General features: G+C 43.8%; 2 protein-coding genes across 3 annotated transcripts; both read right to left on the reverse strand.

Annotated features, from left to right (window-relative positions):
• Positions 1–9,851: 9,851 nt before the first annotated feature.
• On the reverse strand, positions 9,852–180,824 carry PIK3C2G (phosphatidylinositol-4-phosphate 3-kinase catalytic subunit type 2 gamma). The gene is made up of 34 exons (XM_030215213.1): positions 180,717–180,824; positions 172,365–173,181; positions 170,029–170,111; positions 166,708–166,865; positions 166,266–166,377; positions 157,187–157,289; positions 149,926–149,996; positions 147,130–147,193; positions 144,830–144,952; positions 139,163–139,196; positions 130,922–131,117; positions 126,642–126,764; positions 120,207–120,338; positions 114,928–115,039; positions 107,834–107,964; positions 104,937–105,125; positions 99,340–99,433; positions 96,786–96,880; positions 88,636–88,816; positions 79,783–79,890; positions 79,081–79,173; positions 77,363–77,492; positions 75,851–75,987; positions 69,717–69,886; positions 67,467–67,623; positions 62,866–62,975; positions 57,041–57,227; positions 56,023–56,144; positions 54,140–54,239; positions 40,850–40,925; positions 33,885–33,979; positions 31,356–31,481; positions 11,460–11,634; positions 9,852–10,547 (listed from the first exon to the last, which is right to left on the reverse strand). The coding sequence occupies exons 2-33, from the start codon at positions 173,112–173,114 to the stop codon at positions 11,482–11,484; spliced, it is 4,515 nt and encodes a 1,504-aa protein (XP_030071073.1). The 5' UTR covers positions 173,115–173,181; positions 180,717–180,824; the 3' UTR covers positions 9,852–10,547; positions 11,460–11,481.
• A 60,591-nt stretch (positions 180,825–241,415) lies between these two features.
• RERGL (RERG like) lies at positions 241,416–252,477 on the reverse strand. 2 transcript variants are annotated; one of them, XM_030214614.1, is made up of 5 exons: positions 252,147–252,477; positions 251,788–251,844; positions 251,002–251,075; positions 248,146–248,294; positions 241,416–242,323 (listed from the first exon to the last, which is right to left on the reverse strand). In XM_030214614.1, the coding sequence occupies exons 1-5, from the start codon at positions 252,196–252,198 to the stop codon at positions 242,038–242,040; spliced, it is 618 nt and encodes a 205-aa protein (XP_030070474.1). In that variant the 5' UTR covers positions 252,199–252,477; the 3' UTR covers positions 241,416–242,037. The 2 variants fall into 2 exon arrangements, with proteins under 2 accessions (XP_030070474.1, XP_030070475.1); XM_030214615.1 differs by lacking the exon at positions 251,788–251,844.
• Positions 252,478–288,358: the final 35,881 nt, after the last annotated feature.

Consider the following 288,358-nt stretch of genomic DNA (forward strand, 5'->3'; position numbering starts at 1 on the left):
CCATGGAGCCCAGCATCCTGTTTCCAACAGTGGCCAATCCAGGTCACAAATACCCGGCAAGATCCCAAAAATGTACAAGACATTTTATACTCACTGCTTATCCCAGAAATAGTGGATTTTCCCCAAGTTCATTTAATGACGGTCTATGGACTTTTCCTTTAGGAAGCTGTCCAAACCTTTTTTAAACTCCGCTAAGCTAACCGCCTTTACCACATTCTCTGGCAATGAATTCCACAGCTTAATTACACACCGAATGAAGAAAGTTTCTCTGATTCGTTTTAAATTTACTACATTGTAGCTTCATCGCATGCCCCCTAGCCCTAGTATTTTTGGAAAGCGTGAACAGACGCTTCACATCTACCCGTTCAACTCCACTCATTATTTTATAGACCTCGATCATATTATCTCCCCTATAGTTTATAGTTTATTTGTCTTTGCTATACCGCCATTCGCTAACTGGTAGATCATATGTAGGTGCTGCATTTATGTATTTATTTATTGCATTTGTATCCCACATTCCCCCACCTATTTGCAGGCTCAATGTGGCTTACATAGGTTTGTTAACATTGTCATTTCAGGATATCAGATCACTCTCTTAAACATGAAATAACTATTGGCATCCTAGAGATGTCAACCCCTTGTAGAATACCAGGTCTAGTATGTGACCCTTATCATGGGTTGGAGAATTGATCACCTGTGTGAATCCTAGTGCTGTCATTGTGTCCAGAAAGGCAGTTGTGGTTTCGATGTGTAGATTAGAATTCAATATTATAAGGGAGATTTCAATGTCCAAAAAGAGAATTCAGTTGAAACTTAAAATTTTTATCTCATGTTCAACCAGTTAAGTCTTTCTTCTTCCCCTTCCCATATCATAAATATATCATTTATATATCTGCACCACAAGATTATATTGTAGCGTGACCACCTCACACCCTTCCTGCGACTAGCTAGCCCTTTACACACCATTGAGACCTCTAAGGTCCTCTCAAGGATCATCACTATCTGAACCTTCGTCAAAAGAAATTGTATGGTGTGATACCCACCAGCAAGCCTTCTCAGGAATAAACCCCACGCTCGAGACTTTGCTTCAGAAAGCCTGGCTCTTCTCCCAAGCCTTTAATATGTAGGGTGTGACTTATACACTCATTCTGCACCTGGACTAGCTTGTTACACACACTGTAACTTAGATCAGTTTTTTTTATCTTTTAATTAACTATACAAGAACCTGCCTTGAGTTTAGCTAACCATCAAATTATGCCAGCTGACTCTGTACCACGCATCTTGATCCCATTATATATCTGCTCTTGGTCCCTCTTTGGTAAGCTGTATTGTAGAACATCTTTCGCATCATATCTATGTTAGTTGAATGTCTAATGCATGCTTATTAGGTGTATCATTAGTATTATGTTAACATTGTATTATACATTCAAAGTGGGGATGGGACGACTTTCCTATGAAGAGAGGCTGAGAAGGCTAGGGCTTTTCAGCTTGGAGAAGAGACGGCTGAGGGGAGATATGATAGAAGTGTATAAAATAATGAGTGGAATGGATCGGGTGGATGTGAAGCGACTGTTCACGCTATCCAAAAATACTAGGACTAGAGGGCATGAGTTGAAGCTACAGTGTGGTAAATTTAAAACGAATCGGAGAAAATTTTTCTTCACCCAACGTGTAATTAGACTCTGGAATTCGTTGCCGGAGAACGTGGTACGGGCGGTTAGCTTGACGGAGTTTAAAAAGGGGTTAGATAGATTCCTAAAGGACAAGTCCGTAGACCGCTATTAAATGGACTTGGAAAAATTCCGCATTTTTAGGTATAACTTGTCTGGAATGTTTTTACGTTTGGGGAGCGTGCCAGGTGCCCTTGACCTGGATTGGCCACTGTCGGTGACAGGATGCTGGGCTAGATGGACCTTTGGTCTTTCCCAGTATGGCACTACTTATGTACTTATGTTGTCTCTTCCGATTTTAATTTTGTCTGATGTTCATAAACACTATCTTCTGTGAATAGTGTGGTGTCTACACCATTCCCATATGTGTCTTTATCAATTATCTGCGGACCTTCTCCAGGTTTTTTTTTCCATGAATGCCGAACAGAATAGCTTTATGGGGGGGGGGGGGGGATAGAATCATAAAGTTGATATTAGCGAATAAATGATACTAGTAAGCGGTGGGGGAGGGAAAGACATTCTTAGGGTTAAAAACAATGGTATTACGGTATTATGTTCCAAGATTGCATCATACAGCTGACATATGAGGTTGTCAACTGCCCTGTTTAATCATGAGGAAGTGAAACCTGCAGAGAGTTCCAGATGCGGCTCTGGACACCTTATTGGGCAGAATGGATGGACTGTGCAGGTCTTTCTATGCCGACATTTACTAAATTACTATTATTTTAACACTAACTCAGGTCCCCTCCCACTTCCCTGGGATCATTTGGTAGCATCTTTTTTTTGTGTAGGGGAGCGTCCAACTGGCAGGAGACTGGGGGTCAGGGATTGAAATCACATCCACTAGAAAGAGCTGATCTATAATACAGAATTGAGCTCTGGCTCCCTGTCTGCTGATGAAACCTGGTCTGCAGAGATAGCTCTTTTTTTTTGTTGTAATTAGAGATAATTTGTTTATGGTACACTGTTTCTGTACTGGGTTTTCCCAAGCTGAAGCTGCCAGCTGTGTAATTCTGAATTACATTCTGGACCATGAGCAAAGTCATGCAAACACGTCTGACAACGGCACCCACAGCTTCTCATTTAAATGTGAGAGAGAAACGGGAGTCTTCAAAGAAAAATACAAGGTTTCAGTCAGTGCCCCTAGGGTTTCCTTTTTAAATGAAATTCATTTTGGGGCCATGAGGAATCACACTCACAGCTGTGTAATCAGTTTTATTAACCTGTAATAACAACCTAAATTGATAACGGACTGTACTGTGACCCATGGACCCTCAGAGTCCCCCCTCCCCCACAGGTACACTTGATGTCTTAGTGATGGTTGGGAGGGTCAGAGCATGACTGTTGGCCCCAGCAGAAGTGGTTTTGCAGGAAGGGCTTATGGAGGACATTTCTATAAGACCCTGTGTATTTGTGGGGGTCCAGCAGGAAGCTAATCTAGAAAGCCACTTACTTTCCTTTGACCAGGGTATATGCTGTGAGCTACTGAACTAGTATAAATCTAACTCTTAAAAGTCGAGGATGTGCAATTCATTCATTCATTCATTTCAGTATTTATATACCACTTAGACCCATAGGAGCCGACTCTGTGGGTGCTGTGGGTGCTTGAGCACCCCCAATATTGAGAAAATTCCTTGTATGTGTCCAGGGAAGGGTTATTTCCACTGGGCTTAGCACCCCCAATAATTTTGAAAAGTTGGCTCCTATGCTTAGACCCAAGCGGTTTACAGTTTCATTTTGCAGGTACAGTAATACCTCGGTTTTCGTTGACTTCGGTTATTGTTGATTTTTTCCGCGAAAAATTTGTCTCGGATTTCGTCGGCGTGCCCACGTGACTTCGCTGCTAATTATGCGAAAACAAAGGGCGACCCACGCGTTCTCCTGCTCATTAATTCATATGGAAATAATTGCCTCGGTTTTCGTCAGTTTCGGATTTCGCCGATTGTTTTCGGACAGATTATCGACGAAAACCGAGGTATCGCTGTATTGGATTTGTACTTATAGTATTCTACAAGTTACGTGTATAAGTGCAAGTCCTGGCCTACATGCTGCTTAGACTCCGCCCATGCGTATTCCCACCTGTAAAAGGCGTTATATGTTAGATATGTGCAAATTTGTATATTCACACACTTACTCCCACATATAGAAACACAGAAACAGAGAAACATGACGGCAGATAAAGGCCAAATGGCCCATCCAGTCTGCCCATCTTCAGTAACCACTAACTCCTCCTTTTCCTAAGGGATCCCACGCGCCTGTCCCACGGTTTTAAAAATTCTAACACAGTCTTTGTCTCCACAACCTCCACCGGGAGGCCGTACCACGTTTCCCATGAAAGAGTATTTTCTTAGATTCTTCCTAAGCCAATTTCCTCTCAACTTCTTCCTATGCCCTCTCATTCCAGAGTTTTCCTTCATTTGAAAAAGGCTCGCCTCCTGCGCTTTAACGCCACTGAGGTATTGAAACGCTGATATTCTGATGACTTACACACACAGGACCAGATTCTATATGGCGCCGAAAATATTTCTGCCTAAGTGTATGCTGTAAACTGCTCCTAGATTTGGGCACGGTTTATGGAATACGCCTAGCGGCCATGCCTGAATCTAACTCTAGGCGCAACCTTCACGTCAAGTAAAACTTGACATAAATACCGGCCCCTAAGTTAGGAGCGGAGCAGCTGTATTCTATAACCCTGCGCATAGATTTTTGGAATACCCACATCCTGCCCATTCCACACCCCCTTTCTGGCAATGTACATTAGAATTTACATGCACCACTTTACAGAATATGCTTGGAAAGTTGCGCGCGTAAATTCTAATTAATGCCAGTGTCAATAAGTGCTTGTTAAGTGGCGATTATCAGCATTGATTGGCTTGTTAAGTATTTAAATTGTGCATGTGCAAATCCAGAATACGACCGGATTGCGCAAACAATTTCGGTAATACTATATAGAATCCGAAGGATAATCAGTACGCAAATATTACTGCCCACTTTATAGTATCACTTCCTTAATGGGCAGGAGGTGAACAGTGGATCTTCTCACTCCAACTCTATCAGGCAGGCAGTGTTTGCATTTAATGCGTGCGATCTGATTAACCTGCAGAGCAGAGGGCTTTGCTTTATATGGCTGACCCTTGTTTTGAGGCACGAAACAGAGACTATCTGCTCCATGCCTCTTCCAGATTTAGATATAAACCCTGCCCAGAACTTCAGCTATTACTCATAGAGGTAGTTCTGTGGATGGGCTAATTAATTTAGGATGAACAATCACTTCCTAGTGATCCCTTCATGGGGCACAATGTCATATATTTCTCCATCTCTTGCCCGTATGCATTGAAATGCACATAACAAAATGTGCCTGCACAGCTAAAGGTTTCTAGAGGAAGCTTAAGTGGAGAGGTGTGGTAGCCGTGTTAGTCCACTCTTAAGGTTATCAATAGAAATCAAACAAAATAAAACATGGAAAAGAACCTAGAGGAAGCTTAGAAATTATTAATATGCACAGTGCAAGGGAAAACAGTGCCCTAACTATTGCATTACCCATCTATAGGCATCTCAACATTTCCAAATGATTGGGGTGCCAAACACAATGCAAAGGACTCCTCCCCAGACAAAATGAAGGAGCTTTTTCAGTACCTGGGCTGCTCAGCATCTATTGGCATCCACAGGGCTGACTCCTATGCTGTATAGGAACAGAAACATCTTTTCATGTAAATAAAAAAAGTGTTATCATAGAGAGAGGCAACAAACCCAGCCTCTTGCAAATTCTAAAAAAAAACCCATTGTTTCCCATTCAATTATGCTCCATCTGATTTAAAGGTGTCCCTTAAATCTGACCAGACATTTCAATTCTCACGTGGTCTGCTGAAAGGGTCAGCAGTATCGGCTGATTCTTGCATGATGCCCCATGGACGGAAGATCTGGAATGATGTCTGTTATTCCTTTGTCCAGGAAATTGACTCATAAACAAAGAGCTTATTCTTACCTTTAAAAAAAAATCCTTCTTTGCCCCCCAGTTTGGCTAAACAGTGTTGACATATTATCTTCTTGACAGTGTGCAGTAATAATGGTGAGCAATTTTTACCCTGATGCAGATTTCTCTAGTCTGAGTATAGCAGTTGCCGGGTCACCCACTGATAGTTCATGTTACATTACAGGATTAGGGGGCAAGTAAAGAAGCTACAAAGTAGTAAATTTAAAACAAATTGGAGAAAATATTTCTTCAAGGTGTAATTAAACTCTGGAATGTGATAAAAGCAGTTAGCTTAGCGGGGTTTAAAAAAGGTTTGGTTAACTTGCTAAACGAAAATTCCATAAGCCATTATTAAGATGGACTTGGGGAAAATCCACTGCTTATTTCTAGGATAAGCAGCATAAAATGTATTGTTTTGGGATCTTGCCAGGTATTTGTAACCTGGATTGGCCACTGTTGGAAATAGGATACTGGGCTTGATGGACCTTTGGTCTGTCCCAGTATGGCAATGTTTATATTTTTAAGTTCTTTTTTTTTTCTTTTTAAAAAGTGTATCAGAGCTGTCTGTGGTGAAGCAGAGGGGTGGGAGGTGAGGTGCAGGGTGAATACAGATGTTGTGGTTGTTGCTTTTGGTGTTTGACATATGGCAACGCTTATGTTCTTATGTAACTCTGCCCATGTGAGTCTGATTTACACATGCAGAATGGCTTTAGCTGGAATATACTTCAGTTATTTATCCTGCCCAAGGGCTTCTAATAATTATTCTAAAATGAGCTGATAAGGTTACATTACTTGTGCTGTACATAAAACAATGAACATATTTACTTTTACTGAAAATACATCACTGGGTCGATATTGAACAGGACTTAACCAGCAGAAGTGGCTCCTGGCCGGTTAAATTGCTGAAAATAACCACAAGTTAATGCTGAACTCAAAACTGGCTATTTTGGGCTATTCCGGGGGGTGAAGTTGGCACTTGGCCTTCCAGAAAAGCTGCACTGGCTCCCAATCAAAGAATGGATCACCTTCAAAATCTGCACTTTGGTCTACAAAATTATCTACGGCGTAGTCCCGGGATACATGACAGACCTCATTGATCTACCAACCAGAAACAGAATCGGATCATCACGATCATACCTAAACCTAAATTACCCAAATCGCAAAGGACTTAAATACAGAACAACTTACGCACCCTGCTTCTCTTACATAAGTGCACAACTATGGAATGGAATCCCAAAAGCTGTGAAAACAATTTACGACCACCTAAACTTCAGGAAGTCACTAAAAACCCACCTCTTCAAAAAGGCCTATCCCACCGACCCAAAGTAAATCCCCACACCCAGGAACACAGCATATCAAATGATAGTTCTGGACAATTACAATCCTCACTTCCTTCGACCCTCATGATGCATACCTACCTCATTGACCACAATATAACCTTGTATATGTTATCAACCAAATTGGCAAATGCCTTTACGGTACTATGTAAGCCACATTGAGCCTGCAAATAGGTGGGAAAATGTGGGCTACAAATGTAATAAATAAATAAATAAAATATTCAGCATTTAACTGGCCAGCTTAACCGCATAAATGGACCACATAAGAGTCAGTCCTATCATACAGGGGCGTAGCCAGACTTCGACTGGAGGGGGGTCCAGAGCCCGAGGTGAGGGGGAACATTTTAGCCCCCCCCCCCGGTGCCACCGCCATCACCACCAACAACTTTGCCCTCCCCTGCCGACGACCATCTCGACCCCCCCTCCCACTGCCAACCCTCCCCCACCACTTCCGTCGCCTACCTTTGCTGGAAGGGGACCCCAACCCCTGCCAGCCGAGATCCTCTTCTTCCGGCGCATTCTTTGGTTTACTAAGAGGTCCTTTTATAAAAGTGCGCTAAAAATAAGCACATGCTAAATGTTAGAGATGCTCATATATTTCTATGGTTGTCTCTAGAATTTAGCGCACGCTAAAAATGCTAACGCGCTTTTGTAAAAGGACTCCTAAGCACACTAACAATACTTTATTCAACTTAAAAACATTCACTTGCACCCTGTTCGTCTTCTCATCTAAAATCCTATCTCACCTCATCCTTGTCCCTTCCTGCCCTTGTCTATTTTACCCCATTTTACCTTGGACTGGTTAATTACCAAATTAACAGTCAATCTCCAGCTAGCCATTAGCTAATAGAAAAGGGAAGGTCATGCATTACTTCACTAGATGATGTAAGCGTCATGTCCCTCGTCCTTTGTGTTCCAACAAAACTTTATCATTCACCGGTTTGAATCTGAACAGAGTAAAATGGTGAGAATGAATCTCTTGCCTTCACTTTCCTTTGAAACTAATATTTGTCCCTGTTGCTGAGTCTTTCAGAAGTACGTAAGGTAAGTTTCCAAACTCTCAAACTGACATGCTTTCCTCTTGAAATAGTAACAGTCACCATTTCACCTTATTGCATACACACAAGAGACCGATATGGATATGTAGTGCCCCCTTGAGAAAAAGAGAAATACAGATGGCCAAAGAAGGGGGTAACCGGCAGAAGAGATAGGAGCTTGCTAGCCCGGGAGGAGATTTGGTTAAAAGGGGTTTCTTTTCTATAGGGCATCCCAAAATTCTCTTTCCTATGTTCTAGCTTTACTTTAAGGTGCCCCGTGGATCCCAAAAAGGTTCTGGAAATAAGATAAGCAAACAGTTTGCGATTTAATCAGAGAGGAAAACATTAGAAAGAAGTGGGATACATTTAGCAGATAAAGGACAAGTTATTCAGGTACAAATCATGGGTGTGGAACAGAGAAATGTGCAGCAGTTTTAAGTACATGTTTTAAGTACTCATGATGTATTGTAAGCCACATTGAGCCTGCAAAGATGTGGGAAAATGTGGGAGACAAATGCAACAAATAAAAATAAATACATAAATAAATACATGACACAGTCTATTGTTATTCCTGCAGCATTTAGAAGAAGGGTAATAGAAAGAAATCAAAACAGAGAAAAGAAAATAAGATGATACTTTTTTATTGGACTAACTTAATACATTTTTCGAAATAAGCAAATGTTGACAATATCAGAATAATTGAGTGAAACACAAAAGCATTCCAATGACAGTCTCACAGGAAGAGGGTGGGGTGGGTAAAGTGAAAAACAGGGGGAGCTGGGTGGGTGAGAGAAAGGGAGACCGGAGTAGGTGAGAAACAGGGAGAGCCAGGTGGTTGAGAGACAGGGAGAGATGGATGGGGAGACACAGGAAGAGATAGGTGGATGAGAGACAGGGGGAGCCAGGTGGTTGAGAGACAGGGAGAGATGGATGGGGAGACACAGGGAGAGATAGGTGGATGAGAGACAGGGGGAGCCAGGTGGTTGAGAGAGACAGGGAGAGATGGATGGGGAGACACAGGGAGAGATAGGTGGATGAGAGACAGGGGGAGCCAGGTGGTTGAGAGACAGGGAGAGATGGATGGGGAGACACAGGGAGAGATAGGTGGATGAGAGACAGGGGGAGCCAGGTGGTTGAGAGACAGGGAGAGATGGATGGGGAGACACAGGAAGAGATAGGTGGATGAGAGACAGGGGGAGCCAGGTGGTTGAGAGACAGGGAGAGATGGATGGGGAGACACAGGGAGAGATAGGTGGATGAGAGACAGGGGGAGCCAGGTGGTTGAGAGAGACAGGGAGAGATGGATGGGGAGACACAGGGAGAGATAGGTGGATGAGAGACAGGGGGAGCCAGGTGGTTGAGAGACAGGGAGAGATGGATGGGGAGACACAGGGAGAGATAGGTGGATGAGAGACAGGGGGAGCCAGGTGGTTGAGAGACAGGGAGAGATGGATGGGGAGACACAGGGAGAGATAGGTGGATGAGAGACAGGGGGAGCCAGGTGGTTGAGAGACAGGGAGAGATGGATGGGGAGACACAGGGAGAGATAGGTGGATGAGAGACAGGGGGAGCTGGGTGGGTGAGAAACAGGGAGAGCCAGGTGGTTGAGGGACAGGGAGAGATGGATGGGGAGAGCTGGGTGGGAGAGAAACAGGGAGAGATGGATGACTGATAAGAGAGTGACAAAGCAGTAGAATTTTATGGTTTATAGTGGAATAGAAAGCCCAGATCTTTGTTAAGTCCTGTTTGGTGGGTGTCAAAATATTTCAGCATTTTGACTTCAAAGGTCTTACGCTCCTGGATTGTCTTAAAATTTCCATTTAGTATTCTTACCATAAGATCATTGAGGCAATGTTCTGGTTTTGTAAAGTGCTGCCCCACAGAGGTGACATCCTGGTTGGTAATTGGGATGTTAAGGATCAATTTATATAGACATAATATTAGTCTCTAGCATTTGACTTGTTTCTCCAATATAACACCCTTCTTCACACTTTTTGCACTGATGATCTATAAAACATGTCAAGATGAGCAGAAAGAAGAAAACTGCAGGAAGGTCTTTGGGAAAAGTGAACGGTTGTGCGGGGTTAATCCTTTCACAGTCCCAGCCTCTTTCACCTTGTGGGTCATATGGACCTGCTCTCTGGTTATCTCTTTCTACAAAGGCAAGGGGAAGGGTGCTACCCACTCCCCTAATTGTAGCAGTTTTCTGCCCCTCTGGCTGGATTTATCAGGTCACAGCTGGCACTTTCAAGAGTCTCTCTATAATCACAATCTGTAGCCAATGCCGTAATTCAGTTCTCCTTCCATGGCTGGTGCAGTTGGTCAGATGAAGGGCCATTATGAAGTTTATTCGACTCCTTCTGTGTCCCCTCACCATGGAGTCTCCAGGATCCTTCGGCCAAAGACGCCACATGGAAATCTCAAAGCTCTTTCCTCTCCCTTTTGATAACTCTTTGGCTCTCAGCAGATCAAAACGTGGATGAAGGTCACAGTGTCTTTTGGGTTTTCTCTTGTGAAGTCATTTTCCTGCCTGGCAAGATTAGATTAGACAGGAAGCATTCAGTAGTAAGAAGTGCAACACATTTCTCATTACATAAACAGCATATGATATGGGTAGGGGAAAAGACGTCATTTTTTGTGACCCAAACCTATGACCTTTGTCAGTTAAAAAGCTCATGTTCATCTTTAGATAATTCTTATGCTTTCTTCAAATGACCCAGATTTTTCCCAGCACTGAGCAAGAGACTGACATTGAGGCAGACGTGGGAAGCAACTGTTTGCCCTGGGATTTATAGTGTGGAGTGTTGCCACAATTTGGGTTTCTCCCAGGTACTTGTGACCTGGCTTGGCCACTGTTTGGGAAAACAGGATATTGGGCTAGATGGACAACTGGTCTGACCCAGTATGGCTAGTGTTATGTTCTTATGATATACAAAGGTCGTACTGATTCAAAACCCATCATTCCTTCACTTTTACTAATCTATCAGACTTTCTTATCTAGACAACAAAACATCAAGACCCAGATTTTAGACACCTGCTGAAGTGAACTCTGGACCCAGAGAGCTCATGTCTCAAACACTGGTTAGTCTATCAAGGTGCCACTGACCCCCCTGTAATTTTTCGTTGCTCTGGACCAGGAGTTCTCAAACAAGTCCTTGAGACACACCTAGCAGGTCTGGTTTTCAAGATATCCACAGTGAATACGCATGAAAGAGATTTGCATACAACGGAGGTAGTGCATGGAAATTGATTTCATGCATATTCATTGTGGGCATCTTGAAAAGCTGACTGGCCAGATGTGTCCCAAGGATTGGGTTGAGAACCCCTCACTCTAGACTAACACAGTCCCCTCCCCCAAACCACCGGAAGCTAAATATTATAGATATTTCTGGAAGAACTGACTCATGCTACAGCAGTGGAGGAAAAGATGGAGGGTGAGTACCTTTAAAATCGAAAAAGATTATTCAGATTATACAGTTTCCCAGTGGATACCATATGTCTTCATTTAGCTGGATTTGACCTAATTGGATATTAATTGCTCCTACGAAGGTTCCTCTGCTTTTCACAATGAGTTTTAAGACGTGTCCCTGGAGGCTGATAACATTATCATATTCTACCTGCATTTGGACATAAAAAAACAACCCAATATTTCAGATCAATAAACAGAACTTTGGTGACAGTTAAAGAGAAAAACATAGAATAGTTTCTCACTCTGCACAATGAATACATTTCTTACTCTACCAAATCTAAATTATGGTTTGAGATGGAAGTGGATGGAAATTTCTCTCTCTCTCTGGACTGTGGCTTATCTATAATTGTCAATGGCACATCCTTTAAACCTTGATCTCTGCATGAGGTCACTGATGCAAAGAAGTAACCTTAAGCCAAGCCAGGAACTTAAGACCTTTGAATTTAAGATGATGAAATATTTGATATCCACCTGACAGGACTTAACTAGGGTCTGAGTTTCCTATCATATAATAAACCATGGAAAGGGGGGGGGGGGGGGGGGAGGATATTCAGCCCACAGTGGTAGGTGTCTTGCAAACCTCTTCCAGCCATGGCTTGAGCTGACCTTGGAAACTCAATGTGGGGCAGGTGTAGCTCCTGGTACTGAATATCCAGGTACATCCGCTGACCTGGATGTTAACCAGGCACTGGTCAATATTTAGACTGGTGCCCAGTTAAATTCATGCATAAAGTTAGGCAGCTGTTTTGCTGTTACTTAGCTGGTTAGTGGACTGAATATTGCCACTAACTAGTTACGTTGATGTTCCGCCCACACTCTGCATCTAACCTGATTGGTTAAGCTGATGCTCTGCCCCTAATCTGATTGGTTAAACTGATGCTCCGCCCATACTCTTCCCCTAACCTGATTGGTTAGGGGATGGCCTGCTAGCAGGGATATTGAGCACTAACCAGGTAAGAGCCTCTCCTGCCCAGTTAAGCCCTTTTGAATACTGACCCCATACTGCCTGTCACCTTCTGGTTACCCATCCACCTCTCCCTATTGCTCCATCCTCCCTTTCCCCCCCTACCTCTACTTTTCCCCTGAGGCTGTCACTGAAATGCCCTGAGATTGTCAACTTTTGCTCATACCTGACCTGAATAAGCTTGTCAAAACATGAATAAAAAGGTATCGTCTTATTTGCCTTGTTTTGTTTTATTTCTATAAAATACTTGGGGAATTGTGAATGTCTAGACCTGGGCAACCCAATTCCTACCTGTGCAAAATGAGGCAAAAGTTTTGGGCTGACTAATTTTCCTGGGAGATGCCCTTTAGAATCCGAATGAATGGGTGGGAAAAGATATTAATGCAAAACAAGTGTTTGCAGCTGAGAACCCGATGAAGCTGTGATTTGGGCTTTAAAGCACAGAAAAAGGAATTAGTGTTTACTGACGAGTGACCCCTCTCCGGCTCAGGCTGTTCTTCTTCTCTTTGCTCTTTGCGTTTATTAGATGATGTTTTAGGTCACACAGATACCATCACTCCTGACAACCAGCCACCGACTGATATAAAATCACGATTAGTTACGGCCATCCATTCTTACACACTACAGGTAAAGCCTGTTACACATAGCAGCAGCCACCCGCCACCTGCTGATCTCTCACTCTTTAGCAGTCTGCAAACGTATCATGTACTAGGATTCGAGCTGCTGTCAGAAGACATGATTCTGAATGCTGTCACTGGTGGGATAGGAGAAACTGGGCTGCCTTCAGAGGCACTTGACCATGGGTTGGGGAATGGGGTGGTTTGGGAGCAAGATAAACGTTGGATGTTTTGGGTGGGGATGGGGTTTTAGGAAGGAGCAGGTTGTATAGTGGATAGTACTTGGAGGTTTGGTAGGGCATGGGACAAAGGGCTATGTATGTTACGAAGGGGTTTGAGAAGAGGTACAAAGGGCCATGTATGTTACGAGGGGGTTTGAGAAGAGGTACAAAGGGCCATGTATGTTACGAGGGGGTTTGAGAAGAGGGACAAAGGGCCATGTATGTTACGAGGGGGTTTGAGAAGAGGGACAAAGGGCCATGTATGTTACGAGGGGGTTTGAGAAGAGGTACAAAGGGCCATGTATGTTACGAGGGGGTTTGAGAAGAGGGACAAAGGGCCATGTATGTTACGAGGGGGTTTGAGAAGAGGGACAAAGGGCCATGTATGTTACGAGGGGGTTTGAGAAGAGGGACAAAGGGCCATGTATGTTACGAGGGGGTTTGAGAAGAGGGACAAAGGGCCATGTATGTTACGAGGGGGTTTGAGAAGAGGGACAAAGGGCCATGTATGTTACGAGGGGGTTTGAGAAGAGGTACAAAGGGCCATGTATGTTACGAGGGGGTTTGAGAAGAGGGACAAAGGGCCATGTATGTTACGAGGGGGTTTGAGAGAGGGACAAAGGGCCATGTATGTTACGAGGGGGTTTGAGAAGAGGTACAAAGGGCCATGTATGTTACGAGGGGGTTTGAGAAGAGGGACAAAGGGCCATGTATGTTACGAGGGGGTTTGAGAAGAGGGACAAAGGGCCATGTATGTTACGAGGGGGTTTGAGAAGAGGGACAAAGGGCCATGTATGTTATGAGGGGGTTTGAGAAGAGGGACAAAGGGCCATGTATGTTACGAAGGGGTTTGAGAAGAGGGACAAAGGGCCATGTATGTTACGAGGGGGTTTGAGAAGAGGGACAAAGGGCCATGTATGTTATGAGGGGGTTTGAGAAGAGGGACAAAGGGCCATGTATGTTACGAAGGGGTTTGAGAAGAGGTACAAAGGGCCATGTATGTTACGAGGGGGTTTGAGAAGAGGGACAAAGGGCCATGTATGTTACGAGGGGGTTTGAGAAGGCAGAGCTGTTTTTTCCTCCTAATTGGAAGTAGAGCAGTGCTGCTGAAAATGGGTTGTTACTGACAGAACCACCCGAGAAAACAATACGAAACATGGAACCAAGTGAAGCATTTTCCCGTGCACACCCCTGTCAAAGTGTCTAGGTGAAGAATGATCTAGCACATACATGCATTGTACCTGAATGTAACTCGCCTTCAGCTACAACTGAAAATCCAAATTCATAAATAAATAGAAACAAACAAACATTTGGCACAGGCCTTACCATATAAGCACTCAAGCGAAGCAATATACAAAGGCTGAACTGATTCCAAAACCATCATTCATTCACTTTTACTAATGTACCAGACTTCTTCAGATTTTACACACCTGATGAAGTAAACTCTGGCCCTTGAAAGCTCATCTAAAAAAAAACTGGTTATTCTATTCCGGTGCCACTATTCACTCTCCGGGAACACGTTACCTCTCCTCCCTTCCCCATGGGTATAGCAATGTTTCAGCAAATGCATTCATCGGGATTACCATTTGTTTTTTGCTCCAAGGTTGATATTGTGTAAGTGCAGTATTTTTTGAAATCTTGGCGTGGCCTTTGTCTTCTTCACGTGTTCTTTGAGGATGTCAAGTTGGTTATCTGCTAAGACATTGGACTGCTTGAGTAGCTGCCGGATATCAATGAAAAATACATGAAGCAGACCTGCTCTGAGGAAGGTCAAAGCTCATCTAACACCCATGAAGGTATTCGGCTTTATTTTATAATCTGGTTCTTGGTGGGGTTGAATCACATCACAGAGGTGGAGAGTTCAATCCCTGAGAAGAAGGGGGGAATGGCTCTCACTGCCATGACAGTTTTTGCTGGAGTGAGGCTGAGCAGTTAGCCCAGCTTGCATCAGGAATCCTCACTGTCCCTTTCAGCTGGAGAGATGTCTTCTCTGGGACATCACTTGGAAAGGAGGCAGGGCGGACAAAGGGGGGAAAAAAAGGAAAGATACGAAACAGACATAACCTAGGGAACCATCTTACTGAGCGAGACTTTCTCTGGATCTACTTCTTTCCACGAACATCCTCTGAGTCTCAAGGACTAGATTTCCCAAGAAATCACATGCTGAAGAATGCCTGTCCCACACTGGATCAGCAGCAAGAGAGCAAATGGAGGAGGGGAAAAGGTGATGAAGAGGTGCCTATGTCACATGGAGCATCCATCTCCAGCAGGAAGATGACATCAGTGTGTGTGGGTTGGGGGAGGAAAGGGGAGGAGGGGGAGAGGTGATGTCCATCTTGCACTTGTGAAATTTCATCCGACCATCTCATACAACCTGGATGGCAGATTGCAGCCCTCTCAGAAAATCTAATGCTATAGTTTTGGGAATAAGAAAAATATCAAAAAAAAATTCTAAGGGGTCAATAATCAACCAGCGGTGGTGAGTGTTATTTTAGCTGTCACCGGTTTATTCCTGGATATTCAATGCCAGGTCATGTCTGGGCAACTGGCAGTGACTGTCTGGGTTTATGCGGCTGGTTCTGCACAATAATTCAGTATTTAATCGCATAAAGATAGGACTAACTTTTATGCACTCTGATTTCACTGCTAATCTTATGTGGTTAAGAGGCCAACATTTAACACGTAACTACCTAATGCCCAATCCTCCCACAAAATAGCCTGCCCCCAACAATATCGACCCCTAAGACTGTAAGAGAGTGAGAAACTAGCCAGCAAAAGCTACTATGCAGGTCCTCTAACATTGTTCTCAGACACTATCTGAGCCTTTCTAGACATCTTGCAATCCAGTGTGTAATCACATTACCGACGATGCTGAGAGGACAATGCAAGGTTGTCAATTTAAATCTTCCATCTAGCTGAACAAATCTCAAAAGAAAGTTTGAATGCTTTAACAGAATAATAGAGAAATGAAATGCCAGAGCAATTTAATTAAAACATGACGGTAATTTGATGATTAGGCTTCTCAGGAACTTACCAGGACATCCATTAACCATTTTCATTTAGCAAGACAAAAACCTGAGCATGTCTTCATTTTTTACCGCTAATTGTTCAGGGTTCGCTCTCACCTCTCCTCTCAGAATTTCATTTGTCCTTTTTTTTTTTTTGGCTTAATGGATGAAAACCTGCTTCTTTCACCTGGCCGTGCCAGGGTTCGTGCCAGCTCACCTCACTTTACCATCTCATCTCTGGCCCCCCCTGACTGGAGAAGGTGCTTTCGGTGATGCCATCATATCACTTCATAAAGAAATACATTGGCGACACCGATGCAAGAGCAGAACCAGTCAAAGAGTATTCTGGGATCATTTTCACTGCAGAAAGCAACCTTTTAACCCAGAAACCTACAGATGTAACTCAAAAACAGGAGTAGGAAAACACACAATGTAATCTACAGGCAGTTTTTAAAGTGTGGCACAAAATCAATATTTTTTCATTAAAAATTATAAAGTGCAGACAAGATATGGAGGAATGCATACACAGTGCGCAGTACAAATGTAATTATACTTTGCAACCAGGGCCTGGATAACACATGGTCAGCGGAAGCAGCCGATGTACAGTACACGTACTGGCACTCCATAATGTGACTGGTTTAGGGAAAACAAAGGTGCTTGAACTATGAAACTGCAAAATTATTCTCCTTAATAACAGGGCACCAAGTGAGCAAGAGAAGGGGCAGTAGAGGCCAGAGATGGAAAAAGGTACTCAGAGAAAAGAGAGAGAGAGAGAGAGACAAAAGCAGGTGCCCTGTATTTCCATCTACGAGATTTCTCAATACTCTAAGCAGGGAGTTATCAGTCTGAGGTGGAGGGATAGGGAGGGAGGAATTTGGAGCTTTATTATTATTCTGATTTGATAGGTCTGAAACAACCTGATCTAAATGAACTTTTTTCTTTGATGAAGCGTTTAATATCATGTCCATTTTCCAATACTTCTGATGTCACTCAACCCTTGGCATCAGATCTTGCTACTTACTCTGTGACAAAAATGATAAAGGGGAAGGGACAACTTCCCCATGAGGAAAGGCTAAAGTTGCTAGGGTCTTCAGCTTGCAGAAAAGATGGCTGAGGGGAGATAAGATAGAGGTCTATAAAATACTGAGTGGAGTGGAATGGGTAGATGTGAATCGCTTGCTTACGCTTTCCAAAAATACTAGGACTAGGGGGCACGCAATGAAGCTACAAAGTAGTAAATTTAAAACAAATCATAGAAAATGTTTCTTCACTCAACGTATAATTAAACTCTGGAATTTGTTGCCAAAGAATGTAGTAAAAGCAGTTAGCTTAGCGGGGTTAAAAAAGGTTTGGATTGCTTCCTAAAAGTAAAGTCCATAAGCCATTATTAAGATGGACTTGGGGAAAATTCACTGCTTATTTCTAGGACAAGCAGCATAAAATGTATTGTAGTGTTTTGGGATCTTGTCAGGTACTTGTAACCTATAGGGTAGACACCCCTGATGGTGTGGATAACATGAAGAAGGTTTTAGTGAAGCTAGAGGAATGTTCTGGAATTTGGCAGCTTAGATTTAATGAGGAATGGCCAGTAGAAAATAGGAGGTGACGATGCCCCTATACAAAACTCTGGTGAGACCTCATTTAGAATATTATGTACAGTTCTGGAGATGCACCTTCATAAAATTATAAACAGGATGGAGTCAGTCCAGAGGGTGGCTACTAAAATGTATTTGTCAGTGGTCTTTGTCATAAAGTGCATGGGGACAGACTGAGCCCGAGCACCTGCAATACAGCAAAACCAAAAATTGTAATGGACACACCCCAACTTCCCTCTTCCCTCCTAAGTTCCCAAATATACCTACCTTACATGAACCTATTCTGCTACAATAACACCTGTATTTGTTCATTCCAGAACTGGCGAACGCCACTACGGTACTATGTAAGCAACATTGAGCCTGCAAATAGGTCGGAAAATGTAGGATACAAATGTAACAAATAAAAATAAATAAATGTATACTTTGGAAGAAAGGTGGGAAAGGGGAGATCTGATACAGATATTTAAATACCTATGCGGCATATGCACAGGAGACAAATCTCTTTCAATTGAAAGGAAGCTCTGGAACGAGAGGGAATAGGATCAAACTGAAAGGGGATAGATTCAGAAGTAACCTGAACAAATATTTCTTCATGGACAGGTTGGTGAATTTGTGGAATGGTGCCCCCCCTCAGTCGAAGCGGTGGAGACGAAAACAGTATCTGAATTCAAGAGAGCTATAGGATCTCTAAGGGAGTGTTAGGGAGAGTAGATGGCACGGATGGGCAGACTAGATAGTCACATGTGTGAGCAGTGGCGTACCAAGGGGGGGCGGTGGGGGCGGTTAGCCCCGGGTGCACACTGCTGGGGGGGTGCCGTGCGCCTGTCGGCTCTTCGTTTTCATGCTCCCTTTGCCCCGGAACAGGTTACTTCTTGTTCCGGGGCAGAGGGAGAATGAAAACGAAGAGCTGGCAGGCGCGCGGCCCCCCCCCCCAGTGGCATGCACCCGGGGGGGGTTCTTTCACCGGCGGGGGGCATCACGCTGTTCCGGGGGGGGGGGGGGGGGGGCGCTGCACCCGGGGGGCAGGGCGCATTGGCGATCCGCCCCAGGTGTCAACCCCCCTAGGAACGCCACTGTGTGTGAGTTAAGGTAATGTGAATATTTTGGTTACCCTGAAATATGGTCTAAGCATCTGAACATTTCTGCACTGATAAGAAGGGACCCACCCATGGCAGCCAGTCAGCCCATGAATATAAAGTCATCTTCATTATGGCATAATGTAAGCCACACTGAGCCTGCAAATGGGTGGGGAAAATGCGGGATACAATTGCTACAAATAAATAAAAACATGAAAAAATGATTGATGTGAAACTTACTGTTATGATTTAACATAGCCCACAACGCATAAAACATGGGAATTAAAACTGATTCAAGATCTAAGTGCAAAGTCTATAGACACTTTTTCTCATGGACTTTGCAGTAGCTCTGGACTTTTTTTTTTTTTTTTTTGCATTAAACGTCCCAGGAGAAAGGACCTGCAGCGGTTTGCACATGCGTCTTCCCCATGAAAAGCGCATTCCTGCCTTCCAGTCTTTCTACAAAAGCAACAATATATGTGCTTTGAAGGCCTAACATTATTACCCCGCATGAGTTTCCTTATGTAATATTGATTGTAATTTATGCTGATCCTGTTGTCATATTTTAAGTACTAATTAGGTCTCTGTTGTTAAGCTGTGATCAGACTGTATGTTTTTAGTATTGCGATTACCATTTTATGTGCCCTTATGTTTTATTGAATTATGCTATTTAATTTCTTTATGCTGATTTTATGGTGTTTAGGCTGCAAACTGCTCCGAGCAACCATTGAGATAACAAGCTATAAATGGAATCCGATAAGCAAACAAAGATATATGATCGTTCTCAATATTAATTTTTTTGAAGGAACAAATTTCATGTACATATTTTAACTGGAGGAAAGGAGGAACAGGGGTGATATGATACAGACGTTCAAATATTTGAAAGGTATTAATCCACAAACGAACCTTTTCCGGAGATGGGAAGGCGGTAGAACGAGAGGACATGAAATGAGATTGAAGGGGGGTAGACTCAGGAAAGATGTCAGGAAGTATTTCTTCACGGAGAGGGTGGTGGACGCTTGGAATGCCCTCCCGCGGGAGGTGGTGGAGATGAAAACGGTAACGGAGTTCAAACATGCGTGGGATATGCATAGAGGAATCCTGTGCAGAAGGAATGGATCCTCAGAAGCTTAGCTGAAATTGGGTGGCGGAGCAGTTGGGGGGAAGAGGGGGTGGTGGTTGGGACGTGAGGATAGGGGAGGGCAGACTTATACGGTCTGTACCAGAGCTGGTGATGGGAGGCGGGACTGGTGGTTGGGAGGCGGGAAATACTGCTGGGTAGACTTATATGGTCTGTGCCTTGAAAAGGACAGGTACAAATTCAAGGTAAGGTATACACATATGAGTTTGTCTTGGGCAGACTGGATGGACCATGCAGGTCTTTTTCTGCCGTCATCTACTATGTATGTTACTATGTAACTGTTGGCCATTATTTTTCAACTGTTTTAGGTGCTTTTTTCTTTCTTATGTCTAATCTTCCCTATGTGTTTTCTAACATAAGGCTAGTGCGTTTTTTTCTAGCGAAAAAGGTGTCAGTACTCAAATGCCAGCCTTCAGGAGTGGGGTGATCACTGAGGGACCCTCCCCACAATAGCCAGGGTCCCCTGCAACCAGTCACAGAATCTATGACAAGGCAGAATTGGTGTGTAGAGCCTGAGCTCTTTCAATAAAACTTGGGAACCATGGGTCAATTTTAGCAGACAATGGAAAAGGTGCCAGTACTCAAATGCCAGGCCACCCTTCAGGAGTGGGGTGATCACTGAGGGACCCTCCCCACAATAGCCAGGGTCCCCTGCAACCAGTCACAGAATCTATGACAAGGCAGAATTGGTGTGTAGAGCCTGAGCTCTTTCAATAAAACTTGGGAACCATGGGTCAATTTTAGCAGACAATGGAAAAGGTGCCGCTACTCAATACCCCCAAGTACCCCCTCAAAAAAAAAACCCTATTTGAAACCCTCTGCTCAGTGTGTGGCAGCAGCTAAGAAAGCAAATAGAATGTTAGGTATTATTAGGAAAGGAATGGAAAACAAAAATGAGGATGTTATAAAGCCTTTGTATCGCTCCATGGTGCAACCGCACCTCTAGTACTGTGTGTAATTCTGGTTGCCACATCTCAAAAGGGGGGGAAAGGGAAATGGGACTTGATATACCTCCTTCCTGTGGTTTTTGCAACTACATTCAAAGTGGTTAAGTGACTTGCCCAGAGTCACAAGGAGCTGCAGTGGGAATTGAACTCAGTTCCCCAGGATCAAAGTCCACTGCACTAACCACTAGGCTACTCCTCCACTCATTCCACCAATAAGAGCCAACCTCATCAGTGATGTCACAATGGCTTGATTGCCCGATACTTGGCTCACTTCTGATATTGTGATGTCATAAGGGAAAGGGAAATGGGACTTGATATACCGCCTTTCTGAGGTTTTTGCAACTACATTCAAAGCGGTTTACATATATTCAGGTACTTATTTTGTACCAGGGGCAATGGAGTGTTAAGGGACTTGCCCAGAGTCACAAGGAGCTGCAGTGGGAATTGAACCCAGTTCCCCAGGATCAAAGTCTGCCTCACTAACCACTAGGCTACTCCCCTCCACTCATTCCACCAATAAGAGCCAACCTCATCAGTGATGTCACAATGGCTGCCTGATACTTGGCTCACTTCTGATATTGTGATGTCATAAGGGAAAGGGAAATGGGACTTGATATACCGCCTTTCTGAGGTTTTTTTGCAACTACATTCAAAGCGGTTTACATATATTCAGGTACTTATTTTGTACCAGGGGCAATGGAGGGTTAAGTGACTTGCCCAGAGATACAAGGAGCTGCAGTGGGAATTGAACTCAGTTCCCCAGGATCAAAGTCCACTGCACTAACCACTAGGCTATTCCTCCACTCCAGATATAGTGGAATTAAAAAAGGTGCAGAGAAGGGCAACGAAAATAATAAAGGGAATGAGAGGACTCCCTATGAGCAGTGCATTTTTCTAGCAAATGCCAGGCCACCCTTCAGGGGTGGGATGATCACTGAGGGACCCTCCCCACAATAGCCAGGCACCCTGCAACCAGTCACAGAATCTATGAGAAGGCAGAATTGATGTGTAGAGCCTGAGCTCTTTCATTAAAACTTGGAGACCATGGGTCAATTTTAGTAGACAATGGAAAAGCTCTGGAAGCCGCATTGAGCCTGCTATGAGTGGGAAAGCACGGGGTACAAATGTAATTAAAAAAAAGGGGCGGTACTCAATACCCCCTCAAAAAACGCCCTGCATAAGGCTTGATATAAAAATGTTTAAAACACACCTGTATTTTCACCTGGACAGCTGTGGGTGGCGCTAGAAAGTTAACGTGTGACGATGGCTCATTAAGGCATTCCTTTCTATTTATTCACATGATACACTGCTTGATGTTAAAAAAAAAAAAAAAAGGTTTGCGGAGCATATCACTGCCTGGAGGCTTTGTAATGTTTCTGGCAAACATTTTTCTCGTTTTCCCATGTGGTATGATTGTGAAGGAAGCGCTCGACACTCTGCCAGGATCTAATGTTCATTTTTGAGAAAGATAAAGTACTCACTGTCACACTTTTTGAAATGAAGTGAGCAGACAACTTAGTTTTGTTGGCTAAGTCATTGGCCTCAAAGAGAACTTATTACATTCATCTAGCAGCAACGATAGCAAAGTAGAAGAGAAACAGACAAAATGATGGCAGATACAGGCCATATGGCTTATCCAGTCTGCCCATCTGTGCCATCCATGATCTAAGAGATCCCACTTGCTTGTCCCACATTTCTCGAATTCAGATAGGGTCCTCGTCTCCACTACCCTCACTAGGAAGCTGTTCCATGAATTTACCACCCTTTCTGTAAAGAAGTATTTCCTTAATTTACTCCTGAATTTATTCTCTTTCAGCTTCATCCTATGACCCTCATTCCAGAGCTTCCTTTCATTTGAAAGAGACTCATCTCCTGTGCATTTATGCCAAGGAGGTATTTAAATGTCTCTATCCCCCTCCTTCCAAAGTATTTATTTAGCTTTTGCTCACACCTTTTTCAGTAGTAGCTCAAGGTGAGTTACATTCAGGTACTCTGGATATTTCTCTGTCCCAGGAGGGCTGACAATCTAAGTTTGTACCTGAGGCAATGGAAAGGGGGAAAGGGGACTTTCTGAGGTTTTTGCAACTACATTCAAAGCGGTTTACATATATTCAGGTACTTATTTTGTACCAGGGGCAATGGAGGGTTAAGTGACTTGCCCAGAGTCACAAGGAGCTGCAATGGGAATCGAACTCAGTTCCCCAGGATCAAAGTCCGCTGCACTAACCACTAGGCTACTCCTCCATTCAAGTATACATTTCAGGGGTCAAAATTCAGCTGGAGGAAATCAGCGGTTTGTCCAGGCACTGGCGTTGAATTTCCGGGTTTGTAGAGCAGGCTAATGCACAGCCGGTAAGTGCAATAATCAGCTCTTACCCGGCTCTAGACTCCATTCCCAGGACCCTTGAGAGTGGAGGCTAGAGACCCGCAGAAGAACCACTGGAACGTGTAACTGGCTAAGGGCTACTTATGCAGTTAACCTGGCTGGTTAAGTTCTGAATATCAACACTCCAGTTATTAAGTATAATTTAGAAACAGGCAAAACTGTTCAGATTAATCTTGAATTCTTATTACTATTGGTAGAGAAGAAAAGATTGCAGCGTGACATAAATCAGACATTCTAACCTACTTTCATATGCTTTTGACTAATTATTTTTAAAAACTATGATCACCCGATAATAGATCGTTATCTCAGGTGCGCAGCATAAGCAGTTTCAAATCTGCAATTAATGGTACGTTATTCAGCTGAAGCAAGAGAAAGCGCTTCTCTCAGGAAGATAATGAAATGCAGGATAAAGCCTCATGACACATTCAGAATGCTCGCTGAAGCTTTTATATCTTTCTTGCCTGGTGAAGACTTTAAAAAAAAAAAAAAAATAGTGAACTCTATCTTCACTGGAGGATTATAATGCTGGTGTAGAGCACTTCAGTCGACAAGTAAAGATGTGCAAAACTGTTCACTAGTGAACTACTACAAAACAGAGACAACACCTACCATCATATCTATGAAACTAAGATTGCAGAACATTAAAAAAAAAACCTGAAAAGGTGATATGAATGTTGATCTTGTTGTGCTTTATGTATCAACAGGACACACCTACTACAGACTTCCTTTTCTGTGTTTTATTGTTTATACTAGCCATTAAGCCCGTAACAGCGGGCTGGTTTTTTGTCTTCCTATGGCCTCCCCCCCCCCCCCCCCCCCGTCCACCAACCCTGCTCTCTCCCCTGCCCTTCCCCCAGCATCTGTTTCCCTCAGTTCCGCCTCCTCCTTCCCTCCCTGCTCCCTCCTCCTCCGATTTTCACGCCCATGTCCAAGCCCTCCTCCCTATTGGGCTGTACTGCTGGTGGAGACGGGGCTTGGACTTCTACACTCTCAGCGTTCTGATTCAACTGCGCATTTGCAGGTGAGTCGGTCACTTGCCGTTTATATGTTTGATTGTAAACTGTTCTGGTCTGGTAAGGGTGAGCGGGATATCAAGCCTGAAATAAACATCCATGACAGAGTGAAACATTTGACCAACTTATTTATTTTTGAGAACTGAGAAACTAAAATGTTCTTCGAGCCCCAGGTATACAGGGTAAGGACAGGACTCCCACTCAATGCACTTGTGCTAGGCTTAAAAGAAACCATGGAGGCACTTAGATTCAACATGAATGCTAAAATGTAATGAAGAAGGCCATTTTCAGTTCATTCCCTCTGAGCAAACCAAATAGGCATGGGTGCTACTTCAACCAAAAATCCATTTCATTCTGGCACCAGTATAGTCCATGGAACCAGGAAAGTAACGCTTGCTTTTATTTGTCCAGGACCCTTGAGAGTGCAGCTTAGAAACCTGCAGAAGAACCACTGGAACTGCAAAGATAAGGTAGGTGATGGTGAATAATTATCCTCCACGTCCCTTGAGGTGGCCAGGGACTAGCATTTGGTCTCTAATCAAGGAGACATCTCATACTGGTCCAATAGGCTCCTCTGGGGTTGTGTCTTTCTTTCTGTTGCCTAGAGGATAAGTATTCATGGGCTTCTACCTTGACTCTACAACTCCTGGGATTTGGGCTGCAGGTCTCCTGAGGATCACAGCTTTCAGCCCTGGAAAGTCTAACAATCAGACATACTAGAGCCACCTTGAAAAGGATACGAAATAAGCCTGTCCCAGCCTCACTTTTTCCAAATCCCATGGCTGATGATGTCAGCACTTTTTTCTTTTTTTTTTTTTCCTGAAGAGAGAACTTTGTGTTAGGAATATGTAATCTTTGAAGGGGGAAGGGGTGAAAATGATCAGGCCCAGAAGCAGAGAAGCAAAGAGCATACAAGGCTAAGTTTATGCGTCAGAGAAAAGTCAGGCTCTGTGGTGCAGAGCAGACCTACATAGTGAGAAGCTTGATAGAAAAACAAACAAACCAAAAAGTACTGGTGCGATCAGCTGTTTTGACGCCTTACGTCCTGCACAGGGCTACATGCACGGTGCAGGACGTAAGGCGTCGAAACAGCTGATCGCAGGAACTTCGTTGAACGAAGGCGCTACTCCGGCGCTGAAGAAGACTCTCTTTGGCTGGCGGGGTTCGGGGACCCCTGCCAGCAAAAAAGGTATCTGATGAGGCGGCGGGGGATAGTTGGTGGCGGGAGGGGGGTTCAAGGGGATTGTTGGCAGGGTGGCCAGGGACAAATCTACGGGGGGCCCAGGCCCCCCCCAGGCCCCACGTAGCTTCGCCACTGCTACAGAGGTAGAGCTGATATATAGGGGTAGGCAGGACATATACCAACTGAGCTAGTGCAATTCACTTCACTTATAAAAGTCTGGCATACCCTAAAGTGACTGACTCCATCGCTGTTTCTACCCTCTACTCTTAGTACTGTGTAAGACACGAATAGTAACATCCCTACACATTACAGAATATATAGTAGCTGTATCCGTCTCACTAAATGATGTCAATGCTTGCTAGATGTAGGTGTGGGAATGGAGGAAGAAACAGAGGCGGTTGATTCTCCAGAAAGACATAGGGGCCACATCAGCATTAGTGGTGATGATCAGAGACTTGGATCTCAGAACACCTGCCAAATAGCTCTCTGTATGAATAGTGGCTCTGAATATATGACATTTAAGGAGCCAATGACAGGACTGGCATGTTTCATAGTCCAAGACTGGCCCAAAAATGGGGCCAGAAAAGCAAAAGTCAGCTTAGGGCATCACCACCCCTTTTGCCAACTCTGCCTTCATGCCAATGTTCATATTACTTTACCCCACTAGAGGTGCCATGGGATTCTTCTTACAAATGTTGGCGTTGCTTTGCATCTCTTCCAGTGTTTTGGAGCCTTCATGGCTGTTTTGGTGTTGCTTTAATTCCCTCCTGGTGCATTGGACTCTTCATTTTACGCTTTGTGCTGCTTTGACATAAGACATAAGCGTCGCCACACTGGGACAGACCAAAGGTCCATCTAGCCCAGCACCCTGTCTCCGACAGTGGCCAATCCAGGTCACAATCATCCAACAAGCTCCAAGGAGCAAAGCATTTTGTACTGCTTGTCCCAGGAATAGTGGATTTTTCCCTACGTTCCTTTAATAACATTCTATGGCCTTTTCCTTCAGGAAGCCGTCCAAACCTTTCTTAAACTCTGCTAAGCTAACCGCCTTAACCACATTCTTTTTTTTTTATGGTGGCTTCATGCTACTGATCGTCCCCTTTGCCCCTCTTTTGAGTTCTTTATGTCAGTTTTAAGTTTATTAAGTTTCAAGGTTATTAAGAACTTGCTATCCTGCCTATCGATGAAAACCAACTAAGTGGCTTTAATGTTTTGTAGTACTGTTGCCTCTGTGGCAGATACCTGTTAGCAAGATTTAAGCAAGTTTCAGTGAAAATAGATGAAACCCCCCCCTTGCTAGACTATAAAATTGTTTGCCTCATTACCTTTAATGGAAATGAATGAAAGAAATGATTTGGAATATGAAAATGAATGGAACGGGTGATTGATATGAAAACAAACGGAACTGAAAATTTTCCCTGCATACATCCCTATTAATCAGTTTTAGTATAATCGCTGGGCTGGGAGGGGGATAATATGGGAGACAGTATCTCAGGAAGCGGTGCATGAAAGCTTCTGGTACTTAACCCAGTGACCTCCAGAGCTGGAAACAAGAAATGAACAGTTGGAAGCTGCTGGGCCATAAACAAATGAAAAACCATCCAAATGATCCATGTGTCCAGTGGGATTACTCAGACTTCCATGGAGTTTCTCACAGATTCTTTCCAGCTCATCTGTTATTTCTTTCTCTTCTAAAGAGGCCTGTCAGAACTGAAGCTTTCTGCACCTTTAATCATAATTCCTATAAAGCCCAGGCCTGGGGTTCTATCTGAAGAGACAGCACCTATGTACAGGGTATCCCGATGGAAGGAGCTCCTCTTCCTCCATCCCTGAGCCCCTTTTTCTGAGGATCACCCAGTCTGGTCCTTTTTAGGTTCTGCAGAGACTGGGCTGGTAGTATTCAAGTACTGGAACATAGGATCTGCATCGGCTTTGTCCCTCAGGCTGAGCAGTGCATGGGAGAGAGGACCACAAGGTCATGGAAAGAGAAGGGGTGAAAACTGTACATCTTAGTTTGGAGGGATACCCCATCCCGCTCCTGATCATTGGGTGATTATGAGGTAAATCAGATTAATTTATCAGGCATTTGGGCATGCTCTAGTGGGCCAATCAGGTTGGTCACATGATGAACGCTTAGTCTGTTGTGCTCAGCTCCTGCATCGTTGCACTGAAGTCACATGTTTTTCTAATCTTACAGACTGGATACAGAGCATCGTACGCTTAAGGACTCAAGATCCAAAGCTGAACAGGCAGCCATTTCAGGTAAGTCAGTCCAATTTTATTGTTTGCCTGTTGCTGTATATATAAATGAAAGCTACTTCTGGCTGACCTTTGTTTCAGATCCTGTGGACCACCGTGCTTCTGTGTCCTGAGTCCACTGGAATTCCATGGACAAGTCCAGCCTTACGATCCCAACTGCTTGTTTTCTAGGGATCAGGGTAAAGGATATGCTCTAGGGATGGTACCCAAAGGGGACAGATACGTATGCCTAAATTGGCAAAGTAGGGATCTGAAGAATGAGCTGAGGGGCCTGTGCCTGGAAATGGATCCTCCATAATATGAATGTCTCTGCTGCACAGATTAATAAAAAAGGTTCTTCAGCTTCCATTTTAGGTGCTCTCCACAGGGATTGCACCTGGACACGGAGCTGCAGCTGTAGGTCTGGATTTATTTCAAATGTAGGAACTGCAGGCCTGGACTAACAGGCTTCTGTCCAGGCTCACCCTCACTTTGCTCTTCGTCTCTTAACGTAAGGTTACCAGATTTTCAGCAAGCAAATCTGAGACCCTTATTCTTATCTCCCAAGCTACGGCGTCCCTCCTCAGTTCCAGAATTGAGAAGTGGGTGTGGATGTGGGTGTGAGGGTGAGGTAGAGAGCCTCCCCAGAGCTGCAAGAAAGGATGAACTCCACTCACTTGGTGGCATCAACATGACATCCGAGCCTAGAGTCGGTTAGAGGCATCCTGCAGACAATATTTGTCCACCTCGAGTACAGAACAATGTAACTTTACCTTGGGAAAAATTTTGCCAGCCAAGTATCAACATATACAATTTTCTGACAACATATAACATACATAGTAGATGACGGCAGAAAAAGACCTGCACGGTCCATCCAGTCTGCCCAACAAGATAAACTCATATGTGCTACTTTATATGTATACCTGACCTTGATTTGTACTTGTGCTCTTCAGGGCACAGACCGTATAAGTCTGCCCAGCACTATCCCTGCCTCCCAACCAGAAAATGTTACTGACCCAATTTAACCCATCAGAGTCCTGAACAGAAGAGCAGTAAACACCAGAATGAGCAAATTAGGCAATGAAATTCAGCCTTTTCAGATCATAAAATTCTCTGGTCAATATTCAGCCAGCAGTGGCCATTGTTTCTTTAAACACAGAGCCTCTCCTGCCCTGCTGAAATTGCTTCAGTATTGACCTCTGTCTGTCTGTGGGGTGTACACATGACCATAATACTCTGGATTGAATCCCTTGATTCTTTTTCAGGAAATAAAATATGCTTTTCAACCTTTGGGGTCTCTGGTAGATTTTCTGGCTCAGGTTTTCTCTTTTTATTTCCTGTCTCTACCCCCCCCCCCTCATGTAACTCTTCCTTTCTTGGTCTCTTTCCTTCCAGGTGGAAATGTTAGAACTTTTCTCTTTGTGTTCTTTTCCGTCTTGTCTTCTTTTTCTGCCTGCTCTACTTTCCCTGATTCCTCTTCCTTCTCATCTCCTCCATTATTTATCTCCTTCCTCCTAAAATATCTCCCTTCCTCACCTCCACAGTCAGGGTCCTGCCTCTCACCCACTCCCATCACCCCTCTCATCCTTAGCCCTCTGGGAGGTCTAAGGATGAGAGGGCTAAGTATCTCTCCACACTCGTCCTTCCCGTGCACTCCGCTCCATGGATAAATCCTTCTTATCTGTTCCCTTCTCCACTACTGCCAACTCCAGACTTCGCGCCTTCTGTCTCGCTGCACCCTACGCCTGGAATAAACTTCCTGAGCCCCTACGTCTTGCCCCATCCTTGGCCACCTTTAAATCTAGACTGAAAGCCCACCTCTTTGACATTGCTTTTGACTCGTAACCACTCGCCTCCACCTACCCTCCTCTCCTCCTTCCTGTACACATTAATTGATTTGATTTGCTTACTTTATTTTTTGTCTACTAGATTGTAAGCTCTTTGAGCAGGGACTGTCTTTCTTCTATGTTTGTGCAGCGCTGCGTATGCCTTGTAGCTCTATAGAAATGCTAAATAGTAGTAGTAGTAGTCTCTTGTAATCAGAGGTGATATTGTGATGTCATAATGCCTCAGGCCACCAATAAGAGCCAACCTCATCAGTGATGTCACAATGGCTTGATTGTCCTATACTTGGCTCACTTTTATTACATAGCTCTTTGAGCAGGGACTGTCTTTCTTCTATGTTTGTGCAGCGCTGCGTACGCCTTGTAGCGCTATAGAAATGCTAAATAGTAGTAGTAGGTCTGATGCTGCTGAGAGCCACACATTAGCCCTGCATTAAATTTTTTATATATATATATATATTACCCACCTTCGAATTTTGAATTTTCAGGCTCTGCTTTGTATGTAAATAAATTCTCCCAGTTTCCTCCTCTTCTTAATTTAGATTGCACTGGGAAATTGTTGAAAATGCTGTCCTTACTGGAACTCTGCTCTGACTCAGCTTAACTGCAAACTATTTGTAGCTATTATAATTAGATTGTAAGCTCTGTCGAGCAGGGACTGTCTCTTCATGTTCAAGTGTACAGCGCTGCGTACGTCTAGTAGCGCTATAGAAATGATAAGTAGTAATAGTAGTAGCTATTAGTACATTAACATCTGAATACAAGGCTGAAGTGTGTTCACTTTAACGTTAACGTTATTTGATATTCTGTGGGCTGGCACACACTTCTGGCCGAAAATCCACTTGACAACAGTTTTAATAACGAACTAAGAAACATCTGAAGGCGGGGGAGGCATTTAATGCATTGCACACAATCCGTGCTGGAGCTCTGTTTGAGGAAAAGTGTACCCTGCTGTCGGACGCGCTACTGACATGTTCATGTGATCACAGTAATCAATCTGTTTAATTGTACAATCGCGTCTAATAAAAATGGTGGTTATGACTGAGCTAAAGGCAGGTTGTGGGCAATTACCCTGATTGAACTTGTTTATTAAAAGAATACATTCATGAATACACTTGAGGTAAAAATGTATCCGTGGTGTCTGTATTAGAATTCACCCACTAATATTTTCAAAAAGGTTTGTCACCCAAACAGGAATTCAAAGCATGTTACAGCTCAAACAATTTAAAAAACATGCCCAACCACCATAATGAAAATGGTGGTGAGCGTGGATGTATGTGTGTGTTTGTGAATTTGTGTGAGTGTGTACACTGGTACTTTGTAGATCATGGACACACTCACATGCACGTACAGAGTGGCAAGGCTACGGCTGGGGTTGGGATTGGAAGAACGGGATTGGGAAGAAGAGACACAGAGATGACACTGCAGAAGAAGGAAATTGGGCAGAGAGTAGATTCGTATGACCCTTTGCAGATTCTATATTTCTGTGATTATCCTTGAAAGAAGTCCTCACCACACTGAGAAGGAAACCAAGTCGGCAACATTCATTTGCACCTCTGAGCTGGGCCCTGCGGCTCGCTCCTGTTCTTGCTACAGAAGACAGCGAAACGGTGGCGGAAGGGCGCAGAATACTTACAAGCTCATTAAAAGTTGGGTCAGTGCTTTTTGGAACCATTTTTGTCTTTTTCTGACTGGTTTGATCAGGATCTGGTAAGACACATATCTCAATATGTGCACTTGGGGCAGAGCCATCGGGTAAATGCTGAGGATACAGAAGTGAATAATTATTGCAGTAGTAACCAAGGAAATGCAGCAGAGAGAATAAATCTGCAAACATGCAAGCCAAATCTTTTCTGATCAAAAATATAGCAAGGATGCGATTTAAGCTGAAAGACACATCTATACTGACAAGAGAAATGAAGCCTACAAACGCAGACTGAGGGTTAGCTTGATGCATGCACAGAGCATGGCACTGCACTGCGGCAACTTTTGGGGCTCTCCATACTTTAAAATGCAGCACTGCAGGGAGTCCACGTGCAGAGTCCATGGAAAATAACAGATATAGGGTCCCTTTTACTAAGCCACGTGCCCAACGCACATGAATTTTGAGTTACCGTCCGGCTACCGTGAGGTAATTTCATTTTTGACGCGCGTCCTCTAGGCACGCTGGAAAATATTTCTATTTTCTGGCACGTGGGCAGTAATCGGCATTTTACGTGCATAGACCATTACCGCCCGGCTACTGCGTGAGACCTTACCGCTAAGTTAATGGCTGGCGGGAAGGTCTCAGACCCAAAATGGACACGCAGCAATTTTTATTTTGCCGCTCGTCCATTTTCGGCAAAAATAAATAGAAGGCATTTTTTACAGGTGCGCTGAAAAAGGATTCTGCGCGCGCCCAAAACACACATCTACACTACCGCAGGCCATTTTCCAGCGTGCCTTTGTAAAAGGGCCCCATAGATTTCCCCCCCATATTCATTAGAAATAAAACAGAGCCAGTGGTGGGCAGCGGGACTGGTGGTTGGGAGGCAGGGATAGTGCTGGACAGACTTGTACGGTCTGTGCCAGAGCCGGTGGTTGGGAGGCAGGGCTGGTGGTTGGGAGGTGAGGATAGTGCTTGGCAGACTTATATGGTTTGTGCCAGAGCCAGTGGTTGGGAGGAGGGGCTGGTGGTTGGGAGGCGGGGATAGTGCTGGGCAGACTTATATGGTCTGTGCCCTGAAGAGCACAGGTACAAATCAAAGTAGGGTATACACAAAAAGCAGCAAATATGAGTTATCTTGTTGGGCAGACTGGATGGGCCGTGCAGGTCTTTTTCTGCCGTCATCTACTATGTTACTATGTAAAACATGGAAAAGAAAATAAGATGATACCTTTTTATTGGACATAACTTAATACATTTCTTGATTAGCTTTCGAAGGTTGCCCTTCTTCGTCAGATTGGAAATAAGCAAATCTTGGTAGATGACAGTATATATAAGTGAGAAATCAAAGCATTTCAGTGACAGTCTAACAGGATGGGGGTGGATAGGTGAGAGACAGGAAGAGTCCGGTGGATGAGGGAAAGGGAGATATGCATGGAGGTCTGTCACTGAAATGCTTTGATGTTGGTGCTTATAAGATTGAAGATAGTGATTTTTTGACATTTATATTGTTGATTATAAGAACATAACAACATAAAAATAGCCATACTGGGTCATAACAATGGTCCATCTAGCCTTCTTCCAGCAGTGGCCAATTCAGGTCACAAGTACCTGGCAGAACCCAAAACAGTAGCAACATTCCATGTAGAATCCCAAAGAATAGCAATATTCCATGCTACAAATCCCAGGGCAAGCAGTTGCTTCCCCCATGTCTATCTCAACAACAGACTATGGACTTTTCTTCCAGGAACTTGTCCAGACCTTTTTTTAAACCCAGATACGCTAACCACTGTTACCACATTCTCCGGCAGCAAGTTCCAGAGCTGAACTATTTTTTCCTGCTATTTGTTTTAAAATTATTTCCATGTAATTTCATTGAGTGTCCCTTGGTGTTTGTAATTTTTGCAAGAGTGAAAAATTGTTTCACTTCTACCCGTTCTACAACACTCAGGATTCTATAAACCTCAATCATATCTCTCCTCAGCCATCTCTTTTCCAAGCTGAAAAGCCCTAACCTGGGCTAGATGGACCATTGGTCTGTCCCAGTATGGCTTCTCTAATGTTCTTATGAAAGTTTGGCTCTTTACCCAGGCCTTTAATGGAAGACTTAACTAACTTGCTAGTCACACACACAAGGAATGACACTATAGCAGACCATTTTTATTCACTCCTACCCTGGCTAAGATAATATTCAAGCACCTTTCTGACCTTATGTGCAACTTTCTTGCAATTAATCCCCTTATTTTCTGACTCCTGTTACGCTATCTTATTTAAATGTCCAATTTTGCTTACAGCCTATGCTGTATATTACAATTTTCTATTACTTATTGTGTTGACATTGTTAAGTAGTATACTATGCCATACTTTGCATTGTTTGTTAATTGCATATGTTTATTTATTAGGATTTATTTACCGCCTTTTTGAAAGAATTCACTCAAGGCGGTGTACAGCAAGAATGTCAAATATAGACAATAGACAATTACATCAATAAAAATATTCAAAGGCTCATTTTTGACTTACAATATTCTTCAAGTGTTTTAACAATACTTTCAGCCTTGGCTTCTCGTAAGAAACGTATAACTGGATCCCAGGCTCTTTGCCAGTGAATTTAAGTCCTGAAAACAGTAACAAAGGGCTTTTATTTAGTCAAAATCCTGCCTGTGTAATATTATACAACAGAAATGCACATTTGCATATGCTAAAAGGACATTGTAATAGTGTAACATTGAGTAGAGGACACTGAAGTGAGAAATCTGTTGCAGGACTAAAGCTACACCACATTCCGTAGTTGTGTGGAAACAGTGGCCTGAATTGTCTTATGTTCTTACCCCAAAAGCAGTGGCATAGCCAAGGATGGGCTCAGGTGGGCCCAGGTCCACCCATTTTGGGCTCAGGCCCACCCACTAGCAGCACATCTATGATGTGGCTGGCAGGGATTCCCCAAGCCCCACCAGCCGAAAACTCCCAACTGTCCCTCCTGCATACCTTGTAAATAACAGATCTTCCCCTGCAGTGAGCAGCGACTGATACATACTGCTTGCACTAGCCCCACAGCCTTCCCTCTGATGTATTCCCGCCTATGTGGAAACAGGAAGTTACATCAGAGGGAAGGCTGTGGGGCCAACATGAGCAGTGTGTATTAGTTGCTGCTCGCTGCCAGTGAAAAGCTGCTATTTAAAAGGTATACGGGGGAGGAGGGATGTTTGAGAGACCAAATCGCATGCAGGTGAGAGAAGGAGAGACCAAATCACTTGTAGAGTACGTCTGCCCACCCATCTTGGGCCCAGGCCCACCCAAAATTGGGTGTCTGGCTACGCCCCTGCCCAAAAGATCTGATAAATTTACAGGTCAATGTTTAAGCTCTGCAGTCAGCATTTCTTGCAATGATTCATAGATATTTGGTGCCTCTGTCCTATCCGTGCAGAGCGGGGAGTGCCCTTGAAATTCAGATAGTGGCACTAGTCAAACCCACTATCTGGATCACACTTTGGATAAAGTTAGGACAGTGATTTTTCTTTCTGAACTTGATCAGATCGTTACCTATGTAATGGTCTGAACATCTTAATAGCAGGGGTGCCTCACATTTGACAGGCATTATCACATAACAGTTCTTGCCATATCATTCAATGCTCCAGACATCTGCTGACACTTATAAATGGAGAAGATCAGGGACTATCAGGGACTATCTGTGAAATGTGGGCAACCGGGTGAGTCTGTAGCTCAGTTGCAGTGCTGTGCCCAGTTTGACCTCCAAGATGACTCTTCTGCTTCCTGGATCAGCTGGAGATACCATAGAGGTAGGAAAGGTGCTCACAGCCCTTACTAAAGTGACACCTAGTGGCTGGATTTAGAGCCTTAATACAAGGTTCTGGAAGGGGGGGTGGGTGCATGAATCCTGTCCTCTCATTAAGGGTGACACCTGGTGGCTGGATTTAGAGCCTCCGATACAAGGTTCTGAAAGGGGTGGGGTGGGTGCATGAATCCTGTCCTCTCATTAAGGGTGACACCTGGTGGATGGATTTAGAGCCTCTGATACAAGGTTCTGGAAGGGTGGGGGGTGGGTGCATGAATCCTGTCCTCTCATTAAGGGTGACACCTGGTGGCTGGATTTAGAGCCTCCGATACAAGGTTCTGGAAGGGGGTGGGTGGGTGCATGAATCATATCCTCTCATTAAGAGTGACACCTGGTGGCTGGATTTAGAGCCTCCGATACAAGGTTCTGAAAGGGGTGGGGTGGGTGCATGAATCCTGTCCTCTCATTAAGGGTGACACCTGGTGGCTGGATTTAGAGCCTCTGATACAAGGTTCTGGAAGGGGGATGGGTGGGTGCATGAATCTTGTCCTCTCATTAAGGGTGACACCTGGTGGCTGGATTTAGAGCCTCTGATACAAGGTTCTGGAAGGGTGGGGGGTGGGTGCATGAATCCTGTCCTCTCATTAAGGGTGACACCTGGTGGCTGGATTTAGAGCCTCCGATACAAGGTTCTGGAAGGGGGTGGGTGGGTGCATGAATCATATCCTCTCATTAAGAGTGACACCTGGTGGCTGGATTTAGAGCCTCCGATACAAGGTTCTGAAAGGGGTGGGGTGGGTGCATGAACCCTGTCCTCTCATTAAGGGTGACACCTGGTGACTGGATTTAGAGCCTCCGATACAAGGTTCTGAAAGGGGTGGGGTGGGTGCATGAATCCTGTCCTCTCATTAAGGGTGACACCTGGTGGCTGGATTTAGATCCTCTGATACAATGTTCTGGAAAAGGGATGGGTGGGTGCATGAATCTTGTCCTCTCATTAAGGGTGACACCTGGTGGCTGGATTTAGAGCCTCTGATACAAGGTTCTGGAAGGGGGGGGTGGGTGCATGAATCCTGTCCTCTCATTAAGGGTGACACCTGGTGGCTGGATTTAGAGCCTCCGATACAAGGTTCTGAAAGGGGTGGGGTGGGTGCATGAACCCTGTCCTCTCATTAAGGGTGACACCTGGTGGCTGGATTTAGAGCCTCGGATACAAGGTTCTGGAAGGGGTGGGGTGGGTGCATGAACCCTGTCCTCTCATTAAGGGTGACACCTGGTGGCTGGATTTAGAGCCTCGGATACAAGGTTCTGGAAGGGGTGGGGTGGGTGCATGAATCCTGTCCTCTCATTAAGGGTGACACCTGGTGGCTGGATTTAGAGCCTCCGATACAAGGTTCTGAAAGGGGTGGGGTGGGTGCATGAACCCTGTCCTCTCATTAAGGGTGACACCTGGTGGCTGGATTTAGAGCCTCTGATATAAGGTTCTGGAAGGGGGGTGGGTGGTTGCATGAATCATGTCCTCTCATTAAGAGTGACACCTGGTAGCTGGATTTAGAGCCTCCGATACAAGGTTCTGGAAGGGGTGGGGTGGGTGCATGAACCCTGTCCTCTCATTAAGGGTGACACCTGGTGGCTGGATTTAGAGCCTCTGATACAAGGCTCCATGGTGCGACCGCACCTGGAGTATTGTGTTCAGTACTGGTCTCCGTATCTCAAAAAAGATATAGTAGAATCGGAAAAGGTACAGCGAAGGGCGACGAAAATGATAGTGGGGATGGGACGACTTTCCTATGAAGAGAGGCTGAGAAGGCTAGGGCTTTTCAGCTTGGAGAAGAGACGGCTGAGGGGAGATATGATAGAAGTGTATAAAATAATGAGTGGAATGGATCGGGTGGATGTGAAGCGACTGTTCACGCTATCCAAAAATACTAGGACTAGAGGGCATGAGTTGAAGCTACAGTGTGGTAAATTTAAAACGAATCGGAGAAAATTTTTCTTCACCCAACGTGTAATTAGACTCTGGAATTCGTTGCCGGAGAACGTGGTACGGGCGGTTAGCTTGACGGAGTTTAAAAAGGGGTTAGATAGATTCCTAAAGGACAAGTCCATAGACCGCTATTAAATGGACTTGGAAAAATTCCGCATTTTTAGGTATAACTTGTCTGGAATGTTTTTACGTTTGGGGAGCGTGCCAGGTGCCCTTGACCTGGATTGGCCACTGTCGGTGACAGGATGCTGGGCTAGATGGACCTTTGGTCTTTCCCAGTATGGCACTACTTATGTACTTATGTACTTATGGGGGTGGGTGCATGAATCCTGTCCTCTCATTAAAGGTGACACCTGGTGGCTGGATTTAGAGCCTCTGATATAAGGTTCTGGAAGGGGGGTGGGTGGGTGCATGAATCATGTCCTCTCATTAAGGGTGACACCTGGTGGCTGGATTTAGAGCCTCCGATACAAGGTTCTGAAAGGGGTGGGGTGGGTGCATGAACCCTGTCCTCTCATTAAGGGTGACACCTGGTGGCTGGATTTAGAGCCTCTGATATAAGGTTCTGGAAGGGGGGTGGGTGGGTGCATGAATCATGTCCTCTCATTAAGGGTGACACCTAGTGGCTGGATTTAGAGCCTCCGATACAAGCAAGGTTCCAGAAGGGGGCCAGGTGCATGGCTCCTGGCTCCTGCCTCAGAAGCACATGCTGCAATGAACAGACTAGACAATGTGGGAGGGAAACAGGAGAATAATGCCCAGCTGGTTGCAGAAAATGCTCATAATGTCAGCAGCCCAGTACTGGTTCTGATTGGCTTGGAAGGAGAAGGAAAAAACTACCAGGCCCCTCCTTCTCCCCCCCAAAGCTATGAAAAGTGCCTGGATCAGGGATAGAAACACAGAGCTGTTAGTTGCATATCTAATTTGTCATGATTTTGGAACTTCTGATTATTATCTTTCACATTACTCAGTGACACCCTACAAATCATGTCCGGACTGGCTGTACAATCTTTCATTATTAGCCCTAAACCAATTCTATACACAGGTTAACAAGCAGAGCCCAGGAGAAACACGCCCGATGCAGCATCTGCTGAATTTGGGAGCCTGGGCAGCCTGTGTGGATTTAAGAGTTCCGAAGGGGCAGAATAACGGCATTTGTCATACACCACTGTTAATCTTCATCTCTCTGCCTTGTGACGATACTGAGAGATCTGACACTGAACAGAAAAAGCAGCAGAGCAGAGGGTGGATGTGGTGGGGCGTGCACAGGCTTTCATTATATCAATTATGATTAATACAATATTCAAGCAAATCATTTATGGAGAGACTCTAATGTAGTTGATGTAATGCTTTTATTTCTAGTCTATAACAGATTTTTGGGATACAATGAATGCCAATGGGTTCCTTAAACACAACAACCTTTCCTACCAGCAGCTCTGTCTCTCTTTCTGGATCCCACAGGTGCCCCACTGCCTCCAAGGGATCAGGTGTGTTGCAGGTACTGGTGAGGCACAGCTGTGAGCTGGGGGGGTGGGGGGGTGGTAATACAACTGGGGCCCAATATCAGGGTAAGAGGGAGGTGAGGGTAGGATGTGTGATAGTATTTCGACAGAATGAGTTTGGAGTTAAGGGGGTGCTGGTTAGGATTCCAGGGACGGGGAAGAGACGATATGTGTTTTTTCTTACTTTGATTACATGATTAATAAATTAGATTAGGTGATGCCCTGGGGCTTTAGATATTGTCCTGCATAGGACGTTCATAAAGACGCTGAGCAGCCAAGAGGTGGCTTCAGGGTGATGGACTAGTTAAGTGATTGACAACTGAAGGTGACGGTAAATGGAATTCACTCTGAACAGTGTCTGTGCCACGAAATGATGTACAATAAAAAATAAAAGCACGGCCAGGCCTTCGGGATTGAGAGAATAAAAAATAAAAGCACAGCCAGGCCTTCGGGATTGAGACAAAGAGGAGTCCTTTTATTCTGAGAAAGACCTGACACGGGACGTGTTTCGCTGCCTCAGGGGTCGAAAGTAGTAATGTTCAGAAAATGCAAAATAGAGAAAGCAATTCCCTAGCGGCAAAGGAGATGTAAACGCTGTAATCCACACTTTGTGAAAAAAACGCTGTCGGTTAGAAAAAAAAAAAACACCCAAAAAAAAATGGCGTTTCTTCAGGAAGTGTGGATTCCATAGGGAATTGTTTTCTCTATTTTGCATTTTCTGAACATTACTACTTTCGACCCCTGAGGCAGACGCTATTGCGCCGAAACACAGCCCGTGTCTGGTCTTTCTCAGAATAAAAGGACTCCCCTTGTCTCAATCCTGAAGGCCTGGCTGTGCTTTTATTTTTTACTGTCTGTATTTGTGCACTGGTTCACCCTCTATTTTGTTACCTTGTGCCACAGGCAAACCTTCGTTCTTGTGCTTTTCCCCCTCCCCTCCAGGTTCATGCCAGTGTAGCTCTGGCATACACAATGATACTTTCGGAGGTGAAGTTCAGTGTAGAGAATAAACAAATTCTAGTCACTTCAGTAACAGCAACACAAATTCTTCACTATCAGACAATTTGGAGATAACACAAAACTTAACAAAAAAAATGCATTTGAACCCTATATAGCAAACGAGCCATACTAAAACAGTCTTAATCCCATGACTCAAACCCCCAAATCCTCTTATACCAGACCCTAGAATACTACAACACTTCCTACAGGCCAGATAGCTAAATACCCTTACACTAACTGTACATTTAGTTAAACACCTCAGTTAAAGCACAGAACTCACTAAACAGAGACACCAACTGGCTCCAGATTGTCACAGCAGATTGAACCAGCCCTGGTTTTACCCCATGATGGTTCTCATTCCCTAATCTTTCCTTGGGGGTCCAGCAAATCAGGCTTCCAGGATGTCCACAATGCATATGCATGAGAGAAATTTGCATGCAACGGGGGCAGTGCATATAAATCTTGATGGTACTGAAATACAGACACATTGTTTTTGGACTACAGATTGTATCAGTGCAAGTGAAGCAATGACCAAGCAATGAGGCAGCCAACTTGTCTCAGGGAAGGGGATTAGTGGCAAAGTTGACCTTTGCTCCATAGTTGTTTTCCTTGAATGAGTGCTTTTCAACCCACATGAAAAGTTATAAGCTGGTGGAGGAAGTCTTTCAAAGGTGAACCATGATATGATCATTCATACGACGTCTCTCATTTTTACATATCTGACATTTCGCAAAAAAGGTCAGGGTAGACACATCGATCTTCCCTCCATTCAGAAGACTAATCCCTCAACAAAATAAAGAAATCATCAGTGCCCTACACCACTTTTACCATGAAGACACTTTATGAGAAGAATGCTTTGAGAAGGTTCACAAATGAAATCCAATTTGGTTTTGGTGCTGCAGTTCCCTCTAAGTCTTTGTTATACTGATGTGGTGTCTAAGTCTGAAAAATTCTCAGTTGTACTAAAGGATTCTGCAAAAGGGATAAAATTTCACAGGTCAGAGCCCGATGTTCCTTGAAATCTTATTGTTGCATGAAGGTAAAGTGTTGTGACCTGAAGAAGATCTGACTGTTTTTTGAGGCTCAATACGTCTACAAAATAGGAAGATCTATAAAAAACATGAACCAAAGCGGGACTCAGTTGCTTTCGGACTTTTGGTGGTTGGCATTACTGTACGTACACGTGAGTGACAAATGTTCATACCTGGGTCCATGTAGAACTGATCTCCAGGATTCCCACGCTTGGGTTCATCAAGAAAAAAGCTGAGGACTTGCTCATTCTGAGAAACAAATGAGAGAAGAATTTCTATTAAAGTGCTAGCCTGCTATATTTAGAAAACATACCACGACGCATTTGAAATTCAACTCCAACCCTCATTAACAACCTTATTTCTACAGGCTCTACTGCCTAGTTACCCCACAAAGAGCAAATCAAACTAATCAACTCAAGTAGAACCTGACTAATCTGCCAAGCAGAAGGGTCATCTACAAGGTGAGTGAAGAGAAACTCTGGGTCTGGTTGCAGATAGAGGCAGCTGCAGAGAATTCAATAATCAGATACTGAATACGAAGCATCCAGAGTCCACCTCTGTCAACAATGAATTTGTTCAAATGTTATCTCTAACCCACACAAATGCTCAAAATCATTAAATATAGGACACCTCCTTAGCGAATTCACTAAAAAAAAAAAATAGACATAGACAAACTACAAAGCACCCCCCCCTCCAAACCTTCCAATGACTCTGATAAAGATTGATACCTCCTAGTATCATCCATCATCCTTTCCTTAATGTTTTTAGTCTCATGCATGAATCCAATGGTCTCTAATGTTTCTCAAACTTCACACTAACACTATCTGCTTTTGTCTTACCTAGAATGTAAACCGCACTGAACCCTGAAAAGGGGGTATCAGCGGTATACAAGAATTGACCTGAATGTGAATTTGGATATGGGTTACATTCCCTGTTTTGTTTCTTTTTAAAATAAAGATTATATACCAGGCTACATCCAATGTTTGATAAAGATTCACTTATTGGGCTACACCCCCTGCTCGTTACAGAGTCATACACCAGACTACATTCCCTGCCTGATAAAGTTTCAGAAACTGGGCTAAAGAGGGAAGGGCAGCCTAATGGCCAGTGCAGCGGGCTTTGAGCCTGGCAAACTGGGTTCAATTCCCACTGGAGCTCCTTGTGACCCTGGGCAAGTCACTTAACCCTCCATTGCCCCAGGTACAAAAAACTTAGATTGTGAGCTCTCTAGGGACAGAGAAAGTACCTGCATTTAATGTGTACAGCGCTGCCCTCTAGGGACAGAGAAAGTACCTGCATATAATGTGTACAGCGCTGCCCTCTAGGGACAGAGAAAGTACCTGCATATAATGTGTACAGCGCTGCCCTCTAGGGACAGAGAAAGTACCTGCATATAATGTATACAGCGCTGCTTACGTCTAGTAGCTCTATAGAAATGATTAGTAGAAGCAGTAAGAAGATAAAATTTGATTTCCCAGGTTACATCCCCTGTTTCATAGAGATTAATTCTCCAGACTATATATCTGGGGTAACATAATTATAAATGATCTGGAAACCAGAAGGACAAGTGAAGTGATTAAGTTTGCAGATGACAAAAAACTATTCAAAGTTGTTAAAACACATGCGGACTGTGAAAATTTGCAGGAAGACCTTAGGAAACTGGAAGACTGGGCATCCAAATGGCAGATGAAATTTAATATTGACAAATGTAAAGTGATGCACGTCGAGAAGAGTAATCCAAATCATAGGTTCCAATTTTCCCGTTAACTCATGGCCATTAATGTGTGAGTACTTTTCTAGGCAGTAAGGGGCACACGTGCTAATCCTGCCATAATTGGTTAGTGTGTTTCAACGTAGCTGCGCAGAACACATTCACTATTTGCTCCGAGACTCACCCCCAGCACTAAAGAATAAATTCTATTTTTTAGCACATGTGAAGCGCGTGTCAAGCCCTAAGCTCAGCAGTAATGTTTTTTTACCCTGCGTTGAGCAGGTGCTACTGTTTAGCAGGCTTAGTAAAAGGGCCACCAAGATTGGAAATTTCCAGATGTTTGGGTCAATGTTGTCTGTACTGGATTTAAACGTTGAGTGGAAAGAGGTTCATGGATGAACGACTATGACTGAGGATCCACCCTGAGCCTCCCTGTTCATCCTTTGCAGGATATGCAGCTTTCTTGGCATCTAGTTGATTTGAACTTTTTATAATTCATCTACTGTTTTACCCATATTAAAATATATTGTGAGAACACTAGACAGCAGGCTGTAATAGGAATATTAGATAACAGACTTTAAATCAGTGCCACACTGTTGGATTTGTATTGTGAGAGATTTTAATATTTATACTGATTTATATTCAACAGATTTTCACCACACTGCTGTGTAGAGCTAATAATATAAGTTGAATATGAATGATTTGTCTAACCAAGGGCATATTTCATTATAATTGCTCATAGACTGCTTTAAAACAATGCGGTTCTCGAACACTTGGCATCTTCACTTATATTTTTAGATGTGGTGATTTGTTCGGTGAACTGGTTCTGTAACATCCTTTCCAGCAGGCTTGAAAGTTCAGTTCTACTTGGCTTCTACTCTGTTCTCTCAATGGTTCCTGTTTCATCTCATGCTTACGTCGAAGAAGGTGCAGGAGTTTAAAATTTTTCACTAACCTTGGGATACCACAAAGAGTTGAAGAGATTCCTCTGAGCTCACGTTTGGCAAAGGTGTCCAGACCTGACCCATACACAGGCCCAGGGAATATGTATAATCAGTTCTTGGGTTCAGTTCTTTAGAGAATTAAAGAGTGGAGGAGTGGCCTAGTGGTTAGGGTGGTGGACTTTGGTCCTGGGGAACTGAGCAACTGAGTTCGATTCCCACTTCAGGCAAAGGCAGCTCCTTGTGACTCTGGGCAAGTCACTTAACCCTCCATTGCCCCATGTAAGCCGCATTGAGCCTGCCATGAGTGGGAAAGCACGGGGTACAAATGTAACAAAAATAAAATAGATACTATTGGAGATTCTACATGGAATGTTGCTACTATTGGAGATTCTACATGGAATGTTGCTATTCCACTAGCAACATTCCATGTAGAAGCCTGCGCGGCCACATTGGTGATCTGCAAGGGCCGACTTCTACATGGAATGTTGCTAGTGGAATAGCAACATTCCATGTAGAGTCTCAAATAGTAGCAACAGTGGAGGAGTGGCCTAGTGGTTAGGGTGGTGGACTTTGGTCCTGAGGAACTGAGTTGGATTCCCACTTCAGGCACAGGCAGCTCCTTGTGACTCTGGGCAAGTCACTTAACCCTCCATTGCCCCATGTAAGCCGCATTGAGCCTGCCATGAGTGGGAAAGCGCAGGGTACAAATGTAACAAAAATAAAATAGATACTATTGGAGATTCTACATGGAATGTTGCTACTATTGGAGATTCTACATGGAATGTTGCTATTCCACTAGCAACATTCCATGTAGAAGCCTGCGCGGCCACATTGGTGATCTGCAAGGGCCGACTTCTACATGGAATGTTGCTAGTGGAATAGCAACATTCCATGTAGAGTCTCAAATAGTAGCAACAGTGGAGGAGTGGCCTAGTGGTTAGGGTGGTGGACTTTGGTCCTGAGGAACTGAGTTGGATTCCCACTTCAGGCACAGGCAGCTCCTTGTGACTCTGGGCAAGTCACTTAACCCTCCATTGCCCCATGTAAGCCGCATTGAGCCTGCCATGAGTGGGAAAGCGCGGGGTACAAATGTAACAAAAAAAAAAAACCCATCACACACCAAGCAGCAAAGTCTAGAGAAAGGCACTTCACAGAAGTTTGCAGCTAAAGCAGGGTTTCTCAATCCAGTCCTTGGGATACACCTAGCCAGTCAGGTCTTCAGGATACCCACAGTAAATATTCAGGAGATAAATTTGCATACAAAAGACATAGGGCATGGAAGTATTTTTCATTGATATTCATTGTGGGGATCCTGAAAACCTGACTGGCCTGAGAACCCCTGATCTAAGGTGAACATCAATTGTGTTTTTGGAATTTTTCATAAGACATCACCATAGAAAGCTGAGTTGTTAGCACTGTGAAATTTGCTACGTTCATCCTAGTGAAACTGGAAGCAGGATAAAAGAAGAGAACACTGTAACACTGGCTATAATTACTGACAGAAAGCAACCATTAGCCCTTTTCTACGCTAGGAAGCAAGAGGCAGCCTTTCTTTACATTTTCTGCATAATATTTATCCTACTGGGAGTAGAGCAGATGTACGGTAACTGGAAAGAAAGCGAAACAAGAAAGACCATTAACAATATGATTTTACAGATCATCACAGAAACATGCACCACAAATTAGTGACCCTCTGGGATTAAGACCAGCCACCGCAGAGACCTTACATTCAGCAGTGGATTATTCTAATATTTAGCTGGAATTCTTTTAATCTTTAAAGCCGGCATATCAAGGAAAGGTACTGGAACATGATTCACGGTCAGATGCATGATATGTGTGAACACAGCTCGACTTTTATTGATACAGGATCATGTTCAAAATAAATTACATTCCAGATTGTCCATGTGACTTTGGATCTGCAGTAGGCATCCTCCTCACTTTCTAATCTTAGAGATCTGCCCTCCTTATTTCAGAGACAGTTTGAAACCCTTCTAAAAGGAGGGGTTTGGGGAAACCGAGGAATTATTCTCTGGCTAAAGTAAACTGTTCGGGATGAGAAAGTGAGGTGCTGTCACAGACATGGTCTGCTCTGCAGCAGCAGTGTAACGTGGAGGGGAATAATCGAACGGCGCTGGCGAAATAGATCGCCGGCGATCTATTTTGGCAGTGGCGCAACAGCTGGCCGGAATTGTATTATCAAAAAGATGGCCGGCCATCTTTTTTTTTCGATAATACGGTTTAGACCGGCCAAATGCCTTGGATGTCGCTGGGTTGGAGATGGCCGGTTTTGTTTTTCAGCGATAATGGAAAAAAAATGTTGGCCATCTCCAACCCGGCGACATCCAAGGCATTTGGTAATGGGAGGAGCCAGCATTTGTAGTACACTTACGTGCCAGGACACCAACTGGGCACCCTAGGGGTCATTGTGGTGGACTTCAGAAACAGCTCCCACATGCATAGCTCCCTTACTGTGGGTGCTGAGCCCCCCCCCAAACCCCCTACCCACAAATGTGCATCCACTAAAAGTGCTCCAGGGACCTGCACACACTCAGGCCTCTAGGACTTGATGCTGCTGTATAACCTTGGCACAGCAGTTGACACCTGAAGACTAATGTCTTTGAAAAAGTGCTTTATTTGAATAAGCACGTTTACTCACAGTTAACTGCAGATCAGAGGTTGTGCCCCACTGGCAAAGAGTCTCCCTGATACTGAGATTAGCAGTAGGTCCGAGCTGGCAGAATGCTGTACAATGCCCTCTTTCAGCAACATTCAAGGTAAGAACGTTTTCTAACGTGGGTAACACATGAAAGGGATCTAAAACTGGCTTACAAAAATGGCCACTACCTCATGGACTACCGGAAACAAAACAGGGCACACTCTGACCCAGTTAGCAGGGGGGAAAAGCACCATGGAAGTAGAGCCCAGTCCCCTACACCCACCACAATGCATTGCTGATGTGACTCTGCAGGGCACCTAACAGAAAAGGTGTCACACTCACCCGAGAGCCACATCGCAACCACGGAAAGGCTGTCAGACGATACAACACATTCTGCTGTAATGGAGGTGGGTACGGGATTTGAGGCTGGCACAAAAGGTTTTTATTTTAACTTTTGTAGTATGGGAGGGGGTTGGTGACCACTGGGGGAGTAAGGGGAGGTCATCCCCCATTCCGTCTGGTGGTCATCTGGTCAGTTGGGGCACCTTTTTGAGACTTAGTCGTGAAAATAAAAGGACCAAGTAAACCCGGCCAAATACCGCTTAACGCCGCTTTTTTTTCCATTATCGCCTAAAGCCGGCCATCTGGTAGCTACGCCCATGCCCCGCCTTCGCTTCGCCGGCGACACGCCCCCTTTAACTTTCACCGGCGAGGCGACGGGAAAGCGGCGATGCTGTTAAAAAGCCAGCTTTCGATTATACGCTTTTAGCCGCTTTTGCAAAATCTCCGGCGATCTCCCGATTTGTGTTGGAAGATCGCCGGCGAAAAGTTTCGATTATAAGCTGGATAGTAAAATAGTGAATGTTGGCAGATGAAGACCTGTAGGGTTCATCCAGTCTACCCAACAAGGTGGCAGGGAGAGACAGAGATTAATGAAGAAGTGGAACCTGTGCAATTTTGGGGTCACAGACCGTAGACGTCTGCCCGGCCCTTGTCCTACTTTTCAACTACTGGAATTCCATGACTATTTTTGTCTTCACAACCTGTCGTGGGAGGGCATCCCAGGCGTCCAGCACTCTTTCCATGAAAAAGTATTTCCTGACATTGCTCCTCCCAACCTCCAACCTCGATTCCTGATGACCGCTAGTTCTACTGCTTCCCCCTCTCTGAAAAGTAACAGTCTGCAAATTGATATATTAATGAAGGATTTAGGGTAAAGGTGACAGCAAAGGGCGGAACATGCTAATTGTTCACTATAAGAAAAGAATAATTATTATCATTTGTACATTTAAGATGATAATACCTGCTAACGTTGTTGGATAAGAGAATGTGTAGTGAAGTTCACACATTATACAGAGGTGACAGAAATATGTTAGGATGCCAATGCAAACCCCTCACCACAACTAAACAAGGATGGGATTTTCAGGACCTCAGAACTTCTGGCAGGTTAAGGAGAAGATTCTGAATAGTATCTCTCCTCTCAGTCAACAGACCAAGAAACAGACAGAGGATTTCCTCCACAGGAAGAAACCTGAACTGCAAACCTTGGCTACAATCAGAAGGAGTTGTAGACCTTCTAAATAAGAAGACCAGCCCACCCACAGGAAGAGGGGGGTCCCAGTGGGAGACTACTTAAAGGAGCATAAGAAAGGCTATGGGGCCTGGTGGAAATTGGAGGTAGAAAACCCCAGCCAGCCAGCCAAGGCTTTGTGGTCCAGCAGCAGAAAGCCCCAAGTAGCAGAAGTAAGGCCACTTGTGGCCCTGGGAAGCACCAGGAAGCAGACAGCCCCAGGCAGCTCAGGACCCACAGACTAAAGGAGGCAGAGCTCTGAGAAGCCTTAGCTCAAGATCCAAGGGTGGTGCAGCAGAGACTTAACAGAACAGACACCAGCAGCCCCTCTCAAGATCCTGAGCAGCCTCAGATTGGTTAAAGGTACTGTGCAAGAAAGAGTACATGATTGACTAGTTAATTCGAGGAGTAGAAGGTATACCGTTTAAGAGATGTTTAGTATTCTGGTTACTGAATGTTTTCCATGAAGTTAATACTTTATTCAAATGAGAGTATCTTTGAGCAGTAAACAGCCTTGTTCATAGTGATATTTTTGGAATTTTCCTGGGAGGATGGCAGGGAAATCTCACCCACTAACACATTTCTTCCCTAGGTGGAGGCATCGGGGCGCCAAGTGTTCAAGGGACTGACGGAGCCTACCTGAGGGGAACTCCTGTCAGGTTGGCCTCACATCCTTGTGAGCATCCCTGGGTCTATTACATGTTTTTTATTTGACTGAATGGTCAGTACTATAATATTACTTTCTTCGGGATAGGCTTACCTTGAGATAGGGTTCACTATGGCCAATAGACAAAAAAAATATTGTTCTCCTTGCTGAACTATTTGGCAGCGGAAGGGGAGTTGGTTTCTCTTATATGTTGAGGATGGTACTAGGGACCAAGATTCCTGAGCTTTGTTTCTGTCATTCAGGTCACTCGTGTTTGTTGAGTTGCCTGGAAATTCTACCTTTAGATCCTCTATTGGGATAATAATATGAATGTCCTTTCTTGGTAGCTAAGGTTGGTCTACCTCTATGCTAACAACTTAAGCGGCTGCCATTAAACAATTGTTTTTGATATATACTATAGTTTTTACAAGAGGTAGTGGAAGGGCCAGATTTGGTTTACTCTTGCACTAAGGGGGTCTTTTACTGAGCCACGGTATCGTTTTTAGCTCGTGGTAGAAACCAGCTGGGCGTAAATGCTGAGACACTCATAAGACTATAATAGGCATTTCAGTTTTTACCACCAGCTGATTTCTACTGCAAGCTACAAACGGTAGCTAATGTAGTTGCTTCAAAACGTATGGCTCATATTTTGAACAAGAAAATGAGATATGCCTAGAAGAATTTGCATGTTGGATTGAAAACGTTTTGGAAGGCTAAGGTGGGTACTGCGGCGGAAGATGATACTGATTGAAACTAATTCTTGGTGGCATCTGTTAGGATGTCACCATCAGCTAATTTAACTCAATATTTTTTAGCTCATCGTGTATTTTGGAATCCCTGTGTACTGGCGGTCAAAAATCAAACAGAATGTTAGGAATTATTTGTTACATTTGTACCCCACATTTTCCCACCTATTTGCAGGCTCAATGTGGCTTACATAGTACCGTCAAGGCATTCACAAAGTCGGTTGAGAACAAATACAAGGTTGTATAGTGATCGAATGAGGTAGTTGTGAAGGGTCAGGAGGAATGGAGATTGTATGTTGTCCAGCATGATCACTGGTCATGCTGTGTTGCTGGATGAAGGGGTTAGGAAAGGAAGATAATAACAGAGAATATCATAATGAGTCTGGGGTGACCACACCTGGAGTATAGTCTGCAATTCTGGTTGTTGCATCTAAAAAAAAAGTTGTAACTGAACTATTAAACGTTCAGAGACCAAAACGATAACAGGTCTCTGATGAGGAAAGGGGTGATATGATAGAGGTCTATAAATCACGATTACAGTGGCATGGGTAAATGCGAATTGATGTTTGCTCTTATGTAAAATACAAACTCTAGCGGGCATTGCATGAAGTTACTAAGTATCAAATTTTAAATCAAATCAGAGGACTCATTCAACACACACACAAGGAAAACTCTGGAACGAGGGGGCATATGATGAAGTTAAGAGGGGATAGGCTTAGGAGTAATCTAAGGAAGTACTATTTCACAGAAAGGGTGGTGGAAGCGTGGAATGGCCTCCTGGTGGAGGTTGTGGAGTCGAGGACTGTGTGAGAATTTAAGAAAGTGTGGGATAAGCACGTGGGATCGCTTAGGAAAAGGAAGAGTTAGGAGGTTACAGAGGATGGGCAGAATGGATGGGTCATATGGCCTTTATCTACCGCCGTGTTTCTATGTTTCTATTTAAGGTACAGGATTCATTGCTGGATAATGTGGTAAAATAAATTAGCATAGGTGGGCCTAAAAAAAAAGACAAATTCCTGGAGGAAAAGTTCAAATTCCTGGAGGAAAAGTTCAAATTCTTGGAGGAAAAGTTCATACAGCGTAATTAAGGTAGACCTGGGGGTAAGTAGCATGGAATATAATCTGCTTATTGGGTTTCTGTCAGGTACTTATGACCTGTTGGAAACACAGCAGCAGGCTGCATATCTTTTTGTGTCCAGGATAAATATTTCTGATTGGACAGTGTGACTGGATCACATGGAAGGTACGAGGAGCTTTCTCTTTCATGTTATTTGATGTGGGCCTGCCGCTTATTCGATGTATTAATCAAAGTTGCTCCAGTGGTGCAGTTTTGCTGCAGACCCACTGAAATAATCAGTTACAGAGTATTTTGCCCGATTAGTGGAAAGTACCACAGTGCTGGCAGTTTCACTACAGTCGTGCAAGAGGAAGTCTGGCTCTGAGTCCTAGGCCTGGCCTAGCAGACTCTGTCATTGGGACCTTAACTTCTGGGTCCATAACATTAGGGAGCTTGGAAGAGGACACATGAGGACACCATTCATTGAGTCCACCTTTCAGCTGCTGTAACAACCAATGAGATTTCAGGCTCTGCTCCAGCCAGTGCTGACTGAATGCGATTTGGGTTTCAGGGAGCAGAACCATTAATCTGACCAGTCACAGCGTCAAGTCAAATGTATTATCTTTATCATATCTCACTTGTCATGAATGTAACACCGTTCTCTTCCATCGTATTTGAAAGTGCTGGGATGAACACTCTCGGCTCTTTCTTTCCTTTTCCTCTATGCAGCCATGAGTCACAATTACTTTGGCTACTTGTAAAAGACAACAATAACACACTCAACTCCTCCAAATGACAAACCTCGGGCAATGGCGCATGACATGAATGAAACCTTCTATCACCTTCCAGGTTGGACTGCTGTTTTATCCTCATGCTTCATTACAGATACAATGTTACACAGGGGTTCCAAGGGAACGGTGGACTTTTATCATTACTCTGCTTGCTGTTTGTTCCTGGGAGCTGAAGTGAAACTGGTATTTGTTTAGGTGCAATTTCATATGTATTATTTATTTTATTTGTTACATTTATACCCCACATTTTCCCAGCTATTTGCAGGCTCAATGTGGTTTACAAAGTATCGTAAAGGAGTTTGCCATTACGGTTGATAACAAATACAAGATTCTGTTGTATATTAGGCAAAGCAGTCATGGGAGGGAACTTTTGTAGCAGGGTCCGATCTGCCGAATACCTTTGGCTGAAAACTCGTTCCCATGCTGACTTCATACATTTCAAATTCTTGCTGACCTCCTTCCAGTCTGCTCTTTCACTTGCCAAACTACATCCACTTGACAAACTCTCTTGGCTCAAACCTCCGACGTCTCTTTGCCACACTGAACTCTCTCCTCAAAGTACCTTCAACTCCAACCCCACCCCCTCTCCTTTCACTTTCTCTCCAGACTATGGCTGAGTATTGTCATGACAAAGTTCATAAGATTAACCTTGAATTCTCAACCAAGTCAGAAATGAAATTACTGCAAGAACCAGGTGGTAGCTGGGCAGGAACTCCATTTTGGCGCAAATAGAGCCTTACGCGGTTTAGTAAAAGGGCCCCTGAATGTTAAACAATTAACAGCACTAATTGGCATTAATTACTATTTACACGCACAACTTGCCAAGTATATTCTGTACTATAGTGTGCGTAAATTCCAAGTTGCATAGTTGAAAAGGAAGCATGATTATGGGTATGGAATGGGCATTTCAAAAATCTTTGTGCGTTAATATAGAATACACCCGCTTTGCACCTATTTTATGCATTGGGATTTACGCCAAGTAAAACATGGCCTAAATGGATGTGACCAAATTTGGTTGCACCAAGAGGCACTCGGCATATTCTATATACTGCATGGAAGTTTAAGCCTAGTCTATAAAATTTAGGCATCGTTTAAAGAATACGCCTGGGTGTACTTTTTTTATTGCGCAGATTTTTCATGTATCATATATAGAATGTAGCCCTTAGACCCTAGTTTTTCAGTCCCCATTTTTGAGCGTCCTTTGTGCACTACTGCGAGAAAAACGTCCATTCACTTTGAATGGACTGTGTCGGCATTGCCACGTTGGCTTAGTAAACGGGGGGGGGGGGGGGGGGGTTAGTGAGAGTTAACGTAAAAAGTCTGCTTTTCATGCGTTTTCAGCTGTTATTCAGACAGTGCTGCTCTGAAAATATGTCCAACCACTCCACCACTATCAATATACTGGAGAGGTGGAGGGAGGGTGGATCAAGGGTAGCAATTTTCAACAGCTAATCCAGTTCAGATATATCTTGAAGAGCAGGCGTGGAGTAGTTGGATAGCAGTGGCAGTTTGTATATTCATTACATTTTTTTACATTATAGGGGGAAAGAGAATGGGACTTGATCTATATTCAAAGCAGTTTACATAGTATATACAGGTACTTATTTGTACCCTGGGGAATGGAGGGTTAAGTGACTTGCCCAGAGTCACAAGGAGCTGAAGTGGGAATTGAACCCAGTTCCCCAGGATCAAAGTCCACTGCACTAACTGCTAGGCTACTCCTCCACTCCTTACTCTTCCTGAATCTTGCTATTCTTTGGGGTTCTGCATGGAATGTTGCTACTCTTTGAGATTCTGCATGGAATCTTGTCACTCTTAGGATTCCAGAATCTTGCTATTCTTTGGGGTTCTACATGGAATGTTGCTACTCTTTGAGATTCTGCATGGAATCATGTTAAAGGGACTTGATACACTGCCTTTCTGTGGTTTTTACAACTACATTCAAAGTGGTTTGCATAGTATATACAGGTACTTATTTGTACCTGGGACAATGGAGGGTTAAGTGACTTGCCCAGAGTCACAAAGGAGCTGCAGTTGCCCAGAATCAAAGTCCACTGTACTAACCACTAGGCTACTCCTCCATTTACATCCTGCTGATACCATGAATAGTTCAAAGCGGGTTACATATTAAACAAGAGTGAACCACACGTTCAGATATTACCTATCATTCAGATAATAAGTACAGTAAAGATGAGAAAACTTCAACTAAAGGCCAGTTTCTATACATTGAAATACTTCTGAAATTAAAAAAAAAAGCCTTAAGTAGCTTCCTAAAATATAGATAATTTTCCTATCAACCTAAGTTCTAATGGTAGGGAGTTCCAAAATGATACTGCCTTATAAGAAATAGAAGTAGACAATAGTCCGTTAAATCTAACATTACGTACCGGCGGGAAATATAGCAGACTTTGTCCTCTTAAATGATCACAATTAAAACCAGTTGAAATATCAACCAATTTTACAAGATAATAAGGGGCCTCACCATGCCATATTCTAAAAACAATAATCCCAGGTTTAAACTGCACCCTCAGCTCCACTGGCAGCCAGAGCACATCAAACAAATACGGTGTTACTGAATCAAATCGATTCAGAGAATAAAATCAGCCTGGCTGCTGAATTCTGTATTATCTGCAAACTATGCAATGAAAGCTTTGGTGCAAACTGAGAAAAACACTGTTACAGTAATAGAACCTAGAATGGATTAAAGATTAAATCACTAAGCTAAAGATAGAGGTTTTTTTAATATACCACAATTTTTTCAACAAGAAAAATAGACTTCTTAACAACTAAGTTAATATGAGATTGAACATTAAGCAGGACTGCAGATGATATATATAAACTAACGCAGGCGTCAAACTTTGCCTACGTGAGCACACAGTTATGGAATGCATTGCCGCACAACTTAAAAACGATTTATGAATTAATGCACTTCCGCAAACTACTGAAGACCCATCTCTTTAACAAGGCATACCACAAAGATCAATCAATGTGATTATACACAACTCCTCCACATATATTCAGAGCTGTCCTACAATATCTGCTCGTTATACCATTATCATGTCTTATCACTATCATTTTACCCAAGATCCTTCTGTAACACTGTCTATTTTCTAATGTATTTCCACTATTCATGATTATTGTAAGCCACATTGAGCCTGCAAAGAGGTGGGAAAATGTGGGTTACAAATGCAATAAATATATGATATGGCAGTGCTGAATACAGGGATTAATTTACACAATGGCATTTATATTATAATTCACACTGTTGCTGAACCACTGACAATTTCCTGTCAACATGTTTTAAATATTGAAAATAAAATATAAATAGATGTTATCACATACATGGGCTAATTCAGAGGATCCATTAAATATCTTCTCCAGATATAAATTCAGGTCTTGCATTCTTCTGTGATCCCAGTGAATGTGAGAGAAATGGTCGTGACTGGAAAAGATAAAGCAGAGAAAATACGTCTTCCTGATGAATTACCTCGGTATTTCCCCGTGGCTTCGAAGTGATATTTGCATTGTGCACCTTTAGAGCGAGATTCTCACACTAATCCAGACTTGGGGAGAAGGGCGGTGATTTGCTTTGCTAATGCCACTTGCTAATCAGCAAAGATGTGTGTGAGAACAGAAGGAACAGCTAAACGTGTGAATGAATTGGTTAATTTGTTCCTACATTAATGTCACAGTCTCAAATTTTTGACACCATGATCCAAACTGTGAAATTAGCACTATGATTCCCATTTAGAATATAAAAGTTGTGCTATTGGGGAGGGGGGGGGGGGGGGGGGGGGATAATGAGCAATGAGAAACCTGCAGCTCCAGCAAACGAGAAGATAAACGTTTCATGTGTGTGAAATAATTACACATAATGGTCTGAGGCTTGTTATTCCACTTAGGAATGTAAGTGAAAATAATTCTTCCTTTCAGCTCTATGAGCTCCACGAATACCACCCAAGTCCATGCCATCTGGACAGACTCATCCATTCCTAGTTTTATATTACTGTATCAATGAAGACATTACATTTAATGTCTCCAATCGAGTGACTAATTAATTATCTCTGAAAACATCTATAGCTCAAGATTCAATACCCAATGATGTTTTTTTCTCAATTGAAAACTTCACCTCAGATCTCAGCGGTGCAGCTCGGCAATATCTCAAAGCTTCTCCACTGCTGAGTCTTTTGCTCCCACCTTGTCATCGGTCATTCAGGTGCAAAAAGCTTTTTCATTTTTTCTATATCAATAACATGCTTATTCTTCAACTTTATAAATCTAAATCTTATAATTTTGCTATATCATAGAGTAGAGAGGTGTGGTAGCCGTGTTAGTCCACTTTTAAAGGTAATCAATAGAAATAAAACAAAATAAAACACCCTATTAGAATGTCACTGAAATGCTTTGACGTTTCACTTATATATACTGTCATATACCACATTTGCTAATTTCCGATCTGAGGAAGAAGGGCAACCTTCGAAAGCTAATCAAGAAATGTATTAAGTTATGTCCAATAAAAAAGGTATCATCTTATTTTCTTTTCCATGTTTTATTTTGTTTTATTTCTATTGATTAGCTATATCATAGCAAATTAGAAAAATGTCTCTGAGGGACTCCATATAACAGTGGAGAAGGTGAAGATGTAAATGAACCCAACATGGCTTACGGTATATGGTCCTCGATAAACATGGAATCAGGCAAGAGTAGAGGCTGCCCAAAGGACAAATCCAATGGTGGAGATAGTGCTAAACAGTTGTTTTATTTGTTGATTGGAAAAAAGGACCCAACATGGTCCATGTTTCAGCGCCACAAAATGTCTGCTTCAGGGGTCACAGCAATAATTGAAGAAGTATTCTGAACAAACAAAATTGCCCAAAGGCACCCACTCCAAAGAAAATACTGGATAACTCCTTTGATGAACGCTGGTTGTCCAGTATTTTCTGTTGAGCAGATACCTTTGGGCAATTTTGTTTGTTCAGAATACTTCGTCGATCAATCAACAAATAAAACATCTGTTTAGCACTATCTCCAGCATTGGATTTGTCCTTCGGTCAGCCTCTACTCTTGCCTGATTGGCCGATTTGACATAGAGGTTTTTCCTGTTGGCTGTTCCTGACCCTCGATAAACGTGTGCCATTTTATCTCTTGGATATCCAGAAAACCAGACCTTTCTGGGGGGCTTGCTCAATGAGAACCAAGTAAAATAATTTAGAACTTGATCTTACTGTGGCAGGGGTGGGACATGAAGCTGCTTTTGGAGTTGGCTGTGGAGTTTTAAGAACTGGCTGTATGTCTTTTCAGTCAGGATGACCGTCCTATCACTCTTCACCACCTCGATCAGATACACCTGAAGCCAAAAAGAATATGAGAAGACCTTGAAGTAAGTTTTTCTAAGAATATAGAACGTCCGGCAAAAACGTTTCAGCTTATATTGTGAGCTCTGAAGTTAATTGCAAAAATCCTCATGAAAACAGAAGTACAGTGGGCTCCATATTCAGGCTGCGGTGGGCAGCACGTTTACTGTCCGTTGCAGGCGTTAAACCTGGAGATTAATTTCCTGGCCATTTCTGGTGACCAGCATTGAATATTCGGTTTCATTCTTGACTGGTTAAGCACTAACCAGTTAACGTTTTAGTGGTCAAAGATTGGCTATGTTGAGTGGTCAAAATAGGCTGATTAAATAGCACCCTGTTTGGTGCAGAATATCCTCTCCTAACTGCCTAGTCGCTAACTGGGATATTCAGCAGGAGATAACGGGTCATCTCTCACTGAATAGCCATGGTTAGGTGCTTAAACGCTATTTATGGTTAAATATCTTTATTGTCGTTATCTATCAAAAGAGGCAAAAAGTAAGCGGAAATGTAAACAGCAAGAATCCATGCACAATAAACAATAATGAACAAGATTTTGTATGAAAACCACTACCCCAACTCCCTTAACTAATTCTCCATCCCTCCCTGTAAGCCCACAACCCCACTCTTAAGCCAAGAGCCATTCAAATAGTTTTGAATATCGGGAGGATTGTCTACAAACAGCTGCAGTCAGACTTCTAAAGGCAGGATACTGTGGGTCTCTTGGATTTCCAGCTGGGATGGGAGATGCTAATTTGAGCCTGGAACATATTTCTTCAAACATCAATCCGTCATATGAAAAAAAAAACAAAGCTTAGAGTAGAAGACAGGCTGGAAGAAAAGCAGAAAAGCATTTAACAATTCAAATTAAGATGGGAGGTCCAGCACTTACACTTTCCTGCTTCCTGCTGAATCCAAGGACAGTCGCTCTTATAATTGACCTGTCAGTAATGGGAGTCACATCTCGGGATTCAGGTTTGGACGCAAACTTGGTTGAGCTTGAGGTTATCATTTGCGCTAGGATATGGATCATGTTATTTAGTTTGACAGGAACACATTCCAAACTTTCCTTTATTTTCCTGGTGAGAAACAAACCACAGTCTAAGTGAGGTGGACAAGCTTGGTTAGTCAACAGAATTTCTGAAGAAGGCACCATACGTGCTCTGAAATGTCATGATAGTTAAAGTAAAATGGCCATTTTTTGCTGTATTATGAAATATGCACATGAATCTTCTGAAGTCATGTAGACCATGTCCAATGAAGGGATCCATGTGGTCTTGATACTCATGCACGATATCATGGGATGGATTCACTTATGGATGTATATTTCCAAAGTATGCTCATACATATATTTATTTTTATTTATTTATTTATTTATTGCATTTGTACCCCACATTTTCCCACCTATTTGCAGGCTCAATGTGGCTTACAGAGTGTTGTAATGACAAAGTAATGACAGGATATTGGAGACTATCAAAAGTATATATATAATGCTTCTCCTGCGTTTGTCCATCCTTCTTTGCAGTTCACATATCATTTGAAACATGCATTATAAATCTGAATATTTATGTTTATTAAAAACATTTATTAAAAATATTTATGAATATTTATGTTTATTAAAAACTTCTTATACTGCTAAATACCAACAAAGAGGAGTTAAGTGGTTTACAATAAAACAAAATAAATAGTATGATATTATCTTAAAAGGAACGTGCTATGTAGATAGGACAGAAGAAAAACACACGTTCAAGATCAATCATAATAACAGTAACCAAACAAGCAAAGCAAACCCAAAAGCTATGAGGAGTCAAGGCATCAACCAAAGAGGGGGAGACTATCAATCAAAGACCTGTTGGAAATAAGAGGCCTTCAAAAGTGCTTCAAACCTTTGGAAAGATAGCTCAGAACATAATGGCCCAGGTATAGTATTCCAGAGAGAGGGTGCCAAACAGGAGAAAGCAGAATGCCGAGTGACGTCTTAATTAGTGTATTGAGGATTGGGTATAACCAGTCTATTGGAATCAAGAGATCTAACCTTGTGAACAGGTGTATATGGAATAACAAGATTTGAAAGAGAGGGTGCCAAACAGGAGAAAGCAGAATGCCGAGTGACGTCTTAATTAGTGTATTGAGGATTGGGTATAACTAGTCTATTGGAATCAAGAGATCTAACCTTGTGAACAGGTGTATATGGAATAACAAGATTTGAAAGAGAGGGTGCCAAACAGGAGAAAGCAGAATGCCGAGTGACGTCTTAATTAGTGTATTGAGGATTGGGTATAACTAGTCTATTGGAATCAAGAGATCTAACCTTGTGAACAGGTGTATATGGAATAACAAGATTTGAAAGATACAAAGGGACCCCAGTGTGATATGTCTTGTGAACTAACATGAGAATTTTGAAAGGAAAATGAAACTGAATAGGGAGCCAATGCAACTGAAATAATGGAGGCAAAGCATGATCGTGACTATTTGCGTTGCAAAGAAAGCGAGCAGCGCAGTTTTGGAGTGTTTGAAGTCTTTTTAATTGAGATTGAGGTAGTTCTGCATATATCACATTACAATAGTCCAAATGGGACACAAGTAATGCATAGAGGGCAGTATGAAGTGATTGAAAATCAAGCATAGGGTGAATAGTAAGCAAGGAGTGCAATGTAGAAAAGCTTAACCTAATCACCTCTGAAATATGTTTAGTAAAGTAGAGTTGAGAATCGAACCAAACTCCAAGGTTGCGGAAACGGAAGACCAGTGCAATTGGCAAGTTGAAAAGAATCGGGACAGTATCAGGCAGTGGAAGTGAACCAGTAACCCAACAAGACGTTGTTGATGTGGTGGTGTTGCTCATGGCCAAGAACATACATTGATAAAACCACAAGAAAAGTGGAAACTTGGGTCAACAGAACACTGCTCAGCAATTCACTGTAAGAAAATGCCAGTACTGCTCACAGCACGTTGGGAGGAGAGAGCTCACATGATACAGCAGTTCAGTGTCCTCACTACCCCCCCCCCCCCACCCCGAGCAGCAACCTTTCAAGATTTGTGGTTCAGTGGGAACAATTTTCCATGCACACTTGGAAGACCATGTTCCTGAATGGACAATTCAGAAATTGCATGGCAGTCTCTAAATTTGATGGTATGAGCCATGTTCCTTGATGTTTGCTCCTCATTTGAAAGTATGTGGGAGAGCGGGTTATGTATGTTTAAAAATATGTAGTGTAAATCTAACATTTGTTTTTATTATTCTGGAGCTGTAGGAACCCGTTAGATGGAAAAATATACAAATTGAATCATGACACAGATTGTCAGACAACACATGTCGTATACATACTTATACGTCCTTGCCAGAAAATATATGTAGGCAAAACTAAGAGACGATTACATCATCGGATTACTGAGCACCGCTCTTGCATAAATACGTTGAAAAGAGGTGCCCCATTAGGGACACATTGGCAGGATAAGGGCCACGATTTTGAGTCCCTCCGATGTTTTGCAATAGATTATGTTCCACGTAACACTAGAGGTGGTGACAGAGATAAGATCCTGATTAAAAAAAAGAACAAAAATAGATCTATACACTTCAGTCCATAGAACCGCCTGGACTAAATATGCAAATAGAATGGTCAGCGTTTAAAAAAATATGTTTTCCACACACCTCACAATTAAAGCAAATTACATCTAGTTAATTGGGTGAACGGGGTGTTAATTACATTGATGCCTTTAAATAGTTGGACCCTGCTTCTGGTCCGAGCTTTCACTGCCGGTGCCACAGAGAAAGTGGACGCCATTTTGTAAGGTTGGTGGTTATCGTAATTTACATGAATATGCTTTCACCATAAGCGATAATGCAGTAATTCTGTGGTGTCATTTTGGTTTCAGGAATTGTGACTTGCCATTAGTTACTTGGCCCCCTGAGGAAGCTCAACTATAGAGTGAAACGGAGAGCCCCGTTGGGCAAATTTAAGCTAAGTGACATTATTCAGATTACTTAATCTCTATGTAATATTGAAAATTAGTCACAACTTACTCATATACATTTGATGTGCAGTTTTTTTGACCAATGATAAGAACGGAGTCATATAAATGCGGGTATTGAGTACAATATTTGTTCTGCTACCACGCGGTGACTACTGAGGTCTTTTTCTCCACTTTACTAACTTGGTATCACGTGTAAATGCAAATATCTATGGTGATTAAGTTAGTTTAGTTTATTTCAGCTCACTATTAGTATCATACTTAATTTTGCTGAAGAATTGTCTTGTGGGATCTGTATCTACAGTTGAGGTATATGCCACAATTATCTTTACAGATTCCACACTCTCCTTTGAACCTCAAGTTGATAATTTCATAAGAAAAGATTTTTTTCAAGCTTAAGCAACAAATTGATTTGGTCCACTTATCTCAAGAACATAAGTATATAAGTAAAGCCACACTGGGAAAAGACCAAGGGTCCATCGAGCTCAGCATCCTGTCCACGACAGCGGCCAATCCAGGCCAAGGGCACCTGGCGAGCTTCCCAAACGTACAAACATTCTATACATGTTATTCCTGGAATTGTGGATTTTTCCCAAGTCCATTTAGTAGTGGTTTATGGACTTGTCCTTTAGGAAACAGTCTAACCCCTTTTTAAACTCTGTCAAGCTAACTGCCTTCACCATGTTCTCCGGCAACGCATTTCAGAGTTTAATTATGCGTTGGGTGAAGAAACATTTTCTCCGATTTGTTTTAAATTTACTACACTGTAGTTTCATTGCATGCCCCCTAGTCCTAGTATTTTTGGAAAGCGTGAACAGACGCTTCACATCCACCTGTTCCACTCCACTCATTATTTTATATACCTCTATCATGTCTCCCCTCAGCCGTCTCTTCTCCAAGCTGAAAAGCCCTAGCCTCCTTAGTCTTTCTTCATAGGGAAGTCGTCTCATCCCCGTTATCATTTTAGTCGCCCTTCGCTGCACCTTTTCCAGTTCTAATATATCTTTCTTGAGATGCGGCGACCAAAATTGAACACAATACTCAAGGTGCGGTCGCACCATGGAGTGATACAATGGCATTATAACTTCCTCACACCTGTTTTCCATACCTTTCCTAATAATACCCAACATTCTATTCGCTTTCCTAGCCGCAGCAGCACACTGAGCAGAAGGTTTCAACGTATTATCAACGAGGACACCCATTTTACTCTATTGTTCCAATTGATAATATTATCTCATTTAGACTACTGTAATTCCATCTTTGTTGATATTTTAGAGAAACTACTAAGCAAACTTCAACTACTACAAAACACAGCTACTAGACTGATTTTTAGATGTAAATGGTACGATAGGGCTTCCCCTCTCCTGGTAAAATTTCACTGACTTCCAGACAAAGCACGGATAACTCATAAAATTTCATGTATAAATTTTAAAGCAGTTTATGGTCAAACAGCTGAATACATGATTGCTTTGTTGCATAGATCAAATTCACTCCATACTTTCCACTCCCAAGATTGGAACTCAGGTGTCTTTATACCAAGCTGCGGTAAAAAGGGCCCTGCGCTAGAAGCAGGGGTTGTTTTTGCCACACGCTGACTCCCTTTTTACCGCAGTGGTAAAAAAGGCTGAAAATAGCAATGGCCATGCGGTAAGATTGTTCTTAACATGTGGCCACACGAGGGGGGCACTTACTACCACCCATTGAGGTGGTGGTTAGGGTTCCCGTGTTAACCTGGCAGTAACTGGGTAGCGTGTGGTGCTACCTGATTACTGCTGGATTAGCGCTACGCTACATAATGTGTTCCAATGCTGGAAGTACTGCGGGTGCCTGCGTTGGGCCAGTGGTAGCTCCAGAGTAGCTTTGGGCTTACTGCCACTTTGTAAAAGGGGCCCCTGAGTTGTCCATTTGTTAAGTGGGTCCTTTATAAAAGGCAGCTAATTCTTTTTTCAATCTGCTTACCTTTAGAATAGGCTTCCTTTGGTATTAAGCACAATAGATCTTATAATTTATTTCGCAAATTGTTAAAAACTTTTACATTTTTGATATTGTAAAATGCTTTTTGCACTTTATATTTAGTTGTGACATCCCAAGGTTGCATATTGCTCATGACCATGTGAGAATAATCAGTTTACAGAAATCCAGATTAGATTAAATTAGATTAGATCAGAATACACATGAACAGAGCACACGCACAAATTCACTCCCCCGTCGGATCAGACACATACTTTATTACTTGGGGATCTGTCTATTTTAGTAAGGCACACAGGGGTCCTTTTACTAAGCCGTGGCAAAAAGTGGCTTGTGGTAGTGTGGATGTGTGTTTTTTGGCACGCATCAGGCCAGTTTTTACCGTGTCTGGGAAAAAGGGCTTTTTTCAAAGGGCTGGGAAAAGAGCCTATGGTAAAATTGAACCAGTGCACCTTAATGCCATCCACTGATCTAGCAGTAAGGGCTCATGTGTTACATGCGCGGTGACCAGTTGGCGCATGCCAACTGCCGATTAACACTGGAAACTCCGTGCATGGTATGAAATAAAGAAATAATTTGTACCACCAGTATGGACACATACAAAATCGGAAATTACCGCCTGGCAGTAGTCTCATTTCAACACATGCTGCATGCGTGTGGAACCTACTCAACCTTTGTAAAAGGACCCAATAGGGACCTATAGAAAATAGGCATAAACAGGCACCTTTTCAGACTTTTCACATAGACACATGTTTATAAAATGATCCCTCCATGTACCTGGTAAAGTAGCTGATGGCCTGAAGGTCAGAGTCCTGTGGTCGCAGATTATTGTGCATGTATCTCAGGTCCTGGACACCTCTTAGCTCTGGCAGGCCTGCCTGCATCATCTTTCCAAGCAGAATAACGAGAAAAATTAGTCATGTTGAACAGAAGAAAGACAGCTAAAGAAAAGTACAGGAAACAGAACTATCCATGCTCAAAATATACAAAAGTAAATCTAAAGGAAGTGGAAACCATGATAGTAACATAGTAACATAGTACATGACGGCAGAAAAAGACCTGCACGGTCTATCCAGTCTGCCCAACAAGATAACTCATATGTGCTAATTTTGTGTATACCCTACTTTGATTTGTACCTGTGCACTTCAGGGCACAGACCGTATAAGTCTGCCCAGCACTATCCCCGCCTCCTAACCACCGGCTCTGGCACAGACCGTAAAAGTCTGCCCAGCACTTACCCCGCCTCCTAACCACCAGTCCTGTCTCCCACCACCGGCTCTGCCACCCGATCTCGACTAAGCTCCTGAGGATCTATTCCTTCTGCACAGGATTCCTTTATGCTTATCCCACGCATGTTTGAATTCCGTTACCGTTTTCATTTGGACAATTATTGATACAATTAATCCCTCAAGAAACGTCAACCTTATTTATTATTTACAAAGTTTATAAATCAGCAGTCCAGAAATCTGGGTGGAGTAGAATAAAACAAACATAATCAAATCACATAAAACACCATCAATACACTCAATAAACAGAACCTTAATCTTGACGCCCAAGCCCGCCCACCAACTATGCTTCGGAAAATGCTCTCTGGAACAGCAAAGCCTTTGTCTGTTTCTTAAACACTGCCAAAGAAGTCAATTGTCGTACATAAATAGGCAAAGCATTCCATAACTGAGTTCCGACAACAGAAAGAATTCACATACAAACAGTCTGCAGTCGAACACTGCGGATAGAGGGAACAGTCAACAATTGTTAATCCTATAATTGCAAGGATCTTGTAGGACAATACTTCTGCAACTTTTGAACCATAGCATAAGGAGCCTTATCAAGTAGTGCCTTAAAAACCAATTCCGGTAATTTAAATTGAATCCGCCAGGCAATGGGCAACCAATACACGTTTTTTTAAAATGTGAGGTAATATGCTCCAACTTGTTTGTTCTAAACTACCATGCTACACTTAGAGAGAGGAGGAGATAGTGGATGCTGCGGACGGGTAGACTAGATGGGTCACTTGCCCTTTATTTATTTGTTACATTTGTATCCCACATTTTCCCACATATTTGCAGGCTCAATGTGGCTTACATAGTACCAGAGGGGACTTTGCAGGCTCCGGTGTGAACAAATACAGGGTGATGTTGTGGTAAGATCAAGTTCATGTGGCACAGCCACATTAGGGAATCGGAGAACGGAAGAGTTGTGTTATGTCCATTACGTGCTTTAGTTTGGTTGTGTTGCAGAGATCAGGCATTTAAGTTGGATCGGTAGGGTATGCCTTTTTAAACAGGTTGGTTTTGAGTGATTTCCGGAATTTGAGAGCTTAGCAGTAATGTTCATTACTGTCATGATATGTGCAAAATGAAAGCATTTGGAGACATCCCCCCCCCCCCCCCCCCCCCCCCCCGTTTTGGGGGAATATTTTTCTATCTTTCTGCCACATTTTCTTGGTCATGGACTGCATTTCTCGGTACTTGAGGATCTTCTCTCTCTCCACATGATTCACAGACTAATCGCTTGGGACTGACACCTTTATGATTAATGCCATTCTATCTCTCTTTTACCACTCTGTCCATTTTTCTTGCATCGAGCTTTATATTGATTGGAATGGGAATGTCCCCTGCGATCATAATCTCTCCATTCTCCATAATTCTCTTAGGGACGTGATCCCAATGTTGTCTGGTACAGTGATGCTTGGTCTTTTCCCAGTGTGGCATTACTTATGTAGAATGTGGTAAAGGCGGTTAGCTTAGCGGAGTTTAAAAAGGACGGCTTCCTAAAGGAAAAGTCCATAGACCGTTATTAAATGGACTTGGGGAAAATCCACTATTTCTGGGATAAGCAGTATAAAATGTTTTGTACTTTTTTGGGATCTTGCCGGGTATTTGCGATCTGGATTGACCACTGTTGGAAACAGGATGCTGGGCTCGATAGACCTTTGGTCTTTCCCAGTATGGCAATACTTACATACTTATGTACTTATGTTTACATAAAGAGATATTATGCCACCAGAACTTTGCAGGCAGCTATGAGATGGGTAGCAGTGTCAGCTCTTTCTATGCTTGCTATAAAGCATCTCGTCTGTAATCCGCTGCAGGGACTAATGGCCGTGTTGGCTAATTTGGGAATGTTATTTAATGAGTGTACAGCTTAATTCATTTTGATTACCTTCTCCCCGATGCAAGCTTCTGCCAAAACATTGGCTGATGTTGGGAGCGAGACTCTGGGCCATTACCAATGTGGGTTTTGGCATGCACAGTTTATCAGTGAGAATGACCAGTTCAGCTTACTGAGGGTCTTTATATGTCTGACATTGTTTCTAGTCCTTTCATATTGGACACCAGAGAGCGGAATCTTTTCAGGAGAGTTACAATGTATCCTATTGCTTTGTCTAATTGACTCTCCTACAACTGTTACATGCCAGCTTGCTACACAGAAGAGATTTGGACTCTGAAAGGTTTCTCAGTGATAAGGAAGCATTTCTCCCTCCGTAGAGACTGGATGTCAAGTGGCCCTTTAATATCCATCATTTTGCCTGAACACTGATGGCAGCTTTAAAATAGTTTTTGTATTTTCTTATGTAAAGGCGGTTGAGCACCTGTGGCACTGCTTGCCCGATTGCTCTGAAACCCTCATCCCTTTTTCTGATGTACGCAAGGTGCTCCTGCAGAGTGTAGGCACTGTGTGTTTGTTTGGATAGCTCCAGTGTACATAGAAACACAGACAAATGTAGGCAGATATAGACCATCCGGCCGATATTCAGCAGCCCCTGGGTACAGCGCTGTCTGCCCAATGCGAGCGCTAAACCCGGATACTCAATGCAGGCTATCTTTGGTGACTGGCATTGAATATTCAGGGGGGTTTGGCCAGCTTAAATGTAACTGGCTATTCAGCGCTGTCTGGGTAAGTTTACAGCGGCCAAAGATAGACCTGCTATTTGGATGGCCCGATTTGGCAGCCAAACGTAGCCGGCAACGAGCGGAATATTTGTGGCTAGAGCTGCCACGTGCTGACTGTGAATTTTCAGCGGGAAATAGCCAGTTATCCGCTGTTGCAATCTTCAAATAGCCGGTTAAGTGCTATTAAACTGGCCAGGAGCCATATCTGGCTGGTTAAACAGTGCTGAATTTTGGCTGGCATATGGCTCTTCGGTCTGCCCATCCGTGCCAGCTTACACTTTCTTTGAAATTTTCTCAGGTCATTGGTCATTACATTGTGACAAAACTAAAAATCAAGATAATCAAACTGAAAAGTTGCCACTAAATCAGGGGTGTATCTGGACTCCGGCGGTAGGGGGGCCAGAGCCAGAGGGAGGGGGCACAGTTTAGCCCCCCCCCACCGACCCCCCTCCCCCACCATTGCCAGACCTACCCGCCACCAACGATTCTCTCCACCCCCCCTCCCGCCGTCAACCCTCCCCCGCTGCCATTGCTTACCTTTGCTGGCTGGGGACCCCAACCCCCACCAGCCGAGGTACGCTTGTACCTGCCGCTGCCTTTAAAAATAGTTCTTCATCTGGCGGGGGACCCCAACCCCCGCCAGCCGACCTGAGGTCCTCCGTGGCCGTGCTGCTGTTGAATGCTGCTCAGGGACGGAAAGTATGGATTTCTCCTGACCTTTCCAGAGCTAGGAAAGGCGAAAATTGTTTTTTTGGCAAAGTGCCAGGGAACATTGTCTGTTGGTGCTGGGTTTTTAATTAAGATTTCCTTGTAAACGTTTGGTGAGAAATGAAAATGTGTAATATGTTTTCTTTATTCCTCAACCCTTTCTGAATATTACGAAATTTGCCTCTGAGGAATTAGCTCCCGTACCCTCTGCCTTTGTGGTATAAGTTTGGACGTTTCTGGTCTGTGATATATGTTTGACATTCCTGCTTACAGTAGGGACTTTTTCTTGTTACATTCTCTGTACCCCTTAGTACTTGTGGGATAAAATTGTATTAAAAAGCATGATTCCTTTTGGTTTTTTTTGCTAGTTTATTTCCTTTTTTCTGCTTTTCATGTTTTCTGTCATTAACCCCCCAATTTACAAAGCCTCGCTAGTGGCTACCGGTGTTGTAATGTTGGCTGCGTTGGCATTGCTGCATGGATTTGTAAACAGGGGGGTATATTACTTGTACAAGAATTGTCTTGTAATTATATTGAAAATTTAATTTAACCCCCCCCCTAAAAAAAAATTGTTACCATGCATTACTGGGCACCTTAATTGCTGATGGTCCCATTATTTTCAATAGGGCTTTAATTAGTAAAAAATGCATGACAGAGGTAAAGAGGGTTTCTGCACCACAGTGAATCAGCCTCTAAACTTTGTGGCTCTGAAAATTAACAAGGAAATAATGGATTTACAGACTCGTAAGGCTGTTGTTTTGCAGCACATCTTACCAGCTCCAGGAGGTTCAGAAGCAGGTAGCTGTGCTTCCGAATAATGTTGTAAGCCTGGCAACACAACTCGACAAACTCCTGGAAGCGCCCTGGGTTCTTCCCGCCTTCAGTGATGAAGTATTCCATCTCAGATGTGAAGACGAAGGGAGCCCGATCTCTTCAAACACAAATGAAGACCATATTAAGAGTTACCATTTATACGTGTTGTTTCATGTTTCTCTCTCCGGGAGGTTTCTCTGTGTCTGTGCATCATGGTGCGTGCAAACACTGGCAAAGCGGGCATCGCATGCTGGTTATAAACCGGAGTTTCAATTGCTTCAAATGGCAGCTACTGCATTGTAAAGCTGAATGAAATTTATGTAATTTCATCTGTCTGGTGCTATATTTCATTGTTCCAATTATAATTGTGTTGACATCCAGCTGCTCACAGGGTGAGTTTCACTTTGCTCAGCAAAAGAAAAAAAAAAATGATGAAAAAGTATTGTTTTGCTAAATCCAGCTGTACCATAGCTCACATATGTCATTACTGGGGAAACATTCATTTAAACAAGTTTTATTTGCTGCCTACATGTTAAATGAAAACAATCGATGTAGTTCACAAGTGAAATCACCTTTCAAAACCTTCCCTTTCCCGCCCTTCTTAATAAAACCTGCCAGTGTGTCTTCAAACAATTTCAAAGGGAAACCTTACAAAGCATTTCCCTTTGAAGAAAATGCATTTGGGGAGAAGTGGGTACAATGAAAGCCCCCTGTGCAGGTCCCTTTCCCAAACTTTATCTGCCTTGATACTGTTCCAGTCTGGACATGAATAGAAAGGGGGCCATAATGAACAGCAGGATGGCTTTTACCCACTGTGGGGGAGGAGGGAGAGGGGGGGGGAGGGCAATTTTCAGCTGATCTGTTCCTGGGGATAAAGAGCAGTTTACCCATGGAAAAACGTTCACAGTTATGTTCCCCATAGAAAAGCAACGGCATATTTTCAAAGCACTTAAACTTACAAAGTTCCATAGGCTGTTATGTAACGTTTGTAAGTCTAAGTGCTTCGAACGTGAACCCCACTCGTTTGTCCTACGTTTCTGTGTGTCATTGTAGTCGTGACCCATTTATAGGGAGAATACCAAATAGGTATCCCCTGGATTTGGGGAACCCACATGTAAGTGGAGCATGGTGAGGGCTGGTGCAAGGGTATTGGACACCCTAGGTAAAACATCAGCCTTATACCCCCCCCCCCCCATTCAATGACACTGGCTGCACATACTGTAGCAGGTCATGCTCAGTGGCGTAGGAAGGGGGGGCGGTGGGGCGGTCTGCCCCGGGTGCACGTCGCTGGGGGGTGTCGTCGCCTCACTGGTTCCTTGCTCTCTCTGCCCCGGAACAGGTTCCTGTTCCGGGGCAGAGAGAGCAAGGAACCAGCGAGGTGCCGACACCCCCCAGCGGCGTGCACTCGGCGGATTGGCTCTCCCGCCCGCCCCTCACCGCCATCCAGGTATGTTCTTGCAGGGGGGGGGGTTGTGCTACGGAGGGGGGAGGGTGCGTCGCGCTGCACCCAGGGGGGGGGGGATGCGCAGCGGCGACCCGCCCCGGGTGTCAGCTGCCCTCGTGACGCCACTGGTCATGCTTATCCACTCCTACGCTAGCTAAGGTAACGTTCAAGCAACTTTCTTTAAACTAGTCCTTTATTTCCATCTTTGCTTACACCCTACACTGCCTATTAAAATATTTTCTTGTGTGCTGTGTTGACATTGTAACATAACATTATATGCCTTACTTTGTATTGTTGTTTGAATATTTTTACAGCTGTAATTGTCTGTTGCTTATGTTTGACTTATTCTTGCTGTACACCGGAGGTAGCTCCAGATTCGCGTGCGGTAAGGCTGCGTTGGGATTACCACTGCTTTGTAAAAGGGCCCCAGTATTCTACAAGTTATGCCCGTCACTTGAAGGTGACGCCACAGTCTACACATGCTCTGCCCACATATAAACCCACCCCCTGTATTAACGTGGATTCTGCCCTCAGACGCTGCCGTATAGGTTACTAGCAATTATTTGCGCGTCTAAACCCCAATTTATAGAATTTCCTCCTTAGAATTTCATTTACACTTTTAGATTAAAGCTGAGGGACAAAGTCAATGGACAGTCGCCATGTGCAGAATCTGTATGCAGTTTCCAAATTTATTATTTTTACACTGTGCTGATGATAATTTGATGGTAATCTTGCGTCTCAATATAATAATTGTCTAAAGAACCAACCTTTTTATGGGTCCAAGTTTTTGGGCGTGACCTAAAAACTTTCCAAAGTCGATGTGAAACATGTGGCCAGTGTTGGTCAGCATGATATTATCATTATGTCTGTCACAGACTCCCAGGATAAATGTGACAATGCACCAACCAGCACATGAGTAAAAGAAGTTATTCACCGCCTGCGCAACCAAAAAAAAGATAAAGTCTCCATCAATACAGCAAGAAAACAACATTTCTAACGCTTTATGACAGTCCCTAAAAATTGCATCTTAGCATGCCCATGCCACGCCAACCCTACTCCGCTACAAAGCGCCTCTGAAGATAGAAAGCTCTGTATTAGCAAAAGGGAATCTCTTGATCAATTTGACGGGATCTAATTCTCCCATGGACATTACAAAGGACGTCGGACTAGGCACTTCTGGGATTGCTGGGTAACAAGTGTCAGAGGGTGACCCAGGAATCAAGAGAAGGCTCCACCATTAAGAAAATACATTATTTATAAAGGTTTTTGCTCCTGGGAATGCTTAATAGCTCTAAGTTAATGCCAGTGCTCCTCTCATGCATAATTCAAGAAAAACCTCAGTGACCTGTACATTAAGGGAGTAATTCTGTAAAGTAAAGGGTAACATTTACATGCTGATTATACACAAAGAGGCGTATTATCAAAGCAATGGAGCTTTGTGAATCTATGCGCTTTGAAAATCAGCCCCAGTAATGTTTAGGATACGTCATATCCGCGTGCCTGCGCCTAGATCTGCGTATTTTACAGGCGGTAGGTAGGACTCACAGCTGAATCATTTATAGGATACGACAGGTAAGGTGCAAATCTCCACTACTGAAGTGGGTGAAGCAGTTACACAAGCTCCACATCTGGAATGACTAATATAATTTCTACATCTGCGTTAGGATTTACATTTTCTTACCAGGGTGCCAAAATCTGGAACAGTTTACCAATAAATCTGAGACAGATTCAGGATGATCTTATTTTCCAGAGAGCTCTGAAATCCTATTTAGAAATCCTATTTATTCTCAAATTAGGATTCAAGAAGTTATAAAATCTTTTTGTGCTGTTTTATTTACTATGGCGTAGCCACAGATGGGCCTGGGTGGGCCAGGGCCCACCCACTTAGGACACAGGCCCACCCAACAGTAGTACACGTTTAGCGGTAGCTGGTAGGGATCCCAAGCTTTGCCAGCTGAAGACTTCCCCGATAGTAACAAAAACGCTACTCTCCACGACACCAGCACCTACACATGCTCAGTTTTCAGCGCTTGCCTGCTGCAGACTGCCAAGCTGGAAAGAAGCATTTTTCCGACAGCTGAGAGATTTTTTTGGTGGTGGTGGGGGAGAATGCTTGGTGCCCACACTCTTCTTGCCTAGGCCCACCCAAAATCTGTTATCTGGCTGCGCCCCTGTATGGGATTGATATTCTGCGCAAATCCCGGATAGCCAAGCTATTTCCAGTGACCGGCATTGAACATCTGGCTTATTTTTTGGCCAGTTTGAAGGAAACCCGCTAGAATAAATATGGCCACTAAACCCACTTTAAAAATTGGTGCATAGCCGGTTAAATCATGCAATATAACCGGCTATCCGCTAGCCACTAACCAGGGATAGTCAGTGGGGAATAGCCACTTATCCCTCATTAAATATCGGCGGATGGTCGGTTAAGCACTATTTAACCGGTCAGCAGCCGTTCTGACCGGTTAAACAGAGCTGAATGTTGGGCAGTGATAGGAGTGATAGGAGTGTACTACCGTCCGCCTGGCCAGGACGAACAGACGGATGCGGAAATGTTAAAGGAAATCAGGGACGCAAACAAACTGGGCAACACAATAATAATGGGGGATTTCAATTACCCGCATATAGACTGGGTTAATGTAACATCTGTACACGCAAGGGACATAAGATTTCTTGATGAAATCAAGGACAGCTTCATGGAACAGCTAGTTCAGGAGCCGACAAGAGAAGGAAAAATACTAGACTTAGTCCTTAGTGGTGCTCATGATCTAGTGCAGGGGGTAACGATACGAGGGCCGCTTGATAACAGTGATCATAATATGATCGGTTTTGATATTGGCATTGAAGGAAGTGAAACTAGGAAATCAAGTACGCTAGCGTTTAACTATAGAAAAGGTGATTACGACAAAATGAGAAAAATGGTGAAAAAAAGACTGAAAGGAGCAGCTCGCAGAGTAAAAAACTTGCATCAGGCGTGGATGCTGTTTAAAAACACCATCCTGGAGGTTCAGGACAAATATATTCCACGTATTAGAAAAAAGGGAAAAAAGACTAAACGTCAGCCGGCGTGGCTAAACAGTAAGATAAAGGAAATCATTAGAGCCAAAAAACAATCCTTCAGAAAGTGGAGAAGAGAACCAACTGAAAGTAACAGGATAGATCATAAGGAATGCCAAGCCAAATGCAAAGCGGAGATAAGGAGGGCAAAAAAGGACTTTGAGAAGAAATTAGCGTTGGAAGCAAAAATACATAGTAAAAACTTTTTTAGATACATTAAAAGCAGGAAACCGGCCAAAGAGTCGGTTGGGCCGCTGGACGAAAATGGTGTTAAAGGGGCGATCAAGGAGGACAAAGCCGTAGCGGAGAAATTAAATGAATTCTTTGCTTCGGTCTTCACCGAGGAGGATTTGGGGGGGACACCGGTGCCGGAAAGAATATTTGAAGCGGGGGAGTCGGAGAAACTAAACAAATTCTCTGTAACCTTGGAGGATGTAATGGGTCAGTTCAGCAAGCTGAAGAGTAGTAAATCACCGGGACCTGATGGTATTCATCCCAGAGTATTAATAGAACTAAAAAATGAACTTGCGGAGCTACTGTTAGAAATATGCAATCTGTCCCTAAAATCGAGTGTAATACCGGAAGACTGGAGGGTAGCCAATGTTACTCCGATTTTTAAGAAAGGTTCCAGAGGAGATCCGGGAAATTATAGACCGGTGAGTCTGACGTCGGTGCCGGGCAAGATGGTGGAGGCTATTATTAAGAATAAAATTGCAGAGCATATACAAAAACATGGACTGATGAGACAAAGTCAGCACGGATTTAGTGAAGGGAAGTCTTGCCTCACCAATCTAATGCATTTTTTTGAGGGGGTAAGCAAACATGTGGACAATGGGGAGCCGGTTGATATTGTATATCTGGATTTTCAGAAGGCGTTTGACAAAGTGCCGCACGAAAGACTCCTGAAGAAATTGCAGAGTCATGGAATCGGAGGTAGGGTATTATTATGGATTAAGAACTGGTTGAAAGATAGGAAGCAGAGAGTAGGATTGCGTGGCCAGTATTCTCAGTGGAGGAGGGTAGTTAGTGGGGTCCCGCAGGGGTCTGTGCTGGGTCCGTTGCTTTTTAATGTATTTATAAATGACCTAGAGATGGGAATAACTAGTGAGGTAATTAAATTCGCCGATGACACAAAATTATTCAGGGTCGTCAAGTCGCAGGAGGAATGTGAACGATTACAGGAGGACCTTGCGAGACTGGGAGAATGGGCGTGCAAGTGGCAGATGAAGTTCAATGTTGACAAGTGCAAAGTGATGCATGTGGGTAAGAGGAACCCGAATTATAGCTACGTCTTGCAAGGTTCCGCGTTAGGAGTTACGGATCAAGAAAGGGATCTGGGTGTCGTCGTCGATGATACGCTGAAACCTTCTGCTCAGTGTGCTGCTGCGGCTAGGAAAGCGAATAGATTGTTGGGTGTTATTAGGAAGGGTATGGAGTCCAGGTGTGCGGATGTTATAATGCCGTTGTATCGCTCCATGGTGCGACCGCACCTGGAGTATTGTGTTCAGTACTGGTCTCCGTATCTCAAAAAAGATATAGTAGAATTGGAAAAGGTACAGCGAAGGGCGACGAAAATGATAGTGGGGATGGGACGACTTTCCTATGAAGAGAGGCTGAGAAGGCTAGGGCTTTTCAGCTTGGAGAAGAGACGGCTGAGGGGAGATATGATAGAAGTGTATAAAATAATGAGTGGAATGGATCGGGTGGATGTGAAGCGACTGTTCACGCTATCCAAAAATACTAGGACTAGAGGGCATGAGTTGAAGCTACAGTGTGGTAAATTTAAAACGAATCGGAGAAAATGTTTCTTCACCCAACGTGTAATTAGACTCTGGAATTCGTTGCCGGAGAACGTGGTACGGGCGGTTAGCTTGACGGAGTTTAAAAAGGGGTTAGATAGATTCCTAAAGGACAAGTCCATAGACCGCTATTAAATGGACTGGAAAAATTCCTCATTTTTAGGTATAACTTGTCTGGAATGTTTTTACGTTTGGGGAGCGTGCCAGGTGCCCTTGACCTGGATTGGCCACTGTCGGTGACAGGATGCTGGGCTAGATGGACCTTTGGTCTTTCCCAGTATGGCACTACTTATGTACTTATGTACTTATGTACTTATGTAAGATCTGTTTTGAAGCTAATTGGTAATAAGGCAGAAAAAATATATTAATATAGCATACAGTAAGTGCTCAGGCCTAATTATAGGTATAGGAATCCTGTGCAGAAGGAAGGGATCCTCAGGAGTTTAGCCTAGAATGGGTGGCAGAGCTGGTGGTTGGGAGGCGGGGCTAGTGCTGGGCAGACTTATATGGTCTGTGCCAGAGCTGGTGGTGGAAGGCGGGACTGGTAGTTGGGAGGCGGGGATAGTGCTGGGCAGACTTATAGGGTCTGTGCCAGAGCTGGTGGTTGGGAGGCGGGGTTGGTGGTTGGGAGGCGGGGATAGGGCTGGCCAGACTTATACGGTCTGTGCACTGAAGAGGACAGTACAAATAAAAAAGTAGCACATATGAATTTATCTTCTTGGGCACACTGGAAGGACCGTGCAGGTCTTTTTCTGCCGTCATCTACTATGTTTACTATGTATTTTATACTGGAAAGTGGGCTGCAAACAGGGCTCTATAAATAGATGCCCCTTGATAGAATCACCAGGAAGACATCTTATTTTTTTCCCTATTTTAAGTGTGATTGTCCTTTGACCTGTCCACTTGTCACATAAACCTTGAGAAACAGAGTTAGGTTGATTTGCTGGAGAAACTCTGAAGGACCTGCTGCAGGGCTGTGAGTAGCTTGCTTTTTTGTTTTTTTTTACTGCTTTTTGTTTGTTTGTTTTTTCAGCTCTTGTTGCCTATTACCTTTGAAACGTCTTTCAAACCTTGCTGTTATATTCCCTGACTCGATGTGATAATTGTTTTAGAATTGAGCCTGACTGTTAGTTCTAGAGGGAAGCTTGCTTTTTAAAAAATGTTTATTACCTCTCTAGGTATTTACTGTTGTTAATTTTATTTGTATATAAGCTGTACACTCGCTGATATAATTGAGTATTCAGACAAGCGCGTTCCACTCTTATGCACAATGATTAATAATTCTGCCTGCTTGTCATATCCTGGTCACTGTACAAAGCTTTTTTGAAATTGGATGCCGCTGTTTTTGATACTTTCATTCTGATGTTCTTTGCATGTTCTCAACTGGTTTGCATGGTTCTGATATGATTTTTTTTTTTTTTGTTACATTTGTACCCCACGCTTTCCCACTCATGGCAGGCTCTATGTGGCAGGCAATGGAGGGTTAAGCGACTTGCCCAGAGTCACAAGGAGCTGCCTGTGCCGGGAATCAAACTCAGTTCCTCAGTTCCCCAGGACCAAAGTCCACCACCCTAACCACTAGGCCACTCCATGTGAATGACTATTACTGTGTGATTTTTAATTTTTTATTGTCTTGTCCTACGGTTTTGCCTCTGATGCAACCTCTTGGCAAAACGTGGCCACGTCAGGCATAATTATTTATTTGTTTGAATTAAAGTCCTTGATATCGCTTTCTACATTTTTTGATCTGCTGTTTGTTCCGCAGATCATCTACCTTTTCTGCATTCACCATTCTTTATTAAATACATGTGGTCATGCAGATTGTACCTCTGCAGCCAAGGACCTTTACATCAGATGGGGATCAGCGTAAGTGTACAATGTAGCTTCAGTTTCTGCCCTTTTGCCCCTCATACTGTATACAGACATATAGCTGCTATATGCCTTTATAAAGTAGGTCATACATAGGTGCCTCCCTGCCAATTAGCCCAGGTAATCCTCCCTGAGGGTAATTGAATAGCAAGCCACGTAAAGAGTGATCAACTTACCTTTTGATAACTAACTTGTGAAGGATGGTGACGTCTAAACCATTTGAGAATTGTGTTTTCTTTCAGGGGTCCTATGATTCCAGACTGACGGTGGATTTTTGCCAGGGTTATGGCGTCTGGGACCATGTGCACTAGTCCTAAATGGAGAGAAATGTGAACCGTATTTAACCTGTTAAAACAAACCACTGTCTGAGCAGCAGGTTCTCAAGATGTTCTCCTGTCTTTAGGGTGAGGAAATTTCTGGACCCTGTGCCTAGTCTGCACTGAATAATAAACTGAAGCAGTATAAGATGGACCCTAGTGTCTGCCGTTGTCAGTAGGAGAAATATATGGGCGTCTCTAGTGTTTTGGAGGGAACCATTGAAGGTTTTGCTTCATCTGGGTATAAGAGGATTTGTGAGTGTTGTGAACCTTAAGGGGCCCCCCAACCCAACGCACCTTCGTCGTCAGTGGGTGGCCCATTGCGGCGCCCTGGCCGTCGTCAATGTGAGTGAATTGGTCCGCCTCCGCCCTCAACGTCATAACGTTTGACGCGAGGGCGGGGCCCCGAGGCTGTGAGTTTCTTGGCTTCAGAGCTTCGAACTTATGAACCTTGGCTTCAGTGACGTCATCCGACAATAGAACGTTGAGGGTGAGTTTTATATATATATAGATAGTTTATTCAGACTTTCTCTACCCCCCATACTGACATGCAGAACAGGGCGGTGTAAAATTTGTAAATTTAAAATTTATATAGAAAAAAAAGGAAAAGGAACCATAATAAATATAGGACAGAGAAAAACATTCATACTAATGGTAAAGAAGAATCAATAACCAAATAGAACACATTTTTTAAGCATCGGTTTAAGGAAAACTTTCAGGGATGGTCACCCAGTAGTCAGAGAGTGACAACTATTAGCAACCATCTATGGGTCAAAAGCCTGCAGTGGGACACAAAGCTGAATTCTATCATTTTAACTCAGAACTCGCTTGGCACAGGGCAAGGCATGGGCGTGTCCAACATTTTCGCAAATAAGTTAAAGAAAACTATTTAGGCGTGTGCAGTTATGGCCGCTGTTGACATGACCTAACTATTGACATGTAAATGCTGAATAATTTGAGTATTTTATTACGGAAAATGAGTGCCCAGTGCCATTATAGAATTAGAGCTTAGACTGCTGCGTCTCAACACCCTTTACGGAATTGCCCAGTTGATGAATTCCACTGGCACTCTTTAGTCATGCTCTATACCCCTCTTTTTAGTGTTTACAGTGGCAGATTTTGGATAAGAACAGTGATGCTCTACAAAAACTCCTTTGAGTAATCTGTTGGGAACCAACAGACCAATTCTTGAGCTTCTGTAAAGGACCCAGCACAGGACTCTGACCTGGCCAGGAAACAGAATAGCTGTGGATTTAATTGAACTTAACAATTTGTATACCATTCCCCCCCCCACCCCATCATTTGAGTCCTAGACCATTCACTGCATCTTGTGTGTGGGTGCTGAGTGTTTGTTTCACACTCTCTACCAACCTTGATCTTTTCCTGTACACACAGAGCTGTAGATGATCATATGGAGGTCCAAACCTTCCTGCAGCCACATCTTGTCCATGACCCTAATTATCTGCAGAACCAGCATATCCTGACGCAGGTCATCGCCTATCTGTGGAAGACAAAGGTGAAGCCTAGATATAGCTCGTATAATATTTAATCTTTCATGAGCATAATTAGTTCATTGATAGAGTCTAAGATGTTGATTCTGGTGACTCTTGTAGACTGGATAACAGAATTTCACACCCCTGTAAAACCTGCAATTCTGGCCTTCACTGACAGAACGTCCATTTTGGGGGGAGTCCTTACCGCTACCTATTGAGGTGGTGGTAAGGGTTCCGCACTAACCCGGTGGTAACTGGACAGCATGCAGCACTGCCCGATTACCCACCCTTAGCGCTGGATATGACAGCACGCTAGGGACGGGAAGTACCGCCAGGTTGCTGTGGTAGCCTGGTACTACTTCCTGTTTAGCGAACAGTAAGCCCGCATTGGGCTTTTCACCGCTTAGTAAAAGGGGCCCACAGTGTGGAAAAACTGGCTATCGCAAAATGTGTTAAAAGCATTTCGCAGTAATTTGCCCGTTTCTGTGCGCTAAGCACATGTGTTAGCTATTTAAAAATATATTTTTGAAGAAGGGGTGTGTCATGGGCAGAAAATGGACATCCCTGTGCTACCAGGTTGGCATGTTCTGATTTGTATGTGCCAAGTGGATAACACAGACTTAACACAGGACCACTAGCCACTTCTTAAAGGCGAGGCAGTACATGCTCCCAAGTTAATTATTTGCAAGGAACATTAGCGCATGAACTGCAAATAAGAAAATCCCCTAAAAGACGTAAAAAGTGTCATGTTAAATCTGGACTTTGTGCTAAGGGGCCCATTTACTAAAGGACACTGAAATCTGAGCTTAGTGCGTTTCCCGTGCACTGTGTCCACTCTGATGAAATGCCAGGCCATGTGCACACTGCATTCTGTGACCCTTCTGTAATGCTTCCCGAGGTTACAGCTGCTACAGTCCAGCTACGTAACCGCCTCATACTGCTCAGCCGAGAACTCCCAGTTCCTTCTTCCTGGTTTCACTTTTTAGAGAAATGCACATTCTGAAATCTCAGGAATGGTACAAACTCCTACAAGACTGAGGAATGACACTGAATTTCTTTTTAAAACACTTTGTAATGATGTTACCAGTGTAGAAAAATGTGTTCTTTTGAAAATCTGGTTGTGTAATGTCATTTTAAGATCATTAAATTAGGATTATAAAGCTGTCACATAGGGCAGAAGTATGAGCTGACAAAGCACGAGGGCTCTCATTTAAAGTCTGTAAGGAAAACTCCTTTTTAGGAGAGATGACTCTCGTGAAATGAACGAGCCATTCAGTCCTAGAATTCACATGGAATGTGTTAAAGGAGGGAAGGGTTCAAGTGTTTGATCCCTCTTTTCTCCACACTCTTCTGATTCACTGTAGATGAATGCAACTGTCTCTTCTTACACTATTGGCAAAGCTGAATAGGGAACTATCCTTTGAATACTTTGAAGTTTCACACATGGGAATTGAGTTGAGCGTAGAACCAACTCTCCATTTTAAGATGGTGTCAGTGCATAGGAGGCATGAGGCTCAGAAAATTCCTTTCTTAGACTTTTTAACTGGCCTTCATCACACTGAAGTAACACCTTCTCCAACTGAAGGAACTGCTTACCTTAAAAATGACATTGACAGGTTTGCCAAGAGGATCTGCATTGACGAAAGACACTTTCACAGGGGAAGCGTTGGAAGTGAAATACGTACATGCCTTAAAGAAAAAGAAGGTAACACAGAGCTTAGTGGCAAGACTGGGTAATGCTTGAATATTACCTACGTATTTTCCTAGATTGATACTATAGAATTAAATACTTGTGCTCAGACACTCCTGAATGGCAGTTTTGGAACAGACTAAAGGGTTTGTGGGTTGATGTAGATATGTTAAAATTTACTAGACCATGAGCTACATATCCATTGTTCAAGCACTGGATTTAATTTCAGATCGTAGAAAGAAGGCACGGTAAAAGCTATGGCAAAATGAAAAAGGCTAGAGAGGTTGGGAAAAGTCCGGGGGAGGGAGAGGTTTTTGGTGGAAATTATCCCGGGGAAGAATTGTCCTGGATGAGAATTGTCCAAGGGGGTGGGAACTGTCCGAGTGACCTACTCGCCGGATACCCTTAGTGTAAGTCTGAGAAGCTCTGGCTAGAACCAGCAGAAGCTGGGGACCTGTGTTTCCATCCAGTGAGACACATGGAAAAATAGGAACCATAAGTGCAGTCATTTTAAACATTTTATTGGAAAGGTGGTGAAAATATGAATAAAGTATTCTTCACGCTGCTTCTGCACATATCTGTAAGAGCCAGTCACCAAGACATATTACCTCTCTGTTAATTCCTTGTACCAGAACAGCAGGGTCCAGGGGGAGTCGACATGTGTTTTCCTCTTGAAAGAATCTTTCCAGCTGACTGAGCTCAGTCTTTAGAACCCCCTATGGGACAACAGGTGGGTGAGACAAAAATAATACAGTGAGAGCCAAGATAGGCTGACACAAGCATAGGAACGAGGAAGAGAAGAAAAGCGGGAGATTAATTGGAGTTTGCAGGGGCTGTGATATTACATGGCAGATTGAATCGACCTTCTGGTTGATATTCAAAACAATTTAACCGGGAAGAAATGGCTACTGACCAGTTAAATCACTTGTTTGGGGCAATCTGCTAATTTCCCACCTATCCCCTGGTTGCCAACCATCTGCCCTTTGCCAGAGTCATTTTACAACTATCCCCTGATTGCCAATCGACTTAACTTCCATATAAGGGTTAAGCTCCGCCCAGGTCATTCCAGGATGCACCAGGCAGGGCAGGGCACCACCATTTTGAGAAGGCGGCCGCAGAGGAGGGAGGGAGTGCTACTCTCCTTCCTCCAACTTCGGGGGGCAGGGGAGGGGTAGGCTGTATGAGCGTGTGTGTGTGTGTGTGTGCGTGTGCTGGTGCCTATCCCCTGTCTTCAATCACAGTTATTTTACACCTAGCCACTAACTGCCAATCATCTTCCCACTTCAAAGCACTGCTGCTGTTTCTTCGTCTTCCTTTTAGGGCAACCTTCGAAAGCTAATCAAGAAATGTATTAAGTTATGTCCAATAAAAAAGGTATCATCTTATTTTCTTTTCCATGTTTTATTTTGTTTGATTTCTATAGATTCTACATGGAATGTTGCTATTCCACTAGCAACATTCCATGTAGAAGTCGGCCCTTGCGGATCACCAATGTGGCCGCGCAGGCTTCTGCTTCTGCTTCTGTGAGTCTGACGTCCTGCACGTACGTGCAGGACGTCAGACTCACAGAAACAGAAGCCTGCGCAGCCTTCTACATGGAATGTTGCTAGTGGAATAGCCAATACACTAAACCAAAGACAAAGAACTGGTGGTATACACTCCATATACCTATAGGAATTCTTCTATATTTTCTATTAATTTTCTGTACTTGTAAAATAACATAAGCCCAAACATCTGAAGATTCAAAAGCATAAATATACTCTAGAATATGTTTGGGAATCCTCAGAAGACACCACTTCCGGCACATTCAATAATGATTATTTTTTAGCCAAGTGGCATAGCGTCTCCTCATCGGACACTCCCTTAGGTAACTATTTTATAGTGCTTTTGCGAGCACTCACTGCAAAAAGTGCTCAAAACTACATGTGCTCGCTGCTACAAGTGCTCTAAATCAAAATCAAAAAACTGTTTAAAAGGACTTATCTTAAGTTCCTCTCCGTGTAGAATACTGTTGGAGTCCTTCTTTGGCTTTCCCTCAATAAGCGCCCGACACCGCGGGTTTCAACATTTTCGTCAGGGACTCGGGTTAACACTCGCCCATCTTCCCTTCACAACAGTCTGTACTTCCGGACATCGATAATTCTTCCAGATGCACTCGATTGTTCTTCATAGGCGCTTTTTAAAGGCTACACGGTGCTGTCTCGTTATCATGACGTCACTGTGTCAACAAAAATACAACCTTGGTAATGGTTATTTATCATCAAGGCCTGGTGGAAACCCCAGGAATAACATAAAATAAGTAAATAAATTCAGTTACATCTTACTTAGTTTAACCTATCATGAGCAGATTCAAGAATTGCAAAAATACCTAACAAAGCGGAAACGATTGTTAGGGTTTTGAGAAAACTAAATTCCAAAGATCAGATAAGTGCCCTAAAATTAGAAGGCATGGCAGCCCTAACTAGAAGAGAACAATGGTGGATTCATAGGTTGCAGACAATGAGTCCTTATGGGCTCAACGAATCGGTGGAATGGAATTCCATGATCTAACTATAACTTCTAATTTTAGGGCACTTATCTGATCTTTGGAATTTAGTTTTCTCAAAACCCTAACAATCGTTTCCGCTTTGTTAGGTATTTTTGCAATTCTTGAATCTGCTCATGATAGGTTAAACTAAGTAAGATGTAACTGAATTTATTTACTTATTTTATGTTATTCCTGGGGTTTCCACCAGGCCTTGATGATAAATAACCATTACCAAGGTTGTATTTTTGTTGACACAGTGACGTCATGATAACGAGACAGCACCGTGTAGCCTTTAAAAAGCGCCTATGAAGAACAATCGAGTGCATCTGGAAGAATTATCGATGTCCGGAAGTACAGACTGTTGTGAAGGGAAGATGGGCGAGTGTTAACCCGAGTCCCTGACGAAAATGTTGAAACCCGCGGTGTCGGGCGCTTATTGAGGGAAAGCCAAAGAAGGACTCCAACAGTATTCTACACGGAGAGGAACTTAAGATAAGTCCTTTTAAACAGTTTTTTGATTTTGATTTAGAGCACTTGTAGCAGCGAGCACATGTAGTTTTGAGCACTTTTTGCAGTGAGTGCTCGCAAAAGCACTATAAAATAGTTACCTAAGGGAGTGTCCGATGAGGAGACGCTATGCCACTTGGCTAAAAAATAATCATTATTGAATGTGCCGGAAGTGGTGTCTTCTGAGGATTCCCAAACATATTCTAGAGTATATTTATGCTTTTGAATCTTCAGATGTTTGGGCTTATGTTATTTTACAAGTACAGAAAATTAATAGAAAATATAGAAGAATTCCTATAGGTATATGGAGTGTATACCACCAGTTCTTTGTCTTTGGTTTAGTGTATTGACAAGTTGAATTTACCAAAGATTCCAACATTTAGGAGATTTTGAGTGGTTTCGCTAGTGGAATAGCAACATTCCATGTAGAATCTCCAATAGTAGCAACATTCCATGTAGAATCTCCAATGGTATCTATTTTACTGTCATAGTAATGCTTGAATGTTTTCTTTTATATACACTGTCAGCTAGCACATTTGCTTATTTCTGATCTGAGGAAGAAGGGCAACCTTCGAAACCTAATCGAGAAATGTATTAAGTTACGTCCAATAAAAAAGGTATCATCTTATTTTCTTTTCCATGTTTTATTTTGTTTGATTTCTATTGATAACCTTAAGAGTGGACTAACACAGCTACCACACTCCTCTCCTTTTACATGGAAATTGTTGCCAAGTCGATTTTCTTGGTGTCTTTATTCCCTTAGACACAGTAAAGCTGGAAACAAATCATACTGTGGGGATTTCCTAGTCCAGTGCAAATATGGTATTTTCAACGATTGTGATCAGGAAACCTGTGCATATAGCCAGAGAAGATTCCGCAGAACCCGTGGAATTCAGTTCATATAATTTGCTAATTAGGCATTTAGTTAACCTCTGGACCTTTAATAGCGATGTGTTATGATCCTAATCTGTAAATAGCTTTTCATTATGCACTAGTGTGAAACCCCTCATAACACAGACCATAAATTGCTTCCATAATGCCAAGACAATGTATGAGAAATGGGATTAATTGCACGTAGAGAAGTGCAGCCCAGCCACTAAGGTGATCACCCAGGACAGCACCAAAGAGCAAGTGCAGTCAGACCAAAACAATAGGTCTTGACAAGCACAGACGGAAAATAATAACAGGAATAATTTTTACCAGCCCCCGGGGGGGGGGGGGGCAGTTTTAAAATAGTACATTTTCACAGGAAGGATGATTGCTGGGGGAGGGGTGGAGGGACCTAAAAGTTAAATTGTAGGGGAGAAAAGCTGAAGGTTTGCCTCGGGAGCTAATTTCCTTACACCAGCCCTGCTTGTGCAAAAGCACGAGTAGGCTCAGATAGTGCACAAGTTAGTTAGATAGATGTACAGGCGTTCCTGGGGGAAGGAATCCTGAGGCAGGATCACTATTTATGTGCACCAAAAGGTTATTTTATTTATTACATTTGTATCCCACATTTTCCCACCTATTTGTAGGCTCAATGTGGCTTACATAGTACTGGAGAGACCTTTGCCGACTCCGGTGTGAACAAATACAATGTGGTTTGTGGTAAGATAAAGTCCATGTGGCAGAAGAGTTGTGTTATGTTATGCATTCAGGAGTTCACATTGATTTGATAGCAACACTGCTTGCTAATATTTATTGATGTCCGTTATTTGCTGCCGGTCGTAGTTACTAATGTTACATGCTAATAGCGGCAGTGTATGCTAATATGGTAGATGGCTTTATTGAATCTAGACTTTACCTTGTGCATACATTTAAAAATTCTAACCGATATTATTTAAAATAAATGTGTGCAATGAAAGGGAAATGGGACTTGATATGCCGCCTTTCTGAGGTTTTAGCAACTACATTCAAAGCGGTTTACATATATTCAGGTACTTATTTTGTACCAGGGGCAATGGAGGGTTAAGTGACTTGCCCAGAGTCACAAGGAGCTGCAGTGGGAATTAAACCCAGTTCCCCAGGATCAAAGTCCAATGCACTAACCACTAGGCTACTCCTACACTCATTCCACCAATAAGAACCAACCTCATCAGTGATGTCACAATGGCTTAAAGTCCATTGCACTAACCACTAGGCTACTCCTCCACTCATTCCACCAATAAGAGCCAACCTCATCAGTGATGTCACAATGGCTTGATTGCCCGATACAGTTCCCCAGGATCAAATCCACTGCACTAACCACTAGGCTACTCCTCCACTCATTCCACCAATAAGAGCCAACCTCATCAGTGATGTCACAATGGCTTGATTGCCCGATACTTGGCTCACTTCTGATATTGTGATGTCATAAAGGAAAGGGGGAAATGGGACTTGATATATTGCCTTTCTGAGGTTTTTGCAACTAAGTTCAAAGCGGTTTACATAGTATATATAGGTACTTATTTTGTACCAGGGGCAATGGAGGGTTAAGTGATTTGCCCAGAGTCACAAGGAGCTGCAGTGGGAATCCAACTCAGTTCCCCAGGATCAAAGTCCACTGCACTAACCACTAGGCTACTCCTCCACTCATTCCACCAATAAGAGCCAACCTCATCAGTGATGTCACAATGGCTTGATTGCCCAATACTTGGCTCACTTCTGATATGGTGATGTCATAAGGGAAAGGGAAATGGAACTTGATATACCGCCTTTCTGTGGTGCAACTACATTCAAAGCAGTTTACATATATTCAGGTACTTATTTCGTACCAGGGGCAATGGAGGGTTAAGTGACTTGCTCAGAGTCACAAGGAGCTGCAGTGGGAATCCAACTCACTTCCCCAGGATCAAAGTCCACTGCACTAACCACTAGGCTACTCCTCCACTCAAAAATATGGAATCTGGGAAAACTCAGAAAAATCCAAAACAAGACATAATGTTTTCCTGAAAAGACACAGATATTCCATCCAGTACATACAGTAAATTGCTTTAACTGTAGGGGCTTCCGGGTAGGCTTTTATCAGGCACATGTGCCTTGTGCCTTCCTTTCTTAGACACCTCGTTTTAAAATTACGCCATAATGATCAATATAACTGGATTACTATTCTGTTATAACTACACATGGGCAAAACATGATAATCTGAGGAAAGATCCAGCAAAGACAACCAAAAGAACAGCGTACGTTCGTTCCAGTTCTTCCTCCTCATTTTCACCTTTTGCCTGCTTCCCTTGTTATTTGTCTCCCTTGGCTAAGCATCTTTGACTTCTTACGACCTTTCTGCTGACCTTATCAATGTCGCTCCAAATTCCTGCCAACTACGCCTTCTTCTCTCACCTGCCCCATCTTACTGTTTCATCTCTTCAACAACCAGTACAAGTGTTGCTCTCATCTGCTTTATTCTCACTGCACTTGTGTGTCCCAAAGGCAGCCAGAGATGGGAAGAGTTAAATATGTTAAAAATGTCAGGGCTTGTTAGCACCAAACTGAATCCTTCTCATGAGTGATAACCCTCCCCCGACCCCACTCCCAACACCAAAGTGAAGCAGTGCTTAACTTCCAGCAATCAAGAGCTGCAAACAGCTGTGATCTTCAGGGCATCCACGGTATGGTAATGAGCTTTGCTCTTAGTGCATATGCATAAAAATGCATCTGATGAATTTTGATTGTGGATGTCCCTGCCCTTTGCAGTCCTCTGGTCTAGGTCTTCTTAGGTATTTCACAGTGCAGTTAAAATCGGCTTTTGCCAATTTTCTTACGTTGAAGACACCAAATCAATCAATATGAGTAGGGTTACCATATGGCTCCAGAAAAAGGAGGACGGATTGAACCATCCGGGTTTTACTTCCATTGCTTTCAATGGAAAGCAATTGCGCCAGCTGGGTTTTACTTCCATTGCTTTCAATGGAAAGCAATGGAAGTAAAACCCGGCTGGCTCAATCCGTCCTCCTTTTTCTGGAGCCATATGGTAACCCTAAATATGAGGGAAGGTTCTATAACAGGCTACCTCGATTGATAGGGCAAGGAGCGGCCCATTTTAGAAAGATAGTAACATAGTAGATGGCGGCAGAACAAGACCTGCACGGTCCATCCAGTTTGCCCAACAAGATAACTCATATGTGCTAATTTTTGTGTATACCCTACTTTGATTTGTACCTGTGCTCTTCAGGGCACAGACCGTATAAGTCTGCCCAGCACTATCCCCGCCTCCCAACCACCAGCCTCGCCTCCCAACCACCAGCCTCGCCTCCCAACCACCAGCTCTGGTACAGACCGTATAAGTCTGCCCAGCACTATCCCCGCCTCCCAACCACCAGCCCCGCCTCCCAACCACCGGCTCTGGCACAGACCATATAAGTCTACATAGGCATAAATTGCTCTGCCTAAACTCTACTCCTGAACACGCCTACGTGGAAGCTGGTACAAGTACACGCATTCTGGTCATTGTAAAAGTGGGTGCGGGTAGTTACGAGCACCTTACACATGTAAGTGCAAAGAAAAGTTCCACTTATCCGTGTATGTGCACTACATGGGCAGAGCATGGGAAGGGTCTAGGCTTGTCTTCAACAAACACGCACAACTTGTAGAATACTATCCCCCTGTAGCATGAGTTGAAGCTACAGTGTGGTAAATTTAAAACGAATCGGAGAAAATTTTTCTTCACCCAACGTGTAATTAGACTCTGGAATTCGTTGCCGGAGAACGTGGTACGGGCGGTTAGCTTGACGGAGTTTAAAAAGGGGTTAGATAGATTCCTAAAGGACAAGTCCATAGACCGCTATTAAATGGACTTGGAAAAATTCCGCATTTTTAGGTATAACTTGTCTGGAATGTTTTTACGTTTGGGGAGCGTGCCAGGTGCCCTTGACCTGGATTGGCCACTGTCGGTGACAGGATGCTGGGCTAGATGGACCTTTGGTCTTTCCCAGTATGGCACTACTTATGTACTTATGATATTCAAAATGATTTATACTTTAAGCACCTAACCATGGATTTTCAGCAGGAGATAACTGGTTACCTCCCCCTGAATATTCTGGTGGATAGGTGTGAATGTTCGGCGCCAAGCCGACTATGTTGAGTGGTCAAAATAGGCCACTTAAATAGCAGCCTATCTTTGACTGTTAAAACGTTTAACCAGTTAGCACTGGATATCGGCATAGCCGGTTAACATTTTAGTCGGCTAAAATAAACCCGGATATTCTATGCCGGATATGACCCAGCATTGAATATCTGAGTTTAATGCCGGTAGCGGACAGCAAACGCACTTCCCACCACTGGCTGAATGTCAGGCCCTATAAGTTATGCCCTCTTCATGGTACACTTTGGCAGGTCCATTCACATCGGCCATTGACCTGGGCTGGCGTAATTGGTTGGGCCTAAATTTAGGAATGTCAATTTGGGTTTATCCTAGTGTTATATAGTGACATCTCGGTGCTGTAGAATCAGTATGTGGCATTGTCACTCCTAACTGGAGATTGCTCCCCCGTGTGAAATTGGAGAAGAGACGGCTGAGGGGAGACATGATAGAGGTATATAAAATAATGAGTGGAGTGTTCACGCTTTCCAAAAATACTAGGACTAGGGGGCATGCGATGAAACTACAGTGTAGTAAATTTAAAACAAACCGGAGAAACTTTTTCTTCACCCAACGCATAATTAAACTCTGGAATTCGTTGCCGGAGAACGTGGTGAAGGCGGTTAGCTTGGCAGAGTTTAAAAAGGGGTTAGACGGTTTCCTAAAGGACAAGTCCATAAACCGCAACTAAATGGACTTGGGAAAAATCCACAATTCCAGGAATAACATGTATAGAATGTTTGTACGTTTGAGAAGCATGCCAGGTGCCCTTGGCCTGGATTGGCTGCTGTCATGGACAGGATGCTGGGCTTGATGGACCCTTGGTCTTTTCCCAGTGTGGCATTACTTATGTACTATACGCATGCAAACGCCTGATATGCAATTACCCCGTGCATATAAGTGAAAAAGCCTTTCTCCATTAACTCTCCACACGAATGACATTGGCTGTACTGATTGGGAGCTTAATCGGCAGTGCTTTGCACTAGGAACCAGTGTCGTAGCCACAGGCGGTCCTGGGTGGGCCGAGGCCCACCCACTTAGGACTCAGGCCCACCTAACAGCAGCACTCATTTAGTGGTAGCTGGTGGGGATCCCAAGCTCTGCCAGTTGAAGACCTCCCCCTGATGGTGCTGAAAACAATGCTCTCCACTTCAGCAGTCTGAGCTTCCTAAGCTGGCACCTGCGCATGCTCAGTTTTCGGCGCATGCCTGCTGCAGGCTGCCAAGGTGGACAGCAGTGTTTTTCCACCAGTTGAGATATATTTTTACGTTGGTGGGGGAGGGGGTAGAACACTTGGTGCCCACCCACTTCTTGTCTAGGCCCACCCAACAGCTGCTGTCTAGCTACGCCCCTGCTAGGAACAGAAAGGATAGGTGGAAACAGACTGACCTGCCGCTTGGAGTCATGAGCTGCCCTGACCTTTACAGCCACGTTTTCCAAAATTTGGACAAGTTGTGTCTCCTTGGATAACTCACTGTTCAGGGCTCTCCCTGCACAGAACTGGAGTCCAGCCAGAAGCTTCCGATACCAGCTTTTAAAATGAGGCTCATTGATTGCAGCCTTCAACAGCCTGGAGGGGAAAAACAGATCCTGCCATTGAAAACTGCTTTTTATAAACTCTCTGATGCAGAAACAATAAATACAGGCCAGTTTAATCTGTATGCAGAGACTGTAAAAGACTTTACTAGCTTAGAGCAAGACTTTTCCTGACAATCACTAAAGGCTGTGTGTTGAGTAATAGATTTCTCACATTAGAAAAGAAGGAATGCCATTCGCTGTTCCTTTAGGGGACATGGGATTACACCTCTTGTTGGACCGTTGCTCTCAGTGAACTGTGGACTGGACGAGCCTGTACCTGCCTCCCTAATGTATACCAAGGATTCTAAACATGTGCCAACACTTGGTTAGATCCATCTTCATGACTTGGGACTTCTCTGGTTTATTTAAAAGCTCTTCCTTTCCACAACCACCCAAGGTGAATTACAATTTTCAATGAACCTGTCAATCAGGCCATCAACAACCTCATTCCCCCCTCCCACCTGCCAATTTAGAGAATGACCTTACTCCACCCCATTAGACACATCCCTGATTATGCTGTATCAGGTTTAACATTTTCATACTTCAGGGGTAAGAGATCAAAATGGGATTTATTATCATCAAGAATTTTCAACTTCCTTTTGGTTTTATGCAATAAAGCTGAGCATCGGGGGTGGGGTGGGGTGGGGTGGGGGGGGGGGGGGGTTGAATCCAAACTTGCACTGCAATTCTTTTAGTTCTTTTGTTGGATTAAGGGAAAGGGGACTTGATATACTGCCTTTCTGTGGTTTTTGCAACTACATTCAAAGTGGTTTTTACATAGTATATACAGGTACTTATTTGTACCTGGGACAATGGAGGGTTAAGTGACTTGCCCAGAGTCACAAAGGAGCTGCAGTGGGAATCGAACTCAGTTCCCTAGGATCAAAGTCCGCTGCACTAACCACTAGGCTACTCCTCCACTCATTCCACCAATAAGAGCCAACCTCATCAGTGATGTCACAATGGCTTGATTGCCCAATACAGTTCCCCAGGATCAAAGTCCGCTGCACTAACCACTAGGCTACTCCTCCACTCATTCCACCAATAAGAGCCAACCTCATCAGTGATGTCACAATGGCTTGATTGCCCAATACAGTTCCCCAGGATCAAAGTCCGCTGCACTAACCACTAGGCTACTCCTCCACTCATTCCACCAATAAGAGCCAACCTCATCAGTGATGTCACAATGGCTTGATTGCCCAATACAGTTCCCCAAGATCAAAGTCTACTGCACTAACCACTAGGCTACTCCTCCACTCATTCCACCAATAAGAGCCAACCTCATCAGTGATGTCACAATGGCCTGATTGCCCAATACAGTTCCCCAGGATCAAAGTCTACTGCACTAACCACTAGGCTACTCCTCCACTCTTTCCACCAATAAGAGCCAACCTCATCAGTGATGTCACAAGGGCTTGACTGCCCGATACTTAGCTCACTTCTGATATTGTGATGTCATAAGGGAAAGGGGGAAAGGGAAATGGGACTTGATGCCTTTCTGTGGTTTTTGCAACTACATTCAAAGTGGTTTACATATATTCAGGTACTTATTTTGTACCAGGGGCAATGGAGGGTTAAGTGACTTGCCCAGAGTCACAAGGAGCTGCAGTGGGAATTGAGCCCAGTTCCCCAGGATCATAGTCTGCTGTACTGACCACTAGGCTACTCCTCCACTCAAACTTCCTTGGGATTCCTCTCCAATGAGAGCTATACTTTAATTAGGGTGTAATTATCCCACCTCGTTATTGACACTTGCAATTTTCTGTTTGTCTTATTGTCTTATTAAGGTTTTCATGAAGCTGAGACAAATACTTTAAAGGTATTAATAATATGCAGACTAATCTTTTTCATAGATGGGGGAGCCGTAGAATTAGATGTCAGGAGTTGAGGTTGCAGGTTGGGAGACTTAGGAGCAATGTCAGAAAACAATTTTTCAAGGAAAGGGTGGTGAATGCCTGCAATGCCCTCCTATGGGAGGTTGTGAAGACAAAAACAGTGATGGAATTCAAGAATGTGTAGAATAAATGCAGAGGATCACTATATAGAAAAAGGATAGAATCCAATGAACGCAAAACATAAATGACCTCATCACTGGAGTGTTTGACGACAACTCCAGATTTGGGGACGTTAAGACCAATGCTGGGCATATTTCTACATTCTGGGACTCATAAATGGCAAAAAACAGACCAGGATCAAGGCTGCACTAGGCTTTGATGACAACTCCAGTAGGACTAGGACCAGGCAGACCTCTATGCTCTGTGTCACAAAATTGGAAGTGAGAGACAGAGACCGAAGCGCTCATTTTCAAAGTGCATAAACTTACAAAGTTACATTCTAAGCTATGTAAGTCTATGTGCTTTGAAAATGAGCCTTTAACCAGCTTATTTTCGAACGAGAAGGCCGGCCATCTTCCTACACAAATCGGGAGATAGCCGGCCATCTCCTGAAACTGGCCAAATCGGTATAATCGAAAGCCAATTTTCGCTGGCTTCAACTGCTTTCCATCGCAGGGCCGGCCAAAGTTCAAGGGAGCGTTTCGACAGGGTATGGAAGGCAGGACGAGGACGTGGTTACAAGATGGCCAGCTTCAGCTGATAATGGAAAAAAGAAGGCCGGCTCTGAGGAGCATTTCGCCGGCTTCACTTGGTCCATTTATTTTTAGGATCAAGTCTCAAAAAAGTGCCCCAACTGAGATGACCACTGGAGGGAATTGGGGATGACCTCCCCTTACTCCCCCAGTGGTCACCAACCCCCTCCCACCCACCCCCCCAAAAATTTAAAAATCATTTTTTACCAGCCTCTATGCCAACCTGAAATGTCATACCCAGCTCCATGACAGCAGTATGCAGGTCCCTGGAGCAGTTTTTAGTGGGTGCAGTGCACTTCAGGCAGGTGGACCCAGGCCCATCCCCCCCTACCTGTTACACTTGTGGTGGTAAGTGTTGAGCCCTCCAAAACCCACCACAAACCCACTGTACCCACATCTAAGTGCCCCCTTCACCCCTAAGGGCTATGGTAGTGGTGTACAGTTGTGGGGAGTGGGGTTTGGGGGGCTCAGCACCCAAGATAAGGGAAGTATGCACCTGGGAGCAATTTTTGAAGTCCACTGCAGTGCCCCCTAGGGTGCCCGGTTGGTGTCCAGGCATGTGAGGGGGACCAGTACACTACAAATGCTGGCCCCTCCCATGACCAAATGCCTTGGATTTGGCTGGGTTTGAGATGGCCGGCCTCGGTTTCCATTATCAGCGAAAACTGATGCCGGCCATCTCAAACCCAGCCATCTCTGACATTTGGCCGGCCCGAACCGTATTATCAAAACGAAAGATGGCCGGCCATCTTTTTCGATAATACGATTCGGGACCGCTGTTTGCGGCGCCGGTCATATAGATGGCCAGCGCCATTTGATTATATGCCCCTCCACATAGACCAGTGTTTAATTATGAAAAAGTGGAATCTCTGCAGAGTCAACTCAGGCCACCTAGTTTGGCAGGCTGGATGGATCATGCAGGTCTTTACTATGGGGTCCTTTTACTAAGCTGGGTAAATGCCTATGCGTACCCAATGCACGCCAAGATGGAGTTACCGTCCAACTTCCACGTGGCTCTTGCGGTAATTTCATTTTTGGCACGCGTCCGATAAGCATATCTGAAAAATATTTTTGATTTTCGGGCGTACGTAACAGACGCATGCCAAGTGGCATTTGGCGTGCGAAGGTTATTACCGCCCGGTTACCGCGTGAATCTTTACCGCTAGGTCAATGGCTGGCGGTAAGGTCTCAGACCCAAAATGGACATACGGCAATTTTCAGTTTGCTACACGTCCATTTTCGCCAAAAATTTTAAAAAAGGCCTTTTTTACAGGCGCATTAAAAAATGGATCGTCGTACGCCCCAAAACCCGCGCCTACGCTACTGCAAGCCATTTTTCAGCACATCTTTGTGAAAGGACCTCTTTGTGACTGCTAGCTGTTTTCATCGTGGTTGGTAGGGTGTTAGAGGTTTGGACGGCTTCCTAAAGGAAAAGTCCATAGACCGTTATTAAGTGGACTTGGGGAAAATCCACTATTTCTGGGATAAGCAGTATAAAATGTTTTGTACATTTTTGGGATCTTGCCGGGTATTTGTGACCTGGATTGGCCACTGTTGGGAACAGGATGCTGGGCTCGATGGACCTTTGGTCTTTCCCAGTATGGCAATACTTATGTACTTATGATATTGTTTGTTGGGGTAAAGGTGTCAGGATGTAATAGTAGAGAGTATGTATAATCCAGAATTCGTGTTGTGTTTTTTCCCAAGTGAATCACGTCCTACGGGTCTGCTTTTACAAGATTTCGATCTACCCTGATTCAACTCTGCCTACGTTCATCTGACATTTTTATTGTAATTTAGAACATTTTCTAGAATTTTAAATAAACCATGTATTCATCTTGTCTATAAGGATTTTGTGAGCCAGCACAAAAACACAACATGTGCTGAACTCCGTGTCCCCGTCACAGTTTGCCAACAGTACTTCCCAAACAAAAAAATAAAATAATGGTCCAGTCTAATTAAAAATGTATCTGCAGGAACCAACAGTCAGACACCAAGGGACGCAGGCCAGAGAAAAGGGGCTTGTACTACCAGGAGGTGATGTATAGCGGCCTTATCGGGCACTGCAGGTTCCCAGCGTTGACAGGTGGATTACACAAAATTATTCATATCCTGTTGAGGCTAACATTTGATGTGAAAATCCCAGTATTAATAATAGAAAGGTTTTTATTTATTTTTTTTTTAAAACCTGATAACTTTGTGTATTTGACCAATTTCTTTTTTCCTGATAAGAAGGATAGATTTTTCTTAAGGCCAGGATGTAGTTCAGGACAGACTAAGACCTTCACCTATTCTTTTGCTTGTGGATTAATGGACGTTTCATTTGTACAGCCTAAAAGGAACAGTTGCAGCAGACAAATAAGTGTGTGTGTGTCGGTGGGAGGGGGGGGGGGGGGGGAGATATAATTAGTGATTAGGATAAAGTAATACAGATGACCTAGTAGGTTAGCTACAGAAGCAGGGTTTCAAATAATTTGAAGATTGTAAATTCATATCATAGGCAATTTCGTTACTGTATTGTGGACAGCGAGAGCGGCTCTGGCCTGGTGAAATGAAGGAAGACTATTTTGAACGTGTGTCTTCTGGGTGATTAAAGCGAGACAGAAGCTCACAGCTTCCCCATGTCCTGCAAATGGACTTAGACCAGGGATGCCTGGTACGAATCCTCATGATCTTGGGCAGCTCATGTAACTGTCCTTTGCCTTGGGTACAAAATTAGTGACCCTGTTACTACAGCACGGTAAAATCTGGGCTTAATGCGGGATTTTCCCAAATTCAGTGCAGCAATTTCAAGGGCTTTTTATTTTTGTTTTCAGGTCATGATCTAATATTGGAAAATATTAACGCAGAGAGTACTTAATTCTTCCTAGTTAAATCTGCGTTACGCGGTTATTGCACGCTAATCACAGCACAGGAAATTCCAACTCTCCACCCATGACACACCCCCTTCACAGAACTATTTTTTAGAAAGTAGTTCTTCTGCTCTTAGCACATGACAACAGGCTGCACAGGAGCGTAGCCAGACAACAGATTTTGGGTGGGCCTAGGCAAGAAGTGGGTGGGCACCAAGTGTTCTCCCCCCCCCCCTCCCCCCTGCCAAAAAAATATCTCAGCTGGTGGGAAAACGCTTCTTTCCACCTTGGCAGTGCAGTAGGAATATGCTGAAAACTGAGCATGAGCAGGTACCAGTATTGTGGAGAGTAGCGTTTCCGTTACCATCAGAGGGAAGTCTTCAGCTGGTGGAGCTTGGGATCCCCATCAGCTACCGCTAAACATGTGCTACTATTAGGTGGGCCTGAACCCTAAGTGGGTGGGCCCTGGCCCACCCAGGCCCACCTGTGGCTACGCCACTGAGGCAAAATACTGCAAAATGCGACAGTGCATTTGTGGTAACCTACTTTCCTGTTTGTCACCCTTAAGTAAAATGGCCCCTCTGAGGACAGGAAAATAACACAGTAGTACGTGAATGTACTAGTTCCAAAGGTTGAAAGCAGTTTACATTAAGAAGTACCAAGACAATCTTTTGGAAAGTACAATTAAATAGAACAAGAAATCACCTTTCAACTACTGGAAACAAGAAAGTGTTTAAAAAGTGAGGTTATTAACCTTTTCCTTAAAAAAAGAGTAACTAGGATGGTCATTCGAACATAACGCATAATCTCTCCAAATTTTAGGTCCACGATAAGTGAGAATTCTACCACAGAACTTAAATCGTTTGATACCCAAATGATGCCCCCTCCACTACCACCATCTGCAGGGAGCCGTGGACTCCGTGGTGTGTCTGTAATCAATCCTGGTGTGGTGGAATAAGTCCATGCCACATGTGCAGGAAGCACAGCACTGAGTTGAAAACTTAATGTTAGATTCAGGGGCGAGAGGAACAGCTGTGATGTGCTATCGAATAACAATATGTTACCAGCAGTGGCTTTCAGTCCAGAACTGTACACGCATGAGTGACTTATTCCCTAAGATTTCCTGCTTTCTTTGCTTTAATTTTCTATTGATTGTACTGAAGGCATTAAGAGGGTTATTTCTATAGGTAAAGAATGCTTTGCATGCAGAAAACGGCTCTTACAAAACTGTCTGGTAACTACCTGCAGCGACAAGATGGCGCAGACTCCTACGCACAATTCACCCCAGTGTTCCTGGTGGAGCAGGAGCAGAATTGCAAAATATATGCATGTTTTATAAAATACACAAGTGCTCGCTCATTTACACCTTCTTTGGAGCGCAGCTAAATTTGTGCAAGAGAATTTGTGTGAATAGGGTGCACTGTTTGGGAATAGGTTGCATTCTTTGGGAATAGGGTGCATTCATTGTGAATAAGGCACGCTTTGTGAATAGGGTGCATTCTTTGGGAATAGGGTGTGTTCTTTGGGAGTAAGGCACGCTCTGTGGATAGGGTGCATTCTTTGGCAATAAGGCACGCTCTGTGAATAGGGTGCATTCTTTGTGAATAGGGTGTATTCATTGTGAATAAGACACGCTTTGTGAATAGGGTGCATTCTTTGGGAATAGGGTGTGTTCTTTGGGAGTAAGGCACGCTCTGTGAATAGGGTGCATTCTTTGGCAATAAGGCACACTTTGTGAATAGGGTGCATTCTTTGGGAATAGGGTGCACTCTATGAATAAGGCACACTTTGTGAATAGGGTGCATTCTTTGGGAATAGGGTGCACTCTTTGTGAATAAGGCACACCTGTGAATAGGGTGCACTCTTTATGAATAAGGCACGCTTTGTGAATAGGGTGCATTCTTTGGGAATAGGGTGTGTTCTTTGGAAATAAGGCGCACTCTGTGAATAGGGTGCATTCGTTGTGAATAGCACTCTGTGAATAGGGTGCTTTTTTCTGAAAGAGCATGTACTCTTTCCAATAGAGTTCATATTAATAATGATATTGTTCAGGTAATGAAAAAAAATCCCCCCCCCCCCCCAAACAAAGCAAGAATTGATATGAATCAAAAATTTTCAGGCTGCACAAACCTAATGGATAATATCATGGAAAACCTTTGCCGACCGCCCAAGTAATATCCAAATAGCACTGCTGCAGACGAAGGGTGGAGAGTGGCTGTTCCACCTTATATAGTCGATGGTATTGATCCATGATCGTACAGCTATGAGGATGAATTTAGGGCAGCAAAAATGCTCAACATCTCTGCTATCGGCATAGCTATTACCAGTCAGGGCTAAACACATGTATTCATTACCACAGCTTCTGCAGATATCTGCGTGGAATATACGTGGAGAATTTAAACACTGTGGCTAGCATTTAAAACAAATGCTGACTGACTTGATTCTTGCTATATTAATTATATCTTAACTCAATAGATGACAGTCCCATGATACAAGAGGGTAAAAAGAATTCATAATCTTACCAGTACAGTCGATGCATTACTCGGATATTTTGCTGGGAGCGCATCAGTAAGAGTTTTACCAGCAAGCTTTCAAGGTGCCATTCAAACTTCAGTGCCTTAAGATTGAAAAAAACAACTGTATTTACTGATGGTCTTCCTTCAATTTCAGGTCAAAGTTTCACTGTAAGCAGTTCTAATTATCTTTTGCCGGCACTAAGGGAAATTCTACCTCATTAGCTGATACACGATGACCCACCAAATGGGCCCTAAAGATTGCCGGCCAGACTGCATTATCCTTCCATTATGCACCGAAGAACGGATTTCAGATTTTAATATTTCTTGTGATTCTTTCCTTGTACTTCGAGGTCTATTGTGCTAAAGCTACAGAAAAGCTCTGCGGAAATGAATTGCATTTTCAAGTCATGTGTGAACTTCGGTTGAATAGGTTCATTGAACATTTTTACAAACCTGGAAAAATTTTCAATAGTTCATTGAACTAACTCATCCAGTTTCGTGAAGAAATATGACGTGGGTTTAATAATTTTAAAATTCTCCAAATCTTTTAGCAAGTAGAACAAGGGAAGACTGATGAAAATCTGCCTGTTTCGTAGAATTACTCTCATGCCAGGAATGCTTTTTTGTACAACAGGACAGGCCCACACAATACTAATGCTTAAACCCTCCTGCTTCGGGAGCTTTTTGGTGTTTTTAAAATCTCGTGCTTTGTGAGTTTGAAATGTCTACTGTTTCACCTAGGGGCCCTTTGACAGAGTAGAGGTAAGCCCAATGCGGGTTTACCGTTCACTCTTTCAGGATTACCACCGGCCCAATGCAGCTGCCATTGACAGACCCGCCCTGAGCTCACGCAATTCCCAGGGACAAAAGAAAAGCCCTGGAAATGGCTTACATAGCGATAACCCTGGGGGTTAGTGTGGGAGCCCTTATCACCACCTCAATGGCCATGTTTGCCTGGGGTCTTTTTACCTACTGTGGTAAAAAGGGCCCCGGCGCATGGAGAAAACGGCCCCCGCCACCAGTGCAGGGCCCATTTTTCCACAGATCGGTAAAAGGGCCTGCTAATATGCATTCCAATAGCACTGAAGAAATGAAAACATTGAGGCCCAAATGCTCAAAACTCTTGACTCTGTATGGAGCAGCGTCGGAAAATACCACCAGAACAGCGCTGAAAAATAACTTTCCAATGTTCAAGGCTGATAGTATGCAAATTTTATGTGCACTATTAGAATTGAGAATTGAGAAGTTAAGAGGGAAGAACACACCTGGGATGCATGCCTAGTCAAACTGGGGAACCCGTGCAGGAGCTCTCCCCCCCCCCCCCCCCCCATGCTGAACTTTGGATTACTTTTTTTTTAAGTACAGGAAAGCTCTTGCTTTTGAAAACACTTGTTTACCCAGACATAGTAGATGACGGCAGAAAAAGACCTGCATGGTCCATCCAGTCTGCCCAACAAGATAAACTCATACGTGTATACCTTACCTTGATTTGTACCTGCCTTTTTCAAGGCACAGACCGTACAAGTCTGCCCAGCAGTATTTCCTGCCTCCCAACCACCAGTCCCGCCTCCCATCACCGGCTCTGGCACAGACCGTATAAGTCTGCCCTCCACTATCCTCGCCTCCCAACCACCAACCCCTCTTCCCCCACCTGCTCCGCCACCCAGTCTGTTCAAGCAACTACCGCCAGTTCCAAGCTGGCAATAGGTTTCCAGTGTTATGGCATTGTTCTTTCCAGGGCTTTTTTTGAGGGGGTACTGAGTACCAGCCCCTTTTCCATTCTCTGCTAAAATTGACCCATGGACCCCAAGTTTTACTGAAAGAGCTCATAAGCACTGCCACGCTGGGAAAAGACCAAAGGTCCATCAAGCCCAGCACTCTGTCTCCGACAGCGGCCAATCCAGGCCCCAAGAACCTGGCAAAAGACCCAAAATTTAATAACGATCAATGGACTTTTCCTTCAGAAATCTGTCCAGACCCCCTTTAAACTCAGCAAGGCCTTGTCATAGATTCTGTGACTGGCTGCAGGGGGCCTGGCTATTGTGGGGTGGGTCCCTCAGTTATCACCTCACCCTTGAAGGGTGGCCTAGCATTTCAGTACCGGCCCCTTTTCCATTCTCTGCTAAAATTGACCCATGGACCCTAAGTTTTACTGAAAGAGCTCAGGTTCTACACACCAATTCTGCCTTGTCATAGGCTCTGCGACTGGTTGCAGGGGGCCTGGCTATTGTGGGGTGGGTCCCTCAGTTATCACCTCACCCTTGAAGGGTGGCCTAGCATTTCAGTACCGGCACCTTTTTTGCTAGAAAAGATGCACTGGTTCTTTCCCACGCTGTCCTCTGAGCCTGAGAGGGAATATTTGATGACCCTGTTGAATATCCCTTTGCATGCATTCAAACATAATTAGTGCTGACTTTGGGTGGGTTGTTTCTGGCGCTACAGCCCTCTGAGCATTGTGCGTAGCTTTATGTCAGCGCTATTCTGGTGTCAATCGCCTCTAGCGTCGGCATTAGCTTCTGAGCATCAGGGCTTTAGTGATCACACTTTTAAGTTTCCTTACTTGAACAAGCTGTGGTAGAAACTCCAACAATTCATCATTTGACAGTTTTTCAATTTGCTGGACAGCAGCCTCCCGAACAACTTGATCTGAAAAACTGATACAAATAGACATTCATCAAGGTTCTGTTGGACTTCAAGCCATATAACGCTAAAGAAAAACAACTCTGAGCACAGAGAAAAAAAAGAACACAGATGATGGAGAGCTTGGAAGTAAATAAAAAGGGGGCAGAGCAGGTCCTTGGGGGTCTAAGGCAGACACCGTGTCCCAGATGTCACACATCTTTAACACATGCTCTTCGGAGCTGTCTCTTGTTACAGGACTGCCACCATCAGCATGTTTGTCATCAAACACGTGCAATTGCCTGTATAAAAGATGCTCCTGATCAGAATCATTTCACATTACAGCACAAACATAATTAAAATACAACACAATTCAATTTCCTCAGGTTATCCTAACATTAAAGAAACTTAACATTTAGCATTTTCATCTTTACAACATTTACATACACAAATACCTACAGAACGTCCCAGTTGGTTCCAAAGGGTTGGCTAAGTAGCTTTGGGATTAATACAGGGACGGGCGGTTGTTAAGAATGATGGAAACGGGCAGGGTCTCGTTTGCTGAGAGCAGGGTTGGCAAGAATTGCCCCCCTCCCTTATGTTCCCCTAATCAGGACCCTCCAAACTCTCCACAGGCCTCTGGGTCCAGCTCGATCCTTGCTGGTCCAGTGGGGGATCGTTGGGGCAAGAAATGATGCCCATTTCCTTCTGCCCATATTTGTTGCTGCTTCCACTATGGATGCGAATCATTGGATAAGAGTGAAAGGTCGTGACCACCATATCAGCTGCGGATGCGACTGCAGCCATGGGCAAGGGTGAATGAGCATCCATCCTGCACAAATGATCCCCTACTGGACCACCAAGGATTGAGGTAGGCCTGGGAGTCCTGCATGGGGAGGTGGGGCCAGAAGGGAGGCCTTGGACTGCAGGGGTCAGGAGGAAGCAGGAAGGGGACCAGAACATTTTCATTATGTGTCCTCTCCCTCGATGACACCTGGAGGGGGGAACCCAAATAAAATGGAAATTCCCCAAAATGGTATGAGAAACAACACAAAACGAAAATGTTCTGGCTGCCCGTCCTTATTAATATTTACCCAGTGGTGGTCAGTGTTTTTAAACGTCAGTTCAGGCTTTTTATACACAAATATTCAGTGTCAGGTATCCAGATAATGGCTGCATCAAATATCCAGGTATGGGTTACCTTGCGCTACTTATCCAGGTATCGGCGATATTCAGACAGGTAAGCACAGAGCTCACCAGACAAAATCAGGACCAGCCTCTTTTATGTCTTTCTTTTGTCAAGGCAGCTTAACCAGTTTGTGGGCTGAATAACGCTGCCAACTGGGTAACTCTCATCTAGATTTTATATTTGATTTTGTGCAGAATGATATAAAGGAAATCTTTCCATCATAGTTGCATGGATTTTTCACAGTCTCTGATCATGGCAAATAAGTCTATTTATACATGCATCCGAAGGTGCCGAGGATTAAGGAAACTCATTTTTGATTCTGAATCAAGTCGTTTGAAGGGTACAGTCTTGATTTCTTAACTCCAGTTTTTTTAAGCTGGGCTATTTGAATATCTTATTTTGTCTTCACTCCACCCCCTCACCTCAGACAAAGAGAACAAGAAAAGACTGAATAAGAGGAACATCAGAATTTAAAGGTCAGAGTTGCACTCAGCACACACAAGATGGCTCTAGGCTTTCCATTATCAAGTCATTGTTATTCATGCATTTAATGTCCGCTTGATAAAGATACAGATCAGAATAAAGAAATGAACAGTTTCTTGGCCTGGTTCCTGTCCACATACAGTGTAAGATATAAAAGGTTCATCTGGGAGCAAAGCGCATTTCACTCATGGAAAACAGCTTTTTATAGGATTTGCATGTGGGCTTTCCTGGTGGTGTCACTTCAGTGGAGCACGGGTAGAATTGTGATATACACACCTATTTTGTGAAATACACGTGTGTGAGCCTAATTTATTTTTTTAAATCATCTTTATTGAGAAGCAGTAACACAACCATAAGGGTTCTTTTACTAAGGTGCACTGAAAAATGGCCTGCGGTAGTGTAGGCGCGGGTTTTGGGCGCACATATAGGATCGTTTTTCAGCGCACCTGTGAAAAAGGCCCTTTTTAGTTTTTGCCGAAAATGGACGTGCGGCAAAATGAAAATTGTCGCGCGTCCATTTTGGGTCTGAGACCTTACCGCCAGCCACTGACCTAGCGGTAAAATCTCAGGCGGGAGCCAGGCGGTATTGACCTGCGCGCATCCAATACGCACGGCCGCGCGTATTGGACGCATGGCAAAAATGAAATTACTGTAAGAGCCATGCGGTAACTCCATTTTGGCGCATGTTGGGTGTGCGTAGACGCGTATGCGGCTTAGTGAATGAGCTCATAGTTACTAGAAAAGAGCTGGCAAAAGACATAAAATAGGTGGAAATGTTGTTGTACAATGCATTTTTGTTCTAATATATTTTTCTCCCAACTGCTCTTCCCATACAATCCTAACACAACCCCCTCCTTTTGTTTCCCCCTCACCCCCTCCCCCCTCAGAAGAAAGACAACATTATGGTTTCAGATCTGGAAGGTTCTTTTCCAGGCCTGAAACCAACTGAGTCGAACAGGAGTGAGTAAATCAAACAGAAAACTTCAACAATTGAGAATCCAACTAAATGCATGAGTAGCCATCACTGTCCAAACAGGTTCCCAAATCTTCTGAAAAACCCTCCATCGCAAAGGATGGCACCATCCAGCCTCATGACGCTCCAAAATCATAGTGGCGAAGACCAGATTCTGTCATTATATAACATGAGGAGCCAGCACATCCCTCCAATGAAACAAAATTACATGTCGGGCCAGTAAAAACAAATCGTGAAGGAGAGTTCGCACAGTTTTGTTTGGTTTCTGGGCGGAAACAGAATAATCATAAAATAAGGTTCCAGATTATTTGACATACTGCCTACTCGTCAACTATCTAGGCCATTTACATAAAAGCAATTTCAGTATAGAATACATAAAGGAAAACAATCGACAAATTAAAGATAAAATATAGTTAAAAGCGCTTCAGAAAGAATAGGAAATATGAGAGGCAGAGATGGAAATAAATTGTTGTTGCATATCTCAATCTCCTAGTTCCGCTGACACATACCCAAGCTTCAACTTCAAAGTACAAGTCAGGAAGAGAACCAGATTGGCTTAGAAATGCATCTTACCAGGCAGCTGGTGTCTAAATAGAAGGGGACGTATCCTTGATACAGCTCTTGTGAAACACAGCGGATTTTTAGTGCCCAACCTGACATTTGTATTCTCTACATTTCAGATGAGTAAATTCATTACGAAATAGTTGAAATATATTAAAGCTTTGAATTAGTAGTGTTAACACTGAAGATTCATAAAAAAAGAAAAATCTGTTGATGTAATGAAGATTCTGATCTGTTGGTCAATGACGAGGTTGGTGTTGTAATTCTCTCAGTGTGAAGCTTTAAGACACTGATGGGTTGTACGGCTGAGACCATTAGATTTAGTTGTATAAAACTGTGGAAAATGCCTTTGTATGTTATTTGGTGGTTTATCTACAGTAAAGGGTGAGTGTGGTTCAACCTTTATCAAATAGAAAATAGGTGCCCTGAAATGAAATTACGTCACATTGTAAAAATGTATTTATTTATTCACTTTTATTTGGATTTTGCTCACACCTTTTTCAGTAGTAGCTCAAGGTGACTTATGTTCTGGTGCAGTAGGTATTTCCCTGTCAGGTTGATGATCTAATTTTATACCTGAGGCAAAGGAGAATTAAGGGGCCCGTTTACAAAGCTGCGGGAGGTAGCGTGTGTGCCCGGAAGTAATTCTGACTTTGGTGTGTGCCGAATCCTGTGGTAGCAAAAAGTAGCGAGATCAACACGACACTCCCAAGACACCGTGGGTATGAGTAATAAAATGTTTTATTAAAACAAAATTTAAAAAAGTTTTGTATCATTTTCCATGTTGTTTGGGGGAATTTCCATTTTATTCATGTTCCACCTCATCCCTTGCGTCATCACGAGAGAAAACTGTAAATGAAAGTGTTCTGGCCCCCTTCCAGTGACCCCCCCCCCCCCCCGCCATGATCCAAGGTCCTCTCCTTCTAGGTCTCCCTCACTTTGGCTGCCCGTTTCAACCTTCCCCTCCACATGGGATCCTACTCTCCCTTCAAGCCCCACAGACCTATCTCAATACCTAGTGGTCCAGTGAGTGATCATTGGGGCAAGTGTGGTGCTCATCTGCCTCCTCCTATGAGTACAACCTTTTACCAGAGTCTCTCAATACACCACAAGGGAAGGACAGTCTCACCTAGAGAGAGGTTGGAAGGGGGGCTTGAAATTGCAGAGGGCTGTCATTAATCTGTAGTTGGCAAACAAAGTTCTGCCCATTTTCATTTGCCAACACCAGGAAACAACAGGGAAAATGACATTCTTAATGACAGCTCACCGCTAATGATCATCACCTTCTAGGAATAAGAGAACAGATGAATGTTGTAGCATGATATAAGTTTAATTGTCAGAGTTATTGATTTTGCTTGAATATATGTTAAAAAAATGGAAGCGGTGCAAAGAAAAGCTACGAGGATGGTATGGGATTTGCATTCCAAGACGTATGAGGAGAGACTTGCTGACCTGAACATGTATACCCTGGAGGAAAGGAGGAACAGGGGTGATATGATACAGACATTCAAATATTTGAAAGGTATTAATCCGCAAACAAATCTTTTCTGGAGATGGGAAGGCGGTAGAACGAGAGGACATGAAATGAGTTTGAAGGGGGGCAGACTCAGGAAAGATGTCAGGAAGCATTTCTTCACAAAGAGGGTGGAGGATGCTTGGAATGCCCTCCCGCGGGAGGTGGTGGAGATGAAAACGGTAACGGAATTCAAACATGCGTGGGATATGCATAAAGGAATCCTGTGCAGAAGGAATGGATCCTCAGAAGCTTAGCCGAAATTGGGTGGCGGAGCAGGTGGGGGGAAGAGGGGTTGGTGGTTGGGAGACGAGGATAGTGGAGGGCAGACTTATACGGTCTGTGCCAGAGCCAGTGATGGGAGGTAGGACTGGTGGTTGGGAGGCAGGAAATACTGCTGGGTAGACTTGTACGGTTTGTGCCCTGAATAAGGCAGGTACAAATCAAGGTAAGGTATACACATATGTTTGTCTTGTTGGGCAGACTGGATGGACCGTGCAGGTCTTTTTCTGCCGTCATCTACTATGTTACTATGTATATATATATATATAACATATTGCAAAGACTTCTTGGAGCAGTATCAGAAAAACTGGTCTGACCTTTGCCCTCCCCTGAAGACCATTTTCCCTTTTTACAATGCTACCAAGTAAAATCCATCCATCCTAATCACCACCCTTGTCATCCAGAGCACCGGGTTAAGCCATCAAAGGGCAGCAGAGTTTTCTGGACAGCGTGAGCCAACTTGACAGCTGAGGATCACTCCAAAAATGTCTAAATCATTTTTTCTCACTTTATTATTTTAACAAACTCTATCCTTACCCTGAAGTCAACAGACCAAGTGCCTCCAGAGGGCTAGAGAACACCCAGTCCTTCATGACCTCGTGCATCTCTGATACAGTGTTTGGGTCCCAGCTCGGTGCACTCCCCAATACCAGTGGAAGGAAACAGTTTTTATGGCTGCAGTGTGAGCGATAGACCCACAAGAACCTCTTCTCCGCTTCTGGCAGCCTGAACAAAGCAGAAGATGTTTATAATTAATACAAGCCTGTCATTTTGTTTTTGGATAAACTCACTGTTTAGTTGTTTGACAATAACACAGTGCTGCACATTACAGTTTTTTTTGCATTCTCTAGTCACCCTTGGTCCTGGGCCACCCACTCGCTCCAGGGAAGACACCGAACAGCTCTCGAATGCTAGCGCTAGGGTTTCTAGGAAACAATTTTTAACAAGGTAATGATGTAATTATATGACGCTTACTAACATATGCTTTAATTTCTCCTTTCCCTGCCTCCCAAAATAGTACCAGGTTGCCCATGTGAGCCTTGTAAATGCCCGCTTTCACAGTACGCACTGTGAAAAGGCCAGATCTGAGTATAGATAGGTTGGAACCAGTGGTGTGCTGGAGCAGGCTCTCACAGGCTCGCAAGAGCCGGTTGTTAAGTTTTTAAGAATTTTGGGAGCCGGTTGTTAAAGTAAGGCCCTCCATGGCTACTTTAACAACTGGCTCCCAAAATGTGGGCTTGGGCCCCCTGCTGAATTCTCTTTTACTTTGCTGGTGGGGATACTGAGCCCTGCCAGCCAAGTAAATAGACTACTGCTGCTCCCCACTCCTTGTTTCCAGCTCCGGGCAGCAGGCTGAGACTTCTCGAGCATGTGAGAGAAGTTCCAGCGTGCTGCTCAGAGCAAGACGTTGGGAGTGGTGGCTGCCAGCAAAGGTATGCCTAGCGTGCCCGCACGAAGGGAGGGAGGAGAGAGAGGCAAGTGTTGCTACCCTTCCGGCCACCCCTGGCCCTTCCAACTGCAGAGCTGGCTACATCCGGAGAGCCTGTTGTTAAAAATTTACCAGCACACCTCTAGTTGGAACTCATCACCTAACCTCCTCCCTCCAACCCTTATAACCTTTCAATTCCACCCAAATCATCGCATGATCTGTGATCTCTATGGGACAAATGGTTGCCTCACCCAATCTGGAAAAAATATCACATGAAATCAAAATGTAATCAATTTGGGACTCAAGTAGTTTAACTGGACATGAGAGACTTCTGTTTGGTTAAATCACGTTAGCCCAGGAGTGTAGATATCCAACGACACAAGTCAAACAATGCCAATGGATATTTACTCTTACTGCCATGGTATTCTGGTTAGTGCTGGGACAGAGCTGGGAGTTATCCAGGCACTGCTGATATTCAAGGCCTGTGGCCCACAAAGCTAACTTGACGTGCTGGACCACCTGGAGCTGTGCTATGTATTGCTCAGCTATGGCACTACAGCACTGGAGTGCAGTAAGTTTAAAACAAATAAGAGAAAATGTTTCTTTACTCAGTGCGTAATTCGACTCTGGAATTCGTTGCCGGAGAATGTGGTTAAGGCGGTTAGCTTAGCAGAGTTTAAGAAAGGTTTGGACGGCTTCCTGAAGGAAAAGGCCATAGAATGTTATTAAAGGAACTTAAGGGAAAATCCACTATTCCTGGGACAAGCAGTACAAAATGCTTTGCTCCGTGGATCTTGTCAGGTGATTGTGACCTGGATTGGCCACTGTCAGAGACAGGGTGCTGGGCTAGATGTACCTTTGGTCTGTCCCAGTGTGGCCATGCTTATGTCTTATCTTAACTGAAGGTCCTTTCTTTTTCAGGGGCCCTTTTACTGAGCTGCGGTAAAACGTGGCTTTAGTATACCTGTATGTGGCCCTTTCCAGGGTGCTAAGACCATTTTTATCACAGCTGGAATGTTCCATGTTCTCAATTAATGGCCATTGGCTGGTTTTGCCATTAGCACACGGTCATTAACAAAGATTAGCGTATGAACTGTCTAGAGTGGAGTCTGTTCTTACATGGCCCCCTCTGACAACCTGGTATCAGTGAGGGCTGTAATTAAGTGGGAATTATTGTGTAGATGATAAGGGTTCACATGTAAATCCTATGCTAATAATTTCACGGGTGATAATGCAGCTACGCTAACCAATCAAGGCAGAAATGTCAACTCTCTGCTCCCTGACACACCCCTTCTGTGGAGAAAATTTTAACAATTTTATCACACAGATTATGCATGCAGATCTCAAACTTACCACAAAGCGCCTGAGCGCGTCCCACGGTAAACCATTTTAAGTCATGGTAAGCGTGCACTAGAGCTTACTGCGGCGTAGTAAAAGGAGTCTTATCTTTTTATATTATGGGGTCATTTTACTAAGGTGCCTGCGCTGTTGTAGGCGTGTGTATTGGACACACGCAGGTCCATTATTTAGCGTGCCTGAAAAAAAGGTCTTGTTTATTTTTGGCCGAAAATGGAGGTGTGGCAAAATAAAAATTGGTGCACGTCCATTTTGGGCCTGAGACCTTACTGCCACCCACTGACTTAGCGGTAAGGTCTCACGCGTTAATTGAGTGGTAATAATCAGCAGCTCGTGTACACTGTCAATTACCCCCACCACCCCCGGTTAGTGCCCCGTGCTAGAAAATAAAAATGATTTTCTTCCGCGTATATCGACTGCGCATAAAAAAATGGAATTATTGCCCGGGGCTTGCAGTAGCTGGGTGGTAGATCGAAATTGACGCGCGTTGGATATGCACAGGTGCCTACACGCCTTAGGAAAAGGGCCCCTAAATTGCATTATCTTACGTACTGTGCTGTGACCTGCTGAAATTGTTATAAATTTACTTCGGCACCAGCAGAGGAAATACAGCCTCACTCATAGCACCGTGAAGTGCAGAAGGACTTACAGAGAAAGCGAGTGCTTCTGGGAGAGTTTGGCGATGTGCTTCATGCTCTCTACCGTCGGGGCTTCTGTGTAATTCCTATTCTGTGCAGGCTCCGGCTGTAAGAACGCCTGCTCGGTTCTTGGAAAATCAATCTACAAAACAAAAGATCCCCAAAGAAAATGATCTCATAGGCTTCAACTAGCATTTCACATGGTTCACAAGGCAGTTTGGAAATTGGCCAGTGTATTACACTGATGCTTCCCATGTCTGAATAAAGAATAACAGCTATTCTAAAGCTATCACCTGGGAAATTGGTTTTCCTTGCTTGATTTCACATTATTTGGAAACAAAGGACCACACTAGTTACACACAAATGAACTTTCCAAGTCAAATGCACACTTCCCCTCATCAGAAGTCCATACTGAGGCAGGCAGTATGCATGTCTCATCCAAGGAGGTTTTGCAAAGGATGACACTTGGTTTGCTGTAAAAAGTCAGATAATTATCACACAATCATTGTAGATGTGGACTGTGTTTATTTTTCTGTAAAGGAAAATAGACACAAGGTTATAACTTGCCCTTGAGCATATCGGCTTTTACCAGCCTTGCATCAGGAGCTCTTTACTTCTTTTCCTCTTTCACCAGTTATGCAATTGTGCTAGCTGACAGTGTATATAAGTGAAAACATTCAAGCATTACTATGACAGTCTGACAGGGTGGGAGGATGGGGGTGGGTCGGAGGTATGCATGGGGACATCAAAGCATATCATTGATATTCTAACAGGATGGGTGTGGGTAGGTGAGGGGAGGGTGATCAACAGAGAAATACAGCTTTATGGTTTATAATGGGCTTGGAACCCCAGATCCTTGTTAAGTCCACACCCATCCTGTTAGAATATCAATGATATGCTTTGATGTCCCCATGCATACCTCCGACCCACCCCCATCCTCCCACCCTGTCAGACTGTCATAGTAATGCTTGAATGTTTTCACTTATATACACTGTCAGCTAGCACATTTGCTTATTTCCAATCTGACGAAGAAGGGCAACCTTCGAAAGCTAATCAAGAAATGTATTAAGTTATGTCCAATAAAAAAGGTATCATCTTATTTTCTTTTCCATGTTTTATTTTGTTTGATTTCTATTGATAACCTTAAGAGTGGACTAACACAGCTACCACACTCCTCTACCAGTTATGCACACATTCCCACTTTTAAATATGTGCAATAGGAAGTCAAAGCTGAATTTCGTCATTCCTGCTTAATTCCCGTGATTTTCTTTTTTGCTCAATAAGTTCAACTACTGGTGTGGAAGGGTAGGCAGGTGATTCTTGACTGGTACTAATTACATTAATGCAATATTTTTGCTCAGACCCTGCCATTAATCAAATCATTGGGTTTGAAAAGACCTGGAAGAGCAGTGAGAAGGTTTCTAGTAATAAAGAACACTTTTTGAAGCAAGACGTTTAACAGCCGTTTGTACTAGAAAAATTGCAAAATATATGAAAGCACCTATTTATTTAAAAGAATTTGCAACTTGCATCATTACAGCTCTGAGTGAGGAGCAAAATATACACATTAAAATAAGGAATAACAAGGATATATAACATGACAGTAAAAGAATCAAAATAGTTAAAAAAAAACCCCAAAGAGAGTAAAAGAAAAGGATACAATTTCCTAACCAGCGATTAGATATCAAGCGAGATTGAAAATGACAAACTTGAAACAATCCAGAGACTTTAGAAAGCTACTATTGCTGTCGTCAAGACAGACAAGCAAATCTCATAATCGTTGAAACCCTTCAATCAGTTACTGCTGATACATTCAGAAATGTTTTAAAATAAGGAGGTTACAACACAAAGATGAATAAAAGTTTAGACAGAGGGTGAGGTCAAGCCCCAATGTTGCACATCCAGACATGAAAAAGCTTTAAGATGATTTCTGAAACTAAGCAAACCAGTTTCATGTCTCGTGAAAATTGGCAATGAGACTTTGTCCTTCCTGGAAGTTCTCTAGATGGAAGCCATTTCTCAGGTTCCATCTGTCCTTTGGGTAGACTCAGTGGTGTAGCGACTCGAGGGCGGCTGCCACCTGGGGCGGTTCGCCACTGCGCACCCCCCCGGGTGCAGCATGACACCCCCCCTCGGCGCATCAAACCCCCGTCGGCGCATCACCCAAGCCACCCCACTTGGTGCATCAACCCACCCCCTTAGCGCATCACCCAAGCCCCTCCCAAGTGCATTCTTGCCTGCCGTGTGCAGGAAGTAGCCTGTTCCAGGGCACAGGGAGCAAAGAACCAGCAGAGCCGACACCCCCCCCCCCCCCCCAGCGACGTGTACCCGGGGCGGACTGCCCCCACCGCCCCGCCCTTGCTACGCCACTGGGTAGACTAGTAAGCAGCGTCTTCCATTTCACACCTGTGCTTAGAAGCTTTGACTCAGGGGCCCTTTTACTAAGCAGCATAATGCGTGCCCAATGCACGCCAAAATGGAGTTACTGCCCGGCTGCCGTGTAGTTCTTGTGCTAATTTCATTTTTGGTGCGTGTCCGATACGTGCATCTGAAAAATAATTTTTATTTTCGGACGCACGTATCGGACATGTGCCAAGTGGCATTTGACGCACATAGGTAATTACCGCCCAGTTACCGTGTGAGACTTTACCACTAGGTCAATGGCTGGCAGTAAGGTCTCAGACCCAAAATGGATGCTTTCTCATTTTGATTTTGCCGCACATTCATTTTTGGCAAAAATTTTAAAAAAGGCGCTAAAAAATGGATCTGCGCGCGCCCCAAATACGCGCCTACACTACCGCAGGCTATTTTTCAGTGCACCTTAGTAAAAGGACCCCTCAATGAACAAAACACTAGCCAGTACTTTGCAATATGGCTGCTTTCTGACTTGCAAAGTTAGGGAAGATACTGACAACTCCTGCAGGATAGGAGAGGTGACCCAAGGGCACTAGACAGCAGGAAACAGATACCTGGCCACAGTACTTTCCAAACTGCCCAAAACTTGACAAGAAATGTGTCAGAATATTACCTCTGACTTTACAGCTTAACACAGAGCTCAATGATAACAAATAAAGACAGAAAGGTAGAAATGGAGAGACTTAATCAATTGGGCTTTATCAACTGCCTTTATGAAGAGATTCACACAAAGCAGTGTACAGTACTTAAGTACATAAGTAAAGCCACACTGGGAAAAGACCAAGGGTCCATCGAGCCCAGCTTCCTGTCCACGACAGCGGCCAATCCAGACCAAGGGCACCTGGCGAGCTTCCCAAACGTACAAACATTCTATACATGTTATTCCTGGAATTGTAGGTACAGTTTAACATAAAACTTATAATTTTGTTAAGAGCATAACAAAATAACCGAGAATGAACATAAATGCAATAAATTAGGTTAACTTGAAAACAGTAAAGTGACAATTAATAACAGAACTACCGTGAAACATTATCAAAAACATACACATTTAACAGCACTGAGATTCAAATACCAGAGATATAATACTAATCATACACCTAATAAGCATTAGAACATTCAACTAACAGAGATATGATCAGGGCTTTTTTTGAGGGGGTACTTGGGGGTACTGAGTACCGGCACCTTTTCCATTATCTGCTAAAATTGACCCAAGGACCCCAAGTTTTAATGAAAGAGCTCAGGCTGTACACACCAATTCTGCCTCGTCATAGATTCTGTGACTGGTTGCAGGGGGCCTGACTATTGTGGGGTGGGTCCCTCAGTGATCACCTGGTATTCGAGTACCAGCGCCTTTTTTGCTAGACAAAATGCACTGGATATGATTCTAAAGATACAATTTAGCTGGGGGACCAAGAGCAGATATATGACGGGAACAAGAAGTGTGATTTTGTGATGTTGTTTTGGGAGCATGGAATGGAAAATATTTCATGTGAAAGCTTGCAAGGAATTTTTGATCAAAAAGGCTGAAATTGAGGAAGAGACACCAATCCAACAGATTTAGCACACTCAGATTTTTTGTAAACTCCCCCTGGACTTCCTGAAGCTGAAGGACATAAAAGCCACAGAGAAAAGATGCATGGAACTACACAAACAAGCTAACCAGTGGATTTTGTTTTTCTTTTAACCACAAATTAGGAAAGAGAGACACACAAAATTGGACTAGAAAGCAAGATACCTTCCACCACAGGAGGGACATCAGGCAAGTGCTTGAACCGCTGAATTTTGAAAGGTGTCAGTACTGTTACCACACATCTTGTTTTAAGAGGAAATGCAAGGCCGCCGAGAGACTGAGCCAGGCCCGGGACAAGGCCACCCCCGGGGCCCCCCCTCCACCCCTGGGCCCTCTGCACTGACCTTAAGCGCTTCACAAGCAGCAGCAGACCATTCCTTCCTCCATGTCCCGCCCTCGCGGAAGTTATGTCAGGTGAGGGCGGGACACGGAAGGAAGGAGTGGTCTGCCGCTGCTTGCTGCGCTTTCGAAGGTGAGGCGCTTAAGTTCAATGCCAGGGAGCGACGGAGGGTGGGCGGGCCGGACTGTGGCGGCGGCACTGGGGCCCCCACCCGGAGGCCCGGGCCCGGGGAATTTTGTCCCCCCTGTCCCCCCCTCTCAGCGGCCCTTAAGGAAATGTCCTCCTTTTACTCTTCTTCTGATATGTCATCCAGGTTTTTAATTTTTAGGAAAATATCCACTTTTTCTTTTATGCGGCTATAAGCAACACACCTACCCACATAATGAGAGAAACCATCTGTGGCCTATGAGAGAGAGAGAAAGGCATTCCCTGCTGGTTGAGGGGCCAACACGTGCCAAATTGGAGTTACCATGTGGACCTCGTGGCAATTTCAGTTTTGGCATGCGTCAGCTACACGCATCAAGTGGCATTTGACCCGTGTACATAAGTACATAAGTAATGCCATACTGGGAAAAGACCAAGGGTCCATTGAGCCCAGCATCCTGTCCATGACAGCGGCCAATCCAGGCCAAGGGCACCTGGCAAGCTTCCCAAACGTACAAACATTCTATACATGTTATTCCTGGAATTTTGGATTTTTCCAAGTCCGTTTAGTAGCGGTTTATGGACTTGTCCTTTAGGAATCCGTCCAACCCCTTTTTAAACTCTGCTAAGCTAACCGCCTTCACCACTTTCTCCAGCAACGAATTCCAGAGTTTAATTACACGTTGGGTGAAGAAAATTTTTCTCTGATTTGTTTTAAATTTACTACACTGTAGTTTCATCGCATGCCCCCTAGTCCTAGTATTTTTGGAAAGCATGAACAGACGCTTCACATCCACCTGTTCCACTCCACTCATTATTTTATATACCTCTATCATGTCTCCCCTCAGCCGTCTCTTCTCCAAGCTGTATAGCCCTAGCCTTCTTAGTCTTTCTTCATAGGGAAGTCGTCCCATCCCCGCTATCATTTTAGTCGCCCTTCGCTGCACCTTTTCCAATTCTACTATATCTTTCTTGAGATGCGGTGACCAGAATTGAACACAATACTCAAGGTGCGGTCGCACCATGGAGCGATACAACGGCATTATAACATCCTCACACCTGTTTTCCATACCTTTCCTAATAATACCCAACATTCTATTTGCTTTCTTAGCCGCAGCAGCACACTGAGCAGAAGGTTTCAGTGTGTTATCGACGACGACACCCAGATCCCTTTCTTGGTCCGTAACTCCTAACGTGGAACCTTGCATGACGTAGCTATGATTCGGGTTCTTTTTTCCCACATGCATCACCTTGCACTTGCTCACATTAAACATCATCTGCCATTTAGCCGCCCAGTCTCCCAGTCTCGTAAGGTCCTCTTGTAATTTTTCACAATCCTGTCGCGATTTAACGACTTTGAATAACTTTGTGTCATCAGCAAATTTAATTACCTCGCTAGTTACTCCCATCTCTAAATCATTTATAAATATATTAAAAAGCAGCGGTCCGAGCACGGACCCCTGAGGAACCCCACTAACTACCCTTCTCCATTGTGAATACTGCCCATTTAACCCCACTCTCTGTTTCCTATCCTTCAACCAGTTTTTAATCCACAATAGGACATTTCCTCCTATCCCATGACCCTCCAATTTCCTCTGTAGCCTTTCATGAGGTACCTTGTCAAACGCCTTTTGAAAATCCAGATAAAATCATTACTACCCGGTTAGCGCATGAGACCTTACCGCTAATTCAATGTCTGGCAGTAAGGTCTCATGGACGCTCGGCAATTTTCATTTTTTTGTAGGTGTGCTGAAAAATAATTCTGCGCGCGCCCAAAACACGTGTCTACACTACCGCAGGCCATTTTTCAGCATGACTTAGTAAAAGGATCCCTGAACCTGTCAAAGAAATTTTGTTCGTGAAGAACAGCTTTAAGCATATGGTCACGCAAAGACTTTTACACGTATCTCAGAAGCCAGCCAGAGTTGTTGAGGGATACGCGCTCTTCTGATGAGTACGCTTGGGTTCAGATTCAGTCAAACTCAAATCCAGAAGTTGTTGAAAAGTAGATTATTGTCTACTGCTGTACTGGAAGTGAGTCACTGTTTGATGTTTGTTCATCAACTAAAATCCATTTACACATTTGCTATGATTAATTAGGAAAGGTATCGGCCATTTTTATTTTGTGTGCTTTTTTTTGTCTCCGAAATATGGTAACCCTGGGTGTCAGAGCATTCACCCTGCTACCAGCCCCTATATCTGACCTGCAGTGCATCTTGCCGTATAGAACGAGGCCATCCCACAACGCCAACTCTGGAAGGGGTTAGTAAGCTCTGACACACTAATAGGCCCTGAGCTGCCCTGCTGTTCCTTGCATGAGTTTTCACAGTAACAGGAAGAGAGATGAGATACTTCCCGACTTATTGGCAGCTGAAGCTTCTGAGGCCTCAGGTTGAATTTTATTATTGAATGAGGGGATGGCAGGAGAGCAAAAAGTCTAGGAAGGGGTAATCTGGGCTGGAGGAGGAATCTCATAATTACTGAGAGGTCCTCTCCCCCCCCCCCCCCCCCTGCACCAGGTTGCTTATAGTTCCTACAGTTGTAATCTGCCCATGTGGTAATTAAATATGAATTCCTCCCTAGAAATGCCACTGATGCTTTTCATGTAGACGTCTTTAGAATGATTTGTTCCTTACCTGCAGGGTTACACCGGTTGGAAGATTTGGATCAAATACTCCCGGGGTGATGATAGCTGGAGGCTCAGAATTCATCGCCATTCCAAGGAGCAGAGTACCATGAACAAAGTTTCTAAAGAGCAGACAGAGGTGTTAGTATCTGAGATAAGACTAAGCATTGGAAAAGAGACATGCAAAAGTACGTAAAGTTTCCGAGTCTTTGAGAAAGGTAGCGCTGCTGAGTTCATTTCATGTAGCTGTATCCATGTGTACAACTACCCAGCAGAAGATTTGTTGGATTTACCACTGAAGCTCGACAAAGTGTCAGACTCTCTTTATTTATTATTCATTTAAGGGTCCTTTTATTAAGGGCGCTAATGATTGGCGCATGCTAAGCGCTACGAAGTCAACAGCTATAAAATGGGCTTCTCAGTATTCAGCGCCCACAAACCCTCAAATTCTGTATATGGCGCCTTAATCTCCACGCGGAAATCAAAGAGTATTCTACAATAACGTGAGTAACTTAATTGGTTAACGAGCTAATCAGCACTGTTAATTAGATGTTAAGATTTGCTAACTGTATTCTGTAACATGATGGACCCCTTTTACAAAGTGGCAGTAAACCCAACGCAGACTTATCGCTCGCTAAAAAGGAATTATGGCCAGGTTACCGTATCAGCCTGGTGGTATTTCCCACCCCCAGTGCGCCGTCATATCTGCTACTACTACTATAAATCATTTCTATAGCGCTACCAGTCGTACGCAGCACTTCACAATTGAACATGAAGAAAAGACAGTCCCTGCTCAAAAGAGCTTACAATCTAAATCAGGACGGACAGACAGGACCAATGAGGGATAAGGGTAGGACAGACAGAAGGACACATAGGGAAAGGGACTCATTTTTGTAGCGCCAGTGGGCACCCAGCGGTAATCAGGCAGTGCCATGTGCTGCCCGCTTACCTTCAGGTTAGTGTGGAAGCCCTTACTGCAACCTATAAGGGCTCCCCCCGAAATGGCCGCAAGTGCTTTCTGGAAGGATTTATGCCCACTGCCTTCGCCTACTAGAAATGAAGCAGTTCACAGCTGGAATGGATTCATATTGGGTATTTCTCATTCAACGATAATTATAAGAACAATATGAAATGAAAAAATTAATTATCCTATTTCTTTTCTCAAACCTCTAATCATTTTTTTTTACGTGACACTAGCATTCCGCTAATGTTCTTACAGTCTTTTATTTTTGGAAAACTACAGCGCTCTAGCAACTGTTTCCCTTACATAAATATTTAACTTACCCTACGCAGGATTAAAGAATTATATTTTCTTCTGGAAACTAATAAAAAGATGAAACCCAGTTTTAAATAATAACACTGTTCCATAATTGATGGCTGTAGGCCTGTCTTCAGCACTTTTCATAAATGTTGTGTCTTAACACTTTGCCTTCAGGAGCTGCTGAGGTGGTGTGAAAATATTACATTACTCTGGTTTTGCCTTCCTTACACAGCTGAACCAGCTCATTCAGCTCTCATCTGGCCTCATCCAACCATGTCACCTCTTACATCTCAATTTGTTTTATATGTAGAAATGTTCACAAGTTGTAAGAATTGGGTTAGGCTTGGCACAATGTCATTTATGATGACTCCTGGTAACACCCAGTGGGTTTTTTAAGGTTATAAAAAAAAGGACTGGATATTCAACATGTTAATCAAGTAGGAGGGGCTCCTACCCACTTAACCAGGACTCGGTACGCCAAACCTTCCACTCCAACTTCATTTTTCTACTGTCTGACCCTGACTCCAACTCTGACCCCGGCAAAGGAAAAAGGAGAAAACCTCCACCCGGATGGCGAATCCAAGAGAGACAGCAGAGGTAGTCCAGGGAAGAAGGAAACAACGGAGGAATCGCAAAATGTTTTTATTGAACAATGATCCTACTTGGCCATGTTTTAGCACTGGCCTTCATCAGGGGCTAGAAAAAGAAATAAAGCAATTAAAAAAATCATGCATATAAATAAATACATGTACTCATAATTAAATTATAATTTGACCAAAGAAAATGCAATACGATCACCAAACAAATATTGTGGTAAGTAAGAGGGTGTCCTATACGGGGTAGGCCACTAGAGGGCGCTAGAAGAAGATGGAGGTCACTAGGACCGGGGAGAGCCCTGGGAGGCCCACAGGTGCAGGAGATTATGGGCTGGGTCCTGGGTGGCTAATTAACCACTTTATACCCAGTGTTGCCAGGTGGGCGGTTTTACCGCCCAATTGGGCGGTTTTCCGCGACCCGCCGTGGGAAATTTTTGCCCGCGGCGGGTTGCGGTTTTTTGGGCTGGTTTTTGTGCTTCGGGCGGTTTTTTTAGGTGGCTTTTTCGGCCGCGGTGGGCGGGGTTAGTGACGTGGGAGGCGGGGTTAGTGACGTGGGAGGCGGGGTTAGTGATGTGGGAGGCGGGGTTAGAGACGTGGGAGGCGGGGTTAGAGACGTGGGAGGCGGGGTTAGAGACGTGGGAGGCGGGGTTAGTGACGGGGAAGGCGGGGCCGATGACGGCGGGGCGGGGTTGATGACGGCAGGGGCGGGGGTGATGACGCGGGGGCGGGGGTGTCAGGGGCGGGGTTTGAGTTTGGGCGGGTTTTGGGCTGGATTTTGGGCTCCTTTAGGCTGGAAAAATATTTTCCACCTGGCAACCCTGTTTATACCCCACCTGAGTTGTGAAAGGAGGGAAGTAAGCTAGCAGCAGAAGAAGAGAGAGCCCCTGAAAGATACTGGCTAACCTTATGTACTTGGGGGTGGACTGGGTGTCCGAAGGAGATCGGCAGGCTGAAAGTCCTGGGGTAAGAAGTCCCTAAAGCATTAGAGTTTGACTGTGTGTCTAGAACTGTGTGTTCAAAGAGGGACTGTGTGTCCAAGAAGAAAAGACTGTGTGTCTAGAACTGGGTGTTCAAAGAGGGACTGTGTGTCCGAAGTACTAAGAGAAGCAGGCTGCAAAGCCTGGGGTTGAGAGTCCCCAAAGTATTGGCATAGTACTGAGCCCATGTATCTGTGTGGGGAGGCTCAGGGTGAAGACCTATGAAAGTATAAAGTGTTAGGATAGAAGAAGTGTGCCCAGGGGCTGGAATAAAGAGTTGCCTGAGATATATGCAGTTGGTGAGACCTGCTTAATTTGCGGAGTGGAAACCAGGTCACCCTGAGTGAGAAAGGGTAGCACACTAATCTGCATATGATTTGCATATTAAGAACCAGGTCACCCTGAGTGAGAAGGGGGATATCACAATATTACCATCATATTTGCCCAATTGACCACAAGTAATCTCACTGACAAAGACTACTGCTGAAACTTTTTCAATAAAAATTTGTTTGAGAATCTTCAGTTGTTTCCTTCTTTCCTGGACCACCTCTGCTGTCTCTCCAACTCTCACCCCAACATTTTCCCAAATGTACTATTATTAAAAAATTAGTAATCTTGCTGGTGTTACTGCAAGACACTGTAAAAAACTGGATGATCCCTGTTTTCAAAATGAAAATGAGGCTAGCCTTTACAAACTACAAGAGATCGCAGAAAGAGGAAACCAGAGGACAATATCTGGAAAAGCTAAGAGAAAGCTGGTAAAGTAGTCAGGAAAGCAAAGATGCAAATGGAAGAAAAACATATCTAATACAGTAAAACGGGAGAAGGAGGCAAGACATTTTCTAGATATGTTAGTAGGAAGAAGTGCAAGAGTGGCATTGTGAGACTCAAAGGTGAAGGGGAGGAATATTTAGAAGCTGATAAAGATAAGGTGGAATTGCTTAACAAATATTTCTGTTCCGTATTCACAGCTGAAGGGCCGGGAGCAGGACAGCAGAAGACAAACATAAATAGGAACAGAAGGGAGGTTCAGGTTTTTTATTCTTGATAAACTGCTTTAAAGTACAAACTGTCAGTGGTTTACAATTCAATAATGTGAGAGATTAAGAAAATGAACAATTTTTAGAGGACTGTGTTCGTGAGCAGCTGGCTAAACTAAAGGTGGGCAAAGCGATGGGGCCAGATGGCATACATCCAAAGGTACTCAAGGAACTTAAGGGTCCTTTTACAAAGCCGCGGGAGGACTAATGTACAGGTAGCATGTGTTAAATCAGCACTACCACCAGGGTAGTGCACCCAGTGGTAATTCCAAGTTTGGCGTGCGCCGAATCCCACGGTAGAAAATATTCTTTTATTTTCTACCGTGGGGGTGTTCCCGGCGGTAATCGGCAGCGCAGTGCAGAAGTTGGTGTGCGGTGCATCATTGGTGCACGCTGTATGCTTACCACATGGGTAGCACATGAGCCCTCACCGATAAGTCAATGGCAGGCAGTAAGGGCTCAGGTCATAAATGGGCATATGCTAGCTTTAATTTTTGCGCACGTCCAGATCTCAGCCCATTAAAGAATGGCCTTTTTCCAAGCGGTCCAGCTCTCACCCAAAAGATGTGTCCACACTACCACATGCCACTTTTTGCCGCGGCTTTGTAAAAGGGAATTTCTAGCAGCTCCGCTGCCTGACCTTTTCAATGTTTCTGTAGAGTCAGGAGTGGTCCCTCTCCACCAACACAGAAGTAAGAAAGATGTTGGCAGCTACAGGCCAGTAAGTATGACTTCTGTAGTAAATAAATTAATGGAAACGCTTTTAAAACAGAGAAACTAAATATTTTGGAATCCAGTGGATTAGAGGACTAGAGGCAACATGGTTTCACTAGAGGCAGGTCTTGTCAGACAAATCTGATTAATTTCTTTGACTGGGTACCAGAGAGTTGGAAATTTTTGCCGCAAATGGACATGCAGCAAAATCAAAATTGCTGCATGTCCATTTTGGGTCTGAGACCTTATCGCCAGCCATTGACCTAGCGGTAAAGGTGTCACGCGGTAACCGGGTGATAATGACCTATGTGCATCAAATGCCACTTGGCGCACGTCCATTACGTGCGTTTGAAAATAAAAATGATTTTTTGGACTGGCATATAGGACACGTGCCAAAAATGAAATTGCTGCAAGACATATGTGGTAGCCAGGCGGTAACTTCATTTTGGCGCACGTTGGGCATGCGTAGACGCTTACACCGCTTAGTAAAAGGGACCCCTGTATTCTTCATGTACTAAAGTTCAAAAAGTGTATTGTAATATAACAGGAAAAATTATAGTTTGCTATAACCATCAAGTTCAAATCAGATTACAATAAGTAAACATAGGATTTACAAAGTTCATTAGACACATCCTTACAGTATTATAATATTCTGTACATCTCTCTACCAACATAGATGCAGAATAAAACAATGAACGCACTGTTTTGAATAGAGAGGTAGGCATGTCCAGCCCAGAGTCTGTGCACCACCCGAAGTATTGTCTGTGCTCCTGAATTTTATTAGCAACATGGTCTCATAAGGAAGACTTTTGGACGGCAGTGGAAAGCTGATCCTGAAAGAGAATGAAACCATTACAAAATTCTAGAGCACGATCATTCACAATGTCTTACAATGTTTAATCAACCAATTAATCTGACCCTTGGAAATTCTTTGCTGGTACCTGTGTCAACCAGACTATCTACCTTGTATGTTTCTGGCCACAGGACCATTTTAATGGGCCTTTCTGGAGTTACAGAGAAGAAGTTCGACTTGCTAAGCACTGGATGCCTGGGAGTATTGAAGAAAGCCCCAAGGTCATGTGAAGTTGCATGAAATGCTGGGCAGTCTCTCATTCTCAGGCTTCAGCAGCTCCCATGAGGGTTAAAACAGTTTAGTTCCTCTTGGTCTCTTTCTTGCATCACTTACTCATCCTTAATGCTAGATTCATGGTTGATTAGAGAGACAGCTATTTCCTACAAACACTGCACAACAAAATCAGCACTTACGACACATGGACAATCACATTTTCATTTTCTGGGTTCAGCTGGAACTCATGTAGAAAACAAGTCAATACTGCATATGTATTGCAAGAGAGATCTTCCTCTTACATGGTTTTTGCAGAATCTCTGATCTCCAGATCTCCCCTACACTTTTCTCCTCTCTCAAGCTATCTCGGCTTAGTAGAAGACTATCGGTACCTTTATTTTCCCCTTGCTTTTCCATGATATCCTGTGCTGTGCATGAGAAGTTTTTGTCCTACATCAATGTGGAGGGGCATTTTTAATATGACATCCAAGTCGACCTTGGAAGTTTTGCACTAAATGTCCCAAATCCGAATAGAAAACATGACCATTTCCAAAACTGCAAAATGTCTATTTTCTTTCTTTAAAATACCGTTTATAAGAAGTTTTTGTGCTCTGTGCATTTATCTTTCCAGGCCATTAAAAGAAACTACAAGTGAAAAAACATAAGATCAAGCCATTGGGATGAAGAAGGGGCCAGCATCATTAGTAGACTGGTCCCCCAGACATCCCAAGAGAGCAATGGGTTACCCTAGAGGGCATGGCTGTGGACTTCAAATAAATGCTCCCAGATGCACATCTTACCATTGCTCCCTTATCTTGTCTGCTGAGCCCCCCGAAACCCACTACCCCCAACTGTGCACCACTACAATAGCCCTTATGGGTGAGGGGGGCACCTAAATGTGGGTACAATGGGTTTCTGGTGAGTTTTGGAGGGTTCACAGTTTCTTCCGCAAGTGTAACAGGTAGGGGGAGGTATAGGCTTGAGTCCATCTGTCTACAGTGCATCGCAGTGACCACTAGACTACTACAGGGACTTGCTTGCCCACGTCTCCTCTTCCTCCACTTTCTATCTCAGTTGATAACACCCTCATCCTCCCCGTCTCATCTGCCCGCAACCTCGGAGTCATCTTTGACTCCTCCCTCTCCTTCTCTGCGCATATCCAGCAGATAGCCAAGACCTGCCGCTTCTTCCTCTTTAACATCAGCAAAATTCGCCCTTTCCTCTCTGAACACACCACCCAAACTCTCGTCCACGCTCTCATTACCTCTCGCCTTGACTATTGCAACTTACTCCTCACCAGCCTCTCACTTAGCCATCTATCCCCCCTTCAATCTATTCAGAACTCTGCTGCACGTCTCATATTCCGCCAGAACCGATATACTCATATCACCCCTCTCCTCAGGTCACTTCACTGGCTTCCAATCAGATACCGCATTCAATTCAAGCTTCTCCTTCTTACCTACAAATGCACTCAGTCTGCTGCCCCTCACTACCTTTCTACCCTCATCTCCCCTTACGTTCCCGCCCGTAACCTCCGTTCACAGGACAAATCCCTCCTCTCTGTACCCTTCTCCACCACCGCCAACTCTAGGCTCCGCTCATTCTGCCTCGCCTCACCCTATGCTTGGAACAACCTTCCTGAGCCCTTACGCCAAGCCCCCTCCCTGCCCATCTTCAAGTCTTTGCTTAAAACCCACCTCTTCAATGCTGCGTTCGGCACCTAACCCTTACCTTTCAGTAAATCCAGACTGCCCCAATTTGACCGCCCCTATCGGACTGACCATTCACTTGTCTCTTAGATTGTAAGCTCTTTGAGCAGGGACCGTCCCTCTTTGTTAAATTGTACAGCGCTGCGTAACCCTAGTAGCGCTTTAGAAATGTTAAGTAGTAGTAATAGTTTTATAGACCTGGCTTTAACATCTGAGTCTGTCATAGAGGCTGGTAAATAGTATTTTTATTTATATTTTGGGGGGTGGGAGGGGATCAGTGACCACTGGGTGAGTAAGGGGGGGGGGTCATCCCTGATTCCCTCCAGTGGTCATCTGGTCATTTTTGTGCCTTATTGGTTCTAAAAACAGGTCTAGACCAAAGCATTCAGATTTTCACCCTAGATGTTTTCATTTTGTTCCATTATGGCTGTAAAACATCCAAGTGATAGGCACATCCTAGACCCGCCCCAATCCCGCCTTTGAAACACCCCTGACACCATCCCTTGTGATTTGCATCACTGCAGACAAATTGCATAAATAGACGTTTGTAAGACAGGTTTCAAAAATATCGATTTGGACGTTTTGAGAAGATTTTTTCCAAATGCTGCTTTTTAAAATGATTTTCACTTTCGAAAATAAGCTCCTTAGTAACTTGACAATGTACATATTTGTTTAAAAACTTTTATATATCATCCTTCTAACAAAAATCAGGATCTCAAGGAATCTGTCAAAAAGGCAAACAGAGGTGAAAAGCTTCACGTTCCAGTACCAGATGAATGAAGTAAATACCAACAAGTTAACAAAATATGTAATAAATATATAAACCAAATAAATATCAGTTAAGATAAATTTGTTTTTTTTTATGAATTACCTAGTTGTTTTTTTTGTGGATTTGATATTTGCCTCATTCCTAACCATATAACTAAATAAAAACATCATAAAAATTCTTAAAACCTCAAACCTCATCATCATAAAACATACAATACCATAACTCAGTATAAAAATGTACAACTTCTCGAAAATAACCCGAGAAGACATGAAGAGAGGCTGAGAAGGCTAGGGCTTTTCAGCTTGGAGAAGAGACGGCTGAGGGGAGATATGATAGAAGTGTATAAAATAATGAGTGGAATGGATCAGGTGGATGTGAAGCGACTGTTCACGCTATCCAAAAATACTAGGACTAGAGGGCATGAGTTGAAGCTACAGTGTGGTAAATTTAAAACGAATCGGAGAAAATTTTTCTTCACCCAACGTGTAATTAGACTCTGGAATTCGTTGCCGGAGAACGTGGTACGGGCGGTTAGCTTGACGGAGTTTAAAAAGGGGTTAGATAGATTCCTAAAGGACAAGTCCATAGACCGCTATTAAATGGACTTGGAAAAATTCCGCATTTTTAGGTATAACTTGTCTGGAATGTTTTTACGTTTGGGGAGCGTGCCAGGTGCCCTTGACCTGGATTGGCCACTGTCGGTGACAGGATGCTGGGCTAGATGGACCTTTGGTCTTTCCCAGTATGGCACTACTTATGTACTTATGTACTTATGTAGTTCAGTTCACATTTTAATACCTCACCTTTCTTTAATATCTTCCAATATATTATAAACTAATAATATAGCTGTATCTTTGGAATTTGAAGGGGACTAAATACCTGAACACCTTTTCTTGTTCAGGATGTTAATTTCAATTTCCTTGCTGCAGGCAGGTTCTACTAATTTCTTTCTTTTGACTGTAACTTCCAAGTTGATGCATATGTCATATTCAATGCTTGCTTGAAACCAAATTCTAGATTTAATTCTCAAGCAATGAAGATTGCTCTGGATTGGTGAGAATGTTCTCTTCAACACATAAGAACATAAGCGTTGCCATACTGGGACAGACTGAAGGTCCATCAAGCCCAGTATCCTGTTTCCAACAGTGGCCAATCCAGGTCACAAGTACCCGGTACGATCCCAGAACAGTAAAACGGATTTTATGCTGCTTTATCCTAGAAATAAGCAGTAGATTTTCTCAAGTCCATCTTAATGGCTTATGGACTTTTCTTTTCGGAAATTATCCAAACCTTTTTTAAACCCTGCTAAGGCTAACTGGTTTTTATCACATTCTCTGGTAACAAATTCCAGAGTTTAATTACATTTTGAGTGAAGAAACATTTTCTCCAGTTTGTTTTAAATTTACTACTTAGTAGCTTCTTTGCGTGCCCCCTAGTTCTAGTATTTTTGGAAAGAGTAACCAAGCGATTCACATCTACTTGCTCCACTCAGCTCATTATTTCATAGGCCTCTATCATATCCTCCCTCAGCCATCTTTTCTCCAGGCTGAAGAGCCTTAGCCGCTTTTACCTTTCCTCATAGGGAAGTCATTCCATCCCTAGACCCAGCAAAAGCCTAACTGTTGCATTATGAACCTTTTGTAAGTCTCCCATTGACCTTAATTTCCAGCATAATAGCAAAAGCAAGACAAGTTTGTCAGTGTTTTTCTCTCTGACTGTGTCAGGGCATGAGGTCCTGTGCTTTGGAGAAACCATTCTGAGACACATCTGTGCTTTTCATTCCTCTATATCTCTCTATTGGGCTCTAGTGTATTATTGAATTTTGCATATTATTTTGCTTCACCTTGGCCTGTTTTGTGTTCCTGTAGTTCTGAATTCTTATAGGTTTTTTTTGTTTTTTTTTTGATGCTGCTGTCCTGCATGAATGATGTTGATTTATCATTCTGACCTTGGATTTCTGAATAGTCTTATATGACTTTCCTGGCTATTAATATTCTATAACAAGGATATTTAACACATGGGTGCCATGACAACTGATCTGCAGCCCCAAGTTCCGTGCTGAAGTTCAGAGGACTGGAGAGGATGGTGAATATCCAGAGAAGAGAACCGGCTCAATTCTCTTCACGTTCAGTGTGTGAGCTTGAGACCTCTAGAAGTTCCTCAGATCTTTGCCACAGCCCAGTAGAGTTTACTGTCCTCTAGAGAGGAGAATAATGTTCTCGTCAAAGTATGTAGCAGATAATGCTTCCCTATTACACTATGGGGCTCATTTTCAAAGCACTGAGACTTACGAAGTTCCATAGTAACCCATGGAACTTTGTAAGTATAAGTGCTTTGCAAATATGCCTCTAGGGGGCTCATTTTCAAAAGAGAAAAACATTCAAAAAGTGGCATAAATCTGCATTTGGATGCTTTTCTCATAAAAAGGTCCAAATTGGTATTTTCAAAACCAATTTTGAGACATTATCCTATGAAGTCCGTCAGAAGTGCGTTCAAATCACAAGGGGGCATGTCAGGGGCATGTTAAGGGTGGGATTTGGGTGTTCCTAACGCTTTTTTCTGCCATAATGAAACAAAAGAAAACATCCAGGGCTATAAGTTGGATGTTTTGGTCTGGATCTGTTTATTAACGAATAAGTCACAAAAAGTGCCCTAAATGTCCACTGGAGGGAATCAGGGATGATCACTCCTTACTCCTCCAGTGTTACTAACCCCCTCCCACCCCCCCAAAAAATGTGATTAAAAACATTACTTACCAGCCTTGATGTTATACTCAGGTCCATTAGAGTAGCAATGGAGGTCCCTGGAGTCGTCTAGTGTTGGGTGCAGTGCACTGCAGACAGGTGGACCCAGGCTCCTACCTCCCCCTACCTATTACACTTGTGGTGGAAACTGTGAGTCCTCCAAAACTCACCATTAACCCACTGTATCCACACATAGGTGCCCCCTTCACCTATAAGCTATTATAGTAGTGTACAGTTGGGGTAGTAAGTTTTTTTTTTTTTTTTTGGGGGGGGGGGCTCAGCAGACAAGATAAGGGAGCAACGGTGAGTTGTGTACCTGGGAGCATTTATTTGAAGTCCACTGCAGTGCCCCCTAGGGTGCCCCATTGCTCTCCTGGGATGTCTGTGGGGCCAGTCTACTAAGAATTCTGGCTCCTCCTATGTTCCAATGGCTTGATTTTGTGTGTTTTTCATTTGGACATTTTTTTTTTTAATGGACCGAAAAAATAAAAACACAGAACTCAAAAACATCTAGCACATAACCATTTTCAAAAAAAAGATAGACCCTTTTTTTTTTTTTGCTTTGAAAATGACTACATTCCCCACTTGAATTTTGAACGTTTTGGGCAAAATGTCCAAAGTTTGACTTAGATGTCATATCGAAAATGCCCCTCTATGTGGAGCTACACTTTGCCATTAAACTAGCTAAAGGACTGAAATGACATGCTGTTCACCCACTGCTCAACCCAACTCTAAGCTCTAGGGGACAAGGTTCTTGCACAATGCTGTAGGTTCTAACAGGGCAAGACATGTCACTCCATATCAAACACGGAAGCAGAGAGCAGGCAGCCAACGAAGACCAAGCTTACTTCTCATTCCAGTGTATGAAGTAAAAGAAGGATTTCTTGACTGGTTCATTCTTCTTGTTCTCGGTTTGACATATTTTCTTTCCGGCGTAGATTAATGAACAAGAAACAGAAATGATGGTGAACCTACAAGGAAATAAGGAGGAGCATCAATATTTAGTAAAGCAAGTGGATGTAGAAGTGTCATCACCAGAGCACCCTAAGGCATTAAGTTTGAGCAGCTCTGCCAAGTACAGCTACTATCTAAGTGCTTTGCTTTTCAGATTTTTTCTCAAATTCCTTCCTTTTCTTAAATAAATTGTAATTTAAAATAAAATATATCCAGGGAGGTCAGCCAGAATTAAAATCAAAAGAGTAGTGAATTTTGGAGTTTTTGGAACTCCAGATATTAATGGTGTTTTCCCAGTTTCCAGAGAGAGAATATAAGAACATAAGTACATAAGTATTGCCATACTGGGACAGACCGAAGGTCCATCAAGCCCAGTTTCCTGTTTCCAACAGTGGCCAATCCAGGTCAAAAGTACCTGGCAGAAACCCAAAGAGAAGCAACATTCCGTGTAGAACCCCAAAGAGCAGCAAGATTCTGGAATCCTAAAGAGTAACAAGATTCCATGTAGAACCCCAAAGAGTAGCAACATTCCATGTAGAACCCCAAAGAGCAGCAAGATTCTGGAATCCTAAAGAGTAACAAGATTCCATGTAGAACCCCAATGAGTAGCAACATTCCATGCAGAACCCCAATACATAAGTGTTGCTATACTGGAACAGACCGAATGTCCTTCAAGCCCAGAATCCTGTTTCCAACAGTGGCCAATCCAGGTCACAAGTACTTGGCAAGATCCCAGAACACTCTTTAGAAATCAGCCACACACCGGTGCTACAAACATTGAAATACTTTTGCAGCGCTGGAAATGGCCACGCTGGGGGAGGGATCTACCGCCAGGCTGCTGCGGTAGCCCAGCGGTACTTGCCTTTTAGCAAGCGGTAAGCCTGCGTTGGGCTTACTACCGCTTCGTAAGAGGGCCCCTGAGGGAGTTTGTGTTACTGTTGCATACAGACAGTATGGCATGATAAATATTGAGGAGATAAGAATTCAAAAAAAGCATCGTCTGCTTTAGAGAAACTAACGGAGGGATTCTATCTTGCCTTAACCTGCCACCAGCGCATCTTTCTCTGCTCTCAAAGTCAAGTCAATAATTTGTATTTACATGCAATTTCATGGTTTTGTAATAGCGGAACATGAAGACATGACTGGATTTCTAAGTTGTGAATAAAAAATGCAATCTTTATTGCTTCCCAATATCTTTGTCAATCTTGTTTCTCTCAGTACAGATATACAAAACCAGAGAAGCCTAAATTAATTTGCTGATTTATTTGTGAGCTTACTGCTAATTGCAGGTACTGTGCATTTGTGGGTGGTGGTAACTCAAGTGTTAAAGGGAGGGAGTTCTAAGAATACTTTCAAAAGCTTCTTGAAATGCCGAGAACAGCGAGTAGGATGTGAAGAATATTAAAAAGAAGCTTCTGAAAGTGCAGCTTCCACAGCGCGGTGACTGCTCGGATGACGGCGTCCTGGTTTTTCTGCAAACTGAAGTTTGTACAGGGGTTGAGGAAGGAATGTGAGCAGGCAGCGGTTTGAAGAATAATCAATCCAATGAAAACGTGAAGTTACTTTGAGTTAGATTGCAGTTCTACCCTGCTCATAGCTGAAGACACACTAGACTTTGCCTAATGCAGACCTGGCCTACCAAGGTCACCTAAGAGCACAGCAACAAAATGAGAAGACCTTGGTATGAGACTTAAACTAAGGAGAAAAAACTTGGTCTTGTTATCGTGTGTGTATATAGGTAAGCTGTTTTCTATGTATACAAACAGACGCAGAACTGTAAAAGAATACATGTGATACAAGAGAATACATTGAAGATGATAAGTACATAAGTAATGCCACACTGGGAAAAGACCAAGGGTCCATCGAGCCCAGCATCCTGTCCACGACAGCGGCCAATCCAGGCCAAGGGCCCCTGGCGAGCTTCCCAAACGTACAAACATTCTAGACATGTTATTCCTGGAATTGTGGATTTTTCCCAAGTCCATTTAGTAGTGGTTTATGACGAACGCGGGATACCAGTGGCGTCGCAAGGGCAGCTGACACCCGGGGCGGGTCGCCGCTGCGCACCCCCCCCCCAGGTGCAGTGTGACGCACCCTCCCCCCTCTGGAGTGCAACCCCCCCTCAGAGAGAGCAAGGAAACAGCGAGGCGCCAACACCCCCCAGCGGCATGCACCCGGGGCGGACTGCCCCACCGCCCCCCCCCCCTTCCTAAGCCACTGCGGGATACAAATGTAACAAAAAAAATATATACATTATTGACCAGGCAAATCAGATGAAGCAAAAGTGAAAGTGACAGCTTTTAACCATCTCTCTGACCTCATGTGCACCTTTCTTTAAATTAGTCACCTTACTTTCGTATCTATCCATTCCATGTTTGCTTATACCTTTCACTGTCAATTAAAATGTTCTATTACGTATTGTGTTGACATTGTAAGTATTATTATTATTTGTTACGTTTGAATCCCACATTTTCCCACCTATTTGTTGGCTGAATGTGGCTTACATAGTGCCGGAGAGCTGTTTGGAGACTCCGGAGTAAACAAATACAAGGTGATGTTGTGGAAGGATAAGGTTCAGGTTGTAAAGGGATCATACAGCTGAAGAGTTGTGTGAAGGCCGTTACGAACTTTGGTGTTGTTGTGTCGCTGATATCAGGCGTTTATGTTGAGTCATATGCCATACTTTGTATTGTTATTTGAGCGCTAAAAACTCACTTGTTTAAAAAAGCATATCCTACCGACCCAACACAACCAACAGATTCCCCGCGACACAGCATCAATAAAGAACGTAATGGACATAACACAATTCTTCCGTTGAACGATTCCCTAATGTGGCTGTGCCACATGAACTTTATCTTTATTCTACCACGACATCACTTTGTATTTGTTTCACCCGGATCTTGTAAACACCTCTCCGGCGCTATGTAAGCCACATTGAGCCTGCAAATAGGTGGGAAAATGTGGGATACAAATGTAACAAATAAATAAATATTTTTACTGCTATAATTGCCTAATGCTCATGTTCTATCTATTCTTACTCTACACCGCCTTGAGTGAATTCCTTCAAAAAGAAGGTAAATACATCCTAATAAATAAATACACAAATTCTCTAACCTTTTTTTCAAGTTTTAAACTAAATCATTACGAGCAGCTGATCTGAGAATTTGGTTGCGGTTTAGCGCAGGGGCCCATGCCAACAGTTAATGTGTCAGCTTGACAAGGTGCAACAATGTTCTCTCTCTAAATTTTTCTGTCCGTGTGTGCAAGTTTTCAGCCTCAGCTCAACGTACTGGTATGTAGCCCTATGCTCACCGCTTTTTTTCTACAATTTTTGCAACCACATCCAAAGCAATCTATCTGGGGCAAGGGAGGGTTAAGTGACTTTACCCATTGTCACAAGGAGCTGCAGTGGGAATCGATCTCAGTTTCCCATGACCAAAGTCCACTGCACTAACCGCTAGGCTACTCCTCCACTCCTTCATGACAAAGAAAGCCAGAAAAAAAGTTTTTGAGTGCAGTTGCCAGGCATGCGCGCTCCCTTTCTGACCTGTGTGCATGCGTGTGCACATGCGCCCAGCTTAAAGGAGAGAGTGGTGGGCAATAATTTCCACGTTAACTGCACAGTGTGGCCTGGAGCAAGAAGCAGGCATGGATTGCGCTTGACAGTTAATGTATGGAAACTTAAATAATCCTTATCACCCTTCAAATACTGGGCGGAGGGAGGTGGGGGGAATTGTTCCACACTTCTGGCATCATCCCCTAAACCAGCGGTTTCCAATCCTGATCCTGGAGGCACCCCAGCCGGTCAGGTTTTCTGTATATCCACAATGAATATTCATGAGATAGATTTGCATGCAATGGAGGCTGTGCATGCAAATCTCTCTGCTGAATATTCATAATGGGTATCCTGAAAACCTGACTGGCTGAGGTGCCTCCAGGATCAGGTTTGGGAACCACTGCCCTAAACAGTGATATACACAGGCTAGGTCTGATTGGAGACAGCAAATCAGTGTCATAAGAGTCAGCTGTAAAATGATTTATTTTTCAGCGAGAGTCACGGAATATGGCATATTGATGAGGAACTAATTCTACCACTGGTTCTGCCTAGGAGCCCAAACCTACAGTCCTTAGTGGTGTAATTATGTTCTAATGTTGGGGTGTTTTTTTTCCTGACCTTTTCATCCAGTCAGAAGGAGTATTATGGACTGCACAGAGCGTGAAACTGAAGTGGGACTCCAGACCGGCCTCAGTATATGAAAGGTTTGGGAGGAGTTTGACAGGTCGCAGGTCCTCATGAAAGCTGGTGCAGTAGATGAAGATAAGATGGGAGATGGCACTGGAGAGATCCATCATCGCTGTCTCAGCTGAAACTTCAGAAAGAAAAAAAAAGTCAGAGTTAAAAAGGAAGTAAGGTCATCTGGAAAGTGCAGTCAATTAATTTCCATCCATTAAAATAAATCAAATGACACAGTCCAGTGAGTGAAAGCTGAAACCAGTCAGTTAAATTTAAGTCATCTAAACCCGAGTTTAAATACTGCAGCCAACTATCAGGGTAAACGGAGACTCGGAGACTTGCTCCTCACTGCTTCCTTTCATCCTTTAAAGCACCTATTTGATCACATTCACCAAAATTCATCTTCATTCACACCTCCTGAAATATCTGAAGTATGATAATCTATGCGGGGAGGAGTTATTAATAAAAGAAGAGGAGTGTGGTAGCCGTGTTAGTCCACTCTTAAGGTTATCACTTATATACACTGTCAGCTAGCACATTGCTTATTTCCGATCCGACGAAGAAGGGCAACCTTCGAAAGCTAATCAAGAAATGTATTAAGTTATGTCCAATAAAAAAGGTATCATCTTATTTTCTTTTCCATGTTTGATTTTGTTTGATTTCTATTGATAACCTTAATAAAAGAAGAAATGATATTTTCTGATGCAATTTCCTTTCTTGCTTATACGTAGACCATTGAGATGGTATTTAGCAATCATCTTGCACCTTGGTACAATCTATGGTAATTAGTCACCTGGACTACTGTAACACTCTGTACGCTGGCTGCAAAGAACAGACTATTAAGAAACTCCAAACAGCCCAAAATACCGCAGCTAGACTCATATTTGGAAAGACCAAATACGAACGTGCAAAACCCTTAAGAGAGAAACTTCACTGGCTACCACTCAAGGAACGGATCGAATTCAAGATCTGCATGATCGTACACAAGATCATTCACGCAGACGCCCCGTTGTACATGCTTAACCTTGTGGACCTACCGCCCCAAAACGCCAAGAGATCAGCCCGCAAATTCCTCAATCTGAACTTTCCCAATTGTAAAGGACTTAAATATAAGCAAGCATACGCCACACTTTTGCAAATCTTTAAAGACGCATCTCTTCAATAGAGCCTACAAAAAGAACCCTTAAAGTCACAAGTCACCATTCAACCCACCCTAAACAGCTAAATAAAATACATCTCCTAAACTATCCTATCTAACACCATCTTTTCTAATTCCTCATCCATCTTCTGCTTACTCTTGATTGTATCCAAGATCGTGTCATGACCTTCTCATAACAACACTCTGTAAGCCACATTGAGCCTGCAAATTGGTGGGAAAATGTGGGGTACAAATGCAATAAATAATAATAATAATAATAATCAGTATATCAACTATTGAATAAACTTGGAAACTCATAGCAACGGCAAGAATTTTTTAGTCTAAAGATTCTACATGTATGTCTGTTTTACACATCATACTTTTTTATTCTCGCTTTATTAATAAGCTTAATTATCTATGCTGTAATCAGAGTTTTCATCTGTTTTTGATTTACATTGCTATTTATGCTCAATGCAGACATCTGACGCAGGCAATGTAAATCGAAACACGGCCCGTGTGGGGTCTATATTGGAAAATCGATTTTTATGATTAAAGGAACTGTGTCCCATTTTTCAAGGCTCTTGGTGCTTTTTGCTGTATCTTGGACTTTTGTTCTGTACTTTGGACCCCTCTCTGTGCTGTTACTTAAGATTTTGGAGGAAACAGATATTGTGTACGAATAAGAGATCCCTCCCTAGTAAAATACATTTTTTTTTTTTTTGTTAATAGTTCTGGAGTGGACATTGGATTTCTTTGGATGAACTAAGAACCTTGGAAGAAATGGTGACAGACACTGGAAGTGGTGCGTGAACATCGGGAGAACTAGTCTCTTGAAAAGTGATCAGCACCCCAAAGGGGGTATAGAGAGGTCTTCCCTTCCGTAAGCTGTGGTCCGAGGATCTGGCACGCACTGTCCATCCAGGGACTGGCGACAACTGAGTTTCTTAGAGGAAATTCTTTGCGCTGTTTATTTAGAAGCTACCAAATGACTGTCAACCCTTTTCTATAATAAAAAAAATTAAATTCAGAAAGAAAACAAGTGGTCTTTAAAGACAATTCTGCTGCTATTCCCTGTGAGATGTTGCACTGCTCTGAAACACTGCAATGAGAATAAGCCAGCAGGTACCTGACTCAGGCAAGAGGTTAACCACAGGATGCTTAGACGTAACATTACAGCAGACAAGTTAAGGCAGGGCTCCTGGTAGTCAGCAAGGTACAGACAATAAACTGTACATCACTAAAGTCCCTGTTAACAGAAAGCTAATCCAGGGTGTGTCTATATATCTAGACAATCAGAAAAAGACTTCTAAATTAGCAGTCTCTAGTAGTCCATCCATATGAACAGAGCACAACACTCTAATCGCATGGGAGGAATACCACCTTAACCCTATGCCAGCTTCCTCTCCTCTCTTCCTCCCCCCCCCCCCCATCCAAGCCAGGCAGACCAGGCTGCTACTGTCAGTCCTGGGGGGTCTGATGGACAGGCAGAACACTTTCCCTCCTGCACACAAGGAACTGGAGGTCTCGTGGACCTCCAACCCCCCCCCCCCAAAAAAAAGTTTCTCTGGTAGCCCAGTGGCCTTCTCCCTCCTACCTCCCCCAATGACACAAGGGCACGGGGGGGGGGGGGGGGGGGGCTGGAGGTTCGGTGGAACTGTAGCCCCCCTAACCCCCCTGAGAGCAACAGTCCTTGGTGGCCTAGTGGACAACCCTACCCCTACCCCCACCCCTCCACTTGCCCTGGTGGCCTAGTGCCCTCCAAATTCCCTCCTCCTGTATTATGAGAAGGGAGGAGGGAGTAGCATTCCTTCCTCCTGGGGCATCGCCTTCAAAATGGTGGTGCCCTGCCCCCTTCCTCAAAGCCTTTCCTCATAGGGAAGTCATCCCATCCTCTTTATTATTTTTATCACCCTTCCCTGTATCTTTTCTAATTCTACTTTGTATCTTTTCTAATTCCACCTCCAGCCCCCTTGTGCCCTTGTATTTGGGGAGTAGGGGAAGGGAGAAGGCCACTGGGCCTTTTGAGATGCGGTGACCAGCAGTCGCACCATGAAGCGATACAAAGGAATTATAACATCATCATTGTTGTTTCCCATTCCTTTCCTAATAACACCTAACATTCTACTTGATTTCTTAGCCTCTGCCACACACTGAGCAGAAGGTTTCAACATATCATCAGTGATGACACCTAGATCCCTTTCCTATAGTTCAGGTTCCTCTTTCCCACATGCATCACTTTGCACTTGCTCACATTAAAATTCATTTGCCATTTGGACGTCCAGTCTTCCAGTAAGGTCTTCTCGTAATGTTTCACAATCATCTTGCGATTTAACAACTTTGAACAAATTTCTGTCATCAGCAAATTTAATTACCTCACTAGTTATTCCCATCTCTAGATCATTTATAAATAAGCTAAAAACCAGCAGTCCCAGCACAAACCCCTCAGGAACCCCATTACCCTTCTCCTTTGAGAATACTGACCATGTAACCCTACTCTCTATTTACTGAGTGGAGGAGTGGCTTAGTGGTTAGTGCAGTGGACTTTGATCCTGGGGAACTGAGTTCAATTCCCACTGCAGCTCCTTGTGACTCTGGGCAAGTCACTTAACCCTCCATTGCCCCTGGTACAAAATAAGTACCTGAATATATGTAAACCGCTTTGAATGTAGTTGCAGAAACCTCAGAAAGGTGGTATATCAAGTCCCATTTCCCTTTCCCCCTTTCCCTTATGACATCACAATATCAGAAGTGAGCCAAGTATTGGGCAATCAAGTCATTGTGACATCACTGATGAGGTTGGCTCTTATTGGTGGAATGAGTGGAGGAGTAGCCTAGTGGTTAGTGCAGTGGACTTTGATCCTGGGGAACTGAGTTCAATTCCCACTGCAGCTGCTTGTGACTCTGGGCAAGTCACTTAACCCTCCATTGCCCCTGGTACAAAATAAGTACCTGAATATATGTAAACCGCTTTGAATGTAGTTGCAAAAACCTCAGAAATGTGGTATATCAAGTCCCATTTCCATTTCTATCTTTTAACCAGTTTTTAATCCATAATAGAACACTACCTCCTATTCTATGACTCTCCAAGTTCCTCTGGATCCTTTCATGAGGTACTTTGTCAAATGCCTTTTGAAAATCCAGATACGCAATATCAACTGGCTCACCTTTATCCACGTTTGTTCACACCAATACTATGTTACTATGTAGTAGATTGGTGAGGCAAGAATTCCCTTCACTAAATCTATGTTGGCATTGTCTCATGGCTTTATCACATTAATACATGCTTTTGAATATGCTCTTTAATTTTGTTCTTTATAATAGTCTCTACCATTTTGCCCAGCATCGATGTCAGTCTCACCAGTCTACAATTTCCTGAATCACCTCTGGAAACTTTTTAAAAAATTGGCATTACATTGGCCACCCTTCAATGTTCCAGTACCATGCTTGATTTTAAAGATAAATTACATATTACTAGCAATAGTTCTGCAAGTTAATTTTTCAGTTCTATCAGTACTCTGGGATGAGTACCATCCGGTTCAGGCAATTTGCTACTCTTCGATTTGTCATTACTTCTTCCATGTTTTTAGAGATTTAATTCAGTTTCTCTAACTCATCGGTTTTGAATATCATTTCTGGCACCGGCATCTCTCCTAAATCTTCCTCAGTGAAGGCTGAAGCAAAGAATTCATTTAATCTCTCCGCTATGGCTTTGTCTTCCCTGAGTGTCCTTTTACCCCTCGTGCAGGGAGGTGGTATTTCAGCATTACTTGTGAGTTGCGTGATTACCAGACAAAATTGTCTGGCTTAAAAGAGGTTTTCATTTGTAGTAAACAAAATTTGCTTAACAAGAGTTTGTTATGAAGAGAAGCTGTGATATTTACATAAAAGCCTGTTCTTCCCTATGGTCTGTGCATTTGGAGTCTTGCTGGGAGGTAGGTACATTCATCGCTATTGAATAACACTCAGCCCCAGTTGTAGTGATTCAGGACTTTAAGTAAGTAGCAGATAAATTACAGCACATTGAACAATGTAATATAGGACACAGTGAATACCGAATATCCTTGAGCTAAATGCTAACTGTTCCCATTCATACTAAACAATACTTAAACAAGGTCACAGCACATTTAAAAAAATAGTTTTCATGTATAATTTCCATATTATTACACGTAAAATATCCAATAGGGATGTACATGGTAAAAGTTTTCAAACTGGTTCAACTTTGGGTCAATTTTCCATTTTATTCATCTTTGGACTCCAAATTATTGGGATCATTCAGGTCTATTAAAGGCAATAAAAAAAGCACTTTTGCATATTAGCAGTGGGATTTTCCATCCACTTTTAATCAAACTTGCTTAAGTCTTGTTGGCAGGCATTTGCCACAGAGTCAAGAATACCCCACAGAAATGAAAGAGAGGCAAAGGACAGTGACATGAAGGCTCCAAGCCAAGATCAAAGCTACAACATGGCATAAAGAGTGGAACAAAGACCCCACAGTATGGGGACAGGGGCGATACAACACCAACAGTGGCAAGAAGACCCCACAGCATGGGGACAGGGGTGCTGCAGCACCAGCACTGGCAAAAAGACCCCACAGTATGGGGATGGGGTGATACAACACCTACATTAGCAGGAAGATCCCAAAGCTTGCCATCTGTGGGTTTTTTTCACCTACTTTCACTTTGCTTAGTAAGTTGCTCAGGACCCATACCCAGACTGCTTGAAAGATCAATACAAAAAGAGTTACTCTGCTAAATAATGAGAGAAAACCAGCCCCTCCCCATCTCAAGGCCATGCCTGTGGTGTTGAGAGGCTTTCTTTTTCATAGCTAGCACCTTTCTCGCAGTCCACTCTGAATGCAGGAGAGAAAATGGTGCTCTGCTACAGCTTTGTTTCACTTTGCTACTCAAAATATAAAGATATTAACCAAAGGATTTGGGGGAAGGGAGGCAAGGATAGACTTGATCGGCTGTTTGTGGAAAAGTTTCAACATGGTGGTGTAGTGTCTCATGCTTCTGCCTTCTCTGTTTCTCTCAGGAGCTCTGGTTTGTCTGTCACCCCCCCCCCCCCCCCCCCCCCTGCAGGCATGGTTTGCCACTGGAAATGAATGAGGATTTGGTTCAAAATGGCCTCTCATCCACTTGATTCATTTAAAGATATATAAACCAAAAATATGCTCATTTCTCACCTTTTGCCAAAATGAATGCACATCCCAAATATCTGATATACTACTACTACTACTATTTAGCATTTCTATAGCGCTACAAGGCGTACGCAGCGCTGCACAAACATAGAAGAAAGACAGTCCCTGCTCAAAGAGCTTACAATCTAATAGACAAAAAATAAAGTAATCAAATCAATTAATGTGAACAGGAAGGAAGAGAGGAGGGTAGGTGGAGGCGAGTGGTTACGAGTCAAAAGCAATGTCAAAGAGGTGGGCTTTCAGTCTAGATTTAAAGGTGGCCAAGGATGGGGCAAGACGTAGGGGCTCAGGAAGTTTATTCCAGGCGTAGGGTGCAGCGAGACAGAAGGCGCGAAGTCTGGAGTTGGCAGTAGTGGAGAAGGGAACGGATAAGAAGGATTTAACCATGGAGCGGAGTGCACGGGAAGGGGTGTAGGGAAGGACGAGTGTGGAGAGATACTGGGGAGCAGCAGAGTGAGTACATTTATAGATTAGACGAGACAGGCAGCAGAGTTTTGAACCGATTGGAGAGGGGAGAGGTGACTAAGTGGGAGGCCAGCAATATAGATATAGAGTAATTAGCTTAAAAATAAAGCGCTGAAGGCACGCTAGCGTGTACTAACACTAGAGACACTCATATTCTTTCTTCCTATGGGTGTCTCTAGCATTGGCGCATGATAAAAGCGCTAGTGCACCTTAGTAAAAAGGGTCCTTAGATGCGTGCAACTTAGGATTACACCCAAATTGGGGCTATCTTCATAGAATCCAGGGGATAGTGTGCACTCTTGAAGATACTTGTTTTGAAATGTAAAAAATGAAAGACACATTTTCTGGCTACCCCCCTCCCTAATAGTTTTATGACAGGGGTGTAGCCTATGAAGTCACAGTGGTGCCTGTATTGTGCCTGTTTTAAAATGCACTACTTAAAATACCCCACACACATTTATGCCTGTCCTGAGGCACAGAGACGCCTCTTTCATAACATACTTGTGCGTCTTGCAATTCCCCCCTAGTCCTGCACAGCCTCTGCCCCCAGTAATGCCTGAGCCCATATCATTTTAGAAGCGCTGTTCAAATGACTACCGATGTGTCTGCCCAATTTGCCCCGTGGCATAATGAAGACCCATTTGCTTGGAGTGGAGGAGTGGCCTAGTGGTTAGGGTGGTGGACTTTGGTCCTGGGGAACTGAGGAACTGAGTTCGATTCCTGGCACAGGCAGCTCCTTGTGACTCTGGGCAAGTCACTTAACCCTCCATTGCCCCATGTAAGCCACATTGAGCCTGCCATGAGTGGGAAAGCGCGGGGTACAAATGTAACAAAAATAAAATAGATACTATTGGAGATTCTACATGGAATGTTGCTACTCTTTGAGATTCTACATGGAATGTTGCTATTCCACTAGCAACCTTCCATGTAGAAGGCTGCGCAGGCTTCTGTTTCTGTGAGTCTGACGTCCTGCACGTATGTGCAGGACGTCAGACTCACAGAAGCAGAAGCCTGCGCGGCCACATTGGTGATCTGCAAGGGCCGACTTCTACATTGAATGTTGCTAGTGGAATAGAAAACATTCCATGTAGAATCTCAAATAGTAGCAACAGTGGAGGAGTGGCCTAGTGGTTAGGGTGGTGGACTTTGGTCCTGGGAAACTGAGGAACTGAGTTCGATTCCTGGCACAGGCAGCTCCTTGTGACTCTGGGCAAGTCACTTAACCCTCCATTGCCTACCGCATAGAGCCTGCCATGAGTGGGAAAGCGCGGGGTACAAATGTAACAAAAATAAATAAAATCTGAGCTGCAGACAGCACATAATTTCAAGTCATATCACAAAATACATAAATAAATAGAAATAAAGTCAAAAATAAAACCTTTCATTGGACTTCCGCTGTACTGGTACATCCTCTACAATGAAACAAAGACAGAATATTATTGCAGAGTTAATGCTTCTTCTGTCAATTGAACAGCAGAAATGATGCAGAAACTCAATAACTAACTAACTAACTAACATTACCATGTTATAAAGAGGTAAAAGATTCCCCTTGCTTCAACAGGAAGCCAACTCCTTAACTTGCAGTAGCGGAGGAGTGGCCTAGTGGTTAGGGTGGTGGACTGAGTTCAATTCCCACTTCAGGCACAGGCAGCTCCTTGTGACTCTGGCCAAGTCACTTAACCCTCCATTGCCCCATGTAAGCCACATTGAGCCTGCCATGAGTGGGAAAGTGGGGGGTACAAATGTAACTAAATAAGAAAACTGGCCAACCAGCACTAATGCATCAAGTCAGTTCTGGAAGGACGCCTTACCCTTTTCTCGTTTGCCTTTATTCCTCCATTTCTTTCCTTTAATATTACATGAATCAATCAGAGGAAAATCAAATGAAGATGTGATTATTCAGAAGGAGGAGGGGGGGCAGCTACATACATTTCATATATTTTACTGGACATTGGACTTGTTTGGGTGGGCCGAGAGCCTGGGAAGAAAGGGTGAGAGAAAGTGGAAGTGGTATGTGAATGTCCAATGAACCAGGATCTTGAAGAGTGATCAGTAACCCTGAGGGGGTTAAAGAGAGATCCCCACTTCCACAGGCTGTAAATTCAAATAATGGAAAAATAAAACGCCTTGTCCTATATTACTATATGTTAAATCTCTCAGTTGTAACAGACTTGTAATGATAAAGAATTCATTCAGATCATTGAATCAGCAGTAGAATTCCACTGACAGCTCTCCACGACTGCTGAACCTACCAAGAAAACTGTGTAAAATAAATACCTACTTTCAAAAACAAAATCTCCAGACTCCCAGAGTTCTTTGGTTTGGAACAGCTAAGCCAAACAAGACCTAATCACGCTAGCTGGAAACTCAAAAGTCAGGTTTCAGCAGCTTTTTTCATGAGAACTAGAAATGAACTTTCTGAGGATTGCTCAACTCCGATATCTGCAGTCTGATCACTTGTATATGGAAGGGGCAGAAAGAGACAGGTCTGGGAGTCTGCCGGTGAACCTTCTGTTTCAATATCCCACTTCTCCCCCCCCCCCCCCTCCAGAAGTTACTAATGCTGGCTGAATCAGTCCAAAACCGGATGAATGATGGGGTCACAATAACTAAAGCAATGCAAGGGGGATTTGTGTTTATCCTTTCTGAGCTTTGCACCCACCCATTAATTCTCAAACCACAAGTTTAAGATCTGCAGATCATTTCCTTGACCCATCGATTCTCGTGCATTCCTGCCTGCCTAAGCTTCGCGTGCAGCACAAGATAGAAATATTATTTATTTATTTATTTGTTACATTTGTATCCCACATTTCCCCACCTATTTGTAGGCTCAATGTGGCTTACATAGTACCAGAGAGGCCTTTGCAGGCTCCGGTGTGAACAAATACAGGGTGATATTGTGGTAAGATCAAGTTCATGTGGCATAACCACATTGGGGAAATGTACATCGGAAGAGTTGCGTTTTGTCCATTACGTAGGTGAAAGGTGAACACTAGTGCAGACACGTGTGAGAGTGGATAGGTTGTGTGTGTGTGTGTGTGTGGGGGGGGGGGGGGGGGGGGGGGGGACCAGAATAAGTCAGGTGATGATCCAGAGGTGAAAACAAAAGATAGGGGCAGATGAAGCCTGAAGCCAAGGTCATTGGATTACTCCTCCTGAGGTACTGAGCAACACTTTATTATCCCCTGGGATAGAAATCATCAGGTGTCTGAGTCTTGTGCTGAAACAAAGCTATTACAGATATAGTACAGGGAGGAAAAGGTCTTTCACATCCGGAGACCTACTGTGTGCATGATAGAAAACAGCATGAGAGAGGGACCAGTCGTTACACTGGAAATGAATAAGGCACAGTCTGCAAAAAGTCATATTAAAGGAAACTTAAAAAATGAGAGGACAAAGGACTCATTTCATAATGCTCAAATGCGTGATATTTTCGTATGAGGTTCATATACACACTCAGAAAAATGTTTGTTGATTGTATTGTTTCAATATCCTCTTCTTTGAGAGTGTGTTCTGTCACATCAGTTATGTGCGTACAATGATGTATTTTTCAGAGTGTCATCAATAAAAATGTTAAAACTAATAAATCAATATAAACAGGGGAAAAAAATGTGTACTAATCTTGCAGAATGTGTTTTACTTCTGTGGCCTTTCACAGATAGAGAGGTGCATTGTGGGTCACACCAGTGGCCCACCCTGTCTACCTATGTGGCCAGTTTAGATCAGCTAAAAATACTTAGCACATCCTTACAGGGTTCTTTATCATAAAAATATACATGGTTTTCTTTGTTTGTTTCTTTCCATTTTTTCCCCACTGAATCCATTAAAAAACAAAGAAAGTCTCTCCTGCCAGGTTTACTCAAAGCCCTTCCTTTGCTTTCCTTCTCTGCATCTTCTTTCATGTTTGGGTCAACACAGAGCAGGAGCATAAAGCAGATGGCCTTGGCTTTCAGCTCCTCTGAACAATCCATGACAAGAACTGTTCAGGTACTGGTATCGCCCCCCCCAAATCCTTTGCAACTGATACAATGATTTCTTTAGGGGGAAATTCTGAACCAGCCATATTGCTACAATCTGGACTGGCTTAACCATTTGACCAGATGAGGCACTGACTCAGGACCCTGGCCATAAAAGGTGCCAAAATCCCCAGCCACAATGTCACTGCCATGGTTAAGCATTTCTGCCCTTCCTCTCCCAGCAGCTTTGGTATCTCTAGTCTCCTTCCCCCTCTTCTCCTACCACCCCACTTGCCCGCTTACCTGTTTGCCTATGGTCCTACAAACCTACTGGCAGCATCAACATGAAAAGAGGCAGCCTCTGGACAGCCCCTGAGTGTTCCCTCAACCAGTGTCCAGCTCACGGGAAATTGCATCAGAGGAGGAAGGACGGACAGAAGGAAAACCCAGGGGCTGGTCAGAGGCTTCCTGGCTGTTTGCAGGACCATTAGTGGTGGGGGGAGGGGGGAGAGGGGATGATACCAAATTACAAGGAAAGGAGGAGTGCCAATGCAGGTTGAAGGAGGTGAGGCACTGAAGGAAGTTGGCTTAGGGTGCCATGATCCCTTGACCTGGCCCTGGCTACAAGAATCGTAGGCAGTTTCCCTGTAAAATCGCCTACATAGGCAGGTACAACATCTGCACATCCTCTGCAAATGCTCTTTCAGTGGAATGAAAAGCAGGGGTTCAACACTACAAAATCAAACATGCATTTTTTTAAAATCTCTTCTGACTTCATGTGTCCCAACTTCACCTCTTGTTATGTTTCCCAAATGTAGTTCTATCCACACTAAGGGGACAAACTGGATCCCCCCCTCCAGTTGTGCATGTTTACAAAATCCACCTCTTGCAGGCAGAAGTAGCAAAACTGTGTCTTCCACGTGTGTGAAGCACTCATTACATGTAAACATTCCCTAGTCATGCCACAGTTCTTTTTCAACATGTTCAAGTAGATGACAGCAGATAAAGAGACCTGTATGGTCCATCCAGTCTGCCCAACAAGATAAACTCGTCTGTGCTACTTTAAATGTATACCTGACCTTGATTTGCCCTTAAAGGGAGCAGTTATTATGATGGCAAGATTGGAATGGATGAATGATATGTGATTTTAATGAAGCACAAGCACGAGCACAATATACCCCAAGGGAAGTGAAATAATTATGTGAATATGTGTGTATATCGCATTGTGGGTTGGTTTATGTAAGATACGTAGGGGAAGTGAGATCAGGGTGTCATGAATTAACATATACCTCCTTTATGTTCAAACAAATGTTGAATTGTATGTTTTATTATCCATGTATCAGATGGTAATATGGAATGCACCATAATTTATGGGTGGGGGTTTGAGCTCAAGTCTAACAGTATTTAATGTGAGTAGTTTATGACCTATACATATGTATTATAGATATACGCATACACCGGTGATTAAGATCTACTTGGGCTCAGCTGTATGTACATACACAAATATTAGGAGGTGGAACATCATATGTGCAATGATGGTTCCATTGTGACACCACCACATATTCCTCTTGGGGATATAATGGGTGTAAACGGTATGGTCTGAGCACATTTAAAATAATTTAAAACACTTTATAGCATTTTTTTAAAGTGCATATATAAAAAAAGATAAATTATTTTGAACCCAAGTTTATTATAGTGAGTTTATGGTTTAACTTGGTTTGTTGGATTTGTTCTTCCAGATTTTTTGTAACTTGATTTGTCCTTGCCATTTTCAGGGCACAGACTGTAGAAGTCTGCCCAGCATTAGCTTTGCTTCCTAATTACCGGTGTTGCCACCCAATCTCCGCTAAGTTTCTGAGGATCCATTCCTTCTGAACAGGATTCATTTATGTTTATCCCACGCATTTTTGAATTCCGTTACCGTTTTCATCTCCACCACCTCACGCGGGAGGGCATTCCAAGTATCCACCACTCTCTCCGTGAAAAAATACTTCCTGACATTTTTCCTGAGTCTGCCCCCCTTCAATCTCATTTCATGTCTTCTCGTTCTACCGCCTTCCCGTTCATAAAATGGTTTCCCTTGCTGTGGGTGGCACCAAATACAAGTGCTTTTCTGGTGATATGTGGATTTTTCAAAAATTTCCAAATTTCAGTTTACCATTAAGGGAGGGCACAAAGTCTGTCCATGTGTCTTTCGCAATGACCAAAACATGCAATCTCCTATAACTCTGGATGGGAAAAAAAAAAAGTCTACAAAAAACATGTGCCCCAGCCCTAAATTTATCACTTATGGGGAAAGATTCAGCAGTTGTTCCTTGAAAATGCATTTTTCTGTGGTAGGGAGATGAGAGGATGCAACAGTCACCAGAACCGATTCCTCTAGACCTGTGATTATCAATCTTTCTGTGGCCATAATAATCCCACTATCACAGCCACAGAAAGTACACAACCCCCTCAGAGGTGTGGGCTGATGACATTTATATGAACTACCTAGGTCAAGATGCCAAACTGTCTATTTTGTGACCACCATTTGGGGTCGCGACCCACAGTTTGGAAAGTGGTGCTCTAGACCTTCTCATTCAAGTCTATTCTCAAAGCAGACTGGGTACATCTTATTATCTGAATGGGAATCAAAAGCTGCCAACATACATTTATTTATGAGGATATATTTACCACCTTTTTGAAGAAATTCACCCAAGGCAGTGTACACCAACAATAAGTCAAACATAGGCATCAGACAATTTCAGCAGTAAAAATATTCAAATAGCAATACAAAGTACAGCATAGTATACTACTTGCAATGTCAACACAATACGAAATAAAACATTTTAGTAGACATCATAGGGTGAAAGAGGAGATGGAATGAATAGACAGATAAGGGAGAGGAATAGGAGTTAGAATGGCCAGTGGAGTTTCTGCTATCTTGAGTTTACTTGTGCCATGATGTGACATAGATGTATTGGTCAATGCCACAGTGGGTCACAGGTGTTCAAGGAACCATCTGATCACCCCGTGAAAGAAATGTCAATGGATCAGAGGGAATTTTCTGCTATAGGTAGAAAAGTGCACATTGCTACGCAATACCATACCTGCTCATTCATCATCAACGCCATGCGGAGCTTCCCCAGAGCCTCAGTAATTGCTTTCGTTTCAACAGAACAAAGCAGGTAGCAGATTGCCCTGATGCTTTCTAGAAGATCATTCATTCCATGCTGTTAATGTCAAGATAAAACAAGGTATAACGCTGTGAATACATTACTGAAACCTTTAATTCTAAGTGAAAACATTTTATGAGATTGGATTCTAAGCCAAGTGGGTCAGATCCAGAGTATACATAGGATTAGAAACAGGTCCTCTCAGATCCATTGAATGACAGCAAAGTAAACAAACAGGCACAAGGAACGGCAAGGCAAGGGGGTGGGGAAATCCGTATTATCGAAACAAGATGGGCGTCCATCTTTCGTTTCGATAATACAGTCGGGGACGCCCAAATCAGCAAATTTAGGTCGACCTGATAGATGGTCGTCCCCAGGACTTGGTCGTTTCTGATTTTCAGCGATAATGGAAAGCGAGGATGCCCATCTCAGAGTATGGGTGAAGGACATCCTTCGCTATGCCTCCGTCCCTGCCACGGGCAGTTGAGGATGTCCAAAATGTGGATGTTTCTGTGAGAAGGATGTCCATACCTTTGCTATGCCTCTGATACCCCCTTTATTTATTTGGATTTTGGATCACAGGTAGCAGCATTGGGATTTGAACCGGCCACCTCTGGATTGCAAGACCAGTGCTCTAACCACTAGGCCACCACTCCTCCACTCCCTTGAAATTTGGCTGTCCCTGTAGGGGGGGGGGGGGGCAGTTCAGGACATCCAAAATGTTTGAAAGAAGGATGTCCACACCTTCACTATGCCTCCGCTGACACACACACACCTCTCCTCCCAGGGACCTGCATACTGCTGCGATGGACCTGAGCATTTCATTTCAGGCTGGGCAAAAAAAGTTTTTAAAGTTGTTTTTTTGAGGGTGGGAGGGGGTTAGTCACCACTTGGGGAGTAAGGGGAGGTCATCCCCGATTCCTTTCGGTGGTCATCTGGTCAGTTCGGGCATCTTTTTGAGGCTTGGTCATAAGAAAAAATGGACCAAGTAAAGTTGGCCAAGTGCTCGTCAGGGACGCCCTTCTTTTTTCCATTATCGCTCGAGGACGCCCATCTGTAAGGCATGCCTCAGTCCCGCCTTCGCTACGCCTCCGACACGCCCCCGGGAACTTTGGTTGTCCCTGCGACGGGAAGCAGTTGGGGACACCCAAAATCGGCTTTCGATTATGCCGATTTGGGCGACCCTGAGAGAAGGACGCCCATCTCCTGATTTGTGTCTAAAGATGGGCGCCCTTCTCTTTCGAAAATAAGCCTGATAGGCTCCTAAATTGGTGCCTCTGAAAATCTATTAGGGCTGAAGGGTCTAACTTTATACTGAAAATTTCACTAAACTCCTACAGTAAATTTAGGACCATGAAATGTGGGTGGCAATAGGTGTGAACTTAGGGCAGGGAAGAGAAGTTAGGAGCTTAAGACTAGGCCCGAAAATCTAGGCCCTGTTCAGATAACAGTCTTCCGAGAACAGGAACTTTGTTGTATTAGTAATTTGGAATGATACAGAACTTTTCATACAAACTGGATGCCAAAGTGCTTTATAGTTCCTGCTGTGGGAGATACGAAAACAGGTAACGCCAAAAGAGTCGGGAATACTCCCCCCCCCCCCCCCCGATGTTCAGAGCTATTTAACTGGCTGGGAACGGCTCCTGGCTGGTTAAATAGCTCTTAACTGACTATCTGCAAATATTCAGCACATCCCTGGCTAAGGTTAGTGGCCAAATTGGGCAGCCGAAGGATCAGGCCTATCTTTGACCGGTATAAACTTAACCGGCCAGCGCTGGATATTGGCGGCCAAAATTAAACTGGATATTCAATGCTGGTCACTGGAAACAGCCTGGTATTGAATATCTGAGAGTTATCCGGGCTGCCTTCATGGTCTGAACATCAGCCCTTCAGTTTGTAAATAAACCAGATACCAACACAAACCCTTTAAACCAACCGAAAGACTTTAGAAAGGATTCATGATTCCAAATGAAGCCAGTTCCACTGAAATAATATTGCTGTAATGGAATCAAAGTTTTTGGCTCTGACATTCAGCTTAGTAGCAGTGTTTGGCATCGTTTGGAGTTGCTCAAGATTCACTCCTGAGGTTTCGTGGTATAACACAACCAGAAATTTCCGTGCAGAGCAGATTATGTCACCAGCAACTGGATCTTTGTCTCTGATACTTTGGATCACTATTCTTGCACATGTGTTCTGTCAACGGACTTGTTTAAAAAAAAAAAAAAAAGTCTTACCATACTTTGCAGTAAATGTCCTGCTTGACAATTGTATTTTGAAATGGCTGCAGATAACTTTTCTCTAAAATAAGAAAAAAGCCCATTATTTTAACTAAACTTAAATCCGCTGCCCTAAACACTACATATAATGAATTCGCTGTCAATATTCAGACTTGGATATTTTTCTCCCATAATAGAACAGAGCAAAAATGTCCAGGGCTAAAAGTTGGACAGTTTGGTCGAGACCTGCTTCAATCACAACTAAGTCACAAAAAGCTTCCCTAGATAACCACTGGACCCCTCCTAACCCCCAGAGATGTAAAAGAAACAGTACATAGCAGCCTCTAAGACAGCTTCAGATGTTATGGCCAGTCCTATTAGAGCAGCAGGAAGGTCCCTGGAGTAGCCTAGTGGACGATGCAGTAGACTGTAGAGAAGGGGACCCAGGCCCATATCTCACTCTAACTGGTACACTTGTGGTGGAAAGTGTGAGCCATCCAAAACCCACCATAAACCTTCTGTACCCACATATAGGTGACACCCACAGACAAAAGAGCTATTGTAGTGATGAACAGTTGGGTACAGTAGGTTTTTGGTGGATTTTGGAGGGTTCACCATACAGTATAAGGGGGTAACAGTGAAATGTGTATCTGGAACCTTCTATGTGTACCTGGAACCTTCTATGTGAAGTCCACTGCAGTGCCCCAGTGCTCTGCTGGGATGTCTTGAGTGGCCAGTCTACTAAAAATGAGGGCTCCCCATACATCCCAATGGCTTGTTTTTGTGAATTTGTTTTCCGAAAATGGTCCTAATAGATAGACACACTGAGCGCAAAAACATCTAGCAAATTGACCATTTTCGAAACAAAATGTTGGGCGTTTTTCTGGTTTGTCAATGGCCATGTTCACTACTGGAGTTTTGAACATTTTCCACAAAAAGTCCAAAATCACATTTAGACATATCAAATGCCCCTCTACATATGTTTCATTAAACTTAACTGCCTCAGACAGCATGATTTGTCGTACAGTAATGCAGCACATAGAGACATCATGAAACTTTAAAGTAATGATGGAAACACATTTAATAGTGCCCAATATCATCACAATGGGCTCCAGAACCGCTGGAATTGTTATTAAGTGATTTGATGATATAGAGAAAATACTTAAGACATTTTCCATAAAAAGAATCATCTGAGATACTCCTGGTCTGGCAGTTCGTAAAGACTTACAGATACTGATTAGGGGAAATTTTCTGTACTGTTTATGGAAATTCTCATTTTATTCAGGTTTTCTTGGTTATTTTTGGATTGATGTTGTTTTAGAGTGTCGACTCCAGGGGCGTAGCCACGGGTGGGCCTGGATGGGCCTAGGCCCACCCAGTTTGGGTTCAGGCCCACCCAGCAGCGGAGTGGATGGAGAAGGCAGCGCTGATCCTGCATCTGCCTCCTTCTCTCTGACGGCAACGCTTCCCAGACGCTGCCTCCGCCGCCACGATCTACCTCCTCCCTCTGTCTCACTCAACAGCAGTGGTAGCGTCGCGATTCAAACACGCTGCCTCCTGCTTCTAACCCGGAAGCGTCTCCTCTGCTATAGCCAGCTCTGCAATTTTGAGGGGAGGTGCACAGGTGGACGGGGGGGGGGGGGGGGGGGGGCGCAGAGGTGGACCGGGGAGAGAGCCTGTTGTTAAACATTTACCAGCACACCACTGTCTAGTGCCCACCCATCCAACCTGTTGGCCCACCCAAAAATTGACTTCTGGCTACGCCACTGGTCGACTCTTTGCAAATTGTGAGCATTATGTGCACAGGAGTCTCTTTCAATTGAAAGGAAGCTCTGGAATGAGGGGGCATAGGATGAATGTGAAATGAGACACACTCAGAAGTAACCTGAGGAAATACTTCTTTATGGAAAAGGTGGTGAATTCGTGGAATGGCCTCTGGGTGGAAGTGGTGGAGACGAAGACAGTTTCAAGAGAGCTTGGGACAAGTTCATAGGATCTCTAAGGGAGTGACAAGGAGAGTAGATGGCCTGGATGGGCAGACTGGATAGGCCATATGGTCTTTATCTGCCTACATTTCTCTATGTTTTTATTATTGGTAACTGAAAAAACACAAAGGGCCTCATTCTAAAAGCCAATAAAAGGATGTTCACTCTGTCGAATAGCATCAAATGCCAAATTTGTTGCTCAGCTTTGGGTGTCAGGATTTATGCCAGCTGAAACCTGGTGTAAATCCTGGTGTGCAAATTGTGTGCAGATCACTGCTATTCTGTAACAATGTGAACATCTTTTGTGAATGCCCCTCCCATGGCCACGCCCCCTTTGGACTTGCACGTGATCCAATGTAGGCGGCCAATGCTACAGAATAGTGCACAGTCAGATCGGTGCCCAAATACTAATTAGTTCCAATTAAGTGCTTGTTAGCTCTAATAATTGAATCATTGGGGCCCTTAACTGGTTATTTTGGGCACCGACCTGGGATCTATGCCCTATTTTGGATGACCTTTATAGAGTCCAGGGGAAGGTGTTATCTGCTTTTTGCTCAGTGGAGGGTGACATGATTGGTCTAAGGAAGGTCAGTGGATAATGACATGCAGACATGAGATATCCGGCTGATGTTTCCCAAGTCTTTCAAATAACAGCCCATCCCCTGGCACTGATGGCTTTCAACCATCTGCCCTTGTGCCCCACAGCATGTCCAGGACCTGTATGTGTCATGTTCCTATATCCAATAATTAGGAAGTTCCATAATCCCTTGAGCTCAAAAAATCAACTGGGAATGTCCTGTGATTGTAGCAAGGAAATTTATCTTCTCACCTGGGTACTTTCCAGATGTGCGTGTACTGCATAAGCGCATTCGGGCAGAACAGCTTTTGATCATCTTCCTGCTGTGTGAACCATAAGACAATGTTTAGATTTTCAGAGATGAAATTGAGTCTTAATTAGGTATTACTAACTAGGATCGCCAAGCATACATGCATGTTTTCCTCCCACCACCTGCCCCCTACCGTGATCCTCTTAGGCAGTGGAACAGGGTGATCCATCAGGGCCATGACTGACTTTAACAAAAGAGCATAGGCACTTAATGCGTTAATTGCTACCAACCTTTGCATTATTTTTTACATTTAGTGCGTGTTGATTCACACGTTAAGGGCATTTTGTGTTGGGGTGGTAGCTAGGCGGGGCATGTGTGGAGAACGAGTGTGGAGAGCAGACCGCAATTAACTCGCAGCATATACCAGACACTGACTGACAATTGTACAGGTGCAATTAAATATCTCCTAAACGGGAGTCATTGTAATTGTAACCAGAGTACTATCCGCTAAGGAGCATGTTAACACGTAACCTGAAGAGGACATGCTGGGCCCGCCGACCTGTAATTTGTTGGCGAGTTTCCCTGTTGTGTGTATTTTGCCTTGGTGGTGTTTGTGTGTTTCTGTTTGCCTTATGTTTGTTTTTGCTTTGTGATTAAAGGTTTCAAAAAACAAACTGCATGCTGGGCCTGCCCCCTAGTAGGTGCTGTGTTAACTTTGCACTTAATCCATGTTAATTTCTTGTGTTAAGGTGCAGTGACTGTTAAACCTAATGCACTCTAGTAAAAGGGCCCCATTTTTCCCTACACAGTATTAGCAAATAAGCAACTGGGGCAACGAGGTTGCAGCGTGTTTTTTGCTCCCTCCCCCCTAACTATAAGGTGTTCTGTTGCTCCTGATTATTTTGGAAGGGAGGGTGGCAAGTTCAGTATTCTCTCAGATGCCAGTTTAGCCTGGAGCCAGACCTCTTTTCCCATCCATCAGGGTTTAAAAAAGGTTTGGACAAATTCCTGGAGGAAAAGTCCATAGTCTGCTATTGAGACAGACATGGGAAGCAATTGCTTGCCCTGGGATTTGTAGTATGGAATGTTGCTACTCTGAGATTCTGCATGGAATCTTATCACTCTTTAGGATTCCAGAATCTTGCTATTCTTTGGGGTTCTGCCTGGACTGTTGCTACGCTTCAGATTCTGCATGGAATTTGCATGATTTAGAGGATAAGAATATAAGAACATAAGAGTAGCCATACAGGATCAGACCAATTGTCCATCTAGCCCAGTATCCTGTTTTCCAAACAGTGGCCAAGCCAGGTCACAATTCCAGAATCTTGCTATTCTTTGAGGTTGTACATGGAATGTTGATTTGGGTTTCTGCCAGGTACTTGTGACCTGGCTTGGCCACTGTTTGGAAAACAGGATACTGGCCTAGATGGACCACTGGTCTGACCCACTGTGACTACTCGTAAGCAGTGGCGTACCAAGGGGGTGGGCGGTCCGCCCCGGGTGCACGCCGCTGGGGGGGTGCCGCGGTGCGCGCCTGTCAGCTGAGTTCGCTAACTTCGCTGCAGCTCCCTCTGCCCCGGTCGGAACAGGAAGTAACCTGTTCCGGGGCAGAGGGAGCTGCAGCGAAGTTAGCGAAGTCAGCAAACTCAGCTGACAGGCGCGTGCCGCGGCTCCCCCCCCCACCGGCGTGCACCCGGGGGGGGGGGGGGGGGTCATTTCGCCCCCGGGGGGGGGGCTGCGCTGCACCCGGGGGGGGGGGGGCACATCGGCGCTCCGCCCCGGGTGTCATGCCGGCTAGGATCGCTACTGCTCATAAGTCATTAAGAGCTGTTTGACATGTCTATGGAAACAGATAGGAAGGCCATGAAATGACATAAGACATAAAAGTGCATTCATTCTGCACCTCCTCAGTATCTTTCCTCTCTCCCCACACCCCTCCCAGGAACTCAGTTCATCAGATAAAGTCCCTCTTCTCTGTTCTCTTCTCCTCTCTTGCCAAGTGCAGAGTAGACCCAGTTCCTTCTACTCTGCTGTGATGCATGTCTAGAACAGACTTCCTGAGCCACTGCATCACGCTTTACAAAGATCCGTCTGATTAAAGGTGCTCCTAAATTTTAGCCCCTTATTCTCCTATTCTTACCCATGTTATTTTTAACCATTTCTGATAATAAACAAAACTCCCAATTCTCTCATTTGTCCCGTGTGTCTGCCTAGAATGCATTGTAAGCTCAGGGTGCAGGGACCGTCTCTTGGGCCTGTGTGCTCGGCATGGTACATGTCTCCTAGACAAAATGTAGTAGTATCCCTTGTGTCTCTGCATGGCAATACACACAATAAAATACGATTAATAGTAACACTAATAATTCTACTACTGATACAAGAAGCATGAATAAATCAGAAGTGTCTCTTTATGACCATATGGAACAATGTCAAGTCATTGTTCTAAACATGTTGGATTGAGGCCTTGGTGGTACCATTCCATCAAAGACATGAAAATGTTATCCTTAAAATTAATGGTAACTGTGCATGCATGATTTACATTCATTTGCATTTCAAATTAAACCCTCTCTGTGGTAGCCAAGCAACAGGAATACCCGTGTCCTTCTCCACAGCCAGCAATGGTCAGGGCTGGTTTTTGCACTACTGGGAGGGACCCTGTGCCAGTAAAACATGCAGAATGCTCACCAGTGCTGGGGCTGCATTTAGGAACATGCAAAACAGTGCAACAAGAGCCCTGCTGCCAGTACAAGGTACAGTAGTGATATACACTGCAGAGTTTTATAAGCGCTTAGATTTGTATAACTGAGAGGGAGGAGTGAGATTATAGATCCAAAGTCCAATTTGGCCTTTCCACTAACAGAATATCCCACGTACTCTCTCCTTACATGCTCAGCATGTAGACATGTAGCAATTTGATATAACACAAACTCCAATTAAGCTCCCGGGGGTTAATTGCACAGAAAGCCCCAGTTAAGACTTGATTCTGGAGCTCAGATTTGTTCCCACATGATGTCTCTAATCAATACAAATAGCTTTTGAAGGAAAGTGATGGGATTTTCTTAGCTGACTTTTATGTTTTACTATTAAGAGTAATTCAAAACCTGATCCTCAATCGTGGGGGTAGAAAATCATAATCAATAGTATTGTACCATTATTATCAATTATTATATATTTTTTTCTCCTGGATTTATGAGCTCAAGCCAGTGTATTGATTGTTATTTAGAGCAGAGATAAAAACAACTGCGGCATATAAATACAAGACTGTTTGCCCTCAGGGGTCCACCGTAACCTTTCCATTGGATGAGCCAAACTCACCTGTCCTACCCTCTAAAAACCCTCTGCTGTTCCAGGATTCTATACTGCACAATCTTGCAAATTAAATCAGACCCACTGGGCAATAATTTTATTTAGGAAATTCTATTAAAACGACCAGCATGCCTGCGCTGAAAATGCGGTCTTTATTATTTATCAATTGTTTTCAGAATAGCAAAATCACATTGAGAGAAGGAAATCGCAGTCTCTTCTGCGTTTCCTCTCAAGCAGTTGCTAGATATGTCTTCTGAAAAAAGGACACCCTTCTGTAAACTCTAATTTGGTCCCAAAGACAGTACACCCCTTCCCTCGGGCATTCTTAAATATGCTGTTCACAGGATCCACCTTAGCTGCTCATTCGATTCAAGAGTCAAACCTCTAGGTGAGAAGCTTGTATCCTTGATCTGGAGATCTCTCACGCATAGGATATTAATATTTTAAATGACATATCCTGCTGATTTTAATTATTTTCTGTATAATAGAAATTACCAACATCTTCTTGTTCTGTATGTTTTACCGAGATCGTAAGCTCTACTGAGCAGGGACTGGATCTTACATGTATTATACAGTGCTACATACATCTAGTATGGTTATAGAAATGCAAAACAGTAATAGCGTAGAGGTAGCTAAGATTCTGCCTGTGCAGCTGTACCAGAACCTTCTCCAATCTACCGGAATAAAGCAGTTTTGATGTTTCACGAACCTACAATTTCCAAAACAGGGGCTGTGCTTCCCCGCCTGACTGTCAGAGTGAGAGGAGATAGCCCATGGCAGTAAATCTGAGCTCATGGTTTGGTGTGGAGCATCCTTGAAAGATACTATTGAAACAGGATCTTTAGGGATTCCCCCATAGAGAAGTTTAAATAATGGCGAAAAAAAGCCAGGAGTGTTCAAAGGGAGAACAGTGTAAAGGATGAATGCAAATTATCCCAATTAACTCCAAAGCAGCCTGTACATGCAAGAAAAAAAAAAAAGACAATTTGAAGTGTTTATATACAAATGCTAGAAGCATTGAAAATAAGGGAGTATCGTATTTTTCGGACTATGAGACGCACCAGACCATAAGACGCACCTAGGTTTTAGAGGAGGGAAATAGGAAAAAAAAATTTGCTTTTTCCCTCCTCTAAAACCTAGGTGCTCCGGTGCGTCTTGTCCGAATCCCTTCCTCCGAGTTCGGGATCGCCCTCCCCCCGGCCCTGTCACCACTTCTCCCTACTCACGCGAATTGAAGTCTCGGCGGCCATTTTGAATCTCGCCGAGACCGTCAGGCTCCATACAGGAGGATGGAGAGCAGCGAGCTGGGCAGGAAAGAGGGGGCTCTTTCCTGCCCCGACATCACTAGACCACCAGGGAAGATCGCGTGAGTAGGGAGAAGTGGTGACAGGGCCGGGGGGGAGGGCGATCCCGAACTCGGAGGGAGGGAGCGCGATCCCGAACTCGGAGGGAGGGAGGGAAATCTCTACCTTCGGACTATAAGACGCACCCCCCATTTTCCTCCCAAATTTGGGGGGAAAAAAGTGCGTCTTATAGTCCGAAAAATACGGTATATAGCACTAAATGATGAGGTAGATATAATAGGCATCTCAGAGACCTGGTGGAAGGAGGACAATCAATGAGACACTGTGTTAGCAGGGTACAAATTATATTCCAATTATAGAGTGGATCAAATTGGGAGGGGGTTACTATATGTTAAAGAAAGAATTGAGTCAAACAAAATAAACATTCTACATAAAACAGATAGCAGCGTGGAATCATTATGGATAGAAATTCCAGGTGTGAAGGGAAGAGTATACTGGTAGGGCTGTACTACCATCCACCAGGACAGAACAAACAGATAGATAAAAATATGTTTACAGAAATAAGGAAAACTGGCAAATTGGACAACATTATAATAATGAGTGGTTTCAATTATCCTAATATTGACTGAATAAATATTACATCAGGGAGTGGCAGGGAGGTAAAATTTCAAGATGTACCAGTTGCTTCTTGGAGCAACTGGTGCACGAACCAATGAGAGGGGGAGATATTTTGGATCTAATCCTTAGTGGAATGCAGGGCATAGTATGAGAAGTAATGGTGTTGGATCCGTTGGGAAACAGTGATCATAGCATGATCAAATTTGAGCTGATATCTGGAATGAAGTTACTAAGGAAATCTACTGTAGCAGCTTTTCATTTTCGAAGAGCGACTATGACAAAATGAGAAAATTGGTTAAAATGAAGTTGAAAGGATCAGGCGTGAAGGTTAGGACCTTAAATCAGATGTGGACATTTAAAAATACCATCATGGAAGCCCAGATTAGATGCATTCCACGTAAAAACAAAGATGGAAAAAAGAGCAAATGACAGCCAGCATGGTTAAAAGGTGAAGTGAAAGAGGCTATTAGAACCAAAAGAACATCCTCCAAAAAATGGAAAAAGGATCCAACTGAAGAAAATAAGAAGCAACATAAGCACTGTTAAGCCAGTGCAAAGCATTGATAAAGAAGTCTAAAAGAGAACATGAAGAAAAAGTTGCTGCAGAAACAAAAACTCATAGTAACACTTTTTTCAGGTATATCAGAAGCAGGAAGCCTGCGAGGGAATCTGTGGGACCATCAGATGAGGAAGGAGCAAAAGGAGCATCCAGACAGGACAAGGCCATAGCGGAGAGATTGAATGAATTCTTTGCTTTGGTCTTTACGGAAGAAGATGCAAGAGATTTACCTATACCGGAAATGGTTTTCAGGGGTGATGATGCGGAGGAACTAAAAGAAATCTTGGTGAACTCGGAAGATGAACTGAGCCAAATCGACAAGTTAAAGAGTGATAAATCACCTGGACTGGATGGTATATACCTCAGAGTACTGAAAGAACTCAAATATAAAATTGCTGATCTGTTTCTAGTGATCTGTAACCTGTCATTAAAATCGTCCATAGTACTTGAAGACTAGAGGGTGGCCAATGTGATGCCAATTTTTAAAAAGGGTTCCAAGGGTGATCTGGGAAATTACAGACCAGTAAGCCTGAATTCAGAGCCGGGCAAAATAGTGGAAACTATTATAAAGAATAAAATTACAGAACACGTAGACAAACATAAAATGGGACAGAGACAGCATGGATTCAGCCAAGGGAGGTCTTGCCTCATCAATTTGCTTCATTTCTTTGAAGGCGTGAATAAATATGTTGATAAAGGTGAGCTGCTTGATGTAGTGTATCTAGATTTTCAGAAAGCTTTTGACAAATTACCTCATGAGAGACTCCTGAGAAAATTAAGGAGCCATGGGGTATGAGGCAATGACCTTCTGTAGTTATTGGACAGAAAACAGAGGGTAGGGTTAAATGGCCATTTTTCTCAGTGAAGGAGGGTGAATAGTGGAGTGCCGCAGGGATTTGTACTGGGAATGGTGCCATTTAACATATTTATAAATGACTAGTAAAAAAGGCCCGTTTCTGCCTCTGATGAAACGGGCGCTAGCGGGCACGGGAGTCCCTTCCCCTCCCCTTACGCTAGTCTCCCTGGTGGTCTAGAGGTACCTGTTCGGTCAGTGCAGGAAAGAAAGAGCCCCCTCTTTCCTGCCCGTAGCGGTGCTGCTAGCTGCCTTGCTGCATCGTGTGGGAGTCTGGCTCTCGGCGTTTCAAAATGGCCGTCGGGAGTTGAAGTCTCGCGAGGCAGCTTCAACTCTTGAGATTTCTTCCTTCATATAAAGAACATGCCAACAGGAAAAATGAAAATGGACAATTCAATAATCTAAATACAAATCTCAGGTGAGAGAAACCTTTCACTCCCTGCTCATGGTCAGCTTCAGTGCTCCAAGTCAGGTCTGTGGGGCTCTGGAACAGAAAGGGAAAGACTGGCCGTGTAGATCAGGCAGATTCATGAAGGTAAAAGTGTCCCACAATAACCTCATTCAAGATGGAAGCAGCCCACTCATGAAAAGCTAGTGTCTTTGGACTCTTAGGTTGGGCTTACCGTGCGAGCCAGGCAGGTCCACAGCGTGGTCTTCTTATGCAACCGAAGGAAGATGTCAGAGGTGGTCTTTTGAAGAGACTCATGGCTGCCCAGCAGGTGATCACTGAAATATTTAGTTAAAAAAATGTATTTGCTATTTTGGATAAATTAATATTTAGAATTGCATGAAAAGATTCTGAAGCAATTCTGACACTGAGTTAAGTGGAAATCATGCAGCACAAAACCTTTTGTTAATAGAAGAGGGAAGGGAGTATTTGGCTTAATAGCCTTTTATGTGCCTGGGATTTCATAACTTGTATGACATCTGTCGCTCGCCCTAAATGATCAGTCTTTTATAGCCTGGTGGTGCCATTCACTTGGAGTAATTACAGTAGGACCAGATTTTACAGTAACAGTGAGATCGTTTATACCCAGCTAATATCATAGAAAATAGTTTATAGCAGATCACAACCAAGATACTAGATCAATGAAAATTCTAAATTACCATAGATATTGCTCTGACAATCATTAACACAAAAAACACATCCAATACACTTAACTGCAAAGATTACTTCTTAATTATATATTTTCGAAACAACAATATCTTTAAAACTTTCTCAAATGTGTTAAAAACCTGGAAGAAATGTAAATTTAAATGGCAAAAAATTCCACAACTTGACAGCCTGATACGCAAAGGTAAGATTCCGCTGAAGGAATGGCATTGAGGCAGGTATAATTAAGATGGAAACAAAAAGGATTTGAATTAGGGGTCACCAACTGGCTGCATTCCAGTTTACCCCTTTGCTTGCGGGGGGGGCTTGTGCAGTTTTTCATAAGGAAATCAGAACGTTGGGCTTGGATCGACTTGTTCAGCAAATACTGAGCAGGCTGCCCACTTCCATCTCCACTGGAAATAATAACCAACAGAGCAGAGACTCACAGAAATGAATCTAAAATCTGCTGGATAAGCTTTCTGAAGCACGAGTGGAGTGCCCTTCAGTTCACTCATGGGGTAAATGAGGCCCATGCTCTGTCCCCGCATGGAGCATCTGGAAAGGTTTAAAAGTAGAAGCCCTGATTAGAAAGCAGGCTTTCCTTTCCAGGCAGTTCATTTGCAATAACCTCAGGAACATTACGATTACTGTACAACAACAGATGACCGTTTGTTAAACAAAAGTCCCTTTATCGTGGGGTTGAGCTGACAAGTTGCTACAACAGTTGACATTAGAAAAAGGGCAGATATATATCCCCTGTCAATCAGAGCATTAACAGGCCCAGTATTTTCCGCTTTTGAAAGCAGGGTTTTCGAAACAGCACCGAGATGGGTGACTGCTTTAAATGAGAGTCCACAGAATCACCAGAACCAGGCAGAATGAGAATCAGAAGTCTGGCTAAGGATTAAGAGACGCAGCTGCTGGACCGCCTGATTGGTTCAAGTCTGCCCATAAGGATAGGATAGGGATCTCGTTTGAGCTGTGTAATATTGCGTTCTCTTTTTACAAAGAGATTCCCAAATGCGCTTCACTGCCACCATTGCAAACTCTTGCTTTATGAAAAATGGGGATTTCTTTCAGTATTACCACTTCTGCCCCCATGACAGCTACTTCTTCCTGTTTCTCTCTGTCACTACTTTACCCCACCCCCACCTCTCTCCTTCCCTCAAGAGTCTCACTGGAAGGCGGTTTCATGTTTCACAATATATATTTTGATATTTGTCAGCTTTTGCTCATATCTGACTTGCAGAGAAAGCCTGGACCTTTGAAAGCTTGAACAAAATCTAATCTCAGAGGGTTGGAGAAGCTGGGTTGGAACACTGGCAAGAGTGTGGGCAAAGAGACAGTGTTGGTTTAAGAACGATAATTTTAACGCTCATGCACCCAAAATGGTAGAGAGTTGTGGAGGAAGACAACAGGGGCAGATCCGCCTCGTAACTTCATATATAAAATCTGATTCCTGTCCACTCTATTAACAAGCCCTCTAACAAGGTCTTATGACAGCTTTATGTGCATAGAATCTCTGGTCACAGAGGGCACGGGATAATAATTTTGGGCAGGAAAGTTCTGTGACTGTAAATAAGTGTTAACTGCAGTAGATAAATAAGCACCCACCATGAGTCTCGTGAAGAGAAGATATGATTTTGCAATTCTTATTCACAGATGAGGGCTTCTGTCTCAAGAATTTCAGGCCTCATTTTACCACTATCTCTGTGCTCTTCACTCTTCAGCAGGTCATGTGCTTTCCTGCGACTTTCTAACTAATGAAGAGGAAGGGCTTCTTCTACCCCAAAAGACCAATGTTTCCCTCCAAATTCTCTTCAAAATGCAATCTCCTGTTTTAATTCCTGTGCATCATGTCCAACTCCATTTAAGGAAGAGTCCTGTAACTTGCAAAGGCATTCTTGGCTATTGACTAACCTTGATGAAACTCCAGCAATATAAGAAAAAAATATGACACTGTCCTACTGGCCCCGTTATTACATCTTGTATGCGTTATCCAGATACACATGTTATCTGAAAAGCTATTAACCCAAATAAAATGTAGGAGTCTTGAGAATACCTCACAAAACTCAGAATAATCCACATGAAGCTTCCCGACAAATCACACAGTGGCGCTTTTACTAAGGCGTGCCCAAAAGTGGCCTGCGCTGGTGTATGTGCGTGTTTTGGATGCACGCTGGTCCATTTCCTGACCGTGCCTGGAAAAAAAAAGAGGATGTTTTTAACGTACCAGAAAATGGACGTGCGGCAAAAATGAAAACCAGCGCGTGCCCATTTTCGGCCTGAGACCTTAATGCCACCCGTTGACTTAGTGGTAAGGTCTCCCGCGCTAACCGGGTGGTATGCATGCAGCATGCACCTACTGCTAATTACCGCCAGGTAAGGGCTCCACGGTAGAGAATAGAAAATATTTTCTTCCACATGTTTTGGGCGTGTGCGAAAAATGGGGCATGCGGTAGCCAGGCTGTAGTGCCGATTTGATGGGAGTTGGACGCAGGGGCGTAGCTACGGGGGACCAAAGGGGCCTGAGCCCCCGCAAATTTCATCCGGGCCCCTGGTTTGGCTGGTGGGGATCCCCAACCCCTGCCAGACGAAGCCTTCTTCAGCGCCGGTCTCCGGCGCAGCCGTGTTCGCTGCCCTGCTCTTCTTTCTTCTTGCTCCTTCTGTGCACGCTGATGCTCCTTTACGTGAAACTGAGAAGAGGAGCAAAAAGGAAGAAGAACAGGGCAGTGAACATGGCTGCGCCGGAGACCGGCACAGAAGGCGGCTTCGGCTGCTGGGGGTTGGGGACACCCACCAGCAAAGGTATTTGTTTGCGAGGGGAAGCGGTGAGGCGAGGTGAGGAGGTGAGCTGTGGCGGTGGGGCGGCACTCAAAATGTGCCCCAACCTTGGGCTCTGGCCCCCTCCCAACGTAAGGTCTGGCTACGGTGCTGGTTGGACGCAGTTAGGCGCCTACGAGCCTTATTAAAAGAACAACAGAGAACTTAACATTTTTCATGATTTTATATGAAGGTCAGAGCTGTTTTCATCTCCCTCCCCTTCACCGTGACTAAAATCCCTATCAAAGTTTCAGTTTCCATCTGTTGTCAGATCAATTTTTCTGCTTGATCACCTCAGTAATCTCTCATAGACACAGTTTCTCATAAGGAATACATGAGCAGACATGTAATATAATCCCTTCTTATCACCCTGCTGAGAATTCATTGGCATATTCTAGCGGGGTGTTACATACGTGAGTTAGACAGAACAGAATCCCACGTCCATCATAACTGCCAAGCAAATCTATGATCAGATGCTGCCCTTGCAGAACCTGATTTCACCGTGTGTTTATTTCAGAGAAAAGCAAGCCTCGGTCCTGCATATTCTGTCAGGTGTCGGAGAGACCAGAGTCCACCCAAATAGATAGTTCAGGCTACAAATGTACAGTTTTGGACAGCGCTGAAATCAGAAGACTTCTAAATGCTTATGTTTTGAAAATTTGATGATCTTAGGAATTGCAAAAAAGTGGAGGGAAAACCAGAAATGAACTGGGATCTGGATAGCTTTTCTGGGTGCTTATGCTTCTTTTATTGGATTTAACACAATGCCTGAAAACCTGCCCCTTAGAGCCTTGGTAGACTGAGAAATCATGTACTACCACTGACTTTGTAATTAAGAATTTACTTTCCTTCACCCTCTGAATTTTTGCCCTGGTGGGACATTTTGCACTCCTTCATGGGCATGTTGTTCCAGGACAGTGAAGCATATGATGAGCACAGATTGGTCAGCGTTGTATGGCTCACAAGGTTGGCGACCGATTTAGTAATACTATTGCTTCTCATTTCTAGACATACACAGCACCGTACATGTTATATGTAGGTACTTTCTCTGATACTAGGCGGACTCACAATCGAAGGTGTTTTTTTGTACCTGGGGAAGTGGAGGGTTAAGTGACTTGCCCAAGGACACAAGGAGCTGCAGTGGGAATCGAACCCAGGACGCCAGGATTTCAGCTCACTACACTAACTATTAGGCTACTCCTCCACTCCAAGACAGACAAGACCAGGCTCTGATGAGAAATTAACTCATGCCCCGTGATCTGGACACTGAGCTACCACTCCATTTCAGCTGAAGCAGAGAGAGGGGTCTTCTAAACGGAGGCATTTAAATGCAGGTCATCCACTCTCGTTCTCTGGGTGGTTTTCTTTGCGATGGTAAATCTCCCTCTTTGCATCTCTGCCAGAATGGAAAGCAGAACCTGTTCACTCAGATGGAAGGTCACATCCTTGTTCCTTGCAGTAATGGCGCTATCTAGACCACGGCACATTGTATGCTTCGATCCTGCATTATTTACTAGCAGACTTGACTACTGTAATGTTATCTACTCGGGCTGCAACTGTTCATTAGTAAAGAAAATGCAAAACAGTGCTATGAGGCTGTAATGGAAGTGAATTTTAAAGATTGTTTTTCATCTCTGTCTTGACCGAGCAGTGCACTCGGGGTCTGTATTGTTGATTAGAAGTAATTCTGTTTAAAAAAAATGATTGTTTAACTTTGATTGTGTGAAAATAAGTTGGAATGCAGAAGATAAGACACAGCTCTAATTAATTTGGTATGTGAAGGGGAGGATGGCACTTGTTTTCCAGGCCCAGCTTGGCCACCTGGACTTGGAGAGCATGTGACCATGTTCCCACAGTATGGCTTGTTTACCTAAACAGAGAAGCATTCTGTAATTTTCCCTTAGCTCTGAACATGAGTTTTGAGCCTAATAAAAATGGGAGTTTCTTTCAGTGAAATCGGGAGCTCATCTGTGAGTAACGTACGTACTGCGCAGAGGACTTGTTCCTGGTCTAAAAAGGTCCTGGCTTTTGCTGTAAAGGGCCCCCCAGCTGATGATAAGAGCCTGGATGATGTAAGGACCAGTGATGATTGTATGTATAGTGTATTATTATTTCCTTTCCTGGTCTAAGAACTCTTAGCATTGCTTAGATGTAGAGACCAGTGATGTAATGATTGTTTATATAGCTAATCATTGTATATACCTTAATCATTGTAGAATTTAGCACCTCTAATAAAGGTTTCATTTATATAATACGAATCCAAAAGAATCCACGGTAATTATTGAGTGTGTTAGTGAGACAAGCTGTAAATTCATAGCAGTGCAGAGGGTTTCTCTGCAAAGCACATCGGTTAGACTATATTTCCCCTACTTTTCAAATTTCACCATTGGCTACCCATAGAACAACAGATTATTTTCAAGGTTCTTACGCTTACCTTTCAAGCCCTCCGCATTGGCATCCCCCTGTACCTCTCATCACTCACTATCCCCTACTGTCCTTCCCGCTCCCTTCGTTCACTTAATGACCATCGTCTCGTCCTCCCTAACCCAAAACCAGCTGTTCTAGAATGTAAACAACATCGTGTATTGTACTTTGTTGCACCAGCCCTTTGGAACTCTTTGCCCCCCCCCCCCCCCCCAAATATCCGTACAGCATCTTCTGGAAAGATAGTCAAATCCCTACTTAAGTCCTGGCTTTTTCCATCAAGCCTTTTCCATAATTTGAATTAAGTGTTTTTCGGTGTTTCACTGTGTGTAATGGTCTTTTTTTTTTTCGTTTGGTTTTGCTATTCAGCCTGCTCTCTTTTCTTCTTTCCTTTCCTATTTAAACTTGTAGCTCTATTCCTGTGTGTTATATGTTTCATTTTTTGACGTGTACAACACTTTGAACTATACTTTAGCAAAGGCGGTATAGTAAGTCTAAATAAATAAATAAAAGGAAGCAAGAGGAGATGTTACAGCCTCGCTGGGACCAGCTGAACCAGTTCTGGCTCTGTCTCACTGAAGGCAGGAAACAGAACATTGGGTTGCTTTTCTTACAAGTCCCTACACGTGAAAAGCTAAAACCACGTCTAGTTCAGCTGGTCCTTCATGAAATGTAGTGATGACATCCAGTCTTCAAATAGGCGACACGAGGGACCATCCTTTTTTCATTCCCTACATTCTTGTGCTCCTTTTTCCCCAACTCAACAGCTCCCTCTGCTGTACCTTTGTCTAAACGTACAGTAGGATATTTGAACCAGAAACCACTACAGAAATTGCTCCATAATCATGGTTCACAGTTCAGGCAGTGTATTCAGCATTGGAGGAAATAATTCCTTAAAGCTATGATTGAAACTCTGCTAAAGATGTAAGTGCAGATAATGAGCTGGACTCCTTGTTTTTTTACAATTGCTCTTGACCTATTATTGAAGTGGTGGGAGGTCACTGGGGTGCGCGGACGGCTGGGAGCCGATTTACGTCTTTCTTTGCAGTCACTTACCCTGGTTGTGTATGTACACAGTCCTGCGATGTCTGGTAACACTGTAGACATGATATGTGGTTGCAGTTATTTAGGGAGAGGTACCTCTGGCTTCCACACGGATTCGCTTTATCACCGCTTTTATTCAGAATGTGTTAATGAACACTGGCTGGTGTTATAATGCAGTTATCATATTTCACAGATTATATCCTGTTATATAAGAGTTGGAGGTGCCGGCTAGTTCTTAAATGCATATGTGTGCCCAGAGGGGTGAGGTATTTATATAGATTCTCACAAATTAAAATGTCAGAGCTCCTGTTGTATTTTAGATTGTCTAGAAGTTTTTTTTTAACTACTTTGCTTATAATAAACTTACATTTGAATACGCTCAGTTTGGCAAAGAGTTGTCAGGGGAAACAATGTGGAGTCTGTGTTATAGAACTGCAGGTTTTATATTGAGATTCTGTCCAGTTTTGTGAATCCAGATTTCACTCACTCGTAGCAGAATCAGTTCAATGATGCTATAAATGATACTGGTGGTTTTACTGGGTGAGATAAAAATAACTGGGAGGTTATGCGTGGGATAAGCATAAAGGAATCCTGTGCAGAAGGAATGGATCCTCAGGAGCTTAGTCAAGATCGAGAGGCGGGGCTGGTGGTTGGGAGGTGGGGATAGTGCTGGGCAGACTTATACGGTCTGTGCCGGGGCTGGTGGTTGGGAGGCGGGGATAGTGCTGGGCAGACTTATATGGTCTGTGCCAGAGCCGGTGGTGGGAGGCGGGGATAGTGCTGGGGGCAGACTTATAAGGTATGTGCCAGAGCCGGTAGTTGGGAGGCGGGGCTGGTGGTTGGGAGGCAGGGATAATGCTGGGCAGACATATACGGTCTGTGCCGGGGCTGGTGGTTGGGAGGCGGGGATAGTGCTGGGCAGACTTATATGGTCTGTGCCAGAGCCAGTGGTGGGAGGCGGGGATAGTGCTGGGGGCAGACTTATAAGGTATGTGCCAGAGCCGGTAGTTGGGAGGCGGGGCTGGTGGTTGGGAGGCAGGGATAGTGCTGGGCAGACTTATACGGTCTGTGCCAGAGCCGGTGGTTGGGAGGTGGGGCTGGTGGTTGGGAGGCGGGGATAGTGCTGGGCAGACTTATATGGTCTGTGCCAGAGCCGGTGGTGGGAGGCGGGGATAGTGCTGGGCAGACTTATAAGGTATGTGCCAGAGCCGGTGGTTGGGAGGTGGGGCTGGTGGTTGGGAGGCGGGGATAGTGCTGGGCAGACTTATACGGTCTGTGCCCTGAAGAGCACAGGTACAAATCAAAGTAGGGTATACACAAAAATTAGCACATATGAGTTATCTTGTTGGGCAGACTGGATGGACTGTGCAGGTCTTTTTCTGCCGTCATCTACTATGTTACTATGTTACTATGTATGTTTATGCACAGATGGCTCTAGGATATTCTTTTTTTGTAATGTCGTTAATTAAAAGTGGGGGATGTTGGCATGTAGAGGTGGGCTTTTGGCTTTTCTCCTTCCATACCTAACGCCACCGTCCTCCCTTATTCCACCCAATGGACTTTAGTTACCCCAACGTCTCTGTCTACATGACTACTACTACTATTTATCATGCTTATTGCCCTACTAGACGTATGCAGTGCTGTACACTAAACACATATGAGACAGTCCCTGCTCAACAGAGCTTACCATCTAATCAGGACAGACAAACAGGATAAATAAAGGATGAGGGAATTACATATGGTGGTAATGACAGAACACAGGTCATGGCAGCCATTTTCCACAGGCAGCCATAAGGAAGCTTCACTCCTGCCCTCATTGCCCCCACTAGGACCACCAGGGCTATTAGGTAGGCCTGGGGGGTGGCTTAACTGGACCGGGGTGTTGATGATGGAAGGGGGAGCCATTCCTGGGGTGGGGAGTGTGTTCAGTCTCATGGGCTGGGAGATGGAGTAGGAAGGAAGGGAGCTTTTTTGGGTGGCTGGGAAGGGGATTGAGAGGATTTCAAAATTATAAAACTAGTTATGAAGGTCCCAGCTGATATTCAGTGAAAAAAAAAAGAACACCATCCCAATATCCCAATAGAAAAATGATATCCAACCGCCGATATTCAGCGGCACTAAACCAGGCAAGTCAAGGGGGGGGGGGGGGGGGGGGGAAGGGACGGCATTGGGGAGGTGTCAGCAGTTATGCGGGTGCCAACAATATTCAGTACCGGCCGGGACCCACATAGCTACGCAGGTGACCTGCTGTCCTAAATTCACCCACTTAGCTATGCAGGCCCTGGCATGTGAGTCAATGATATCAGAGTACATACTTTTGTAAAAACTCATCGCTACCACAGATGCTGAGGAAATGCTCCTCCTGGGGCGGATACTCATTGGTACGACGTAGGATATCCATAATAAAATCTTGAACAAGACAGGTAGCTGTAACGAGACAACAAGAAGGGTTAACAATAACAATACCAGAGTGGTCTAAGTTATTGACTGATTGTGGAGTACTTGCCTACGGCCTCCCAGTCTTTACTGGTCCCGGCTGTGGTCCGATAGCAAGAAATAAGTTATGTGATTAGTCCCTTCGTACAGTCTCTGAGCATAAGCAAGGGACCCACCTTACACAAGTTATTACTAAGAGCCTTGGGTAACCAGAAGGAGCAGGAACGAGCCACGTTCACGGTACTTTACAAAACTTGGGAGTCTCATTTTATCATGGGCTTTCTCTCTTATGTGAGGGGGGAAAGAGCAGAATTCACTTACCAGCTGTTGTGAAACTTATTGGCTGTGATGTTGCATGAGTCAGAACGTGACCCTTGAAGACTGAATTACTGAGGAGCTGCTTCGGGAATGTGGTTGCAACGTTCCAGACCATGCCAGAGTTTGACTTGGTGTCCGAGGCAGGATATCTTTTCCTCCACCTACAGAGAGCATAGAGAAGGAGACGAAATGCTTTCCAAGTTTATCAAAAGCTTATATCTCGCCCATCAAGCGATATCTGAACGGCTTACAATATAGAGGTAATTTGGAAAAGGTTTAGAGAACTGAACAACAGACTGTGAGGGAGGAAGGGAATGAAGTACAATATTTGATAGGAAAGTTAGGCGGAAAGCACAAGAGGAGAGGGGTTGTGACGTCCGGGTTGGCAACTGTGCCCTCAGGACATAATATTAACAGCCCTAGCCATAGGCATCTGCAAAGAAGAAGATTTTTAAGTCAGTCTTGAATTTTTGTAGGGACGATGAGAATTGGAGATGAATGAGCTCAGGACTTTCAACTGGAAAGATGGACTGTTGCGTAGTGTCATAAGTACATAAGTATTGCCATACTAGGAAAGACCAAAGGTCCATCGAGCCCAGCATCCTGTTTCCAACAGTGGCCAATCCAGGTCACAAATACCTGGCAGAAACCTAAACAATAGCAACATTCCATGTAGAACCCCAAAGAGCAGCAACATTCCATTCAGATTCTCAAATAGTAGCAACATTCCATGTAGAACCCCAAAGAGTAGCAACATTCCGTTCAGAATCTCAAATAGTAGCAACATTCCATGTAGAACCCCAAAGAGTAGCAACATTCCGTTCAGAATCTCAAATAGTAGCATAAGTACATAAGTGTTGCCATACTAGGAAAGACCAAAGGTCCATCGAGCCCAGCATCCTGTTTCCAACAGTGGCCAATCCAGGTCACAAATACCCGGCAAGATCCCAGAAATGTACAAAACATTTTATACTGTCATATCCGATTTCACAGAAAGCAGAGACTATAAGTTGGTTCTGGTGGGAGAATCTAAGTGTATGAGCGGCACAGGAGCCAACTTTCCAGAATTATTGGGGGTGCCAAGCCCAATGGAAATAACCCCTCCCTGGACACATACAAGGAGTTCTCTCAAGCACCCCCAGAGCTGGCTCCTATGACGAGTCAGAAGATGAGATAAGTAGGCTGGTTCTCCGGAGGCAGAAATTTTGTACACTAGACGCAGACATTTTTAGTTTATATGATGGGTCAATGGGAAATAATACACTGCTTTTAGTACTGGGGTAACATGATCAAATTTATTATGGCTGGTGATTAGCTTGATAGCTGTGTTTTGTACAAGCTGTAAACAGGGCTTTTTTTGAGGGGGTACTTGGGGGTACTGAGTACCGGGCGCCTTTTCCACTGTCTGCTAAAATTGACCCATGGTCCTCAAGTTTTAATGAAAGAGCTCAGGCCCTACATACAAATTCTGCCTCGTCACAGATTCTACGACTGGTTGCAGGGGGCCTGGCTATTGTGGGGTGGGTCCCTCAATTTTATTTATTTATTACATTTGTACCCCACATTATCCCACCTATTTGCAGGCTCAATGTGGCTTACAGAGTGTTATTATGACATATTCGTGAGGGAATAGTATATATAGAGGGGCATAATGGAACAGAAACGCCTATCTCCATGGGCGTTTATCTCCGAGAACGGGTCCGTGAAGGGGCGGGGCGGATCGTATTTTTTAAAAGAAAAAGACGCCCATGTTTTATTCGTCAAGGTGTGAGCTGGGCGTTTTTGCTTTTCAGCGATAATGGAAAATGAAATCGCCCAGCTCAAAAACGAATAAATCCAAGGCATTTGTTCGTGGGAGGGGCCAGGATTCATAGTGCACTGGTCCCCCTCACATGGCAGGACACCAACCGGGCACCCTAGGGGGCACTTTTACAAAAACCAAATAAAAGGTAAAAGAGCTCCCAGGTGCATAGCACCCTTCCCTTGGGTGTTGAGCCCCCCAAATCCCCCTCAAAACCCACTGCCCACAAGTCTACATCATTACTATAGCCCTAAGAGGTGAAGGGGGGCACCTACATGTGGGTACAGTGGGTTTGGGGGGGTTGGACGACTAGTAGCATTAAGCAGCACAATTGTAACAGGTAGGGGGGGGGATGGGCCTGGGTCCACCTGCCTGACGTCCACTGCACCCCCTAACAACTGCTCCAGGGACCTGCATACTGCTGCTTGGGAGGAGGGTATGACATTTGAGGGTGAAAGTAAAAAGTTGTGAAACATCATTTGTTGTGGTGGGAGGGGGTTAGTGACCACTGGGGGAGTCAGGGGAGGTCATCCCCGACTCCCTCTGGGGGTCATCTGGTCATTTAGTGCACTTTTGGGGGCCTTATTCGTCAAAAAACAGGGTCCAGGAAAAGTGTCCTAAATTCTAGCTCAAAACTGTTCCATTATCGGCGAAGGGCGCCCATCTCTGTTCGCCCGATAACCACGCCCCAGTTCCGCCTTCGACACGCCTTCGATACGCCCCCGTCAACTTTGTCCGCATCCGCGACGGAGTGCAGTTGAAAGCGTCCAAAGTTCGGCTTTCGATTATACCGCTTTATTTGTTTTTGTGAGAAGAACGCCCATCTCCCGATTTAGGTCGGAACTTGGGCGTTATTCTCGTTCGATTATAAGCTGGATAGTCTCTGAAGGGTTGCCTGGCATTTGAGTGCCGGCACCTTTTTTGCTAGACAAAATGCACTGGCTGTAAACATTGTAGACAGAGAAGTTATAAATCTTTTCAATAAAATAAATAAATAAATAAAATGTTATCAGGGACAACATTTCTAAGCACTTGCCACCATTTCATTCCATAGGTGGCAGCCTAAAGTAATGCTACGCCCAGAATTTGAGGATTACCACCTCCCTGTTCTAGTCAATGCCTCTTTTTCTTTTCTTGCCACATCTTGGCCTATTCTTGACCTTTGATCTTCCATTCACCTGGTAGTGACAAATCCATGAGAGAGGAAGGACTAGGAGAGCTGGTCACACCACCACTGCGCCTTCTACCCCTTCTCATCATTCTGTTAAAGCTATATTAAAGAAATCTGATGTGCTAAGTGGTGATTAATGTTTAAACTTGACTGAGAGCGTGCTCCCAGAATATTTACACTATCTCTCTGGCATTATGATTTCAGCTTCCCAGAGGTGAACCCTGCAGTACAAACATCACATGGGTTTTTTCCACATGATAAAACCGTACGGTTCATACCTACTACTCCATATACCAGGATTTTGCTGCATGCATGTTAATAAAACACAAATGAAATGCAGGGCAGTACATACTTATTCACGCTGTCACAAAAGGAAGTCGGCCTTTCATCACTGTTTGGTTTGATTTCTATCACGCCAAGGCACCAATCCGGAGTCTGAAAAAACAAGACAACACATGGAACGGCTGGAGATGATCCGAGACAGCTATGGGGAGTCTGAAAAAGTTGAAACCGGGCCCCTGTAAGTCCCCAAAGATGTATTATCAGCTGGGTCGGCACTCTCTACAGTCGGTACGAGATGGAGATGAGCAGGGCCAGACAAAACACAACATCCGACCTGATTGAAGGCAAATCTCCTGGAAACACTCATCTATCTTCCAGAATTAGTGGAGAATATGTAGAGATAAATGAGAGTGAAATATTATCCCTTTCATCAGAAAGCGAGAGGGATATATCACTATTGACAGTCACCCCCCCCCCCCCTCCATTTCGGTAAATGCAAAAGCAATGTATACATGAAGTATCAATTGCCCCCTTCCCAAGAGCAGTGGTTCAGATTGCTTATCATATAGACACTGCAGTCTTTACAGAGATCAATCTGCAAGTTTTGTTATCTAAGGAAAAGCTTTGAAGACTTATTTAGTTAGTTATTTGAATATTTTTTCTATCGTTAAGTCAATAAGGGGGGAAGTTATTAACGTAGGCTACAGTTACAAGTAAAATAACACGTCTTAACAGTAGCCTATGTTAATAACTTCCCCTTCCTGTGTCTGAAAAAAATTCACAAAGCAAATAATAAAATCAGTCAAGAAACCATGCAAAGGGAACATATCTGTTCAGAGACCCCTCTAAAACCTTATCTTCAAACCTTTAAGTTTCTCCAAAGGCTGGTGTAAATTAATCAGTCCTTGCACTTTTTACAAAAGACCATACAATCTTTACAATCCTAGACTTCTCCCAGTCACTGGTTCCATAGGTCTGATCTCACACTTGAGAAGGCCCGCTTCTGAGTCTCAATTAACAATATACATCCCACCCTTTCCAGGGTTTCCTGGACAGAGGAATATAGACATCTTCCTGGTTTATGTTCCTTCATACAGTTCACTATCAGATCCTCTCCAACCAATCCATCCTGAATGTTGAAGAATAGGCTCTCAAATCTCTGGTCAATATGTAACCAATGAAGATCAGGTAATACTGAATGTATATGATGGGAAATGGGACTTGATATACTGCCTTCCTGAGGTTTTTGCAACTACATTCAAAGCGGTTTACATATATTCAGGTACTTATTTTGTACCAAGGGCAATGGAGGGTTAAGTGACTTGCCCAGAGTCACAAGGAGCTGTAGTGGGAATTGAACCCAGTTCTCCAGAATCAGAGTTTGCTGCACTAACCACTAGGCTACTCCTCCACTCCACTTATCTAAGGGGACCTTTTATAAAGCTGTGGTAAACACCGTGTAGGGCTGCCAAGAAGGGTGGGGGGGGGGGGGCAATTCCCAGGGCCCAGTGCCAGGGTCTGTCTCTTTCCTGTTCCTGTGTGCCAGGTACACAGTAGAAGGAGAGAGATAGACCCCGACACCGGGCCCCCCTTGGAGGCTGGGAAGGAGCAGATGCACTGACGCAGAAAGGTAGGTGGCAGGGGGGCGGTGGAGGCCTGAGTGAGCGAGTGAGTGAGAGGTGGCAGCGGCAGCTGTGTGTGTCCTGAGTGGGGGGACAGTGCGTGCCGAATCCCGCAGTAGAAAATAATTTTCTATTTTCTACTGTGGGGGGCGTTCCCGGTGGTAATCAGCAGTTGGCGCTCGCTGCATGGTTACCACACGGATAGCGCATGAGCCCTTTCCACTAAGTAAAGGCTCAGTTTTAATTTAAGTGCAGGCCCATTTCCCAGCCATGGTAAAAAAAAATATAGCCCAGCGCACGCATAAAAATGCGCCTCTCACTACCACAGGCCACTTTTTACTGCTGTTTAGTAAAATAACCCCTTAGTTCTGACGACCCAGAATATCTGGGCACAGCAGCTTTTAACAAAACCCTGATGTTACTCCCTTGATTTGTTTTTTGGTTTTGTTTTAGTTATATGTAACAAAGCAAAGAAGAAACAAAAAATAATCTTTTTTTTTTTGTGCACTGTCCTGATGTAAACGTCACTATTAGTGCATTTACCATAATTTGTACTTAGGTCTGCTCAATCTATTATTCTTTTTATACTTGACTTCTGTGCCCCTGATCCAGAAGTGTCTTTAGTTTTTGAATATTTATAAATCTATGACAATGTAATATCGCTTTGGTGGGCATTTCATTAACTCTGCTTCTGCTCAAATCTTTGGCCATGCATTAATTTTCTTTAACTATGGTTCCACTAATGTCTCTTCACTACTTTCAGAAATCCCTATGTACAACATACCTCGCATCTTGTACTAGTCATTGCATATGAACCTGGCCTGGATGGTCCGTCCGTTACACTTCGGAGGATGTTTAAATATGATTCTCCAGAATTTCCATGGAAAGCTAAGTCCTCCCTTTGCTTTGCATCTTGCCAAGTCTCCACGTTGGCTGGTTGATAGAGATGTGCACTGCCTTCGAATCCTATGTCAAGAGTCCGATTTTCTGATTCATTTCTCCAGTTTCTATCTGTAGTGTTCGTATATGAGGTTGGATAACTGTACCTCCTGTTTGCACCGTAGTTGTCTGTTGCTTCGCTGTACATTGAAAGGGGATGTGCGACATTATTATTCCTGCAGTCTGGTAGCACAAACGACTCAAAACCAATTGACGGTCCCTCGGTATTTTGCTGCCAGGACCATGGAGGTTCTTGAAAGTCTTGAGGTTGTCTTAACTCGCCTGAATATTCTTTCATATTCCAGTTAAAATTGTGCAACTCATGGTATGAGTCTTGTTCAGGTTGGTAAGGACACAATGGGCTATAAAAAGGGATCCACCTGTCCTCTTCCTGTGCCAGCTGATCAAAACCCAATGGAACATGTCCATCAGATGTAAAACCACTGGAGTTAAATAGAATGTCTCCAGCTGCTCCACTAGATACTTCATCCACAGCAAAAGGGGTTTGCCAAAGACGTGTGGAAAGACTGGAGGGCACCAAGTTAGATTGTCTTGTACCATCATCTGGCAAAGGTATATTCCAGAAAGAAGCCATTACTATAATGTTTCAATCCAATCTCTTATTCATGGTCATCAATATTGCTACTTGATATGTAGCTTCACTGAAATAAGAAATAAATGAATGTTAAAGAGTGAAAGTTACAGTGTTTGCTGTGAATGTAACATTTCAGGTATAATATGTTAAAAATATCCGATTGAAAAAAGTTCATTTTTAGTTATATATAAAAAAAAGAATTTCCATATTGGCGCTATGCAAATTGTAACACCTAATATTACTCGGCGGTAATTGGACAGTACTACTCGCTGCCCGGTTACTGCCGAGTTAGTTCAGGAGCCCTTACCGCCACCTCAAGGGCTCCCCCCCAGAAATGGCCACGTGGCAAGTGCTTTACTTGCCACCCAGCCGTTTCCTGAAGGAAAGTGAGATCGACCATTTTACCAGCTGCGGTAAAAGGGGGCCTCGGCGTGTGTGTGTAAAACATGCACCGACACCAATGCAGGCCCCCTTTTGCTGCAGCTTGGTAAAAGGGGGCCGTGTAGGTGCCTACGCACATCCAACGTGCATCAAATTGGAAATAGCACTCAGCAACTGCGTGCCCCGGGTGGTAATTTCATTTTTGATGCGCATCGAAAATACACGGTAGAAAATATTTGGGATTCTCTACCGCATGGGGCTTGCCTGGTGGTAATTGGCAGTTTACATGTGCTGACGCTTACCACCTGGTTAGCGCGTGAGACCTTACCGCTAACTGAATGGGTGGTGGTTTTAATTTTGCCGCACGTCCGTTTTCGGCCACAAAACTTTCCAGGCGCACGGAAAAATGGACCTGTGCACATGCATAACGCATGCCTACACCAGCACAGGCCACTTTTTGCCTTTTGCAATCCCAATTCCTTACGATGTGCATTAAAGGAGGGGGTAAGCCAACAGGGCATAGGATGATCATGGAAGTCAAGGAGAAACGCTAGAAAACAAAAACAAGGTTTTGTACTCCAAGTAGGTTGGAAGATATGTGCGGAGAGCTGTTATCTGTCTAAAAGAACAATGTTGAATCAAGAATATTTCTTTCTCTCCTTTCAGTTGCTGAAAGACATTCAAAAGTGGCAGTGGAGTTTTACAGGCTGACCTTCTTCACCCTGCAAAAACCATTTAGTATATACAGTAAGTATTGCCATACTGGGAAAGACCAAAGGTCCATCGAGCCCAGCATCCTGTTTCCAACAGTGGCCAATCCAGGTCACAGATACCCGGCAAGATCCCAAAAATGTACAAAACATTTTATACTGCTTATCCCAGAAATAGTGGATTTTCCCCAAGTCCATTTAATAACGGTCTATGTACTTTTCCTTTAGGATGCTGTCCAAACCTTTTTTTAAACTCCGCTAAGCTAACCACCTTTACCACATTCTCTGGCAACGAATTCCAGAGTTTAATTACACGTTGAGTGAAGAAATATTTTCTCTGATTCGTTTTAAATTTGTAGCTTCATTGCATGCCCCCCTAGTCCTAGTATTTTCTTAGTACAATTTTATGTGTCTTTAAATGTTGCAGCTTCATAGGTTTTCATTCGTATAGTGAACCACGTCTTACAGATTAACGCAAATATATCACTCAAATCAGTTACGACTTCTTTTTAATGACAGTTATGCCTCCTTCACGGATTTCTCCTTCCCCTAAAAGACAAGAGGGTTTCAATGTGCCCCAACTATATTTACCAAAGCCTTGTTTCTGCTGGAATTCTAATGAAAATAATTAACGCTGGGGTCCTTTTACTAAGCTGCGCCAAAAAATAGCCTGTGCTGGTGTAGACACGTGTGTTGGACGCGCACAGGTCCGTTTTTCAGTGTGCCTGAAAAAAAGGCCTTTTTGGGGGGGAGGGGGATAAAAATGGACGTGCAGCAAAATAAAAATTGGCGCCACCCATTGACCTGGTGGTAAGGTCTCATGCGTTAACCAGGCGATAATGGTCTACACGCGTACAATGCCCATTACTGCCCGGTTAGTGACGCACGCCGGAAATGTTCCGGTGCACCTAGTGGACCTGTGTAAAAAATGAAATTACCGCCCAGGCCACGTGGTAGCCAGGCGGTAGATCAAAACTTATGAGCGTAGGACACGTGTACTGTAATATCTTTTTGCCCTCCCCAAGTAATAAACTACTAATTACCCATCGGCTAGAGTATCCACCACTCCAGGCAATAATGTACTTATCACCCACTAAGTGAGGAGACAAAAAGATTCAGAAGGCTACGGATATATGAGAATAATAAACCATATTCTCCTGCAAAGCATATTTCTATTTTTTCTCCATGTCAGCTCATTTTGCTTTTTCATAAGCAGAAAAGGACATGAGATTCTGTGTTAACCCTTATTAACTAGCTTCTCAGTGACCTGCCATCTGGACCTGTAGTGTGAGGCCTAGCTTTACTCATAACTGTCTTGCTACCAGGGCCGCCAAGAGGGGGGGGGGGGGGGGCAAAATTCCCCGGGCCCAGGGTCAGGCCGCCGGCGCTGCAGTCCCGGTCTCACCTGCCTGCCTCCTCAGCCCCGGGCCCCCTGCATTCGAAGCGGCAGTCACAGATCGCCTCCCTTCGGGCCTTCCCTCACTGTATCCCGCCCTCACGGAAAAAACGGAAGTTACATCAGACGAGGGCGGGACACAGGGAAGGAAGGCCAGAAGAGAGGCGATCTGCTACTGCCGCTTTGAATGTAGGGGGCCCGGAGCCATGGAGGTAGGCAGGTGAGACCAGGGACTGCAGTGGCGGGGGGAGCGACGGGGGGCGGCAGCGGCAGGGGGAGTGACGGGGGCGGCAGCAGCAAGGGGAGTGACGGGGAGCAGCAGCGGCAGGGGGAGTGACGGGGGCGGCAGCAGCAAGGGGAGTGACGGGGAGCGGCAGCAGCAGGGGGGCGGAGACGGGGCAGCCTTGCCCTGGGCCCGGCCTAGTCTCTCGGTGGCCCTGCAGGCTACCATAGTAGTCCTGTCGTTTGGGTTCATGTCCTATAGCTACAGTACGTACCCACGCGGCATAGTAAAAGAGCCCCCCCTCTCTTTGTGTACATTGTGCATGTGACACATGAACTCATTATTACTACACTTCGGGACCCTCGCAAGTTTTCTCCCAGTCTCCTTTAGGCTGGTCTTTCACATTTCAACCCATCTTAATCACATCATTCCTCTACTACTACTACTTAACATTTCTAGAGCGCTACTAGGGTTACGCAGCGCTGTACAATTTAACAAAGAGAGACAGTCCCTGCTCAAAGAGCTTACAATCTAATAGACAAGTGAATGGTCGGTCCGATAGGGGCAGTCAAATTGGGGCAGTCTGGATTCACTGAACGGTAAGGGTTAGGTGCCGAACGCAGCATTGAAGAGGTGGGCTTTAAGCAAAGACTTGAAGACGGGCAGGGAGGGGGCTTGGCGTAAGGGCTCAGGAAGGTTGTTCCAAGCATAGGGTGAGGCGAGGCAGAATGAGCGGAGCTTGGAGTTGGCGGTGGTGGAGAAGGGTACTGAGAGGAGGGATTTATCCTGTGAACGGAGGTTACGGGCGGGAACGTAAGGGGAGATGAGGGTAGAAAGATAGTGAGTCTCCATGATGAAAGAATTTTTTTAAAAAAAGGAACCTGTCTCCGTTTCACCAATTAATCTTCTACATTCTGGCGTACGGTTTGCTCAGAATACCTAATATGAAAGTGATATCATTTTAATAAGAGAAAATGAAAGTACTGTGTCCCCAGTCTTAGTATCTCAGCAGCAGATTTCACTGTTGCACTTCACTCTCTCCTTCTCAGTAAAATATACATACTAAGCTCACAGTTCATTAGGTAAATCTGATGCTCCTTGTAGAATCAAAATCTTAAATTCCCAGCGATCAGACAGCCAAACACAGTGCAGTAGCGCTTTTTCTTACAGACTGTCTACAGCAATTCCGCTTCACTGGAGAATGATTTCACACCACACTCTGAACACATTAGATTTTGTTTTCCTAACAAAACACCTGTTTCAGCTTTGTAACAGTTTCTCTCTGTAATCTCTACATTTTTTGGGCTTGGTAACTGAAGTTTTAATTTATCTTTAAAGGTAATAGATAGAAAATAAATCAAAACATAGAAAAGAAAATAAGATGATCCCTTTTTTTATTGGACTAAATTAATTTTCTCATTAGCTTTCGAAGGTAACCCTTCTTCTTCAGATCAGAAAAAGGTTTATCTGTTCGAAGCCTCTTTTACTCTGATTCCTATTTACAAATCTCTTACCTTATACAGATTTGGCTAACACAGGGGTCCTTTTACTAAGGTGAGCTGAAAAATGGCTTGCGGTAGTGTAGGTGCGGGTTTTGGGTGCACGCCAATCCATTTTTCAGCACGTCTGTAAAAAAAGCCCTTTTTTGAAAATTTTTGCCGAAAATAGGCGTGCGGCAAAATCAAAATTGCCGCACATCCATTTTGGGTCTGAGACCTTACCGCCAGCCATTGACCTAGCGGTAAAGTCTCTTGCAGTAACCGGACGGTAATGACCTATGCACGCCAAATGCCACTTGGTACGCGTAGCTGACGCACGCCAGAAAATACAAAATATTTTTTGGGCGTGCATACAAACGCACGCCAAAAATGAAATTACCGCAAGGGCCACACGATAGCTGTATGGTAACTCCATTCTGGCAGATGTTGGGCACTAAGTAGACGCTTACGCGGCTTAGAAAAAGGGCCCCATAATATCTAACTCACAAACATCTATATCTAACTCACAAACATCTTCACATTAGTGGTGTAGCCACAGGTGGGCCAGGGCCCACCCACTTAGTGCTCAGGCCCACCCAACAGTAGCATATGTTTAGTGGTAGCTGGTGGGGATCCCATTCTCCGCCAGCTGAAGATTTCCCCCTGATGCTAATGAAAACGCTATTCTCCATGATACCGGCACCTGTGCATGCTCAGTTTTCAGCGCATGCCTGCTGCAGACTGCCAAGGTGGAAAGAAGCGTTTTCCTGCCAGCTCAGATATTTTTCTGGTGGCGGTTGGGAAGAACACTTGGTGCCCACCCATTTCTTGCCTATGCCCACCCAAAATCTGTTGTCTGGCTACGCCCCTGCTTCACATTCTCTTTATAGTCTTCTAAACTGGACCTTCAACCGGGTCCTGGTACCTTACACTTAACTCTCCGCAGATTTCTTTGGTTTCATCTATACCCACCAAAGCCAAATGGTTTTCTTTTGAGCATTTTCTCAGCCTAGATAAGAAATGCAGCTCTCAAAAGATGCACAGGAAATTGCATGCTTAGGCCTTGTGCATTTTCAGAAAAAAGCTTTATTCCCACTTTTATTACTTATCTAAAATGGTGCTGCACATGTAAGATCAATGGATAACTGTAAATTATTGATCAGGATGACACGCCACAAAATCATGCAGACCTATAGACGAAGGTGAGGACCGAGGCAAATAATGCAGTGTAGAAAAAAAAATATCTTTGAACCCTGGTAGAATGAAATCAGGAGCTGTATAGTCCAGAGTACTGTGTGCAATTCTGGTTACTGCATCTCAAAAAAGATATAGTGGAATTAGAAAAGGTACAGAGAAGGGTGAGAAAAATGATAAAGGGGATGGGATGACTTCTCTATGAAGAAAGGCTAAAGCGGCTATTCAGCTTGGAGAAGAGATGGCTGAGGAGAGATATGATAGAGGTCTATGAAATACTGAGTGGAGTGGAATGGGTAGGAATAGGGAGCACGCAGTGAAGTTACTAAGTAGTATATTTAAAACAAATCAGAAAAAATATTTCTTCGCTCAACATGTAATTAAACCCTTGAATTTGTTGCCAGAGAAAGCGGTAAAAGCAGTTAGCTTAGTGGGGTTTAAAAAAGGATTGGATAAGTTCCGAAAAGTCCATAAGCCATTATAAAGATGGCTTATTTCTAGGATAAACAGCATAAAATCTGTTTACTGTTTTGGGATCTTGCCAGGTACTTGTGACCTGGACTGGTCACTGTTGGGTGGACCTTCAGTCTGTCCTAGTATGACAACACTTAGAGTTGTTTCCTTAAAGTCTTTCAAATTTAAGTTTATTTATCTAAGCAATGAAGTATTTTACATTGTTTATAGTTTCCAAAAAAGCTTTATTGTCTTTCTAATTTGTTTATTTATGTATTGAAGTATCATCCCTGTATGCATTGTTTATGTCAAGCATTTCCTAATGAATCGTACGTATGTTTTTATAGAAATGTGTGACTCCTGACACTGGTACATGCTTGCTGTAACGTGGCCGTATCGAGTCTGTTGATGAATTGTGAATTAAAGATCTACTGATGTTCTGGGTTGTCTTTTGTTAACTCTTTGCCTTATTGCCTCACGTTTCATCATCCCAAGTGGAAAACTTTAGCAGGCCTTAATAGACGGACCCCTTGGTGTATTTATTTTGAAAGAAAGAAGTTGTAAAAATAAGAAACCATACATGGTGAAAGTAAAAGAACTGCAAGAGACAATGTCAGCACGGAGAGGGCAAAGAGCACATGTGTGTGAATGAACAGCACAGAAAGTGCACCATACAGAAGGCATGTGCCTGCCTGTGTGAATGTGCATATGTGTGTGTGTGTGTGTGTGTACATGTATGTGTGTGTATGTGTGTCTGTGCATGTATGTTTGTGTGCATGTGAGTTTGTGAATGTAAATGCATGTGTTTATGTGTGTGTGCATGTCTGCATGTGTGTGCATTATGTTTATGTGTTTGTGTGTGTACATGCATGTGTGTTCATGTATGTGTGCATGTGAGTTTATGTGTACATGTATGTGTGTGCATGTTTGCATGTGTGTGCATGTGAGTTTATATGTGTGCATGTATGTTTATGTGAGTTTGTGTGTGTACGTGTATGTGTGTTCCTGTGTGTGTGCATGAATGTGTTTGTGTGTATATGTATGTGTGTGTGTGCATGTATGCATGTGTGTGCATGTATGTTTATGTGAGTTTGTGTGTACATGCATGTGTGTTCATGTGTGTGCATGAATGTGTGTCTGTGTGTATATGTATATGTGTGTGCATGTATGTTTATGTGAGTTTGTGTGTGTACATGTATGTGTGTTCCTGTGTGTGTGCATGAATGTGTGTTTGTGTGTACATGTATGTGTGTGTTCATGTATGTTTATGTGAGTTTGTGTGTGTACATGTATGTGTGTTTGTGTCCACTGCTTGTCTTTTCTTTAGATACATGGTGGGCGTAGAGCTGGTAAAAGCCTTCCAAAGGGTAACATTACACCCTCTCCATGCTTCAGCAGATTCACAACTGCAGGCATTTCTGTGAGGTTCTCTAGCTAAAGAAACATATCTGGGAGATTGGGGTGGGGGAGTTCAGGAAACTTTAGGTCTCAGTAGGGATAAGAAAAGACCTGTGTCTTACCTGGTGAACTCATTTTTTTTTTTTTTTTTACATACTGTAACTACACGAAAGCCTCCATTTTAATTGAAGTTACAGTGCAGCTCCCAGGGAACGCCTTGCTTAATGGTCTGCATTTCTCTGGCATGAGACACAGAGACAACTTTTCACTTGCCTGTAACTGCTCTCTCTCTCTCTCTCTCTCTCTCTCTCTCTCTCTCTCTCTCTCTCTCTCTCTCTCTCCCACCCCTTCCACGTTTTGTGTTCTTACCTTGCATTTCATCTTCTTTCTCCCCTTGCACATAATCCATTTTGGATGACACTACTGAGGTTTGTAAAGTAAATCCAACAGGTCTGTCTGAGCAGCTGTTTGCTGCTGCCTGAGTGTCTCCCAGCCTTGCACACCCAGACCTGCTGGAAAATCTTTATCAGATGTAAATAGAAAGTGACGTTACTAGAGGCAGAAATATTGAAAGGACGCACCATAGAAACCACCGGCCAGGAAAGGGAAAGTGGTTCCTTTTATTTCTCATTGGTGGCAATTATACTTTATCTAGAAAGTCTGCATTCAATGTGTATTTACATATGTTAAAGATACAACCAGTGGCTGATTTTCTTTTGTACTGCTGATTCTTCTGTTAACACTCAAGTGTATTTTTTCCCTGTTTTTCTTGGCTGCGGTTCAGGAAGGTGCCAAGAAAGGGGAAGTGAAGAGTGCCTGGTTCAAAAAGAAACCAGGCTGTGAGGTTACTAACTGAACTCCAGGTCATAGTGAAATTAATATGATCCAATTCTGGTTTTCTAACTCATGTCCTAATATACTCAGTAGGACAGTCCCAGTTCACCCCCCCCCCCCCCCCCCCACACACACCAGTCGCACTGGACTGAGAAATAAGGGCACCTACTGATCACACAACGGGATTGAATTTACACAAGTTTACCACTTGCGAGCAATTGCCCCAGAAATTTTTATTTTATTTTTGTTACATTTGTACCCCGCGCTTTCCCACTCATGGCAGGCTCAATGCAGCTTACATGGGGCAATGGAGGGTTAAGTGACTTGCCCAGAGTCACAAGGAGCTGCCTGTGCCTGAAGTGGGAATCGAACTCAGTTCCTCAGTTCCCCAGGACCAGAGTCTACCACCCTAATCACTAGGCCACTCTGGAGAAAAGGGCAATTTCTAAAGAGCGCTGGGCCCATCAATCTGCTCAGTTTTCTTCGTGGTGCACTAGCAGAGATCCCTGGTAATCTCCGACTTTTCCCTCACTTCTTCACCACTAGGGCTCTGCTGTGTTTATCCCAAGTTTCCTGAATTCTGCTATGGCTTCCATGAAATGCCTGTAATCCAGGTGTCACTAAAGCCTGGACATGCTGGGAGTTCTGGGGGAGTTGTGTTCTGGAATCACCACAAGCTCACATCTAGCAATTTTCCACACAACAGCTCAACCCCATAAGAGGGTCTGGGAGGGTAGATGGTGAGACTATATATACCCTTTCTTGCTTTCCCTGTTTTAAAAAAGTTATTGTAAGCTGCTATGGTCTGAGTATTAATAAATATAAAGATAAACAGACCTGGAGTCCCGAGAACCTGCCAGTAGAGCCCAGAGAGGGGCTCAAGTCATTTGGAAGGAGAGAAGGACAGTGAAGCTGTTGTATATACTACTCTACATCGGGAGAAGAATCTGTAACTACCTCAAGTGGTTCTTTTGCTAATATACGCCCTGATTAATGATCGTTCCAGAAGGTTGACCACACCAGGTTACTATAAATTGATCATGTGTGGATTGGACTTATTTCTGGAAGCTTTCCCCCTCCCCTTCATATGTTTAGGGTCATATCCAAATACTTTAACGGATCAGTAAGAAGGAGACCCTTGAAGAGAATTCTTCCCCCCCCCCCCCCCCGCCCAAAGAACCCAACAACTTATTTGAGTAGCACCAGATAATGTCTCTATCACAAACCCATCTCTTCTCCTCTCTTAGTTGCACAGAAAACAAATATGCCGAGAAATCAATCACATCTTCCTATAAGAACAAAAGAATTACGAGTGAGCGTCTTGGTGTGCTTGTTCAGGGGAAAGGGGCTCTGTGAGTTGCAAATTAAGAGGAACTAGAGCACATGAAATGAGGGTTGCAAGGAGGAAAGCTTAAAAGCAACAACAGGAAATTATTTTTTCATGGAAAGGCTGGTGGATGCTTGGAATATCCTCCTCCGGGAGGTGGTGGAGAGCAAACCATTGATGGGATAACCACAAAGTATCAGGAGATATCTGTGGCAGGCTGGTGCTGTCCAAACTGCCTGGTATTTCCCTGGCTCTGACATCAGCAGGGGGCCTTGCAAGACCTACAAGAATGCAATGCTTCTGTGGTGTGGTCATTGGGGCATGCCCTGACCCTAGCAAGCCCCTCGGAGCACCTAAGAAGATGGTTTCAGAGCTTATGTATGATGGAAGAGAAGAGAGACGGGGAAGCAAAGTTGGAGTCAAAGCTGCTCTTCCAATTGTATCTGGTCCTAAAGGACAAGCACTTCAGGAGCACAGGGGCTTTCTCTAGTCAGGGTGTCTTTCAGCTCTCCTTCCCCTTCATTATTTTAATGACAATTTTTTGGCGACACTGGTGGTCACCTTTTAAGCCTTAGGTGCTGGCAATCTGGGAACTGTGTCTTCTCCTTCTGTATTAACTTATTCTATTTTTCCTGAATTTTTATTATGTTTAAAGGCAACCCAACTCCCAGTGTCGGGGGTGGGGACAGAATATCATCTTGAAAGATTTATAGCAGTGGTTCCCAAACCTTCTTGGGACATGGCGCCTCTAGGCTACACATTTCTTCTCAGGTCTCCCATGGCTGTCATTATTGATTCCTACCTTTGCTGCTGGGGATCCCAATCCCTGCCAGACGAAGAGGTCCACTGCCTGAGGCTGGAGCTCCAGAGCAAATCGGTGGCATGTTTCAGCCTCTGATGCCAGCATTCACAAACATGCCCTCCTCCTTCTCTGTCTTCCCCCTTTCCATCCAACATCTGCCCTCCTTCACTTCCCCCTCCATCCAGCCTCTGCCTACCTTCTCTCCCCTTCCACCCAGCCTTTGCCCATCTTCTTTTCCCCCTTCTATCAAGCTTCTACCCACTTTCTCTCCCCCCTTCCATCCAGCTTCTGCCCACCTTCTTTCCCCCTCCATAGAGCCTCTGTCCTTTCTCAGCCTCTGCTCTCTCTCTCCCTTCCACCAAGCTTCTGCCCTATTTCTCTTCCCTCTTCCATCCAGTCTAAGCCCCCTGTTGCCCCCCCCCCCCCCACCAATACAGCGTCTGCTTCCTCTATTCTCCCACGCACCCAAATACACACAACTGCTGCTACAGCTTCTCTAGACCAGCAGTAGGGGCAAAGCAAATTACAACCACCATGAAGAAGGACTCTTCATTTGCATGGCTGCCGGTGGTGTCCCGGAACAGGAAGTGACACCCAAGGGGCGGGACCATCAGCCCCGTGGTGGCTGCAGCTTGTTTTGCCACTGCTGCTGCTTATCTGGAGAAGCAGCAGCAACAGCGGTTGGGAGGTGGGAGTTCGTTGTGGCGTACAATTTGGGAATCGCTGATTTATGGTAAGGCATTGCTAGAATGGAGGATATGATTAAAACTGTGATTTCTCAAATGGCTGTTTTTTTGTCCAAGAAACCTGATAAATTTACAAATGTGGATGCAAATCTATCTTTGGTGAATAAACATTTGTCTTCTGGTGAATCACAGGTTTCATCTCTGCAGGGCAACGTCAGTGTCTGCAATAAAAGAATCCATTAATATTCACTTTAAGACTGAGGCGACTGAGAACAACAGAGGTAGAAACCTGACATTTCTGAATTTTCCTTTTATCTGCTTGGGGCCCTTTTTACTAAGCTGCGCCATGAAATGGACTCGGTACACCTTCCAGGGACCTTTTCACCTGCATGAAGCCCTTTTCTAGTGAGGCCTTTTTCTATTAAATCTTTTTGGGTTGTGCACTAAGATTAGTTCGTGGCCATTAAAACCAATTAATGTGGACGCTCTTACCATGCGGTAAGGGCTTCCACGTTAAGCTGCGTCATTCGGCTAGCTCATGCTTATATCAGCAGATTAATTGATTAGCGCATCCATGCCCATTCTCTGTCCCTGACACGCCCCATCTCAAAAATGTTAAAAAAAAATTACTATGCGGTTTGTGCAGCAAACTTGATCAACTAACCAATTAGAAACACATTCGAATCAACACGAACTTATCTAAATCTGCACTACCCGAACTGCAAAGGACTTAAATACAAATCAACTTACGCATCCAGTTTTTCCTACATAAGCACACAACTGTGGAACGCATTACCAAAAGCCTTGAAAACGACGAACGGCCACCTAAACTTATGGAAATCACTCAAAACCAACCTGTTTAAAAAGGCATACCCTACCGATCCAACTTAAATGCCTGATCTCTACAACAGAACAAAACTAAAGTACGTAATGGACGTAACACAACTCTTCCGTTGTACGATTCCCTAATGTGGCTGTGCCACATGAACTTGATCCTACCACAACATCACCCTGTATTTGTTCACACCGGAGCCTGCAAAGGCCTGTCCAGTACTATGTAAGCTACATTGAGCCTACAAATAGGTGGGAAAATGTGTACAAATGTAATAAATAAATAAATAAATGACAATTAATGCGGAATCCTTTAGCGCATCCTGTGTTTGCAGCTTAGTAAAAGTGCCCCTTACCGAGCTCTAAAATTCACTTAGGAAATATTTTAAAGAGGCTGCTTACATAGTAGATGACGGCAGAAAAAGACCTGCATGGTCCATCCACATTTTTAAAAAAAAGGATATTCTTCAGAAGGGCCACCGGGGAAAGGATTTTAACACATTTTAGACCAGGGTCTCTATATCTGTCAATTTAAGTGATCAAATCAAAGTCTAGAGCAGATTTGGGGGGGTGGGAGGAACCTACACAGCCTGGCAGTTACAACCCTACACAGAGGCATGGATGATGGCAACCTGTGGGCAGCTATCCTTGCTGTATTCATGCCTTGCATTTATCAGTGTGACACCTGCATGAGGGTCTGATCCAGATCTGCTCTTTGGTTTTCCGTGCTGTATTGAGTGATGATGCCTGCATGGAATCCGCTCTGCATCTCTCCGTGATGTATTAATGCTTCGTATGTGTATCAGCGTGATGCCTGTGAGGGCCTCTGATTAAATAATGTGTTAATTTTCTTAGATTCATCACAGTGGGAAGTGGTTAACAGTAGAAGCTTTTCCAAACTATTATGCACTAATAGTACCTTGGGAATTAAATTTATAGTAGAATGCAAAGGGGAAGCTTAATGGTCTATAAAACCCTGAATGGAGTGGAACCGGCAAATGTGAATTGATTGTTTACTCTTTTAAGAAGTACAAAGACTAGGGGACACTTCATGAAGTTACCTAGTAGCACATTTAAGAAATAGCAGCATAAAATCTGTTTTATTGTTCTGGGATCTTGCCGGGTATTTGTGACCTGGATTGGCCACTGTTGGAAACAGGATGCTGGGCTTGATGGACCTTTGCTCTGTCCCAGTATGGCAACACTTATGCACTTAGGATTCTGAATGGAATCTTGCTACTCTTTGGGGTTCTTCATGGAATGTCGCTACACTTTGAAATTCTGCATGGAATCTTGTTATTCTTTAGAATTCTAGAATCTTGCTGCTCTTTGGGGTTCTACATGGAACGTTGCTACTATTTGGGTTTCTGCCGGGTATTTGTGACCTGGATTGGCCACTGTTGGAAACAGGATGCTGGGCTTGATGGACCTTTGCTCTGTCCCAGTATGGCAACACTTATGTACTTAGGATTCTGAATGGAATCTTCCTACTCTTTGGGGTTCTTCATGGAATGTCGCTACACTTTGAAATTCTGCATGGAATCTTGTTATTCTTTAGAATTCTAGAATCTTGCTGCTCTTTGGGGTTCTACATGGAACGTTGCTACTATTTGGGTTTCTGCCGGGTATTTGTGACCTGGATTGGCCACTGTTGGAAACAGGATGCTGGGCTTGATGGACCTTTGCTCTGTCCCAGTATGGCAACACTTATGTACTTAGGATTCTGAATGGAATCTTCCTACTCTTTGGGGTTCTACATGGAATGTTGCTACACTTTGAAATTCTGCATGGAATCTTGTTATTCTTTAGAATTCTAGAATCTTGCTGCTCTTTGGGGTTCTACATGGAACGTTGCTACTATTTGGGTTTCTGCCGGGTATTTGTGACCTGGATTGGCCACTGTTGGAAACAGGATGCTGGGCTTGATGGACCTTTGGTCTGTCCCAGTATGGCAACACTTATGTACTTAGGATTCTGAATGGAATCTTGCTACTCTTTGGGGTTCTTCATGGAATGTCGCTACACTTTGAAATTCTGCATGGAATCTTGTTATTCTTTAGAATTCTAGAATCTTGCTGCTCTTTGGGGTTCTACATGGAACGTTGCTACTATTTGGGTTTCTGCCGGGTATTTGTGACCTGGATTGGCCACTGTTGGAAACAGGATGCTGGGCTTGATGGACCTTTGGTCTTTCCCAGCATGGCAATGCTTATGTCCTTATGTTCTTATGAAAATATTTTTCCTTTCAAAGTATGGTTAAGCCAGTGGCGTACCAAGGGGGGGCAATGGGTGCGGTTCACCCCGGGTGCACGCCGCTGGGGGGGGGGGGGTGCCGCGCGCCTGTCCACTACATTCGTTCTGTGCTCCCTGTGCCCCGGAACAGGTTACTTCCTGCACCCGGGGTGGGGAGTCCACTGCACCCGGGGGCGGGGAACATCGGCGGTCAGCCCCCCTAGGAACGCCACTGGGTTAAGCTTTGGAACTCTTTGCTGGAGCAAGTGGTAAAAGGGTTTGGACAAATTCATGGATGTAAGGTCCGTAAACCGCTATTAAGGCAGACCTGGAAAAAGCCATTGTTTGTCTCTGAGGTTAAATAACATGGAATCTTCTGCTTTTTGGGATTCTGCCAGGCACTTGGAAACAGAATATTGAGCTAGATGGACCCTTGATCTGACCCCTTAGGGCAACTCTTATGTTCTTATCTTTTTTAAAAGCTACATTTTAAGCTCCCAGATTTCAGCTGCACACTTCCTCCTTCTTGGTGCATTCCTGAGACAGTTTCCCCGGAATAAGAGTGTGCTGGTTAAAAAGGAAGAACTGAAAGCCTCAGTCATGTCTTCCTACATCCCTTCTGGTAAGAGTAAATTCCTGAAGATCAGCCCTGGTTGGAAGATCATGACCAGGTCCCTCAGACTGCACAACTATGATTGCTTCTCAACTTTCGAAGGGTAGAACTTACCTTTTCCAAATCTGGGCTCAAGGTGAATTACATATTCAGGTACAGTTGTTGGGTCCCTGCCCTAGTGGGCTTACAATCTAAAGTCTGAGGAGATTCTGAGCTCCAAAACATGAAGGTAATTGGAAAAGGTCAGCTTTTGGTGAAGGTTTATTTATGAAAACACATTTTATAAAATATATATATAGGTCAATAAAGGGCAGCATTTATTTGGTTAGCGGCACCGGAGCATTCAGAAAAGTGCCAGTGATACCCCCTCTGTACTATCCGGATAGTGTCTCTGAATATCCTTACAGACCCCCGCTTCCCTTCTGTACTATCCGGATAGTTTCTCTGAATATCCTTACAGACCCCCCTCTCTACTATCCGGATAGTGTCTCTGAATATCCTTACAGACCCCCCTCTCTACTATCCGGGTAGTGTCTCTGAATATCCTTACAGACCCCCGCTCCCCTTCTGTACTATCCGGATAGTTTCTCTGAATATCCTTACAGACCCCCCCCTCTCTACTATCCGGGTAGTGTCTCTGAATATCCTTACAGACCTCCCTCTGTACTATCCGGATAGTGTCTCTGAATATCCTTACAGACCCCCGCTCCCCTTCTGTACTATCCGGATAGTTTCTCTGAATATCCTTACAGACCGCCCTCTCTACTATCCAGGTAGTGTCTCTGAATATCCTTACAGACCCCCCTCTGTACTATCTGGATAGTGTCTCTGAATATCCTTACAGACCCCCGCTCCCCTTCTGTACTATCCGGATAGTTTCTCTGAATATCCTTACAGACCCCCCTCTCTACTATCCGAATAGTGTCTCTGAATATCCTTACAGACCCCCCTCTCTACTATCCGGGTAGTGTCTCTGAATATCCTTACAGACCTCCCTCTGTACTATCCGGATAGTGTCTCTGAATATCCTTACAGACCCCCGCTCCCCTTCTGTACTATCCGGATAGTTTCTCTGAATATCCTTACAGACCCCCCTCTCTACTATCCGGATAGTGTCTCTGAATATCCTTACAGACCCCCCTCTCTACTATCCAGGTAGTTTCTCTGAATATCCTTACAGACCCCCCCCCTCTCTACTATCCGGGTAGTGTCTCTGAATATCCTTACAGACCTCCCTCTGTACTATCCGGATAGTGTCTCTGAATATCCTTACAGACCCCCGTTCCCCTTCTGTACTATCCGGATAGTTTCTCTGAATATCCTTACAGACCCCCCCCCCCTCTCTACTATCCGGGTAGTGTCTCTGAATATCCTTACAGACCTCCCTCTGTACTATCCGGATAGTGTCTCTGAATATCCTTACAGACCCCCGCTTCCCTTCTGTACTATCCGGATAGTTTCTCTGAATATCCTTACAGACCCCCTCTGTACTATCCGGATAGTGTCTCTGAATATCCTTACAGACCCCCGCTCCCCTTCTGTACTATCCGGATAGTTTCTCTGAATATCCTTACAGACCCCCCTCTCTACTATCCGGATAGTGTCTCTGAATATCCTTGCACCACGCATTGAATTGCCGTAAATGGGCACGCCTACATTTTGGCATGTCACCACGCCTTTAATTGGTAAGGTTTGCATTCCTGAGCAGGTTCCTTGGATAAGTGTGGGAATGCACTGAGTGGAGAGGGGAGAGGACCAGAAGAAATTAATGTTCTGTGGGAGGGGGCCCAAGATTGTGAATCCATTGACTCATCACCCCAAAACTGAGATATCCCCTTATCTATGTTATAGCGAACAAAGCTTATGTATTTAATGTGTATTAGAACTTTTTAATGCACGTTAATTTCTAGGTGTGCAAGTTTATAGAATTAGGAGGTTATTGGCACTGAAAATCTGGCTTTGGATCTGGTGGGCTGCTCTTACCCACTGGATAAGGGGTGTTAACGAGCCACATGCTAATGCCAATGCCTCTCTACGCTGTAATCCTCAGTACGTTTACACGGTTTCTTGCTTGACACGTTTCTTGCTGTGGTGATTTTGTCTTCTGTCTGCCAAATGCACAATTATTTGCATTTTAGCTTCCAGGCATTACTTGAAAGAATGCCCCTGAGTGTCTGATAAGTCAAGGGCACTCAGAGCAACATAGGAAGACTTCAACAAGCTTTCCAACACCCTCCAGTACCGTAGCATGTTTTCCTGGTACTAATTAGTCTCTGCAGAGGATGCTCACGCTTCTCACTGGGAGAGAGGTGCTCTTTGCAGAGACTCATTAAGAGCGTTGGATTACTGCCTTTGTTTTGTAAGAGGAGCAGCCGCAGATGGGGAGGTTCTGTGCTTGGAATTTTCAAACTGTGCCTTGGAATCTCTAGGGCTCTGGGATTTATGATAATTCCTGTGTAGGTCCACTATAATGTAACTGTGTGCGTCTATGCCCAAAGGTACCACGCAGTCGCTTCCAATGCCACGTTTGGATGGGGCCGTACACCAGCTCCACCAGGCTGCTGACACCTGCCCTGCAGAACACCAGTAACGTTTGCTCTGTTCTCAGCAGCCGGTGGCCCAATGCAAGCGCAGGAAAAACTGGACACCCAAAATAGCTTTGCCCTTAAATGTGTGGAGGAGTAGCCTGATGGTTAGTACTACAGGAGCTGAGAACCTAGGGGGCCGGGGCTCAATTCCCACCATGGCTCCTTGTGACTCTGGGCAAGCCACTCAACTCTCAATTGCCCCAGGTACAAAAACTTAAGACTGTAGCCCACTAGGGACATATAATATATGTAAAGCACTTTGGTTATACCCAGTGCATTTTTTCTAGCAAAAAAGGTGCCGGTACTCAAATACTAGGCCACCCTTCAGGGGTGGGGGGAACACTGAGGGACTCCCACCCCATAATAGCCAGGCCCCCTGCAACCAGTCACAGAATCTATGACAAGGCAGAATTGATGTGTAGAGCCTGAGATCTTTCATTAAAATTTGGGGTCCATGGGTCAATTTTAGCAGACCATGGGAAAGGTGCCGGTACTCAGTAGTGGAAATGGAGGAGTGGAGGAGTAGCCTAGTGGTTAGTGCAATGGACTTTAAGCCATTGTGACATCACTGATGAGGTTGGCTCTTATTGGTGGAATGAGTGGAGGAGTAGCCTAGTGGTTAGTGCAGTGGACTTTGATCCTGGGGAACTGTATTGGGCAATCAAGCCATTCTGACATCACTGATGAGGTTGGCTCTTATTGGTGGAATGAGTGGAGGAGTAGCCTAGTGGTTAGTGCAGTGGACTTTGATCCTGGGGGACTGAGTTCAATTCCCAATGCAGCTCCTTGTGACTCTGGGCAAGTCACTTAACCCTCCATTGTCCCAGGTACAAATAAGTTCCTGTATATACTATGTAAACTGCTTTTGATTGTAACCACATTCAAGGTGGTTTACATATATTCAGGTACTTATTTTGTACCAGGGGCAATGGAGGCACAGTCTAAAAGAGCAGCAACATTCCATGTAGAACCCCAAAGAATAGCAAGATTCTGGAACCCCAAGGAGTGGAAGAGTAGCCTAGTGGTTGCTACTATTTGAGATTCTACATGGAATGTTGCTAGTGGAGGAGTAGCCTAGTGATTAGTGCAGTGGACTTTGATCCGGGGGAACTGAGTTCAATTCCCACTGCAGCTCCTTGTGACTCTGGGCAAGTCACTTAACCCTCCATTGCCCCGGGTACAAAATAAGTACCTGAATATATGTAAACCGCTTTGAATGTAGTTGCAAAATACCAAAGAAAGGCGGTATATCAAGTCCCATTTCCCTTCCCTGCCCCCTCAAAAAAGCCTTGCTTATACCACAGAAATGCGGTATATCAAGGATTTAATAATGTGGCAGTAGTAAGATTGTGAGAGTGCACAGACGCATCTGCAGTGTGCAGTAAAGCAGTCAGCTCCTGTCCTATGGTGCCCAGTGAATTTTTGGGCCCTTTTATAGAGCAGCAGTAAGCTCAATGCGGGCTTACCGCTTGCTCTTCTGGGACTACCACTAGCCCAATGCACCCACCAGTGGTATTCCGGCCCTGAGCGCACGCCATTTCTGGGAGAAAAAGAACCCCACCCCCACCCCCGGAGATGGCTTGTGTAGCAATAACCCAGCAGTAATCGGGCATTGCGGCGTGCTGCCAGGTTAGAGCTGGGTAAGCATGGGAGCCCTTATCGTCACCTCAGTGGGTGGCAGTAAATACTCTCCACCAAATGGCCATGCAGTAAAAGTTCTCTCATCATGTGGCCATTTTATTTTAGGCTTTTACTGGCTGCAGAAAAAGGGCCTTTGCGCATGGGGAAAAATGCCCCCCACCACCACCGCAGGGCCCTTTTCCCCTCAGCTTAATAAAAGGACCCCTAAATATGCAGTGACCTAACATTGTAATTTTTTTCTATCAGCTTTTGGCTGTGATATTATGTTATATGGAACTAATGTGTTTTATTGGCATAAATATATAGAAATGTTTCTTGCTCTAGGCTGGCTAAAGCTTGTCAGCCTGTGTAGATGTGAACCCGGGGCACCAGTAAAGAGATTGGGGAAAGGGAAGGTGGGAAGATTGGAGAGAAAAATAGTGGGAAAGTTAACAGGGAGAAGGAGAGAGAGAAAGTGGGGAGAGGAGAATGAGAGACTGGAAAGGTCAGGACGAAGGGGGGAGACAATGGTGAATCAGGTGGGGGAGGAAAGAGGTTAGGATGAAGGGGAAAGAGAATAGGTCAGGATGAGGAGGGAGGGAGGGAGATCAAAATGAAAGAGAGAAAGAGAATGGGGAACTCAGGATGCAGAAGGAGGTCAGGATGGGGAAGGAGAGAGAATGCGCAAGTCAGGAAAGGAAGGGAGGAAGAGAATGGGTTAGGATGGGTGGGGAGAGAAGTCAGGATGAGAGGGCAGGATGAAGGGGAAAAGAGAATGGGGTAGGTTAGGAATAAGAAAGGTTAAGGCTGTTACTGGATATTATTATATTATTATTATTATTACTAGTAAAACATGCCCGTTTCTGGCGCAAATGAAACGGACGCTAGCACGGTTTTGCTCCTGAACCCCCCCTCCCTACTCACCCCTTCGGCGTTATGAAGGCACTGACCGCCATTGTTGCGGACCTCGGCACGCCACCTTCAATCTGCTGAGTCGTTGGTTGCTCCGCCCTCGACGTCATCACATTTGACGTGAGGGCGAGGCCCCAACACAGTGATTTCGGTGGCTTCACCACCACGAACCCTTCGAACCGGAAGGAAGTGCCCAGAGGACCTGACAGTGACGTCAGTGTCCTCAGAACGTGAAGGGTGAGTTTTATTATAGAGGATTATTCATTTTATAAATAAAAATAAACAAACAAAAAATGAGGTTAAAAACATAAATAAAACAGTTTCAGATTTCAGCCCTACCACCAAAAAACAATAAAAAAAACATTCCCTCAAGCCTTTTCCTTCTCGTACTGACCTTTAAATGCATCCACTCTGCAGCCCCCCATTACCTCTCCGCTCTCATCTCTCCCTACATTCCTCCCCGTGAACAAGTCTCTCTTGTCGTCCTCCTTCTCCTCCACTGCTAACTCCAGGCTTTGCTCCTTTTCTCTCACAGCACCTTATGCCTGGAATAGACTTCCTGAGCCTGTACGTCTAGCTCCGTCTCTACCTGTTTTCAAATCTATGCTGAAAACCCACCTTTTCACTGCGCTTTTAGCTCCTAGCCACAATTGCCCTCCCCTTGTCCCTTCCTCCCTTCTCACCCATTACTTCCCTCACCCATAACTGTCTTGTCTGTCTGTATTATTTAGATTGTAAGCTCTTTTGGGCAGGGACTGACTCTTTGTATCAGGTGTTCAGCGCTGCGTGCGTCTGGTAGCGCTATACAAATGCTAATAATAATAATTGCCCCCTTCCCCCAAGCCCTTTTACTTCATCCATAGTGTAAAAAGGGGACAAAGCAATCCCATGACAGTCTTGCCCCCCTTCCACCCCTTAGAGTGTATTTCAGAATGACACCAGTTCATCCAGTCAAGGCTGGAATCAGTTTCAATGTTCTCCATATAGCAAAACAGTGTGGCACATCCCGTAGACACCCTAGTTAAACCTCTAGCCAACTTCCTCCTCAAATAACTTTCAGGTGTCCCTCTAGCTTCCCCCATTTGAAATAATTAGATATCATACTTTTAAATATGGTTCTTTGAGTTTGTGTGGTTGCCAGATGTACAGGTTTGCTTTGACTAAGGCTGTTCTATGCTGACCCCCCCCCCCCCCCCCCCCAGCTACCACTGGATCCTCCCTATCATTTTTCATGTTCCTATACTAGAATAAAGAAAGTTCTGGAGTCAAAATTTGAAAAGACTGATGCAGACAGCATACGTGTTCAAATTTATTGGTCCAGAGAATGGATACGTTTTGGCTTTAGAAGTCTCTACACAGCCAAAATTTATTTGTAGAAAAGTGGGGTGAGAATTCAGGCAGGTTCATCATTTATATGGATAGAAGCAGGAACAACTTTCTATAATGTAACTTATCCATTATGTCTGTTAACGTCCCGTCCTGCACCTCCACACAATCAATCTTTCAGTTTAATCCAGGGCATTTCTAACTTTAGTGTTGATGTGTGCCCAACATTGTAAATGCAGTCTAGAACATGTGGGTTCATCGCAGAGAGCTGGCAGCCGAGGGCATATCTGTTCCCAGGCCTCCCGGATGGCTTTTCCACAGAAAAACATCTCTCTGTGACGTCTGATCTAATCATTCATTATTCTTTTATTTATTTATTGCATTTGTATCCCACATTTTCCCACCTATTTGCAGGCTCAATGTGGCTTACAGAGTTTGTTATTACATAGTCATTACATGATATGAGATTTACACAGTATTGAATAGAGATTAAATAAGGGAAGAGAGTAGGAAGGTGTTAGGCAGGATAGTGTGGAAGGTGGACTTTAATAATTGGAAGGATTGGTGAGGTAGTTTTGTGAGGTTATGGGTTCTCTTTGTAGGCCTTGTTGAAGAGATGTGTCTTCAAGGATGTGCGGAAGTTGGTTGTTTCATCAATGGCTTTCAGGGTTGTAGGTAATGCATTCCACAACTGCGTGCTCATGTAAGAGAAGGTAATGGCGTGTATCAGCTTGTATTTTAGTCCTTTACAGCTGGGGAAGTGCAGATTGAGAAATTTGCGAGATGATCTTATGGTGTTCCTGGGAGGCAGGTCCACGAGGTTTAGCATGTAGATTGGGCCGTCTGCGTGAATGATTTTGTGTACAATCGTGCAGATCTTGAATGGTGGTATTTTAATAAAATGTTCATTATCATTCCGTGAATATCTTGGCTTTTAATAGTAGTTATTTTATTTCAGCTCTTGTTATTTCTTTCCTAGATTCTATATTATGCTCTTCTGAAGGTCAGTTTTGACCAGGGCTGTGCTTTTAGCACGGTTAGGATTTGGGATTTCTGTGAATAGTAATCTTCCTGATCTCCTCTGGAGGGCGCTCTCATCATTAACTAATGCAAACATTGCTGCAGTTGGCTTCAGTATAAACAGTGACAGTGGGGTGGGGGCTGTATGCATAGAGAAGAGGATGTGTAGGGAAAGTGTACCGTGCAAGCGAGTTCTCAGAAACACTGATGATCCCTAGGGATTAAACCACACAGGGAACCAGAGCTAAGATATTTTCAGTTCCTTCACACAGCTGTTATATGTTTTTCTGTTGCATTTAATAATCAGCAAGGGAATGATGCGTTTAACTGCGGGTGTTAACCTCCTTACTGTAAGTTTCATGCCTCCCTTCTCCCCTCCCCTTCATTAGTTGATTTTCATTTATAAGTTAATGCTGGAGAATCCCTCTTCTCACTCAGGGTCCCCAACTCACAGCACTGATAAATTATTATTATATATATATATTTTTTTGTTACATTTGTACCCCGCGCTTTCCCACTCATGGCAGGCTCATTGCGGCTTACATGGGGCAATGGAGGGTTAAGTGACTTGCCCAGAGTCACAAGGAGCTGCCTGTGCCTGAAGTGGGAATCCAACTCAGTTCCTCAGTTCCCCAGGACCAAAGTCCACCACCCTAACCACTAGGCCACTCTTCTTCAGTATCATTTCTTCATCACCACATTTTCCTGTGACTTTTCTGTAGCAGCTCAGTCCCTGCTTCAAACTGCTGAAACTTCTGCTCCATTATTTTCACTCTCTATCCTGTTCTTCTCTACTCGTGTAGTATTCCACCTCTTTCTTCCAGAACATCTTATCCTGAGAAATGTCGTCACACGTCCCATCCTTCTGCATGTTCTCATCCTCTTCATCCTGCTCTTGAATGGTGATATTAACCCCGGTCCCCACTGTTGTCACAGTTGACTGGGTTATGAACTAGTTGAGTGGAAGGCGACAGAGGGTAGTGGAAAATGGAGCTCATTCTGAGAAAAAGGATGTTACCAGTGGTGGGCCGCAAGGTTTGGCTCTTGGGCTCGTTCTTTTAAATATTTTTCTTGTAAGCGATATCGCTGAAAGGCTGTCTGGTAAGGTTTGCCTCTTAGTGGATGATACCAAAATCTGCAATAGGGTAGACACCCCTGATGGTGTGGATAACATGAGGAAGAACTTAGCAAAGCTAGAGGAATGGTCTGGAGTTCGGCAACTTAGATTTAATGCTAAAAAATCCAGAGTCATGCATTTGGGCTGCAGAAACCCGAGGGAATGGTACGGTTTAGGGGGTGAAGTGCACGAAAGCGGAGCAGGACTTGGATGTGATTAAATGTGATGATCTTCTCACCAATCAGGTAGGAAAAATGACAGCAAAAGCTAGAAGGATATTTGGGTGCACAGTGAGAGAAATGGCCAGTTGGAAAAAGGAGGAGGTGATGCTCCTGTATACGACCTCATTTAGAATATTAATTCTGGAGACCAAACCTTCAAAAAGATATAAACAGGATGGAGTCAGTCCAGAGGGCAGCTACTTCATCATAAAGCATATGGGGACAGACTTAAAGACCTCAATATGTATACTTTGGAAGAAAGGCATGAGAGGGGAGATATGATACAGATATTTAAATACCTATGTGGTATAAATGCATAGGGGGTGAGTCTCTTTCAATCGAAAGGAAGCTCTGGAAAGAGGAGGAATAGGATGAAGGTGAAGGAGAAAGACTCAGAAGTAACCTGGTGGTGTTAATCCCAGTCCCCAGTGTTGTCACACATTTCCTGTTCTTCTGCATGTTCTCATTCTCATCATCCTCTTCCTTGCTGGTGGTGTTAACCCCGGTCCCCACACACTTGCTGCACCCTTCTGCATGTTCTCTGCATTTGCAAATTACTTACAGAGTCCATCAAACAGCAGGATCATCTGCCTTGTTCTCCCACACATTCATTCCTGCTCTCCGTTACCCTTGGAGAGAACGCCTCCTTTCTCCCTACTCACAGCTGAGTTAGGTCCATATGGGTCTTACCATCCAGATGGGTTCCAGTCTCACATCACCAAGCTTCTCACCAGATTTGGCAACTTATCCTACAGAAACACCTCCTTCCTTTCTTTCAGTTCATTTCCTGGACCTCTTGGTCCCGGCACTCTCCTCTGGTACCTCCTTTTCTTTTGCCCTTCTTGGTGCTCAGAACTCTGGACTACTCTTACTAATGGCTGGCAGAAAAGAGACCCAGAATAGACACTTCCCTTTCTAAACAGGGCCTTTAATAAACTGAGGAAAACCACCTAGCTCTTCCCTTGGGCTTGTACCACTTAGGGACCAAGTTAGACAACTGTAGGGATTGTCTCTTCATGCTGTTTATAGGGCAAGTCAACTCATGAATGGTGTAAAAAAGGGATAACAACAATATCTACAGACTCTTGTTGACACCTGGGTCACGTGGAGTTCCTTACCCGAAGATACTGTCCAAACAGTTAGTGTAGCTGGGCCTAAAATGTGTTTAGGAAAATTCCATAATACATTATTTATTTATTGCCTTTTTGAAGGAATTCACTCAAGGAGAGGTACAGAAAGAATAAGTCAAACATAAGCAATAGACAATTAAAGCATTGGCTCCAATAATCTCCTTGGGACTCCTCTTTCATCCTCCATTGGTAGAAGTTCTCTTGGTTCCTCTTCTGTGTCACCGGATGTGTCCTTTGTCCTTTTCTCCACTGAATTTGTACCTGATCCTCTGCTCCCAGCAAACTTGCACCAAGGGCTGAAATTGGGCAAGTTAATATAGCAATTGTAAGGGGCATTTTCAATATGATGTCTAAATCCGATTTTGCGCAAAAACTAGGCAGTGATCGCTATAGCTAGCACATTAATGTACTGGTTTAAAAAAAAAGGGGAGGAAAAAACCCCGCAAACTACTGCAGCCCCCATGATTTTTAGACCGGACCGCAAAATTCAACAAGCCAGGGCTCACAGTGAAAAAGTAATCATAGGTTTTAAAAAACCTCCCACAATTTATAAATTGAAAAACAATCTTCATTCAAAAATAAGGAAGCCCTCACAGTTAAGCTGTGAGGGTGTTAACATTGACTGAAGCCAGGCAGCCAGAAGAAGAAAGGAAAGGGGGGGGGGGGAGTTGCAGGAGGGAGTTAGTTTGGAAGTAGTTAGTGTTTAGGTTAGCAACAGGAAAGGGAGAAAGGGGATTGGGTAGGAATTAAGGGATAGGATTGGCTGGAAGGGAAGTGCTAGGATAGGGAAGATTTGGGCGCTCAGAATTAGTTTTTAGTTAGGTAGGAGAGGGTTAGGGTGAATAGGAGGGAGTGAAAGACCCATCCCAGCCCGCCCTTGGTGGGGGGGGGTGTGGGTGGGGACAAAATTTTGAGATGGTTAAGGAAAGTGGAGGATTTGGGGGTAAAGGGTAGCAGCTTTTAAATGGAAAGGGGTGCCTGGATGAGGGGTTTAAGAGGCACCAGAAGCGGTTAAAGGAATTGTATGAAATATATGAAATGGAAATGAACTCGTGGGCGGAACCGCCATGAGTAAGAGGTGGCTTGACGGTACCGTAAGTCACCTGGGGGGAGGGGGGTAAGGGGGGAAGAAAGTGAGCCAGTTCGTTACCGAATGGATTAACATTATTATTAATCACACTGTGAAGTGGGGAGAAAGTGAGCCAGTTCGTTACCGAAGGGCTTAACATTATTAACCGCATTCTGAAGTTAACCTGGTGGAAAATTATATGTTACTAAGTTGATGTTAAGTAAATGAATTTATTAATATTTGGAAATAAAGCTGCAGCCAAATTTTATTCCAAAAAAGAAATTGTTGTTTGAATTATTTAAAAAATTTTAAGTATGTGTTAAGGGCTGCCTGAAGTGTGAATGTCAATGTTATGACTCTATCTTGTGAATATGGAATGAAAACAAAACCCCATTTAACTTATAGAGTGGGAAAGTTCCTGCTCCAACGCTCCATGCTGAGTTGAAATCTGTTTGTGACAGTGAAGTCCCGACGGACCCATTTCGCTTTCAATTCCTCTGGCGATCTCTACTCAATCCAGATCGTTACGAATTTCACAACGAGACAGCCTGAGAGTACAGTAGGTTTTTGGTGGATTTTGGAAGGCTCACACTTTCCACCACAAGTGTAACAGAGTGGATTACAAGCCCGGGTTTTTGCTGGGTTCTTGAGGCCTGGATTGGCCACCGTCGGAGACAGGATGCTGGGCTTGATGGACCCTTGGTCTTTTCCCAGTATGGCGGTGCTTATGTACTTATGTTCCTTCTCTACAGTTTACTGCATTGACCACTAGGCTACTCCAGGCACCTGCTTGCTGCTCTCATAGAACTGGCCATAATATCTGAAGCTGTCATAGAAGCTGGTATGTACTGTTTCTTTCACAGCTTTGTGGAGTGGGAGAAGGTCAGTGACCATTGGAGGATTAAGTGGGGGACATGCTTTAATCCCTCCAGTGGTCTTCTGGTCATTTAGGGCACCTTTTTTTTAGTGACTTAGTCGTGCTTGAAACAGGTCTAGACCAAACCATCTAACTTTTAGCCTCGGATGTTTTTGTTTTGTTCCGTTATGGCAGAAAAATGTCTAAGTTTAGGGAATGCACAAATCCTACTCTAACACACTCCCAACATGCCCCCTTGTGATTTGGATGCACTGCATACCAACTGCTTAGAAAACCATCTTTAATGATTTGGACGTTTTGCCAAACAAAACATTAATCGGCCACTTTGTGCCACTTTTTGGGTGTTTTTCTGTTTTGAAAATGATTCCATCTCTTTCAAAAGATCTCAAGTAGGCCACTGTGAGATTTTCAGATCCCAAAAGCAAGCAAAAAAGGGAAATTTAAATGGAAAGCTCTAGTCTCACTTTCCTGCCCTTCCTCTCTACAAAAATTAAGAAAGAAACTGCAAGCAACGTCCTTTAGGGTCTTGCAGCTTCTTCTGTAACACACAAGTCCTGTGCTGCCTCTTTTCTCCTCTTAAATCGACTCATGCTTTCTGTTTCTGGAGTGGAGGAAGAGCCTAATTGTTAGGGCATTGGCCTAAGAATGAAGGGATCTGGGTTTGATTCCGACTGTAGCTCCTTGTGACTCTGGGTAAGTCACCTAACCCGTCATACACCAGGTATAAAATAAATACCTGTATATAATATGTAAAACTGCTTTGATTGTCACCACAGAAAGACGGTATATCAAATACCATCCTCTTCCTCCTCTGTTAAGAATCTTGTATAGATTATTATATCAAAAGATGGACTGAACTACTGTAAGGCCTCCAACAGATGCTTTTGGGCAGTGGCAACACTATGAACAGAAATATGCGCTCACAGTGTGGAACATTTACTCCTAGATAACGATTCAGTGGACTTTACACATGTGTATCCTAGAAGGCTGTTGAGTTGTCCTCAATGGTTCCTTTGCCCCAAGCTCTCTACATTATTCTGGCTTTGGTCATCTCCCATCTGGACTACTGTAATTCACTCTATGCCGGCCTTCCACTTCACTCCCTCAAACGTCTTCAGTTAGGCCAATCAACCGTAGTTAGGCTTCTTCACACTGTTCATGTCACACCCCTTCTACGTTCAGAAAACTGGTTACCCATCTCTTCACGTATCAACTACAAAATTCTTCTCCTGGTTTACAAATCCAGATTTCCCTCTGCTCCTTGCTACCTTTCCAATCTCCTCATTCCATATACCCCCCTCTGGATCGAAGGGTTCTGCAGACCAAAACCTTCTTTCCATTGCTCCACCCTCAGTTATATGAGTCTCCACCACTTGTGACACCGCCTTCAGCTATCTGGGCCCCAAACTCTGGAACAATCTTTCTCTTCACGTCAGAAACCAACCTTCTCTTCCTCTACCCAAGCATTTAAAGACACATCTTTTCTGCAATACTTTTCCAACAACTGCATAACTTCTCTCCTTCTCTTTCCCTTTAAAATTTATAGTTGTGAATCACTTTATGCCTATGTGCAGGCACCAGCGGTATATCGAGTGTGATGAAGTAAATAATTAAATAAAATAATACAGCTTGCATTACTTGTAAGAAATCAGAGTGAAATGCAAACCTTTCATTGCAATGCTTCTTTTCACTGTATTTTCTCACAAATCAAGCGCTTTCCTCACTGCACCTCCCCCAGCTCCTCTGGTTTGTGACCCCCATAAAATGTTACCCAATGTAGAGATGTTGCAAAGTGTCAACAGAAAAGTGATGAGTTAATTGTTATATCACCAGGATGATAGGCCACAAATGAATTTTTTCCCCCCGTTTGTCGGATATCAGTAAAGCGAGCTTCAGTGTCAGTTCCGTTGGCGAACTTGAACTTTGTGGAAAGATATGAAACCCATGTTTCAAGGACCTAGCCTAAGGATGATGTTTGTGAATGAATACATCTTGAACGTGATGCTTGGAGCTGCCTATGCACCGTTTTCATGAGAAGACTTTGAGACAAAAGGAGAACAATTCAGCCCCCTAAACTGAAGGAGGTAACATCTCCGAGGCTTGCATGCCTTCATTTAATGTCTGCAAATGTTTATCATGTTTCCTAATGATTGATGTGTTCATTTCAGACTGGCAATCTAAGTAAACATTTACATAAACAGCTGTTTCTGCAAGAGTTTATATTGCCGGATGTAGGTATGTGCAAAACATTTCACAGCATCTAAAAACGTGAAAAATATGGGTTTTGAGAGATAAATTCGTTGCTACAAGGGATTCAGACCTATTTGTCTTTTCCTAGTCCATTACCCTCATCTCCACATGCCAGGCCGGGTCCGGGTACAGGCATTAAATATCCAGCACTTAATCAGTTAAATGGTGATATTCAGCTTAACTGGTTGAGCTAAACCAGCCAAAGATAGGGCTGCCATTTATGCGGTCAATTTTGGCTGGCTAACTTAACCGGTTAAGTACCGACTCTACTCCTGCACCATCCACTGAATAGCTTAGGTGGTCAGTGCTGATAGCCAGCGGGCGCTATCCCTTTAAAGGCCATTGAATATTCCCGGATAGCCCTACATAGGCTTCTCCTGGCTAGTTAAATCGCTTCGAATTTTGACCACTATGTTTCTAGAATCTGTCACAGAGCCCGAGACCCCCCTTTCCAGTTTCACTTTTGGGGGGACATCAACCACTTGGGGGTTCAGGAGGTGGCCTCTCCTAGACCCTCCAGTGGGCTGCTGCTTAATAAGAGCACATTTCTAACACCTGGACATCCTGAGTAGCAGGTGTAAATCCTGATGGCCATAAGAGTTCATTCCACCTTCTGAGATGGGATATAAATATCTATGTCTTGGGCCAACCCTAGACCAGCTGACAACATGCCCAGACCACGTCCTCTTGTATGAACAGTTTTAGATTTTCATATACCAGCTTTGTAAGTGCGGGATTTCGATGTTGTGCACCTAAAAGTGCTTCTAAAATACGCACTATTACATCTGAGAGTAGCTTGAATTTGTCTGAATTTTCAGGATTATATTCCAACGTGAGCTATGTTGTTAGCAGGGCTGGTATTAGACATTAGGGGGCTCAGGGCAGAAATGTTGGTAAAGGCCCCCAAAGTTCACCAGCAGGTGTGCCGCCTCCTCTTTCAGGTGTGCCCCCCCCCCCCCCCGTCTGAGGGGGTCCAGGGCAGTTGCCCTTCCTAGCACTGGCCCTGTTCATTGGTCTCTTCACAGTCTGAGACGCAGAAGGAATCTGTACTAAAATAATATTTTGCTAAGAAACATGTTCTCTTTTTTTGTGGCCAGAAAATCAATATGTTCCCAGATGTGGCCAGACCAACTCAGTTATGTAGAAAAACATCGTTAGAGTTGAAGCTTTGTGTTTTAGCTCTGGAATGCTTCATTTTATTTCTCAGATTTCTTTGAGTCTGGTTACGTTTGTAAGGAATCAGGTTTTTTTTTGGTTTTTTTTTTGGACCATGCCCTGTTGGGAGAGTTTTCTTGCTGAAAAGTCTGTTATTTGTGATACCCGGTACAATGTTATCAGGGAACAGACTGTGCCATGAAACTCAACCGGGGGAAAAAATTCCATTAACCATATTCACTGCATGCATATTCAGTTCCCTGTTGACATCGGGTGGGGGTGGGGGGGGGGGAACAAATACAGTTTAATTCTTCACAAAGAAATTCCTTCTGATTTGCTTTACTCTAGTCAATATTGTATGGATAAAATCTGAGTAGCAGAAGGGGCCAGTTCTGCATTGTGTAGATCAGTGATGGCTAACCTTTCAGACACTTGGCCACCTTTAAATCTAGACTGAAAGCCCACCTCTTTAACATTGCTTTTGACTCGTAACCACTCGCCTCCTCCTACCCTCCTCTCCTCCTTCCTGTATACATTAATTGATTTGTTTTGCTTACTTTATTTATTTTTTGTCTATTAGGTTGTAAGCTCTTTGAGCAGGGACTGTCTTTCTTCTATGTTTGTGCAGTGCTGCGTACGCCTTGTAGCGCTATAGAAATGCTAAATAGTAGTAGTAGTGTTCTAGGTTCATAACCCTGCAGTGCAGCCAAATAGCAAAGAAAGAAGTGGCAGAGCCTTTCACAAGAGGGATAAAATTCCTTTTATTCTATATATCCAAACTTATACCATAGACCCGACGTGGTTTACTTACACTTAGAATGTCTTAGATGCTGCGATCCTGTGCATAGCAAGCAGGCAGATCATACATGCTATTTTGCACGGACTTGCTTTTCAGCTATCTTTGGGTGTCACAAGTTAAGATGATCAATATTGAATGACCCCTGGCCTGAGGCAAGTGCTTCGTGCTGAAACGCGGCCCGTAGCCCGCGGCTAGGGCTCTTCAGCTTGGAGAAAAGGTGGCTGAGGGGAGATATGATAAAGGTCTATAAAATAATGAGTGGAGTTGAACAGGTAGATGTGAAGCGTCTGTTCACGCTTTCCAAAAATACTAGGACTAGGGGGCATGCGATGAAGCTACAATGTAGTAAATTTTAAATGAATCGGAGAAAATGTTTCTTCACTCAACGTGTAATTAAACTCTGGAATTCGTTGCCAGAGAATGTGGTAAAGGCGGTTAGCTTAGCGGAGTTTAAAAAAGGTTTGGACGGCTTCCTAAAGGAAAAGCTCATAGACCGTTATTAAACGGACTTGGGGAAAATCCACTATTTCTGGGATAAGCAGTATAAAATGTTTTGTACATTTTTGGGATCTTGCCGGTTATTTGCGACCTGGATTGGCCACTGTTGGAAACAGGATCCTGGGCTCGATGGACCTTTGGTCTTTCCCAGTATGGCAATACTTATGTCTATGGTATGTTTGGATATATAGAATAAAAGGTTTTTGTCCCGCTTGTGAAATCCCCTGGAACTTCTTTTTTTGCTATTTGGACTTTGGATCATCTTGTTGTTGTTCCTGCACTGTAGCCACCAATGTACTGTATGTACAACAAATAAAAACCATACAGAATGCACATTTTTCTGTCAAGGAATGAGAAGTTAAAATAAGGTTTTGTAGCCTGTAACAAAGAACAAAAGCCCCTGTCTCTGATCATTTGATAAAATCACTGCTCCAGGATATAAGTAATTCATTGCTTTTATCTGACTTGAATTTAACAGGAAAAAAAATTCATTTAGTCTGGCTTAAATTACACTACTGACTCAAAAGAAAAAAAAAACTGGGATTAGAGCCAATCTGACAAAAACATGGGTTTTATTAGCTTGAAAAGGGGAAAAATGATGAAAACTTTAATCCAAAACCAATAAAATGTTTGGCTCGATCTGATGCTATCTGTGTCTCATCATATTAAAATGTTCCCTTAACTCCTCCGCTTACACGGGCAGCATCGCAAAGTACTCTTTCTGTCACGGGATTTAGAATGCAGGAACAACGCACCGTTCCACCCAGATATCAGTCAAAATAATCAAGATGGTGTTTTGAAAAACAAGGGGATGCTTGCTCTTATCATTACCTATTTCGCTGGCTTTCTTTGGCAGAAGAGCTCAGCAATTTCTGATTTTGTATCATCCGTGAACCTTTTATTTAGTTACATTTGTACCCCGCGCTTTCCCACTCATGGCAGGCTCAATGCGGCTTACATGGGGCAATGGAGGGTTAAGTGACTTGCCCAGAGTCACAAGGAGCTGCCTGTGCCTGAAGTGGGAATCGAACTCAGTTCCTCAGGACCAAAGTCCACCACCCTAACCACTTCCTCCACTGTTGGTGCTATTTGAGATTCTACATGGAATGTTGCTATTCCACTAGCAACATTCCATGTAGAAGTCGGCCCTTGCAGATCACCAATGTGGCCGCGCAGGCTTCTGCTTCTGTGAGTCTGACATCCTGCACGTACGTGCAGGATGTCAGACTCACAGAAACAGAAGCCTGCGCAGCCTTCTACATGGAACGTTGCTAGTGGAATAGCAACATTCCATGTAGAATCTCCAGTACTAGCAACATTCCATGTAGAATCTCCAATAGTATCTATTTTATTTTTGTTACATTTGTACCCCGCGCTTTCCCACTCATGGCAGGCTCAATGCGGCTTACATGGGGCAATGGAGGGTTAAGTGACTTGCCCAGAGTCACAAGGAGCTGCCTGTGCCTGAAGTGGGAATCCAATTCAGTTCCTCAGTTCCCCAGGACCAAAGTCCACCACCCTAACCACTAGGCCACTCCTCCACTGTTGCTACTATTTGAGATTCTACATGGAATGTTGCTATTCCACTAGCAACATTCCATGTAGAAGTCGGCCCTTGCAGATCACCAATTTGGCCGCGCAGGCTTCTGCTTCTGTGAGTCTGACGTCCTGCACGTACGTGCAGGACGTCAGACTCACAGAAACAGAAGCCTGCGCAGCCTTCTACATGGAAGGTTGCTAGTGGAATAGCAACATTCCATGTAGAATCTCCAATAGTAGCAACATTCCATGTAGAATCTCCAATAGTATCTATTTTATTTTTGTTACATTTGTACCCTGCACTTTCCCACTCATGGCAGGCTCAATGTGGCTTACATGGGGCAATGGAGGGTTAAGTGACTTGCCCAGAGTCCCACTAGCAACATTCCATGTAGAAGTCGGCCCTTGCAGATCACCAATGTGGCCGCGCAGGCTTCTGCTTCTGTGAGTCTGACGTCCTGCACGTACGTGCAGGACGTCAGACTCACAGAAACAGAAGCCTGCGCAGCCTTCTACATGGAATGTTGCTAGTGGAATAGCAACATTCCATGTAGAATCTCCAATAGTAGCAACATTCCATGTAGAATCTCCAATAGTATCTATTTTATTTTGGTTACATTTGTACCCTGCGCTTTCCCACTCATGGCAGGCTCAATGCGGCTTACATGGGGCAATGGAGGGTTAAGTGACTTGCCCAGAGTCACAAGGAGCTGCCTGTGCCTGAAGTGGGAATTGAACTCAGTTCCTCAGGACCAAAATCCACCACCTTAACCACTAGGCCACTCCTCCACTCCGGGGAGTCCAATAAAGTGATTTCACTGAGAACGTCCATGACTTCAACCAAAGTCGTCTCTTCCAGTAACACAATGCTGATGTCCTGGGAAGGGAGAACAACAGCAATTTTGAAACCCTTTCCTGTGCATAAAGGGGGCTATTCTTTAACTGGTGCCTAGTCGCTGTGAGATCAGCACTAATTCTGGGTGCCATGACTACGTGATAGAAGAAGAACATACGAAGATTGACATCAACACGTCTACATCGAGCTCTGCCCACTTACATCATGTCACTAGCTAGCGTCTAAATGCAACAATTTAGCATGCAACATACAGTACTCTGGTCCCTCCCACCCAGGCCCTGACCACGCTCCTCCTCTGCAAATGCCCCCTTACATTTAACATGCTAAGCAAGTTGTGCACATGACTTCAGCATGTAAATGGGTTCTTGTTAAATGAGGTCGCATCTAAATACATGCACAGTGCAAGCTGGAGCGTATTTCAGAATTCGAGTGGACCGTGGGCAGTCACAATTTATGCACGTTTTGTATGCATGTACATTTAATAAGTAGGTGTAATGTCCATACCTTCATTCTAGGCATGATTGCTACAGAATTTGTGCCACTTTGCTATAGAGACATAGGCACCTATGTGCCTTTATAAAATAGCCCAAAATTAGACACCTTTTTCCCTATTAACCTAGGCATCTATTATAAAATCCTTCTCTATTGGTAGGGGGTCTCCAGACTATGGCCAAAGTGATTCATGGACCAGTTTCCCCTTTGGCTTTATCTGTGATCCCCAGGCTGAACTGCTTCCAACCCTTGCCACTGTTGCAACTTACATAAGTACAAAAGTATTATCATACTGGGAAAGACCAAGGGTCCATCGAGCCCAGCATCCTGTTTCAAACAGTGGCCAATCCAGGTCACAAATACCTGGCAAGATCCCCAAAAAGTACAGAACATTTTATACTGCTTATCCCAGAAATAGTGGATTTTCCCCAACTCCATTTAATAACAGTCTATTAACTTTTCCTTTAGGAAGCCGTCCAAACCTTTTTTAAACTCTGCTAAGCTAACCGCCTTTACCACATTCTCTGGCAATGAATTCCAGAGTTTAATTACATGTTGAGTGAAGAAATATTTTCTCTGATTCATTTTAAATTTACTACATTGTAGCTTCATCACATGCCCCCTAGTCCTAGTATTTTTGGAAAGCGTAAACAGACGCTTCACATCTACCCGTTCAACTCCACTCATTATTTTATAGGCCTCTATCATATCTCCCCTCCGCTGCCTTTTCTCCAAGCTGGTGAGCCCTAGCCGTTTTAGCCTTTCCTCATAGGGAAGTTGTCCCATCCCCTTTCTCATTTTCGTCGCCCTTCTCTGCACCTTTTCTAATTCCACTATATCTTTTTTGAGATGCCTGTCTCCCTGGCTTCCCTCAGCATCTCTCCCTTTCTCACCCCAATCCACCCTCTGTGGATCCACCTCCTGAGTCCTTTCAAATCTAGTCTTTATTTCCAATGACAGTAATTAACACACCCAACCTCCCACCAGCCCCAGGTGCCCACTTGGTCCTTCATCCTGGTATTGACATTTTGCTTGTAGCCATTGCAGTTTGTGTGCCCAGATTGGGAATATCCAGTGCATCATCAAACTTTTGTCCTTGTAGTTGTACAGCTTCTTCTTCTGAAATTGAGATATTTGCTTTTGACTTTATGTTTTGATTTGCCAATGCAAAGAGCATTAAAGCTATGGTTGACTAAACATTGATCCTAATAAATCATTGTCTGTTTCTATTGCCCAGCATTATTTGCAAATCGACGTTCTTTTGAGGATTTGAAATGGAGAGTGATAGATCAAGTTATAGAAAATTGGAGGGGTGGGGGGATCGAAACTTTATCATACTGGGAGCAGCATTTTTCACATTATGGCTGTCCTAAATGAAGCAGCAGAAGAGAGGGTCAGCTTAGCAGAGTTTAAAAAGGGGTTAGACGGTTTCCTAAAGGACAAGTCCACAAACCACTACTACATGGACTTGAGAAAAATCCACAATTCCGGGAATAACATGTATAGAATGTTTGTACGTTTGGGAAACTTGCCAGGTGCCCTTGGCCTGGATTGGCCACTGTCGTGGACAGGATGCTGGGCTCGGTGGACCATTGGTCTTTTCCCAATGTGGCATTACTTATGTACTTACTAGCCGTTGACCCCGTGAAAACGTGCTACTTTTGGAATGGGGGGGTTTCTGAGCCCCCCCCCCCGAGGTCGGCGCCGCCCCGCCCCGCCTCCCCCGGAGTTGCCGCCGCCGCCCCTCCACCCGGCCCGAGCAGCACTGTAAACTTACATCAGCACGCAGCAGCAGGCACATCAGCAAAGCTGCCGTCAGGGCGGGCTTCCTTCTCTGCCTGTGTCCCGCCCTCGTGTGACGTAACGTCGGCGAGGGCGGGACAAAGGTAGAGAAGGAAGCCCGATGGCAGCTTTGCTAATGTGCCTGCTGCTGCGTGGTGATGTAAGTTCACAGTTCTCGGCCAGATGGGCAGACTTCTACGGTCTGTGCCCTGAAAATGACAGATACAAATCAAGGTAAGGTATACACATAAAGCAGCACATATGAATTTATCTTGTTGGGCAGACTGGATGGACCGTGCAGGTCTTTTTCTGCCGTCATCTACTATGTTACTATGTAATGAAAATCACAAGTTGTTATCATGCTCACTCTGAACGATAATCCCCTATTTTACTCTACTTGAAGCTGCAGAAATTTAAAATCATGGACCAGCAAGTTAGCAGTTTCAGAATCTGAGGAAGAAGGGCAACCTTCGAAAGCTAATCAAGAAATGTATTAAGTTATGTCCAATAAAAAAGGTATCATCTTATTTTCTTTTCCATGTTTTATTTTGTTTGATTTCTATTGAGAATCATGGAAGCAAACTGGGTTTTTTTTTTGCAGTTTTGCCCCTTATTTTAACCTGATCAAAATAGATGAGATATCACAGTAATGTACTCTAAACCCAATTACCCAACACTCACACATCTCTACCCACCTATATCTTTTAGTATTCTGCTATACTCAACTTCTATTTTCCCTATCAAGTTTCACTATCAATAATCTGTAATCCCTATTACTATGTAAGCCGCATTGAACCTGCTTTGAGTGGGAAAGCGCGGGGTACAAATGTAATAATAAATAAAAAATAAACATAATTACATATGCAAACTGCTCCTTGCACACCCTCAGTAACCAGTGGCCACTGTGTTTTTTTAATGGATTGACTGTACTGACCAGTCTCTTGGTTTCAGAGGCCGTTCTCAGGACGCCGGAGCTGCAGGGCTTTTTATTTGACAATATTTCCAAGAGGCTTCTAACGGGAGCTCAGGGGACATAATCATCTTTTATTCACTTTTTCAGCCTTCCAGTCCTTTAGTCTTAGTTGGTTGCACATTCTCGATGTGACTCTCTGGGCCAATCAGAGGGGGGCACAAGGAGCCAATTACAGGAAATTCAGAAGAGCTGCAAAAGATAGCCCCCTTGAGTTCCCCCGTCAGATTTGCATCCTTTGGTATTCATGCTCTTATCGAATCCTCCTGTAAGTGTCACTCCGTTGATGTGTATATCAAGATCCTGAGCTTATCGCAAAGGGAAGGGAAGCTCCAGCACTCCCTACAGATTCTGCTCTGAGGCTAAAAGCCCCAGAAAAGAAAAATATTAGAAAACTCAACACAGACAACCTGTGCCTTGAAAGCAATCATCCTCCACCATCACAGAGCACTCTGGGGTCTCACTTACTTTATTTACTAACTTACAGTATCCTTTAGCTGAAGGAAAATAAAGAATTGCTACATAATATCTTAGAAATTCAAATAGCTAATGGATTCACCTTACTCATCCAGCAGATGAGCTCCTAAGAGATTCCACAAGTCCTGCAAGCACCTCTCCCTGCCTTCCATAACTCATAATTAAGTTTACGGAAAAATATGACAAACAAGCACACGGTGTGTATGACTGAATAGACAGCACCTCAGGGAGAAAATGAATTTAATATTTGATGAAACTAATCTATTATAAAAACACTCACTTGGTGCCTGTCCAAGAAACACTGACACCTTATGGCTAATGCTGGTACTGGATAAAATATACTGACACCTTGTGTCTGTTGCTAGTACTGCAATTCTTGTGATCTACTAGACAAAATGTTATAAGCCCTTCAACAATGACTGAGCTGACTTGGTGGGGTTGTGATTAATTGGTGACAGTTGTTTTATGTACAGGAAAGGACTTTACAAAAATATCCCAGGGGTTACATGTAAACATAAACATGGTGATAAAACAGTGTGCTTGTTTGCACAACACACGTGTAACTGTGTTCTGAGGCAAGTTTTGTGTCGAACGCTGGTGGAATCACAAAGCATATGTGTTCTTCATAAAATAAGCATGGTTGTGCTACGTATGTACGTTTACACTGGTTCCCAAACTGCTGTAAATGTCCAAAGCTTCGGTGATTTCTATCAGGTTACCCCTGGTATTTTAATAGAGTCACGTGGAGGGGTATAATTGAACGGCGCCGGCCATCTGCATGGGTGGCCATCTATATGGCCGGTGCCGCAAACAGCGGTCCCGAACCCTATTATTGAAAAAGATGGCCGGCCATCTTTTGTTTCCATAATACAGCTGGGGCCGGCCAAATGTCAGAGATGGCCGGGTTTGAGATGGCCGGCATCGGTTTTCGCCGATAATGGAAACCGAGGCCGGCCATCTCAAACCCGGCCAAAACCCAAGGCATTTGGTCGTGGGATGGGCCAGCATTTGTAGTGCACTGGCCCCCCTCACATGCCAGGACACCAACCGGGCACCCTAGGGGGCACTGCAGTGGACTTCAAAAATTGCTCCCAGATGCATACCTCCCTTACTTTGGGTGCTGAGCCCCCCAAATCCACCCAAAACCCACTACCCACAATCGTACACCACTACCATTGCCCTTAGGGGTGAATGGGGACACCTACATGTGGGTACAGTGGGTTTTGGGGGGGGGGGTTGGAGGGCTCACCACCACAAGTGTAACACGTAGAGGGGGGGATGGACCTGTGTCCGCCTGGCTGAAGTGCACTGCACCCACTAAAACTGCTCCAGGGACCTGCATACTGCTGTCATGGAGCTGGGTATGACATTTGAGGCTGGCATAGAGGCTGGCAAAAAAATGTTTTTTATTTTTTGGGTGGGAGGGGGTTGGTGACCACTGGGGGAGTAAGGGAAGGTCATTCCCCATTCCCTCCGGTGGTCACCTGATCAGTTGGGGCACCTTTTCAAGGCTCGGTCGTGAAAAAAAGGGACCAAGTAAAGTCGGCCAAATGCTCGTCAGGGCCGGCTTTCTTTTTTCCATTATCGGGTGAAGCCAGCCATCTCTTAAGCACGCCCCCGTCCCACCTTCTGTACCCTGTCGACACGCCCCCTTGAAGTTTGGCCGGCTATGCGATGGACTGCAGTTGAGGCCGGCCAAAATCGGCTTTCGATTATGCCGATTTCGCCGGACTTGAGAGATGGCCGACCATCTCCCGATTTGTGTCGGAAGATGGCTGGCCTTCTCTTTCTAAAATAAGCTTGATAGGCACCTTCTTACCCTCTTACCCAAGGCAACGTGTTATAAAATTTCCCTCCATGTAAGGTTATCAATAGAAATCAAACAAAATAAAACATGGAAAAGAAAATAAGATGATACCTTTTTTATTGGACATAACTTAATACATTTCTTGATTAGCTTTCGAAGGTTGCCCTTCTTCCTCAGATCGGAAATAAGCAAATGTGCTAGCTGACAGTGTATATAAGTGAAAACATTCAAGCATTACTATGACAGTCTGACAGGGTGGGAGGATGGGGGTGGGTCGGAGGTATGCATGGGGACATCAAAGCTTATCATTGATATTCTAACAGGATGGGTGTGGATTGGTGAGGGGAGGGGTGATCAACAGAGACATACAGCTTTATGGTTTATAATGGGCTAGAAAACCCAGATCCTTGTTAAGTCCTGGGTGTCAAAATGTAAGTAAACTGAGCACTGTTGGGATGGTCCCTAAAGGAACTGATGAATAGGAGGCAGGAAAATAGAATTCACTTTAAGGAAAGAGTTACCAGTGGTGTGCCACAGGGATCAGTCCTTGATTCAATTCTTTCAGAGCGCACCTGGTCTGATCATTAAGTCGGCTCTGCTCAATTAGGCTCTTTTAAACTTCCCCAGTGTCTAGATGCATTGAAGTAGGTGCTGGGGAAACACGCTACAGTATATGGAGGTTTCCTTAGCAGCAGAAAATAGATGGATTCAGATCTTCTCAAATGTGTGTATTGTATAGAATACAGTTGTAGGAGCAGATTCTCACTGCCATGTGTATATATAAGATTGTTCCTGCCTCCAAGCGCATGCAAACTCTGCGTGGCAGCTTTCAGTGAAGCAATCTTAGAAAGGCATACAGACTCAGCATAGGACCCTCCAGTAATATTCCTACATCAGCCATATTTAGGGGATTGTAGTCACCTGAAATCACATGTGTACTTTCAGCTGGACGGTAAGTGTTGTAGAGGTGGGGGAAGGAGTATTTGAAAACTATATGCATTCACTTTTTTTTTTTTTGAAATGTACATGCGTAGAAGTCACGGAGGTAAGTCACATAACATAACATGTGCACAGGGAGGTGTCCTATTGAAAATGTACTCGGATGTGCTGTGACACTTGTCATCTTTTTCTCTCCATCTCTACCACGGTGAAAAGTGATGTCCTTTTCAAGACTTTCCATTGAAACAGCAAGACCCTGCTTCTTCCATCATAGCAGGAGAAAGAAAAGGGTCCAGGTCATCTCTTAACGGATTCTGCTGTCTTCGGCTGACATAATCGTAGAAGCAATTTAACAAACTTAAAACACAAAACAAAACAGAAAGCAGAATTAGCTTGTGTTTCAGAAAGTTTATGGCTGAAGATGTCTGGAAACAGATGGTTGTAAAGTAAACTGTTGTTGCCTCACGTCTAGTTGTGAGAGATTTAATAGCTGGGTTTTATAGTAACAGAGAGCTGGTTTCTAACTCATTGGGCTGTGTTACTACCTCGGATTTTCTGTTTCTTTCCATAAAACAATCTCCCTGGCAGCTTTTGCTCACGGAATTCATCTCAGTAACTATGGGACCCATAGAACAGTTTGCATGGCAGAGTCTGAAATAAATATTCCAACTGTACCCCCCTGAAAGCTTTTTCACCTTCTCATCAGCTTTCTACAGCTGGAACCTGTGGATATGTCCTAAATTACCTCGCGTTATCTGTGGAGTGGTGAAAACGGTATCAGGCGACTTCCCACTCAGACAGTTCCCACCCACCAATTCCACCCAAGACAATTCCTCCCTTGGATAATTCCCACTAAGGACTCCCCCACCCGGACATTTCCCCCCCTTCCTAGTCTGTAGCTTCTTTCTGTATCAGGCAGTGGCGTAGCCACAGGTGGGCCTGGGTGGGCCTCGGCCCACCCAGTTAGGGCTCAGGCCCAGCCAACAGTAGCACACATTTAGCTTGGCCAGGCTTCTCCTTGATGGTAACGATAGTTTTCAGCGTATGCTTGCTGCAGACTGCCAAGGTGCAGAGAAACGTTTTTCCACCAGCTGAGATATTTTTTTGGTGTTGGGGGGAGAACACTTGGTGCCCACCCACTTCTTGCCTAGGCCCACCCAAAATCTGCTGTCTGGCTACGCCCCTGGTATCAGGTTCCACAAGTCTTGGCGGTGCTTCTTTTTTTTAATGACGTCTGAAACGAGGTTAGAGCAGCAAACGAATGTACTCAGAGGACGTATAATAACGGAATTACCTTTCACATGTAGAGAAGTAATTTGTTATAAATCATAATCAGTGGGTCATTTTGAGGGGCTGAATTAGGTTGAAACCTAGTTTAGGGGTGTGTGTGGGCATGTCTGGAAGGGGAAAGGGATCTGTAAAATATAATGTTGTGGGGGAGGGGTAACTGGCTCCCCAAATGATGTGGATGAGAAAAGGGAGGGAGATTATTTGTCGTAGTGTGTTTTGTATTTGTTGGGTTATAGGTGGGAATTGTCCTCCCTGGTGTGGTGGGAATTGGTTCAGTGGAATTGTCCAGATGGGAATTGGTAGGTGGGAAGTGACCTAGAACCGTGAAAACCTAACTGACCCATGCCAATTCATCTTCCTGCGACTTTGCTTCAGGTTGGACCAGGCCAATACTATACATATTATTTATGTATTTATAGACCTTCTAACCCGCTACCATAAAAACATACATATTAAAAACCAATACACAAACATCAGACAAAAAAGTACTGCCATAGACATTTTTCATCACAGAGCTGCCATATTCTCTCCATTAATTCAGTCCCTCTCAAGCAAAAAAGGACTACATAAAAAAGAAAAAATTAAATTGTAAGATAGTAGCACTAAAGTGAAGCAGACTACAGGGCTCATTTTCAAAGCACTTAGACTTACAAAGTTCCATTGGTTGCTATTCAACTTTATAAGTCCACATGCTTTGAAAATATGCCTCTAGGTAATGCATGAAACATTAGTGGTCCTGCAGTCAGGGGCATAGCTAGGTGGGGGCATGGGCCCCGACAGATTTAGCCCTGGCCCCCCTGCTTTCACCCCCCCCCCCCCCGCTGCCGACCCTAACCCGCCACATTCGACCCCCCCACTCCCACTGCCGTTAACCCTCTCCTGCTGCCACCGTCAGGCATCCCCAACCCCCGCCAGCCGAAGTCCTCTTCAGTGCCGGTCTCCGGCGCGTTGCTGATCTGGATTCTGTTTCTTTGAGTCCTGACGTTGTGCACGTAGGAATGTGCAGAACATCAGGACTCACAGAAACAGAATCCAGATCAGCGAACGTGCCAGACTCGGAGACTGACGCTGAAGGGGACCCCCGCCAGCAAAGGTACCTGGCGGTGGTGGGGGAGGGTTGGCGGCAGCAGGAGGGGGGTTCGAAAGGGATGGGGGAGGGGCGGCAGCGCAAGGGGGGGGTCAAAAGTGGTGGGGGGTGGCGGCGCCGGTGGGGGGGCTAAAATGTGCCCCCTCACCTCGGGCTCTGGACCCCCTTCCTGCCACTGGCTACGCCCCTGCCTGCAGTTGAAAATACTGACACTCTTATCACAGTATAATGAATGGCTCTAATTTCCGCATTGGATTCCCTAGGAGAAGCAAGGATACAAGTCCCTGCATGCATTGGGGTAAGCCCAGGACTGCATCAATCCTGTTGAGAGAATCTGAATCCAGTTGACAACCCTATGGGGGGGGGGGAGGGAGGAAGAAAATGTGTGTGCCCCTAAAAGTTCAGCTGCTTGGTCAATTGCCACATTCTTAATGGACTATCTGGCCTTGGTGCATGACCTGGGACCATCACCACAATGACTAACTAGGCTGACTGAGTTCGGAGGTGGAAGGAGACAAATGGAGAAAAAGATTGATCCCCGGCTGGTTGCAAATGTAGGTTCCTGACACAAGATCCCAGCCTTGGCTCCATATGAGCTGGAAAGCAAAAGGAGCAGCAGGGGGAAAGAGCAGCTGAAGATATAATAGATTAGTCAGTAAAGACCACCTGAGAGCTGAGCCTCTTTCTTGGACGTAGTTACCCTTCACCCAGGTAACTTTGCTTTTGGGGTCTCCAAAACTGGAAGGTTTGAGAGGACAGACAGAATAGGTCAGGATCTCAAGACTATTCACAAAATAAGCTGGAACTCTTTTCAGGTACATGCAGTGGTGTGCTGGAGCAGGCTCTCACAGGCTCGCAAGATCCGGTTGTTAAGTTTTTAAGAATTTTGGGAGCTGGTTGTTAAAATAGGGCCCTCCATGGCTACTTTAACAACTGGCTCCCAAAATGTGGGCTTGGGCCCCCTGCTGAATTCTCTTTTACTTTGCTGGTGGGGATGCTGAGCCCTGCCAGCCAAGTAAATAGACTACTGCTGCTCCCCACTCTTTGTTTCCAGCTCTGAGCAGCAGGCTGGGACTTCTCGAGCATGTGAAAGAAGTTCCAGCATGCTGCTCAGAGCAAGACGTTGGGAGTGGTGGCTGCCAGCAAAGGTATGCCTAGTATGCCCGCACGAAGGGAGGGAGGAGAGAGAGGCAAGTTTTGCTCTCTACCCCCCCACCCCCCAGCCACCCCTGGCCCTTCCAACTGCAGAGCTGGCTACGTCCGGAGAAAGAGCCTGTTGTTAAAAATTTACTAGCACACCCCTGGGTACATGTTACAAAGTAAGTATAGTACAGACAGAGAGGGTAATACAGTATACAATCAGAGAAACTTTGTAGGCACTTACAACTTGAACTCTGTACGATCGCTATATCTACAATTTGGTAAGCCTGTTCCAATGATGTTTTTTTTATATATATACATATTGCTAATTACACCGATGACGTTGCAGCCATTACACATATTGAGATCAGATAAACCACATTATTCTATCTATCAGAACCACCACAATGATGCAAGCCTTCAAAAAACATATAAATATGATCAGTTCTTACAGTTTTGGATGTATATCTGTATATATATGTGTATATACGTGGACATATATGTCCATTACTACTTTAAAAACATTTTTTCTCAAAAATTCTTCACAATATATTTTCATATAATTTGTATCTCTCATTACATGTCTGCTTATATTTTAAAATCGGTTGGCATTATGTCGGCTTATATTTATTATTATATAAAAAAAATTTTAATTTTTAAATTTATTGGAGCTGTCTCTATGACTATTATACGGTTGCTGGAACATTATAATTTTACACAGTTTATTGAATCAATATAATTGTTTGTAATATCAACATCTTATTATTATTTTTTAATTTTTAATTTTTCATATATTATTTATGCTTGAAGTTAACACGATGCTGTCATTATTTATTTTGTATGTTCTATTTTATTGATGTATTTATATGTTTTTATTAATAGACCCCTGAGGCAGGCGCCTGTTTGGCGCCGAAACACGGCCCGTGTCGAGTCTTTGGCTAATAAAGTACTCCTGTTGTCTCATTCTTGAAGGCCCAGTGTTGCTTTTTTTCTTTTGGTACATGTTACAAAGGGAATTTAGCTGCACGTTATTTATTCAGGATAACTGAAAATCTTTGGCCTGCTAAACATTATGTCAGGCAGCTGATACACTGCACAGCTACGAACAGATCCATCGTACAGCAACCATGCTATGCGTCAATCTGATTCCTTTCAAGTCACAGAGAAAAGAAAGAAAACCTTCCAGAACATGTGAAGTGGGTCTGAAATATCATATTTGAATAAGCCATGGACACAAGTAGGAGCTGCAAATTCATCTGAAGAAGAAACGAAGCTGAAGTGCAATTGACTGAGGTGATAATTCAGGTAGGATGTGTTTGAAGAGAGCAGCCTCTGCTCCAGGCAGGGAACAGAACCCACTGCTATCAGCTGGATTTCATAGGCTGCTGTGCAATTAAAAGGGCACCACAGTGAGTCAGAGTGAACAGATAATTAGACTGATGCTCCACTCTGATTGTTGTAATTAGCAGCTACACAATACCAGATCTGCATAATTATAAAATATTGAGAACATTTACTGCTCCCACACAGCAAATGTTCAAAATGACATGCTCAGTGCTATGAAAGGTGACTGACAGAGCATTCCCCCCCCCCCCCCCTTATTTAGCCAGTACCAGGCCACGGGCACCCTGGTGTTGGACTGAGACTGGGAACACGTAGGGCTTGTGTAGAAGGAGGAGTGAGTTAAACGTTACAGCCAGAAAAGCCAGGGTTCAAATCCCACTGAAGCTCCTTGTGACCTCCGACAAGTCACTTAACCCTCTGTTGCTTAAAGCACAAACCGTGAGCAAAAAAAGCCCCTGGGTATTCAGCGCCAGAACCCAGACAGTGGCTGCCACTGAATATCCAGGTACTGCAGCAAATGCCAGGCCCTGATTAACGGAGCAACTCCAAAATTAAGGCAACGCAATGAGATGCATTTAGTACCAATTCTGTACCAGCATTGAGGCACGTCTCACCGTCCCAGAGCACAAGCACAAAGCGACTTTGGTCAAGTGAATGACTGCGCCTAACTGCACTTGACAGAATACATTCTGCAACAGAGAAAACCTTCAAACCAAGTAAGGAATCTCCCCAAGACTCCAGTAAGATCTATAAGATAAAGCATCAAAGTCTGGCCAGTCAGACTGAATGCCACAGAGAGATCAAATTGCAGTAATATCACTTGATGTCCCTGAGCCAGTTGGGTATGTAATTCGGCAATCAGGGTGCAAACGTGGTCTCTGTGCTGTAACCCTTTTGGAAAACACATTGTATAGGAGACAGGAAAGCATGAGTCTCCAAGGGAGTGTTTTGCTGAGCCCTGGTAGCGTTTTTAGCTCACGGTAGAAATCAGCTGGTGGTAAATGGCAAGACGATCATAGTAATATAATGGATGTCTCGGCATTTACTGCCAGCTGATTTCTAATTGAGAAGCAACAATCCTTTCAGCGTTTTTTCCCACACAATAGGATCCCAGCAATAAGTCTGTAATTTGATGGTTCAGAAAGATTTTGTGTTGACTTTTTGGGAATGGGATTCAAAATAATGTCACCATGAGATCTGGGGTATGAACCTTGAATAAAAGACTCTACCAAGGTGTTATACAGGCAAGATACAAAATCCAAAGGCGTTGAATTGTATAAATAGGAGGGACACATGTCCATATGACACCGAGATCTAGAATAATGATTTGATAAAACTAGAACCTCAACAATAGTAGGAGCAGTGAAATCTTGCCAATAACGATCAGCTGGTGTTGACAAAGTATCGCAAGAAAGAGGTAGAGTAAAATAAAATACAAGATCAGAAAAACTTTATTTATGGAGGTTATTAATCTTTTCTTGAAAGAAATCTGCCAACATATGGATGACCCAGTTTGAGAGAGGGAGCAGGACCCCAGTCCTGGATGCATCCTGCTAACTTTGAGCAAAGAGTGGTCATGGGTAATTTGGAGAAGAGGGACTTACTGACTGCCAAAGACAGAGAGAAGGGGAGGTGACCAGGGTCTGCTCAAGACCTTCAACAGCTGATTCCAGAAAGAGAAACAGAGGAAGAGACTTTATTGAAGTGGCAGAAAGGGCCCTTACATTTAAGGCGCAATCATTTACAATAGACCTACGTCTCGCGCCTGTGTATTCTGCCCAAACTCCACCCATGTGCATACCCAATGGCAAAGCCTGTGCCATCAAATCCTGGAGTGTACTCTGTGACTAGTTGGTGTTCTACAAGAAGTCATTTACATGTAAGTTGCCACATACATGTGTAAATAACTAATACTCTCAATTACATACATTCCTGACCCCCTAAATTAGGCAGCACCTTTACAGAATAGAACTACATAAGTTTTATAAAGAATGCACTAACATTTATAAGGCAAATATGCATGCAAATGACCTGAATATGGAAACACACCATGCATGGTCATATGTTAATGCCACATATGCAGCTATGTGCTAATCTGGAAAAGTACATAGCTTCAATAACATGTACCTGCACTCTCATGGGTAGAGTCTGATAGACCAGGGGTCGGGCCTCTTATGCAGTTAGCTTGTAGAATGTGATTAATTATGTGTGGATCTCCGAAATGTAGGGGTTCTGGGTGGGAGCGACATCTACATGGCCAGAGAAAAGGGCCACATTCGTTGAGTTGCAAAGGAAACTGGCTCCAGTGGCCTTGGTCTTGCCGTGTGTGTGCGTGTGTGTGTGTGAGTGAGGTGCCGTGCCTAAATGGCCTGATTTTCAGGAGATCAGTCATGAAGCGGCTAGGGCTCTTCAGCTTGGAGAAAAGGCGGCTGAGGGAAGATATGATAGAGGTCTATAAAATAATGAGTGGAGTTGAACGGGTAGATGCAAAGCATCTGTTCACGCTTTCCAAAAATACTAGGACTAGGGGGCATGTGATGAAGCTAAAATGTAGTAAATTTAAAATGAATCAGAGACAATTTTTCTTCACTCAACGTGTAATTAAACTCTGGGATTCGTTGCCAGAGAATGTGGTAAAGGTGGTTAGCTTAGCAGAGTTTTAAAAAGGTTTGGACAGCTTCCTAAAGGAAAAGTCCATAGACCGTTATTAAATGGACTTGGGGAAAATCCACTGTTTCTGGGATAAGCAGTATAAAATGTTCTGTACTTTTTGGGGATCTTGCCAGGTATTTGTGATCTGGATTGGCCACTGTTGGAAACAGGATGCTGGGCTCGATGGGCCTTTGGTCTTTCCCAGTATGTCAATACTTATGTACTTATGTATGACTTCCAGTGTATGCAAATCTTTCTCATGCATACTCATTGTAGCAATTCTGAAAACTCACAGGAGAGGGTAGAAAAACACTGGTCTGGCCTTAAATGTGCTGAACAGGTCTTGTTGCAATATTACTGGTTTAGGATTCTAATATAATAAATTACACAATATGTGATATAAGTTACATAGTACATACTATGATGTTACGTGGAGGGGCATAATTGAACGAAAACGTCTATCTCCATGGGCGTTTATCTCCGAGAACGGGTCCGTGAAGGGGCGGACCGAACCGTATTTTCGAAAAAAATAGACGTCCATGTTTTATTCGACAATTTGTGAGCTGGGCGTTTTTGTTTTTCAGCGATAATGGAAAATGAAAGCGCCCAGCTCAAAAACGAATAAATCCAAGGCATTTGTTCATGGGAGGGGCCAGGATTCGTAGTGCACTGGTCCCCCTCACATGCCAGGACACCAACCGGGCACCCTAGGGGGCACTTTTACAAAAACCAAAAAAAAGGTAAAAGAGCTCCCAGGTGCATAGCACCCTTCCCTTGTGTGTTGAGCCCCCCAAATCCCCCTCAAAACCCACTGCCCACAAGTCTACACCATTACTATAGCCCTAAGAGGTGAAGGGGGGCACCTACATGTGGGTACAGTGGGTTTGGGGGGGTTGGACGACTAATAAGCATTAAGCAGCACAATTGTAACAGGTAGGGGGGGATGGGCCTGGGTTCACCTGCCTGAAGTCCACTGCACCCCCTAACAACTGCTCCAGGGACCTGCATAGTGCTGCCAGGGAGGTGGGTATGACATTTGAGGGTGAAAATAAAAAGTTGTGAAATCATTTTTTGTGGTGGGAAGGGGTTAGTGACCACTGGGGGAGTCAGGGGAGGTCATCCCCTATTCCCTCTGGTGGTAATCTGGTCATTTAGGGCACTTTTGGGGGCCTTATTCGTGAAAAAACAGGGTCCAGGAAAAGTGCCCTAAATTCTAGCTACAAATACATACTTTTTTTTCCATTATCGGCGAAAGGCGCCCATCTCTCCTCGGCCGATAATCACGCCCCAGTTCCGCCTTCGCTACGCCTCTGACACGCCCCCGTCAAATTTGTACGCTTCCGCGATGGAGTGCAGTTGAAAACGTCCAAAATCGGCTTTCCATTATACCGATTTATTCGTTTTTGTGAGATAAACGTCTATCTCCCGATTTGGGTCGAAATCTAGGCGTTTTTCTCTTTCAATTATAAGCAGGATAGTAACATAGCATAGTGGCTTCAAAGCTCATGGAAAGAGTTCAGTTGCTAGTGGCCAAAAAAACTACAAAAACTATACAAACACAGTGTACGATAACAAAGGAAGTTTACAGCATTAGAATCTAGTAAATCATGCAAACATGTTCCTAATTTAACTCAGCTTTATTTCAAGTCTTCTTTTGAGCTTGGAACTCACTGAGAAGTTTATATAATCAATGTCTGCTTGCTGTATGTGTTAGTTCTGGATACGCTGCAGGATGCATTAGTACTCAGTGTACCTGAATGTAACTCATCTTGAGCCCTACTACTGAAAAAGGTGGGAGGAAATCCAAGTAAATCAGCAGAGCAGTAGCTTAACGGAGCAGCAGGCTGAGAAGCAGGGATGTCAGGGTTCAAATCCCACTGCAACTCCTTATGATTTGGGGTAAGTTATTTAACTCTCCATTGCCTGGACACAGGGAAATACCTAAATCTCTCTCCCCACTTCCCTGATAGTGGGGGACTTGTGGGCAGTGAATCTCATGTTGGTTGAGCAGATTCAGGGCTGGTTTGACTATTAGACGCTCACAGCAACACAGGTTCTCAGCCATGCAAACTCAAAGAACCATCAGTGTGCATTTTCATATTCAGGGAAGGTTGGCCCATGTATCTGGATTACTACTTACTACTACTACTTATCATTTCTATAGCACTACTAGACGTACGCAGCGCTGTACACTTGAACAGAGCTTACAATCTAATTAGGACAGACAAACAGGACAAACAAGAGATAAGGGAATATTAAAGTGAGGATGATAAAATAAGGGTTCTGAACATGAATAAGGGTTAGGAGTTAAAAGCAGCATCAAAAAGGTGGGCTTTTAGTTTAGATTTGAAGACGGCCAGAGATGGCGCTTGACGTACCAGCTCAGGAAGTCTATTGCAGGCATATGGTGCAGCAAGATTAAAGGAACGGAGTCTGGAGTTAGTGGTGGAGGAGAAGGGTGCAGATAAGAGTGATTTGCCCAGTGAATGGAGTTCCCGGGGAGGAATGTAGGGAGAGATGAGAGTGGAGAGGTACCGAGGAGCTGCAGAGTGAATGCACTTATAGGTCAATAAGAGGAGTTTGAACTGTATGCGGAAACAGATAGGAAGCCAGTGAAGTGACTTGAGGAGAGGGCTAATATGAGCATAGCGACACTGGCGGAATATTAGTCGTGCAGCAGAATTTTGAACAGATTGAAGAGGAGAGAGATGGCTAAGTGGGAGACCTGTGAGAAGCAAGTTGCAATAGTCTAAGCGTGGATGAGGGTTCTGGTAGTGTGCTCAGAAAGGAAAGGGCGAATTTTGCTGATATTATAGAGAAAGAAACGACAGGTTTTAGCAGTCTGTTGAATATGTGCAGCGAAGGAGAGGGAGGAGTCAAAGATGACCCCAAGGTTACGAGCTGATCAGACAGGAAGGATGAGAGTGTTATCCACAGAAATAGAGAATGGGGGATTACTGTGAAGGGATGAGGTAGAAGTGGTTATGATTGTTTAGGGTCATGATCAAAACCTCAGAGGTAAAGAAGCCTAAAGCTAAATGCTTCAAGTTACTAAAATCCTTGCAGCAGCCCTGGTTATACTGCTCTAGTCAGCAGCCCTTAAAGGGCCAGGCTCAGCTGTTGTGTTCACCTTCCACGTACAGACCATAGTGCAGATTGGAAATGTACGCGAACCTTAGAGGGCTTCACATCAGAAAATGAGATTTCACCCCTAAAGACCCCTTGTAACAGTTTTAATTTCCTGGTTTTTGATTGACTGATTGCAACATTCTGTTTGAATCGACACTGGCAAGTTCTAACAATAGAAGTTTAGTATCAGCAGAATAATTTGAAAGACCCTGTTTCACTGTACTTATGCATCAATTTGCAGCTAAGGCATGGGGAATGATAAAATAATAGCAATTGCTAGAAATGCTTTGTTTTTGACTGGCTGTTCTTTCTAATCTCCTAAGGGATACACTGCCTTTCTGTGGTTTTTGCAACTACATTCAAAGTGGTTTACATAGTATACACAGGTACTTATTTGTACCTGGGGCAATGGAGGGTTAAATGACTTGCCCAGAGTCACAAGGAGCTGCAGTGGGAATTGAACCCAGTTCCCCAGGATCAGAGTCTGCTGCAGTAACCACTAGGCTACTCCTCCACTCCTTGGGATTCTGGAATCTTGCTATCCTTTGAGGTTCTACATGGAATGTTGCTACTCTTTGAGATTGTGCCTGGAATCTTGTTAATGGGACTTGATATATTGCCTTTCTGAGGTTTTTGCATCTACATTCAAGGTGATTTACATATTATATACAGGTACTTATTTTGTACCAGGGGCAATGGAGGGTTAAGTGACTTGCCCAGAATCGCAAGGAGCTGCAGTGGGAATTGAACCCAGTTCCCTAGGGTCAAATTTGCTGCACTAACCACTAGGATATTCCTCCAAGAACTGCTGATTGCGTAATGGGCATTCCCTCCTCCCCCCCCCCCCCCCCCCCCCACACACCTCAGTGTCAGAGATGCTATCAGACTCTTTTCAGACAACAACCTATTTATAAAGATACTAGCCGTTAAGCCCGTAAAAAGGGGCGAGATTTCCAGCTACCCTCCTTGCCGCTGCTCCCTCGCCCCTCCGTGCCGGGCCCCCTGCACTGACCTGACAGTGCCTCTCATCTCCGTGTGGAAGCGCTTCAGGCAGCAGCAGAGCGCTCTGCTGCTGCCTGCAGCGCTTCCACACGGAGGTGAGAGGTGCTGTCAGGTCAGTGCAGGGGGCCCGATGCGGAGGAGGGTGGGAGCGGCGGCGGGGATGGGGGGGATGTGGAGGTTGGTGCGCGCGATGTTCGTTTCCAGGCTGCAGCGTCCGACAGTGACTCTGACTCCATTTTCCTCTCTGTTCCGCCCTCTGACGTCATCACGTCTTGACGTGAGGGCGGGACAGAGAGGGAAGTCTCTACTGCGCATTTGCAGGTGAGTCAGTCACTTGCCGTTTATATGTTTGATAATCCACACTTGCTCCTTCATGCTGACTTATTATCAATTATCTCCAATGCAGCAGAATTTCATTCTCTCAGAGCATTTGTCATTTTGCTTCTATCAAAATAAAAGACTATAGGTTCATTTCATAGCTATTATTTTTACTAGAGTGAAGCCATTTATTGGTGAAGGAGTAGCTTAATGGTTAGAGGAGCAGGCTGGGAACTGCAGTTCAAATCCCACAGTAACTCCCTGTGGCCTTGGGGAAGCCACCAACCCCCATCTTCTTGGAATGAGTAGGGGTGTGCTGGCAACCTATGTTTAGGGCCTCCCATTGCAGTGGCCTCATAGGCTATTCCTAACTTGCTGCTTGCAGGGACTAGAGAAATTATTCACAGCTCAAACAGAATGAGCAGAATAAACCCCATGAAAACAAAGCACCCCAGGGTCTCTTCTTCAGTAACTGCTTAAGATACATTCAGGGACAGCAAATACTTTGCTGTCCTCAGAGGATTTACAGTCTAAATTTCTACCTGAAACAAAAGAGGATTAAGTGACTTGACCAAGGTCACAAGGAGCATCAGTGTGATTTCAACTCTGGCTTCTGTGGCTCTGAAGCCACTGCTTAAACCATGAAGTTTCTTCACTACTAAAGTGAACAACCTGTAGAGTGTTCACTGGGGAATGTGTGCACTGAAATGTTATCAAGGGTAGCACTTCCTAGAGTGATCCTAACCAATGCTAAGGCTTTGTGTCCAGGGAGTTTGATTACACTTCCTGTATGGGTAAGTTGATACCTTGACCTGGAAATGATTGAAGAGGAAGCTGGGCAGTGGCTGCCACCTTTGAATGCTTGTGAATTCTTAAAAAAATTAAAGTGTCTGCAAATGTCATACTAGTTAAATGAATCCAGTTAAATATAATTTTTGGAAATAAAACAAATGTACTTGTCTAAATTTTGCAGGTTTATTATGTTTACACGCTCAAGCCAACAGGACCTCTCTCCCTGGTCCTTTGTTCTAGAGATGCACACCAGAGGTTTGCAGACAAAAAAACATTTTGTTTTGTTTAGTTTCCTGTTTTTTTATTTTGCTTTTATACATTTGTGATTCAAGACAATTTTCTTAATTAAGAGGTAGCAGTGGCCACTTCCTGAGACCAAAGTTAAGGCAGCCCCTGTCATTTTACCAAGGATAGGGAAGGAGCATTCTCCCTTCACTCCCATCCCCACTGCACTGAAGCAAAGGTCACTGTAGCCTCTGGATGGGAATACTGGGAGCTGGAGTCTTGGAAACACTAAGATAGGTGTAACCTGGAGTGGATCACCAGGAGTTGGAATCTTGGAAGCAGGTGGCTTTGAAACAGACCTTAAGGTCACAGTTTTAGGAATCTTTGGATCAGGTGAGGGCACCCCAGTTGCAAAGGGTTTCAGATTGCACAGAAGTGAATTTTTCTTATCCAATAAGGAAGTAACTCAACATAAGATTTTCCTTTGAGAAGCAACAAATGAAATCCATCTGGGGCTTTTCTGGAAAAAAAACAACAACCCTCTTCTATGGGAATGCCAGAAGAGACTGGAACACCTCCTAAGCAAGGAACCTCTTTAATACAGAGCTGCCAAATTACCCACTTTCAGAAGGAAGGCATTGTGGCCAATCCTGGTGTGGAATTTCTATCCTAATGCATTGTGGGATTTATAGTCCCTAATTCTAGCCTTTAAAATTCATTCTGCAGGTCCCATAATGCACTGTGAGAGGCTTACCGGAAAGCCAGGACTGGTCTGAACTATCCTTCCTAAAACTAGATAACTTGGCAGCTCTGCTTTTTGGGTGCCATCGAACTTTTCAGGGAAAAGCAAAGCACCTAATTGCTTGCAACCTTTACTCTCTTAGAGGTGGTTTCACAGAATTTCTGAAATGGATCACTAATTGGACCATCAGGATGCTGTTTAAGCTTGGTAAACATCTCTGATACAGAGCTTTGAAGATATCCAGTTCCAGGAGGGAGATTTTAGGTCGGTCCTGGATTTCTATCAACCTCATCCTGATGCATTATGGGACCTGAAAGCACTGCTAACAGTCAACACTGCTTTGGGACTTCTTACATGAGCTCAGTTAGTGAACTGCCCTGTAATAATCTTTTCAGTTGCTTTATTTTTACCATTTTCCCTACTTTATCATAGTTGTGTCCTTTTCATTTCCTTAGTCTTCACTCTAGGTTTTAACACACATTTGATTATGCTGCTTCCAAGTGGACCCACCAAGACCTGTATTCTGCTAAGGACTAGATCTAAACTATCTCCCCCTCTAATCAGTTCCTGAAGCAGTTGGTTCCACATAACGCTCAGTTATTTCATTTAGGAACTTTACCTCCCTACTGTTTCCTGGTGTGACATTTATCCAGGAAAATCTAGGCAGGGCTTTTTTTGAAGGGGTACTTGGGGGTACTGAGTTCCTGCACCTTTTCCATTGTCTGCTAAAATTGACCCATGGACCCCAAGTTTTAATGAAAGAGCTCAGGCTCTACCCATCAATTCTGCCTTGTCATAGATTCTGTGACTGGTTGCAGGGGGGGGGCCTGGCTATTGTGGGGTGGGTCCCTCAGTGATCACCCCACCCCTGAAGGGTGGCCTGGCATTTGAGTACCGACACCTTTTTTGCTAGAAAAAAAACACACTGAATCTGGGTTAACTGAAATCTTTCCCTTCACAAGTGGAATTTCTAGCCATAAGGATTGCATTTCTCTCCTCCCAATCATTTTCTCAAGCACTCATTCATTTTTCCTGCTTCTTTCTCTCATTTTCACTCTGCATTTCTCTGACTCTGGACTTTATAGGTTCCACTGTTCTCATAGTAAAATAAAATTCATCATTTTGTAGCTTTTGTGATATTATTAGACTACTAGTAATCTATTTCAGTTGCATTAGTGGAAAGCCAATGAGATCATTAGGATTGTTGTGAATCACATCTACAACCTTGCTTGATAGACCCCAGACTCCAATAATTCTATGTATGCTGAAGACCGTCGGATAGAAACAAGTTCTATTGATGCGCCTTGCATTTTTTAAAGCCTCGTCTGCTGTACTACGCATCACGGAGTTCAGACTGCTTCACTGGCCCTGAGATTATAGGGATGAGGCTCAAGGTTGTTTAAGGAAGGCATATAGAAATGCATGTCGACAAAGGTTTCATCTATTTTCTTATTAGGAAGATGCCTTTTTCATCACTGTGCATTGATTACAGCACTGGGAAGCTCGTGCACTATGGGCTGTTACTGTTAATTCCTTCCTTCATTAATACGTGATATTAGTATGTGCTGATTTCAAGTGCATTAGTGTTACTGCCGGTTCCATAGCGGTAATTCTAATTCAGAAGCTAATGAGCTTAGCAGCAATTAACACTGGATGCACTACACACCATTAATATCTAAAACAGCTACTGAAGGCTGCATAGGGCATTGAAATGAATTATATTTCCAGAGGTGGAATTAACTTTCCTGCCAGTGGCCTGAGTTAATACAAGCCTTAAGGCTCAGCACCTCTACCCTAAAGAGAAAATCTAGTACTCTGGTTCCAAGCACTCTTCCTGCCCCCGCCCCCTCCAATCCACAAGCCCAGGACCTTTCATGCCCAGATCACCACAAATAAACTCAAAAGGTCCCCCTGGAGAAGGGACCTCAGTAGGAGGTCCAGGGTTTTGGGAAGGGAAGTACTAAGGGGCCATGTTTGCTCTTGTTGATGGAGGGGGGTGAGAAGAGAGGGCTTAAGGCAGTGGCGTTGTCACAGGTGGGCCTGGGTGGGCCAAGGCCCATCCAGTTAGGGCTCAGACCCACCCAACAGTAGCACACATTTAGCGGTAGCTGTTGGAGACTTCATCCTGATGGTAACAAAAACGCTGCCCTCCATGATACTGGCACCTGCGCATTCTCATTTTTCAGCGCATGCCTGCTGCAGGCTGACAAGGTGGAGAGAAGCATTGTCCCGCCAGCTGAGATATTTTTTTGGTGTGTGTGTGTGGGGGGGGGGGGGGGGGGAGAGAACACTTGGTGTCCACCCACTTCTTGCCTTGGCCCACCCAAAATCTGCTGTCTGGCTACGCCCCTGGCTTAGGGTTTAATATTTGGAGGGACCCAGAGACCTGATGTGACTCAAAGGGTCAGTGAGTAACGGAAAACCTGAGCCTGCCAAATATTGCGACATTCCTTTGCCCGTTTTGCAGTTCAAGCCTCATGTTCTGCTGGTATTAACATTGGTAAATAATTTTTGCTGCCATGTTGGTATTTGCAATGTCCAAAAAAAGCATAACACTGTGACTTCTGTCACTCTTACACAGCGTCAAATTACACGGCTGATTCTTCTCAGGACACTACCGAGGGCCACCTCATGTACTCTCCTGCTCATTAGGAATTGCAAAACAAAATTAAACCAGGGAAAACGACATAGTACGGGTATTGCAAAGCTGGATGCAACTTTCCAAACTGTGATCAAAATCTGGGATTCAAACTGCCACCTGGGTCATCAGAATCAGTCTAATGCTGAAGCCAATAATCTGTTAAAAATGACCAAATCCACAAAATCTGAATGCGAAGGAGCAGGAAAATGAAAGGGAGACATGGTACGGCACCTAACCATTATACATCTATTCAGGAAATCTAGACTGTCCCAATTTCATTGACTGCACTTTTTTGTCCTTTAGATTGTAAGCTCCTTCGAGCAGGGACTGTCCTCTGTGTTAAATTGTACAGCGCTGCGTAACCCTGGTAGCGCTTTATAAATGTTAAGTAGTAGTAGTTTTAACCCTACAATATTTTCGAGAAACTATTAGAGTAAGCAAACCATGAGGGCAAACCTGTGAAGGATGTATTACCATAGTGTACCTTGTAAAAGCATATTATAGGACTCACCAATGACCTAGTGATAATGCTACATACTGCTGGCCAGTAGAACTGGGTTCAATCCCCTGGTCAGCTGGGGGTAGAGGCAGCTTTCACAGCCCTATAAACATCCAGTCTTCCCAGCCATACAAACTATTCTCATCCTCAAAGATCCTTTGTGATTGTCCCATGCTTTCTTGAATTTCAACAGTCTACGTCTACACCAGGAGGCCATTCCATGCATCCACCACCCTTTCCATAAAGAAATATCTTATTAGATTACTTAACCCTCATTCCCGAGCTTCCTTTCAGTTGAAAGATACTCACTTCCTGTGCTTTTATGCCACTGAGGTATTTAAATGTCTCTATTATATCTCCCCTCTGCTGCCTTTCTTACAAAGTCTACACATTGAGATCTTAGTCTGTCCCCATACACATTATCACGAAGACCACTGACCATTTTAGTAGCCGTCCTTTGGACTGACTCCATCCTGTTTATTTCCTGTTTATTTGGTCTCCAGAACTGTACACAGAGGTCCCACTGGCTCTTTTTTTCCTGATGGCCGTTTCTCTCATTATGCACCCAAGCATCCTTGTGGCTTTTGCTATGCCCTTTTCTACCTGTTTGGCCACCCTGTGATCATCAGATATGATCACCCTCAAGTCCCGCTTTTCTTTGTATACAGAAGTACTTTACCCTCTCTGTGCAACTGTACCATGTCCTCGAGTTTTTGCAGCCCAAATGCATGACCCACATTTTTAAGCGTTGAATCTTAGCTGACAAATTTCTGCACCGTTCTTCAGGGGTTGCTTGATCTCTCCTAATTTTATCCATACCGTCTGGGGTGTCTGCCCTATTGCAGATTTTAATATGACCGATCTTTTGTCAAGTTGTCTTTTCCCTCTTTTGCTTTCAGAATATGAGCAGTGAGTTCCAGATGTTTCAATAAGAAAGTGCTAATGGAGCCAGCAAATGGGGGACACTTAGTAAGATGGGGAGATGCTGGGACAGGATACGAGGTTCCTATGTACAGTGTAAATGAACAGCAAATTAAGAAATCACTCTTATTTGAGTTTCCTAGCAACACCCATGTTTTTTTGAACTCCAGAATCCCAGACCTCTGCTTGCATTCATCATGTCATTGTATCGAAATCTATGAAGAGTGCCTCTGTCTTCTTGAAGGTGGTAGATTCCAGGAATAGCTTCACCCTGATATAACCAGGACCCTGAGACTTTAATATTTTAATCTGGTTCCGAATGCAAAACATTGGATACAGTTTTGGGAAAGTAACACAAAGTAGTTTGATTACTGGCCCAGTAACCTGGACAAATGTTTTCGTTTCTAAATATCGTCAGTATTTATAGTTTCTTCCCATTAATGGGCAAAATAGAGTAGCTTGTTTCTGAACGTTGGCATGCTTTTCATTTGCATTTTCTTCATTGCAATAAATCTACACCCTAATGCATAAGTGAGCCCTGGGCCCCTTGAATACACAGTGACGTCTGAAAATAACAGACACTGGGTCAGATTTAAAATGTGGCCACTATTAGGAGAAAGAACATAAAACCCTTAAAGATAAGTTCACACACATAATTTTGAATAGTGCTTCTAAGGTCAAATTTAGGGGTGTGAGTCCTTCGTGGTTGCACTGGGAACAAGCAGGGCCAGCCCAAAAGTGTCTGACGCCATAAGTCAGCTTGGAGAAAAGACAGCTGAGAGCAGATATGATAGAGGCCTATAAAATAATGAGTGGCGTTGAACGGGTAGAAGTGAAGCGTCTGTTTACGCTTTCCAAAAATACTAGGACTAGGGGGCATGCGATGAAGCAACAATGTAGTAAATTTTAAAATGAATCGGAGAAAATCTTTCTTCACTCAACGTGAAATTAAACTCTGGAATTCATTGCCAGAGAATGTGGTAAAGGTGTTTGGCTTAGCGGGGTTTAAAAAATGTTTGGCCGGCTTCCTAAAGGAAAAGTTCATAGATCATTTTTAAATGACTTTGGGAAAATCCACTGTTTATTTGTGGGATAAGCAGCAGAAAATGTATTGAACTTTTTTGGGATCTTGCCAGGAACTTGTGACCTGGATTGGCCACTGTTGGAAAAGGATGCTGGGCTTGATGGGCCTTTGGTCTGTCCCAGTACGACAATACTTATATACTTATGTGCTTACGAACTTTTAGAAACATAAAACATGACAGCAGAGAAGGGCCAAACGGCCCACCCACAGCATCCACTAACTGCTCCTCTCCCTAAGAGATCTCATGTACTTGTCCCAAGCTTTCTTGAATTCAGATACAGTCCTTGAATCTACCACCACCACCGTTTCCATAAAAAAAGTATTTGTTTAGATTACTCCTGAATTTATAATCTCTTAACTTCATTTTATGCCCTCTCATTCTATTGTTTTCCTTCATTTGAAAAGGCTGCACATTCATGCCATGGAGATACTTAAATGTCTCTATCATATCCCCTGCCTTTCTTCCAGAGTATACATATTGAGGTTTATAAGTCTGTCCCCATAATCTTTACAACAGAGACCACTGACCAGTTTTGTAGCCATGCTCTGGTTACTAGAAACTCTTCACACTAAGGAGGAAAGATATCAAGGTGGGATACCGTTAAAATGTGTTATTTTACCACTAACTCATTCTGTTTTAACACAGGTCCCATTTTATGCAATGAGACTTAGTTGCTCATAAGTGGGGTTAACAGTAAAATAATGCATCTTAACGGTAACCCGTTGTGGTAGCGTGACTTGGCAAGGCGCCATGAAACCCTCGGAAAACACACCAGAGGTCAGTGTAAGGTAAAAAAAGGAAAACTTGCATGGGAAATAAGCCTGTTTCCTCACAGGTTCAATTCTCTTCATGGAAGTCTGTCAAACACAATCTCACTTTCAATAGTCCACCTCTGGCATGTCTACTCTCTTCTATATTCAATGTCTTCATTACTCATAACCATAGTTCAGCAGCCAAGGGGTTCTGAGACTATCATGGCCGTCTTCTCTCCTACCTTGGCCATCTTCTCCCTTACAAGCACTCAACCCTGGAATTCCTTTAAGTACATAAGTATTGCCATACTGGGAAAGACCAAAGGTCCATCGAGCCCAGCATCCTGTTTCCAACAGTGGCCAATCCAGGTCACAAATACCCGCAAGATCCCCAAAATGTACAAAACACTGCTTATCCCAGAAATAGTGGATTTTTCCCAAGTCCATTTAATAATGGTCTCTGGACTTTTCCTTTAGGAAGCCATCCAAACCTTTTTTAAACTCTGCTAAGTTAACTGCCTTTACCACATTCTCCGGCAACGAATTCCAGAGTTTAATTACACGTTGAGTGAAGAAAACCTTTCTTCGATTCGTTTTAAATTTACTACATTGTAGCTTCATCGCATGCCCCCTAGTCCTAGTATTTTTGGAAAGCGTAAACAGACACTTCACATCTACCCGTTCAACTCCACTCATTATTTTATAGGCCTTTATCATATCTCCCCTCAGCCGCCTTTTCTCCAAGCTGAAGAGCCCTAGCCGCTTTAGCCTTTCCTTAGGGAAGTCGTCCCATCCCGTTTATCATTTTCGTCGCCCTTCTCTGCACCTTTTCTAATTCCACTATATCTTTTTTGAGATGCGGCGACCAGAATTGAACAAGGTCACTCACTCAAGGTCTGAGCTAGGGCCACCCTTCTTCCCTGGAACTCCATCAGGTACTACAACCAGATCACCTTGTGAGAATCCTTGCCCTTGAGACCTCTTGCCTTGGGGCCTCTCTGATCCACTCTGTTCCAGGGCATGTAATCACCTCTCAGCCTGAGCCCCATCCCTCTGATAGCCTCTGACATGGCAGGTTTAGTGCCACCTGCTGTAAGTTGACCAAACTGCAGTCTCAGTGAGGGAGTGTTCCTAGGGATATCTGTCGCTATACCAGACATGCTGATAACTTCCCTCCTTAGGTCTGTGCCTAGTTTAAGTGCTCATGTGTAAATGTTAAGCACAATTAGGTTGTATCCTGCAAAGGAAAGTAGGCATTACATTTCTTTACAGAATAGGCTTGTAATAGGCACCTCATGGGCATCTCATTTTAGATACCCTGTTATAGAACTGTCCTATATGGGGGTAATTCTATAACAGCAAAACTACAGGTAGGTGTCTACAGGGCATATCATTAGCTCATGTTCTATAAAGGCCAGTATAGAATAGCAGTGGACCGGATAGATTCACTCATGTGCACCAACAGCAGCGATAGGGTATCTTCCAGGGATGCACGTGTATCATAGTATTCCACCCATGTTTATGCACTATTGGAGATATATATGTGGTTATAGAATGGGGCTTAGGCAGATATCCAGCACATGCACATGTATGTACATGCATTCATGCATGTATGCTAGAATTCTAAACTTTTCCATGTACCACTGACGCATACATATGATTTTTGTTTTCTTTACAAATTCTAAACTGTGTAAAGTCAGCTTGGCAGTGAAAGTCCATCTAAGGCAGCAAAGCAAAATCTTATTTTTGACCCACTGGAAAGGGGAAACCTATCCGTCTGTGGAGCCCTCACAATTATCAACCTTGATTCAGAGACCAGAGGCTAGTTCTCAAGTGAGTTAGAGGATAACCTCTCTTCTGTTGGAACTCTGCTGCCGGAACTCTGCTGCCCGTCTCATCTTCCGCCAGGGTCGCTTTACTCATACTACCCCTCTCCTCAAGACCCTTCACTGGCTCCCTATCCGTTTTCGCATCCTGTTCAAACTTCTTCTACTAACCTATAAATGTACTCACTCTGCTGCTCCCCAGTATCTCTCCACACTCATCCTTCCCTACACCCCTTCCCTTGCACTCCGCTCCATGGATAAATCCTTCTTATCTGTACCCTTCTCCACTACTGCCAACTCCAGACTTCGCTCCTTCTGTCTTGCTGTGCCCTACACCTGGAACAGACTTCCTGAGCCCCTACGTATTGCCCCATCCTTGACCATCTTTAAATCTAAATTGAAAGCCCACCTCTTTAACATTGCTTTTGACTCGTAACCACTTGTATCCACTCGCCTCCACCTACCCTCCTCTCCTCTTTCCTCTCCACATTAATTGATTTTGTTTGCTTTATTTTTTGTCTATTAGATTGTAAGCTCTTTGAGCAGGGACTGTCTTTCTTCTATGTTTGTGCAGCGCTGCGTACGCTTTGTAGCGCTATAGAAATGCTAAATAGTAGTAGTAATACAGGGGTTAAGAAAAGTGGGTGTCTCTTTCCTTGATGTTTTATTTTTATTGGTGAGTGTCTTCTCTCAGTTGTGGGTTGATGGGGCTACATATATTTTAGTTGTAATAACTTGTACATTATATGGGATGTATAACTCCTTCATCTTGTGTTTATTTTTCCATTTATTGTAGGGATCTGTGTTGATTCATTTGAACTTCCAATAAATATTAAATTGGGATAAAAAAAAGATTCAGGTGAGGGTGATAAAAATAATAAAGAGGCAGAACGCCTCCTTTATGAAGAAAGGTTAAAGAGGTTAAGGCCCTTGAGAGGGAAGATGATCCCATGATTAAATTTGTTAAGATAAATGACAGTGAAGCTGGAGGAGGGGGAAGACAGTTTATGGGCAAGACAAGAGCAACAGGAGAAGAGGGGCTGGATGTCTTCTGGGTGCCCAGCTCACCCCCTCCCTTACTCTTCTTTCTCACAGGCATTTGGGAGGGGCTGAAGCAAACACCCCTGCTGCTCTGGAGTCTGACAAGAAGGTATGGGGCTGTTTTCCAGGCTGTTCCTCCAGACATTAAGCCTTGGATATGATAAAAGTTTACAAAATCTTGAGTGGGGTGAAAGGTTGACTTAGGGAACAGTTGTTCAAGCTTTCAAAGAACAACAAAACAAGAGGGCAGTCCAAGAAACTAATGACCAGCAGACTGAAAACAAATCCTAGTGTGTAATTAAACTATGGAATCTGTTGCTGGGGGAGGCAGTCAAGAGAACTAGCATAGGGTTCAAAAGAAATGTGGATACATTTATGAAGGAAAAGCCCATAAAAAAAAAGTATTAGGTAGACTTGGGAGAGCCATTTCTCATCCTGGAAATGAACTATCCTATATAATAAAAGGCACCTCCAACATTCTGAAGCTGACTGCATGGCTGAGGCATTCCTGCTCTCTCTATCCATCTCCTGAATTGACATCACGTACTTCCGGGTTCGTCACAAGCAGAAGTGACCAACCACACGAGGTTTCTCGGCTTCAGAATGTTGGAGGTGCATTCTATTAAATAGGATTGGTCAGTTCCTTTCCTATATAATAAAAGGCACCTCCAACATTCTGAAGCTGACTGCATGGCTGAGGCATTCCTGCTCTCTCTATCCATCTCCTGAATTGACATCACATACTTCCGGGTTCGTCACAAGCAGAAGTGACCAACCACACGAAGTTTCTCAGCTTCAGAATGTTGGAGGTGCATTCTATTAAATAGGATTGGTCAGTTCCTTGAAGCACAGCCAGAGCTCAGCGTCCTGCACAGTAATGCTCAGACACCAGAGAGAGGGGGGGGGGGGGCTGATACCAGAAGAGAGAGGGGGGGGGGCTGACACCAGAGAGGGGGGGAGGTATCTCTGTCACACACACACACACACACACTCTCTCCCACACAGTCAATGTCTTTCTCTTACTCTTACACACTGTCTCTCACACACTCTTATGTCTCACACTGTATCACATTCACTTTCTATGTGTCACACAGTCACTGTATCTGTGTGAAGCACTCTCTCACACTGTGTCTCACATATGCAGTTGCACACACTTTCATTCTCACACACACTCTCTCTCTCTCTCTCAGACACACTCGCACCCAGACTCACTCTCTCTGTCTCTCACACACACACTCGCACATTCACTCTCTCTCACACACACAGTCACTCTCACATACACTCAAACATACTCCGAGGAAAACCTTGCTAGCGCCCGTTTCATTTGTGTCAGAAACGGGCCTTTTTTACTAGTAACAACTAAACGTTTGGAGATCAGCTGGAATACTTGTGACCTGGACTGGGCACTCTCTGAGACAGGATCATTCTTATGTTCCTATTATCACATGTCAGTGTAGTATCCATCAATCCATTAACGTCTTCTTTGAGACAATCATCCTGGTCATTAATTTTGCCTTTCTTCACTGAATTTTATTATACGAATGACAACAGTTTTATCATTTTCTAAGGCTACCTTGCAATTATTATTCAATAAGCTCTATTATGCAGAGACAGTTATATGGGTGGTTGAATGACTTTTGCCTTAATGCAAACTCTAATCATCGTATTTCATTATTAAAGAAAATGAGAAACCATAATTCAGGCGTTGAAATAAAGAACATAGAACTCTTTTATAAATTTGTGAAAGAAATTATTATAGTGGATGAAATTCATACAATTCAGTCAACTCAAGATACATTCTGTAATGAGCTCAAAGTACACTCAATGATAGAGCATCGAGAGTTCCTTGGAACCAGCTTTACTATCCTAGAAAGAGGGGTTCCAGGTTTTCTTTATATTGTTCCTGTACGTTACTACTTTCACAACTTTTACCATTGTCTAAGTATTTTCTTGACAAGACTGATAGCAGACCTAATTGTTTATTACGCACCCTCTGTGTGTCTACGTGAGCTCAACAACGCGGAGGCCATGTTTGATATATCAGCCATCCACCTCTGTGCTGGACTCAGCAATAGATACAGTGTCCTTCTATGATTTATGAGCTAACTTTATAGTTAATTGCATAAACCAGTGACGTAGCTACTATGGGGCCACAGGGGCCTGGGCCCTTGTAGATTTGGCCCTGGACCCCCCTGCTGATGACCCTCTCAACCCCCCTCCCACCGTCGCCGTCTGCTTCCTTTGCTGGTGAGGGACCCCAACCCCCGCTTGCCGAAGTCTTCTTCCTTTGTTTGGTTTCTGAGTCTGACGTCCTGCATGTTGTACATGCAGGACGTCAGACTCGGAAACCAAACAAAGAAGACTTTGGCTGGTGGGGGTTGGGGTCCCCCGCCAGCAAAGGTAGGCGACGGCGGGGACGGGCGGGGGTCAAAGTTGTTCGTGGTGGTGCTGGCGGCGATGGGGGGTGTCGGCAATGGCGGGCGGGCAGGGGGTCGGCAGCGCCGGGGGGGGGGGGGGGGGCTAAAATGTGCCCCCTCACCTCGGGCTCTGGACCCCCCTCCTGCCGAAGTCTGGCTACACCCCTGGCATAAACTGCTTCTTCTCCAGCTGAAATCATTTTCCTGCACCTTTCTGGCTCCACATGCAATTGTTCCTTGAGGGGCCCGTTTACAGATCGGTGGTAAGTCCAATACAGGCTTACATCTCACTCTTCTGGGACTTCCACCAGCCCAACGTGGCTGCCGGAAGTCCCACCCCGAGCATGCTCCATTTCTGGGGGGAAAAAAAACCTCTGGAAATGGCTTGTGACGATAACCCAGCGGTAATCGAGCATCGCCACGCAATGCCTGGTTACTGCTGGGTTAGTGCGGGAGCCCTTATCGCCAACTGAAAGGGTGGTGGTAACTGCTCTGTGCCACATGGGCATGCGGTAAGACTTCGGCTATGTGTGCTGGAGGCCTTTTTTTACCCACTGCGGTAGAAAAAGGCCGTGGCATGAGGGAAAAATGGCTTCTGCCGCTAGGGCAGGGCCCTTTTTCCTGCAGCTTTGTAAAAGGATCCCTAAGTTAGTCACCCTTGGTGAGAATAATAAGCAATGAATTGAAGTAATTAAGGCGTCTTGACGCGAGGCTTTGACCTCATTCTTTTTTGTTTTATTCCATTTCCTTCCCAAAATATGTGGGCTCTAAGTACTTATAATGTCTTCCTTTTGTTTTATTACTGTTCTTTGTATGGTATTGTTGGTTTCTTTTCTTTCTTTGTAAAGATTAGCAAAATCTAACCCCCCCCCCCCCAAACCTCACCCTTATTCTCCATCTGATTCCTGTTACTCTGTCTTATCTGTCCACGTTCCCCACCTCCATGTCCACATTAAAATGTTTCAATGTGTATTGTGTGACCATTGGAAGTAGCATATTGTACCATAACGTATATTGTTATTTGAATATTTTTTCTGCTGTAATTGTCTATTATCAGGTGAATTTCTTCAGAAAAGCTGGTAAATAAATTCTTATAACATAGTAACATAGTAGATGACGGCAGAAAAAAGACCTGCACGGTCCATCCAGTCTGCCCAACAAGATAACTCATATTTGCTGCTTTTTGTGTATACCCTGCTTTGATTTGTACCTGTGCTCTTCAGGGCACAGACCGTATAAGTCTGCCCCGCACTATCCCCGCCTCCCAACCACCAGCCCCACCTCCCAACCACCGGCTCTGGCACAGGCACAGACCGTATAAGTCTGCCCAGCACTATCCTCACCTCCCCACCACCAGCCCTGCCTCCCAACCACCGGCTCTGGCACAGACCGTATAAGTCTGCCCAGCCCTATCCCCGCCTCTCAACCACCAGCCCCGCCTCCCGATCTTGACTAAGCTCCTGAGGATCCATTCCTTCGGCACAGGATTCCTTTATGCTTATCCCATGCATGTTTGAATTCCGTTACCGTTTTCATTTCCACCACCTCCCGCGGGAGGGCATTAAATAAATTCTTATAAATAAAATAAACCATTAGGGACAAAAAATCTAGGCCCAGTCAGATGTTACAGTTTAATTAGAAAACTCACTTGTCTCCATAAAACACATCCAGAAGAGTCTGGGGGGAAATGAGGGTTGATCTGGGAAGGCTCCTTAAATAAACCAGATAGTGCCAGTGGATAATTAAAAACACAGAAATAACTGTCCTAACTTATGCCAATAAGTTTAGTTTAAGATCACATATTGAGTGATTCAACTTTAACCACATAAATCGGATGAATATCTGCTTAGCATTAATTGTGTGCGTTATCTGGTTCCAATGAACGTCTTCATATAGGAGGAAATGATCCCTTTCATTAACATTTCTTTTATTCCTGAAATTCATGGACCATTATTGCAAAGCTAATTAACACATGATAATAGCCCCTATCATTGCAGATTAATACATCAGCCTTGAAATACGTGAAAGCCAGAGAGCTCAGTGGAAAGAAACTCTTCTGAGTTCAAGATCAATTTGTCATCAAAATGTGCAGCTATTGTGCGATCAGTTAAGTGAAAGACATGGGATTATAACTTATACATAAGAAGCAAAATCGTGAAGTTACCCTGATTCTAGGGATGTTCATTCAATAGCACACAATTGTTCATTAGGGGCGTAGCCAGAAAACAGATTTTGGGTGGGCCTAGGCAAGAAGTGGGTGGGCACCAAGTGTTTTCCCCCAACACCCCCCAAAAATATCTCAGCTGGCAGGAAAACACCGGCAGTCTGCAGCAAGCATGCGCTGAAATCTGAGCATGTGCAGGCGCCGGTATCATGGAGAGTAGCGTTTTCGTTACCATCAGGGGGGAAGTCTTCAGCTGGCCGAGCTTGGGATCCCACCAGCTACCACTAAACGTGTGCTATTGTTGGGTGGGCCTGAGCCCTAAGTGGGTGGGCCTTTGCCCACCCAGGCCCACCTTTGGCTACGCCACTGCATTAGCACCTCTTAAAAATAATAGTGCACACAAGATCAATTTCACTTGTTAACCTAAGAATTAACGTGCATACAATTTGCACGTTAAAATGTTCTAGTGCGTGTAAAAAAAAATTTATTCAAACACAACTTGTGAACACCCCCCCCCCCCGAAAATATTCTGAAACCAAACCAAACTTTTTTGCCTATGCACTTCTCTACTGATGTTTCTTAAAATTATAGCGTTTGGTCAGCTAGAAAGGTCGACTTGTGGGGTAGCGTATTTGTTCTACTTGTCCTAAAGAAGCTACCGTATTTTTCGGACTATAAGACGCACTTTTTTCCCCCCAAATTTGGGAGGAAAATGGGGGGGTGCGTCTTATAGTCCGAAGGTAGCGATTTCCCTCCCTCCCGCCCTCCCCCCGAGTTCGGGATCGCCCTCCCTCCCCCCGAGTTCGGGATCGCCCTCCCCCCGGCCCTGTCACCACTTCTCCCTACTCACGTCATGCGATCTTCCCTAGTGGTCTAGTGACGTCGGGGCAGGAAAGAGCCCCCTCTTTCCTGCCCAGCGCGCTGCTCTCCGTCCTCCTATATGCAGCCTGACGGTCTCGGCGAGATTCAAAATGGCCGCCGAGACTTCAATTCTCGGCGGCCATTTTGAATCTCGTTGAGACCGTCAGGCAGCATACAGGAGGACGGAGAGCAGCGTGCTGGGCAGGAAAGAGGGGGCTCTTTCCTGCCTCGACGTCACTAGACCACCAGGGAAGATCGCGTGACGTGAGTAGGGAGAAATGGTGACAGGGCCGGGGGGAGGGCGATCCCGAACTCGGACAAGACGCACCAGAGCACCTAGGTTTAGAGGAGGGAAAAAGGGAAAAAAAAAATTTCCTATTTCCCTCCTCTAAAACCTAGGTGCGTCTTATGGTCCGGTGCATCTTATAGTCCGAAAAATACGGTACTTTCCAGATATCAACAACTTGCAAAGTTGAATTTCATAAAATGTTGTCACTGTGGAATGTGATTTTAAATAATTTTAGTAGCAAATCATATACATACTGTATGACCTAAAAAACATAATGTTAATGTACAACATGTGAAAAAAAACCCATCCTGCTCACAAGTGTCAAGAGAATTTTGCCTCTAATGACCTATTATAAAACCTTTTTAGGTTACCATTTTCACAACAGATTCTCCAGCACTTCCCTATCTAGAGGAATGGTAAGAGTTAAAGTTGGTTCTACTAGAGTCTCTGTAAAGGCCTCATAGTCCTGGTCCGTTGGTAGATTCTCATCCACTCTGATTTCCTTTTCACAGCAATCCCAATTCGTTATTGCTCTCATAGTCCAAAGAATAGGGTCTGCAACGTACCAAGTAGATTTAGAAAGTAACAGTCATCGTTATATCATGATATGATGGCGTTAGGTTTGCAACTTTCAGCAGTTCCAAGTTCCAAAGCCTGGATATTATCACTTCGCTCTACGTCGGCGGCACGATTCCGTGTTCAGACTACACAGACTTTCGTCTCTTTCCAAACATATTATTGATCAGTTTGGCCATTGACTTTGACCCGCTGGGCCTTCTTTTTTCCTTCAGTTTGATATTCGTTGTGACGATGCTTCTGATAACCGCTGTGAACATGGCCATCACTTCCTGGTATTGTTCTGCGGCAGACAATTCATAAAACTGGCATTTGTGGTCTGATGCCATCTGTTGTCCTTCTTCCCAGCCCACTTCTCTCATGTGGCACAAATCTTGTTTGTTGCCAACCAAAACCACCACTGACTCCGTATCTCTGAAGCGGAACAAGAAGGTAGGTTTGCATTAGGGTTCAGCTAAGTCTTCTTCCTGTGTGTTATACTGAGGATTAGCATGTTGTGCTAAATGATAAGCTGAACTTTTATTGATTTTTACATTAATAGCCCAATAACTAACTAACTAACTAACTAACTAACTAACTAACTAACTAACTAACTATCTTTCCTCAAGGTAGCTAGTGATCTATGTTAAACTTCACATTGCATAAGGAAAAGTTAGAGAGAAATGTGTTGTTATTCTTGCTACTGTGGTTGGTTACATTAAGGAACGAGGAGCTGTAGGAATTGACCTAGTGTTATTCAGAGGTAGTTACCGAGCTAAAATGCTTAAGCTTCAGGGGTTTTCTAGACAGATGAGAGCAAGGAAAAATCTTGGCCATCAGAGTCTCTCAGTATAACAGAAAATGATCAGAATACTACACAGTAGCTAAATGACCATATAATTGATTAGCTAAGAAAAAACCAATGAAATATATCATAGGCACTTCAATATAACTATGGAGCCTTTTACTAAAGGTTAGTGTGTGCTAACTTAGGAGTTCCTTTTACAAAGATGCGCTGAAAAATGGGCTGCGCTAGTGTAGGTGCGTGTTTTGGGCGTGCGCAGATCCATTTTTCAGTGCATCTGTAAAAAAGGACGTGTGACAAAATAAAAATTGGCACATGTCCATTTTGGGTCTGAGACCTTCCCACCTGCCATTGACTTAGTGGTAAGGTCTTACGCGTTAACTGTGCGGTAATTGTCTACAAGTGTAGAATGACAATTACCACCCGGTTTCTGCCGTGTGCCAGAAAAGAACACTTATTTTCCGGCACGTGTACCAGACGCGCATCAAAAATGAAATTACCACAAGGGTCACGTGGTAGCTGGGCGGTAACTCCAAATTGACGCACGTTGGGTGTGCGTAGGTGCCTACGTGGCTTAGTAAAAGGGCCCCTTAATTAGCACATTCCCACTCCTATTTTTTGTATATTCTAAGAGGCCCATAGGTATGAAATGGACTTCTTAGCATTTAGCATGTGCTAATTCTGTTAGTGAATGTTAAGTTTAGTAAAAGGGCCGCCATGTTGGTAGACGTAAGTCATCACCAAAGTAAGTCTCTGTCAAGTATCCCATAGTCTAGACTGAAAGGCGTGTTAGTGTTTTTAGCGCACGCTAATGCTAGAGATAGCCATAGGAATATATGGGTTTCTAGCTAAAAACACTAGCGCACCTTAAAAACAGGGCCCTTACAGTTTCGTCATACATTTTACTTGAGAAATAAATCTGCATATTGGGTTTAGTGAGCCTCCTTAGGTTTAGTTTGATAAACCGGCATTCAAACTAATCAGTCCAAGAAAGCATTTACAAAATCAAGAAAAGAAATACAAGATATCAAGAGGAAGCCATAGAAGGAATGACTTCAGGAGGATTAAGGGGGGGGGGGGGGGGGGGAATTGTTAGCATCACCTCAAGCTGTTCCCAGCTGGATTTAGTTCTATTGTTCGCCATAAGCCAGGGTGTACTTGCTTTAAAAATGGCCCCTTAAGTCCAGGAAAGATAATAACAGAGCCCAAGGTAAGAGAAACAAGTCTGTCAGGTACTGTCCAGATGATGAGCGGAAACTGAGGGAAGAAAAAGTTGATTCACATAGGGGGCCAGTACCAAATGTGAAGGGGCAGCACGGGTGAGCATACCGGAGAGGTACAAGTAGGACAGACCATTTAACCAGAAGAATTTTATACTGAAACCAGAAGGATATGGGAAGCCAACGAAGCTCCTTTAGAACAGGGAAATCTCTTAGTATCAGTGATAAGTCTTCATGCGTCTTTCAGGATAAGCTGTGGTTGGTGAAGAGAACACCGGGGAACCCCATGAGAATGGGATTCGTACTAAGTCTAGCCTACAAAGTATCAGCCTGTGCCAGCATGGAAAATGAAACCTTCTGCTTATTCTTAAACAATGAAAGCAGATAATAGGAAATTAGATTTCAATATTATGTTGTTAATGATTATGTTTCAACTGTGCATTTTACTGACTGTAATCTTTGATTTTATGTAGCTGTGTAAGTTGTTTTTATTATCTAATGTGGGTCTATATGTCATTATTTATGAACGTTTAATTTCTAAACTACTGTGAACAAACAGAAATATTGACAGCCCTGGAATATAAATGTTAAATAAAAAGCAAGACAAAGAAAAATAAAGATATACCATTTCCAAAATTGCATTACAGCTGGTGAATGCGTAGATGAACGCATGCACCACGTGTGACCCGAGGCATCTTTTCTGAACGTTCGACATCACTAGCATGTTGAAAGCACAGTTTTAACACCGTGTTCTACGCAAGACATTTGCCCTCGTTAACAGAAAGGAAAGTTAGTGCCTGGTATAAAGCAAACACAATCCCTCCCGGGTCTCACTCAGAGACCCAGCTGGGCAGTTTGTAGCAGACCCTGCTGTTCTATTCATACAATTATATTTGACTTTTCTTTTGAATTCGGATAGGCTGTCATTTCCATGGCAACAAGAAAATCACAAGTACTAAATTAATGAAAACTCTGATGTAAATTGGAAAGCACTGTCGTAACTATGGTAATTACCTTAATACAGTGGAATGACCTACATCACCACGGCAAGTGCATTAATGTTCTTCTCGTAGGGATGAATCTGTGGAGAAGCAATGCTTATGAACGCCTCCACTTCGACATGGAAAGCTTTCTGTTGTGTCTTTTCCATGATCGCGCTTCCTTCATGGCGTGGGTTATGTGATCAACCATGTGCAGATGGGATTTTATTGCACTTCAGGAAGCTGTTCAATGTTTGATTTTTGTTTGCTGATGTCTTAGAGAAATATAAAAAGCTATTGCTATTGTATCGATCTCCTCACGGGTCCATGGGAAGGTTCTGGATGTATTGAACGTATAAATTGTTTTTAATGTGTTTATTATGTCTTTGTTATAAGTCTAGCACTGACCCTCAGACCATACCCTGTCTCCAGCAGGAAACACAGTAGGGCCTGTATCATGTCTTAAAGCTGCTTTGAAGCATTTGGTTATTTATAATACATTAATATTTCACTAGATGCCTCCATTACTGGATGCTTCCATCTCATATTCGGAGCTGGTGTAAGAGTGATGGATACCCTATTTCAGGGGTGCTCAATGTCAGTCTTTGAGATCTGCCACCTAGTTGTCTTTTCAGGATTCACCAATGAATACACATATGACTGATCTGCATACACTGCCTCCATTGTATGTAAATATATCTCATGCATATTCATTGTGGAAATCATGAAAATCCAACTGGGTTGTGGATCTCGAGGACCAACATTGAACACTCTCTACCATTAGACCTACGTATGGGTCATGTGATCCTTTCCTATCCAGTTCTTTCAAGCTTCCTGAATTGGGAGTGCTTCCTACGACCTTATCAATAATTAACTCTAGTTTTTCAACAGGGCAATTCCCTGTAATTTGGAAAATGGCTGTCGTCTGCTCCAGTGGCGTAGCCACAGGTGGGCCTGGGTGGGCCGGGGCCCACCCACTTAGGGCTCAGGCCCATCCAACAGTAGCACATGGTAACGAAAATGCTGCTCCCCACAATATTGGCATCTTTGCATGCTCAGTTTTTAGCACACGCCTGCTGCAAACTACCAAGGTGGAGACTGGAGAGAAGCATTTTCCCACCAGCTGAGATATTTTTTTGGTGTGGGGGTGGGGGAGAGAACATTTGGTGCCCACTCAAAATCTGCTGTCTGGCTACACCCCTGGTCTGCTCCATCTTAAAGAAGCCAAGCCTTGACCCTTTAATCCCTATGCACTAACGCCCAGTATCAAAGTTATGCTACATGTCAAAAATTCATGAAAAAGTGGTTTTCACTCAACTATCTAGCTTCCTTTCCAGAAAAAAGTCTTGGTATTACATTTCAGTACAGAGACAGTAGTGGCAGCATTACTAAGTGAAATCCGCTCTCATCATGATAAACGCTCCATAGTCCTGGAAATTTCTCTTGACCTATCTGCAGCTTTTGACCTAGTTGAAATATTAAGAAAGGAATGGAAAACAAAACTGAGAATGTTATAATGCCTGTGTCTCCCTCCATGGTGCGACTGCACCTCGAATACTGTGTGCAATTCTGGTCACCGCATCTCAAAAAATATATAGTGGAATTAAAAAAGGTACAGAGAAGGGACATGAAAATGATAAAGGGGATGGGACAACTTCCCTATCAGGAAAGGCTAAAGTGGCCAGGGATCTTCAGCTTGGAGAACAGATGGCTGAGGGGAGATATGATAGAGGTTTATAAAACGCTGAGTGGAGTGGAACAGGTAGATGTGAATCGCTTGTATACTGTTTCCAAAAATACTAGGACTAGGGGGGCCCACAAAGAAGCCACTAAGTAGTAAATTTCAAACAAATCAGAGAAAATATTTCTTCATTCAATGTGTAATTAAACTCTGCAATTCGCTGCCAGATAATATAGTAAAAGCATTTAGCTTAGCAGGGTTTTTAATAGGTTTGGATATCTTCCTAAAAGTCCACAAGCCATTATTAAGATGGACTTGGGGAAAATCCACTGTTTATTTCTAGGATAAGCAGCATAAAATGTATTCTACTGTTTTGGGATTTTAACAGGTACTTGTAACGTGGATTGACCACTGCTGCAAACAGGATGCTGGGCTTGATGGACCTATGGCCTATCCCATTATGGCAACACTTATGCACTTATGTATGTACTTATGAAGTATTTTGAATATAAACAGGACGGAGTTGGTTTAGAGAGCAGCTAATGTGGTCTTCATGATATAGCATGGGGGGAACCAACTTAAAGATCTCAGTATGCATACTTTGGAATAAAGGTGGACGGAGTATGATAGGGGCATTCTCCGTGGTATAAATACACTGCAGGAAGGAAGCGCTGAAGCAATAGGGCATGGAATGATAGAATGAAAGTGAAAGCGTATAGACTCAGGAATAATCTAAGAGGATATTTCTTTACCAAAAGGGTTATGGGTGCACGGAACAACCTCCCAGCAGAAGTGCTGAACATTAGAACTGTATCTGAATTGAAGAAAGCATGGGACAAGCACAGAGGATCTCTAAGGGACAGGGGGGACTGTAGAGCTTAGTAGTCAGCATAGATGGGTAGACTTGATAGACCATCTGCTCTTTATCTGCCATTGTGTTATATATTTCCATTAAAAATTCTGATTTTATAAACTTACCCCCAAAAGTGTGTGGGTGGATGTAGTTTTATTGACTTTACAATGCACGCAACTAGTTGCTCTGCAATGGTGACAGCTGCAGTCAACACGAAGAAGAAGCAACCATGGCTCTTCTCCATGGCCATAACTCTACTATTCTCATTCACATTAGGAGGTGATCTTATCCCATGATGTCAGACTTTTCATAAACATGTGTTTTATTAATTTTATCTGTGGTGCAATGTAGAAAAGGTTTCAAGGCACTGAGGAAATCGGTTTCATATTTTACAGACTAAAAAGAGAGAGATTTTTATGTGCCTGTTGACCTAATTCTACGATTTTCTGACTTTTGTGTTTGTACAATTGCATCAACATTTTCCAATTAATAAATAAAAGGAGTGTGCTTTCCTATTTTTATTCTTGGAGATGTGTACACAAATCAGAACCCTACTGTTCCAATGTGTCTCTCTACTGGCCAGTTCTCACTAGTAATGTTCTCTTGACACCAACTCAAACTTCGGCATTACTTAGATTCAGCTCCACAAACAGTTACCAATATGGCCTCCAAGTGTTAGTTTGCCGTATTACATGATATAAAGACATTTGCCATATACCTTTTGCAGGCTCCTAAGTGTGGGTCCCGTATTCTGTATATAAGAGCCTTTGCATAGATGAATGATGACCGGTCACTGATGTCATAGACGACCACCAACCCGTCGGCCCACTGCAGTTCGTCCCTGAATGGTGGCTTTCCTTTAAGGGGCTGAAAGGGAAAGGAAGATTATAAGGGCCAGTCCAGTACTGTTGGACATTGATAATGCAAGTACACAAAAGCATGTGAAAGGCAGTTCTAGAAGTGAGACACTCGCATTTTCACACGTAAATGTAGAGGTTACTAACACTTATATGTGTAAGTGTAAATTACCTGATTAGTGCCAGCTGGTCGCCTATCTGCTAGTCTACACAGTGCATGTAACTTAAAATTGTGCACCAAAATTTGGCACACATCAGGTGTATTCCATAATTGTGCACACAAATAAATTGACTAACGAGCAGTTACTTGACAACTGGGCGCTAGCAATCAGTTAATGGCAACAATTTGAGTTTACATGCACATCTCAGAAGCAGGGGCGTAGCTAGGTGGGGCCACCGGGGCATAGGCCACCGCAGATTTAGCCCTGGCCCCCCTGCTTTTACCCCCCCCCCCCTGCCAGCCGAAGTCCTCTTCAGCGCCGGTCCCCGGCGCATTGCTGCTGATCTGGATTTTGTTTCTGTGAGTCCTGACGTCCTGCATGTAGGAATGTGCAGGACATCAGGACTCACAGAAACAGAATCTAGATCATTGAACGCGCCGGACTCACAGAACGGTGCTGAAGGGGACTTCGGCTGGCAGGGGTTGGGGACCCGAGCCAGCAAAGGTACCTGGCGGTGGCAGATTGGCAGCAGTGGGAGGGGGGTCGGAAGGGACGGGGAAGTGCTGGGGCGGCGCCGCCACCAGGAGGGGGGTCGGCGGTGCCGGGAGGGGGGGCTAAAATGTGCTCCCTCACCTTGGGCTCTGGACCCCCCTCCCGCTGAAGTCTGGCTATGCCCCTGCAGTCAGTATTCTATAAAGATGTGGGCATAAATTTTACATGTGGATCTGAAAAGGAGGTGTGGCCATGAGAGGGGCTTGGGTGTTTCCGGAATTTGACTGCAGTGTTATAGAAAATGGGAGATCCGCGCCTAATTTAGACCCGAGAATTTACACCAGGTTTAAGTTGGGCTGCTGGGCCATCTCTTAACCCCCTCAGGTCCATCGGAAAAAGATACTCAAACTCCTGTGAAAGTAGCATTCGGTGTATCTAAAATAGTTTGAAATCTGAGGTTGGTTTTACCATAAGGGGGAGAAAATGGAAGTGAAGTCTATTTGGTGACCTTTGACCCTTGGCCTGAGCTCAAATATGGCTGAACTTCCTGCCTGTCCTAATTGAAGCACAAGGCTCCTGTTATCCAAGGATTTATGAACTTAGGTTGAATTTGGGATAGGAAAGTGACCACTAGGGAGAGGGTTAGAGGGCCCCCAGTGTACTTCAGGCTGAAGCTTGAGCTGGGTTGCTAAATTCCGCTTCCCTTTTATAAACTGACTGTAGACTCTGGCAAAGGAAGATCTGTGATCTGGAATTTTCTCTACATCAAATTGCTACTAAGACACTTAAAGACTGGGGGCGGAGGAGGGGAGATTGAACCTTTTAATTCCCCCCCAAAAACACAGGAAGTGCAAGTTTAGCCCCTGAAGTCCAGATTTCAGTGTGATTCCTGGAAAGTTGGAAAGGGGATAGGGGTGGGAGTTTGATACACTGCCTTTCTGTGGTTACAGTCAAAGCAGTTTTCCTATTATATACAGGTACTTCTTTTGTACCTGGGGGCAAAGGAGGGTTAAGTGACTTGCTTGCTCATGGTCCCAAGGAGGTGCAGCAGGAACCAAACCCAGTTACCCTGGTTTTTATGCTGCTGCATTAACCACTAGGAGTGCATCACTTAATTTAGTCTAATTTGGCACGGCACATGGTTTGTCAGAGTTCAGAGAGAGGATGATGAATCAGGAGCTACTACTACTACTACTTAACATTTCTAGAGCGCTACTAGGGTTACGCAGCGCTGTACAAATTAACAAAAAAGGACAGTCCCTGCTCAAAGGAGCTTACAATCTAATGGGCGAAATGTCAAGTTGGGGCAGTCTAGGTTTCCTGAATAGGGGTATGGTGGTTAGGTGCCGAAGGCGACATTGAAGAGGTGGGCTCCAGACTTCTTTTAGTTAATCCTCTAAGACATACAGTGAACAACAAGAAAACATAGAAATTACTTCTTTGCTAACCTATTCCTGCCAGGTCAGATCATTGCTTGGGGATTTGCAAGATGTGGCATCTCAGAGAACTGCGTTCAAGTATTAGCTTCACTTAACACTCAAATTTAAGTAATTTCTGGATTGTTTACATTTTTGGTAAATGCTCAGGTGAACTAAAAGCACAGAAAGACAGTGAGGTGGGCTGGTGAATTTTCCAGAACCCAGTAACCCTGTTCTCTGGTTTCTCCTCTCAGTGCGCAGCATCAGTCACTTAACATTATGCCATACCTTGTATTGTTATTTGAATATTTTTACTGCTGTAATTGCTTATGTTTGATGTATTCTTACTGTACACTGTCTTGAGTGAATTCTTTCAAAAAGGTGGTGAAAAAATCCTAATAAATAAAATACAAAATACAAAAAAATTGAGGTTGAAGTGGAACTCCGAAACAAGGAAGAACCCTTCTGTCCAATACAGATTAAACACTTTAACAAAATTCTTGAGACCCCCATTAATTCCAGACTAGAGGCGGAAGTTTTCACTATGGAATCTGTCAATAGCAGGTCAGAGCCCTGGAAGAAACCCCTTTTAAGCAGCCCACAAGAGAAGGGTGGGAAACAGGTTCATTCTGTTGGTACCCTGTACCTGTGAGCAGGGGTCGTACATTTCCAAATTCATCTGCCTCCCGTCCAGACACAGTCTTTTCGTGTAGATGCTTTCTGGAAAGAAGCAAAGTACTTTTGTTAGCATTTGACCTGCAGGATGGGTGAAAGTACTGAGCTGAGAAATACCTTCCCTTACAGTGTTGTTAACAGAGCCCATATTTTTGTACAATGTGATTGAAACATTGGGGTGTCATTTTATTTATTTATTTGTAGCATTTGTATCCCACATTTTCCCAACAATTTGCAGGCTCAATGGGGGTTACATTTGCTGTAATGGGGGTTGCCATTTCCGGGTAACAGAATTACTAATGGTAATGTGTTAAGTTGCATACATACATGGTAACATACATGTAACATAACATACGTGAACAGATCATGGTATAGATATATATCATGTGCATATATATGTTAAGGAAGAATAAATTATGGTAATACATGAACGTTCCTTATTAGGTCTTCTTGTGTCACAAGTCCCCTGGTGATGCTGGGGGGACAGTAGGTCGGTACCGATTATGCTATAAATACTGTCCCTACACCATAGGATGGAAACTGGTTCTAGTCGGTGCCCCTGGGGTACAGGGTGGGCGTCTGTTACTTCCAGGAAGGGCTTTTCTGCCTTTTCCAACCTTTTCTGTTAACAGAAGTGTTTTCTGACCTGTGCGTTTAGCTTCTGCCCAGACATTTCCCGTCCAAGCTGCTGGAAATCTTTAGTGCAAATATTGATTTAAAAGTTTAGGATTTCAAGAAGGAACTTGTGGAAACCTACCCGAGTTAGAGGCGTATTCTCCTATGAAGCGCCTGGTGAGGAAACGCACCGTCAGAGCTGAGAGAAGAAACAGGTCAACACTTTGAAAAATCAGCTCCCATTCTAGGCGGAAAAGCAAATGCAAGCAAACGGGAGGAAGGGGGGGGGGGGGGTCTCAGTTGAGCTGGGGTGCAGCACCGGGCTGTGAGGTTAAGTCGCGCTGGAGTGATCAGAAGAAGCACAAGGAAATCGAGCAGCACAGGGCAGATGTGCACATGCTAAGCTACAGGAGGGTTGGCATTAGCACAGCAAAGCACAAACAACGCAAGAGAACCCAGAGCGTACAGTGGCCAGAAATCTCTGCTTCCCTACACACTCACCAGACTTCCCAGTCCCTTTGCTGCCCAGCACAGCCAGCTTCAGCTCGTTCATGGTTCACTCTTCTGCTCCTCCTCAGGGGATCATCCCTCGACTGAGAAACAAAAGCAGCCTGGTCTATATTAGTGACAGGAGAGTTTTTCCCTCTCCTGCCTTGTCACAAAAGTCCAGAGGAATTGTCACTGTGGCTCCTGCTTTTCCCACATCGTTCTATATTTATATTGCCTGTGCCGGTGATGTCAAACTGATGCAGTAGCAGCTGCTGCCCCCCCCCCCCCTCTTTCCCCCCATCCCAGGCGGGGAGGGCACAAGGTACACTTCCAGCATGGTATCCCCTCCTCACCATGCAGCAGGAGGGCTGAGAACCGGTTCAAAATCCTGCTGCAGCTCCTCCTGATCTCGGGCGAGTCACTTAACCCTCTGTTGCCTGAGCTGCTACTTCTCTGTCCCTAGTGGGCTCGCAGTGGAAAGTGGTTTTTGTGCCTGAGGCAATGGAAGGTTAAAGTGACTAGTGCAAACCCTCCGGGGGCAAGGAAATACCTAGTACATCTGAATGTAACTAGTCACGTTGAGCTGCTGAAAAAAGTTTGAGCTAATTCCAAATAAACTTCAGGGAGACCAGGAGGAGTATCCGGTGTGTTTAGAAGCAGAGAATCACACCAGGTTTTTTTTTTACCTGAACAAGGAGACGGTGGTGGAACTGCAAACAGATGCAGCGTTTGGAAAACAGATTTGGATTAATTCCATTGATAACACATCTGTGTTGTTTCATGGTCCTGCACACAATAAAGTCAAAACGAATTTTGCAAAAGTTCTCTGTGCTGTACCAGCAGTAGAAGGACACATTTTCAGTGGTGGGGGGCGGGGGGGGGGGATAGAGATCAGAAAGTTACAGTTTAAAACCCTGCTAATACTAAGCTGCGCATGTGGATTGTACTCACATAAATGATCTGATCAATCAGATATGTTGCATACCGGCATTGTGGTTCTTTTTTTTTTTTTTCAACTTGGCAGTTTTCTCCTATTCCTTTTGGCTTCCAACTCATTTGGACCCAGTCTATACAGGGTCAGGAGCTTCCAATCAGAAGTACACACAGCTTTGCTTTCCCCATTGATATCCCTTTCCAAAGGACTTGGCTGCACCAGCCCTCAGTCAGGGGGCCAAACACCGGGGCCCCTACTGGAATATGGCAATCATGTACCTCAGTCTGGCTACCAGGTGCCTCTTCTGCATTATGACCATGTCTTCTTTTCCCCAACCAAGTAGATCCCAAGTATGAGGAGAATCAAAGCCAAGATCCTCTGCACCAGCCATGCAGCTGAGTCCTAGAGTTAATGCTAAGGTTTAGCTCTAAATTCAGCCTTGTCTTTCACTTGCTTAACTTCTGTTTAAGATAATCTTCTGGACATGGCAATCGTGTCTTCTGAACTCAGTCTAGTCCTTTTCTAGCGCTTCTGCTTTATTCTAAGCACTAGTTTCTCTCTCCAGGTTTGGTACCTGCTATTGCAAGCCACCAACATGAACACAGAAAAAAAAAACCCCAGTGGTGGAGTGCAGAGGGGCTATTTCTGACTTCTCAGTCACTGCTCACCTTGTTCATTTCATGAATGATTTTTAAATGGCTCTTTTTGTAATCTTGAAGCTCCGCTGGGTCGCACATGCCATGCTTAGTCACATTGGTGTCAATATGAGGCACATGTTACTCCAGAGCTTTGTGGGGCCTTTTTCTCTACCTGCCTCCCGACAGTGCAGCATCCTTCAGGTGATCCAATTCAATTTTTCTACCACAGATAATCATTATCAGTTAGAATTAGAAACAACTGGGCAGGAAAGGAGATATCTACTGTGGCCTTTCAGGTCTGCAAAACTAAACCAACTGCTCATTTCTTCAACTCCTTCCTGTCTCTTGGACATCCTCTGCGCATGTCCTCTGCTTCCCTGGGTTCAAATCCCATCCTTGTCTCCACCAGCAGCAAAGAGAAATCAATATTGTGTAAGGATCATAAATAAGAAAAAGAGGGTTTTTTTTTTAAATCTATCCTTGTAGAATCAAAATTAGTATTTAAAATTACATGTGTAAAACTAAAATCTTGTGGTGGCCCCTGGAGCTTCCACGTGTCCACTTTGTAGCCCTTTACACAAAAAAGGTTGGAGACCACTGGTGTCCATCCTTCCACACCAGCTTCTTTTTTTCCCTCTTTGCCACTGTTTGTGATTTCTCGTGCAGAATATTTTTATTTTGCCTGTTCAGGGGGTCATTACATCCCCTGGGTTACACTATTATTCTGTGGTTTACACTTGCTCCTGCTCTAGTAGGTCTAATTTATTTGTTTATACTTTTAAATATTCACTCTTTAATTTTATCTTTCCCCTAATTGCTCAGATCAGTGTTATGAAACTTCAAACACCAAAAGTAACAACCACAACTTCTGTATTCACCCTGTACCTGACCTCCCACCCCTCTGCTTCACTACAGGCAGCTGTGATAAACTTATAAGGACATAAACGTTGCTATACTGGGACAGATCAAAGGTCCATCAAGCCCAGCATCCTGTTTCCAACAGTGGCCAACAGTGGCCAAACCAGGTCACAAGCACCTGGCAAGATCCCAAAACAGTACAACACATTTTATGCTGTTTATCTTAGAAATAAGCAGTGGATTTTCCCCAAGTCCATTTTAATAATGGCTTATGGACTTTTCTTTTAGGAAGTTATCCAAACCTTTTTTTTAAACCCTGCTAAGCTAACTGCTTTTACCACATTCTCTGGCAAAGATTTCCAGAGTTTAATTACATGCTGAGTGAAGAAATATTTTCTCTTATTTGTTTTAAATTTACTACTTAGTAACTTCATTGTGTGCCCCCTAGTCCTAGTATTTTTGGAAAGCGTAAACAAGTGATTCACTTCTACCCGTTCCACTCTACTCATTATTTTATAGACCTCTATCATATCTCCCCTCAGCCATCTTTTTTATAAAGTGAAGAGCACTAGCTCCTTTAACCTTTCCTCATAGGGAAGTTGTCCCATCCCCTTTATCATTTTCGTGACCCAATATTCAAAAAGGGTTAACCAGGCAGGAGAGGATCCTGCTGGGTTTAACCCTGTTGAGGTGGCCACCTGCCAATACTCATTAGCACTGAAGCACTGTTCAGATAATGCTGAGGCAGCCCAGGGGCACAACCAGCTCTTAAGCACTGAGTGATAATATTCAGTCCACTAACTGGTTAAATGAGTTCATAAGGTTAGAACAGCAAAATGGCCACCTTATTTTTATCCGCTGAGCTAACTGGGCACCAGTCTGAATATCAGCTCTGTGCACAGTTAACTTCCAGGTGATCACAGCTGTCCGAACATTCAATGCTGGAGTCCAGAAATGGCCCATCAATTGAATACCCAGGCTGAATTCAGCCCACAGCTGTCGGCTTAAAAACCACCGAGCACCATGGGCTGAATATTGTGCCTAAAGAGTCCTTTGTGAGAAATGCACATAGTAAAAGACAAAAAGAGACTTCAGGGGTCAAGAAAATTAGAAGAGGCCGGTGGGAAATCCTGCCTGTGAAGCCTGGGAACAGAATGCAGGAATAGGAAAAGTAGCCATCAGAAGAAAGTCTAGAGAGAATGAGCCCACCAGAGGTAGTACAAAACTAGGAAAGTCAGATGGCCAATGGTGGACAATCAGGGTGAAGTAAAAGTGTAACAGACTTCAACAAAGAGAATGCACAACATTGCGTTACTACCCTTAGAGTCCAGGAAACCGACAATGACAATTGGGAAAGTAGCATTGAGAAGTGATTAATTAAACTCTGGAATTAGTTGCCAGAGATTGTGGTAAAGGTGGTTAGCTTAGCAGGGTTTAAAAAAGGATTGGATGGCTTCCTAAAGGAAAAGTCCATAGACCATTATTAAAATGACTTGGGGAAAATCCACTGCTTATTTCTGGGGTAAGCAGCATAAAATGTATCAAACGTTTTGGGGATCTAGCCAGGGTATTTGTGACCTGGATTGGCCACTGTTGGAAACAGGACGCTGGGCGTGATGGACCTTTGGTCTGTCCCAGTGTGGCAATACTTATGTATTCTGCTCCCAGGGCAGGTGAGGCAAGATGAAATCCCGGTGTGTGAAGAGGCAGGATGGTAGAAACAACAGAATAAAGCAATGGGAAACCATGCAGTCCAGAGAAGAGTGATAGTAGTAATACAGGGACAGCCTTGCAGCTTCTTCCCTACATGATGAATTCTCAGTGTAGCTGATGTGTCCTGTGGCTGCAACTGTATCTCGATGAGAACAGATTGGAAGCTCTTCTCTATGAAATGTACCAGTACTTATTTGTGTTACTCCCAACCATTCTGAAGTCACGGATATCTGAGAGTTGCTACACTGTATCAGAGACCCCATCTGGGTGTCACACAGATGTATTGTAAGCCACATTGAGCCTGCAAAGAGGTGGGAAAATGTGGGATACAAATGCAATAAATAAATAATTAAATAAATACATGTTATACATGAATGCAGAGCTGATGCAGGACATCAACATTGAAGCTCCAAGCAGCAGAGTCAACCTCACAAAATATAGGTCCTTTCTCTAAAGAGCTTACTGTGAATCGAGCAGGGGGCATGTGGTGCTACAAATTTCGTTTATCTCTTTGGCATAGAGAGAAGTCTCCAAGCAGACACTTTAATCAGCTTGTTAAAATCTTTGCAGATTTTTGCCTACAGCAAAGGGCAGGTGTCCTGTTAGGTGCTTAGTACCCTGCCAAAGTCTGCTGTGTTTGCATGCTTTGGCACAAAAGTCTGGCAGTGATGCTGTGTTTTGATTTCCTCTCTTGGACCACTGCCAGAGTCCTCCAGGTAGCCAAAATGTTTGGGTAGGTCAGTCAGGTCATCCTTACTAGTTCCTGAAAGACATCTTTGAGACGCTTTACTCTAAGTAAGAGCATGAAGGCGCTGAATCAATGGGCACAGATTCCCTGAGTATGAGATTGTGAGCAGAATATTGTGGGCTGCTCAGGGGGCACCTGGTATGACTATGTATTTTGGTACTAGAAACCAGTCCATAGATTGGTGAGTTTGGAAAAGGCAGGCAAGGACAAATCAAACTTGGGTATACATATAAAGTATCACATACCATGTAAAATGAGTTTATCTTGTTGGGCAGACTGGATGGACCGTTCAGGTCTTTATCTGCCGTCATTTACTATGTTACTATGTTACTCTTTGGGGTTCTACATGGAATGTTGCTACTAATTGGGATTCCGGAATCTTGTAACTCTTTAGGATTCCAGAATCTCCAGAACTTTTAGTACAAGAACAGTGCTGGGCAGACTTCTACGGTCTACGCCCTGATCGTGACTCAATAGATAGGGATGGGCTGGAGTGTAAATTTAAGGGCCTTCGACGTTAGCTTCAGAACTTAGCACAAGAAGAGTGCTGGGTAGACTTCTACGGTCTGTGCCGAGAATGGCAAGGACAAATCAAACTCGGGTATAAAGTATCACATACCATGTAAAATGAGTTTATCTTGTTGGGCAGACTAGATGGACCGTTCAGGTCTTTATCTGCCATCATTTACTATGGTTATATTTCAGAGAAGATCCGAAGACCCCTTCCAGAAAGCAGAAGATAGCTACAATGAGGAAACTGGAGTAGATCTTATCTTCCCTTTCTGTGTGTAAGCAAAGGGAGTACAATGGTGAAGTTTGTTCTTGCCTTGCGTGAAGTCTGTATACAAGAAGCCAAAATGTTACAGCCAGAGCCAGTAAGCCCAATGATCCCATTTGTTTGCATAGGGCTCTAAGACTTCCTCAAGTGTATAAAGATATATAGATATACAGTTTCCTTTACAATGTCTACAGGAGCAGAGAAGTGTCTCAGTGGGTGGAGAGGAATGTTGCAAATCCCTTAACCCTACAGGTAACAACTGCATGATAAACCCCTTCATGCAGGGAAATAACTTGCACTTGAACTCAGATTTGGAAAAGGTGATTAATAAATGCAAGTCCAGTTCCAGCAGTTCATTCACACAGACTCTTGCTGTAGTGCAGATGACGTCTTTCACAGTTTTTTTTTCTCTGTCCATGGATCATTTCCAAATGATAAGATGACCTCCTTCAATATACCAGAGCCGGTGGTTGGGAGGCAGGGCTGGTGGTTGGGAGGTGAGGATAGTGCTGGGCAGACTTGTACGGTCTGTGCCAGAGCCGGTGGTTGGGAGGCAGGGCTGGTGGTTGGGAGGCGGGGATAGTGCTGGGCAGACTTATACGGTCTAAGCCAGAGCCGGTGGTTGGGAGGAGGGGCTGGTGGTTGGGAGGCGGGGATAGTGCTGGGCAGACTTATACGGTCTGTGCCCTGAAGAGCATAGGTACAGGTCAAAGTAGGGTATACACAGAAAGCAGCAAATATGAGTTGTCTTGTTGAGAGGACTGGATGGACCGTGCAGGTCTTTTTCTGCCATCATCTACTATGTAAGTGATCCTTCAAGTTTTCCGTCTAGAGTAGAGAGCTGCACGGCTTCCGTCCCCGCGGGAATCCCGCGGAACCCGCGGGATTCCCGCGGGGACGGAGGTAGTTCCTGCGGGGTTCCCGCGGGGATGGAAGCAGTTCTGCGGGGTTCCCGCGGGGACGGAGGCAGTTCCTGCGGGGTTCCCGCGGGGATGGAACCAGTTCTGTGGGGTTCCCGCGGGGATGGAACCAGTTCTGTGGGGTTCCCGTGGAAGTGTAAGCTGCACCTGCACCAGCCTCTCATCTACCAAATGCCAATTTATTTGAGTGCTGTCTCCTCCTCCTCCTCTTCCTTGCTTTAACAGCATAAATGTGGAAAGTCTTCCATTAAGGAGGTGGTAGAGTCACAAATGATGACGGAATTCAAAAAGGCATGGGATGAACACAGAGGATCTCTAATTAGAAAATGGAAGTTATATAAAAGCTAACCTTAAATGGCTGCATGTGTGTGGATATGTCAAGTGACACTTAGATGGCTACTCTGGCTGTGATGAACTAGAGCTGATACCTGGCAGACTTGTATGTTCTGTGTCTCATACATGGCAATCTGGTGTAGGATGGGCTGGAAAGGGCTTAGACAGCAACTTCAGTGGCTGGAACATAAGGACAGTGCTGGACAGACTTTTACGGTCTGTGTCCCACAAATGAGAACATGAATAGGCTGGAGTGGGCTTCGATGGCAACTCCAGCAGTTGGAACATAAGGATGGGGCCAGATAGACTCCTGTGGTCTTTGTTCCAGAAACACGAAAGAAAGACCATAATCAAGTATATAATATCACACTCGTTGATTTAATGATGAATTGATCATGAGTGTGACTATTGGGCAGAGTGGATGGACCGTTCAGGTCTATTTGCTGTCACTTACTATGTTACTGTTAATCCTCTTTGCTCCCAGGCTGGTGCACAGACCTCAGCTCTGACACAGGCACGAGAATCAGATGTCACCTGACCTACTGGCGCGTGCATGTGGCGGCCTCTCAGCACACACTGCCAGTGAATCAGAGACAAATCTTACATGTGCGCACCAGAGTGTTCCAAGTTCCAACTTCCATTCCTTCCTTGCCTACAGTGCTGTGGCTCAAATCCAGAAAGGGAGCTGACTGGAACTTTCTTTTATGTACTATTAAATTCTTACGGGGATGGATGGGGATGGGTTAAATTCTTGCGGGGACGGGTGGGGACGGGTTGGGATGGTTTTAATTTTTGCGGGGATGGGTGGGGACGGGTAAGATTCCAGCGGGGATGGGTGGGGATGGGTAAGATTCCAGCAGGGACGGGCGGGGATGGGTAGGATTTCTGTCCCCGTGCAACTCTCTAGTCTAGAGCCTATTTAACTATGTCCTCATCCTCCCATTTACTGGATTGGAGAAAAGTCATTGGACCCCAGGCATATATCCAACTTTTTCTCGACTTATCCTGTCAGACGAAAGCAATAGAAATCCACTTCCTTTCTCCCTTGGTTCTTCCAGTTTGGAATTAAAGATCTCATTCTATCTAGCAAGTCTTACAGTTCTGTTATCGACCAGTCATCAATACCTCTTTTCTCTCTGATCATTGATCTTCATCTGACTTTCCTTAATCAAATTGGCTGACAAATTTAGGTAAATTAATTAGAATTGATATTACTTCACCATCTTAAAGTCAATTTAAATACTGACCTATCTCAGTAATTTCATCTCACTACGTTTGAATTTGTTCTTTGATCCGGCCATGAGACAATTACTGATTTCTATTACCATCTATTTGAACTGTGACCAAGTATAGACTTGCTTTTCATGTTTGATGATTGAGATAAGGGTGTCTAGATGTGATTTAAACATTACTTTGGGGCACTGATTTATTTCTGAGCACATATTCACCGATTATAATTGATATGAGTTTTATTCATAAAATCTTTTGAGGTATCATCTGTTTTTATCTCCTATCTTGATTTTTATGTGTCATATAAGCCATTTTGTACATCCTTTTAAGTGAAAAGGTGGGTCAAAAGTTTGAAAATTAAATTCATTTAAATCGGGGGTCTTTATATGTCAGGCATGTTGAAATCCATTAATGACTATTAATTCACTCAAGCTTATAATTTGTTAAATTGAAACTCAAAATCACAGCTTCACACTCACTGTGTAACACAATGGATACAAGAAAGAGCTCTGTTGGGTTAAGATTGATGTGACGGACTGAGAATGTAATGCCAGCAGTTTTGGAACGAAGATAAGTAACCGGCAGTATTATCACACCACCGGTTTGTAAAGGATTGTATATACAGAAATCCTGTAATCCACGGATACATGAACCTGTTCATTAGTGATTTTGAAAACATTTATTACTGTGGAGTTTTTTTTTTGGCTAGATGATGTTGCGCCGGGCCCACGCCTTATAGTCCGAGAATTTCGGGCCGGCTGGGTGGCGATACTGAAGCTTTTTCTCCACTTAAAATAACACTAATTAATATGAATTGAAACAGAGCTCATTCTTGTATCCATTGTGTTACACAGTTGAATGTTGAAATCCACGTCAGGCATAAAGCGGCTTCCATTATAATTAAAGCTACAAGTTCTGGAATGGCAAAAAAGGTTTTCAAGTTCCACTTTGTGAAGAGAACATGGAGGCAACTTTTGCTGCTTTGCTCAAAATGGACCCTGTTTACTAAGCTGCGCTGTAGGTGCACTAACTTTTTAGCGTGTGCTAAAATTCGTCTGCGCTAAAAAGTTAGTGTGGCTGCAGCGTGGCTTTGTAAACAGGGCCCATTGTTACTCTGGGGCTTATTTTCCAAAGAGGAAAATGGCCAAAAAGTAGCATACATCTATAACAAAAACATCCAAATTGGTATTTTCAAAACAGATTTTTAAATGTTTTTCTATGAAGTCCATCAGAAGTGCATTGAAGTCACAAGGGGCATGTTAAGGGTGGGATCTGGGTGTTCCTAACACTTGGGCGTTTTTCTGCCATAATTATTATTATTATTATAATTATTATTATTACATTTGTACCCCGCGCTTTCCCACTCAAAGCAGGTTCAATGCGGCTTACATAGTAATAGGGATTACAGAGTATTGCTAGAGAAGATATAAGTAAGTATAGCGGAATAATAAAAGAGATAGGTAGGTAGAGATGGGCAAAGGTGAAGGGAGGAGGAGAGGTGTGAGCAAGGGTAGGTAAGCATTGGAGGAGGGGTAGAGATTCACCCAAGCCAGTACACAGCAGGTATAATTTAACATAAAAGTTACAATTTTGTTAACAGCATAACAATAGTAAAATAATCAAGAATAAACATAAACACAATAAATGAAGTAAACTTGAAAACAGTAAATTAAAACCTATTAATAGAACTACCGTGAAACAGTATCAAAAATATACACATTTAACAGCAGCAGAGATATAATACAATGTTAACATAATACTAATGATACACCTAATAAGCATTAGAACATTCAACTAACATACATAAGATGGGAAAGATTTTCTACAATACAGCTTACTAAATGGACTTGGGAAAAATCCACAATTTCGGGAATAACATGTATAAAATGATTGTACGTTTGGGTAGCTTGCCAGGTGCCCTTGACCTGGATTGGCCACTGTCAGGGACAGGATACTGGGCTCGATGGACCTTTGGTCTTTTCCCAGTATGGCATTACTTAAGTAGCTGAGGGACCATGAGCAGATATATGATGGGAACAAGATGCTGGTACAGATGGGCTAATTTGATGGCACTGATGCTGACCCCTGTTCTTGACCATGCACAAATTTTCCTGGGTTAATTTATAGGCACCTGTGCATGTGCAGGTCAATGCAACTCCGTGGCAATACTTCTATTCAGTTTGGCTAAAGTTCCTTATGTGCATAACTTTACACCTTATCAAAACTTTCTGTGTGTGAGTTTATAAGGCAGACAATGTTCTAGAACGTGCAGAGGCCCAAGTGACAGGCTGCAGAGGAGTTGCCTCATGGGACTGCAGGGGATCCCTCAAGTGACAGGGACTGAAGCCTTCACCTACTTGTAGACGCTCTGAGAAGGGCAATTTTTAAGAGCAGATAAATTGGTCTGTCTGGAAATCCTCCTCAGAGTGGCTAAAAATACACATTGGTTCCCATTGGTCTTTTACTTTTGTCTTAGAAAGACCAAGATATATAAGATATGTTATATCTTCACTACTTCAATAGCTTTTTTTGGACTTGTGGCTGGTATGTAATAAATAAAATTAAGATGCACAGAGACAGTCTGTGGGAACCACAGCAACAGTTCAATCTTGCATTTGCCCGCAGGATTCCTTGAGAAGGCTAAGTTAGAAAATGGCTATTGTCTGCCATCTGCTGGTGATACCCGTTATAGGCCTCTTTAAAAGCAGCAGCTGGATTTGAAAAAAAATATATATATATATATCTCCAACGACCTCTTTCTCGATTTTCTGCCTATACCAAATCCTTGCTCCGTGGTCGTCTTACTTTCCACCTTACTATGATAAGATGCATGGCCCTGTTCTTAAAACTCCCTCTTTCAGTGCACCAGGGGCGTAGCCAGATGACAGATTTTGGGTGGGCCAGGGCAAGAAGTGGGTGGGCACCAAGTGTTCTCCCCCCCCACCCCCCTCCACTGCCCAAAAAATATCTCAGCTGGAGGGGAAAACGCTCCTTTCCACCTTGGCAGTTTTTTCAACAGGCATGTGCTGAAAACTGAGCATGTGCAGGTGCTGGTAACATGGGGAGTAGCGTTTTCGTTACCATCAGGGGGAAGTCTTCAGCTGGCGGAGCTTGGGATCCACACCAGCTACTGCTAAATGTGTGCTACTGTTGGGTGAGCCTGAGCCCTAAGTGGGTGGGCCCCTGCCCACCCAGGCCCACCTGTGGCTACGCCACTGCAGTGCACTCTGACTCTGTCTGTGCTGTATTCATGTATCACATATATTTTATATTTATGTTATGTATTAGGATTTATTTACCCAAGACTGTGTACTGCATAAGGATCTAAGGATGATCCAGTCCTCAGCTGTCAATGCTGAATTCACACTTTACAAGTGTCAGCATCAGCATGGGGCTGTGATAGAAATTCACTCTTCAGCTATCTCTGCGGTATTCATGCTTTACACACTGTCTCGTGGCTCTCTATTCAGTGGCTTACAGTGACAATCTTGCTATCATAAATTGAAGAGGTTTGTTTATGCGTGAAATAAGCCCCCCCTCCCCACCGTGTGCTTCTTTAACTTTTCTGGTGCCTTGGCTCTATCCTGCTTGTCTGCTAAGCAGCATTTCTGTGTTTGTGGAAGCAGAGCTGATACAATAATATTAGGGTCACCTCAGGCAAAGGTTCAGCTTTTTCCAGCACGAACATAGCCCAGCACTTATCAAAGTTTCTGTGGCTGTGACTGCATTATCGTAGCCCCCTGAGCACGTGACCCCTGGAGACACAGGCTGATGACACTTGTATTAACAGCTTGCCCAGGTCACTAGCCCAAATGCAGGTTTCATGGCCCCATTTGGGGTTATGAACCAGAGCTTGGGAAACCCCACCCTCCCACCAAGATTTTAATAATCTCAACAATTATGATTACAATAGCATCTGCCTTTCCAGAACAATCCTACTCAGAATGGAAATCATAGTTTGTTTTGGATATACAGTGCAATCCGCTTAAGTGCAAGGGTCTGGGACCAAAGAAATACATGCACTTAACCGGTGCGTGCACTTAACCGTTGTGACCCAAAGAAGCTTGACATCTAATAAACATATGTACAGTACTGTTTATTATTATACGTACAGTATACAGTCTCCGTTAACTGACAGGCTTACTTGAAGTAATCAGTCATAGTCCTCCGTACACTCTAGTGTCTGTGAGTTCCATAGACTACGTCTGCCAGACGGTAAAAACTGTCATAGCACTGACATCCAGTGGCCTCCAGATAGGCCCACATGGTGTTAAGACTCTCCAGCGCTCTTGCAAAAGTGACAGGAGGTTGTTGAATTTCGTCAGCATGTGCCTCGCTGCTCATTTCATCATCTGTTTCATCATCAGCCATTGCCTGCGTGTAGGCGCATATCTGGACAACTTCTGTTCGTTCAGCCAGTGTTAAAGTCTTACAGTTGCGTGATGAAAACGACTCCAGTGTACACTCTAACAACATTCTTTCGCTTCTTCTGCCTGTGGCAGTTAACCAACGGGATTTCAAATTTACCGCCCCTTTGTCACGCGCCAATTGGCTTCCATATTCCATGCACGTGCTTATGCAGAGTCTTTCCTGCAGAGGAGCGGTCTTAAACCATGCATATACGCGAATCTTGCACTTATCAGTGGTGCGCTATACGAAGTTTGTCCCCATAGAAATTGATGGCGCCCAAAACGGGATTGAAGTACGGCATGCAGTTAAACACAGCATGCGCTTATCCGACATGCACTGTATTTATATAATGAGTACAAATGCCAAAAGTAATTTATTCAGGTAAAGAGGCTATTTGAAAATCACCTCACTCCCCTCCCCCCCCCCACAGTGGCATCTCTAGGAAGAAATATGGGGGGGGGGGGGAGTCAAGACAAAACCACATTTCTGCACATTATATCCCTCTTTCCCCCACTTTTAAATTAAGATTATAATTAATAGCATCATTGAACAAAATTTTTTGTATGGGAGTGAAGTCTGTATTCTCCATAATCTCTACATAAACCCTGACACTCCAGTCCTCTATCAGAAACTTCATATTGCCCAACAATAGAGGTATTCCTCTTACAAGACACCAATAAAAAATATTCAAATTGTGATTATCACCTCCTTCCACTGCCAGACACTTTGGGCTTGATATTCAAAACTATTTAGCTGGTCTAGAACGACTCCGGGCTCTTAGTACCTAACCATGGATATTCAGTGGGAGAGAACCTTCCATTCATGTGCATTTCCCCTCTTCCATCCATGTATATTTGCCTCCCTCGATCCCTCTTGCTGATCTGGCACCTCTCTTGCCTCCTTCTGCCCCACCTGCCTTCCCATGAGCCCCTATAAATGTAAATTTACAGTGTTTGGCAGCACTGTTGGCAGTGATAAGATCAGGCTCCCTCCATCTGTCCTGAGGTTCTTTTTTCCTCTGACGGGTTCAGCCCTCCTGGCAACAGGAAGTTGCAAACAGAAGGAAGAACCCCAGGACTGGCCACGGAGAACCTCATGGAATCACTTCTGGAAGTTCTGATGAACATCACAAGCTTAAGTTTGTAGAGGGGGAGGTGATGCTGGCCCACAGGAGGAAAGGGAGGAGGACAGCAAGGAGGCGATGATGGATTCATGGGGAAAAGTGCTGATTTGGGGTGGCAATTTGTATTTTTTGGGGGGGCCACCCCGTGCCTATACCTACCCCCCAGGAGATTGTACATGCTGATGGTTTTTTAATGTTTGTCTGGCTGTCAAGATGTATTGTTTTGCTTTGACTGTAGCTGATCTTTCCTGCTTCCCAGAAACTGCCTCCCTAGGCTGTCACCTGCTTCATCTAATGATTAAAGCCAGCTCTGTCTAGTAGATGAACTGGTGTGGAAGTAGAAAGAAAGAGAGAGTGAGTGAGTTGCCGGAGTCACTGGGAGAGGCTGGAGAGGAGGTTGAGAGTTAAGTAATGGTAGCTGCTCTCTAGAGCCTATGAAACTTTGACTCAAGGCAGTTGGCTACGTTCAGATCTGCTTAGCAAAATGTTCCTGGGAAAGGGTACAGCAGCTTAGTGCAGCATTGTATTAGCTCCTTTTATGAGGGCACTGTCTGGAGCTTGGATATTATCAAGCATGAGAGAACACTGGTGGACTGCCTGAACATTCCAGACTCTCCCATTGTGTATCAGGCCTCAGAGAACAATGACCTGAACATTCTAGATTCTTCTATTGTGTATCAGGCCTCAGAGGACAATGACCTGAACATTCTAGATTCTTCCATTGTGTATCAGGCCTCAGAGGACAATGCCTTGAACATTCTAGACTCTCCCATTGTGTATCAGGCCTCAGAGGACAATGGCCTGAACATTCCAGAATTTCCCATCATGTATCGAGCTTCTGAGAACAATGGCCTGAACATTCCAGAATCTCCCATCGTGTATTGAGCTTCAGAGAACAATGGCCTGAACATTCCAGACTCTTCTATTGTGTATCAGGCCTCAGAGGACAATGACCTGAACATTCTAGATTCTTCCATTGTGTATCAGGCCTCAGAGGACAATGGCCTGAACATTCTAGATTCTTCTATTGTGTATCAGGCCTCAGAGAACAATGACCTGAACATTTCAGACTCTTCTATTGTGTATCAGGCCTCAGAGGACAATGACCTGAACATTCTAGATTCTTCCATTGTGTATCAGGCCTCAGAGGACAATGGCCTGAACATTCCAGAATTTCCCATCGTGTATCGAGCTTCTGAGAACAATGACCTGAATATTTCAGACTCTTCTATTGTGTATCAGGCCTCAGAGGACAATGGCCTGAACATTCCAGAATTTCCCATCATGTATCAAGCTTCTGAGAACAATGGCCTGAACATTCCAGAATCTCCCATCGTGTATTGAGCTTCAGAGAACAATGGCCTGAACATTCCAGACTCTTCCATTGTGTATCAGGCCTCAGAGAACAATGGGCTGAACATTTCAGAATCTCTCATCGTGTATTGAGTTTTAGAGAACAATGGCCTGAACATTCCAGACTCTTTTGTTGTGTATCTAAGAGGTCCTTTTACTAAAGTGTACTAAAATTTGCAGTTGCTGCAGCTTAATGTGAGATATTACTGTGTAGTAGCTGCAAATTTTACATGGCAACTTTTGGGGTCAATCCATCTATTTTTATTGCAGGTCATGCCTTAATGTTCCTATTAGTGTGGGGTATGGAGGCAGTAAATGGTCCCACATTAACTCTGAGTTAGCCAGTTAGAGTGCGGTAAGTGTAATGTCCAATCTTTGTCCATGAGGGCAAAAACCTGAAAACGCAGTAACACACAACAACAAGCAAAGTGCAAAAAAAACCCCCTAATGCGGTTGCACGATAGCCTGTTTCCACATGTTAACTGCATGTTAAGTGTCTTTACATTTGTACCTGAGGCAATAGAGAGTTAAGTGACTTGCCAGAAGTCACAAGGAGGACAGTAGGAGTTGAATCTTGACTTCTCTGGTTCTCAGCCACTCTTCCACTCAAGTTAGCTACATCTATTGCCGCATTCTCTACTGTGTTAACAGCTAACACATGGGAAGTACCTGCAAGTTAACTATAACTGTCTGCCACCATTCTCTGCCCTGGTCCTCATTAGGTATTAATGAAGAAATTACTGTGCATTAAATACTAAGATGCCATGTTCACTGTTAATGTACAACACCCTTGTTGACCATTACTGTGTATTAATTGCTGCATTAATACCTAACAAAACTTAGTAAACAGACTCTTTAATGCTATCAAACAGTAAGAAATTGCTTGGCACACTTTAAAAATATGGAAGTATTTTAAGACATTTAATTCAATTTATCACTCTTCCATCCATACAGGCTTGAGGCAAAGTACAACAGTCAACATTGAAATACATTATTAATAACAATTCCGTGAAGCAAAATAATGCCATTAAGGGAGCAGAGAACACAGAGTCTGAACTTAAAAAGGCCCTGGAGGCTTCGGTTCAGGAGCATGAAAACTGATTTGAATAAAGGATCCTAAATGCAATGCAGTACAGTCAGAGTTTTTACGTACCACCCTTTTAGTCCAACAGAGGGATCACCCAATGCGGTTTGCAGAGTACAAAATAATCAAATGCATAGCAAACACAAATCCATCACAAATGCAAATAGATACTCTAAACAATAGAAGGACCTGTGCTGAGCTTTAGCACAGCGGGTCAGACAAAAGCAGCACGGCTGATGAAAATGAAGCTGCACCCTCTCTTCTTCACACAGCATCCAACGCTATTGTACACGTGTTCGGATCTACTTGCAAACATTTACTTTCTGCTAATCCAAGAAATTTTACTTTCAGTGGGAACATTAACGCAATGAAGGACATAGATGGATAACCTGGAATGAGGTCCATAGGAGAGAGGGATAAGAGCTGCTTGTTCCCTCCCCCTCCCCACCCCCCAGGTACCGTCCACTGTAAGAGCCTTTATCTCCCCCTCCTCTATCTACAACACGCAATTTGACATGTAGGAAATTGAAGGGATGGTCTGCAGCCCCTCCCCTTCGGTGACCTCTGCATGTAACAGCACATGGCAGATCATGGGATGGGGAGCTGCAGAGGGTGCTGCTCAGTTCCTGCTTCCTATCCCAGCTGCCAGGGTCCTACCGCCTGTCCACTATCTATCCTTAACCCAGCTGGGGAACAGCAAAGGGAGAGTCAAAACTGGCTTTCATATTGGTTTTGAATTTATGCCAGAAGCAATCAGTTGGCAGCACTCACACATGCAGAATGAGCAATTCGAAAATATAATCCATTCGGGTAAAAACAAGTTGGAATAAGACCAAATTTAATTAAAAAAAATATATATATAGCAAGCAAGAAACAAACAAGCTGATTATTTTACACAATCCAAGTGCCGCAGCTGTTTTAATAGATTGGGAAACCATATAAATATGTTGGTTTTCTGATTCTGTATTGTCTTCTTTCATTAACAAGATTTATCAAACACAAACTCTCTGTAAAGACCTTAATCTTCCAAGTACTAAGATCTGAAGGATAAAAGTGGTGAGTTCATAGCACAAGGGGCTGATGCTGGGGATAGGGGAAACGTCTGGCACTGGAAAGCTGGGGTTTGGGTCACTGAATGGAATCTCTGCCTCTACCTCTGCTTCAGGAAGCAGGTGAAAACTTGGCTCTTCAACCAAGCCTTTAATGGAAGAAGTAACTAACTTGTTAGTCTCACAGACACGAGGAATGACACGGGCTGCACATACTGCAGCAGGACATGTTTATCCACTCTTACCCTAGCTGAGATCATAGACACCTTCCCTTTCCTGCAACCATGAGCCCCCTCCTTCCCACCCACACCCAACATGTCTAAGGGTTGATCGAGCCCCCCTGCCCAACCCCAACCCTTATAGGCCTCCCAGCCCTAACGTTTAAATTCCTGGTAGTCCAGTGGATCCTTAAGGGCAGGAGCAATGCCTAGTCGCTCCTGGCTGTGTTTTGCCCTCTAGCGAAGTGTTTTTATTTATTGAATTTATTCTGTTTTATTGAATCAATCAAGAAACACCCTTTCTTTATTTCTGGAGTCTATGAGTGGTGCGATCTCAGTTATTGAGAATTGGTTGCCAAAAGCCTGTTGAAATGAATCCCATTCTTTGTTTTACAGTTCTCAAGAATTTTTAATACAGGCTGTTTGTTTTCCTAAACTTCAAGAATGCAATTCTTCATGTACTTCTGTTTTGGAAAATGAATATAAATAGACCAGATAAGTAATGGTTTAAAAGCCTACATATTTCTTGTTTTCTAAGGCATTAGTCACTTAGAGCACTTTAAATGATCTTGACAGAAAACCTCTGGAAAAAAAGCCCCAGAACAAAAAATGAAAAGGAAGAGGAAATTTCTGGTGAATAAAACAATTCACTTATTTGAGGTTTTCTTGTCTGGCACTGTTGACTGTTCACTCCAGTCTGCTTGGATTATCAGGATACCTCTAATACATATGCATGAGATAGATTTGCATACAAAGGAATCAACCTTATGCCAACTGATTTCATGTATATTCATTAGGAATATTTCAAAATTGATTGGACTAATGTGGACCCACTGGACCACCAGGCATTTAAACGGTAGGGCTGGGAGGCCTACAAGGGTGGGGGTGGGGCTAGGGCATCTCATTTCCCTTTCCCTTTCCCCTTTCTGCGCAGTTTCATTCAACTGCAGAACATTCTGGCACTGCAGACAATTAATTGGAAAAGAAATTGTACCAATTATTTTATTATTATTTATTTATTGCATTTGTATCCCACATTTTCCCACCTTTTTGTGGGCTCAGTGTGGCTTACAATACATTATGAGTAATGGAAATACAATTTGTTACAATTCAGGTTATGGATTACATTGTGAAGAGTTAAACGAGACAAAATCAAAATCGTTAAGGAATAAATCAATAGAAAAGAACATTGAGACATTGGAAGGAGACAACGGGAAATTAAGAGGAGCTATATGAAGCGTATGGTATACATTTTTCTGTGAGTAGAGGTATGGGTGTGGTGAGATTAGGGGTTGAGAATTCATAAGTGGATGTATTGATGTATTACTGAACAGTGAGTGTGAGCTTTATGTGTTTTGGTTCTTTCCGTAAATTTTATCAAAAAGATGTGTCTTCAGTGATTTACGGAAGTTGGTTTGTTCGTAGATCGTTTTCAGGTTCCGAGGCAGATTGTTCCAGAACTGCGTGCTCATGTAAGTAAAGGTTGATGCGTGCAGCGTCTTGTATTTCAGGCCCTTGCAGTTAGGGAAGTGGAGGTTGAGGAAAGTTCGGGATGATCTTTTAGCGTTACAATGGAAATGTATCTCCAAATCTACAATACAAATCTCTAATAATGAAATAATAGAGGAAGAAATATTGTCATGACAAGATGAACCTAGAAATAAGGTCAACAACCAAATTTATTCTCCACCATGGGGTGTCCTTGAGGACCACAACAGTCAGGTTTTCAAGATTTCCATAATGAATATGCAAGAAATTTGCATGTACTGCTTCCTTTGCATGCAAATAAATCTCATGCATATTTATTGTGGAGTTTTTGAAAACCCAACTTGGTTTAAGCCCAACCTTGGTCTAACGTAACACATTTATGACTAGTTTACAAGGACTCTGCATCCTTCATTAGGTCAGAATGAGCTGTGGATGGTGGTGTTTGAACATACAGAACACCATCCGTTCGTAAGTCATCCCGAAGTGATCTGATGGAGGACTCACTCCTGTTTGAAGCTCATCACAAGTATACTAAGCTCGTTCAACCAAGTGGCCTCACCAACGGCTTGTTTGTTGATCTTTTTTCCTAGGTACCAATATGGACTTAAGAAATATGGTCAAACTGACAGTGGCTCTTTCTGTTTCATTCCAAAAGCTTGTCGTTTATGTGCCAGAACAATTTTTACTGTTTTTATTAGGGGCATGTGACCTTCAGATCTGGCGCTAAGAATGTTTCAAGTGTCCCGTTTTAGACACATCAGACTTTTCCCACAGTCAGATTCTCTTTCAATTAACTTGTTTTTCATTTAAAAATAAAGAAGTGTTTTATCCTAATGTGAGAAAGGTATGTTTTCTGGTTTGCTCAGTACAACAGGGCATCAATGCTGTTTTGGTCTTTCCATGGGAAAATGCAATGACATCCATTAAAAGTTGCAACTGGGCACAGGAGATACCGGTCATTGGCAGGTCTGGGAATATGAAGCTGAGGACACTATTTGGAATAGCTTATCATGTTGGCTATAGGATATTATATTCAGATTATTTATTTTATTTTATTTATTTATTTGTTGCATTTGTATCCCACATTTTCCCACCAGTTTGCAGGCTCAATATGGCTTACATTATACCGTAATGGCGATCGCCATTTCCGGATAGAGAAATACAAGTGGTATTGCATTGAGGTTCCTAAATGATAAAGTGAATTATAGAATAAGTTAGACAATCAACTATAGAAAGTTCATTTCCGGTATGTGAAATAAAGTGGAAGTGCGTATTGCGTAACTTTCATTAGTAGCAACCTAGGTTATCAGTCTAGTGTGGAGATTTCGGTTTTGTCTAGTTCATGTACAGTCTACTTGTCTAGTATTTAGGATGGATCATTATGGTATGCCTTTATTATTATTATTAGAGCTGCTTTTTGATTAAAATTTTAATTGCGCGATTACAGGTATGTTATTTATTTCTTTTTCCCCACCTCAGCATCGTTGGATTCTGGACAAGTCACTTAGGGGATCTTTTATTAAGTGGCGGGCTTACCGCTTGCTAAACTGGAACTACCGATGGGCTACCCCAGGCGGTACTTCCCACCCCCAGTGCGCACCATTTCTGGCGCTACAAAAATATTTTTATTTTTGTATCGCCAGTATTTACCCAGCAGTAATCGGGTAGTGTCGCTCACTGCCTGGTACCTGCTGGGTTATCGTCGTCACTCTTACTGCCACCTCCTAAAATGGCTGTGCGGCAAGTGAAGCACTTTCTTTTACCCACTGCAGTAAAAGGGGGGGGGGGGGGGCTCGGCTTGGTAAAAAGACCCTTAACCCTTCATTGCTCAGAGTTAGAAGGAACTGCAGTGGGAAAAAAATAAACAAGTAACATACATTTAATCACGATTACAAATTTTAATCGAAATGCAGCCCTAATTAATTAAAGAATAAAAGCTAATGAAAAAGTAAGAAATACAAAATACAGATTGAAAAATTACAAATTAAGGGCCTCTTTTATGAAGCTACGCTAGCAGCTCACTTTGGATGGGCTCTGTCGGCATTGCTGCGTGGGAACCACTAACGTGGCTTGATAAAAGAGACCCTAAAAAATGTAAACCACCACGCAGACCAGCTATAAACAGCCTTACGGTTTTCACAGCCTAATTCAGAAATGCAAACCTAATTAAAATATGTTATTTGAATTCACAAGAATTTTTTTTAACATATTATGAACAAAATAGTAATATCTCTAGTTGTCTGACCACCAGCATAAATTATACTGCAAAAGCTTATATCAGAAAGCAATTCCATCAGTTGCTCCCAGATTTGGAAACCAATAACATACACATACTTTATTGAATACTAGTAAAAAAAGCCCGTTTCTCATTGAAATGGGCGCTAGCAAGGTAATGCCCTTCTGCCATTAATGTTCTCCCCCCTCTTCTCCCCCCTCCCCCTGTCATCACAGCACCCCTCCCCCCTCTCTCTCTCGTCTCAGGACCCCCCTCTATCCGGGCCTCCCCTCTCCTCCGATGTCCACGCCCCCCCTTCCTCCCATTTCCGCCAGCCAGCGCCTCCCTCCCTCTGTCTCTGTGGCCTCTGACAGCAAGGAGGATGTGTGCGGGTGCCCCAGCCCTTCGTACGTGGCAGCTGCTGTTTAAAAAGTTTTACCTCCTCGTCCGGCAACACTGAAGTGCAGCAAGTACAGATGTCGCTTGTTTCAGCTGTTCCTCTGGTCCCGCCCTCATTTCCTGTTTGCAGAAGGGCAGGACCACAGGAACTGCAGAAACAGAAGCGAAACCACAGAGTTCCCTCGAGGGCGGGGCAGTGATCGGGAGTGCGATTACGAACCCTACGAACACTACACGGCTTCACTGCCACGCTGCCACGGAGTCAGCCCTGGTGGGTGGGACTTATCTGGGTGGGGTCTGTTCCTGCCTGGATAAGACTCACTGAACATTGTTCCTGTAAAAAGAACCATAGTCCAAAAGGGAATCTGCTATTCAAATGTTTCCTTCTCCCTCCCCTGAAAGGCGGTCCTTCCTCCCTTTCAATCTAAACACAGAAATCGAAGATGATAGGGTTAATTTTAGATCTGCATGTAAGTATATTGTGCACTTAATACTTTTACCTGGATTTTCATGTGAGAATTAAACCAGATCACTTATCCGGTCAATCTTTGAACTCCGCTATCCAGCAACTGGTGCTGAACATACGGCCCATCATTGTCGTTCGGATAATGGCAATAAGATGTAACAATTGCTACACTAGGTGAGAGCAAAGGTCCCTAACCAGAATTCAGTGGTTTGAGTAAATGCCATTTTCTGTACATTAAGTTCCCCGTTCTAGAACTGTCCTTCATATCTCTATCAGCTGCTCTATGCATAGGTGAACCATTAGAAAATGACCTCCCACATATATAAATGCTTTGAATATTATCTGCAGGTGCTTCCAAGGCATTGATGTGATGTTAATTTCACAGTTTCTTATGCTGCTCGGTGACGACAAGGCCTATCTTGCCTGTCCTTCTGGAAATAGATCTACTTTTTGGAACCTGCTGAGTACTTGTGACATGGACTCTTCGCTGTCAGACAGGATGCTGAACGAGACTCGGAGTGTGCTCTAGAACGTTCTTTCCACCAACACCTATGTGTGCGTGTTGCATGTTGTTTAATCATATAACACATCTCTGATCACACATTGAAGATTCCTGGATGAGAAGACAGCGCCTTCTTTTGCATAAATATTCTGCATGGCCTCCAGATGTTTGACTCCAATGCGTTCTCATGGGTTGATGCACATCAGCTGAACACTTTGGGAATCTAAAAAATATAGAAAGAAAGTTGATGCTATACTTAATGTCCGTTAAGAGATGGTGGCCATGAAGGTGTCTAGGTTTGGGTCAACCACATTTTTGACCTCAGGTTGGTTCATATTAGAGGTCTGATGAGGCCTTTTGTACATGATTCAGGTTTTATGTTTCTGGCTGATGTGGGTTGTGCCTCTCTCTGGTCTTGTCAGTTTTGGTGTTACGTAAAATAATTATGTAGCTGCTTACTTCAATAATCTATGTAACCTAAAGGCACATACATTTAATAATGTAATCAAACATAATCAAGATTAATTCATAGTAAGGCACAGTGCATTGCCCCACTTCCTCCAAAGCAATTATTTATCACTTTTGCATGTAGGACAACAGTGACTGAGGAATTGTAGAAAGAACAACATTTTAAATAGAAATGATAATTTTCTCTATTAATAAAACTTCTGCAGCATTAATGGACTCATTAATACATATGTATAACCCTGCTGAAGGCTACATATTAATTAATGAGAAGTCTTACAGCAAATATGGGAAACAAGTAAGAGAATGCTGAAAAATATAAAAATCAAGTAAATAAAAATAGAAAAGTAACCTCACTGCAAAAACAAGCACTATCAAAAAAATTATAGATAAAGGAAAACACACTAGTGAAAAGAACCTTTAGTGTTATTTTATTCAAAAATGTATATCCCGTCAATCTATCCTTGGCGGATCACAATAAACATACACTCCAACATATAAAAAAATATGGACATTATTCATTTCTAAACATTTATTTATTTATTAGGATTTATTAAGATCCTGGCTTCTTTCAGGCCTGGGCTCAGAATGTTTCCAGTTGATGCTCTCTCCGTAGATTCTGCTCTGTTTCTACAATCTTCCCCTCCAGCAACAAAATCTGAACTTTAGCCCTACATCTGCAAAGTACAGCAGCGAAAACAGCTATGCTCCCTTGTTAAAATGCATTTACCACTTTGCTACTTTACTTCATAACCTCTGCTTCACCAGTGACAAAATTCAGGAGGGTAGTGCCTGACAGATATTCTGCTACAGTCCCTCCATGTCTTCTCATGGTAATCCAGCAATAGCTCCCAACTGGGGCTCAATGTATTTTTAGTTAATTACGTTCTGTGATGTTTTTTCTTTGTGATTGGTAAGGAGCACAGTACAGTGGACAAATGGCAGCAGGTTAATATGAGCAGGAAAGTGAGAGTGATTAGCTTTACCATCGGAAATTAACAGGAGGCGATTACTTAAACAGCTGTTTAGTGAACTACAGGCCCTGGCCTAGCCAGATCTGGTTTTACTGAAGGGGGAGTGTAATCCAGAAGGTTCTTTGTGAAAGAAGGTCAATCGGTATGTTTAATAAACCCACTGAAACACATATAAAGCCTAATGTCATCTCACTGGCATCAAATTATGTCCCAACTGCAAATTCCCATGACTAGAGATTTTGATCTCGAATTGAATGTTATTTCAATTTGAAATGAACAATGGGTTAAGCAGCCCACACAGAGACACCTGTACATATGTTCATTGGCAAGTCGATTCCTAAGAAAATGGTCAAATCAAGTCAATGTTGTCAAATATTAATTATATCAGATTATTTTTATTGCGAAATATTGCAACAGACAGTATTTGTTGTTTTAGAGGCAGACAAATCCTGCTCTCAGGTACTTACATGCTACCTGAAGTGACTGTCCTCAAGTTCTGTAGGGCAGGGGTTCTCAAATCTCTCTTATACATATTCATTGTGGATATCCTGAAAACCTGACTGTCTTGGTGTGTGCCAAGGACTGGATTGAGGACCCCTGCCCTATAGAAGTGATTCATAGTACTACATATAGTAGCTTATGAAATGAATACTGAAAGGGGTAATTTTGGAAGAGAAGCCAGAGATTAAAACCTCATTCTATATGAAGGAATTCTCTTTATTAAATTACCTGTGTTAGGCATCCTAACTTATGAGCATACAGATTGTATACATGTAAGTTTGTCCAAGCTTGTTGACGGTATTCCTGGAGGAGGGGCAGAACTTGTATATATTTGTGTATTTTGGAGATCCATATGGACCACTATATGGTCCATTTTCCAAGTACAACCTGGCATTGCATATCAAGGGGTTATTTTAAAGTCCTGAGCTATCCCGCAGACACTTAACACAGAAGAATGGATTTTTTGTTGGAAATTTTAATGTGTTTTGCACTGGATTGCTTTAGAGAGCTGGAAAGGTATAGCACAAGCTTCGTATCATAAGTGGTGGAACCTGGTATGTGTAGTTTGACCTTTATATAGCTAAGAAAGCTGTCAAGCTAGTCAAATTCAAGGTAAGGTGGTCTCCTTTGCTTCATCATGTCTGTTCTATAGATGATACAATGCGGAAGCTGGTAGATGTCCTTGGTTTTAGCTTCCACCATCAGGCCCCGTAGGCCGCCTTCATTGTCATTCATAAGTATGACGCGTTCATTTCTTCATTTTTCTTTTTATGTACCCAAGCGATCCATGACATTTGTGCTAGAGTTTTTTGTGTATTCTGGTTTTGCCTTTGATTTTGGATTAGTTTTTAATCTGAATTTCTAAATAAACAATGTCTTTCAAAAAATGCAGACATAACCGCATGCAATAATATTTGCATACTTCAGACAGCATCTGTAAATGTGGGCAGCCATTTTTCCATTCGTCTGTGTGTGGGGGGGGGGGGGGGGGAGGGAGGGGGAAGGTGCGTACATAATTAATCTATAAAAATGGATATAATTTATACACATCCCTTCCACACAAGTTAAGCAGCCTATTGGACAACTACCCTCTACGCTGTTTGTGCATGCTGAATGCCTTAGCGTTCCTGCTACCCTACCCTACCTGGGGCTGGGATTATAAAACCACCCGCACTTCCCAAACCAGACTTCATCATAGACCTCACTGATGATATAGAAGAAGTTGGCTTCTAAGGCTACATTTAAATTATTGGGGGGTGTTTTAAATGGAATTCTGCATACATCCCACATGAATCCCTAGAGAGAGAACACAGCAAATTCAGCTCCCTAATAAGGAGTCTGTAATTAGCAATTGTGGTTGATATTTGTATTAATGGCTGTGAAAGCATTTGATTACGGAACACAGGTAATTGCAAACCCCAGTGAATGCCGAGGCCTTATATAATTTGAGTAAGATTAGCTTCTCTCCAAGAGAGATAAGGAGTAATGAAAAACAGTTCAAAACTACCTTTGATATTACTTTGTCAAATAACTCAGTAGCAGCTGGTAAATCTCACTTTGCAGAGTTCTCTGGAGTCATGAACTGCAGCGATCTCTAGGAATGTTAATATTACCTTTGGAATGACTTTGTGGTATAACTTTGCAAGGGTAAATCCAGAGGCTAAACCACTGCATAAGCACATTAAAAATCAGCTGGATAGGAATGGGTCAAATTATTCCATGTAAACAAAACCCAGTCTCACCTGCACCGTTAACTTTTGACCCAGGGTCTACAAATCAGCATGAGGAACTCTGGTTGGGAATGAAAGAAGCAAGTGGGACAGGGACCAATATCTCAACATTTGGGCCGCCCTTAGAGATCGCCAGCGTTAGAGATGATAGCCATTGGTTTTCGCCGATAATGGAAACTAATGGCGGCCATCTCAAATCCGGCCAAATCCAAGTCATTTGGTCGTGGGAGGAGCCAGCATTTGTAGTGCACTGGTCCCCTCACATGCCAGGACACCAACCGGGCACCCTAGGGGGAACTGCAGTGGACTTCACAAAATGATCCCAGGTGCATAGCTCCCTTACCTTCAATGCTGAGCCCCCCAAAACCCACTCCCCACAACTGTACACCACTACCATAGCCCTAAGGGGTGAAGGGGGGCACCTACATGTGGGTACAGTGGGTTTTGGGGGGGCTCCCATTTACCATCACAAGTGTAACAGGTAGGGGGGGATGGGCCTGGGTCCGCCTGCCTGAAGTGCACTGCAGTACCCACTAAAAACTGCTCCAGGGACCTGCATACTGCTGTGATGGAGCTGGGTATGACATTTCAGGCTGGCATAGAGGCTGGAAAAATGTTTTTTTAATTAGTTTTTTTTGGGTGGGAGGGGATTGGTGACCACTGGGGGAGTAAGGAGAGGTGATCCCCGATTCCCTCCGGTGGACATCTGGTCAGTTCGGGCACCTTTTCGAGGCTTGGTCGTGAACAAAAAGGGACCAAGTAAAGTCGGCTAAATGCTCGTGAGGGACGCCCTTCTTTTTTCCATTATCAGCCGAGGCCGGCCTTCTGTTAACCACGCCCCCGTCCCGCCTTCGGTACACTGCTGGCACGCTCCCTTGAACTTTGGCTGGCCCTGCGATGGAAAACACTTGAAGCCGGCCAAAATCGGCTTTCGATTATACCGATTTGACCGACATTAAGAGAAAGCCGGCCATCTCCTGATTTGTGTCGGAAGATGGCCGGCCTTCTCCTTCGAAAATAAGTCATCTCTTATCCAAGGTCTTCTGGAATTCTCCACTGGGATGGAAATAGTTTTGAGAAAGAATGATGTTAGGACTAGTGTTTTCTCTGATTTAGAATGTCCATAACAGATGCAAAAAGCCTCGTAGACAGTAAAGTAATTACAAAAATGTCTTTTAAATATAATTCTGGAATCATGATGCACAATTATCTCATACAAGGCTCTAGAGAAATAGCTGACTGCTTCCTAGAACCACAGCCTCACTAATTTTCAAGCAACTGCCTAGTTAGTTTTGGTAATTATTTACATTTTTACGAAGCTTGGTGTTAAGACATGAGGCAGGAGCTCCTGAGTTTTATTATTATTTTTTTTTATTTGTTGCATTTGTATCCCTCATTTTCCCACCTATTTGCAGGCTCAATGTGGCTTACGTAGTACCGTTAAGGCATTTGCCCAGTCGGTTGTTAACAAATACAAGGTTATGTGGAGGGGCATAATTGAACGAAAATGTCTATCTCCATGGGCGTTTATCTCCGAGAACGGGTCCGTGAAGGGGCGGACCAAACCGTATTTTCGAAAAAAATAGACGTCCATGTTTTATTCGACAATTTGTGAGCTGGGCGTTTTTGTTTTTCAGCGATAATGGAAAATGAAAGCGCCCAGCTCAAAAACGAACAAATCCAAGGCATTTGCTTGTGGGAGGGGCCAGGATTCGTAGTGCACTGGTCCCCCTCACATGCCAGGACACCAACCGGGCACCCTAGGGGGCACTTTTACAAAAACAAAAAAAAGGTAAAAGAGCTCCCAGGTGCATAGCACCCTTCCCTTGTGTGTTGAGCCCCCCAAATCCCCCTCAAAACCCACTGCCCACAAGTCTACACCATTACTATAGCCCTAAGGGGTGAAGGGGGGCACCTACATGTGGGTACAGTGGGTTTGGGGGGGTTGGACGACTAAGCATTAAGCAGCACAATTGTAACAGGTAGGGGGGGGATGGGCCTGGGTCCACCTGCCTGAAGTCCACTGCACCCCCTAACAACTGCTCCAGGGACCTGCATACTGCTGCCAGGGAGGTGGGTATGACATTTGAGGGTGAAAATAAAAAGTTGTGAAACATCATTTTTTTGTGGTGGGAGGGGGTTAGTGACCACTGGGGGAGTCAGGGGAGGTCATCCCCGATTCCCTCTGGGGGTAATCTGGTCATTTAGGGCACTTTTTGGGGTCTTATTCGTGAAAAAACAGGGTCCAGGAAAAGTGCCCTAAATTCTAGCTACAAACGCATACTTTTCTTCCATTATCGGCGAAAGGCGCCCATCTCTGTTCGGGTGATAACCACGCCCCAGTCCCGCCTTCACCACGCCTCCGACATGCCCCCGTCAACTTTGTACGCTTCCGCGATGGAGTGCAGTTGAAAACGTCCAAAATCGGCTTTCCATTATACCGATTTATTCGTTTTTGTGAGATAAACGTCTATCTCCCGATTTGGGTCGAAATCTAGGCGTTTTTCTCTTTCAATTATAAGGTGGATAGTGATCGAATGAGGTATGTGTGAAGGGTCGGAAGGGATGAAGATTGTGTATTGTCCAGTAAGATCATTAGGCGAGCTGTGTTTCTGGGTGAAGAGGTTTACGTAGGATCGTTGGGGTAGGCCTTTTTGAAAAGGTTGGCTTTTAGTGATTTTTTTAGTGGTTTTGGATTAAGTATGCAACTTCCATGGTCAAGTTTATCTTTATTCCAAAACTTTCTGTGCTGCCCTTTGCAAAATGCAGCAAGGTGTCTACACAGCTACCTGGAATGGTAGAGAACGAAATAGGAAGACAAGAAACTGATCTAGAGAAGGAGCGATTATCCTACAAGCTTCTGTGTCTGGTAGCTGAGATACATCTTTAGCAGTGTGGATTAGAAAAGCTGAGCAGACTGATGGGCCAATGGCTCTTTGTGAGCTTGAGTTTATATGAGAGCATCCAGGTGCATATTTTCTACTTATGATATGAAAACATTATACTCCTATATACCTTTATAAAATGGGCTCCCTGAACCAGCCCAAATAGCACTCAGATTCTGAAGCAGGTTTAAATGTAAAATATGTGCATACCGTTGTAAATGCCCCAACTGTGCCTCTAAAAATGCCTAACACAGAGTGGGTAATCCTCTACATGGTGCCAGGATAACAGACACCCAGCACGAATTCCATATCGGCAATTATGTCTAGCGGTTAGAGCACCAGCCTAACAAACCAGAAAAGCTGAGTTCAAATCCTGCTTCTGCTGCTCCTTGTGATCTTGGGACCTTCCATTGCTCCAGGTACAGAAGTAGACTGTGATCCCTCAAGGGACAGGGAAATAGTGACTGTGAGCTACTACTGAAAAGATGTGAGCTAAATCCCAACTGTAAAGGGGAATTTGATGTCAGGTATGTGATCACTGGTGTTAGGAACCCACAGGAGTTCTATTTTACTTGGGTTCAGGCAGAGGGTTTATTCAGTTCACATTCCCCTCTGCTCCCTCCATGTTCCTTCATTCAGGATCACATAATGACCATCAGTATAGGCTCTCCAGTCCTCAGTTTTGGAGTTTATGTGACCTCGCTATGTGCTGAACGCAGTGATAAGAAAAAGAGGGGGCTATTTCTGGAAAGTATAGATCTGCCAACTTCTTTCTATTTTAAAAGAGTTCTTTGGGAGTTTCTAATATTGTAGCTAATAAAACACGCTAATTATCTGGCAGTGATAATCTTTTTCCGAACAGCAGAATCATGAGGGAAGCAAGCTTTATTCTATACCAAAAACCAAAGACTGTGCTGTGACCCCTTCAGTTGTCCATTGCAGCTGTGATCAGTGGGTAGGATCCAGGGCAGCTCTAGAGCAACGATCCAGATTAAATACGGGGATTCGTTATTCAGACGGCAGCTGCGAACGATTTTAGCCGCCACTGCCTTTATTCCTGGAAATTCAATGCTGGGCCATGTTGTCCGAGCACAGAGATTGAATAAATATCCAGGTTTCTGCGATATTCAGCAGTTAACCGCATAAGCGACATTGCATAAAGATAGGACTGACTTTTATGCGGCTCGATTTGATTGCTAAACTTAGGTGGTTAAGTGCTTGACTGTGTAAGTGTCGACTCTGCCCCCAGACCGCCCACAGTTCAGTCTCAAAACTCCTTCTCTACTCCTTTCTCACCCGTCTCTGGAGTCCCGCAGGAATCTGTCTATCTATTTAATACATTCATTGCACCCTTGCTAACTCTGGCCCAATCCGTAGGTTTTACTACGTCTGTATATGCTGATGATCTTCAAATTCTCTCTACTCTCGACCCCTCCAACCCACAAGAAATTGCCGATATTAATATTAAGTTAAAAACTATAAGACTTCTTCAGAGTAATCCTTGACAGGGAACTCACATTCAGACCCCAATTATCAAAAGTTATCCAATGTTATTTTTATAAGTTGTGAATGATCCGTTCCATTCAATCTATGCTTCATCCTCCAGCAATGAATATTCTCATACACTCCTTAGTCATTAGTCAGCCGGACTACTGCAATTCATTATACAAAGGTCTCAGGGTGAAGGATCTACATTGCTTACAAGTTGTCCGAAAAACTGCAATTAAAAACATTCACAAAGCCAGAAAATATGACCTTCGGGCTCATTTTCAAAAGAGAAGGACACCCATCTTTCGACATAAATCGGAAGATGGACGTCCTTCTCCCGTGGATGCCCAAATCGGTATAATCAAAAGCCAATTTTGGACGTCCTGAACTGCACTCTGTCACAGGGATGGCCAAAGTTCAAGGAGGCATATCGGAGGCATAGCGAAGGCGGGACTTGGGCATGCCTAACACTTGGACGTCTTTGACCCATAATCAAAAAAAAGAAGGACGTACCTGACGAGCACTTGGATGTTTTCACCTGGACCTGATTTTCTTACGACTAAGGCACAAAAAAGTGCCCTAAATGACCAGATGCCCACCAGAGAGAATCAGGGATGACCTTCCGTTACTCCCCCAGTGGTCACTAACCCCCTCTTACCCTCAAAAAACTCTTTACAAATATTTTGTGCCAGCATCTATGCCATCCTCAGATGTCATACTCAGGTCCATGACAGCAGTATGCAGGTCCCTGGAGCAGTTTTAATGGGTACTGCAGTGCACTTCAGACAGGCGGACTCAGGCCCATACCCCCCCCCCCACCTTACATGTATGGATGAAACAGCAAACCCTCCAAAACCCACCACAAACCCACTGTACTCACATCTAGGTGCCCCCCTTCACCCATAAGGGCTATGGTAGTGGTGTACAGTTGGGGGTAGTGGGTTTTGGGGGGCTCAATAACAAGGTAAGGGAGCTATGTACCTGGGAGCAATTTATGAAGTCCTCTGCAGTGCCCCCTAAGGTGCCTGGTTAGTGTCCTGACATGTCAGGGGGACCAGTGCACTACAAATGCTGGCTCCTCCCATGACCAAATGGCTTGCATTTGGTCGTTTCTGAGATGGTCGTCCTTGGTTCCCATTATCGCCGAAAATCAGAAGCGACCAAGTCTAGGGACAACCAAATTTAAGGAGCTGGACCTCCTTGACGGTATTTTAGAAATGAAAGATGGACGTCCATCTTGTTTTGAAAATACGGGTTTCCCCGCCCCTGGATGGGGGACGTTTTGCGAGGACGTCCTTTTCGAAAATGCCCCATCCATGTCGCCCCTCTACTAAAAGCATCTCACTGGCCAACCTCTGACTCTACTCTCTGACAGATTGTCCCACTTCCCACTTAGGTGGGAAGTGTCAAAGAGAGGGGCTTGGGCTGGCACGAGCAGACTGTCTGAATCGCTGCTGTTGCTGCCACTAACCACTGCAGAGAAAAAGGTGAGGGATATGCCAACTCTGTAGAGATGAACTGACTGCAAATACTGTGGATGGTCACAGTGCTGGTGTCTGTCAATTAAAGACAAGATTGACTGGTAAGCCTTATTTGTTAAGAATTTGCAGGTTTACATAGCTAGGAATTTCCTCATAGTTTTCTGTTTTTCACTGAAAGATTACCCTGTCTTTTTTTGGGCAGAGTCTGAGCAAATTAATTTAATCTGTAGTGTTCTCTTTTCTACTTAGTATTAGGCCAGGGGAAGCTTTATGTTAACTTCACATAAAACCTGTTGCCATTTTTAAAAACCATGATTACACGGATTATCGTTGCACCAAGCCTCTGTACAGTGTATCTTTTGAGTGGGACAGTAGCACAGAGTGTCAAATTCAGGTCTTTGGTGTGGTTAGCGTTAGGGTCGGAGGGTCTCGTAGGGGATAATATCTTTCGTGGCAGATGGATCCAAGGGCAGTTCTCCTGTTGCATCTGTTTTCAGTTTTCACCAATGTTGATACCTTTTTTATTGGACATAACTTAATACATTTCTTGATTAGCTTTCGAAGGTTGCCAGATCTGAGGAAGAAGGGCAACCTTCGAAAGCTAATCAAGAAATGTATTAAGTTATGTCCAATAAAAAAGGTATCATCTTATTTTCTTTTCCATGTTTTATTTTGTTTGATTTCTATTGATAACCTTAAGAGTGGACTAACACGGCTAGGATGGAGGAGTGGCCCAGTGGTTAGGGTGGTGGACTTTGGTTCTGGGGAACTGGGTTCAATTCCCACTGCAGGCACAGGCAGCTCCTTGTGACTCTGGCCAAGTCACTTAACCCTCCATTGCCCCATGTAAGCCGCATTGAGCCTGCCATGAGTGGGAAAGCGTGGGGTACAAATGTAACAAAACAAACAAACCACACTCCTCCACCAATGTTGAAAATGTATAGAAAGAACTTCTAAGCCTTTTTTTTAAAGATAAGAGGGTGATGGGGTTATGTGTGTGGGGGGGGGGGGGGGGGGGAGGTGTATTATTTGCTTTAAAATTGTTGCTTTATGAATGGATGTTATTTATGGCTATAAAGATAATACAATGATTACAATTTTAATTATTGAACTTTTAAGCAGAATCTTAATATTCATTTGTTAAATGATAAAATATATCCTTAAAAAAAGCGATGGTATGCCTTGACAATTTTTAAACCTTGTCATTGTGCCACAAGATGACGAAGGTTGAAAATCACTGGATTAGATTATTCATCTTAATTTGCTCTTGAGGAATTGTTATGTAGAAAGCAAGTGGCAAGGACACTGTGACAGCAGGACAGTGGGCTACCTTAAGACATAAGTCACTTGCTGGCCAGAGGTGGGATCAGGAGCAGGAATTAGAGAGAGTTGCCAACCAGTTCTCACTACCCCCAAAGCCATCAGTGTGTACTGAACTGTTAAATCCCATCACTGTTAATGAGTATTTAATCTAGTACTGGACTCCTAAGGAAGCTTAAATTATCTCCCAAAGCATAGAATTAAATCAAATGCAATTAAGCCTCTGAACAGGCCAAAATTTTGGCATAGGCTATGAAAAAAGTTGTCTTTAAAGCGAAAGGAATGATATCTCACCATATGTTGATGCAGCCGGCTTTCATTTCCCGCTGGCACGGCAGAAGGCATCAGTACATGCTTTAAAAATTCCTAAAGAAGACCCATGTGTGAGGAGTGGGCAGAGTCACCCCAGGCCAGTAAGCGAGTTCTGGCTTAGAGTCTCCAGGCCAACTTCTCTCTCTATTGCCACCACTGTCAGGCACCAGTTTAAACCTTCCTAAAGTGACTGCGGATGCAAGAAGAGGCTGAGGGATCCAGGTGGGGATAAAAGGTGTGCTCTTTGATCTCTCTGGGGTCCTTCTAGGAGGACCACCAACCTCTCTTCCCCCACCTGCTCCGCCACCCAATTTCGGCTAAGCTTCAGTAGGAATGGATCCTTAGAAGCTTAGCCGAAATTGGGTGGCGGAGCAGGTGGGGGAAGAGAGGTTGGTGGTTGGGAGGCGAGGATAGTGGAGGGCAGACTTATATGGTCCGTGCCAGAGCCGGTGATGGCAGGCGGGACTGGTGGTTGGGAGGCGGGAAATACTGCTGGGCAGACTTGTACGGTCTGTGCCCTGAAAAAGGCAGGTACAAATCAAGGTAAGGTATACACATGGACCATGCAGGTCTTTTTCTGCCATCATCTACTATGTTACTATGTGACCCCACAAGTGAGGGTTAGGAGTAGATGTAGTTGTCCATGTCAGCAAGGAAGGAACCATTTCTGGTGCTTGAGCTTAGGTGACCATGGGTCTTTATGAAATAGCCTCGACTTGTTCCCTTGAACCCTCAAAGAGTTTCAGAAAGAGGTGAGGAGTCAAAATTTGTACCATGTTCCTCTCCCAGGAGAGGCGGAAACTGATAAGAGGGCCGGCAGCGGTTCTAACACCACTGTGTCAACAACCCAACTGGATGAGGTGTCTGTGGAACTGCTACCTGCACTTGGATTCAAAGTTACTCCCCTGTTTACTACCCTCCTTCTTACTAAGCCATGCTAGCAGCTGCCACACAGCAATGCTGACACAGCCCATTCAAAGTGTACGACGGCGGCTAAAAAAATCAAACAGGATGCTAGGAATTTTTAGGAAAGGGATGGTGAATAAGGCTGAAAATACTAAAATGCCTCTGTATCACTCCATGGTGCGTCTGCACCTTGAGTATTGCATTCAGATCTGGTTGCCGTATCTTAAAAAATATATAGCGGAATTAGAAAAGGTTCAAGGTAGAGCGACCAAAATGATAAAGGGGATGGAACTCCTCTCGTATGAGGAAAGGCTAAAAAGGTTAGGGCTCTTCAGCTTGGAAAAGAGACGGATGAGGGGAGGTCTACAAAATCCTGAGTGGTGTAGAAGTAAATTGATTTTTTTTTACTTATTACAAAAGTACAAAGACTAGGGGACACTTGAGGAAGTTACATGCAAATACTTTTAAAACAAATAGGAGAAAATATTTTTTCACTCAATGAATAGTTAAGCTCTGGAACTCTTTGCTAGAGAATGTGGTAACAGCGGTTAGTGTATCTTGTTTTTAAAAAAGTTTGGACAAATTCCTGGAGGAAAAGTCTATAGTCTGATATTGAGACAGACATGGGAAGCAATGCTTGCCCTGGGATTTGTAGTATGGAATGTTGCTGCTCTTTAGGATTCCAGAATCTTGCTATTCTTTGGGGTTCTACATGGAATGTTGCCACTCTTTGAGAATCTGCACAGAATCTTATTATTCTTTGGGGTTCTACATGGAATGTTGCTATTCTTTGAGATTCTGCTCAGAATCTTGTCACTCTTTAGGGTTCCAGAATCTTGCTATTCTTTGGGGTTCTACATGGAATATTGCCACTCTTTGAGAATCTTATTATTCTTTGGGGTTCTAAATGGAATGTTGCTATTCTTTGAGATTCTGCACAGAATCTTGTCACTCTTTAGGATTCCAGAATGTTGCTATTCTTTGGGATTCTACATGGAATGTTGCCACAATTTGGGTTTCTGCCAGGTACTTTTTTGTTGTTACATTTGTACCCCGCACTTTCCCACTCATGGCAGGCTCAATGCAGCTTACATGGAACAATGGAGGGTTAAGTGACTTGCCCAGAGTCACAAGGAGCTGCCTGTGCCGGGAATTGAACTCAGTTCCTCAGGACCAAAGTCCACCACCCTAACCACTAGGCCACTCCTCCACTGTGACCTACATTGGCCACTGTTTGGAAAACAGGATACTTGGCTAGATGGACCATTGGTCTGACCCAGTATGGCTACTCTTATGTTCTTATGTAAAGGGTCTTAGTAAGGGAAACCCTTTGTGCACCTCCAGCTATTATGGGAAATATTGTTCTTATAGCACCACTGTCCTGTTCATCTAACTCTTTGCCAATTTTTTTTACACAACCCCGCTGACTGCATAGGTAGATTTGAATATCAAGCCCAGCAGGTCCAAACTATTGCACTGGATCAAACAATGCAAGTAGAGTACGTTTATCAATAAATGGAATTTAATCTAATCTGTAATTAAAAAAAAAAAAGTCAGTTGTTACTATTGAATAGCAACAAATCTGTCAAAAACTCATTTCAGTGCTTCTATTAGAAACTTTTCCAGTGGCCATTCCAGAGACTGGGAACTTTGGCATGGTCTGGCCCCCAGCTAAGACGTTTCCTCTTAATCAGCAGGAGACA

This window comes from Microcaecilia unicolor, chromosome 9 (assembly GCF_901765095.1).
Source record: "Microcaecilia unicolor chromosome 9, aMicUni1.1, whole genome shotgun sequence".
Lineage (NCBI taxonomy): Eukaryota > Metazoa > Chordata > Amphibia > Gymnophiona > Siphonopidae > Microcaecilia > Microcaecilia unicolor.

Excerpts from the sequence above, each read along its gene's own strand:
- PIK3C2G (XM_030215213.1), bottom strand. The coding sequence starts at position 173,114 with ATGGCTTCTTTCTGGAATATACCTTTGCCAGATGATGGTACAAGACAA. Across the intron at positions 170,112-172,364 it reads TGACTAGTACAAGATGCGAG|ACTCCGGATTGGTGCCTTGG; the intron begins GTATGTTGTACA and ends TTGTTTTTTCAG. Across the intron at positions 99,434-104,936 it reads CTTGGTCTGTTGACTTCAGG|TTTTTCAGATCAAGTTGTTC; the intron begins GTAAGGATAGAG and ends TATTTGTATCAG.
- RERGL (XM_030214614.1), bottom strand. The coding sequence starts at position 252,198 with ATGAACGAGCTGAAGCTGGCTGTGCTGGGCAGCAAAGGGACTGGGAAG. Across the intron at positions 251,845-252,146 it reads CAAAGGGACTGGGAAGTCTG|CTCTGACGGTGCGTTTCCTC; the intron begins GTGAGTGTGTAG and ends TTCTTCTCTCAG. Across the intron at positions 248,295-251,001 it reads TGTACGACCCCTGCTCACAG|CCCCTTAAAGGAAAGCCACC; the intron begins GTACAGGGTACC and ends TTTCCCTTTCAG.